General features: G+C 44.0%; 4 protein-coding genes across 23 annotated transcripts in view; 1 reads left to right on the top strand and 3 right to left on the bottom strand.

Moving 5' to 3' along the window:
• Positions 1 to 8920: 8920 nt before the first annotated feature.
• SLC26A3 (solute carrier family 26 member 3) lies at positions 8921 to 45456 on the bottom strand. The gene is made up of 20 exons (XM_058190488.1): positions 45326 to 45456; positions 44076 to 44215; positions 43328 to 43438; positions 40255 to 40412; positions 38586 to 38750; positions 35639 to 35791; positions 27178 to 27260; positions 25228 to 25375; positions 24267 to 24380; positions 24097 to 24174; positions 23272 to 23367; positions 20817 to 20923; positions 18441 to 18510; positions 18006 to 18098; positions 15607 to 15702; positions 14080 to 14313; positions 12374 to 12428; positions 10168 to 10316; positions 9084 to 9149; positions 8921 to 8926 (listed from the first exon to the last, which is right to left on the bottom strand). The coding sequence occupies exons 1-20, from the start codon at positions 45454 to 45456 to the stop codon at positions 8921 to 8923; spliced, it is 2253 nt and encodes a 750-aa protein (XP_058046471.1).
• A 30073-nt stretch (positions 45457 to 75529) lies between these two features.
• DLD (dihydrolipoamide dehydrogenase) lies at positions 75530 to 106410 on the top strand. Of its 4 annotated transcripts, none has more exons than XM_058191744.1 (14): positions 75533 to 75649; positions 81652 to 81727; positions 83586 to 83665; positions 86024 to 86092; positions 87250 to 87319; positions 88639 to 88739; positions 91042 to 91185; positions 92105 to 92206; positions 93506 to 93696; positions 96416 to 96586; positions 99606 to 99795; positions 102985 to 103122; positions 103792 to 103881; positions 105991 to 106410. In XM_058191744.1, exons 1-14 carry the CDS (start codon positions 75611 to 75613, stop codon positions 106054 to 106056), a joined length of 1527 nt encoding a protein of 508 aa, XP_058047727.1. In that variant the 5' UTR covers positions 75533 to 75610; the 3' UTR covers positions 106057 to 106410. The 4 variants fall into 4 exon arrangements, with proteins under 4 accessions (XP_058047728.1, XP_058047727.1, XP_058047726.1 ...); XM_058191742.1 differs by lacking the exon at positions 75533 to 75649 and adding an exon at positions 80677 to 81170; XM_058191745.1 differs by lacking the exon at positions 91042 to 91185 and having other exon boundaries at positions 75530 to 75649.
• Positions 106411 to 113410: 7000 nt separating this feature from the next.
• On the bottom strand, positions 113411 to 207895 carry LAMB1 (laminin subunit beta 1). 2 transcript variants are annotated; one of them, XM_058191739.1, is made up of 33 exons: positions 207589 to 207895; positions 201602 to 201774; positions 195174 to 195309; positions 194140 to 194213; positions 192342 to 192530; positions 191061 to 191124; positions 185277 to 185479; positions 183824 to 183944; positions 181416 to 181604; positions 179980 to 180159; positions 178273 to 178385; positions 176858 to 176937; positions 172000 to 172135; positions 170228 to 170386; positions 168704 to 168831; positions 167702 to 167822; positions 166152 to 166356; positions 165064 to 165207; positions 163155 to 163386; positions 160292 to 160455; positions 158318 to 158542; positions 156985 to 157202; positions 156007 to 156103; positions 143581 to 143950; positions 141494 to 141678; positions 138507 to 138748; positions 129821 to 130024; positions 128201 to 128345; positions 124283 to 124490; positions 121575 to 121716; positions 118988 to 119164; positions 114829 to 114988; positions 113411 to 113707 (listed from the first exon to the last, which is right to left on the bottom strand). In XM_058191739.1, exons 1-33 carry the CDS (start codon positions 207626 to 207628, stop codon positions 113574 to 113576), a joined length of 5358 nt encoding a protein of 1785 aa, XP_058047722.1. In that variant the 5' UTR covers positions 207629 to 207895; the 3' UTR covers positions 113411 to 113573. The 2 variants fall into 2 exon arrangements, with proteins under 2 accessions (XP_058047722.1, XP_058047724.1); XM_058191741.1 differs by lacking the exon at positions 128201 to 128345 and adding an exon at positions 126646 to 126790.
• A 24040-nt stretch (positions 207896 to 231935) lies between these two features.
• LAMB4 (laminin subunit beta 4) overlaps positions 231936 to 288358 on the bottom strand; it is a 68858-nt gene continuing 12435 nt past the window's right edge. For 3 of the 16 annotated variants that reach the window (XM_058190222.1, XM_058190223.1, XM_058190224.1), the window contains exons 5-36: positions 287303 to 287435; positions 284311 to 284384; positions 283581 to 283769; positions 282336 to 282399; positions 280830 to 281044; positions 278609 to 278729; positions 277040 to 277228; positions 276704 to 276883; positions 274993 to 275102; positions 273622 to 273701; positions 272254 to 272404; positions 271449 to 271580; positions 269669 to 269854; positions 268379 to 268500; positions 267796 to 267916; positions 266212 to 266389; positions 261950 to 262093; positions 259329 to 259560; positions 257947 to 258104; positions 256600 to 256824; positions 255395 to 255615; positions 253690 to 253777; positions 250381 to 250756; positions 246543 to 246703; positions 244319 to 244524; positions 243493 to 243696; positions 240329 to 240473; positions 238241 to 238448; positions 237034 to 237172; positions 235755 to 235952; positions 234933 to 235086; positions 231936 to 233292 (exon numbers count right to left, since the gene is read on the bottom strand). In XM_058190222.1, coding sequence (XP_058046205.1) covers positions 233153 to 233292; positions 234933 to 235086; positions 235755 to 235952; positions 237034 to 237172; positions 238241 to 238448; positions 240329 to 240473; positions 243493 to 243696; positions 244319 to 244524; positions 246543 to 246703; positions 250381 to 250756; positions 253690 to 253777; positions 255395 to 255615; positions 256600 to 256824; positions 257947 to 258104; positions 259329 to 259560; positions 261950 to 262093; positions 266212 to 266389; positions 267796 to 267916; positions 268379 to 268500; positions 269669 to 269854; positions 271449 to 271580; positions 272254 to 272404; positions 273622 to 273701; positions 274993 to 275102; positions 276704 to 276883; positions 277040 to 277228; positions 278609 to 278729; positions 280830 to 281044; positions 282336 to 282399; positions 283581 to 283769; positions 284311 to 284384; positions 287303 to 287435 — 5244 coding nt within the window. In that variant the 3' untranslated portion in view covers positions 231936 to 233152. Of the gene's footprint in view, positions 233293 to 234932; positions 235087 to 235754; positions 235953 to 237032; positions 237173 to 238240; positions 238449 to 240010; positions 240106 to 240328; positions 240474 to 243030; positions 243173 to 243492; positions 243697 to 244318; positions 244525 to 246542; positions 246704 to 250380; positions 250757 to 253689; positions 253778 to 255394; positions 255616 to 256599; positions 256825 to 257946; positions 258105 to 258281; positions 258421 to 259328; positions 259561 to 261949; positions 262094 to 266211; positions 266390 to 267795; positions 267917 to 268378; positions 268501 to 269668; positions 269855 to 271448; positions 271581 to 272253; positions 272405 to 273621; positions 273702 to 274992; positions 275103 to 276703; positions 276884 to 277039; positions 277229 to 278600; positions 278730 to 280829; positions 281045 to 281660; positions 281680 to 282335; positions 282400 to 283580; positions 283770 to 284310; positions 284385 to 287302; positions 287436 to 288358 lie in introns of those variants that run through there. The other 13 variants (XM_058190226.1, XM_058190225.1, XM_058190228.1 and 10 more) reach the window with 13 other exon arrangements.

Genomic DNA, 288358 nt, shown 5'->3' with positions numbered 1-288358 from the left:
TAGAACAGGGGTCTCCAACCTTGGCAACTTTTAAGACTTGTGGACTTCAACTCCCAGAATTCTGGGAGTTGAAGTCCACAAGTCTTAAAGTTGCCAAGGTTGGAGACCCCTGGACTAGAAGACCTCCGAGGTCTTGTTTATTTCTGTTATTTTCTATTCCTTCAAACCGGAAAAAAAATTTGAGATTTTTCTAAGGAGAAAGCTTTGATCGTTTCTGACAATAATAGCAACGTGTAGTTAAAGCAGTCTTGCATTGGCCCAACGCATGTTGAAAACCTCCGTATTTATATTTCATAAAGCATCGAAGCAACATGTTCTATACAAACACCTCGGTTATTTTAGGTTTTACAGTTTATTAGACCAGTGCAAGTCAAGTAGGAGTGCTAAAGCAGACAGAAAAACCTGGAGTTAGTATCTATAGATTAACAGCTGCGAGTCAAACCAGCCGTGAATTACAGCACATTTATAATCTAATTTGATTAATGGGGTCACAAAAATTCATGTATCAAAGCGCTGTTGATGTTATCTAGATGGGTAAACGAAACATCTGCAAGAAAACCAACCTCCGAGAGCACGAAGGACCTCCTCTCCATACTCCCTTCTAGCATTGATGATGTTACCTAGTTGGGTAACGAAACAGCTGCAAGAAAACCACCAAGGACCCCACAGTTATTTTCTCGACACTCCCTTCTAGCATTGATGATGTTCGCTAGTTGGGTCATGAAGCGTCTGCAAGAAAACCACCAAGCTCAGAGAGCACCAAAGACTCTACTACTCAAACCCTGAACTACAAATCATCTTTATTGGTAAAGTGTAGAATTGCTATCTTGGGAAACTTGTGATTTTTTTTTTTTTTAATTTGCATTTATATCCCGCCCTTCTCCGAAGACTCAGGGCGGCTTACACTATGTCAAGCAATAGTCTTCATCCATTTGTATATTATATACAAAGTCAACTTTTATTGCCCCCCAACAATCTGGGTCCTCATTTTACCTACCTTATAAAGGATGGAAGGCTGAGTCAACCTTGGGCCTGGTGGGGCTTGAACCTGCAGTAGTTGCAAGCAGCTGCTGTTAATAACAGACTGCCTTACCAGTCTGATCCACAGAGGCCCTTATAATGATGTATAAGATTGCCCTGTAAATATATGAGGAGTTAGTAGGATCGCTTGTTCCAACTCACATGTGTATCTGTTTTAAGTACTAGTTGCTGGGAGACATTTAGGAATAAGGAACACACTGTTCAAGCGCACACACATATAACGCAGCATATTCTTTTAAAAACATGAAATACACTTATGCAAATTGCATTAAACATCAAGTGTATCAAAGACAGGTATCGGTTGTGGCTGGATTTGATTCATTTCTGGATAGCCAACCAGTTTGCTACAATGTGAGAAGTGTGGCAAATTCAACCATGTCAATTTTTAGATTTCCAAGCATAATTCGGATTTTAAAACTACAGGAATGAGGTAAACACTAGGAATCTCAATTCAAACTCCATTGGACAGCGACTTCTCTTTTTATCCATCACCGGCTACTCCTAACATTAAAATCCTGTTGAGTTTTTCTCTTTGGGTCTAAGAACCATCGCTGTGGCTAAATTATGCCAAGCAATAATCTATAAAAAACCTTTTTTAATCAATCGCCAACCAGGCCTAACATTAAAAACGCCGATTGTAGTTGTAAGTTGAGGACTACAGATAAAGCCTTTTCTTTATTCTTTAAAAAGAACACTTTCATGGAAGGAATATTTACACAATAAAATAGAAAGTATTGGGGAAAAAATGCAGCCTGTAAATAATTTACAACATAGAAATGTACAATCTTCAACCTATAAATGGAATTATTTACATATACCGTATACAAATCTGTATAGCGTATGAACATACAATAAAATTGATATTTAATTTTTTGGTACTGCATACATCAGTTCTCTTTGAGATCAGGATTTTCATATAATATGCTATATACATGTTTTTATACATGTACAGTTGGGTTAAGTGCTTCCTTTTTTTTAAAAAAAATCTATTTTTATTTTATTCAAAAAAAGGTAAAATACAAAACACCAATATTTTTTTCTTTGGGAAGAAACGAAGAAAAACAAACCGAACGAGAGTTTTTAAAAACGTTAAATAGCAAAAATGATTGTCTAGGGTGCTGAAGCATCCGTGGAAGGGATAAAATATGCCGGAAGTCAGGCATGGCGTGTAGTTGAAGTCCCGCCTTCTTTTGTACATACGTGTATATCTATGTGACTCGTGTGCCTGCAGGAGAGAGAAACCTTCACCTCTGACATCACTCAATGTGGAGTCTCATTGGAGAACCAACATGTCTCTCCTTTTCTTAACCTTTTAACTTTCCGGTGTGGATCTTCACCAATCGTCTCTTTTTAAAATTTCGTTTCTATTGATTCCTGTGGAAACGAAACAAACAAACGTTTGTGTTTTATTTAGGAAGTAAAGTAACAGCAAGCCACTTTCATACCACTGCCTCCCAAAGAGATTGTAGCTGAGCGGGTCATCAGAAGCTGTCACCAAAAGTGGAATTGGATCCAGAAAAAACAACAACATACAGTCCTTGACTTACAACAGTTCATTTAGTGACTGTTCGAAGTTACGAGGACTCAGGAAAAAGTGACTTAGGATTCCTTTTCACACTTAATGACCGTTGCAGCACCCCCATAGTCATGTGATCAGAATAGAATAGAATAGAATAGAATAGAACAGAATAGAATAGAATAGAATAGAATAGAATTTTATTGGCCAAGTGTGATTGGACACACAAGGAATTTGTCTTGGTGCATATGCTCTCAGTGTACATAAAAGAAAAGATACGTTCATCAAGGTACAACATTTACAACACAATTGATGATAATATATCAATATAAATCATAAGGATTGCCAGCAACAAGTTATAGTCATACAGTCATAAGTGGAAAGAGATTGGTGATGGGAACTATGAAACGATTAATTAAATTAATTAAATTAAATTAATTACTGCAGATTCAGTAAATAGTCTGACAGTGTTGAGGGAATTATTTGTTTAGCAGAGTGATGGCCTTCGGGAAAAAACTGTTCTTGTGTCTAGTTGTTCTGGTGTGCAGTGCTCTATAGCGTCGTTTTGAGGGTAGGAGTTGAAACAGTTTATGTCCAGGATGCGAGGGATCTGCAAATATTTTCACGGCCCTCTTCTTGATTCGTGCAGTATACAGGTCCTCAATGGAAGGCAAGTTGGTAGCAATTATTTTTTCCAAAGAGGAAGCCTACAGAATAAATTCTGTAGAATAGATAGAATAAATAGAATAAATAGAATAGAATAGAATTCTTTATTGGCCAAGTGTAATTGGACACACAAGGAATTTATCTTTGGTGCAGATGCTCTCATTGTACATAAAAGAAAAGATACATTCGTCAAGAATCATAAGGTACAACACTTAATGATAGTCATTGGGAACAAATAAGCAATCAAATCATATTGGGAAACAGTCAGTATAAATCTTAAGGATACCAGCAACAAGGTTACAGTAATGCAGACTTAAGTGGAAGGAGATGAGTGATGGGAACGATGAGAAGATTAATAGTAGTGCAGATTTAGTAAATAGTTTGATAGTGTTGAGGGAATTATTTGTTTAGCAGAGTGATGGCGTTTGGGGAAAAACTGTCTTTGTGTCTAGTTGTTCTGGTGTGCAGTGCTCTATAGCGTCGTTTTGAGGGTAGGAGTTGAAACAGTTTATGTCCAGGATGCGAGGGATCTGCAAATATTTTCACGGCCCTCTTCTTGATTCGTGCAGTATACAGGTCCTCAATGGAAGGCAGGTTGGTAGCCATTGTTTTTTCTGCAGTTCTAACGATCCTCTGAAGTCTGCGTCTGTCTTGTTGGGTTGCAGAACCAAACCAGACAGTTATAGAGGTGCAGATGACAGACTCAGTAATTCCTCTGTAGAACTGGATCAGCAGCTCCTTGGGCAGTTTGAGTTTTCTGAGTTGGCGCAGAAAGAACATTCTTTGTTGAGCTTTTTTGATGACGTTTTTGATGTTAGCTGTCCATTTTAGGTCTTGCGATATGGTAGAATCTAGAAATGTGAAGGTCTCTACTGCTGATACTGTGCTGTCTAGTATTGTGAGAGGTGGAAGTATGGAAGGGTTTCAGATGCTTGGCAACTGATTCGCATTTATGACGATTGCAGAGTCCCGGGGTCGTGTGATCCCCCTCTTGCAACCATCTGACAGGCAAAGCCAAAGGGGTAGCCCGATTCACTTAACAGCCGTGTTACTAACTTAACAACTGCAGTGATTCACTTAACAACTGCGGCAAGGGAGGTCATGAAATGGAGCATATAACTCACTTAACAGCTGTCTTGCTTAGCAACAACTCAGTTGTGGACATAAGTGGTGGATTGCCTGTATTTAACAATGAGGAATAGGGCATTTGCACCAGGATGTTCCAAATGGAAAGTCTTAACTGGGATGACAATGAAGATGCTTATAAGGAAGAAATGAAGACTCTGGTGGACTGGAGCAATAAAAGTAATCCGGTTCTAAATGTTAATAAAACAAAGGAGATCATCATAGATTTTCGAAAGAGCCTGCATGGTCATACTCCACTCAGTATCAAGGATGCAGCCGTGGAGGTGGTCAACAGTATTAAGTATCTGGGGATGCAGATAACTTAACAATCTGAACTGGTCTCTCCACACATCATCCTTAGTGAAGCGTGCAAACCAGCACCTGCATTTCCTGTGTCAGATGAGAAAACCATATCTTTCTCCTTCTGTCCTGGCCACTTTTTACTAAAACGATGACGGAGAGCGTTTTAACAAACTGCACCCCTGTTTGGGTTGGTGGCTGCGGTGCCTCAGATAGAAAGCCCTTACAGAGAGTGGTGAGGACAGCAGAGAAGATTATAGGAAGCTCGCTTCCCGTTATTCAAGATACCGCTGACAAGTGCTATGCACTAGAGACCCCACACACACACTTTACGGTCTGTTTCTGTTGCTCCCCTCTGGGAGGAGGTTTTGAAGTATTTCTAGCAGGACTACGAGATTCTGTATCAGCTTTGTTCCCCATGGCATCCGTTTGGTAAACTCGCAAGATTCGTTTTTCTTACCATGTACATGTATAGATCCTAACTAGACTGTGTTGTTTTTCTGTGTCATATAATTTATGTGGGTATATACCTATTTATTTATTTATTTATTTATTTATTTATTTATTTATTTATTTATTTATTTATTTATTTATTTATACATGTTTATTATGTAGTATATATTGGAGGTGGTGAGCCGGTGTTGTAGTATATATTGGAGGTGGTGAGCGGAGCTGGCAACGGAATCGGACAGCGATGAGGCTGAGGTGAGGCCAGGGCCATCGGGAAGTGAGGTGCGGACTCCAGAGCCTCCAGAGGCTGATAGTAGTGAGGCTAAGGAACAGGAGGAGCCTGTTCCTAATGCACGCATGAGAAGAGCTGCTAGAAGCCAAGAGCAGCTCAAGCAAAGAGGACGACTCAGGAGTAGGGCCAAGAGATGATTGGCCCCTCCCATAAGACTTAAAACAGACCAGCAACGGTGTTTGGGCTTTGCCGGAAAACAACGTTGGTAGATTATCATCTATTGTCCACAACCCCCAACCTACTAACACCCAAAACTAGGTATGCACGCCCCTTACCTCTTCAACACCAATCATATCAGATCTCAAATGCAAATTGATAAATGCAAGAAGCATAGTCAACAAATTACCTGAATTTATCCTCTTATTAAACAGTGGCACATTTGATATCATTTTTGTTTGCGAAACATGGCTGAATTCATCCCTTCCTGACTCCATTATCTCAAACAAAGAATATCAAGTCTATCGATCAGATCGGGAAAACCGAAGAGGTGGTGGAGTGGCTATCTTTTACAAAAAGACACTGAATCTAAAAATATCCAAGTAGCACATAAACTCCTTCCTGAAACCATCGTATGCGACCTATCCCTTGACACTACTCTTCGATTCTTACTATGCTACAGAGCCCCCGACTATGACATTACCCACGCAAATATGCTAACCTCAATGCTAACATGGACTACCTCTTGCCCATACCCTCTTATCTTCCTTGGTGACTTAAATCTACCTCTCATTAACTGGACAACCAATGAATGTTCAACTGACCCAATCCATACTACACTATACAACGCTGTTACAAACCTAGGTCTTGAACAACTTGTAACTAACAATACAAGACTCAACAACTGCCTTGACCTCATCTTCTGCAACAATCCAAACTCAATTTACGGTATACAAATTAAAGAACCTTTTTCAAACAGTGACCACTGCATGATTGATTTTCGTCTCAATATACGTCCATACTTAATTCGTCATAACACCAGAACTCCCAACTACAACTTCAAGAAAGCCAATTACGACCTTATAAACAACGATCTTTCACTTCTGAACTGGCAAAATCTGTTTGCAACCTGCATAACCGCTGATGACCTCTATAGAATCTTCCTACTTGAAATCAATAGAGTCATTAAATTATATGTACCACGAATGACTACCATGTCCAAGAAAACAAACTACCCATATCAATAAAAAGCTTCAATCAAAAAAATCCCTCTGAAAAAGAAACAAAAAAGGCTATGTTACAAACTTCAGAAACCGTTACAGAAACATATGCAACCAAATTAAAACTGAATGCACAAATTACCACACCAAGCAAGAAGAAAACCTTCTACGCACAAATTCCAATCGTGCCTTTTATAATTTTGTCAACAGTAAACTTAAAGATTCAAGATCCATCCCACCACTAAAAGATTCTAACAACAAAGAATGCAATGACGAAACAGTCAAAGCAAACCTCTTCAACATTTTCTTTGGCTCAGTTTTTGTTAACTCCGATAACACATATCCAACATTCCACAAACGAACCAGCAATGACTATGATGATTTAACTCATATAGATTTCACAGAAGACAACGTTGGTAAAGCTCTTCACAACTTAAAACCATCGCTTTCTATTGGACCTGATGGTCTATGTGCATATTTCTTAAAAAAACTTTCCATTAATATAGCTGAACCCCTAAGTATTATCTTTGATAAAGCTTTCACTACCAGTTCTCTTCCCAAACTTTGGTCACTAGCCACAGTCATCCCGTCTTCAAAAGGAGACCCCAGCTTAGTCGAAAACTACAGACCGATCTCCCTTTGCTCGTCACCTGCAAAGTCATGGAATCTATCATCAATCAATCCATTACCTCACACTTAGAAACTAACAACCTACTCTCCAACAAACAATTTGGTTTCAGGAAAAAGTTATCATGTAACTTACAACTTCTCCACTGCAAAAACATATGGACTTCAAATCTAGATCAAGGCAAATCAATAGATGCAATCTACATAGACTTCTGCAAAGCTTTTGACTCAGTAGTACGATAAACTTCTCCTTAAACTAACATCCTATGGCATCTCAGGACCCCTCCACAAATGGATATCTGCTTTTCTGTCTAACAGACAACAAGTGGTCAAAATTGGCAATGCTTTATCAAATCCTGTTCCTGTCAAGAGTGGCGTTCCTCAAGGCAGCGTCCTTGGACCAACACTCTTTATTCTATACATTAATGATCTTTGTGACCATATCTCAAGTAATTGTGTTCTCTTTGCTGACGATGTCAAACTATTTAACACCACAGACAACACTTCTATCATTCAAAACGACCTTGACCATCTAACTGCTTGGTCTAAAATTGGCAGCTCAAATTTCAACCAGCAAATGCTCAGTCTTACATATAGGAAAAAGAACTCTAAAACTAAGTACATACTAGATGGACATTACCTTACAGACGACCCCATCCCGTTAAAGACCTTGGAGTTTTCATGTCAAATGATCTAAGTGCCAAAGCCCACTGCAACTACATAGCAAAAAAGCTCTAAGAGTTGTAAACCTAATTTTGCGTAGCTTCTTTTCCAAAACACAACACTACTAACCAGAGCATATAAAACATTTGCTAGACCAATTCTAGAATACAGCTCACCTGTTTGGAACCCTCACCACATCTCTGACATCAATACAATTGAACGTGTCCAGAAATATTTTACAAGAAGAGTTCTCCATTCCTCTGAAAACAACAAAATACCTTATCCCACCAGACTTGAAATCCTAGGCTTAGAAAACTTGGAACTCCGTCGCCTTCGACAAGACCTAAGTTTAACTCACAGAATCATCTATTGTAATGTCCTTCCTGTCAAAGACTACTTCAGCTTTAATTGCAATAATACAAGGGCAACCAATAGATTTAAACTTAATGTAAACCGCTTTAATCTAGATTGCAGAAAATACGACTTCTGCAACAGAATCATCAGTGCTTGGAATACTTTACCTGACTCTGTGGTCTCTTCCCATAATCCTAACAGCTTTAACCAAAAACTTTCTACTATTGACCTCACCCCATTCCTAAGAGGACCATAAGGGGCGTGCATAAGCGCACAAACGTGCCTACCGTTCCTGTCCTATTGTTTTTCTTTTCTTCTTCCTATATATGTTTATATGTGTATATACTATATAATCTTTTTGTATGATGTTGTGACAAAATAAATAAATAAAAATAGATTCGTCTTCTGCTTCGTCTACGTCTTGCATTTATTTTTGTATCTGTGACTTATGAACATTTGCCAAAGAAAGGCCTTTGGCAGTTTGCCTAATTGGACCAAGGTTGCGATAGAACTGAGGAATTTGTGTTGGGAGAAATTTGCTTTAATTTAGTTGAACTACCCTGGGAATGAAGTAATTCTCAGCTGTTCAAATAAAGTTTGTTTTTTCACTGACTGAGTTTCCTACTACCTACTTGGGCCTGGGTCACAACAGATGTATGCAACAAAATTTTATTTTAATGTTTATTTAATTAGTGTAACATTCAAAGTGACAACGAAGTTATTCTAAGTCTAAGTCTGAGGAAAGTATTTGTAATTAGAAGCACTTCCGGTCTGCTTTCCTCCCCATCAAAATTCAAACCCCTCTCAGGCTTTCGGGGAGAGCTACATTCAAGAGTCTCTCATAGGGTCATTAATTTATTGATGATATTCAAGATGGAGAAGAGAGCCTTACCATTGGGTCCCGACTCCGCAATCCTCCACTCGTGTTAATTATATAGTGATTGTTGTTTTGATTATCCTGTAATGGAATAAATGTTCAGCTGTTAACGATGGGTTCACTCGTTTTAATTTTTTTTAAAAAATCCCTTGTTGATTTATAGCTAGTTCATCCTAAGGCGATCTTAGTTGGACTACCTATGTTTACCGACTACATTACATGAAGTCCTTGGTCCCTAAATTATGGTCGAAAATGTTTTAGATCGTTTAGAGCAGGGGTCTCCAACCTTGGTCACTTTAAGACTTGTGGACTTCAACTCCCAAAGTTCCTCAGCCAGCAAAGCTGGCTGAGGAATTCTGGGAGTTGAAGTCCACAAGTCTTAAAGTGACCAAGGTTGGAGACCCCTGGTTTAGAGCGGCCCCCATGGTCACCTGATTAAAATTCGGAGGTTTGGCAACTGATTCATATTTATGACCATTGCTGTGTCCCAAGGTCGTGTGATTACGGCCTTCTGACAAGCAAAGTCAATGGGGAAGCCAGATTTGCTTAACAACCAGGTTACTAATTGTCAACGTCAGTGATTCACTTAACGGTGGCATGAAAGGCTGTAAAATGGGGCAAAGGTAAATGTCTTTATGGTAATCTATGTCTTGCTCAGTTGTGGTCATAAGTCCAGGAGTACCTGTAAAATTTTGGAAGTCTAAGGGGACAACAGAAACCCCAATATAGCAATAGCACTTGGACGTATATACCGCTTCACAGTGCTTTACGGCCGTCTCTAAGCGGTTTACAGAGTCAGCCTCTTGCCCCCAACAATCTGGGTCCTCATTTGACCCACTTCGAAAGGAAGGAAGGCTGAGTCAACCTTGAGCCTGGTGAGATTCGAACTGCCAAATGGCAGTCAGCAGAAGTCGCCTGCAGTACTGCCTTCTAACCACTGCGCCACCCTGGCTCAGTAAGTTCTTATCATCACGATACTTCTTGGTTGCAAAGGTCCAGTCATCCTTAAATGACGTTTTTGCTCTCATTTTCCCACTACGCATGATTTTAAATTCTGCTTTTGAAATATATACCGTATGAATCAATGTACAGGCCTCACCGTAATGGCTTTGAGTTTTGATGAGTGGATGATCGCATCCTTCTTCATCAAAATATATAAAATGGCGTCGTGAATGGTCAGAAAAAATATGGACGGCTTAATTTCCTCATCGAAAAATCCACATCTCTGTAGCTTCTCCAGGAGACCATCTTTTTTTGAGGGGGGAGGGGTTGTAGATTGTCGGGGGGGGGGAAGGGAAGAGGAAAGAAAGGTGGAAGAGGAAGAGAGAGAGATACCGAATTACAAGCCTGGAAAATGATTCAGCTAATTCTTAAATGCTCCAGGTGCTCCTTGACCATCGGTGAAATCCAATTTTTTTTACTACCAGTTCTGTGGGCGTGGCTTGGTGGGCGTGGCTTGGTGGGTGTGGCAGGGGAAGGATACTGCAAAATCTTCCTTCCCTCCCCACTCCTGAGGGAAAGATATTACAAAATCTCCATTCCCACCCCACTCTTGGGGCAAGGAAACTTCAAAATCTCCATTCCCACCCCACTCTGGGGCCAGCCAGAAGGTGGTATTTGCCAGTTCTCTGAACTACTCAAAATTTCCGCTACCGGTTCTCCAGAACCTGTCAGAACCTGATGGATTTCACCCCTATCCTTCGCATACAGCCATTCATTTAACGGCCACTGGAATTTACAAACGGCACTGAAAAAAGCGACTTATGACCAGAGATGGTATTCAGCCGGTTCATAGCGGTTCAGGCATGTTTTCAAGGCCAGGTGCATGCGCGGAAGCCGCGCAAGCAAAGTGCATGCACGGAAGGCTAGGCGCATGCACAAAATGAGCGTGTGCGAAGTGAGCGCGCATTTGCTCACGGGGCGAACCGGTTGTAAGAATATTGGAAACCCACTGCTGCTTATGACTGTTTTTCACACTTATGGCCAGTCCAGCATCTCCACGGTCATGCGTTCAAAATTCAGATGCTTGGCAACTGACTCAGGGGTGAAATCTAAAAATTTTCCCTACGGTTCTGTGGGCGTGGTTTAATTGGTGGGCGTGGCTTGGTGGTCAGGTGACTGAATGGGCATGGCCAATAATAATAAATAATAAAAATAATAAAGTATACAGAACTTGGGAGTGCACTGGTCTACTTTCTTTAAAAATAGAGGCACCGGTCTACTAATTGCCGTTTTTTTTGGGAGCGCACCGGTCTACCTTCTTTAAAAATAGAGGCACCGGTCTACTAATTGCCTTTTCTTTGGGAGCGCACAGGTCTACCTTCTTTAAAAATAGAGGCACCAGTCTACTAATTGCCTTTTCTTTGGGAGCGCACCGGTCTACCTTCTTTAAATATAGAGGCACCGGTCTACTAGCTGCCTACAGCGCTGATCAGCTGTAGTGCGGCCCTTTGAAGCGCCCGCGGCAGTCATTTAAGGCCGTTTGCAGCTATATCACCACCGAGAGCTTCAGGGACAGAGAAGTGGAACAGCGAGGTGTGGGCGTTGGGGGGGAGGGCAGGGATTTTTGCTACCGGTTCTCCGAACTACCTGCCCCCATCATTACCGGATCGCGTGATCCGGTCCGAACTGGGAGCATTTCACCCCTTGAAGTGACTCATATTAATGACAGTTGCAGTGTCCCCGGGTCACGTGATCCCCTTTTGCGACCGTCTGATAAGGGGGAAGGTGGATTCATTTAACAACTGTGTTACAACTAGGGCAAGAAAGGTCATAAAATGGCCTAAAACTCACTTAACAACCGATCTATTTAGGAAGGGACATTTTGTACTCAAATTTGAGTATCTGTATCATATAATTTGTTCCACATATTTACTTTTGGATTCAGTATCTCATTTGCAGGAATGCCTTAATTTACTATTTTTTAAAGCAGCTTTTTAAACACACACACACACACACACACACACACACACACACACACACACACACACACAGAGAGAGAGAGTATATTGTTTTACATAGGCATCTGTATCATCTCCTATTAACCATAATCCCATAATCCCTTGTGAGGTAGAGTCTGGGCAATTGAATGGAGCTGAGTGTTTACTGGCCGGATGCTCTTCCCGTCCCCAGTGCGGAGTTATATTCGGCAGATATATTCTCAACGTGAGAGAAAAATCTGCCTCTACCTAGGATCGAACTCACAGCCTCCCGATCGTGAGGCGAGAGCTCCACCTCTAGGCCACCGTACCATTCGTGTGGGCATCTGTATGGAGGTCGCAAAGTCAAATAAGAAAGAGCCTTACCATATGCGCCCACAATATAGACTTCAACGTCAACCCGGATGAATTCTCTCAAGGTCTGTAAAAAAGAGGAATGGGTGATATTTAACTCTAGGCAGACAAAGGCGTGTACAATAATTTAGAATTCGATAATAACCTGGCATCATCACTATATAAATATAACAACAACAACAACAACAACAACAACTCAGAATACAATAACTTCAAGAAGTAACCTTCCAAGGCCAAAAAGGATGGATTTGGAGTTTCATAGTAGGACAAATTCTGCATGCTGAAATGCCACTGTATATGGCAGGAGTCAGCAATCCGCAGCTCTGGACCTACATGTGGCTCTTTCACCCCTCTGCTATGGCTCCATCGCTCAAAATACATGTCACAACAGCCAATGTTGTAAGTTTTGTTTCTTTATGATCTCTATGAACTGGAATGAGTTTTTTACGTGTGAGGCGATGGATTCTGCATAGGGCTGTAGTTGTTTGGCGAGAAATTTGGCTAGGTTTTGTAGAGGTGAGCCTCTGGAGCTGACTATGGGTCTGAGTGGGGTTCCTTCTTTGTGTATCTTTGGGAGACCATAGAGCTTAAGGCATCTGGATGATTTCTCTTTGGGAATGATTCTTTGTTGGATTTCTTCGCTGATGGGGGAGGCTTTTATTTTGGATCTAGTGGTTTTTTCTAGGTAGGTGGTGGGGTCTGTGTTTAGGGGCTTGTATACAGGGTCTTGGAGTAGGTTGGTTAATTTGGTTTGGTAGTCAGATGTGTTCATAACCACCGTGGCGTTGCCCTTGTCTGCTGGTAGGATTATTATGCTGGTGTCTTTTTTCAGGTTAAGTAGTGCTGTCTGTTCCTCTTTGGGTAAGTTGCTTATTGACAAACGAGTCCCTAACACGAGGAATGACACCAGACCCACACTCACGAGGTCCACACAAGATGTCATCACCACTCATCCACCCAGAAAGCAGATCCAAACCCACACTGATCATGAAGCACGACCAAGGACCAGGAGCCAGACCGCAGCTGCAACATTAGCCATTTCAAACCCCTCCAATCCATACATACAGCAGACAGACACCCACTATGAAGATGTAGCACGACCACAAACACGAAGCCAAACAACAGCAATGCAGCTCACCAGCTCAAATCTCCCTGCAACTCAGACTAATCTGAGCACAACCAAGCCCCCACCCAAACAGGACACACCCCCAGCCAATCAGAGCACAAAAAAACCCCATTCAATCAGAGCACAGCCAAGCTCCCACCCAATCAGTTCAAACCCCCACTAGCAGTTAAAAAGGAAGAAACAGCTGCAATCCCACATTGCTCCCAGAAGCACGAAGCTGAAGCCTGAAGATGACGAATGAGACTTCGTCGAAACGTCGCCAAGACACTTCCAATTTTACGCGGGAGAAAACCCAAATAACCAAAGACCTACATACACACACACACACACACACACACACACACAAACCCTGTAATCCCTTGCATTGGGGTGGAGTCAGGGCAACTGAATGGAACTGAGCGTTTACTGGCCGGATGCCCTTCCTGATGCCTATGGGGAGGTCACAGCAGATATTTTCTCTTTGCACCCAGCGAAAGAAATATCATCCGCTAGCTGGAATCAAACTCACAGCCTCCTGAAAGTGAGATGAGAGCTCCACCATTAGGCCACCATGCCACAAAGTCTATATATGTTATGTAGAAAATAATTTTACCTCTCCGATGATCCTCATGGCTGAAACATCAAGAAACGATACTGCTGAGAAATCAAGAATGACGCTATGGACGTCAATTCTTGGAACGTTGATGCTGGGAGGCAGGCTTGCATTCCAGTCAATCTGAATTGGAAAATCCTTGGTATCGATGGGTTGATTCAGTTCTTCAATCCTGTTGTTGTCCAGCTCTTCCTCTGAATCGGTCACACTAGTGACGGTACAGAGAAAACCTTTCTGAATGAAAAAGAAAGAAAGAAAGAAAGAAGGAAAATGTTCAGAATGCTTCTTAACCCCGAAAAGAGAAACTGGAATATTTCACCTGCCAGTTCTGAAATTTAAGGTAAGTTGCTTCCTTGTACATAAAGAGAATGCATGTTGTCCCTCGCTCCCCCCTCCTCTCCTCAGCCGGGCCCCTCCCATCTCCTGCTATCTGAGCCAGAGACTGATAGTGAAGAAGAATGGCCTGGCATGCCTCCAGCCCCCAGCCCTGGCACCATGCCTGGACAGACTGAGCAAACAAACCTCCCTACAGCGTGTGAGCACGAAGCCAGCCACGAGCTAGAATTGCCGGCAGCTGAGGATGAAAAGACACAGTGGACAGATCCCCGCTTCCGGAGAATGGAGAGGCGACGTCAGCAAAAGGAAGGGAGGGGCAGGCCTGGATAAGTGCTGAGTCATGGAGCCACACCCCATAGCCTATATAAAGGATCTGCTTTTTGGCATTCCTTGAGTCAGGCAAAGTCTCATCTGGTTGCTGAAGTCACACCTTGGATTCCTACCTGCCCTGAGAACTCTGACAGGAATTTGGCAAAGCTGCAGAGGCTTCGTGGCCACGCTTGATACAGACTTCCCCGACCCGGCCGTCAGAGGAGGAGTGGGACACGACAATGCATGTAATGCACTCTACACGGGGCTCAGTGGTGGGTTTCAATTTTTTTTACTACCGGTTCTGTGGGTGTGGCATGGCTTGGTAGGCGTGGCAGGGGAAGATTACTGCAAAATCCCCATTTCCTCCCAATCAGCTGGGACTCAGGAGGCAAAGAATAAATGGGGGCGGGGGCCAGTCAGAATTTTTACTACCGGTTCTCCGAACTACCCAAAATTTCCGCTACCAGTTCGTCAGAATTGGTCAGAACCTGCTGAAACCCACTTTCTGATGGGGCTGCCCTTGAAGAGCATTCAGATACTCTAGTTGGTACAAAATGCGGCGGCCCGCATGGTTTTGTGCAGACCTCGGTGTGGCACATCAGAGATGGCTCATGTGATGTCGCCGGGAGAGGGGGTGAGGGGTTATTTTACTATATTATTTTATTAATTTATTCTATGATTCCCTCTTTTATTGTTTTATTGTTTTTTTATATGAGGTTTTTATAGTCTTGTAAGCCACCTTGAATCGCTACGTGCAAACAGGCGGCAATATAAATTAAATTAAATTAAATTTGAAATAAAATAATAAAATAAAATAATGAGAGATGAGAGATTGGTCATAATTTTTCCGCTGCCATTTAAATAATTGAGGATTCTTACTGGCGTTTCTTGAAGCTTCCCTTTCTTTAACATCTTCTTCATTTTCCTGAGAGCTTTGTTGCGTTTTTGTAACACTCTCAACGGTTTAAAACCAACCTGAAATATGGAATTATTGTTTTTAGCGGATATTTGATTATTATTTTTTAAAATCATCTTAGAAGTTTCTTTTCAAGAAACACGCCCTTGATTTAAAATAGATTCCAGTTACCGTATATATTCGAATATAAGCCGATCCGAGTATAAGCCGAGGTCCCCAATTTTACCCCAAAAACTGGGGTAAACTGGGGACTCGAGTATAAGCCGAGGGTGGGAAATGAGGCACCTACCGGTTGGGGAAACCCTCCCTCCCTCAGCTGAGAAGGCTGGCGGCTCCCCCGCCCCGCCCTCTCACTGCACCGGCAGGGCTTCCCCGCGCCGTCCGGTAAAATGTGAAAAAAAGAAAAAAAAAAAAACTCGAGTATAAGCCGTATATACTCGAGTATAAGCCGAGGGGCTTAAAAAAAAAAAACAACTCGAGTATAAGCCGTATAGACCCGAGTATAAGCCGAGGGGACGTTTTTCAGCACAAAAAACGTGCTGAAAAACTCGGCTTATACTCGAGTATATACGGTATATGTTTAATTGAGCTGGTAGTCCTTGACGTATTGACCACAATGGAGCCCAAACGTTCTGTTGCTAAGTGAGGCAGTTTTAAAATGAGTTTTGCCCCATTTTACAACCTTTCTTGCCACGGTTGTTAAGTGAATCACTGCCCTTGTTAAGTCAATAACACGGTTGTTAAGTGAACCTGGCTTCCCAGTTGACTTTGCTTGTCAGAAGGTCGCAAAAGGGGATCACGTGACCCCGGGACACTACAACCGTCATAAATACGAGTCAGTTGCCAAGCGCCTGAATTTTGATCATGTGACTTTAGGGATGCTGCAACGGTTGTAAGTGTGAAAAAGGTCACAAGACACTTTTTTCGGTCCCGTTGTAACTCTGAATGGTCACTAAATGAACTGCTGTAAGGCAAGGACTACCTCTGTGACAAGCTTAGATCTCCGTGACCCTTTGAATTTCTAACTCATAGCAAACATTCACACATGAGCATTTGAAATAGTTTTTAAGGAAAAACAAAGTAGATTTTTTGGGGACCTTGTACAAATGTTTATGAGGTTTTATATATATATATATATATGTAGGTCTTTGGTTATTCGGGTTTTCTCCCGCGTAAAATTGGAAGTGTCTTGGCGACGTTTCGATGAAGTCTCATTCGTCATCTTCAGGCTTCAGCTTCGTGCTTCTGGGAGCAATGTGGGATTGCAGCTGTTTCTTCCTTTTTAACTGCTAGTGGGGGTTTGAACTGATTGGGTGGGAGCTTGGCTGTGCTCTGATTGGATGGGGGCTTTTTTGTGCTTTGATTGGCTGGGGGTGTGTCTTGTGTTGGTGGGGGCTTGGTTGTGCTCAGATTAGTCTGAGTTGCAGGGGGATTTGAGCTGGTGAGCTGCATTGCTGTTGTTTGGCTTCGTGTTTGTGGTCGTGCTACATCTTCATAGTGGGTGTCTGTCTGACCCACACTCACGAGTTCCACACAGGATGTCACCACCACACATCCACCCAGAAAGCAGACACAAACCCACACTGATCAGGAAGCATGACCAAGGACCAGAAGCCACACTGCAGCTGCAACATTAGCCATTTCAAACCCCTCCAATCCATACATACAGCAGACAGACACCCACTATGAAGATGTAGCACGACCACAAACACGAAGCCAAACAACAGCAATGCAGCTCACCAGCTCAAATCCCCCTGCAACACAGACTAAACTGAGCACAAACAAGCCCCCACCAACACAGGACACACCCCCAGCCAATCAGAGCACAAAACCCCCCCATCCAATCAGAGCACAGCCAAGCTCCCACCCAATCAGTTCAAACCCCCACTAGCAGTTAAAAGGAAGAAACAGCTGCGATCACACATTGCTCCCAGAAGCACGAAGCTGAAGCCTGAAGATGACGAATGAGACTTCGTCGAAACGTCGCCAAGACACTTCTAATTTTACACGGGAGAAAACCCGAACAACCAAAGACCTATATACAAACACCCGTGAAAACCTCAGAAAACAAATATATATATATATATATATATATATATATATATATATATATATATATATATATATATATATATATATATATATAGAATAGAATAGAATAGAATAGAATAGAATTTTTATTGGCCAAGTGTGATTGGACACACAAGGAATTTGTCTTGGTGCATATGCTCTCAGTGTACATAAAAGAAAAGATAGGTTCATCAAGGTACAACATTTACAACACATATATATATATGGTTTAAAAATTAAAAGTTTTGTGGGAAGTCATTTCTGTTAAGATGATAGCTTACAAAATGCTTACCGCAGCCGTCAATTTTTCCTTGAAGAAATCAACATTGGCAAAGAAGATTGGAGATGGGCACCTGAAAATTTTTACTCCTTCTGGCTCATATATCTAGACAGCAAAATATCCCCTGTTAATTTTGTGGCACTCCGCTGCAAAAATCGTGCATGTTAAATTGCTCCATTTTTTAAACACTGTTTTATGATCCCGTAATCCCTTGCAGGGTGAAGTCGGGGCAACTGAATGGAGCTGAACGTTTACTGGCCGGATGCCCTTCCTGTCACCAATACGGAGTTATATTCAGCAGACATATTCTCACTGTGGCCAGAGAGTGAAATATCAGCCTCTACCTAGAATCGAGCTCACAGCCTCCTGATTGTGAGGCGAGAGCTCCACCTCTAGGCCACCGTGCCACTCATGTTAAATTACTCCAACACAATGTCGAATTCTTACATCTGAGTAGTCTTTTCTGTTTCTGTAGATGTCGTTCCTTCCAATGTTAGCCAAAAGGGTGCATTTTGGACTGAAAAGAGAAAAAGCAAATGAAATGATTAATGCAGAATAAAGGGGACCTGTTCTGTCCTCCTTCACCTCCGTCCAAGCTCTGGCTTAATTAGCCGGCACTATCAGCTCTGGCAGCAGAATAGCCACCGTCTGCCAAGAGCCTCCGTTATCTTCCACGATGCTGGTGAGTCACCCAGGAACAAACTTCAGCTCTTAGTCAATCAGTGGATTTGCCTGTTACAAAGAAACACAGCAGCTCTCGCTGCCTTTTATATCCTGTGGGGTGTGGCTCCATGACTCAGCACTTCCTAGGCCTGCCCCACCCCTGCTTCTGTTGTTCCCTCCTCTCCTGCCTACGAAACCTAGGGTCCAACCAAGCCTGATTGCCGTCAGCTGGGTCTGAAGGCGTGGCCTGGGGGGGGGAAGAGTCAGGGGACGGAGGGCTCGTTATCTCTTCCACCTGGCCTGCTTCTGGCTCCTGGAACTGAGCCAAGGAAGCCGGTGCTCCCAAGGTAAGTCCTGACGGCCCTTCCCCCTCACTTTCAAAGTCACTTTCTGGCAGCAGGCCCGGCTCCAAGTCACTTTCTGGCAGGAGGGCCGGCTCGGGGACCGCAGACACAACAGGACCAAATGTTATTCCAACGATGTGAACCTTTGCTTATATCTCTATTATCCCTTAAACAGAGGTTGGGATTCAGCCGATTCGGAACGGTTCTGGTGAACCGGTAGTTCCAGTGAGCAGTTGGCACCCTCCTTGCCCTTTTCTGTCGTATATTTCACTGTTTTTTAGCTCAGCTGATTCAAACGGCACAGCGGATTGCTGTGCGTCAGCTGTTTTACTCACTGGCACTGACGTAGAAGTTAAGTTTTTAAGCTTAAAACGGCCGGGTTTTGAACATAAAGTGTGCACTCACCGAACCGGTTGTTAAACCACTTGCATCCCATAACTGCCCTTAAACTACAATCTTATTCAGAATTTGGGAATATTCTTTGCTGGATTCAAAAGTGCTGCCTTCCAGCAAATATAGAGAGAGTCGTTAAATCTTGGTAATCGGTCAATTACGAAATTGACATTCTGTAGGCAATCTCTAGCAGTCTCCCTTGTATGTAATGGACTTCTTTTGCTGAAAAAAAAAACATCAGTTTTTGACAAAAAAAAAGAGGTAATAAATCATGGTTATGCAACCACAGAATATTGCAAACGGCCATAAATGTGAGCCAGTTTGCTAAGCAGCCCAAATGTGATCAGGAATTGTTTGTAAAAAATTTAAATTCTCAGAGGCTGCCAAAAAAGAGGAGGGAGTCAAGCTAGTCTCGAAAGCACCTGAAAGCAGGACAAGAAGCAATGGATGGAAACTAATCAAGAAGAGAAGCAACCTCGAACTAAGGAGAAATTTCCTGACAGTTAGAACAATTAATAAGTGGAACAACTTGCCTGCAGAAGTTGTAAATGCTCCAACACTGGAAGTTTTTAAGAAGAGATTAGATAACCATTTGTCTGAAGTGGTCTAGGGTTTTTAGCCTAAGCAGGGGGTTGGACTAGAAGACCTCCAAGGTCCCTTCCAACTCTGTTATTCTATTCTATTCTATTCTATTCTATTCTATTCTATTCTATTCTATTCTATTCCATTCCATTTTTTAAAATTTGAATTTATATCCTGCCCTTCTTCGAAGACTCAGGGCGGCTTACACTGTGTCAAGCAATAGTCTTCATCCATTTGTATATTATATACAAAGTCAACTTATTGCCCCCAACAATCTGGGTCCTCATTTTACCTACCTTATAAAGGATGGAAGGCTGAGTCAACCTTGGGCCTGATCGGACTAGAACCTGCAGTAATTGCAAGCAGCTGTGTTAATAACAGACAGACTTAGTCTGCTGAGCCACCAGAGGCCCTATTCTATTCTATTCTATTCTATTCTATTCTATTCTATTCTATTCTATTCTATTCTATTCCATTCCATTCTATTCTATTCTATTGTAAACTCAAGTACTTTTTTGGGGGAATCTGTCATGGTTGCTAAGCAACCGTTGATTAAACGAGGATTACCTGTACCAAGTGCATAGGATGGCAGGCTTGGTACCCTGTGTAGCACCACAAGGGATACTACCTCGGAGATACTACAGTGTCATTCCAAGAAGAAATAAATGGCACGTATATTGCCCTGCATATTGTCTGCAGTGTATTTGCAACCAAAAAAAACCCACAAAAAAGTGGACCATAATGTGATTGATCAATGATTTTACTCCATTCGAAATGACTTTAATATCTTTAATCCGCTTCAGGAAGTTGAGCCGACGAAATGAAATAAATATTTACTTACAACTGAACCCGGAATACAACCGTTAGAAGCTCAAATCCAAGGCCGGCAGCTAAGCCAAGATCCAATCCCAGTAGAAGGGCAGTGAGGAAAGTCACAATCCAGACAATCTAACAAAAAATAAAATAAACATTAAAGGCGATACCATTGATGGATTTGATTAGAAGCAAAAAGGAGAGAATTGATCAGCAAGGTGTTTCTGACCCTCCCCAAAACGAGGTAGTGGAAGCTATGCTAAAGCCAGGAAGAATGAATGAATCATGTACAGATTTTTTTAAATACAGTAGTGGCCAAAATTGTGGAAACCTTTTGGGAAAAGTGTATTTTTGAGGTTTGATGGCGAATAACACCACTTTTTTGGGGGGGAGTTTCAAGAGAATCCTATTCCACTGCTGGAATGGCCTGGAAATAGCCCAGACCTTCACCCAATTGAAAATCTATGGAGCCAACTAAAGAAACTTGTTAGTCAGAAGTGACCCGCAATAAGACCCAATTAATAGAAGGAATCCTTCAATCTTGGTTTCACATGATAACAGCTGCAGAACTCAAAGACTTGGTTCACTCCATGGGAAGAGTTGTAAGGCCGTAATTCATGCTAAAGGTTATCCAACAAAGTATTAACTGACAGGGTGATAATTTTTGTATATCTCATTTTTTTCTATGGTGATCATTTTTGTATCTCTCATTTTTTCTACATGTTTCACTTTTCTTCTTTATACTGAAACTGCTATTTTAATAGCAAATCCTTCCTAAAAGTTATTGCATTACATTCTTGATTAAATTATCTTTCAATTGATTATCTTTCAATTGAGGCCATCACTCTGCTAAACAAATAATTCCATCAACACTGTCAGACTATTTACTGAATCTGCACTACTATTAATCGTTTCATAGTTCCCATCACCAATCTCTTTCCACTTATGACTGTATGACTGTAACTTTGTTGCTGGCAATCCTTCTGATTTATATTGATATATTGACCATCAATTGTGTTGTAAATGTTGTACCTTGATGAACGTATCTTTTCTTTTATGTACACTGAGAGCGTCTGCACCAAGACGAATTCCTTGTGTGTCCAATCACACTTGGCCAATAAAATTCTATTCTATTCTATATATAATTAGCCTGCAATACTGCATTCTAACCATTGCACCAACTGGAACAAGAATGAGAATGGGAATAAGAGAGGAAGGAATGAAGGAAGGAACGAAGGGAGGAAGGGAGGGATAGCAATAGCACTTAGACTTATATACCTCTTCACAGTGCTTTACAGCCCTCTCTATGCAATTTACAGAGTCAGCCTCTTGCCTCCAACAATCTGCGTAGGCTGCATTGGTTACCTGTGGTCTTCCGGGTGCGATTCAAGGTCCTGGTTATCACCTTTAAAGCGCTCCATGGCATTGGACCGGGATACTTACAGGACCGCCTCCTGACGCCAACAGCCTCCCACTGTCCGGTGCGCTCTCACAGGGAGGGCCTCCTTAGGGTGCCGTCGGCCAGACAATGTCGGTTGGCGGCTTCCAGGGGAAGAGCGTTGTCTGTGGGGGCTCCGGCCCTGTGGAATGAATTACCCGTGGGGCTACGCCTTCTCCCTGATCTTCAGACCTTTAAATGTGAGCTCAAAACTTTCTTTTATCATCAAGCAGGGCTGGCCTAACATTTTTATTGAGAGTTTTTAGTGGGGCTTTTAGTATTGTTCGAATTTTATATCCCTATTTTAATTATTTAAAGCGTTGAATCAGTTTTTTAACCAATTTTCTATTTTAATTTTTTCGATATCTATGTTTTATTTGTGATGTAACACCGCCCTGAGTCCTCGGAGAAGGGCGGTATAAAAATTTGAATAATAAATAAATAAATAATAAATAAATCTGGATCCTCATTTTACCGACCTCGTAAGGATGGAAGGCTGAGTGAATCTTGAGCTCCATCTGGATCGAACTCCTGGCAGCGGGCAGAATTAGCCTGTAATACTGCATTCTAACCACTGCACCACCAGGAAGAAGGATGAGAATGGGAATAAGAGAGGAAGGGAGGGAGGGAGGGAGGGAGGGAGGAATAGCAATACCACTTAGACTCATATACCGCTTCACAGTGCTTTACGGCCCTCTCTAAGCAATTTACAGAGTCAGCCTATTGCCCCCAACAATCTGGATCTTCATTTTACCAACCACAGATGAATGGAAGGCTGAGTAAACTTTGAGCCGGGCAGGATCGAACTCCTAGCAATGGGCAGAATTAGCCTGCAATACTGCATTCGAACCACCGTACCCACCCCGTTTCCTTTTATAAACTTTTCATGAAGGTGAGAGCTGAGTGGGGGGAACCACCAATTTCACCAAAGCAGAACAAAATGGCGGACAGCTTCGTTTGCGTTTGGTTTCCCTTTCAGACATGCTCAATGACATTGTTTTTTGTTTGAATCGCTATTTGCACAGCTGGGTGAGGAGTCACTTACACAATCACACTTGTCCTTTTCCCACAAAACTCCAATCTCTTTGAACTGCATCAACATGCCTTTCAAATTTCCCAGGACCAAAGCTGCAAGGACCGACTGTCGAAGAAAGAATAACGTACACGTTTAAAGACAGAAAACCACAATACGTAAAGAGACGTAAAGAGAGACAAGAGGGAGATTCTAATATCTCAGAATACAGGCAGTCCTTGATTTTCAGCTATTCATTTAGTGACTATTCAGAGTTACAATGGCACTGAAAAAACGTGACTAACTTAACACCTGCAGTGTGAGAAAGGTCATAAAATGGAGCAAAACTCATTTAACACCTGTCTCACATAGCAACAGAAATTCTGGGCTCAGTTGTGGGCTCAATTGTTGAGGACTACCTGCTACAGAAAAGGATTCGACCTCTAGAAACCCAACCCAACCCAACTCAACCCAACCCAACCTTACTCAACTCAACCCAACCCAACTCAACCCAACCCAACCCAATGCAACCCAACCAGTTTCCTACCAGTTCACTCCAGATCTTGCAAACCAGTAGTAGTGGGGGTGAGAGGCTCCACCCACCCGCCCAGATATCATCACAGTTGTTCTGCACATGCACAAAAGCACCGTGGGCAAGCACACGCGTGCTCCTATTGCGAACCAGTAGCGAAGGTAAGTGGAATTCACCCCTGAGCTCAAACCAACTCAGTCCAAACCAACACAACGCAACACAACATAACCCCACGCAACCCAGCCCAATGCAACCCAACCCAATGTAACCCTACCCAATGCAACGCAACTCAACCCAACCCAACCACTAAACCACAAAGTCGGTACCTTTTGCAGTGGTTCCAAGAGATATCCAATGGCTAAGATAGCAATCATGACAATGACAGCTGAGAGGAGTCCAGCGACCTGCAGGACAAAAAAAAAAACTTGGTTAACACACTTCCTCAAAAACAACTTTGGTTAATTGATTTACCGCAAAACCTTAAATCACCAAATACCTGCGTCTTCCCTCCAGTGCTTTCCTGCACTCCAGACCTAGAGAGCGAAGTGCTTGCCGCAAATCCTTTGAACACCCCTCCAAAGATGTTGCTGATCCCAAAGGCAACCAATTCCTTTAAAACACACGCATACGCACACAGTTAGCGACCGTTCGAAGTCACAACGGCACTGAACAAAGTGACTTACGACCGCTTTCCCACACCTGCCCTCTTGTTGGCCCTCTTGTATCCCCATCTTATTCAAACCAGATGTTTTTGGTTGTATTCGTCTTTCGGAGCGGGTGTCCTTGAAATGTTGTCTCTGGCTGGCTCAAGCTACTTAGAGAGTTCCCCCTTCCTCACTCCCAAGGGTTTCTTTCTCCTCCCCTTGAGCCTACGGCAGGCTGACCTGGAGCAAGGCAGTGGTGAAATCCACATATTTTTACTAGGGGTTCTGTGGGCATGGCTTGGTGGGCGTGGTGTCGCTTGGTGGGTTAGGAGGGGAAGGATACTGCAATATCCCCATTCCCACCCCACTCCTGGGGGAAGAATACTGCACAATCTCCATTCCCACCCCACTCCAGGGGAAGGATACTGCACAATCTCCATTCCCACCCCACTCCAGGGGAAGGATACTGCACAATCTCCATTTGCACCCCACTCCTGGTGGAAGGATACTGCAAAATCTCCATTCTAACTCCCGGGGAAGGATACTGCCCAATCTCCATTCCCAGCCCACTCCTGGAGGAATGATACTGCACAATCTCCATTCACACCCTACTCCTGGCGGAAGGATACTGCAAAATCCTCATTCCCACCCCACTCTGAGGCCAGCCAGAGATGGTATTTGCCGGTTCTCCAAACTGCTCAAGATTTCCGCTACCGGTTCTCCCGAACCTGTCAGAACCTGCTGGATTTCACCCCCAGAGCAAGGCAAGAAGCGGGAACGAAGTGGCAGATCTGGTACTTGCTACATGCTTACCTGGTTGGCATCGATGGGGTAATCATGCTTAATGGAATAAACCTTCGCGACTGAAAAGGCAACAGCGAAGCCGACAATGGCGATAGAGATACTGTCTCCCAGGCAACGTTCAAAGTACTTGAGATCGGGAGCCACTGGAGCTTGAAATCTAGAATGAAGGCACAGGAGGCATTTAAAATGGAGACTGTGTGCCGTTTTGCTAACACTGGTTGACTCAATACAGATGGCCAAGTTAGAGAGAGAAACGTTTGGACCCTGTTAGTTGATACTTTGTCCCTGCATTTATGGATCCAGGAAGCTCTGCAGGACATGGTTTAAAAAAAAAATCAAGTTTTTAACTCAATGGTGCAATCCAAGTACTGCTTGTTTCGATTAAGATGGCAAAAGCCATAACACTTAGACTTATATAACGCTTTACAATGCTTCACAGCCCTCTCTAAGTGTTTTACAGAGTCAGCCTCTTGCCCCCAACAATTTGGCTCCTCATTTTACCAACCTCGGAAGGATGGAAGGCTGAGTCGACCTTGAGCCTAGTGAGATTCGAACTGCCAAATTGCGGGCAGTCAGCAGCCAGCATAAGTAGCCTGCAGTACTGCACTCTAACCACTGCGCTACCATGGCTAGATAAGATTATCTTTATTGTAATTTTTTTTCTGTGGGCACACATTAAAAATGAAATTCTGTGGCCTGCTCTCAAAAGTGTACACATACATAACACACATATAGACATGCTATATACATAAATATGTACATACCTACCCCCTAACATATAAATGCATACAAATATTAATCACTGTCCATCTTGAATAAGTAGCAGAAAGAGGAAGCTTGAGAATTCACAAGGTTGATGCTACATGGAACAAAAGTATGGCTGAATCTGGATACTTTGCTTCGGATACCACGAAGCCCCCTCCCAGAAGGTAACAAGGAAAACAGATCGTGAGCAGGACGCATAGCGTCCTGGACAATCCTGGGGACCCTGGTCAAGCATCACTTATATGCCATGTCCCAGATAGAAGGGAGTGAATTACCAATAATCTTTTCTGCTGTCCTCACCACTCTCTGCACCACCTTCCTGTCTGAAGCAATAATGCTTCGAAAGAGAAAAGCAAATTGATTTGTATGTATTTGCTGCCATCTAATGGTCATAGTAATGCAATATAACAGAATGCTCTTGATTGTCCCTCAGTTTATAGAAAGTGGTAAGGACAGTGGAAGGGAGATGTACTTTTCTCATGCGACACAGAAAATGCAGGTGCTGCTGTGCCCGCTTCACCAGTGTCTCACCATTGAGTGATCAAGCCAGATTGTACCATCGGGGTGGGGAGGGGAGAGAATCCCTCTGCAAAAGTCCTTTGAAAGAGTGATTCAAGGGTGTGGGGGTCCTTGGTCCTTGCAGACGTTTCATTACCCAACTAGATAACATCATCAGTACAAACCGCTCTCCCTTCTAGCACTGATGATGTTGTCTAGTTGGGTAATGGATTATCTGTTTAATAACTGGTTCTGTGAATGTGCGCACGAAGCACGTGCCTAAGTGTTCAAAATACAGCAATTTGAAGCTCAGCGGCTTACCTTCTAAGGCAGCCTCGGTAAGTTGAACTGCAGAGGCATTGAAATCAGCTGTACTGTGCGAATCATCTGAGCCAGAAAGAAGGAAATATAGGACAGGATGGGGCGGGGTCAGGGGGTCAGGGCCAGCTGATCGTCGTAACTAATGGTTCACCTGAACTGGTCCAAACTGGCAGCGGGCCACCAATGGTTGTAAATTAAGGACTACCTTGTATGCTTAAGCTTACAGCCCATGTAGTGGGTTCCATTTACAAAGCATTTAAATTGGGCTGTGGAAGCCCTTCCAAATTATAACGGTGGCTAAATTTGAGTAGGAAGGGAAAAACAACCTCAAAGCTATCTGCTTCCATTAATATATACAGTATAGTGTCTACTTACCCGATATCTAATGTTCCAACAGTATCTACCTCGAATATTTCTTTGAAATTAAAGCCGTAAGATAGTCCAGCTGCTATGACTGTCTGGAAAGAAGTACAACAAAAGAATTTTTAAAAAGCTTTACAAGTTTTCAAGGGGTTATTTGAATATTTAAAGGTAAAGGTTCCCCTCACACATATGTGCTAGTCGTTCCCAACTCTAGGGGGCGGTGCTCATCTCCGTTTCAAAGCCGAAGAGCCAGCGCTGTCCGAAGACGTCTCCATGGTCATGTGGCCGGCATGACTCAGCGCCAAAAGTGCACGGAACGCTGTTACCTTCCCACCAAAGGTGGTCCCTATTTTTCTACTTGTATTTTTTACGTGCTTTCGAAACTGCTAGGTTGACAGAAGCTGGGACAAGTAACGGGAGCTCACCCCGTTACACAGCAGCACTAGGGATTCGAACTGCTGAACTGCCGACCTTTCGATTGACAAGCTCAGCGTCCTGGCCACTGAGCCACCGCATCCCTATTTGAATATTTACCATCACCTTATTGTTTAGAGTCCAAGTTCTTAAAGAAAGACTTGATTACCTATTTAATTTTAGCCTGTCCTTTCACCATGAATGATGGAGCAAAAGCATTAAGGTTTTCATTGTCTTTACGCCTGGAAAACCTCTGAAACCTGAACTCAGATTTGTGTGTTCGAATTGATGGAGATGTTTTTAATGGTGAGGGCTGACTGGGTCATTTCCTTTTCATGTTCCATGGGAAATTGAGAGTTCTCCCAACCGAGGAACAAACTAATTTTTCACTATTGAGGAAAATACAACTTGGGTTGATTAAGGTCAGGGTTATAGCATTTACTGGGCATGGTAGCCTAGCGGTTAAGGTGCTGGACTTGTCAACCAGAAGGATGGCAGTTTGAGACCCCAGCGCTGCATGATGGGGTGAGCTCCTGTTCCTTGCTCCAGTTCCTGATCACCTAGCAGTTTGAAAGCATGCAAATGGGAGTAGATAAATAGGTACCACTTCAGTGGGAAGGTAACAATATTCATCGTGCCTTAGCGTAGTCATGTTGGCCACATCTTCAGACAATCCTCGGCCAAGAAACGAGGATAAGAATCACCCCCTAGAGTTCGACACACTGAACAGGGAAGAAACCTTTACCAATTTATCTTTATAGTATCTATTATACAAGGATCTGATTGACCACTAGATGGCAGCAAATACATGCCGCTCCCTAATAGATCTTGTAGCAAGGACGCGGTGCTGAGCTTGTCAATCGAAAGGTCAGCAGTTTGAATCCCTAGTGCTGCGTAATGGGGTGAGCTCCCGTGACTTGTCCCAGCTTCTGCCAACCTAGCAGTTCGAAAGCACGTAAAAAATGCGAGTAGAAAAATAGGGACCACCTTTGGTGGGAAGGGAACAGCGTTCCGTGAGCCTTTGGCGTTGAGTCATGCCGGCCACATGACCACGGAGACGTCTTCGGACAGTGCTGGCTCTTCGGCTTTGAAACAGAGATGAGTACCGACCCCTAGAGTTGGGAATGACTTTTCTGCAGCCTCCTGGGACCAAAAACAGGCTGTGGGAAGTGCGCCACTCCCTCCTGCGCTCCCCCGCGCATGCATCCATTACCCCTGCCCATGCATGCGTGTCTCCTGCATGTGCCCTGCCCCTTGTGCATGCATGGCAGAGACCCAAAAATCAGCTGGCCGGCGGGAGGCGCGCGGTGTAGCTGAGCTGGGCGACGGCTCGCGTGCCTGCCGAGAAGGCTCCTTGTGCCCGCTGTGGCACGCATGTATACATTCGCCATCACAGTCCTAAATCAAAGAAAAGACCCAGCAGCTCAAGAAGAAAAAGCAGGAGCCATCGACAACATACAGTGTAAGGACTGTAAGATCTGCTACGGGGGACCAACAGGCAGAAGATTAGCAGAGCGTAGCCAGGTTCACCAACTAGCAAGCAGGAGACATGATAAAAAACTCCTTAATTTTTATCTCAACACGTGGACAAGCCTAACCATAGTTTTAACTGGGAAACTCGAACATAGACGTAAGCCAAGTCCAAAAATGCTAGGCAATTCCTGGAAGTCTAACATTCAGACAAATCAGTCATCAACAGGCACGTAAAGATAAACAACATCTACACACCATTCAGAAGAGCCAATCAAAAGCCAAAAAGGAAACCAAAAGACCAAAAATTTGTGAGCAATCAATGAGCGGAGGTAGAATAGAATAGAATTTATTGGCCAAGTGTGATTGGACACACAAGGAATTTGTTTTGGTGCATATGCGCTCAGTGTACATAAAAGAAAAAGAAAAAAGAAAAGAAAAAAAATACATCAAAGATACAACATCTACAACACAAATGATGGTCAAAGGGTACAATTTAACCCTTTATGATAGCTAAAAAAGTTACAGTCACACAGTCATAAGTGGAAAGAGGTTGGTGATGAAAATGATGAGAAGATTAATAGTAGTGCGGATTTAGTAAATAGTTTGACAGTGTTGAGGGAATTATTTGTTTAGTAGAGTGATGTCTGTTATGTATTTATGTTTGTGCCTTTAAATATTTGAGCGGGAAACCAGCACGTTGCTGATTGGACGAAGCCTCCAGTAGAACTGTATAAAAGGAGAGGTTTTTCTCCCAGCCAGTTGCTGGGTTCACCCTATATTAAAGAGCTGTTGTCACTACCCTGGTCTCCAGCCTCGTTACTTCCCGAACTTAACATTGGCGACGAAGGTGGGATATCGAGGCTAAGGAGAACCAGAACCGAGCTGAAGCACGATAGACCCGAACCCAGCAAACTCAGGGCAGAAGCGCGGAGATGGCCAGTTACACTCCGCCCGCACCGTTTGACCCGGCTAAAGAGAAATGGGGAACGTATATGACCCGTTTCGAAAGCTTTCTAGAAGCCAACGAACTGCAAGGAGTTCCAGATAACCGGAAAAGGGCTTATTTCTTAAGCCACTGTGGTCCGGAGGTCATCGATATCGCGGAAGCCCTGGCAGAGCCAACGCCGTTGCAGTCGGTGTCGTGGCCAACTCTACAGACTTTACTAAAAAACCACTTCGCACCAACGCCGTCCAAATACGTGCGGCGGTTTGAATTCGGAGAGCGAAGGCAGATGGAGGCGAAACCATCGGTGACTACATGGCCGCCCTAAGAAGCGTCCAAGGACTGCGGATACGCGACCTAGACGAGTGCTCCTCGAGCAACTCATCCGAGGGGTCAAAGACATCCGTTTGCGGCGGCTGCTAGCAAGAGCAACCTCGCTGGCCAACGCTCTGGACGAAGCCAGAGCACATGAAATGTCCACCCAAGCGGCGGAGACACTGCAAAAGCCTGTCCCACAAAGGCGGCGAAGGCAACTCCGGTGCACCAGGAGGAGGTTCAGACCGAATCCGACGGTGAAGATGAGGAAGGGTCTGCCGAACCGAGAAACGCGACAAAGGGGACCGAGATGAATCACGGAAGCTGCGGAGGTCAACACCAGCGCCAACGCTGCAAGTTTAAGGCGCGACATGTCGGGCGTGTGGGAAGAAAGGGCACCTAGCTCAAGTTTGTCGAGCGCCCAACCTTCCTTGAAAATTCAAATCGGCCAATCAGGCGGAATCGGCAAGGCGACCGCGATTGGCTCAAACAAAAAGCGCAGTTCAACCAAACAACTGTGGTCATAGGCGCGCCTCGACCAAAGTGGAGAAGAAGATCTTCACCAAGCCAAAAATAGAGGGAGTACGGTGCGGCTTGAAGTAGACACGGGATCAGCGATCACCATCATGTCCTGGGACACTTTGGCGAAGTCACTGCCGTCCGTCGCGAGCGCCACCTGCAAGCACAACGCCACGAGTCCACGACTACCAGGGAATCGCATCCCTGTTCGAGGACCACCTCCGTCCGAGTCGACGGTCCACACAAGAAGACCCTGCCCATCACGATCGTCGAAGGAACTCTGCCCAGTCTGTTGGGACTAGACTGGTTTCGTGCCCTGGGCATGGGAGTGACTGGCATCTACAGAAGTGACTGTAACCTGAAAGACATTCTCTTTAACGAGTTCGAAGATGTCTTCAAGGACTGCCTGGGCAAGTACAAGGGGACCCCTATTTCCTTCAACTTAGACCCCCAGGTAGCCCCCATTAGGCTTAAGGCGAGGAGAGGTCCTTTTGCCCTAAAACCAAAATCGATAAGGAGCTGGACAAGCTCATAAATCAGGGATTTTGGTGCCAGTCGATCACGCAAAGTGGGAGACGCCAATCGTCACCCAATAAAGTCGGACGGGGCAATTAGAATTTGCGCTGACTACAAGGCGACGCTTAACAAAGCCTTACAGAAAAGCGCTTACCCGGTTCCCGTGGTGCAACACTTATTGCACTCTTTGGGGCAAGGGCAAGTCTTTGCAAAGTTAGACTTGGCCCAAGCCTACCAACAACTGCCCGTAGACGCCCGCACAGCGAAGCCCAAACAATTGTAACGCACAGGGGGCCTTCAAGTGCACCGATTGCAATTTGGGGTTAGTGTGGCACCAGGGCTGTTCCAAAACCTAATGGAACGACTACTGCAGGGGCTCCCAGGGTAGTTCCCTACTGATGATGTCCTAATTTCAGGGAAAACATGGAGGAATTGGGGAGCGGTTAAGAAAGGTTTTGAGCATTTTCCGGACAGCGGATTAAAAGTCAAGGCAAACAAATGCCAGATAGGGGTCGAATCCGTCGATTTCTTGGGCTACCGGATAGACAAGAAAGGAATTCACCCCACTGAGAGCAAGGTTAAGGCAATTAGGAAGGCTCCAGCGCCCAAAAACAAAGCAGAGCTGCAGGCATTCCTGGGATTGGTAAATTTTTACGCGGTCTTTTTAAAGAACAAAGCAACCGTTCTTGGAACCGCTGCATAGACTCTTAGGAAAAATACTGTTTGGTCTTGGGGAAAGACGGAAAATAGGGCTTTCGAAGCAGTAAAGAACCTGCTCTCAAGTGATAGCCTGCTCATACAATATCACAACTCATTACCCCTAGTGTTGGTTTGCGATGCCTCCCCTTATGGGGTGGGGGCTGTACTCAGCCATAGACTCCCAAACGGCACAGAAGCCCCTATAGCTTTTTACTCTAGAACGATGTCCTCCCCAGAGAGAAACTACAGCCAATTAGATAAAGAAGCACTAGCCATTGTGTCAGGGGTTAAAAAATTCCACGAATATGTCTTTGGGCGGAATTTTGAAATCGTGACTGACCACAGACCGTTACTAGGAATACTGGCTGGCGACCGCCCAACGCCTGTGGCACTTTCGCCACGACTGACCCGATGGACTATATTCCTAGCCGCTTATTCGTACAAGCTGCAGCATCGACCAGGAAAAGAAGTGGGGCATGCAGGACGCGTTAAGCCGATGCCCACTACCAGGGGCGATCAAGACCCCACTCCGGGACGCCCATCCTACTTATTGACTCTTTGGACTCTGGCCCAGTCACATCTAAGGAAGTGGCTCGGCATCATACCGACATTGTGTTAAGGACTGTACTCGGTTGGGTACAGAGGGTGGCCCGCTGCGCCGGGCTAACGTTCAAAGAATTTGTTAAAAACGAGATGAGCTCTCGGCTCAAGGGGTGCCTGTTATGGGGTGATCGTGTAATAATTCCTGATAAATTAAGGGAAAGGTATTGGACCTCCTCCACGAGGGTCACCCAGGATCGTAAGGATGAAGGGTTAGCTAGAAGCTATGTGTGGTGGCCACTCATGGACGCAGAGATTGCTGAGAGGGTAGGGAAATGCCAGGCTTGCCAAGAGTCCAGACCTCTACCCCAATGGCCCAGTCAGAGAATGGGAAAAGCCCCAAGGGCCCTGGTCAAGAATCCACATTGATTTTGCTGGCCCCTTCCACGGCCAAACGTTCCTAGTGGTTGTTGATGCATTCTCTAAATGGTTGGAGATCATACTCATGAAATCCACTACGGCCGAAGCAGTAATCGCAGCCCTGCGCCACCTATTTGCAACTCACGGGTTGCCGGACACTCTGGTGTCCGACAATGGGCCTCAATTCACGGCAGCCCAGTTTGAAGAATACCTGGCAGAGGAGGGCATCCGACATGCCCTCTCTGCGCCTTTCCACCCTGCGTCGATTGGCCTTGCAGAGCGTTCCGTCCGGAGCGCTAAGGAGGCATTGTCCAGGCTCAAGCCAGGGGACTGGCAAACAAAGATAGACTTTTTCCTAGCCGTCCAGCACAGAACCCCAAGCACGGCCACCGGGAAAAGCCCAGCCGAATTACTAATGGGACGGAAACTCCGATGCCCACTTGACTGTTTGAATCCCCATTACACACCAGAGGGTTACAAGGGGGAACTAGAAAAGACAAGGGAAATGAGCATAGGCGACCGGGTGTGGGCCCGAAACTATGGGGACGGCCCTAGTTGGTTCGCAGGACAAATAATAAAGATAACCGGCCCAAAATCGTACGTGGTAGAGCTACCAGACAACCGAGTGTGGAGGCGCCACATAGATCAGATAAGGAAACGAATAACTGATCAAACAGAACCAAATGAAACAGATCATGACCAATACCAATTTGAATTCACAGCTGACAATGACCCGGGGGAGGCGCAAGACTTAGCTGAGGTCCCAGAGTTCCAGCGACGCCATCAGGTTCCCGAGGGAAACAGCAGGGACAGTTTCAAAAATAATCCAAGGCCGGATGGCCAAGAAAAAGAGTCGGCCAATAATCCGGAGCCCGTTGGCTCAGAGAAAGAGCTGGGAGGAGAAAACAGCCCCTCCGACCAGCTCAAAACACCACCCAGAACTGAACCGCGCAGGTCAGAAAGAACTAGGAGACGCCCAGGTTATTTGCGTGACTACGTCGAAAAATAACATGTAAATAAATATGTAAATAGAGGCAAAGTGTTTTCTGGGAGGGGAGGAGTGTTATGTATTTATGTTTGTGCCTTTAAATATTTGAGCGGGAAACCAGCACGTTGCTGATTGGACGAAGCCTCCAGTAGAACTGTATAAAAGGAGAGGTTTTTCTCCCAGCCAGTTGCTGGGTTCACCCTATATTAAAGAGCTGTTGTCACTACCCTGGTCTCCAGCCTCGTTACTTCCCGAACTTAACAATGTCCTTCGGGAAAAAACTGTTCTTGTGTTTGGTTGTTCTGGTGTGCAGTGCTCTGTAGTGTCGTTTTGATGGTAGGAGTTGAAATATTTTATGTCCAGGATGTGAGTGATCTGTAAATATTTTCATGGCTCTCTTCTTGATTCGTGCAGTATACAGGTCCTCAATGGAAGGCGGGTTGGTAGCAATTATATTTTATAACACCAAGACTAATTGATATATTGATCATCAATTGTGTTGTAAATGTTGTACCTTGATGAACGTATCTTTTCTTTTATGTACACTGAGAGCATATGCACCAAGACAAATTCCTTGTGTGTCCAATCACACTTGGCCAATAAAAAATTCTATTCTATTCTATTCTAATACTAAGCCAACAAACAAGAAGTAAACGGTACTCCAGTCAAGAAGCTACCAGCTCAGACAAACAAGCTAACAGTAAACAATGGCCTAATTAAGGGACCACCAAGAATACTCCCATCAACACTGACAGGGCAAACCACTTGAGTACAAAACAGAAAGCAAACCCAACTCATTTCATTTTAATGTATGCGGATTAGTGTCCATTCAAAGTGACAATAACTTCTCTAACCCCTTTCACTGATGATGTTACCTAGTTGGGTAATGAAACGTCTTTATGAAAACAACCAAGTTCTGAGAGCGCCAAGGAGCCCAACTTTTATTTATACTCTTATAGCTTGGTTCTAGATGTGGAAAGTGACAAAATTCTGGTTTTTTTTTTCTCCTTCCACAGGCAGTCACTTCACAGAAATCAAGATGGCGGACATGTAGAAACATGTCATTCTTTTTCTTGTGTGCTTCATATTAAGCAAAAACCTTCAGCCATGTGATTGTGGCCGCCATCTTGATTATTTTTTTTAACTTGGTCCCAGCTGAAGATGCTGCTATTTGAACAAACGTTAGATGTGAACAGAACCCAAAATATCTAATTTTTTAAAATTTACAATAGTCTACTTTTAATTCTAAAATAGGGGGACCCGGTGGCTCAGGGGCTAAGACTGCTGAGCTGTCGATCGAAAGGTCGGCAGTTCGGCGGTTTGAATCCCTAGTGCTGCCGCGTAACGGGGTGAGCTCCCGTGACTTGTCCCAGCTTCTGCCAACCTAGCAGTTCGAAAGCACGTAAAAATGCAAGTAGAAAAAAGAGGGACCACCTTTGGTGGGAAGGGAACAGCGTTCCGTGCGCCTTTGGTGTTGAGTCATGCCGGCCACATGACCATGGAGACATCTTCGGATAGCGCTGGCTTTTCGGCTTTGAAATGGAGATGAGCACCACCCCCTAGAGCCGGCAATGACTAGCACGTATGTGCGAGGGGAACCTTTACCTTTACCTTTTAGTTCGCAAAAGAAACGAAGGCATTCTTACCACAATGACTTCAATAGGAATCGGTACCGGGAGTTTGGCTTTGTAACGGTCGTTGAGTTCCTTGACCACACTCACAACAACTAAGATAATGAGCGCGGTGACTAAATCCGCGATGTTGGCATCGGTGATTTGCTCAAATATACTTTTCAGGGTCTGTTAAAAAGGAAGAAAGGGCTGGGTATTAAGACGGCGTAGTTGCAAATGAGAAAACAGCATCACAAATTGTGTTCTGAAGTGTCGGCCAAAGAGGTTGTAGAAAAAATGCTTTTAAAAGGCTCCTCTGACGATCCCAGATGAGTTGCCGGATCGTCAGAGGCTTTTCTTTTCTTTTAAAGGCAAAAAAAAAAATGCTTTTAAAAGCCTCTGACGATCCGGCAACTCAGCTGGGATCGCTAGAGCCTTTTAAAAGCATTTTTTTCTACAACCGCTTCGGCGGAAGAAGTTGTAGAAAAAATGCTTTTAAAAGTTAAAAAAAAAAAGTTGGCCACGCCCACCCTGTCACATTACCCACCCACCCCCACGAAGCCACGCCCACAGAACTGGTAATAACAAATTTCATCACTGATTTATCCATATAGTAATCACGATCAGGGAGGCAGTTTGGTGTAGTGATTAAGGCATCAGGCTGGGAACTGGGAGATTGTGAGTTCTAGTCCCGCTTTAGGTATGAAGCCAACTGGGTGACCTTCGGCCAGTCACTCTCTGTCAACCCTAGGAAGGTGGCAATGGCAAGCCATTTCCGAAAAACCTTGTTAAAAAAATTGCAAGGACCTTTCCAGGCAGTTTCTGAGAATTGGACACAATTAACCAGACCAAAAAAAAAATTAAAATAATGACCTTAATGGTTTGAGTATAATAATGGAAAACAAGGTATATATTTCTGATTCCTCTGTGAAATATTCAAGGCAATCTTGAGCCAAACATTAATGAGTTTAAGGATCATATCGACTTTTACAATCACATATTAATAGAGGCCATAGATTTCAATTTGTCAAAAAAAAAAAAAGGCTCGGATCAATACAATAGTTTTTACATTGGAAAAAGCACTTGAATAGCCAAGAGCTTTTGTCGTGGTTGTGGGGAGTCCTCGGCTTATGACCACAACTGAGCCCCAAATGCCCATTGCTAAACAGCCTGGTTGTTAAGTGAGTATAGCCCCGTTTTACAACCTTCCTTGCCACGGTTGTTAAGTGAAATCCATGCCGTTGTTCAGTTAGGAACATGGTAGCAACAAAATCCCTTATGCCACCAGACTCCAAATTTTGGGCTTAGACAACTTAGAACTTCGCCGTCTTCGGTCTGACCCAAGCCTAGTACATAAAATTATCTACTACAATATCCTACCTGTCAATGACTACAACCAAAACAATACATGAGCAAATAATAGACACAAACTCATGGTAAACCGCTCCAAACTCGATTGCAGAAAACATGACTTCAGCAACAGAGTGGTCAATACCCTGAATACATTACCAGACTCTGTGGTCTCTTCCCCAACTTTTTTTATTTATTTTTTATTCATACTTTTATACCGCCCTATCTCCCTAGGGACTCAGGGCGGTGTACAGCCATATAAAAACACATAAATATACAAAGTAAAACATTAATCTAAAAAACTTATTATATAGGCCAAATATTTAAAATAGAAATATAAATAATAAAACCCAATTTAAAACCAAATCTAAAATTTAGACATTTAAAATTTAAAAAATCTAGTCCAGTCCTGCGCAGATAAATAGATGTGTCTTAAGCTCGCGGCGGAAGGTCCGAAGGTCCGGAAGTTGACGAAGTCCTGGGGGAAGCTCGTTCCAGAGGGTGGGACCCCCCACAGAAAAGGCCCTTCCCCTGGGCGTCGCCAGTCGGCACTGCCTGGCCGACGGCACCCTGAGGAGTCCCTCCCTGTGAGATCACACGGGCCAGTGGGAGGCATTCGGTGGCAGCAGACGGTCCCGTAAGTAACCCGGCCCTATGCCATGGAGCGCTTTGAAGATCATTACCAAAACCTTGAAGCGCACCCGGAAAACCACAGGCAGCCAGTGCAGTCTGTGCAGGAGAGGTGTTACATGGGAGCCACGAGGGGCTCCCTCTATCACCTGCGCAGCTGCATTCTGAACTACCTGGAGTCTCCGGGTGCTCCTCAAGGGGAGCCCCATGTAGAAAGCATTGCAGTAGTCCAGACGAGATGTCACGAGAGCATGAGTGACTGTGCATAGGGCATCCTGGTCTAGAAAGGGGCGCAACTGGTGAACCAGGCGAACCTGGTAAAAAGCTCTCCTGGAGACGGCCGTCAAATGATCTTCAAAAGACAGCCGTCCATCCAGGAGGACGCCCAAGTTGCGTACCCTCTCCATTGGGGCCAATGACTTGCCCCCAACAGTCAGCCGAGGCTGCAGCTGACTGTACCGGGATGCCGGCATCCACAGCCACTCTGTCTTGGAGGGATTGAGCTTGAGCCTGTTTCTCCCCATCCAGACCCGTACGGCTTCCCAAAACTTTAACCTTAGACTGTCTACTGCAGACCTCACCCCATTCCTAAGAGGTCTGTAAGGGGCGTGCATAAGAGCACCAGCGTGCCTACCGTCCCTGCCCTAATATTTTCTTTTATTCGTATCCTTTACATGTGTTTTATAATATTAAAAATGGTTGTTAAGTGAATCGGGCTTCCCCATTGATTTTGCTTATCAGAAGGTCACAAAAGGGGATCACGTGACCCCGGGACACTGCAACCGTCATAAGTACCTGCCGGTTGCCAAGTGTCCAAAGAGGGATGCTGCAATTGTTGTAAAAAAAACCAGTCATAAATTGATTTTTAAGTGCCGTTGTAACTTCACTAACAAACGGTTGTAAGCTGACAACGGCCTGTACTTGAAAAACAACGACAACAAGGCGTAATAACAAATCGGAGACGTTTCCTGAGAAATAAGGGTTCGGGGTTTGCAACACTCACCCAAATGAGTCCCAGTGGTGTATTAAACGGCTCCACCGGTAGTTGAAAAATGAACTTCAGCTGAGACACAAAAACGTGTATTGCAGCAGCTGTAGTAAATCCACTGATTAATGGCTGAGATAAATAGATGACGATGAAGCCGAAGCGTAAAGCACCCAGGACTAACTGGAACAGAAGAATACGGACATTAGGGAAGGAAAAAAGAAACGAGGATCTTGATGGTTATTCAGGAAAAACTGAAAACAACCTATTCGGTGGAAGAGGTTGTAAAAAAATGCTTTTAAAAGTAAAAAAAGAGACTCTGATGATCGTGCGGCTCAGCTGGGATCGTCAGAGCCTTTTTTTTACCTTTTAAAAGCATTTTTTTTACAACCTATTCAGCGGAAGAGGAAGAGGAAAAAAATGCTTTTAAAAGTAAAAAAAAGGCTGACGATCGCGCGGCTCAGCTGGGCATGGGCGGTGTGGGGGGAGTGGGCAGGGATTTTTGCTACCGGTTCTCCGAACCACCCGCCACCACTGCTATTGGATTGGCCGATCCAGTCCGAACTGGGAGCATTTCACCCCTGGTCCAGACATGGTCCTATCCTTCTCCTCTTTAGCTCAGAGGCGTGTCTTTTAGGTAGCATCATGAAATCTTCCTGTTTTGTCCTCAGCAGAAGTAGTAACTACAATGCAGAGAAAAGGTTGCAGAACCCTTAGTTCAGTTGTGGGATTCAAATAATTTAACAACCGGTTCTCTGCCCGAATGACCGTCTGGGTGGGCGTGGTCAGGCGGGCATGGCCAGGGGCGGGACAGCAGTCAGCATCCTGCAGCATTCTGCCAGTCAAAATGGGTCACCGGGGGGAGGGGGGGCCATAACGCCTCTGTTGTGGCTCCAGCCCCTGAACCTGGCCCCATGCCCGAAAGTGACTCCGAGAGTGAGGGGGAAGGCCCGGTAAGGCTTATCTCAGAAGCACCGATTCCTTTGGCCCGGCTCCAGGAGCCAGAACCAGGACAGTCAGAGGTCGTAATGAGGCGAAAACCCCCGATTCCTCCCTTCCCCAGGCTACGTGTTCAGACGCAGCTGATAATAATAATAATCAAGTCTGGATCGACCCGCGCTTCAGAAGATTAGAGAGGCGGCGTCATCAAAGGGAAGGGTGGGGCAGGAGCCCCACCCCACAGGATATATAAGGAGCTTTGGAACTGCTCTCAGTTCCACGGGAAGCAAATTAGCTGAACTGTGTGGAAGTGAGCTGAAGTCTTAATCTGTTTGAACTTTTTGGCAGGCAGCTGCGTTTTCTCGGCCAGGACTGATAGGAGCCGTGTATCCACTGGCTGTAGGCCAGCTCGTTACTCCAGGACAGAGACAGAACAGCCTCCTTGCCGAAGAGATTGTAAAAAAAATGCTTTTAAAAGTAAAAAAAAAAGATCGCACGCCACAGTTTATCCTCCCCCTCCTCCGTGCGGGCTCTTCTACTTACCCCATGCCTCCTTTTGGTGTGCACTGTGTGCACACGCACCTCACATTTGGTGCATTGTGCGCGCAGCCCGCATGCACAGACAGCGGACTGATAGTAAACCGGTTCAGATTTCACCACTGGTTCGGACAATTGGTTACCGCTTTGGGATAGTTTTAAATGCAAAAAAAAAAAAAAAAGAGGATACATTCATACAGAAAACGCTTACCTGAAAAATGCCTGCCAAAACAGTGACGGATACGGCCACCATGACCCTCTCCTGGTTTAGCGATGAATTGTTCGTTGCTTCGCTGGTGTTCCCAGGTTCATCCGGGACCATGCTGATAACTGCTCCTCCCACCATCAGACTCAGGATGGGGAAAGGTCCTGCGCGACATGATTGACTTTACACGATCTGGCTATCACACAGTTCCCATGATTTCTACACCACCCGACCACACCACATTTCGGACATTAATACAATTAATACAATTGAGCGTGTCCAGAAATATTTTACAAGAAGAGTTCTCCACTCCTCTGATTACAACAAAATACCTTATGCCACCAGACTTGAAATCCTGGGTTTAGAAAATTTAGAACTCTGCTGCCTTCGGCATGACCTGAGTTTAACTCATATAATCATCTGCCACAACGTTCTTCCTGTCGAAGACTACTTCAGCTTCAATTGCAACAATACACGAGCAAACAATAGATTTAAGCTTAATGTTAACCGCTCCAATCTTGATTGTGGAGGTTAGGTTTAAGTTTAGGTTTATTAGATTTCTATACCGCCCTTCTCCCGAAGGACTCAGGGCGGTTCACAGCCAGCATAAAAACAGAATTCACAATAGTCATAAATAAATTAAAAATAATATAAAAATCTAATTAAATTTTGGCTAACAATTAAGGATCTTTAAAATCAAATAATAAAACCCCAATTAAAAACAACACATTACACATTAGGCCAGCCTTGCGCAATGAAACAATAGGGTCTTGAGCTCGCGTCAGAAGGTCCGGAGATCGGGGAGTGATCGTAGAAAATATGACTTCAGTAACAGAGTTGTTAATGCCTGGAATGCATTACCTGACTCTGTGATCTCTTCCCAAAATCCCCAAAGCTTTAACCAAAGACTATCTACTGTTGACCTCATCCCATTCCTAAGAGGTCTGTAAGAGGCGTGCATAAGAGCACCAACGTGCCTACCGTCCCTGTCCTAATGTTCCCAATTCGTATGGTTATTTCATGCTTATACTCATATATATTGTTGTGTTTGACAGAATAAATAAATAAATAATAAATTTCTATCACTAATGAAGCGATTGCAATCCTGAACAGGATGATGGATTATGGAGAGTCATTCGTTGACTCTCGTAGATGTTCTCCTTCGTCAAGTCCCCCATGGGGCATTCATGCCCACTATATCTAACCATCTTGGTCTGGTTCTCTTCTTTTGACAAGAATGGACCAGCAGAGTTGGAAAGGACTTGGAGGTCTTCTAGTCCAACCCCCTGCCCAGGCAGGAAACCCTACACCACTTCAGACAAATGGTTATCCAAGAGCATTCACAACTTCTGGAGGCAAGTTGCTCCACCGATGAATTGTTCTCACTGTCTGGAAATTTCTCCTTAATTTTGGGTTGCTTCTCTCCTTGATTAGTTTCCACCCATTGCTTCTTGTCCTGCCCTCAGGTGCTTCGGAGAATAGCTTGTCTCCTTTATTGGAACAGTGCTGTCATGTCTCCCCTAGTCCTCCTTTTCATCAAACTAGACATACCCAATTCCAGCAACTGTTCTTTATATGTTTGAGCCTCCAGTCCCCTAATCCTCTTTGTTGCTCTTCTCTGCATTCTTTCTAGAGTCTCCACATTTCTCATCTGCCCTTCCATCTTCCAGACTATTGGTTCGCTTAACCACAGTCATTAAGCCATCATGGTTAAGCAAACCAATGGTTTGCTATGATGCCGTTTTGCCAAAACCCAAAAGAAAGTGCCAGGTTTCAGCAAAAACCATCATAAAACATGGTCACATGACCACGGGACATTGCAAACGCCCATAAATGTGACTGAGCATCCTACATTTGGGCCCTTGACCATGGAGGTAGCTCAACAGTTGGAACTTCAAATCCAGGTCATCAGTCCCACCCTCCTTTTTTGAATCAATTAAAACTTTGAATGGTTACTAAGCAAACCGTTCATAAGTGGCAGACTATCTGTAAGCCAGGGGTGAAATGCTACTGGATCGGACTGGATCGCGCGATCCAGTAGCGATCGTGGCCAATAGTCCGGCGATCCAGTAGCGATGGCGGAGCAAAGCTCTGCCTGCCTGCCTTGGTGTCATGACTTCCTGGTTTTAACCAGGAAGTAATGTGTTTTTTACCTTCTGCACGTGCGCAGAATGTTTTGCGCATGTGCAGAAGGTTTTGCGCATGCGCAGAAGGTCTGTGTGTGCATGTGACGCAAGGCGTGTGCACCTCCGAGCCTGTAAGGAAGGTAAGTAGATTTCACCCCTGCTGTAAGCCGTATCTACCTCCTCTCAGATGCGCCAATCGCTCAAGCACAACTTGCTCTACAATTCAAAGGTTAAAATAGGCTTTGTATAACCTGCATGGAATCATTCCCTGAATGAAAGCAAATAGGACATTTCATCGAGACATGATATTGCTCTGTGCAAGCACATCAGAGGTGAGTTTCACTTACCTTTGGTACCACTTCACTTGCATGCGCCTCACTTCTGTGCATGCGCAGATTGTATTTGATGATGTCCGGACGGATGGACGGAGCCTCCCGCCGCCGCAACTACCGATTCACTTGAACCGGTGCGAACCGGTAGCAGCCCGCCACTGAAGCACATCTATATTTGATCGAATTTTAGGTCCTTTTCGTGCTTGATAATCCCTCATAAAAATCACCCTATGCCACATATTTATGATGCCTGCCTTATTTATTTATTTATTTATTTATTTATTTATTTATTTATTTAAATTTGTATACCGCCCTTCTCCCGAAGGACTCAGGGCGGTTCACAGCCAGGTAAAAATACATAATAAACTATAAATACAATTAAAATACTATTAAAAGACTTATTAAATTGGCCAGAATTAAAATTTAGAATTTACGTGATTTACTTGTACGTGATTATGACAAAAAGTTCGTGCTGACCCCTGAGCCCATATTTTATGGTTCTCCTCGGCTGCACTTGATCATAAACTGTGTCATTTGAGCATCAGTTCGGCGGAGCATGTTCTATTGTGAGGCTAATTTAAAACTTCGGCCCAAGTTCAACCGGAATTTAGTTCAACTTACCGACCGATATATGTCTGGAAGTGCCAAAGAAGAAATATACAACCACGGGAAAAAAGGCTGCGTAGAGTCCATAACTCGGAGGGACGTTTGCCAACAAAGCAAATGCTAAGCCTTCAGGAAAAGATGAAAAAATTAATAATAATACGAGTGAAAAAGTACAGATAAGCCTCGACTTACAACCATTTGCTTAGTGACCGTTGAAAGTTACGATGACACTGGGAAAAAGTGACATGGCCGTTTTTCACATGACTGTTACAGCAATCCCGAGCATCACGTGATCAAAATGTAGAAGCTTGGCAACTGGCATGTACTTATGACAGTTGCAGTGTCCTGGGGAGGTCACGTCATCCCCCTTTGAGACCTTCTGGCGAGCAAAGTCAATGGGAAAGCCAGATTCACTTAACAACCATGATACTAACCCAGGGGTCTGCAAACTTGGCTCTTTTAAGACTTCTGGACTTCAACTCCCAGAGTTCCTCAGCCAGCTTTGCAAGTCTTAAAAGAGCCAAGTTTGCAGACCCCTGTACTAACCTAACCTCACCTAACTGCAAGAATTCACTTAACAACAGTGGCGAGAAAGGTCGCAGAATGGGGCAGAACTCACTTAAAAACTCACTTCCTCTTGCTTAGGCAAGATAAATTTTGAGGTCATTCGCGGCCGTAAGTTGAGGTGGTGAGGACAGTATCTCATGCAGAAACACACCCACACCCACACACACATTTATTAACCAGAACTTAAAACAGCTACCTTGTAAGATGGCGACCAATCCTGTGCTAATCCCCGAAACGATGTCGCTAAGAAGCCAATTCTTGATCTGATATGCAGGTAACCAGGAAGCCACCGGGAACAAGTGAAGAGCAGCATTTTTGACTCTTTGTGGAGTACACCTGAAAAGACAACGAAGCATCAATGCAACAGTTCGAATACGAACATTTTTCACGGAAAAAGTGTTATATCAAAGAGAACATCCTAGAATCCTTCAGATATTCTACTACTGATATGGGCTATGCTAGCTGAGACAACCGCAACTGTATTTAGGGGACTGATTAGATTAGAAGACTGGGGGCTAAACCGTACGATGAACAGTTGCAGGAAGTAGGTATGTCTAGTCTAAGAGAAGAGAAAAGAAGGACTAGGGGGTGACATGATAGCAACTTTCCAATATTTGAGGGGCTGTCACAGAGAAGAGGGAGTCAAGCTATTCTCCAAAGCACCTGAAGGCAGGACAAGAAGCAACGGGTGGAAACTAATCAAGGAGAGAAGCAACTTAGACCTAAGGAGAAATTTCCTGACAGTTAGAACAATTAGCCGGTGGAACAGCTTGCCTCCAGAAATTGTGAATACTCCAACATTGGAAGTTTTTAAGAAAATGTTGGATAACCATTTGTCTGAAGTGGTGTAAGGTTTCCTGCCTAAGCAGGGAGTTGGACTAGAAGACCTCCAAGGTCCCTTCCAACTCTGTTATTCTATTCTATTCTATTCTATTCTATTCTATTCTATTCTACTCTACTCTACTCTACTCTACTCTACTCTACTCTATTCTATTCTATTCTATTCTATTCTACCCAACCCTACCCTACCCTACCCTACCTTACCATATCCTATCCTATCCTATCCTATCCTATCCTATCCTATCCTATCCTATCCTACTCTATTCTATTCTTAAGCCACAATATTGTATTAACCACCCACCCAGTTCGATTCATGTTCTGTTCTAAACACGAAGGTTGCTTCGTTGGACTACGACGTGCCGTATGAATCCAGACATTGTCGCCTGTAGGTTATTTCTGTGTCTTCTGTGCCAATCCAGCCAATTCTATTTTGGTGAAGCAAACCCAAGCTGAAACCATGGCTTATGTCCATGGGCGAATCGGTTCAAAGAAAATCTTCACCCAACTTAACCACCGCACAATTGCACCGACCCGATTTGAAAAACCCGAACAACGATCAACCCGCAATTGTTTTATCGCCCGACGTTAGAAAAGCGAGCCTCTTACCTAAAGCATAATCTGAGATGATCCGCCAAGGTTTTATGGTGCCTGTGGACCTTCTGGTGTTCTTCGTCAAAGGATAGATCGGAATAAACTGGTCGGGCAACCACGTACTGGTTACTCCCAGGATCCACCATTTCTCTGGCAAACGAGTCCTTCTGGTAGCTGTTTTTCATCTTTTAAACCACTCGAAGCCTTGAGAATAAATAACAGGGTGTGCTTTAAAACATAACTTAGTATCCTGAAGAGCACAGTTGAGTGAAGCCCTAATTAAGTATTACCACCTTTGAAGATCAAAGGGACGCGGTGGCTCAGGGGCTAGGACGTTGAGCTTGTCAATCGAAAGATCAGCAGCTCAGCGGTTCGAATCCCTAGTGCTGTTGTGTAACGGGGTGAGCTCCCATTACTTGTCCCAGCTTCTGCCAACCAGTTCGAAAGCACGTAAGAAATTCAAGTAGAAAAAATAGGGACCACCTTTGGTGAGAAGGGAACAGCGTTCCGTGCGCCTTTGGGGTTGAGTCATGCTGGCCACATGACCATGGAGACGTCTTCGGACAGTGCTGGCTCTTTGGCTTTGAAACGGAGATGAGCACCGCCCCCTACAGTCGGGAACGCCTAGCACGTATGTGCGAGGGGAATCTTTACCTTTACTTCTGAAGATCAAACGGAATAGGAATATAATATTGAAACTAGAGGGTTTTATTCTCCTGGGATGACCTTCCTCCTCCTCCTCCTCCTCCTCCATTTTCACACTTTTTGGCAAGGAAAAAACAAAACTCTCGACTCCTCTATCACCACAACCACAATTTTGACAGAAGAGTTAAAATATTAAGGCAGCTATCTGGCTTTCTCCAGGTCAATGGTTTCAAAGATTAGAACCATCAAGGTCCTTTTTGTGTACCTCCCGGTTATAATGGTGAGAAAAGGGAAAGGTTTGCTTCTTTCAAAAAGAAAAAAGAAAAAAAAAATATCAGGCAGGTCCACTTAATTTGAGCCCGTTCTTTCATCCTGAAGGATTGGAGCAGAGCCAAAGGTATAAATGGGTTTCATTGTTCTTTACACTTGAGAAAGCGGTGGAACCCGAGACCAGGTTTGCGGGTTTGGGATTTATATGGACATTTATAGTAACTATTACCAGAGATTCATTTCCTGTTAGTGTTCCCTGTGAACTGAGCATCTCAAAGCAAGAGAAAGCAGCTCATTTCTTCTCCTCTTTCATCTTCACCTTCTGCTTCTGCTTCTGCTTCTGCTTCTGCTTCTCCTCCTCCTCTTCCTCCTCCTCCTCCTCCTCTTCTTTCTTTCAACTCTCTCTCTTTCCTTCTTCTTCTTCCCCTCCTCCTCCTTCTTCTTTATTCCATCGTCATCTTTATCTTTCTATTTCTCCTCCTCCTCTTCCTCCTCCTCCTCCTTCTTCTTCTTCTATCTTCATCTATCTATCTATCTATCTATCTATCTATCTATCTATCTATCTATCTATCTATCTATCTTCTATCTATCTATCTCTATCTTCTTCTCCTCCTCCTCCTTCTCCTCCTCCTCCTCTTCTTCTTTCATCTCTCTCTCTTCTTCTTCCTTCCTCCTCCTCCTCTTCTTTATTCCATCTTCATCTTTATCTATCTATTTCTTCCTCCTCCTCCTTTTTCTTTTTATCTTCATCTATCTATCTATCTATCTATCTATCTATCTATCTATCTATCTATCTATCTATCTATCTATCTATCTCTATCATCTATCTTTCTTCTCCTTCTCCTCCTCCTCCTTCTCCTCCTCCTCCTCTTCTTTCTTTCATCTCTCTCTCTCTTTCTTCTTCCCTTCCTCCTCCTCCTCCTCTTCTTTATTCCATTTTCATCTTTATCTATCTATTTCTTCTTCCTCCTCCTCCTCCTCCTTTTTCTTCTTCTATCTTCATCTATCTATCTATCTATCTATCTATCTATCTATCTATCTATCTATCTATCTATCTATCTATCTATCTATCTATCTATCTATCTCTATCATCTATCTTTCTTCTCCTTCTCCTTCTCCTTCTCCTTCTCCTTCTCCTCCTCCTCCTCCTCTTCTTCTTCTCTCTCTTCTTCTTCCTTCCTCCTCCTCCTCCTTCTTTATTCCATTTTCATCTTTATCTTTCTATTTCCTCCTCCTCCTCCTCCTTTTTCTTCTTCTATCTTCATCTATCTATCTATCTATCTATCTATCTATCTATCTATCTATCTATCTATCTATCTCTATCATCTATCTTTCTTCTTCTTCTCCTCCTCCTCCTCCTCCTCCTCCTCCTCCTCCTCCTCCTCCTCTTCTTTCTTTCATCTCTCTCTCTCTTTCTTCTTCCCTCCTCCTCCTCCTCCTCTTCTTTATCCCATCTTCATCTTTATCTATCTATTTCTTCCTCCTCCTCCTTTTCTTTTATCTTCATCTATCTATCTCATCATCTATCTATCTATCTATCTATCTATCTCTAGCTATCATCTATCTTTCTTCTCCTTCTCCTCCTCCTCCTTCTCTCCTTCTCCTCTTCTTTCTTTCATCTCTCTCTCTCTCTTCTTTATTCCATCTTCATCTTTATCTATCTATTTCCTCCTCCTCCTCCTCCTCCTCCTCCTCCTCCTCCTCTTCCTCCTCCTCCTCCTCTTCTTCTTCTTCCCTCTTTCCTCCTCCTCCTCCTCCTCCTCCTCCTCTTCCTCCTCCTCCTCCTCTTCTTCTTCTTCCCTCTTTCCTCCTCCTCCTCCTCCTCCTCCTCTTGCCATATCCATCATTGGACGTTGGCAATCATGTTTTGCTATGTTGGACAAATAGTTCTTTTTATTCAAGTAAGGTTATTGTATCTACACTGCTGAAGCCTTAAAATTAGCAGCAAAGAAAAGACTTTTAGCAATGCAATTTGGGATGAACACCCTTCAAATGGTGTGGGAATATAAATGGATTTCCAGAAAAATGGAAGACTACAGGGATCATTTCAGCACTCAGGTGACCCTGAGGACACAGCTAAACCTCCAAGTGGCCTCAACAACTCTTTAAAAAGATGCAAATGACCAGCTATCTGCAAGGAATATAAACCCTTCCTTTCCCCAATATCCGGCCAGAGCTGAAGAAGCTTCTTGGACGAGGAGCAAAACGTCTTCAAAGAAAAACAAGAAAGTCCAGTTGCCCCCTGAAAAAAGCACCTTTGAGACAACCATGACCTGGATGATTAAAAATCTCCGCAGACTTTCAGCAAAGAAATACATTTACTCTGCTGCTAATCTACACCCATCCAGATTTTTTCCCATCCAAATACAGGTAGTTTTTGAATTATGACCACAAGTGAGCTTAAAAATCAATGCTGCTTAAAAGAAACAAGTGAGTTTTGCCCCAGTTTACGGCCTTTCTTGCCACCGTCGTTAAGTGAATCACTGCAGTTGTTAAGTCAATAATACAGTTGTTAAGTGAATCTGGCTTTCCCATTGACTTTGTTTGTCAGAAGGTCGCAAAAGGGGATCACGTGACACCCCCCCCCCCACAGGGCACACCATAAACGGGTGCCTGCTGCCAAGTGCCTGAATTTTGATCACATGACCATGGGAATCCTGCCACGGTCATGTGAAAAACATGTCATCAGTTACATTTTTCAGTGCTGTTGTAACTTTGAATGGTCACTAAATGAACTGTTGTAAGCCAAGGACCAGGGGTGAAACGCTCCCGGTTCGGACCGGATCGCTCGATCCGGTAGCGATGGCGGCGGGTGGTTCAAAGAACCTGTAGCAAAAATCCCTGCCCTCCCCTATGCCCAGCTGAGCCATGCGCTCATCAAAGGTTTTTTTTTTTTTTACTTTTAAAAGCATTTTTTCTTCGGCTGAAAAAATGCTTTTAAACGTTTTTTTAAAAAAAGCCTCTGATAATCGTGGGGCTCAGCTGGGATCGTCAGAGCCTTTTAAAAGCATTTTTTTACAACCTCTTCGGCTGAAGAGGTCGTAGAAAAAGTGCCTTTAAAAGGCTCTGGCGATCCCAGCTGAGTTGCCTGATTGTCAGAGGCTTTTTTTTTCTTTTAAAGGCAAAAAAAAAATGCTTTTAAAAGAAAAGATTGGCTTTGAAGACCTGCAAGATTCCTTCCAGTCCTATGATTCTACGTTTCTCAAGGAACCAACGCAGATGGACCACGTGTCTTCAGTAATGGTTCCAGATCAGCTTCAGTCTAACACAGGCTCGAAAGACCAGTGGACAACGTCTATGAGAAGCTCCAAATCCAATATTTCCACAAAGCAGAAATCCTTGTAGATTGTGCCTTTTAGATTTATTCAGAATATCCATTTCGCTTGACTTCTGGTTCTTTGAAAGGTTTAGCTGCCGTGTGGAACGTATCTACAGCAATCAACAACATTGGTCCCATGATGTTCCATCAGACTTACAAAAAGATATATTTTGGTAAATGTGAAGAAAATAATGCATAAGTTTGTGGTTGTGCAGAAAAAAAAAAGGAGCTGGGAAAAGATTGTGTAGACCTTCTTGAGTTCCTGATAAAAAGAGAATTCTAAATATAGATACTAATAATAGTATTGTTGCAGGTGTAGTTCCTATATATCTCTCATTAGAATAGAATAGAATAGAATAGAATAGAATAGAATAGAATAGAATAGAATAGAATAGAATTTTTTATTGGCCAAGTGTGATTGGACACACAAGGAATTTGTCTTGGTGCATATGCTCCCAGTGTACATAAAAGAAAAGATACGTTCATCAAGAATCATAAGGTAAAACACTTAATGATAGTCATAGGGGACAAATAAGCAATCAGGAAACATTATATTATAGTTTTTATAGAATAGAATAGAATAGAATAGAATAGAATAGAATAGAATAGAATAGAATAGAATAATGGCGTGGGAAGGGACCTTGGAGGTCTTCTAGTCCCACCCCCTGCTTAGGCAGGAAACCCTATAGCATTTCAGACAATCTCTTCATTAAAACTTCCAGTGCTGGAGTATTTACAACTCCTGGAGGCAAGTTGTTCCACTCATTAATTGTTCTGACTATCAGGAATAGTTCTCCTTAGTTCTAAGTTGCTTCTTTCCTTGATTAATTTCCACCCATTGCTTCTTATCCTGCCCTCAGGTGCTTTGGAGAATAGCTTGACTCCCTCTTCTTTGGGGCAGCCCCTGAGATATTGAAAGACTGCTATCATGTCTCTCCTAGTCCTTCTTTTCATTAAACTAGATATACCCAGTTCCTGCAACTGTTCATCGTATGTTTTAGCCTCCTGTCCCCTAATTCTCTTTCTGGCTCTTCTCTGCACTCTTTCTAGAGTCTCAACATCTTTTTTACATCATGGCAACCAAAACTGGATGCAGTATTCCAAGTGTGGCCTTACCAAGGCCTTATAAAGTGATATTAACACTTCACGTAATCTTGATTCTATCCCTCTGTTTATGCAGACGGGAAGTTGAACAACTAGCATTGTGGTGTGACCGGAACAATCTGGAACTGAACACACTCAAAACCATAGAAATGGTGGTAGACTTTAGGGGAAACCCTTCCATACTTAAAACTCTTACAATATTAGACAACTCAGTATCAACATTCAAATAGGTTCCACCATATCGCAAGATCTAAAATGGACAGCTAACATCAAAAATGTCATCAAAAAAGCACAACAAAGAATGTTCTTTCTGCACCAACTCAGAAAGTTCGAACTGCCCAAGGAGCTGCTGATCCAGTTCTACAGAGAAATGATTGAGTCTGTCATCTGCACCTCCATAACTGTCTGGTTTGGTTCTGCAACCCAACAAGAAAGACACAGACTTCAGAGGATAATTAGAACTGCAGAAAAAACAATGGCTACCAACCTGCCTTCCATTGAGGACCTGTATACTGCACGAATCAAGAAGAGGGCCGTGAAAATATTTACAGGTCCCTCACATCCTGGACATAAACTGTTTCAACTCCTATCCTCAAAACAACGCTATAGAGCACTGCACACCAGAACAACTAGACACAAGGACAGTTTTTTCCCGAAGGCCATCACTCTGCTAAACAAATAATTCCCTCAACACTGTCAAACTATTTACTAAATCTGCATTACTCTTAATCTTCTCATCGTTTCCATCACCCATCTCCTCCCACTTATGACTGCATGACTGTAACTTTGTTGCTTGTATCCTTACGATTTATGCTGATATTGATTGTTTCCTGATTGCTTATTCATACCCTAAGACTATTGTTAAGTGTTGTACCTTATGATTCTTGATGAGCGTTTCTTTTCTTTTATGTACACTGAGAGCATATGCACCAAGACAAATTCCTTGTGTGTCCAATCACACTTCGCCAATAAAAAAATCACTTGTATTCTATTCTATTCTATTCTATTCTATTCTATTCTATTCTATTCTATTCTATTCTATTCTATGACTATCATTAAGTGTTGTACCTTATGATTCTTGATGAAGGTATCTTTTCTTTTATATACACTGAGAGCATATGCACCAAGACAAATTCCTTGTGTGTCCAATCACACTTCGCCAATAAAAAAATCACTTCTATTCTATTCTGTTCTATTCTATTCTATTCTATTCTATTCTATTCTATTCTATTCTATTCAGTTTATGCATAGGTTCCTTATAGTTATACAATTCTTTGTAAACAGACATTTTTCTTACCCTGCAAGAGTCCTCAGTGAGTCCTGTGGAGCCGAAGAGGCATCCAGTTAGAGATTTTGTCCCCAGCGGAGAAAGACAGAAGCATTTCAAGATATAACTCTGTCCATTTAAATACTTGCCTTTATATAGCTGCGGAAAACACAATATGTACGGCTTTAATCGTTAACTTCCATTAACTTTTACAGGGCATGAAGATTTCACGGTGGCCTTGACCATTGAGCCTCTGATCAATAAGGATGATAAGGATGGTTCCCTGAAGTTCCCTTCAGGATTGCTTAACACTCACTGGGCAAATCGCAAGATTGGTTTGCGCAGGTTCATCTCCAGACCTTGTGATGAAGATGAGCAGGAAGGCAGAGAGGGATACGTTGGGGTCCACGCCAACCTAGAGAAGATCAAGGGAGGAAAAGGACGAGGCTTACTTGGCCAAGGTAAAGAGGTTTCTCTTGCTAAAGAGAGAGAGGGAAGGACTCCTGGGATTCCATGGACATGTTTTCTTGGAAATAATGTGTTAAGTGTGGACACCATCAAAGATGACACCAGCCAGAGCATAGATCAACTCAGAGAAGAAGTGGAAGTTGTGGAGAGACCTGGTCCGTAGAACCGCCAAAACATGGATGGACACAACTGAATGGATGTCATCATCATCATTGTCGTCTTCTTCTTCTTCTTCTTCTTCTTCTTCATCTATCTATCTATCTATCTATCTATCTATCTATCTATCTATCTATCTATCTATCTATCTATCTATCTATCTATCTATCTATCTATCCAGTGGTGGGATTCAGCCAGTTCGCACCACTTCGGGAGAACCGGTTGTTAACTTTGTGAGCAGTTTGGCAAACTGGTTGTTGGAAGAAATCATTAGGGCAGAGAACCGGTTGTTAAATTACTTGAATCCCACCACTGTATCTATCTATCTATCTATCTATCTATCTATCTATCTATCTATCTATCTATCTATCTATCTATCTATCTATCTATCTTCTTCTTCTCCTCCTCCTCCTCCTTCTTCCCCCCTTTTCTTTCTTCCATCTTCTTCCTTCCTTCCTTCCTTCCTTCCTTCCTTCCTTCCCTCCCTCCTCCTCCCTCCCTCCTCCTCCTCCTCCTCCTCCTCCTCCTCCTCCTCCTCCTCCTCCTCCTCCTCCTCCTTCCATCTTTCTTTCTTCCTTCCTTCCTTCCTTCCTGTCCTCCTCCTCCTCCTCCTTGTACTGCCTTTTTTCCAAAACGAAGCCCAACATCACAGTATTACCTGGTGGTCTCCCATCCAGCTTCCAACCGGGCTGAATCCTGCTCAAGATTTTGTAAGATTAGGCAACTTTACTTGGAACTGTAAGAGTCTCCCGGTGCGCGAGGTCAGAGTTCATACCTTGTGCCGCACAGTGCTTTAAGCATCACATAAACTACCAGTAGCCAATCACTCACACAAAGCTAATAATTGCAGTCTGAAAAGCACAACGGCTGAGTTCACAGAATATGACAGTTTAAAATGAAACCATCCATGTTACCGGTCCTGATGGGTGAACGTTCTTGTAGCACAGTATATGCAAAAATGCGCTATTACAGGGGTCTGCAAACTTGGCTCTTTTAAGACTTGTGGTCTTCAACTCCCAGAGTTGAAGTCCATGAGTCTTAAAAGAGCCAAGTTTGCAGACCCCTGCACTATTAGTAATGTCTAATTCATTTAGTCACCCCAGTTAGTTTAGAATTAATTTATTAACCTATTACAATTATTTCAAGACAGCATACATGGCAGCCGGGTGTCTTTGTTTCTCCCCCCCCCCCAAACTGTGGCTCAGACTGGTAAGACAGTCTGTTATTAACACAGCTGCTTGCAATTACTGCAGGCCCCACCAGGCCCAAGGTGCTGCTTGCAAGTCCCACCAGGCCCAAGGTTGACTCAGCCTTCCATCCTTTATAAGGTAGGTAAAATGAGGACCCAGATTGTTGGGGGCAATAAAAGTTGACTTTGTATATAATATACAAATGGATGAAGACTATTGCTTGACATAGTGTAAGCCGCCCTGAGTCTCCGGAGAAGGGCGGGATAAAAATGCAAATAAAAAAAAAAATATCCTGTCACAGTAACCCAACATCAAAATTTAGGATAAAAAAAACCCAGCAAAGGAATTCATTTGTTTCACTAAGCCCAATTTTGCAATAGAGGCAGTTCTCGACTTACAACAGTTCGTTTAGTGACCGTTCGAAGTTACAATGGCACTGAAAAGAAGTGACTGACCACCATTTTTCACACTTACGACCGTTGCAGCCTTCCCATGGTCACGTGTTTTACATTCGTATGCTTGACAATTTGGCTCGTATTTATAACGGTTGCAGTCTCCCGGAAATGTGTGATCTCCTTTGACGGACTTTTGACAAGCAAAGTCGATGGGGAAGTCAAGATTCACTTAACAACCATGTTACTAATTTAAGAGCTCAGTGATTCACTTAACAAATGCAGCGAGAAAATAGCAATAGCAATAGCGCTTAGATTTATTTACTGCTTTACAGTGCTTTACAACCCTCTCTAAGCAGTTTACAGAGTCAGCCAACAATCTGGCTCCTCATTTTACCGACCTCGGAAAAGACGGAAGGCTGAGTCAACCTTGAGCCTGGTGAGATTCGAACCCCCAAATTGCAGGCAGCCGGCAGAAGTAGCCTGCAGTACTGCACTCTAACCACTGCGTCACCGTGGCTCGGTTGCAACATGGGGCAAAACTCGCGTAACAAATTTCTCACTTTGCGACATAAAATTTGGGCTCAATTGTGGTCGTAAGTTGAGGACTACCTGTCCCAAAGGTGCTGTTTCCAGAGGCAACTGGACTTTCTGGTTTTTTTTTTCTTTGAAGACGTTTCGCTTCTCATCCGAGAAGCCTCTTCAGCTCTGACTATAGTTAGTTGGTTGGTTGCTCATTTGGAGTTATATTTAAAACTTAATTCTTTCCAGTCTAAATCTGGCAAATAGAATTCCATTTTGCTGAAAGTAGAGTTGTCTCAAGAATAGAAAATAAACGGCATTTGTCCGCTGTTCCTATCCTTTTGTCACTGTTTCACCCACAGCGTAGTCATGAAGAAAGTGACGGTGAAACATTTCATTGGGTGATTTTCTATCTAAAGGAGTCCTTGATGCTCTCTGAGCTTGCTTGTTTTCTTGCAGATATTTCATTACCAAAACTAAGCATCCCCAACAGATTATTTATCTCTTATGTCATACTAATGGCCTTGGGGTGAACGTCTTCAAAGATCCCGTCGCCGATCCCAACAAACGGTCCAAGAAAGGAAGGTTGTCCTTACACAGAACGCCGAACGGAGACTTCGTCACGCTAGAAGAAGGCAAAGGGGATCTCGAAGAATATGGACAGGTAATTTAAATGCTTCAGTCTCCTGGGTGGGCTCAAGGGAATAGGGATAAATTACCTTGCGATGGGGGTTTTAGAGTAGAAAACTCATGACTTAGGACCTGGCTATTTACGGGACCGCCTACTGCCACAAACAGCCTCCCACCGACCTGTGCGCTCCCACAGGGAGGGCCTCCTTGGGGTGCCGTCGGTGAAACAATGTCGACTGGCGACTCCCAGGGGGAGGGCCTTCTCTGTGGGGGCTCCTGCCCTCTGGAATGAGCTGCCTCCGGGGCTTCGCCAACTCCCCGACCTTCGGACTTTCCGCCGTGAGCTGAAGACTCTTTTATTCCATCGAGCTGGGCTAGCCTGAATAAGTAATTTTAAATGGGGTTTTAATTCTTATATTATTTAGTTTTTAATATTCTAGCCACTATTTATATAAATTTTAGTCTGTTCTTAATTTGTATTTATTTTACTTTTTAACTGGCTGTGAACCACCCTGAGTCCTTCGGGAGAAGGGCGGTATACAAATGCAATTATAAATAAATAAAATAAATAAATAAATTTCAAAGATTAAAAAAACTGAGTAACCAAGGGGGGGAAAACCCAGCAATTCTGTGACTAAAACTGCTATGAGTAAGTGGTTCCTTAAAAACAGACATTTAGAAATACCTAGAAATACCTAGATTGAGTAGCCAAGAAGCAGAGGCAGACAAAGTTAAAGATTCAAGAGGAATTTGAGAGGCAGGTGAAAAAAAAAAGCACAGCAATTAAAGTATTAAAGCGGGCAAGAGATGATGGATAGATGATTTCTCCTTTTTGTGGTTGTTCTGATGTGCCTTTCCTCTTCTCTCTCTCTCTCTTTTCTTTTTTTTAGGTAGGTGACATGACTAGAAGTTAGGATAGAAAAAAAATGTTTTTTTAATAAAAGGCAATATGATTAAAAGTTAGAATAAGTGACAGAAGCAAGAGAAGGGGGAATATTAGTGTATACACTTTTATATAACAAAATAAAAGTAATAATAAGAGAAAACACGGAATAATTGAATAATGACAGATTGCAACTTAATATAAATGTGCATTATTATTAGAAATATAGAAGTTGACTGAATGTAACAACCATGAATAACTCTATTAGTTTTATTTGTATAAACACCCAGCTGCCACACTGTCAATGCATTGATGTTTGTAAAGGATAAAAAAAATAAAAAACTTGTAAAAAAGAAAGAAAGAAGAAATTTATTACCACCGACCCTTGTTGACTACAATCCGTTTCACACAGATGAATCCTAAGCCTGACATCAAACAGAATACAGTGAGTCCTCGACTTACGATCACAATGGAGCCCCAAATTTTTGTTGCTCAGTGAAAACATTGGCTACGTGAATTTTGCCCCGTTTTGCGACTTTTTTCCTGCCACAGTTCTTAAGTGAACTGCTGCCGTTGTGAAGTTAGTTATCGAATGAATCTGGCTTCCCTCATTGACTTCCTTTGTCCGAAGGTCACAAAAGGGGATCAGGTGACCCCGGGACACTGCAACCGTCGTAAATGCGAGACGGTTGCCAAGCACCTGACTTTTGATCCCGTGACCATGGGGAGGCTGCAACGGTCGTCGGTGTGTGAAACGGTCCTGAATAATTTGTTTTAGTGCTGTTGTAACTTTGAACGATCACTAAATGAACTGTGATAAGTACAGTACTTACTGTTGTAAGTAATAGAGTTGGAATGGGATACTTGGAGGTCTTCTAGTACAGGGGTCTCCAACCTTGGCAACTTTAAGACTTGAGGACTTCAATTCCTAGAGTTCCTCAGTCAGCAAAGCCAAGGTTGGAGACCCCTGTTCTAGTACATCCCCTGAACCAGAGGTGGGTTTCAGCAGGTTCTGACCAGCTCTGCAGAACCAGTAGCGGAAATTTTGAATAGTTCGGAGAACTGATAAATACCACCTCTGGCCCCACCCTCATCTATTCTCTGCCTCCCGAATCCCAGCTGATTGGGAGGAAATGGGGATTTTGCAGTATCCTTCCCCTGGAGTGGGAGGGAATGGAGATTTTACAGTATCCATCCCCTGCCACGCCCACTAAGCCACGCCCACCAAGCCACACCCACAGAACCGGTAGTAAAAAAATTTGAAACCCATCACTGCCCTGAACTTCAAAGCAGGAAACCCTATACCATTCCGGGTAAATGGTTCTTCAATCTCCTCTTAAAAGCCTCCAGAGTTCGAGCACCCACAACTTCTGGAGGCAAGTTGTTCCATTGGCTAATTGTTCTCATTTTGCCTTAATTCCAGTTTGCTTCTCTCTTTGTTTAGTTTCCACCCATTGCTTCTTGTCCTGCCTTCGGGTGCTTTGGAGAATAGTTTGGACTCCCTCTTCATTGTGGCAGCCCCTGAGATATTGGAACACTGCAATCATGTCACCCTTAGACCTTCTTTTCACTAGACTAGACAATCCCAATTCATGCAACTGTTCTTCATATGTTTTAGCTTCCAGCCCCCTAACCATCTTTGTTGCTCTTTTCTGCACTCTTTGTGGTTGCCCTTTTGAGTTGCAAGCTTGTGTTAGAGATCTAAGAAGATATCATAAAGAAGAGGGAGTTGATCTATTCTCCAAAGCACCTGAGGGTAGAACAAAGAAGTAATGGGTGGAAACTGATCAAGGAGAGAAGCAACCTAGAACTAAGGAGAAATTTCCTAACAGTTAGAACAATTAATCAGTGGAACAATTTCCTCTAGAAGTTGTGAATATTCCAAGTTTTTAAGATGTTGGATAACCATTTGTGGTGTAGGGCTTCCTGCCTAAGAAGGGGGTTGGACTAGAAGATCTCCAAGATCTCTTCCAACTCTTCTCTTCTCTTCTCTTCTCTTCTCTTCTCTTCTCTTCTCTTCTCTTCTCTTCTCTTCTCTTCTCTTCTCTTCCCTTCCCTTCCCTTCCCTTCCCTTCCCTTCCCTTCTCTTCTCTTCTCTAGAGATAATATCTCTATCTGACTTGCTCAAGCAAGAAAAAACATCACAATGCAGTCTGACCAGCTTGTCCTAACATCCTTCTGCTGTAACAAAGACCTCTTCCCTCAACTGAATTAATTATTAAGTCCAGTTGCCTCTTGAAAAAGCACCTTTGGGACAACCATGACATGGATGACTGAAAATCTCCATAGATACCTTCTAAGCGAGTTTGAAATGTAATGTAATGTAATGTAATAGAATAGAATTTTGTTGTGATTGGACACACAAGAAATTTGTCTTGGTGCATATGCTCTCAGTGTACATAAAAGAAAAGATACATTCATCAAGAAACATAAGGTACGACACATAATGGTAGTTATAGAGTACAAATAAGCCAAAGTTTCGCGGGCTGCACACTGAAGACTCCCAGGGAGGGAAGGGAAGGGCTGGAGCTACTAAACAGGTGGCCAAGATAAGTGCCTGAAGGACCCCATCCCATCAGCGAGCGGGATTAATTGCTTCAGCGGGCCATATCTGGCTCAAGGGCGGTAGTTTGAGGATCCCTGATTTAGTGCAATATAAAAAATGCAAAAATGCAAAGATTCTTCTGCAGACCACCAAAATATTCTCGTGGACCACCAGTGGTCCATCGACCACCAGTTGGTGATTGCTGCTCTAAGGGTCTCATGCCTTGAGCAGGGGGTTGGACTAGAAGATCCTTGTGGTCATTTCCAGATATGTGATCCTGATGGTGGTAATGATGTTATCCATTCATTTGTCGTCCAGGGGTTGGATTCAGCCGGTTCACATTGGTTCGGGCGAACCGGTAGTTGAGACCTGTGGGTGGGTTTGACCACCTGCCCGGGCACAATCCCATCTTATATCGCTGTGTTTTTTGATGCCACACACAGGCGCGGACGGCGTGTGCGAATTGCCATGTTTTTTGATGCCGCATGGATGTGTGGATTGTGCACGCAAGCGAATTGCTGTGTTTTTGAGCACTTGAGCGCTCACTTTTTGATTCTGGGCAAACCGGTTGTTAATTTATGGGGTGCCCACCTCTGTTTGTGTCCGTGGTAATTCTCTGGGCCAGGTCTCTCCACATCTTCCAATCTCGCGTTGCTTCTTTGATTTGTTTTATGCTCTGGCTAGTGTCAACTTTGATGGTATATAGCAGTGGTAGTCAACCTGGTCCCTACCTCCCACTAGTGGGTGTTCCAGCTTTCACGGTGGGCAGTAGGGGTTTTGTCCGATACTGAAGCACTTTCCTTTTTTTTCATTTAATTGACTTTTTTAAAAAAATTCATAGCATTATTTAAAAACATTTTCATTAGGTTTTCATAAAATTCCCCGTGACATTTTAAATTTCTGAAAATTTCTATTTGTATCGCCCGCGCATAAGTTTAGATCACGTTACGTAAGTGAAACTAAGTGGCGCTATAGTGCGACCGCAAACAAAAGAGCCTCATCCCAGAATAGCTCACGCATCTCCCCCCCACACCACTCAGCTGTAACAGACAAGCAGAACTAATAGCCAGCGCCCCCTCCAAACCCAATCCATGATGCGTGAGAGGCATGCGCAGACAATGATACACGGTGCGTTACTGTGCAACCAGTGGGTGGTTAGAAAATTTTACTATTAACAGAGATACAAAAGTGGGCGGTAGGTATAAAAAGGTTGACTACCCCTGGTGTATGTTCTACCTACTAGGCGATAAGTCTACATTGTCTGCAGAGTTAATAAAAAACATCCCAAAGTGAATCTCAGTTTTTCCTGAGCTTTGTTTGTGTGAATTTCCTCCTAATGCTCTCTTTGTGCCAGATCATCCTTTAACTCTTTTTTTTTATTTACATTGCCATTAACAGCAGTGGAATGAGTGTGTTATAAACTCGGCGGTAACAATATTAATTCTGCCAACTTGTGAAATTATTATACAGGAAACCTGGTTGCCCTTCAACCCGGCCTTCCAGATCCTTTTAGTTAAGGTGAGCAATATGCCCTCCTGATCAGTGATCAGATTTTATTGGAGTCAGAGTGACAGACAGCTGATAAGTAGATTGGCTTTCCTTGTAAGAAACCCAGGTACAGCTTGTTTCTCCCTTTCGATTTGACAGGTCGTGTATGCCTGGCTACTTATCAGCTGTCTATCACTCTGACTCCAATAAAATCTGATCAAGGGACATAATTTTGTGCCAAGAGAAGAGACAAAATGCAGAAGTACATGGGCAAGATCCTTGTAGGTTTTTCTGGACAACAAACAGCGTGCTGGGTTGGTAGAATTTCAATTTTAGATCTTTTGGAGTGGAACAGAGCGGAACCAAATGGAATATTTATTTATTTATTTATTTATTTATTTATTTTGTCACAACATCATACAAAAAGATTATATAGTATATAAACATATATATGAGTAAATGTTAGGAGGTATAAGCATATATATATATATAGGAAGAAGAAAAGGAAAACAATAGGACAGGAACGGTAGGCACGTTTGTGCTCTTATGCACGCCCCTTATGGTCCTCTTAGGAATGGGGTGAGGTCAATAGTAGAAAGTTTTTGGTTAAAGCTTTTAGGATTATGGGAAGAGACCACAGAATCAGGTAAAGTATTCCAAGCACTGATGATTCTGTTACAGAAGTCATATTTTCTGCAATCTAGATTAAAGCGGTTAACATTAAGTTTAAATCTATTGGTTGCCCTTGTATTATTGCAATTAAAGCTGAAGTAGTCTTTGACAGGAAGGACATTACAATAGATGATTCTGTGAGTTAAACTTAGGTCTTGTCGAAGGCAACGGAGTTCCAAGTTTTCTAAGCCTAGGATTTCAAGTCTGGTGGGATAAGGTATTTTGTTGTTTTCAGAGGAGTGGAGAACTCTTCTTGTAAAATATTTCTGGACACGTTCAATTGTATTGATGTCAGAGATGTGGTGAGGGTTCCAAACAGGTGAGCTGTATTCTAGAATTGGTCTAGCAAATGTTTTATATGCTCTGGTTAGTAGTGTGGTGTTTTTGGAAAAGAAGCTACGCAAGATTAGGTTTACAACTCTTAGAGCCTTTTTTTGCTATGTAGTTGCAGTGGGCTTTGGCACTTAGATCATTTGACATGAAAACTCCAAGGTCTTTAACGGGATGGGGGTCGTCTGTAAGGTAATGTCCATCTAGTATGTAATGTCCATCTAGTATAGAATAGAAAAGATGGGTTGGGATGGGATGGAATAGAGAATAGAATAGAATAGAATAGAAAAGAAAAGAATAGAAAAGAATAAAGAAAATATGGAATGGAATGGAATGGAATGGAATGGAGTGGAGTGGAGTGGAGTGGAGTGGAGTAGAGTAGAGTAGAGTAGAGTAGAGTAGAGTAGAGTAGAGTAGAGTAAAGGAGAGTAGAGTAGAGGAGAGTAGAGTAGAGTAGAGTAGAGTAGAATAGAATAGAATAGAATAGAATAGAATAGAATAGAATAGACCAAGACGGATCAGACACACAAGGAATTTGTCTCCGGTGCATAGGCTCTCAGTGCACATATACTGTTAACAGCAACTCATAGAATAACGGAGTTGGAAAAGCCCTTGGAGGTCTTCTAGTCCAACCCCCTGATCAGGCAGGAAACCCTATGCCATTTCAGACAAATGGCCATTCAATCTCTTCTTAAAAACTTCCAGTGTTGGAGCATTCACAACTTCTGGAGGCAAGTTGTTCCACTGATTAATTGTTCTCACTGTCAGGAAATTCCTCCTTAGTTCTCAGTTGCTTCTCCCCTTGATTAGATTCCACCCGTGGCTTCTTGTCCTGTCCTATATTGCTAGTCCATGTATGTAGGATATGCTCTACGGCGCTAAATAAATGAACTGGAAATCTTCCCCAATTCCAGATCATCCTGAACGGCTAAGAAGTTTGGTGGGACTTTGATTGACTTTGAAAGCTGACGGCCGAGAAAGTCGATGGGACATTTTCAAGTGGGTTTCTCTTGTCCCATTTTTTGAAAACCTATAAAGCTGTCGCTTTTCCCTCCTCCTTTTTTTTTTTTCACAAGGAGTGCCACTTGCCGAGAACAGAGCTGGCGGTTAATAATTGCTCCGTGCCTGCCTTCGGAGAGGACACCTATTCAAATCCTGTCCCCAGAGTGACCTGTAGAGTTGGCTGAACTTCTTAGAAAAAGGAAAAAACGGGTGGCATGCAGAAACTCCAAACAGTTTTTCCACTGGACGCAAAGGTGGGACAAATAAGTCCCTTCTTCCACTCTGCCTCCATGAGAGAGTGGAAACTTCTAGTACAAGTGGCCTTAGTTCAGGTAGTCCTTGACTTATGACCGCAGTTGAGCCCAAAATTTCTGTTGCTAAGCGAGACAGTTCTTTTGCCCCATTTTTCAGTGGTGGGATTCAGCCGGTTCAGGCCGATTCGGGTGAACCGATCGTTAAATTGCTGGCTGGCCTCAACTCCTCAACTTCTGACACGCGTGCCGTAGGTTTACCACAAGAGTGAAATATAAAATTTGTTACTACCGGTTCTGTGGGCGTGGCTTGGTGGTGGTGGGTAATGTGAGTGGGTGGGCATGGCCAACTTTTTTTTTTTTTTTACTTTTAAAAGCATTTTTTCTACAACCTCTTCGGCCGAAGAGGTTGTACAAAGAACGCTTTCTAAAGGCTCCTCTGGCAATCCCAGCTGAATTGCCTGATCATCAGAGGCTTTTAAAAGCATTTTTTAGCAACCTCTTTGGCTGAAGAGTTTGGTTGTTAAAAAATGCTATTAAAAGCCTCTGATGATCTCAGCTGAGCCACACGATCATCAGAGGCTTTTTTTTACTTTTAAAAAGCATTTTTTTCAGCCGAAGAAAAAATGCTTTTAAAAGTTAAAAAAAAACCCCGCTGATGATCGCGCGGCTCAGCTGGGGATGGGGGGGCAGGGATTTTTGCTACCGGTTCTCTGAACCACCCGCCGCCATCGCTACCAGATCAGATGATCCGGTCCGAACCGGGAGCATTTCACCCCTGGTTCACCATCACTGTTACAGATGTTACCTCAAGTTTTTTTTAGCACTTTTAGTGGCAATCCTGAAGGGGCTGTAGACAAAAACCACAAAACCACACCCCATCTCCTTCGTTTATCCATTATTAATCGCCCGGTTCCTTGAAATCCAGCCAATGACAAGGCATTATCAGAGACTGCATAGCATCGAGCAGGGAATTTTGGCCTGATCTTTTTATTACCTAGAGACGAAAGCTAATGAACTCTGAATATTGACTAATTTTGATACGGCGAGTAATATTTTCTTGAGATAACCCACACAGGCATTTGTATGGCTGGTTGGTTGTATGCCTGCTGCTATCACCTCCCTTATTAGAAGTCTTTAAAACCTACTTTCTGTAAATTAATAACACAGTTATCACAGTGTGATTGTTACGAGCTATCCAGTTGTCTCTCTGTAAGATTGTGAGAAAGTCAACTTTTCAAAACCCCAGAGGGGTATCAGAATAGACTAGACTAGACTAGACTAGACTAGACTAGACTAGACTAGACTAGACTAGACTAGAATAGAATAGAATAGAATAGAATAGAATAGAATTTTTGATTGGCCAAGTGTGATTGGCCACACAAGGAATTTGTCTTTGGTGCATATGCTCTCAATGTATATAAAAAGACAATATACATTCATCAAGAATCATAAGGTACAACACTTAATGGTAGTCATAGGGTACAAATCCAAATTTTTTTACTACCGTTTTTTTGGGTGTGGCTTGGTGGGCATGGTGTGGCTTGGTAGGCGTGGCAGGGGAAGGATACTGCAAAATCTCCATTCCCTCCCCACTCTAATGCAGTCTGTTATTAACACAGCTGCTTGCAATTACTGCAAGTTCAAGCCCCACCAGGCCCAAGGTTGACTCAGCCTTCCATCCTTTATAAGGGAGGTAAAATGAGGACCCAGATTGTTGGGGGGAATAAAAGTTGACTTTGTATATAATATACAAATGGATGAGACTATTGCTTAACACAATGTAAGCCGCCCTGAGTCTTCGGAGAAGGGTGGGATATAAATTCAAATAAATAAATAAATAAATAAATAAACTCTGGGGCCAGCCAGAGGTGGTATTTGCCAGTTCTCTGAACTACTCAAACTTTCTGCTACCGGTTCTCCAAACTGCTCAAAATTTCCGCTACCGGTTCTCCAGAGCCTGTCAGAACCTGCTGGTACAAATAAGCAATCAGGAAACAATATCAATATAAATCGTAAGGATACAAGCAACAAAGTTACAGTCATACAGTCATAAGTGGAAGGAGATGGGTGGTGGGAACAATGAGAAGATTAATGGTAGTGCAGATTTAGTAAATTATTTGACAGTGTTGAGGGCATTATTTGTTTAGCAGAGTGATGGCCTTCGGGAAAAAACTGTTCTTGTGTCTAGTTGTTCTGGTGTGCAATGCTCTATAGCGTCGTTTTGAGGGTAGGAGTTGAAACAGTTTATGTCCAGGATGTGAGGGGTCTGTAAATATTTTCACAATCCTCTTCTTGATTCGTGCAGTATACAGGTCCTCAATGGAATGCAGGTTGGTAGCCATTGTTTTTTCTGCAGTTCTAATTATCCTCTGAAGTCTGTGTCGGTCTTGTTGGGTTGCAGAACCAAACCAGACAGTTATGGAGGTGCAGATGACAGACTCAATCATTTCTCTGTAGAACTGGATCAGCAGCTCCTTGGGCAGGAGATTTCCTCTTTAGCTATTACAGCTAAAGTCTTCGTCTGGTTGTAACCTCATTGGTTACAGGGCAGGGATGCCCATATGGAAGTAAAAGGCAGGAAAGACTAAGTGCAAAAGACCAGGTGCACATCTAAAGATCCAATTAAACTGCTTCATTGCTAAAGAGTGTTTATATACCTTGCAGACAAAATTGCAGACAATTTTTCCTGGAACAATTGCAGACCACAGGAACCAGGAGCACCAACTCAGGTGACCCTGAGGACACAGATAAAGGTCCAAGTGGCCTCAATGACCCTCTAAAAGGATGCAAATGACCAGCTGTGTTAAGTGTGGGTCAATTCAAGAAGCAGGACTCTTGGGTGATATAACAGCTCTTTATCTGAAAGACTGGTAATAAGCAGAAGTGAATGAGCTCAGCCACTGAAATCTCTTGAATTTTTCCCGCCCGTAGCGTGAACCAATCAATTTAACCCACCAGTTCTCCCGCCTGACAGGTGGACCAGAGGGAAAACTTTGCCCGCGGTTTCTCTCCTCATTACCATATTCAACAAGCTGTCTGCAAGGAATAGAAATCCTTCCATCCTCCCACCATCCTGTTAGAGTTGAAGAAGCTTCTGGGATGAAAAACGAAATGTTGTCGGTTTTGGAAGGAAATTGTTTTTGTTTTGTTTTTTTGCTTCTTAACGGTGACATATTTTAGCTGGGGAAGTTGGGAGGGGGTTGTTGTTGGAGCGGTAGAAAGTTAGTCCTAACAACATTCCGTATTCAAGGACTTTTGCCTGCATCTGATGGAGACTGCCTGAAGATTGTATCCAATTGAGTGTGAAGAGTTGATTGGACAGTGGGATGAACTTGTGGGTGTGTTGGCAGGGCTGTGAACTGTCAACTGGGAGTGGAAAACCGGGAAGATTTCAGTTTCGGGTTTTCCCAGCTGTGCCAACATGACATCTCTAATAAATTGGAACTTTGAGGAACCTCGAGCATCAGAGCTTTATTTCGTTGGGGGTGTTCCTTGGAACCCTGACAGACATCTTCAAAAGAAGAAAAAAACGAGAAAGTCCAGTTGCCTCCTGAAAAAAGCACCTTTGGGACAACCATAGACCTGGATGACTAAGAATCTCTACAGACTTTTAGCTGTACAATTTGGGATGAACACCCTTGGAATGGTGTGGGAGTAGGAACGGATTTCCAGAGGAAAAAATTATTACAGATTACAGAAACCATTTGCACCGCTCAGGTGACCCTGAGGACACAGATTAACCTCCAAGTGGCCTCAACGACCCTCTAAAAAGGATGCAAATGGTGTCTGCAAGGAGTATAAATCCTTCTATTCCCCCACCATTTAATCAGAGCTGAAGAAGCTTCTTGTATGAGAAGCGAAATGTCTTCAAAAGGTTAAAAAAAAACACACCAGAACATTCAGTTGCCTCCTGAAAAAGCACCTTTGGGGGCCATTTGAATTTAGTATTAATCATTGTTACGATTATTGTGTGTGCAGCCATGCAAACTTATGCACAGGAGTGTATTAGGAGCAAATGAGAAGGTAACAAAACTATGAATGGTCCCCAGCAGGGGTGGGATTCAATTTTTTCTACTACCGGTTCTTTGGGCGTGGTTTGGTGGGCGTGGCTTGGTGAGGTGGCACCTTGCTGTGAGTGACATCAAATTGGCCACACCCACTAGTCACATGACCCCCTCCCCACCAAGCCACGCCCATCAAGCCACACCCACAGAACCGGCAGAAATTGCAGCTCCTGCGGCCTGTCCCTTTATGGCCCTCCCCCTCCCCCCCACGTCGAAGTACTTTAAAGGGACAGCACAGTCTGGCTGCCTTTTGAGCAGCTCCGCTGCGATGCCATCCCTCCGGCGCAGCAGGCCGTTCTCCTGGCCAGGTCTGGCAATGGGGTGCGGCCGCGCATGCGCGCATACACCGGCACGCAATAGGGTGAGCAGGCAGGTGGGGGTGAGCAATGACTGGATGAGCAGGGAAGGCGCCAGCCAGAGGTGGTATTTGCCGGTTCGGCGAAACAGTTAAAATTTCCGCTACCGGTTTGCTTGAACCGGTCCGAACCGGCTAAATACCATCTCTGGTCCTCCAGCTGTGGAAAAGGAAATTGATCCTAGATTGTAACTGGAACAAGGGCTGCCCACATCTTAGCCACAAAAGCTTGACAGATCTCATTGTGCAGATGAAGCAAGGTAGCCTTTGCCTAAATTTGTACATTGTATTTTTTTAAAAAAACTTGCCTTTATTCGGACATCAGTCCCACCCCCTTTCTTTCTTTAAGGAGCCAATATGGCCAGGTAAATAATTAACCGGGAAGATTCTTTTACTGGAACGTAATAATATTAACAACGTATCTTGAGCAACCTTCATGTGGACTGTTCTTGAGGCATGGTAGAAAGGATAAGGGTTATTGCCTTGAGTCTACAGGTGTGGCCAAGCTTGCCGGTATACATATTATGATGAAACTACACCTAGGGTACAAGAATAGCTTTTGAAAGAACCCAATCTCTGCTCAGTCCAGGGGAGAATGAGAAGCTGTTAGCTTCTCTGGGAATTGAAGAGAGTCATCTATGATACCCACAAGCCAATTTAATATAATTTAACAAATTAGCAGAGTTGGGAGGGACCTGGGAGGTCTTCTAGTCCAACCCCCTGCTCAGGCAGGAGACTCTCTGTCATTTCAGATAAATGGCTTTCCAGTCTCCTCTTAAAAAACTCCTATGATGGAGCACCTAGAAGTGTACCTTTAAAGTGACAATAAAGTTTCATTCTGTTCTGTTCTGTTCTGTTCTGTTCCGTTCCGTTCCGTTCTATTCCTTTCCTTTCCATTTCTATTCTTATAATTTTTTTTCTTTTCCTATTCGATTCTATTCCATTCCTATTTCCATTTCCATTTCCATTTCTATTCTTATTCTTTTTTTTCTATTTTTTTCTATTCTGTTCTGTTCTGCTCTGCTCTGCTCTACTCTACTCTACTCTATTCCTTTCATTTCCATTTCCATTTCTATTCTACTTATTTTTTTCTTTCCTTTCCTTTTTTTCCTTTCCTTTCCTTTTCTTTTCTTTTCCAGTTCTACTCTACTCTACTGTATTCCTTTCATTTCCCTTTCCCTTTCCCTTTCCCTTTCCCTTTCCTTTCCTTTCCTTTCCTTTCCTTTCCTCTCCTCTCCTTTCCTTTCCTTTCCTTTCCTTTCCTTTCCTTTCCTTTCCTTTCCTTTCCTTTCCTTTCCTTTCCTTTCCTTTCCTCTCCTCTCCTCTCCTTTCCTTTCCTTTCCTTATTCTATTCTATTCTATTCTATTCTATTCTATTCTATTCTATTCTATTCTATTCTATTCTATTCTATTCTACTCTACTCTACTCTACTCTACTCATGATACTCTCGGGGTTAACCAGAGAGGCAGTTTCTGTAAGGAGGGAAATAAAGATGAGGCTAGAAACAACACCAGAATGTTTCCTTCCTGCCTTCCTTACAGGATTAGCCCTGTAAAGTAGGATAAAAGACAAAATAAGTTTTCTTCCAACAACCGGTTCTCCGAACTGCTTAGAAAGTTAACAACCGGTTCTCCCGATTCGGTGCAAACCGGCTGAACCCCACCACTGGGTGGTACGCAGCGCCCTCTCTGGTGGCACGGGAGTCATTGCTCCAATTCAGTTCCGCTGCACTTGCGTACGTACCTCCTGCCAGCCAGCTGGTGTTTGGGTCCCTGTCGCGCATGTGCAAGGATGGGGAGCATGCGGGGCCCTGCACATGCATGTGCTGGGCGGGGCACATGCAGGGGCACACATGCATTCACAGAGGCAGGGAGCATGCGGGGGGCCACACACACATGTGCAGGGGGGGCGCATGCGCAGGGCCTGCACATGCGTTGCATTTTGGGGGTTCAGGCACATGCGCATTAACGTGTACACGTGTGCCCTTTGGGCACTTGATCCAGAAAAGGTTAGCCATCACTAACGGTGCTCAAAGCATTGTTAGAGACCCCGCACATCCACCTCACAGTCTGTTTCTACTGCTCCCCTCTGGGAGGAGGTTTCAAAGTATCCGTCTCGTAAATTCCCAGGAATGTTTTTCCGCACAGAAGTGGGCTTTACATAATTTAACAACCGGTTCGCCCAGAATCCAAAATGTGAGTGCGCATGCACGCACACTCACTTCACTCATACGTGCGTGCCTTGCGCATATGCACGCTGCATCAAAACCACGGCGATTGTATAAGACGGGATAGCGCGAGGGTGGGTGGGTGGGCCCAGCTGCTGGCTGTAACTACCGGTTTGCCCGAACCGGTCCAAACCAACTCAATCCCACCCCTGGGTATTCCAAGTGTGATCTTACTGAGGCATTATAAAGCATAGTATCACTTATCACCACTTATGCAATGGATGGCTGTGAAAGTTGGACCATAAGGAAGGCTGAACGCCAAAGAATGGAGGCCTTTGAATTGTGGTGCTGGAGAAGACTCCTGCGAGTCCCTTGGATGGCAAGGCGATACAACCGTTCAGTCCTAGAGAAGATCAACCCTGACTGCTCTTTAGAAGGTGAGATCCTGAAGATGAAACTCAAATACTTTGGCCACCTAATGAGAAGAAAGGACTCACTGGAGAAGAGCCTAATGCTGGGAACGATGGAAGACAAAAGAAGAATGGGATGACAGAGAACAAGGTGGCTGGATGGAGTCACTGAAGCAGTCGGCGTGAGCTTAAATGGATTCCAGAGGATGGTAGAGGACAGGAAGGCCTGGAGGAATGTTGTCCATGGGGTCGCGATGGGTCAGACCTGACTTCGCAACCAGCAACAACAACAAATCACTTATCATGATCTTGATTCTATCCCTCTGTTAATACAGCCTAGAATTTTTGGGGTTCATGTTTAAGGGATCGTCCACTAGGACTCCAAGATCCCTCTTGCAGTTAGTGCCGTTGAGCCAAGTTTCACCCAGTTTGTATTTGTACTTTTAGTTTTTCTCGCCTAAGTGTAAAAACCTTACTTTTTTCCTACATCGAATTTCATTTTGTTAGGTCACCAAATTATATTTCCCGTGTGGGCAGAAAAGACTGTTTTGGAGAGCTAAGTTGACAGATGGAGGATGAAGTGAAAATCTTGTTTGGTCTTCTGTGCTTATTGATCTGGCGGGTGGAGAAATAATGATTAACACTAATTGTCTGCTAAAATTTGTGGATGGATTACCGCCAGGCCCAGTCTCAGAGCCGGCTGCCACCTCTTCGGCTTAATTGTTTCAGGCAGGAACGGAATGTAGATGTCAGCAAGAAGAAATCAGTCTGAAATCTAGCGAGAAGCTAAGCGAAAAGACAAAGCTAATTTAGTTGTCGTGTCAGTGAGAGTCAAACAAGATGAAACACCCGATCTACACTAGCTTAGTTGCATTTACTTATACGGTTACTAAAAATAGCTGCTGAAAATATCATAGGGCAAAGAGCTTTCAAGGGCTTCTCCCCTGATGATTTTATGATTAAATCAAAATAGCCCTTTATTAAAACGCAGCTATATAACCATCTTTCCCACAGACTTACTTGAGAATGTATGTGTTTTTTTGTAGGGAAGGTTTGTTTAAAGCGCAAACCCCCTTTCATTTAGGTTTAAAATTAGATTTTTCAATTGCTCTTAAATAATCTGCAAAATTTCCATTCCCTCCCCGCTCCTGGGGGGAAGGATATTGCAAAATCTCCATTCCCACCCCACTCTGGGGCCAGCCAGAGGTGGTATTTGCCGGTTCTCCAAACTGCTCAAAATTTCTGCTACCGGTTCTCCAGAACCTGTCAGAACCTGCTGGATTTCACCCCTGCCCGGGATCAACTAGTTTAACAGATTAACAGAGTTGGAAGAGACCTTGTAGGTCATCTAGTCTAAACCCCCTCCTCCTGCCCAAGCAGGAGACCCTACACCATCTCTGACAAATGGCAGTCCAGTCTCCTCTTGAAAGTCTCAAGTGATGAAGCTCCCACAACTTTTGAAGGCAACTTCTGTTCCACTGGTTGATTGTTCTGTCAGAAAATTTCTCCTTATTTCCAGGTTAAATCTCTCCTTGTTCAGTTTCCATCCATTATTCCTTGTCTGGCCTACAGGTGCTTTGGAGAATAGCTTGACCTCCTTCCTCTCTGGGGCAACCCATCAAATATTGGAAAATGCTATCCTGTCTCCCCTGGTCCTTCTCTTCACTAGACTAGCCATGCCCAGTTCTTGCATATGTTCTACAACCGCATATGTTTTAGTCTCCAGTCCCCTACTAATCATCCTGGTTGCTCTTCTCTGCACTTTTTCTAGAGTCTCAACATCTTTTTTATAGTGTGATGACTAAAACTGGATGCAGGATTCTAGGTGTGGCCTTAGTAGGGCTTTATAGCAGGGGTGAAATGTAAAATTTGTTACTACCGGTTCTGTAGACATGGCTTGGTGGTGGTAGGTAATGTGACTGGGTGGGCATGGGCAACTTTTTTTTTTAACTTTTAAAAGCATTTTTTCTACAACCTCTTCAGCCAAAGAGGATGTAAAAAAAATGCTTTTAAAAGCATCTGATGATCAGGCAACTCAGCTGGGATCGCCAGAGGAAAAAATGCTTTTAAAGGGTTCTGACGATCCCAGCTGAGCAGCGCGATAATCAAAGGCTTTTTTAAAATTATTTTTAAAAGCATTTTTTTGGCCGAAGAAAAAATGCTTTTAAAAGTATATAAAAAAACCCAACTCTGATGATTGCGTGGCTCAGCTGGGGCGGGGAGGGGGTCAGAGATTTTTGCTACCAGTTCTCTGAGCCATCCGTCACCATCGCTACCGGATCGGGTGCATTTCACCCCTGCTTTATAGTGTGGTATTAGTACCTCACTTGATCTTGATTGTATCCCTCTGTTAATGCAATTAAGGATTGCAATGGCTGTTTTGGCTGCCGCTGCACACTGCTAGCTCATATTTAACTGGTTGTCCACTAAGACTCCAAGATCCTTCTCACAGTCACTGCTATTAAGCCTGGTTTCAAATAGTTGAAAATGTTGTAGTTCAGGTTTCAGCCATCATAACGAGATCGTAAAAATGGAAATGAACTCTACGATTCGGACTCCGCCCAACTGCATGAAAGCAGCTTAAGTTGAAATTGTACATTCATTTTACAATACATTAAATGTAACTTGGGGAAGTTTTCCTTCCTCTGTAAAAAAAAATTGTGGATTGCAGATAGTCCTCGAATTACAACCATAATTGAGCCCAAAATTTCTGTTGCTAAATGAGACATTTCTTAAGTGAATTTTGCCCCCATTTTATGACCTTCTTTGCCATGGTTGTTAAGCAAATCACTGCCTTGGTTAAATTAATGAATAGAATAGAATAGAATAGAATAGAATAGAATAGAATAGAATAGAATAGAATAGAATAGAATAGAATAGAATAGAATAGAATAAGAATTAGAATTAATAGGTTAGGATAGAAACAGAAATAGAAAGGATAGGATAGGATAGGATAGGATAGGATAGGATAGGATAGGATAGGATAGGATAGGATAGGATAGGATAGGATAGAATAGAATACGAATTAGAAATACTAGGATAGGATAGAAATAATAGGATATGATAGGATTAAATAGAATAAAAAAAAGAATAGAATAGAGTAGAGTAGAGTAGAGTAGAACAGAAGGGAACAGAACAGAACAGAACAGAACAGAATAGAATAGAATTCTTTATTGGCCAAGTGTGATTGGACACACAAGGAATTTGTCTTTGGTGTATATGCTCTCAATGTACATAAAAATTAAAAAAAATACATTCATCAAGAATGTAGTGATAGTTATAGGTTACTAAATAAGCAATCAAATCATACTAAGGTACTATATAAAACAATATAAATCATAAAGATACAAGCAACAAGGTTATAGTCATAAATGGGAGGAGATAGGTAATAGGAAGGAAGAGAAGAAGAATAGTAATACAGTCTTAGTAAATTATTTGACAGTGTTGTGGGGAGTAGTTTTTAAGCAGAGTGTTATTTACAGATCCCTCACATATTTACAGATCCCTCACATCCAGGACATCAACTGTTTCAACTCCTACCCTCAAAACGATGCTATAGAGCACTTCATACCAGAACAACTAGACACAAGGACAGTTTTTCCCCGAAGGCCATCACTCTGCTAAACAAATAATTCCTTCAACACTGTCAAACTATTTACTAAATCTACACTACTATTAATCTTCTTACCGTTTCCATCACCCATCTCTTTCCACTTATGACTGTATGACTGTAACTTTTGGTTGCTATCATTAAGGGTTAAATTGTACCCTATGACCATCATTTGTGTTGTAAATGTTGTACCTTGATGAAGGTATTTTTTCTTTCTTTTACGTACACTGGGAGCATATGCACCAAAGACAAATTCCTTGTGTGTCCAATCACACTTGGCCAATAAAAAATTCAATTCAATTCAATTCAATTCAATTCAATTCAATTCTATTCTATTCTATTCTATTCTATTCTATTCTATTCTATTTTACCTGTTCTTAAAATAGGAGAAAGTGAGTAAGAGGATGATTGAAAACAAGCAAGCAGTGCCATCTTGTGGAAGACACCATTAAGTGTAACATGGAGTTTAGGTGTTAAAATATAGATCGGGCTTTATTATACAAAATAATTAATGGGTAGAAGTTTGACATTAGGATTCAAAACGAGGACAAAATCATAAGAGCATTTGAATCAGATTTCCAAGTATTCTGGAACAAGTGAATTTGCACTATCAAGCAAGAGGCTGCTGAATTCATGTACATCAAAAGATTTCAGATTATCTCAGGTCTTTAATAAACACAATGGATTTTGTTATAATTGTTAATTGATAATGTATTTGTAATCTGTAATTTTGCAGCTCCATTAACTATTCTCCCTCCCTTCTTTTCATCCTCATCTCAGTTTAAATCTTCCAGCAGTTCAGCTACTCCACGCATCTGAGGAAGTTATCTATAATTCAGAAATATATCTTTTAATAAAATGTTAATTCTCTGAAAAGATCCTTCCTTCCCATTCTTTCCTCCTTCCCTTCCTTCCTTTCCCTTCCTTCCTTCCACTTTCTCCTTGTCTTCCTTCCTTCTTTCCTTCCTCCCCCTCATCCTCCTTCCTTCCTTTCTTCCTTCCTCTCCCTCCCTTCCTTTTTCCCCCTTCCTCCTTCCCTCTCCCTGTCTCTTCCTCCATCTCTCCCTTCCTTTCTTCCTCCTTGTCCTCGCTTTCTTTCACCTGTTCCTCCTCCTCCTGCTTCTCAGGAAATTTTCCATTTTTTTAACCTACCGCCATCAGATTTTTTTTCACGAATGAAGGTGAATATACATGTCCCCGGATAATGTTGTAGGATCCAATCTGGGTCAGCCATCAGGACCAGAAGTTTTGTCTTCCGAGCTTTTGGACTTGTGCTGGAGCCCATCCTGTGCATGAGTCCGGCTCTGGCTCCAACACAAGTCCGAAAGTTTGATGACCGACCCAGATTGGATCCTACAAGATTTCTTTTCATCTCTTGGTGGTTTTTTACTGCAAAAGCAGAACTCCTGTAACAGTTGAACCAAATTTAATCTGTGACAGTCCATAATCATAAGGAAGGAAGGAGGATGAGGGGGAGGAAGGAAAGAAGGAAGGAAGACAAGGAGAAAGTGGAAGGAAGGAAGGGAAAGGAAGGAAGGGAAGGAGGAAAGAATGGGAAGGAAGGAAGATGGGGAGGAAGGAAACAAGAAAGGAAGACAAGGAGAAGGTGGAAGGAAGAGGAAGGAAGGAAAGGAAGGAACGAAGAGGAAGGAAGGAAAGGAAGGAAGGAAAGGAAGGAAGGAAGGAACATGGGGAGGGAAAGAAGGAAGGAAGGCAAGGAGAAATGGAAGGAAGGGAAGGAAGTAAAGGAGAAAAAATGGGAAGGAAAGAAGGAAGGAAGGCAAGGAGAAGGGGGAAGGAAGGGAAGAGGAAGGAAGGAGGAAAAATGGGAAGGAAAGAAGGAAGGAAGGCAAGGAGAAGGGGAAGGAAGGAAGAGGAAGGAAAGGAGGAAAAAATGGGAAGGAAGGAAGGAAGAGGGGGAGGGAGGAAGGAAGGCAAAGAGAAGGAGGAAGGAAGGAACGAAGAGGAAGGAAAGGAAGGAAGGAAGAAAGATGGGGAGGGAAAGAAGGAAGAAAGGCAAGGAGAAATGGAAGGAAGGGAAGGAAGTAAAGGAGGAAAAAATGGGAAAGAAAGAAGATGGGGAGGAAGGAAAGAAGGAAGGAAGGCAAAGAGAAGGTGGAAGGAAGGAAGGGAAGGAGGAAAGAATGGGAAGGAAGGAAAGAAGGAAGGAAAGAAAGGAGGAAAAATGGGAAGGAAGGAAAGAAGGAAGGAACAAGGTGGAAAGGAGGGTGGGAGGAAGAAAGGAAGGAAGGAGAAAAAGGGGAAGGAAGGAAGGGAAAGGAGCAAGGGAAGAAAAGAAAGATAAAAAGAAAGAAGGAGGGAATGGAAGGGAGGGGGGAGGAGAAAGGAGTGAAAGGAAGGGAGGGGGGACGTCGGAGGAGAAAAGAGAAGCCCCACCCTCCCTCACTTCCTTCTTCCGGTCAAAGACCGGCTCCGCCCCCCTCTCGCCCCGCCCCCCTCCCTCTGCCGCGCCTGCGCGAGTCCTCCGGGGCGTCCTTGGAGCCGCCGCTGCCGGGTGGGAGGGGGGAGTGTCGGGGGAGCGCCGCCGCCGCCGCCATGCAGAGCTGGAGCCGCGTCTGCTGCGCCCTCGCCCAGGTAGCGCCAGCGGGGGAGCGGAAGGACCCGCGGCCTGCGCTCCAATCCCGCCCCGCCCCGCCCACGTCCCCTCGGGAGCCCCGGACACGCGTGGGGGGGGGTCGGGGGGGGGGTCTCTGCAAAGTCCCTGCTGAAGCCGATGGGCTGCCTTGGAGCCCTGCAGGGCGGCCTCCTCCAGACGAGGGGTGTGTGTGTTTGGCGTGGGTTGTTCGGAATTGGGGGTTCAGACGAGCATTGCCAAAGGACACGTGTGCAAATAATAAGAAAGGCAGGCTGGGTTGCTTCTTGCAGAGTGGTGGTGGGGGTGACACGGGTTTGCAAGGCGGGTCTTGGCCCCTTTGAGCCTGGAGGACTTCAACTCCCAGAATTCCCCAGCCAGCCAGCATGGCGGAGGAATAACACAGCTGGGAGGGACCTTGGAGGGCATCTAGTCTGACCCTCTGCTCAAGAAGGGGACCCTAGACCAAGGGGTCTCCAACTTTGGCATCTTTAAGCTTGGAGGACTTCCAACTCCCAGAATTCCCCAGCCAGCCAGAATGGCAGAGGAATAACACAACTGGGAGGGACCTTGGAGGTCATCTAGTCCGACCCTCTGCTCAAGAAAGGGACCCTAGACCAAGGGGTCTCCAACTTTGGCATCTTTAAGCCTGGAGGACTTCAACTCCCAGAATTCCCTAACCAGCCAGCATGGCAGAGGAATAACACAGCTGGGAGGGACCTTGGAGGTCATCTAGTCTGACCCTCTGCTCAAGAAGGGGACCCTAGACAAAGGGGTCTCCAACTTTGGCATCTTTAAGCCTGCAGGACTTCAACTCCCAGAATTCCCTAACCAGCCAGCATGGCAGAGGAATAACACAGCTTGGCGGGATCTTGGAGGTCTTCTAGTCTGACCCTCTGCTCAAGCAGGAGGCCTTATACCATTAATGACAAATGGTTGCCCAATATTTCTTAAAACCCTCCAGGGATGGAGCGTCCATATGTTTTAAAGGCCAGTTGTTCCACTGATTAATCAATCAGAATAGAGCTGGAAGGGACCTTGGAGGTCTTCTAATCCAACCCCCTTATTCATGCAGGAGACCCAGCCTATACCATTTCAGATGGGAGGTTGTCCAGTCTCTTCTTATAAAAGCCTCCATTCATGGAGCATCCACAACTTCTGGAGGCAGGCAGTTCCACTGGTTAATTGTCCTCACTGTTAGGAAGTTTCTCCTTAATTCCAGGTTGCTTCTCTCCTTGATCAGTTTGCCATCCGTTGCTTCTTGTCCTGACTTCTGCTGCTTTGGAAAATAGGTTGACTCCTTCTTCTTTGGGGCAGCCCCTGAGATATTGGAACCCTGCTATCATGTCACCCTTCTCTTCATTAAACTCGGGGATCTGGGGAGTTGAAGTCCACAGGTCGTCAAGTTGCCAAGGTTGGAGATCCCTACTCTAAGGAGTTAGCAAGAAGAGGCACCTGGGTGCCTTTTGCATATTTTAGGTAGGCAGGAATCCCCAGCAATCCTTGTCATTGTTGGTCCAGCTGGCTGAATTTTACTGCAATTGCTAAACATCTGAACAAGGCTTTATTTCCTAGATTATAAAATAGGAAGAGTATTTGGGTATGTCTTGTCTAATGAAGAGAAGGACTGGGGGTTAACATCATAGTACTCTTCCAATATCTCAGGGGCTGCCCCAAAGAAGAGGGAGTCAAGCTATTCTCCAAAGCACCAGATGGCAGGACAAGGGCCTCTGGTGGCTCAGCAGACTAAGTCTGTCTGTTATTAACACAGCTGCTTGCAATTACTGCAGGTTCAAGTCCCACCAGGCCCAAGGTTGACTCAGCCTTCCATCCTTTATAAGATAGGTAAAATGAGGACCCAGATTGTTGGGGGCAATAAAAGTTGACTTTGTATATAATATACAAATGGATGAAGACTATTGCTTAACATAGTGTAAGCCGCCCTGAGTCTTCGGAGAAGGGCGGGATATAAATGCAAATAATAAAATAAAAAAGAAGCAATGGGCGGAAATTAATCAAGGAGAGAAATAACCTAGAATTAAGGAGAAATTTCCTGACAGTTAGAACAATTCATCAGTGGAACAACTTGCCTGCAGAAGTTCTGGATGCTTCATCACTGGAGCCTTTTAAGAAGTGGCTGGACAATCATTTATCTGAAATGTTATAGGGTCTCCTACTTGAGCAGGGTATTAGATTAGAAGACCCTCAAGTTCCCTTCCAACTCTTATTATTCCATTATTTTATAAAGTATTTGAATTGGTAGCTGACCTGGGTCATTTTGTTGGTGTATAGGTCAGGGGTCTTCCTTGGTGGCTGAGGATGATGAAAGTTTTGGTCTACCATCTCACGGGTTTTGTAAACGACTTTGTTCTTTCACAAAAAGATTTGTGTGGTTGTAGCAAATTCTAGCAGGACTCTTCTTGTGCGTGGAGCAATACAACAGTTAAAAGCAAAATCCCTCAAACTTTTATGGGTATCCCATGGAGAGAGGGGGAGGGAGAAAGGAGGAGGAGAGAGAAAGGGAGAGAGAAAAGGAGGGAGAGGGAGAGAAAGAAAGAAAAAGGGGGAGAGAGCGAGAGAGTGTATCCCTTCCTTCCTTCCTTCCTTCCTTCCTTCCTTCCTTCCTTCCTTCCTTCCTTCCTTCCTATCTCTTTCTTTCCTTCCTTCCTTCCTTCCTTCCTTCCTTCCTTCCTTCCTTCCTTCCTATCTCTTTCTTTCTTTCCTTCCTTCCTTTCCTCCTTCCTTCCTTCCTTCCTATTTCTTTCTTTCCTTCCTTCCCTTCCTTCCTTCCTTCCTTCCTTCCTTCCTATCTCTTTCTTTCTTTCCTTCCTTCCCTCCTTCCTTCCTTCCTTCCTTCCTTCCTTCCTTCCTTCCTTCCTTCCTTCCTTCCTTCCTTCCTATCTCTTTCCTTCCTTCCTTCCTTCCTTCCTTCCTTCCTTCCTCCTTCCTTCCTCTTTCCTTCCTTCCTTCCTTCCTTCCTTCCTTCTTTCTTTCTTTCTTTCTTTCTTTCTTTCTTTCTTTCTTTCTTTCTTTCTTTCTTTCTTTCCTTCCTTCCTTCCTTCCTTCCTTTCCTTCCTTCCTTCCTTCCTTCTTTCTTTCTTTCTTTCTTTCTTTCTTTCTTTCTTTCTTTCTTTCTTTCTTTCTTTCTTTCTTTCTTTCTTTCTTTCTTTCCTTTAGCAGTCCTTTATTCTGTATATAAATCAAAATCAGCCAAGTGTCACTTTTATACAGTTTTATAAGGGGCACCAAAACTCAAAAGTACCAAAAGCTAGGCCTCATACGCCAATCGCGATATATTTTGGGGGGAAACTTCACAGTGTTAGGGACGTTCTAAGATCATATGTCATATGTAAAGAAATACTGAAGGAACTGGCAATCAAGTTGAACATTTAATGTAATTTATGCAATGAACGATGTGGCTTATGGGGCTTGACTTTTGATCTACCCTGCATTTCTTTGATCATCAGTTGCTTCCTTGTTGAGAATTGGAATAATTGGAATTTTTTGGCTTTCCCGGAGAAAAACTATGAGATTTGGATTGTTTTAAAAATTTTTTTTTAAATGTAGGCTATCCGGTTGTGATAAAACTAAGCTGGACTTCTGTAGGAATTTTATTTGCCTCTCTGAGGTTTGAGATAGTAGGAAATAATTAGCCACAGTAGCCTTTTTGATAATATTTTTCTGCTGTATAAACAGATTTGAATGTGGCCTTGAGATTAATTGCAAGGACCAAGCGTCAAGGTTTGTAAGGAACTATTGGTTTATAAGATTATTGGCACATAATAGACTTTGCTATTTGCAATCGGTAGTCGGGAGCAGGCTTAAGAATGGCTAATCCCTTCAGCTTTTATTTTCAAACTTTTGTCTTAGCGGAGTGTAATAAACAGAAATACTACTTAGGATACAGAAAACAAGAGTAAGGATCGAGTTTTTGCCCAATGCGTTGTACGAATATGTCATTCTTTCTGAGGGAATTTAGATGCCAAGGAAGACAAAACATTGAAGATTTTTTTTCCCTTTTTAAGAATTGCAAAGAATAAAGGTAGATGTAGAATTCTTTTATTGGCCAAGCGTGATTGGACACACATGGAATTTGTCTTCGGTGCATACGCTCTCAGTGTACATAAAGAAAAAATAAAATATATTCATCAAGAATCATAAGATGCAACACTTAGTGATAGTCGTAGGATACTAATAAGCAATCAAATCATACTAGGAAACAATAAAAACAATATCAGTTGTAAAGATACAAGCAACACAGATATGGCCATAAGTGGGAAGAGTTAGGTACTAGTAAGGATGAAAAGAATAGTAATATAGTCTTAGTAGTTAATTTGACAGTGTTGTGGGAATTAGTTGTTTAGCAGAGTGATGGCTAAGTGACTCGGGGAAAACAGTCCTTTTTGTTGGTCTTAAACTAAACTAAATTGAAAGATAAAGATTAAAAAAAAATTGTAGAGTAAAATGAGTGACGTGTCATTCTGTTAGGCCTTTTTGCAATCAATATATAGCATCTTTATAAAGAATTTGAGGGGCGTGGCCATGACCGTGGTGGGGTAAGGACCTTTCCTTCACTTCACAGGGCTTATTAATGAAGATTTATGAGGATTAATGCTGTTTGGAATGCACCGTTATGGATGAAAGTTAATAAATCATGAAGTGAAAGTGTTAATAGCCCAGCAGACTGAATTTAAAACTGGTAGGTCATCTGAAACTGCTTGAATTAAGGAGTTTTTACAACGTGGGGGTGACCGAGCCGACTGGCAGACACGATGAGTTTGGAATAAATTGTTGTTTTTTGCTTTCCCTATTATAACTATCGTGTTCTGTGTTAAAAAAATTTTTTTTTTATTGCTGAGGCTAAGGAGTGAATATTAAAGACTGAATTTGTTAATGAGAAGAATTTAACTGAAGAGAAACCGATCTTTTGTGTTGGACTGACTGGCAGCAATAAGATTTCACTGGGCGGATAACTTTTATTTTTTTTTCTTTTGAGAGGAAATTAATAGCTTGTTTATATTACAGAAAACAAAAAAAGGACTTTGTTTTGAAGTCTAAGCTGGTGTTTTTTTTTTTCTTTCTCTTTTGCTGATGTGGAGAAAAAATGGCGCTGATTAATGTTTAAAAGCTGTGAGGTAACTGTGTTTCTTTGTGGAGTGAATATGAGTCACAAGCTACTGAGAGATAACGAGTGCAAATAAGCCGCTTCGCTTCAATTAAAAGATTGCCGTCCCTTGATCTTCATCAGGACCCTCTGTAAAATTGGTTTGGAATCCTAGTTTGGAAATTTTTTTAGGTTTTTTCAAAATGACTCAACAACTTTCAGAAACGCAGCAACTTGCTGCAGCTTTAAATAAAATTGGGGAAAAAATAGCAGGACTATCAGAGCGTGTGGATAATATGACATTGGAACTGACATCTGAAATGAAAAAGATGAAAACAGAGATGAATGAAAATTTTGCAAAGCAAAGAGAGGAAATGACAATTATTAAAGATGAAATGGAGCAGATCCATGTACATGAGGTAAAAGTGGGTCGGCAAATTGGTGAAATATTTTATAAAAATGAGCAGCAAGATAAGAGAATTTGTCTCTTGGAAGAAGAGATGAGGAAATATAATTTGGTTATCCGAGGGATTTCAGAACAAAAGGAGGACAAATTGAAACCGGGTTTTAAAATGGATTAATGATCTTGATACGCAACTTACGTTTACAATAGCAGATAAAGAATTTGAACTTATGTATAGATATGTATAATTGTGTAGAAATAAGGTATACATTATTATTATACTATGTGTAAATAACCTATAAGGTTTAAGAAATACGTTTTATTCGTTTACTATGTATTAGTTTAAAGTGTTGGAAGATGCTTAGAACTAGTGATGTCATATCTATGTCCAATGTTTTTAATTTGGAATTATTAATAAAAAACTTTTTAAATTAAAAAAAATATAAACTTATTCTTTCCTCTTTTTTTTTTCCCCCTTCTTCTTTTCCTCAAATTAGAGGGGCCATTTTAGCCGGATCCAGCATGGCTTACAAAGCATTTCAGCAGGGCCTGTGAGAACTTACGCCGATCAAGGTAAATATTACATAGCTTTGAAATACATGGGAAAATGGAATTTCTTGCTTCGTAGACTCCACAGTTCCTTCCACGATGGGGTTTTAACTGCATTACTGTTTTATTTAATTATTGAATGCTCATCCGGCTCTTGAACCAGACATTGTACCTGGGATTTATGCATTTATATTACCGTGTTTCCCCAAAAATAAAACCCTGTCTTATATTTATTTTGAACCCTGAAATAAGCGCTTGGCCTTATTTTCGGGGAGGTCTTATTCTTTTGGGGCGCGTGGAGCAAGACGGGGCTTCTCTTGCCCTCTTGCCTGATTTCCAGCTCTGTCTCCCTAACCCTAAACCGGTGGAAATGGCAGGGACTGGCTGAGCATGCGTTTAAATATTTTTTTTGGGGAGGGCTTATTTTCGGGGGAGGGCTTATTATCTGGGGAGGGCTTATTTTCGGGGAAACACGGTACGTTTTCTGATGATTACGTAGCAAAAGACTTTAGTAAAGCCACTAGACCAGGGGTCTCCAACCTTGGTCCCTTTAAGACTTGTGGACTTCAACTCCCAGAGTCCCTCAGCCTGCAAAGCTGGCTGAGGAACTCTGGGAGTTGAAGTCCACAAGTCTTAAAGGGACCAAGGTTGGAGACCCCTGCACTAGACCAGGGGTGTCAAACTCAAGGCCTGAGGCCCAGATGCGGTCTGTGGGGTGCTTAGATCTGGGTCGCCCTGGAAACAACGAAGAACCGGCCCACGGTATCTCCGCCAACAAAAACGGAGCTCGGGAGGGCCATGTGCGGCCCACCGGGGGGCTCCGTTTTCAGCTTCAACGGCTTCTTGCAGCCCTCTGCCAGCAAAAACTGACTTGGGGAGGCCAAAAATGGAGCATCGACGAGTGACGTGTGAACTGGCCATGCCTCCCCCCGGCCCCTCCCCTCCCTCGATGTCCAACACAACCCTGATGCAGCCCTCAATGAATTCGAGTTTGACACCCCTGCACTCGGCCTTTGGAACTGGCCGCCTCAATTTGTTACAGAGAAGGTCTGATCCAAGGATTGCTTATAATGGGGGTCTCCAACCTTGGCAACTTTTAAGACTTGTGGACTTCAACTCCCAGAATTCCTCAGCCAGAATTCTGGGAATTGAAGATCACAAGTCTTAAAGACCTTCTCTGGTTTATAATACAGGTAGTCCTCGACTTACAACCATTCATTTAGTGACCAAAGTTACAACGGCAACCGAAAAATGAGACTGACGGCTGTTTTCACACTTCGGACCGTTGCAGCATTCCCCAGGGTCACGTGACCAACTTTTGGGCACTCGGCAGCTGACTCGTATTTATGACGGGCTCATGGGATCACATTTTGCGACATTCTGGCAAAGCAAAGTTAGAGTCACTTAACAGCCGTGTTATTAAACTAACCACCACCACAATTTCGTTTAACAACTGTGACAAAATTCGTGAAAACGGGGCAATACTCACTTAACTGTCTCACTTAGCAACATAAATTTTAGGCTCAATCGTGGTCATAAGTTGAGGAATACCTGTACAGTGGAACACAGCTGTGGCTGTTTGCTTGTTTCCCGTAGACCGTGTGAAAACAACGGACAATATATTCTGTAGCAATGGAGATGTCTTTGTTTAGTAACAGAGTTGGAAGGGACCTTAGAGGACATCTACTCCAACCCCCTGCTCAATGCAGGAGGCCTATACTAGGGATTTGAACCGCCGAACTGCCGACCTTTCTGATCGACAAGCTCAGCGTCTTAGCCGCTGAGCTAATCTTTCTCGGCAATTCTTTAAATATTTAATTTTTTTAAAAAAAAAATTCTCTGTGATTGTTTTTCTAAAATTAAGTTTGGATCTTTTTGTCAGTTGATGTGGACGTGACCGTCATCGGCTCTGGTCCAGGAGGCTATGTTGCTGCCATCAAAGCCGCCCAACTTGGCTTTAAGGTGAGCAAGCGTGGTAAGATCCCCAGGTAACGTCTCAATAGTTGGGAAAAGTTTGCCAGAGTTCTTACCAACAAGCGAAAGAGTGGAAGATGAGTTATCTTGTGTGCAGTAGGAGGTGGTTAAACACAGGCCTTCAGTGATACCCAGATTATCAGAAATTTGAAATAGAAACTCTGAGAATTAAATAATGTTCATTCACCCTCAGTTGTCATGCGTGGAAGCCATCTTTTGCCTTGGGCCTTCAGGCCTGCCACATTTACTGCTGTGGGAAACTGGGAGGAAGAATTGTATGGAGCAGGGGTGATACGTAGTCACAATAACATTCCTTTCTCATAGAGTCAAGGACATCTTGCCCTGCACCTGGAGGGGTGTGACTGGAAGGCATCTCCAGTTGGGACTGTGCTTTGATTGGACCATGTGATGGACATGTGGGTTCTGGGCAGGGACTTGGACTTTCTTTTGGGTAGGGGAAACCTGGAAACTTTCAGATTCAGGTTTTCCCAGATGTGCCAATGTGACATCTCTAATAAAATGGGACTTTGAGGAAACTCAAGCCGCGGAGTTTGATTTCCTTGTGTTGTGACCCAGGCCTAAGTAGGTAGTAGAAAACTCAGTCATTGTAAAAACAAACAAATTTTATTCGAACAGCTGAGAATTACTTCATTCTCAGCGTAGTTCAACTAAATTAAAGCAAATTCCTCCCAACACAAATTCCTCAGTCCTATCACCAACCTTGGTCCAATTAGGCAAACTGCCAAAGGCCTTTCTTGGCAAAAGTTCAGAAGACACCGATACAAAATAAATGCAACAAGACGAAGCTATCAACGTTGTTTTCCGGCAAAGAGCCCAAACACCATTGCTGGTCTTTTAAGCCTTATGGGAGGGGCCAATCATCTCTTGGCCCTACTCCCAAGTCGTCCTCTTTGCTTTAGCTGCTCTTGCCTTCTGGGAGCTCTTCTCATGCGTGCATTAGGAACAGGCTCCTCCTGTTGCTCTGCCTCACTACTATCAGGCTCTGGAGGCCGCACCTCACTCCCCGATGGCCCTGGCTCCACCTCTGCCTCCAGCACAGAGCCCTCATCTGGGCCTTCCCCAGCCTCCAGGACTGGCCTACCCTCTTCCTCGGCTTCATTGCTGTCCGACTCTGCAGGCTGCTGGCGGACCACAACATGTTGGGGGTGTTACTTGGAGTCCTGACATTAGTTGGATTTGACTTCTAGTTCAGAATTAAATATAATTGTGGTTTCCTAGGGTTGCCATTGTTTTTGAGAACTAGGACAGGGAATTTGAAGGCTGTAAACTAGAATGGGAAATTGGAAAAAGCATGCCAGAAGAAAATGCAGGAAAAGCCCATTCTCCCCTCTATCCAATTTATTAGCCGCCCATCTTACCACAGGGTTGGTTTCTGGACAAATTGTAACAGGATTGTCCTCAGAAGATAGAATAGAAATAGAAATAATAGATAATAGAATAGAATAGAATAGAACAGAAAAAAATAGAATAGAATAGAAAACAAAATAAAAAATAAAATAAAATATGGAATGGAGTGGAGAGTGGAGTGGAGAGAGGAGTAGAGTAGAGTAGAGTAGAATAGAATAGAATAGAATAGAATAGAATAGAATAGAATAGAATAGAATAGAATAGAATAGAATAGAATAGAATAGAATAGAATTCTTTACTGGCCAAGTGTGATATTGTCTTTGGTGTATATGCTCTCAGTGTACATAGGGAGAATAAAATACATTCATCAAGAATAAAAAAAATACAAGACTTAGCGATAGTCAAGGTTATTAATAAGCTATCAAATTGTACTAGGAAACAAGTAAAAACAATATAAATTGAAAGATACAAGCAACATGGTTATAGTAATAAGTGGGAAGAGATTGATACTAGTAAGGAAAAGAAGAACAATAGTAATACTGTCTTAGTAAATTATTAAATTTAGATGAATCCAGATGCTGGGTTTTTGTATGAAAATTCTGTTCAAATTATTATGTTTGAAAGCAGTCTTGTTCAGAATTATGAGATAGGAGCAGAACAGATTAATTTCTTTTTATAACCACCCTTTGGTCCTTAATCTAGTTTTAATTCCCTGTGGTTACTTTGCAAAACCTGCACAACTTAAACTTTTTAAGTCTTCCGAAGGGGTCCTTGATACGCTCTGAATCTGATTTGTTTTTTTCTTGCAGACAATTCATTACCAAACTTGGTAACCTCATCACTGCTAGAAGGGAAATGTTTTTCTATATTCGAAAATGCATTGAAGTATATTCCGACACCTTCTAAAAACCCAGGAGTGCATTTTCTGCAGCAGAACTAAACCGTTATTAAAAAATAACTCTTGCTTTTAAATCCTAGACTGCCTGCGTGGAGAAAAATGAAACCCTCGGTGGGACATGTTTGAATGTTGGATGCATCCCGTCTAAGGTAGGTTCGGGATTTGTCTTTCCCATCATATGGGAAACAAATATTAAATCTTAAAATATTAATATCATAATATAAATATTACAATGTTGCTCCTTGAGAATGACGGTTAAAATGCTACTTTTAGAAGCTGTGAAGTGAGCAGAGGTAGCCCTCCACTTACGACCACAATTGAGCCCAAAATCTATGCTGCTAAACGCGAAACGTCCTTAAGTGTGTTTGTCCTATTTTACGACTCTCCTTGCCACGTTTGGTTGTTAAGTGAATCCGGCTTCCCTGGACTTGACTTTGCTGGTCAGAAGGGAATCGGTCACATGACCTTTGGACACTGCAACTGTCATAAATATGAACCAAGCCTCTGAATTTTGATCATGTGACCAGGGGGATGCTGCAGTGGTCATTAAGCGTGAAAAAAATGGCCGTAAATCTCTCTTTTTCAGTGCCGCTGTAACTTCGAGCAGTCACTAAACGAACCATTGTAAGTTCAGGGCTACCTGTAGTTTATGTCGTGTCCCACTCCTCCGCTGACGGCCGGGTCAGGGAAATCCGAATCAGGCGTGCCTCTGCAGCTCTGCCAAAGTCCTAGCAAAGTCCTCAGGGCAGGCAGGAGACCAGAAAGTGACTTCAGCAAGATATGTTTAGACTTTGCCTGACTCAGAAAATGCCAGAAAGCAGGTCCTTTATATAGGCCATGGGGTGTGGCTCCATGACTCAGCACTTATCCAGGCCTGCCCCTCCCTTCCTTCTGTTGCCTCCACCTATCAAGTCTTCTGACACGAGGGTCACTCCAGTCTGCAGTTGTTGGTAATTGACCTCCCTCAGGCTCACATGCTGTGGAGGAGGGGGAGGGGTCTAGTTGCTCCGTTTGCCTGGGCATGGAGCCAGGGCTGGGGGCTGGGGGCGCTTCTTCTTCCTCGGCCTGTCTGGGCATGGAGCCAGGGCTGGGGCCGGGAGGCATACTAGGACATTCCTCCGTGTTCGGAAGCAGATAAGAAGGCCCCGGCTGTGGTGAGATCGGACGAGACACAACAGTTTATGAGCTGCGCTGTGGTTGTGTTAGCCTGACTGGATAGGGATCGTTATTTTAAATGCATTTTTCAAATGTGGCATTTTCGGAGTAGATGGTGTGTTTAATCGAAAACTGCTTTTTTATATTACAGGCCTTGTTAAACAATTCACACCTGTACCATTTGGCCCATGGCAAAGACTTTGCTAGCAGGGGGATTGAAAGTGAGTGCGCCAGACAACTCTGTGACTCCCGTTCTGCTAAATTGATTCCGTTTGTTTGTTTGTTTGTATCCCGCCTTTATTATTTTTACCAATAACCCAAGGCGACAAATGCACACAATGCGCTTGGCCTTGTGAGAAGGAAGAGGTGATTTCCCTCCCTCCCCTCCCTCCTTGTCTTTTCTGCCTTGTCTCTCCTTCCCTTCCCTTCCCTTCCCTTCCTTCCTTTCTGACTTTCCTTCCTTCCCTCCCTCCCTCCTTCCTTGTCTTTTCTGCCTTGTCTCTCCTTACTTCTTTCCTTCCTTCCTTCCTTCCTTCCTGGCTTTCCTTCCTTCCCTCCCTCCTTCCTTGTCTTTTCTGCCTTGTCTCGCTTTCCTTCTTTCTTTCCTTCCTTCCTTCCTTTTCTCCCTCCCTCCTGTCTTCCTTCCTTCCTTCCTTCCTTCCTTCCTTCCTTCCTTCCTTCCTTCCTTCCTTCCTTCCTTCCTTCCTCCTTCCTTTCTTCGTGGCTTTCCTTCCTTCTCTCCTCCTCCTCCCTCCCTCCTTTCTTCCTTGTCTTCCTTCCTTCCTTCCTTCCTTCTTTTTTTGTCCTCCTTCCCTCCCTCCCTCCCTTTTCTTCCTGGCTTTCCTTCCTTCCCTCCCTCCCTGCCTTGTCTTTTCTGCCTTGTCTCTCTTTCCTTCCTTCCTTCTTTCCTTCCTTCCTTCCTTAGAAGAAAAGTTTAAGGACTTTTCCTTCCTCGCTCCCTTCCTTCCTTCCTTCCTTCCTTAGAAGAAAAGTTTAAGGACTTTTCCTTCCTTGCTCCCTTCCTTCCTTCCTTCCTTCCATCCATCCATCCATCCATCCATCCATCCATCCATCCATCCATCCATCCTTCCTTAGAAGAAAAGTTTAAGGACTTTTCCTTCCTTGCTCCCTTCCTTCCTTCCTTCCTTCCATCCATCCATCCATCCATCCATCCATCCATCCATCCATCCATCCATCATTCCTTCCTTAGAAGAAAAGTTTAAGGACTTTTCCTTCCTCGCTCCCTTCCTTCCTTCCTTCCATCCTTCCTTAGAAGAAAAGTTTAAGGACTTTTCCTTCCTCGCTCCCTTCCTTCCTTCCTTCCTTCCTTCCTTCCTTCCTTCCTTCCTTCCTTCCTTCCTTCCTTCCTTCCTTCCTTCCTTCCTTCCTTCCTTCCTTCCTTCCTTCCTGTCTTTTCTTCCTTGTCCCTTCCTTCCCCAGTTTGGATTGCAATGTTTAATTGTTCGGTGAACTCCCTTTAAGAATGGGGGATGCCCAAGAGTAACCAACTCCTTCCCATTCACAATTTGTGTTTCAACAGTTTCAGGTCTCCGGTTGAATTTAGAGAAAATGATGGAACAGAAGAGCGGAGCAGTGAAGGCTTTAACAGGAGGAATCGCTCACTTGTTTAAACAAAATAAGGTACGCTTTTGACAAAAACAGACTGGCTTTCATTGGCGTTATCCCTAGCTCTGTTACGGAGAACCTATGGCACGTGTCCCAGAGGCGCCACGCAGAGCCCTCTCTGCTGGCATGCGCGCCATCGCCCCAGATCAGATCTCTGTGGTGTTTCTGGTCTCCTGCTGGCCAGCTATTCTTCAGGTCTCTGCTGCGTATGTGCGCATGTCCGCGCATGCACCCATTTGCGCATATCCACGCATGCACACGTTAGTGCATGTCCGCGCATGCACCCATTTGCGCATATCCACGCATGCACACGTTAGTGCATGTCCGCGCATGCACCCATTTGCGCATATCCACGCATGCACACGTTAGTGCATGTCCGCGCATGCACCCATTTGCGCATATCCATGCATGTACACGTTAGTGCATGTTTGTGCATGCACCCATTTGCGCATATCCACGCATGCACACGTTAGTGCATGTCCGCACACGTAAGTGCATGTCTGTGCATGCAGCCATTTGCGCATATCCATGCATGTACACGTTAGTGCATGTTTGTGCATGCACCCATTTGCGCATATCTACGCACGCACACGTTAGTGCATGTCCGCACACGTTAGTGCATGTCTGTGCATGCAGCCATTTGCACATATCCACACATGCACGTTAGTGCATGTTCGCAACTTTCAGTTTGGACATATGCGCACACGCAGCTTGGGCACTTGGTGTCTAAAAGACTTGCCACCACTGCCCTAGCTAGTCAGTATTTTACACCTCTTTAGTCTGCTGGGGAAGGGGTAAATAATAAAGGAAAAAAGGGAGTTACCTAGAAACTTTTTATTAACAGAACAGCTTAGAAAGCCAGATTCACTTAATAGGCGCCTGACTAACTTGATCACTGCAGTGATTCCCTTAACAACCGTGGGGCAAAACTCGCTTAACAGCAGGAATTTGGGGCTCAGTTGTGGTCATAAATTAAAGACTACCTGTAGCCTTATTTGTCTTCTGATTTTCAGGAAACAACATGTAAGACGTGATTGGCTCAGGTAGCCAGTTTAGTTAATCTTTGACTTCTTAACATAGCTGGATAGTTATTCTTTTCTTAAAGGTTTAAACTTTTCTTGAGACTCCCAAGTGCCATTCTGCCATAATGTATTTCAATTTTTTTAAAATTATTATTATTATCATGATCTCTTTTACTCATTAAACATGAAACTCAATCAAGTGATCATTTAAAAATGCATCACAAATACCATTGACTGGTGCTAATGGTTGATACGGGTTGCTACCAGCATCCTAGGTATCAACCAAGTATCTTCTTAAGATCTACTACTACTACTACTACTACTACTACTACTACTACTACTACTATTATTATTATTATTATTATTATTTTATTCATTAAACATGAAACTCAGTCAACTGAACATTTAAAAATGCATTACAAATAGCATTGACTGATGCTAATGGTCGATCCGGGTTGCTGCCAGCGTCCTAGGTATCAACCAAGTACCTTCTTAAGATGTACAATGTTCCGAGTAGCTCAGTTTTTTGCACTTCCGCTGATGTTATTGCAGGAAGCTGTAATTTGTTGATGTATCTTAAAAAATTCTTGGGCATGGTACCAAGTGCCCCGATGACAATGGGTATCAATTGTTGTTGTTCTTATTGTTGTTATTATTATATTACTTTATAAAATATGAATGATTAAATATTAAACTATCAAATATGAACTATTATAATTCATATAGATATGAATTATTCTTATCTCTTTTATTCATTAAACATGAAACTCAGTCAACTAACCATTTAATGAATAAAAGAAATAATAATCCAATTATTATTATTACTACTACTTGTACTACTACTAGAATAGAATAGAATAGAATAGAATAGAATTTTATTGGCCAAGTATGATTGGACACACAAAGAATTTGTCTTTGGTGCATATAGAATAGAATAGAATAGAATAGAATAGAATAGAATAGAATAGAATAGAATAGAATAGAATAGAATAGAATAGAATTTTATTGGCCAAGTATGATTGGACACATAAGGAATTTGTCTACTACTACTACTACTGGTTGCGCAGTCAGCCAGATGTTCAAAGTGAATTTGGCCTTTTTATCCACCTATTGAGTCCTTCCCTGCGTAAGCAGATGTTGTTTAATAATATTAGCAGTTTTGTCGCAGGACCTAAACTATTTCAAGCAAAGGTGCATTTTGCAATTGGCCATTATTATTTAAATGATAAGGTGTTGACAATAGATAATGGTTTTTGCATTTTTTAAAAAAGGAATTTTTCCCCCCCTCCTTTAAGGTAACACATGTGCCTGGCTTTGGAAAAATAACTGGCAAAAACCAGGTCACCGCAACCAAAGATGATGGCAGCACTCAGGTTATCAATACGAAGAACATCCTAATAGCTACAGGTTCCGAAGTAACACCTTTCCAAGGAATTACGGTATGGCTTGACTTCGAAATTTAGCCAACGTAATATTCTCCCGGAATATTATTGATGAGAAAATATGTTCTTAAATGACCGTGTTTCCCTGAAAATAAGACCTCGCCGGAAAATAAGCCCTAGCATGATTTTTCAGGATGCTTGTAATATAAGCCCTACCCACAAAAATACGCCCCAGTTAAGATCGTCAGCTGAACGGACGTATTTAGTACCATATTTTCCCAAAAAGATCTAATCAGAAAATAAGCCCTAATGTGTCTTTTGGAACAAAAATTAATATGAGACCCGATCTTATTTTCAGAGAAATATTGTATTACTCAATGGTGGGATTCACATAATTTAACAACCAGTTTTCTTCCCTAATGACCAGCTGGGTAGGTGTGGCTCGGTGGTCATGTGACCGTGTGGGCGTGGCCAACTCAACGTCGCTCACGTTGATGGGCGCTTCCCCTTAGCTGTTACAATGTAATAAGGCATAGCCAGAGAGGCAGTTTCTGTAAGGAGGGCAATAAAGATTAGGCTAGAAACAACACCAGAATGTTTCCTTCCTGCCTTCCTTACAGGATTAGCCCTGTAAAGTGGGAAAAAAAACAAAATAAGATTTCTTCCAACAACCGGTTCTCCGAACTGCTTAGAAAGTTAACAACCGGTTCTCCCGAATAGGTGCGAACCGTCTGAATCCCACCACTGATATTACTGTGTGGAAGAATTGTCCAATCTTGGCAACTTTAAGCCCTGTGGACTTCCAACTCCCAGAATTCCCCATGGCTGGCTGAGGAATTCTGGGAATTGAAATCCACAGGGTTTAAAGTTGCCAAGGTTGGATGCCCCTGTAAATTTAGATTTAAATTTCTTGGAGAAAGCTGTGTCCATGTAAAGAAGATTTTTTTCTCTCTCTCTCTCTGTTCAATTTATTTAGATCGATGAAGAGACCGTCGTCTCGTCCACTGGCGCGCTGTCTTTGAAACAAGTCCCTGAAAAAATGGTGGTTATCGGTGCAGGAGTGATTGGTGTAGAACTGGTGAGAAACAGGCTTGAAAAAAAAATGTGTTTTTCAGTGTCTTTAATGAAATGCAATGGTTAGATAGTTGAATGGGACCTGTCCACTATTACAGGATAACGCTGATTTTAAAATTGCAGCATGGCTTACCCAGTGGACTTTGGGAATAAATTCCAAGTTATTATCTACAAAGATCTCTATGACACAATAGCAAAATATATCACGGCCTTGTCAAAATTGAATTTGCCCCAAATTAAGTCATGAACAACTCAAGAAGATCTCTTTCATGTTGGAAAATGCCCAGCCAGGCAGGGAGGAAGAATCAAGCAGGGAATTAGCCTCGAATCATTGCAGTAATGCTACCGTAATATAGGTTGTGTTTGGGGTGAAGTTAAATGGTAAAGAGTGCATAGTGTTTGAATTCGTGCTTCTAAAGGCCTATGGAGCTTATTTTATTTCTATCTCGCTTTTATTATTTTTATAAACAACACAAAAAGGGGAAACCTATCCAACACATTTTCCTCCTATTTTCCCCACAACAACCATCCTGTGAGATGGTTGGGCTGAGAGAGAGTGACAGGCCCCAAATCACCCAGCCGTCTTATGCCTAAAGCGGGACTAGAACTCACCATCTACTGGTGATTGGCCCGAAGTCAGCCAACTGGCTTTCATTCGTAACGTGGGACTAGAACTCAGCCGTCTCCTGGTGATTGGCCTAGAGTCAACCAGCCCTCTTTCATGCCTAAGGTGGGACTAGAACTCTCTATCTCCTGGTGACTGGCTCAGAGTCGGCCAACCGGCTTTCATGCCTAAGGTAGGACTAGAACTCACCGTCTCCTGGTGATTGGCCCAAAGTCACCTAGCCGTCTTTCATACCTAAGGTGGGACTAGAACTCACCGTCTCCTGGTGATTGGCCCAAAGTCACCTAGCCGTCTTTCATACCTAAGGCAGGACTAGAACTCAGCATCTCCCAGTTTCCAGTCAAGAACCTTAATCACTAGACCAAGCTGGTGCTATGCTTCATGCTTTGTCAATGCACTTTGCATGCATGTTTTGCTTTGCATGCTCTACAAGAGGTCTTCTTGGTCGCCAGCCGACTTGTCTGGCATAAAAGCTTGGGAATTATTTTTTATCATTAGGTGGTGGGGGAAAAAAAGAAAAGAAAATTGATGAATTAGTCCCCTTCCATCCTGTGGATTGTGCCACTCGACATAAAAAGGGTGTAGATTTCAAGTTGGAAGAATGCCTTATTTCACGATGGATGTTAGCTTGCTTGGCGTGAAGTTTGTCCGCTGTTTTGAAAAACCTGTTGATCCCAGGGTTCAGTTTGGCAGCGTCTGGGTGCAGATGTGACAGCGGTGGAATTCTTGGGCCACGTTGGTGGATTGGGCATCGATATGGAGATATCCAAGAACTTCCAACGCATTCTCCAGAAGCAAGGACTTAAATTTAAACTCAACACGAAAGTAACCGGCGCCACCAAGAAACCGGATGGAAAGATTGATGTTGCGTAAGTACGCCGCGTAACGGGGTGAGCTCCCGTGACTTGTCCCAGCTTCTGCCAACCTAGCAGTTCAAAAGCACATAAAAAATGCAAGTAAAAAAATAGGGACCACCTTTGGTGGGAAGGGAACAGCGTTCCGTGCGTCTTTGGCGTTGAGTCATGCCGGACACATGACCACGGAAACATCTTTGGGCAGCGCTGGCTCTTTGGCCTTGAAACGGAGATGAGCACCGCCCCCTAGAGTCGGGAACGACTAGCACATAAGTGCGAGGGGAACCTTTAGCTTTACCTTTAAGTATTCAGTAGGTAAATAACTGAATTTTAAGGCCTTTTCTCCCGTAAAATCTTCATCCCTCTAGTATTAAGATGGAAAAACATGGTATATTTTCAGAGAGTTGGGAAATTTAAATTTGATATACCAGGTAGTCCTCGACGTACGGCCGCAATGGAGCCCAAAATTTCTCTTGCTAAGTGGAACCTTGGTTAAGTGAATGTGCCCGATTTTATGACCTTTCTTGCCGCAGTTGTGAAGTGAAAAAACTGTAGTTGTTAAAGTAATAATTTGATTTATAGTATGTCTGTTGAAACACACAGGCTGCTCAGCTTCTTTGGTGAGCCTTTGATCTGTTGCTCTTGTACAGTATACGGTGTCTGATAAAGATCGACCGAAAATAAAATTTCTATTCTGATTTTGACAGCTTGCAGCTCCCTGCCTCCAGATTTTCGGACAGCCCTTCTTTCTTGTCACTTCCTAAAGTCTTTCCCACTCGACTTTTTAACCAAGATTGAAGGTTTCTGGTGACAATCAAGGAATTTTTTTAATTAATTCCTAGGGTGTTTTTTTTCTTTCTACTCTTGACTTTTGACTCTCTTGGACGTCCCCGGTCTCTTTGCCTTATGTTCCTACCGGTTCGCCGCACGCACACTTGCTTCGTGGGTGCACATGCCCGATTCGCGCATGCTCCTGCCTTCCACACATGCGCCCGGCCTCAAAAACGTGCCTAAATAGGATGGCATGGAACCGACAGGCCCACCTGCAATTTCTGCTACCGGTTCGGGTGAACCACTTCTGGGCTGATTGTAAAATCAACGGAAGGAATGAGAATCATCAAGATTCAATTTTATTAGCTGATTACACAATATTTGCTCCCCCCGCCTCATTACATATGCTCTCACCCTTGTCCTATTACAGATAGTCCTCGACTTACAACCATTCATTTAGTGACCGAAGTTACAACGGCACTGAAAAAAGGGACTTACAACCGTTTTTCACACTTACAACTGTTGTAGCTTCTCCGTGATCTCTCACATGATCAAAATTTGGATGCTTAGGCAGCTGGTCCATACTTATGATGGTGGCGGTGTCCCGGGGTCATGTGATCACCTTTTGAAGCCTTCTGACAAGCAAAGTCAATGGAGGAGCCAGATTCACTTACCAACCGTTAACACAAATAACAATTGCAGTGATTCACAGAATGGAATGGAATGGAATGGAACGGAATCAGAAATCAAGACTAGAATAAAACACAAAAGAACAGAAAAGTACAGAACAGAAAACAGAAAAGAACAAAAAAGAATAGAATGGAATCAATAGGAATAGGAATAGAATAGAACAGAGAACAGAAGAATATGGAATGGAATGGAATGGAATGGAATGGAATGGAACGGAACAATCAGGAATAGAACAGAGGAGAAGAGAAGAAAAGAGAAGAAAGAAGAAAGGAAAAGAACGGAATCAGGAATAGGCATAAAATAGAACACAGAACTGAACAGTACAACATGGAATGGAACGGAACGGAATAAAACAGAATCCGGAATCAGGAATGAAATAGAACAGAAAAGAAAAGAAAAGAGTAGAAAGGAATGAGGAATAGGAATAGAATAGAATAGAACAGAAAACAGAACAAAACATGGAATGGAATAGGAATAGAACAGAATAGGACATAGAATAGGGAACGGAACAGAACAAAACAAAACAACATGGAATGGAATGGAACAGAATCAGGAATAGAATAGAACAAAAGGACAGAACAGAACAGAAACTAAAAAAGAATAGAATGGAATCAGGAATAGGGATAGGGATAGGCATAGAATAGAACACAGAACAGAGCAGAACAGAACAGAACAACATGGAATGGAACGGAATGGAATAAAACAGAATCCAGAATCCAGAATCGAACAGAACAGAAAAGAATAGAACGGAATCAGGAATAGGAATAAAATAGAACAGAGAACAGAACAGAATATGGAATGGAATAGGAATAGGAATAGAACAGAACAGAACATAGACTAGAGAACGGAACAGAACAGAACAGAACAACATGGAATAGAACGGAACAGAATCAGGAATAGAATAGAAACGAATGGAACAGAACAGAATGGAAAAGAACAGAACGGAATCAGGAATAGGAATAGAATAGAACACAGAACAGAATAGAACATAGAATAGAGAACGGAACAGAACAGAACAACATGGAATGGAATGGCAGAGTTGGAAGGGACCTTGGAGGTCTTCTAGTCCGACCCCCCTGCTTAGGCAGGAAACCCTATACAATTTCAGACAAATGGTTGTCCAATCTCTTCGTAAAACCTTTTACAACTGCGCCCAGAAAAGTGGGGCAAAACTGACTTAACAAACATCTCGCTTAGCAAAAAAAAAATTTGGGCTCGATTGTGGTCATAAGTCAAGGCCTACCTGTACTGAATGGTTACCTTTTTTCCTTAGGATTGAAGCCGCAGCCGGTGGCAAAGCAGAAGTGATCACTTGTGATGTCCTTCTGGTCTGTATTGGTCGGCGTCCTTTCACCAACAATCTTGGTCTGGAACAGGTGGGAATTGAACTAGATAACCGTGGAAGAATCCCAATCAACAACAGGTTCCAAACCAAAGTTCCGAAGTAAGTTGCAGTGGTTAGAATTGTGGTTTATATCGGAAACTCCTGAGCAAGATGAAGAACGGGCCTCTGGTGGCTCTACAGACTGCTAAGACAGTCTGTTATTAACAGCAGCTGCTTGCAATTACTGCAGGTTCAAGTCCCACCAGGCCCAAGGTTGACTCAGCCTTCCATCCTTTATAAGGTAGGTAAAATGAGGACCCAGATTGTTGGGGGCAATAAGTTGACTTTGTATATAATATACAAATGGATGAAGACTATTGCTTGACATAGTGTAAGCTGCCCTGAGTCTTCGGAGAAGGGCGGGATATAAATGCAAATTTTTTTAAAAAAGAACAATTGCTGTGCTAAGCGTGATTTAACTCACTATTTTACCGAACTTAGTTCTAGTTCAGTCTGATAAGCGTTGTTCAAATCAGGAACCATAACACTATTGTTTTTATTTCCCATCCTTTGGATTAAAAAAACAATTGGGGTCTAAATTCTAAATGAGAAGACAAAGAGTTCAAATTTAAGTCACCTTTATCTGAAAGCGCTGGCTATTTTTTTTTTCTTTTGCTAATTCATTCTACAAAGACCATTTGAGGGCAAAAGGTAACCCTGCTCCTTACATACATAGTAATATTTATTTTATTTATTTGGATTCTGCCTTTACTGTTTTTACAAATAACTCAAAGCAGTGAATATATCCAGCGCACCTTCCTTCTCCTATTTTCCCTACAACAACAACCTTGAGAGGTGGGTTGGGCTGAGAGTTGAGAGACTGGCCCAAAGTCATCCAGCTTGCTTTCATGCCTAATAAGGCAGGACTAGAACTCACCGTCTCCTTGTGATTGGCCCAAAATCTCTCAGCCGACTTTCGTGACTAAGGCGGGACTAGATCTCAAAATCTCGTTGCTATTGGCCCAAAGTCACCCAGCCAGCTTTTGTGACTAAGGCGGGATTAGATGTTAAAGTCTCTTTGTGATTGGCCCAAAGTCACCCAGTCCCTGTCGTCCCACGTGGCTACGGTGGGACTAGAACTCACCATCTCCCATGGTGGGCTGCTGCCGGTTCAGTCAAACCGGTAGTTCCGATCAGCGATTGGCCTCACCCACCCACCCTGGTGCTATCACGTCCTATATAATCGCTGGTTTTTCGATGCCGCAGCTCACATTTTCGGTTCCGGGCGAACCAGTTGTTACAACCGGCAGCAGGCCCCCACTGACCATCTCCTGCTTTCTAGCATGGGGCCTTAACCCCTAGACCTGCAGTGGGAAACCTATGGCACATGTGCCACAGGTGGCATACGGACCCATATCTGTGGGCATGCGAGCGTGGCCCTAGCTTGGTTCCAGCGCACATGCTGTGCCGGCCGACTAATTTTTGGGTCTTCTGAGCCCACCGGAAATGGGGAAACGGGCTGTTTCCGGCCTCTGGAGGGTCTTCGAGGGGGGGGAAGGCTGTTTTTGCTGTCGCCAGACTCCAAGAAAGCCTTTGGAGCCTGGGGAGAGTGAAAAACGGGCCTTCTGGTTCCACTGGAAGTCAGGAAACGGGCCATTTCCAGCCTCTGGTGGGGGTGGGAAAGGCCATTTTTGCCCTCCCCAGGCTCCAAGAAAGCCTCCGGAGCCTGGGGAGGATGAAAAATGGGCCTACTGGGCCCACTTTTTGCCATCACATGTCAAAAGTGGGGGGGAGCATGAATGCATTGTGTTATGTCCCCCTCTCCACTTCACAGAGCAAACGCAAAGACGCGTGTCTCCCAGTCTTTTTATTTGCTACAGACCTGATTTTCTTCAATGGAGGAAATACTTGGCAGTGACCGTGCAAAGGCCTGCCAAGTTCTGAGTCCATTATCTCGTGTCCAAGTTCCGTTACCAAAACTCACTGACAGAGTCCTTTAACCCTCCAACAACCGAGCTGCAGTGCACCCTTGGTAGCTTTTTTGTCCGTCACAAGGGCCACATGGCAGCTCCACCCCACTTTTATACCCTGTGGGGTGTGGCTCAGTGACTCAGCAATCTCTGAGCCTGCCACACCTTTTCCTCTGCTGCGCACGCTTATCTTTTAGTCACTGCCTCGGATCAATCCAGGATTGATCGTCAGCAGCTGGAACTTGGGGCATTGCCAGGGAGGAGGAGGGTGCGGGAGAGGGAGGCCTTGTCAGCTCCTCCTCCTGGCCTGCAGCTGGAACTTGGGGCAGTGCCAGCGAGGAAGGTCCTGGCGAGGGAGGCCTTGCTGGCTCCTCTCCCTCACTTTCTGTTGTGTCTCGCTCGCTCGCTCTCCCTGCCGCAGCCGGGCCCCTCTTATCTCCTGCCAGACACTGATAGTTCGGAAGAATGTCCTGGCATGCCTCCGGCCCCCAGCCCTGGCACCATGCCCGGACAGGCTGAGCAAGACGAAGGGCCTGACGTGCCTTCAGCCCCCAGTCCTGGCACCATGCCCAGGCAAATGGAGTAACTAAACCCCTCCCCCACAGCATGTGAGCCTGAAGAATGTGAAGCCAGTCATGAGCTAAGATTACCAACAGCTGGAGGCTGGAGAGATCCTCGCTTCCGGAGAATGGAGAGGCGACGTCAGCAAAAGGAAGGGAGGGGCAGGCCTGGATAAGTGCTGAGTCATGGAGCCACACCCCATGGCCTATATAAAGGATCTGCTTTCTGGCATTCTCTGAGTCAGGCAAAGTCTAACTTGGATTGCTGAAGTCACATCCTGGTCTCCTGCCTGCCTTGAGAACTCTGATAGGAATTTGGCAGAGCTGCAGAGGCACGCCTGATACGGACTTCCCCGACCCGGCCGTCAGCGGAGGAGTGGGACACGACACTCTCCGAGTCACTCTCCTCCATGAGGCCATGTTCGGGGGCCGGAGTCACAACACATTGCGGTGTGGGGGGGCATTGAATTATGAGTGTAGCCACGTGCGCATGTTATCCCACCCCCACTTTTGGCACGTGACGGCAAAAAGGTTAGCCATCACTGCCCTAGACCAAACTATCTTTCTCTATTTTTTTTTTATATATATATTTTAATTTTAACTTGACAGCATTTATGCAATTGGGGACGTCGTGGCTGGCCCCATGCTTGCTCACAAAGCCGAAGACGAAGGGATTCTGTGCGTCGAGGGAATGGCCGGGGGCGCGGTTCACATCGACTACAACTGTGTGCCGTCCGTCATTTACACACACCCGGAAGTCGCCTGGGTTGGCAAGTCGGAAGAGCAGCTGAAAGAAGAGGTGTGCCTCGTCAATTTTTCATTCTGCCAATGGTGGCGGTTGGGCAGGGTGTTCATTTAGCAACCGAAGAACAAATGGCGCTGTTAGGAGATTTTCCAAGAAAAGACTGGACGACCATTGGCCTGGGATGGTATAATGGGCAGGAGGTTGGACTAGAAGACCTCTAAGGTCCCTTCTAGCCCTATGATTCTACGAAATTCAAGCTCGAGAGAAAACTTGGCGTGCATTCTGAACTGTCCCCTATTACACCAGCAGAGGGGACCCCTGGGCTTTGTCTTCTAAATTAAAAAGTTTTGGACGGGCGGTAAAGTTAGCCATGCTTTTATTTTACAGAAATTTGGTGGCATAAGGCAGGGATGTCCAAACTTGGCCCCTTGGAAGAGCGGTGGACTTCAACTCCCAGAATTCCCCAGCCAGCAACTTGCTCCTATTTATAACTCATGCTGGCTGGGGAATTCTGGGAGTTGAAGTCCACCGCTCTTCCAAGGGGCCAAGTTTGGACACCCCTGGCATAAGGTAATTGTTCCGATCGTGGCTCTGATTTGAATTGGCTCCAAACTTTTTAAAAGAGGGGTCCCCAATCCCTGGTCCACGGCCCGCTCCTGGGCTGTGGCCTATTTGGAACTGGGCCGCGCGAGTGGGAGGCTGGAGCTCATGCATGTGCCCACAGCTCAACTTGCTCGAGTGACAAGCCGGAGGGCAATTGTGCGCATGCGTGGTGGGCAGTCACGCATATATGTGCTGGCCCACCACTCACACAAGGGCTCCATGTGTGTGAGCATGCTCACGCGGCCCAGTTCCCCTCTCCCTGTCCCCACCCCCCAAAGCTGGCTCACCAAGCCAAAAGTTTGGGGAGCCCTAATTTAAAGGATTATCTCTATGTGCAAGTATGTATCTTAAGTATTTTTAAGGCAGTGGTGACCGCCACTGAAGATTGCGCTGCCAAAACTGTGCATCAAATCAGGAGTTTCAGCTGTTTGCTTTTTTAACATTAAACCCTAAAGTACAATATAGTGCCTCAGCCACCACTAATAACGTAGTGTTGTGGCCTATTGGCTGCCGGCCCCTCCAGCCGAGGAGGAGGAGGAGGAGGTGGTGTGGGAGTCAGGACTAGCATCAGGGCAACCTGAGAGCTTCGAGGGGGAAGAAGGAATGGAGCTGTCAGAGAGAGAAAGAGAGAGGCGGAGCCTGGGCCATCCGTCAGCCCTCAGATGGAAAGTCAACAGCCCCCAGGTCTGGAGGTGGCTGACGGGGAAGAGGAGGAACAGCTGGGTTCAGTGCCTGACGTGTGGATGCGCAGAAGGCAGAGGAGAGGAGAGCAGTGGAAATCTATGGGCCAGTCCTCGGGACGGAAGAGCCACCGCTGTTAGCGAAGCCCCACCCTAGCTCTGGGGATAAAAGGCAGGCGGCGGAGATGAATAGGTGTGGCAGACAACTATTCATCTCCCCTGCCTGACAGACTTGTTAGCCTGCTTTAAAAAAGAAACTATTTGCCAGGGCTGCTGGCGCTCCTAATACCGGAATCATTGATTTAACTTCAGAGGGTTTGTTGTGTCGGGGAGCTGGGTCAGAACACGTAGTTTTCTAGAGTCCCAAAATGTAAGAAAGGATCATATATTCTAGCGGCCTCTGTTGATGTCATCTCTGTATTCCCTGCAACCCACAATAGGGGTGTGTGTATGTGTGTGTGTGTGAGAGAGAGAAATGCTATGGCCAGCCACAAAAAAATTGGTCACCTTCCTTTCAAAGCCCTCTGAAGATACCAATGAAATGAAGTAAAATGCAAATGAAATGAAAAAACGAAACCGAAACCCTTTGTATACGGGAAATTAGTATGACTCTTCTAACATGTAGGATTTTTTTTTTGCTGTTGTTATTCCAGGTAGTTCTTGACTTGGCGACCACCAACTGAGCCCAAAATTTCTGTTGCTAAAGCAAGACAGTTTAGTGAGCTTTGTCACATTTGGTTCACCGCTGTTAAGGGAATCACTGCAATGAAGTTAGTTAACGACCGTTGTTAAATGAACCTGCCTTCCCCCTTGACTTTGCTTGTCAGAAGGTCGCAAAAGGGGATCACATAACCCCAGCACGCTGCAACCGTCATAAATATGAGTCGGTTGCCAAGCGTCCGAATTTTGATCACGCGACCACAGGGATGCTGCCACAAGTTGTGTGAAAAACAGTCATAGATCACTTTTCTCAGTGCCGTTGTAGCTTCGAACGGTCACTAAATGAACTTTTGTAAGTCTAGGACTACGTTGTGACCCAGACCCAAGTAGGTAGTAATAAACTTAGTCCGTGGAAAAACAAACTTTATTCGAACAGCTGGGAATGAAGTAATTCGTTCAACTCAAAGTAAAACAAATGCCTCCCAACACAAATTCCTCAGTTATCTCACAAACCTTAGTCCGATTAGGCAAACTGCCAAAGGACTCAGGGCGGTGTACAGCCAAAAGATAAAAAACACAAAAATATACAATTAAAACAACAATTTAAAATCGAGCATATTAGAAAAAATGGCCAACATTTAAAAATTTAAAATTTAAAATTATGAACCCTAAAATACTAAAACCCCAATTAAAAATTTAAAAATATTAAAAATATTAAGCCAGTCCCGCTTGAATAAATAAGTGCGTTTTCAGCTCATGGCGAAAGGTCCGAAGATCAGGCACTTGACGTAGTCCAGGAGGAAGTTCGTTCCAGAGCGTAGGAGCTCCCACAGAGAAGGCCCTGCCCCTGGGGGCCGCCAGCCGACATTGTTTGGCGGACGGCACCCTGAGAAGGCCCTCTCTGTGAGAGCGCACGGTCGGTGAGAGGTATTCGGTAGCAGCAGGCGGTCCCGTAAGTACCCGGGCCCTAAGCCATGGAGCGCTTTGAAGGTGGTGACCAAAATCTTAAAGCGTACCCGAAAGACCACAGGAAGCCAGTGCAAACTGCGCAGGATTGGTGTTACATGGGAGCAACGAGTTGCTCCCACTATTATCCGCGCAGCTGCATTCTGGACTAGCTGCAGCCTCCGGATGCACTTCAAGGGCAGCCCCATGTAGAGAGCATTGCAATAATCCAAACGGGAAGTGACAAGAGCGTGAGTGACCATGCATAAGGCATCCTGGTCAAGGAAGGGGCGCAACTGGCAAACCAAGCGTACTTGGTAAAAATTTGGAATTTATAATGTTGGCTTGTTTTCAGGGAACAGAATACAAGATCGGTAAATTCCCCTTTGCGGCTAACAGCAGAGCCAAGACCAATGCTGACACAGACGGGCTGGTGAAGATCTTAAGTCACAAAACAACAGACCGGATGCTGGGAGCACATATTCTAGGCGCCGTGAGTATGCCGAAGGATCCGCCCATATTGTAATGTTGCGCAGCTTTGAGTAACTTTACTTCTATCAGTAAAGTTATAGAATAGAAATCAGGCACTGACATATAAGCAGCGGCTGATGTCTTGTAGAAAGGTAATTGCCTGCATTTAAGGCCACTGTTATAAAGTTCTTTCCAGCATATAAGCAGTTGTGTAGTTGTTGTGCGTGTGATTTTTGTCAGGCTGCTATTTTTAAAAGCCATGTAAATACACACAACTGTTGTGAGGTTTTTTTTTTAGAGTTACACTGGGGCGGGAGCACGATGGCTCATCGGTTAAAGTTACTGAGCTTGTCGGCGGGAAGTTGACAATTGAGGTTCGAGACCCGAGCACCACGCGATGGGGTGAGCTCCCGTTCTTGCTTCAGCTCCTGCCCACCCAGCAATTTGAAAGCATGCAGATGCAAGTAGATAAATAGATACCACTTCGGTGGGAAGGTAACGGCATTCCATGCGCCTTTGGCATATAGCCATACTGCCCACATGACCACAGAAATGTCTTCAGAAAACACTTAGCTGTCTCGCTCAAGAAACGGAGATGAGTATTGCCTTGTGTTCGAATAGAGTCGGACATGACTGTACAGGAAAATCTGGGGGCTATTCTCATCCATCACTGTGATGATTCTTTCTCTAGGGTGCCGGTGAAATGGTTAACGAAGCCGCTCTGGCAATGGAATATGGTGCATCATGTGAGGACGTAGCCAGAGTTTGCCACGCCCATCCAGTAAGTTCCCACGACTTGGTCAGCCATGTTGGCATTATGGGGATTTGTTTATTTGATCCTGCCTTTATTATTTCTACAAATAACTCAAGGCGGTCAACGTGTCCAGTACGTCTCCCTCCTCGTGTTTGCCCCACAACAACAGCTCTTTGGGGAGGGTTGGTCTGGGAGAGAGAGAGAATGACTGGCCCAAAGTCATCCAGTTGGCTTTCATGCCTAAAGTGGGACTAGAACTCACTATCTTCTGGTGATTGGCCCAAATTCATCCAGTTGGCTTTCATGCCTAAGGCGGGACTAGAACTCACCGTCTCCTGGTGATTCCCCAAAATCAACTAGTTGGCTTTCATGCCTAAGGCGGGACTAGAACTCACCGTCTCCTGGTGATTGCCCAAAGTCACCCAGTTGGCTTTCATTCCTAAGGCGGGACTAGAACTCACCGTCTCCTGGTGATTCCCCAAAATCAACCAGTTGGCTTTCATGCCTAAGGCGGGACTAGAACTCACTGTCTCCTGGTGATTGGCTCAAAGTCAGCCAGTTGGCTTTCATGCCTAAGGCGGGACTAGAACTCACTGTCTCCTGGTGATTGGCTCAAAGTCAGCCAGTTGGCTTCCATGCCTAAGGCAGGACTAGAACTCACCGTCTCCTGGTGATTGGCTCAAAGTCAACCAGTTGGCTTTCATGCCTAAGGTGGGACTAGAACTCACTGTCTCCTGGTGATTCCCCAAAGTCAACCAGTTGGCTTCCATGCCTAAGGCAGGACTAGAACTCACTGTCTCCTGGTGATTGGCTCAAAGTCAGCCAGTTGGCTTTCATTCCTAAGGCGGGACTAGAACTCACTGTCTCCTGGTGATTCCCCAAAGTCAACCAGTTGGCTTTCATGCCTAAGGTGGGACTAGAACTCACCGTCTCCTGGTGATTGGCTCAAAGTCAGCCAGTTGGCTTCCATGCCTAAGGCAGGACTAGAACTCACCGTCTCCTGGTGATTGCCCAAAGTCACCCAGTTGGCTTTCATTCCTAAGGCGGGACTAGAACTCACTGTCTCCTGGTGATTCCCCAAAGTCAACCAGTTGGCTTTCATGCCTAAGGCGGGACTAGAACTCACTGTCTCCTGGTGATTGGCTCAAAGTCAGCCAGTTGGCTTTCATTCCTAAGGCGGGACTAGAACTCACTGTCTCCTGGTGATTGGCTCAAAGTCAGCCAGTTGGCTTTCATTCCTAAGGCGGGACTAGAACTCACCGTCTCCTGGTGATTGCCCAAAGTCACCCAGTTGGCTTTCATTCCTAAGGCGGGACTAGAACTCACTGTCTCCTGGTGATTCCCCAAAGTCATCCAGTTGGCTTTCATGCCTAAGGCGGGACTAGAACTCACCATCTCCTGGTGATTCCCCAAAGTCAACCAGTTGGCTTTCATGCCTAAGGCGGGACTAGAACTCACTGTCTCCTGGTGATTGGCTCAAAGTCAGCCAGTTGGCTTTCATTCCTAAGGCGGGACTAGAACTCACCGTCTCCTGGTGATTCCCCAAAGTCAACCAGTTGGCTTTCATGCCTAAGGCGGGACTAGAACTCACTGTCTCCTGGTGATTGGCTCAAAGTCAGCCAGTTGGCTTTCATGCCTAAAGCGGGACTAGAACTCACCGTCTCCTGGTGATTCCCCAAAGTCATCCAATTGGCTTCCATGCCTAAGGCGGGACTAGAACTCACCATCTCCTGGTGATTGGCCCAAAGTCATCCAGTTGGCTTTCACGCCTAAGATGGGTCTAGAACTCACCGTCTCCCGTTTTCTAGCCTTAACCACTAGCATTCAGACTTATACACTGCTTCACAATGCCTTACAGCGGTTTATAGAGTCAGCCTATGGCCCCTATCAATCTGGGGTCCTCATTTGACCAGCCTCGGAAGGAAGAAAGGCTGAGTCAACCTTTGAGCCGGTCAGGATCGAACTGCTGGCGGTCAGGAGAATTAGCCTGCAGGACCGCATTCTAACCACTGCTCTTAAGACCACACGTGGCTCTCTGGGAAAGTTTTTCATAATTGATGAAGGTTCGACATCATTGCCTCCTTTTCCTTTCTTACCTTCTCCTCCATTCATATCTCCACTTTTTTTTTCCTGCAGACCGTATCTGAAGCTTTCAGAGAAGCTAACCTAGCGGCTTCCTTCGGCAAAGCGATCAACTTTTAAAGCAAAGGAACATCTGTAGTGGTGTGAAAAGCACATTTCCCCCCCACCTGTGAAACCCGACCGAAGGCTTGATGGAAAACCGAGTCTTTGCAATATTCCCAGGCCTTAATTAAGTGAACTTTTGTTCCAAAAAACAAAACAAAAAAAAGCTAAAATATTTAAACAAATAGGGGTTTGGATTTTATTAACCAACAGCTGTATATTATATTACGTGATCAATACTATATTTGCATTATTGATGGTTCATTTCTTAAGTTTCACAGAAGAAAAACAGCAGCGGTATCAAGCTAATGATTGGGGCGATCTTAAAGGTCCCGTTATGCATTTTGTTCAAATATAGTGTCTAATATTATACTATGTTGTTGTTTTGTCATTGTTGAGGAAATGGTACATCCTAATGATTTAAAATAAGCCATTGTCACCTTCGCACAGTGCAGTTACAATTGAAGTGAGAGCAAGCAATAGATCTAAATCAGATTTATATATATACACGTTCAAGAATATTTGAAACGTGATTCATTTTATCCTTGATCACAATGTAAAGGGACTTTTGAAATAGCAGTGGACCTGTGCTACATCAGTAATCACTTGCAAGCATTTTTTTAATAACAAGAGGACTCCTTTGTTTTAGTGACATTTTGCAAAAGAGAAAAGAAAGGTTCACAAAATCAATTCACAGCTGTGCTTGATAATTATTATTATTTTGTGAAGCTTCTTGGTTTCCGAATTTTAAAACTGTATCTTGAGAGTTAAAAAATACAGAGGGAAAAACTTAAATTACGTTGGCTTGATAATACAAAACGGTTTTGTGTTTTATTCTTCTCTGGGCAATTTGGTCTCTGGTCTCTTTTTTGTTTTTATCTTCCTAAAGATAAAGTGCTATATACACTAGTGGCCAAAATTGTGGAAACCTTTTGGGAAAAGTGTATTTTTGAGGTTTGATTATTTATTTATTTATTTATTTATTTATTTTGTTCGATTTTTATACCGCCCTTCTCCCGAAGGACTCAGGGCAGTGTACAGCCAAATAAAAATCCACAATATACACTTTAAAACAAGACTAAAACAAAACATATTACAAGATGGCCAAAATTTAAAACAGTTTAAAACCCTAAAATATAAATAGCCCCAGTTAAAATTTAGTAAAACTTCTAAGCCAGTCCCGCTTGAATAAATAGGTGCGTTTTCAGCTCACGGCGAAAAGTCCGAAGATCAGGCACTTGACGTAAACCAGGGGGAAGTTCGTTCCAAAGCGTAGGAGCTCCAACAGAGAAGGCCCTACCCCTGGGGGCCGCCAGCCGACATTGTCTGGCGGACGGCACCCTGAGAAGGCCCTCTCTGTGTGAGCGTACGGGTCGGTGGGAGGCATAGGGTAACAGCAGGCGGTCCCGTAAGTACCTGGACCCTAAGCCATGGAGCGCTTTAAAGGTGGTAACCGGAATCTTAAAGCGCACCCGAAAGACCACAGGAAGCCAGTGCAAACTGCGCAGGATTGGTGTTACATGGGAGCAATGAGTTGCTCCCACTATTACCCGCGCAGCTGCATTCTGGACTAGCTGCAGCCTCCGGGTGCACTTCAAGGACAGCCCAATGTAGAGAGCATTGCAATAATCCAAACGGGAAGTGACAAGAGCATGAGCGACCGTGCATAAGGCATCCCGGTCAAGGAAGGGACGCAACTGGCGAACCAAGCGTACTTGGTGAAAAGCCCTCTTGGAGACGGCCGCCAAATGATTGTCAAACGACAGCCGCCCATCCAAGAGGACACCCAAGTTGCGCACCCTTTCCATTGGGGCCAATAACTCGCCCCCCACAGTCAGCTGCGGCTGCAGCTGACTGTACCGGGATGCCGGCATCCACAGCCACTCTGTCTTGGAGGGATTGAGCTTGAGTCTGTTTCTCCCCATCCAGACCCGTACAGCTTCCAGACACCGGGATAGCACTTCGACAGCTTCGTTGGGGTGGTCCGGGGTGGAGAAGTACAGCTGCGTATCGTCAGCGTACAGATGGTAACTCACCCCGAAACCACTAATGACCTTACCCAGCGGCTTCATGTAGATGTTGAACAGGAGGGGCGAGAGAATCGATCCCTGAGGCACCCCACAAGTAAGGCGCCTTGCGGTCGACCTCTGCCCCCCTGTCAACACCGTCTGCGACCGGTCGGAGAGATAGAAGGAGAACCACCGATATACGGTGCCTCCCACTCCCAAGCTCTCCAACCGGTGCAGCAAGATACCATGGTCAATGTATCGAAAGCTGCTGAGAGATCTAATAGGACCAGGGCAGAGGAACAACCCCTATCCCTGGCCCTCCAGAGGTCATCTACCAACGCGACCAAAGCTGTCTCCGTACTATGTCCAGACCGGAAGCCGGACTGGAACGGGTCTAAATAGACAGCTTCATCCAGGTACTGGGGAAGCTGCCATGCAACCACACTCTCTACAACCTTCGCCACAAAGCGAAGGTTGGAGACTGGACGGTAATTTCCCAAAATAGCTGGGTCCAGGGAAGGCTTCTTGAGGAGGGGTCTCACCACCGCCTCTTTCAAGGCAGCGGGGAAAACCCCTTCCAACAATGAAGCATTTATAATTCCCTGGAGCCAGCCTTGCGTCATTTCCTGAGTCGCCAGCACCAGCCAGGAAGGACACGGGTCCAGTAAACGTGGTTGCATGTAACCTCCCCAGCAACCTGTCCACGTCCTCGAGAGCCACAGACTCAAACTCATCCCAAACAACCTCAACAAGACGTGCCTCCGTCATCCCACTTGGATCATCGCAATTTTGGTCTAAACTATCCCGAAGCTGAATGATTTTATCGTATAGATAACCGTTAAACTCCTCAGCACGTCCCTGTAAGGGGTCATCCCGCCCCTCCTGGTGAAGGAGGGAGCGGGTCACCCGAAACAGGGCGGCCGGGCGGTTATCTGCCGATGCAATGAGGGTGGAAACGTAAGAACGTTTCGCCTCCCTCATTGCCACTAAGTAGGTCTTAGTAAAAGATCTCACTAGTATCCGATCAGCTTCGGCTGATGGCTAATAACACCACTTTTTTTAATAGTATCATAAAATTATATATCAGTGGAAAGATAATTTAATCCAAGAACGTAATGCAACAAAGTTGGTTCAATTATGTGTATTCTATGAAAAGTTATAGCTAAATAACCAGAAAAAGGAAACCCAATTTGCTTTCGTTGATATCGGGTAGCTCATCTGATTGTAGGCAATTGTAGGTGTTTAGAGAGCCAATCAGGTGTCATCTTGTTTTGGCAATGAGCCAATCAGATCACAGTAGGATTCCGTTATCGATGTTATGTATTGAAGCGGAAAGAGGACATTTGTCAGTGCGTTGTGCGTTGCTATCACGTTGGTTGGGGTGGTTGTTTTTTTTTGGTGTTCTTTCATTTAGTGAGCTTGTAAAACGTAATAAAATTAAAGTAATGGTGCGAAGAGTTGACCGATCGCCCAGAAAGCGATGTAAAATAGTATTATTAAGTGAACAAGGCTACAGTTTTATAAAGAAATTAGAAGAAAAATGAGTGGAAACTTAACCAAACATGGCATTTCTAAGTTTTTGAAGAGGTATACGGAGACTCAGTCACTAAAAAAAAACACCACAGAATGGGTTTTTCCGCCTCGAACTCTTAGCGCTGCCTGTTTCTCCACCACGTTTTTGCCTCTGCGTTATTCCGCCTTGGTACTTTGGGCCACGGCCCTTCCGTCCCAGTCCCTTCGCTTCAGCCCATTCTCACAGTACAGTTCAGGTCGGGCTTTTGGGCACACAGGACAGTTCGAAGCCAGCCAATCAGTGCGGGGGCTTTGGGAGTAGAGCGGGGGCTGCAGTTCAGAGGGAGGCATTTCTTTCTTTCTTTCTTTCTTTCTTTCTTTCTTTCTTTCTTTCTTTCTTTCTTTCTTTCTTTCTTTCTTTCTTTCTTCCTTCCTTCCTTCCTTCCTTCCTTCCTTCCTTCCTTCCTTCCTTCCTTCCTTCCTTTTTCCTCTTTCTTTCTTTCTTCCTTCCTTCCTTCCTTCCTTCCTTCCTTCCTTCCTTCCTTCCTTCCTTCCTTCCTTCCTTCCTTTCTTTCTCTTTTTCTTTCTCTCCCCTCCCTTCTCTTCCTGTTTAGTGTCAGGGAGGCAGGATCAGGTATGGGGGGAGCTTTCCATCCCTCCCCTTCCGTCTCCTAAAAAGCACCTGAAGCTGTTTAGCCTTGTCCTAGTAATCTCCTTCCCTTTTCTGGAAATTTTCCTCTACAGCCCTCCCCCTCCCCCATCTTTTGTGGCTGGATCCCTCCCCCGCGTTGTTCTCTGCCGCCTCGAAAGGCTCCAAACTGACAGAGCCTCCTTCTGAACTGCAGCCCCCCCCCCCCGCTCTACTCCCAAACCCCTGAGCTCCGGCACTGATTGGCTGGCTTCGAACTGTCCTGTGCGCCTAAAAGCCCGACCCGAACTGTACTGCAATGAATGAGCTGAGGTGAAGGGACTGGGACGGAAGGACCGTGGCCCAAAGTGCTGAGGCGTAATAATGCGGAGGCGAAACCCTGGTGGAGAAACAGGCAGTGCCAAGAGTCGAAAAGTCCTAGGCCCAAAAACCACACTGGTAAAAGGCAGGAAAAAGGTGCGCAACAGCGAGTGATGATAGAAGAATTCAGAGACTCTGCCTACGTGAAAGAAGAAAATCATCCGGGTCTACACAAGATGAAATCTTTTGTTGCTCATAACTGCCCCTGCCTCGTTTTCAACGTAGGTTTAACCTTGGAACAGAACGGCACAAGAATTAGATATTTTTGTTGGATTCTTGTACAAACAAGGAACTGTTCAAAACTCTTGGCTTCATGTTGGCCATAGGAAAAAAAAGAAATCCTTAGTATTCAGTATTCGAAAAATAATAAAGATAAAATGTGCACAATATATCTTTTTGGGATGTAAAGTATAAGCATTCTTTAGAGAACTGGAGATTAAAACATTTTTAATCTTAAAATTAAAATTAATTAATTTAAAATTAAAATTTTAAATTAAATTTAAATTAAAAAATTAATTTAAAATTAAAGATTTTAAGATTTGGGAATGTCTAGTTTGATGAAAAGGAGGACTCGGGGAAGACATGATAGCAGTATTTCAGTACTTGAAGGACTGCCACGAAGAGGAGCGGGTCAACTTATTTTCCAAAGCACCAGAAGGCAAAACAAGAAACAATGGATGGAAACTAATCAAGGAGAGAAGCAACCTGGAATTAAGGAGAAACTTGCTAACAGTGAGGACAATTCACCAGTGGAACAGCTTGCCTCCAGAAAATGTGGGCGCTCCATCACTGGAAGTTTATAAGAAGAGATTGGATAACCATTTATCTAAAAGTATAATCATTATTCTTAAATATATTGGTTTAGAACACAGAATAATGAAGAGTTGGCAGGGACCTTGGAGGTCGTCTAGTCCAACCCCTATTTATCTGAAATAGTACGGGGCAGTGATGGCGAATTTTTTCAGCACCAAGTGCCCAAACGCATGTGTATTTATGTGTGCCAGAGCAATCCAAAGACCAGCTGGTTGGCACGTACATGCCTGTTTTGGGGGCTGTTTTGGGGGCTGTTTTCAGGCCATTTTTCGGGCCTATTTCAGGCCATTTTCAGGCTGGTTTTCAGGCCATTTTCAGGCTGTTTTGGGGCCTATTTCAGGCCATTTTCAGGCTGTTTTTCGGGCCTATTTCAGGCCATTTTCAGACTGTTTTTCAGGCCATTTTCAGGCTGTTTTTGGGCCTATTTCAGGCCATTTTCAGGCTGTTTTTGGGCCTATTTCAGGCTGTTTTTCAGGCCATTTTCAGGCTGTTTCCCGGGCCTATCTTAGGCCATTTTCAGGCTGTTTTTTGGTCCATGAAACGGCCTGAAAATGGCCAAAAACGGGCTGAAAACAGCCCCAAAATGGCCTATTTTTAGCCTATTTTCCGGCAGCCGCAAAGACCAACTGGCTAGAGCGCATGCCCACAGAGAGAGCTCTTTGTGTCACACGTGCCATAGGGTAAAGGGTCTCATCTTGAGGAGGGGGTTGGACTAGAAGACCTCCAAGGTCCCTTCCAACTCATTCTTCTATGTTCTAAACCAATATATTTAAGAATAGTGACTACTTTTTTTAAAGAATCAAGGGTTAAAATCAATAATGGTTGGATACCCCTGATCTAAAATTTTAGACTGGTATTTGTTCATAAACCTCCTAAATTTACCTCGACACGTTCCCCTTGCGGTATTCTCTCCCAAAACTTGCTCCTTGTTCACTTTCCTCCTCACTCACATTCATTACAAATCCTGTTCCTAGTGCTGGCTGGGATCAAAGTCCCTCTTGCTAATTTAATCGGTTGTAGCTTTAAAATCTTTCCTCGGCAGCTTGTACGGTTAGCAAACTCCCAGACTTAAACCCAATTTGTCAAGAACTCTTGAAGCACCATCAATTTTTACCTCCACAAAGTTAAAAAACACCTCTGTTGTGACTCGTCCTCCCTGGACCGTCTCCAACCTGGCCTTTTATCAGACTCCGAGTCTGATAATGAAGATGAACGGGCTGTCATGACTCCAGCCCCCGGCCCTGGCCCCATGCCTGGAGAGGATTCCAGGAGTGAAAGGACAAGCCCGATAAACCTCACTCATACAGCGTGTGTTCCTTTGGCTCAGCTTTCAGAGCAGGAAGCCAGCCAGGTGCTGGAATTACTCGGCCCTACTCCCTCTGACCCCTCCATTCCCAGACGCTGATAGCAGATCCATCTGAAGACAATTCAATGTGGGTGGACCCTTGCTTCCGGAGATCTGAGAGGCGATGCCAGCAGAAGGAGGGGTGGGGCAGGCCTGGATAAATGCTGAGTCATGGAGCCACACCCCACAGCCTATATAAATGACCTGCTTTTGGCATTCCAACCTTGAGTCAAGCAAAGTCTTAGCTAGTTTGCTGATATCGGACTGTATCGCTGAAATCACAACTTGGACTTCTGCCTGCCCTGATAAACCTTGAAGGAAATTGGCAAGCTGCAGACGCTTCGTTGCCAAGTTTGTTACGGACTTCCTTGACTCGTTCGTTGGAGTGGGGATGGGACACGACAACCTCCTTGTTAAAATGTGCGTTTCCCATTTCTCCTGATCGGACAGTCTCAACTTCCTTCTTTTTTCAAACGGTTTTTGGCATGAGACAGTTTGATTTATGCGCTGGATTATTGTTTTATCGACAGATTGGGCATCCTCGAGTCAAAATCAAGTGGTGAAAACCCTCGTGTTTGATGCTCGGATTTTTATTAGCAGAATCAAAAGGGTTAATTTGTCTTTTGGATAATAAAAGTAACATTGGGATGAGGCTAACTAGGGTTAAAGGAGGCATATACTTGGTTACAAAGTAGTGTTTTTTATTTTACAAAAGGAGAAGAAAAAAACTGGTATCTGGTCAGATTACGACAGGTTCATCCATCCGTTGAAGCCCTATCTTCAAAGGAAATATATTTTGTTTGGGTTTTTTTTCCCCTCCCCCTTCTTTCGTTTCTTTTCCCGATTTCTAGCAGGTGCTATAAATCGCAACTTTTTGACTAATGGCTTGCAAGAGGCCTCTGACGGTTTCCTCCAGCTCCATTACTTGTTTAGCTTTGTCTTCCAGGATTTTTTGGTTTTTTTCGTACCTGTCTTCCAGTTCTGCAAGAGGAAGAGAACAGGGAACATTTTAGCAGCGACACACGTGGGATAGTTTGAGAAATTCACCCAGATAGCAATAGCAATAGCACGTAGACTTATCTACTGCTTCATAGTGCTTTACAGCCCCCTCTCTAAGCGGTTTACAGAGTCGGCATATTGCCCCCAACACCCTGGGTCCTCGTTCTACCGACCTCCGAAGGATGGAAGGCTGAATCAAGCTTGAGCCGGTCAGGATCGAACTCCTGGCAGTGGACAGAGTCAGCCTGCAATACTGCACTCTAACCACTGCGCCACCACAGCTTAGATAGCAATAGCGTTTAGACTTATATACCATTTCATAGTGCTTTATAGCCCTTTCTAAGTGGTTTACAGAGTTGGCATATTGTCCCCGACAATCTGGGTCCACATTTTACTGACCTCGGAAGGATGGAAGTCTTGAGTCAACCTAGAACCGGTCAGGATCGAACTCTTGGTAGAATTAGCCTGCAATACTGCATTCTTAGCACTGCGCCACCATGGCTTAGATAACAATAGCACTTAGACTTATATACTGCTAGAGAGTCAGCATCTTGCCCCTAACAATCTGGGTCCTCATTTTACTGACCTCGGAAGGATGGAAGGCTGAGTCAACCTTGAGCCAATCAGGATCAAACTGCTGGCAGTGGATAGAGTCAGCCTGCAATATTGCCTTCTAACCACTACGCCACCACGGCTTAGCAATAGCACATAGACTTATAATATTGCTTCATACTGCTTCACAGCACCGTCTGGGCGATTTCCGGAGTCAGCATATTGTCCCCAACAATTTGAAAACTCGAGTCGAACTTGAGCCCCATCAGCAATCGAACTCCAGACTGTGGGCAGAGTCAGCCTGCAATACTTGCGTTCTAACCACAGTGCCACCAAAGCATGCAAATCAAATCTTTCTCCCAGTGCTTTGGCTTCATTAGAGAGGCGGGGGGAGGGGGAAACCCAGTTCTTTTTGATCATGGATGTTTTGCATCGCTAAAAACGCCAGAGGGCAGAAAAAGAGGACTCTCCTATAATTGAAAACAGTCTTTTTTTAAAAAACACACACAAACAAACGAGAAAATGGCAACACCTTCCCTCCCAAGGCATACCTTTGAGAAGCTGAAGTTTGCTGTTCGCTTGCTCTAACAAAATCTTTGCTTCGTTTTGCAGCTCTTCCGCTTTCTTTCTGGCGTTCGCGGACTCGCCAGTTTTCTTGGCAATTAAGTTTTCTACCGTTTTGTATTTCTCACTCACGCTGTCGTCTAGTATCTGTAAGGAGAGAGAGAAAAAAGAGAGAAGAGGGAGAGACAAAGAAAGAAAAAAAGAAACGGAGGGAGGGAGAGAAAGAAAGAAAAAGTTAGGGAGAGAGAAAACGAAAGGAAAGGGGGAAAAAAGGGAGAGAGAAAGTAAGAAAAGAAAAAAAAAGAAAGAAAAAGGAAAGAAAGAAAGAAAGAAGAAAGAAAAAAAGAAAGAAAGAAACGGAAAAAGAAAGAAAATGAGGGAGAAACAAAAGGAAAGAAGGAAAGAAAGAAAGAAGAAAGGAAAAAAGGGAATGAGAAAGAAAGAAAAGAAAGAAAAAGGGAGGCAGAGAAAAAAAAGGAAAAGGAAAGAAAAAAAACAGAAAAGAGGAAGAAAGAAGAAAGAAACGGAGAGAGAAAGAGAAAGAGAAAAAGTGAGGCAGAGAGGAAAGAAAGAGAGGAAAGAAAAGGAGAGAGAGAAAAGGGAAAGACAAAAAGAAAGAAAAAAAGGAAAGAAAAAAAGAAAAAGTAAAGAGAGAAAGAAAGAAAGAAGAAAGAAAAAGGGAGAGACAAAGAAAAAGACAGAAAGAAAAAGAGGAAAGAAAAGAAAAAGAGAGAAAGTTGGAAAGTGATTATATTCCCCCAAACGACAGAAATTTTGGCCTTTGGATTAACGTTCTCGCATTTAATACAGGTATTAAAGACTTGCGCCAGCTCGTTTGAGGACTAACTATTCACAATTACAACCGAGTTAAAAAACTACTTATGACCTGTCCCCAAAGTTGCTACTACCACCTTCTCCCTGTGGCATCATGATTGCTTTTCTGATGCTTTCGGCGACCGAGTTGCCTTTACAACCGGTTGCAGCATTCCATGTTCACACGACCACAATTCGTGATTTTTTCTGCAGGTCTCCAGGAAAAAAAACAACAAAAACAACCACCACTGCCCATTGGGAAGAATGGATTCGCTTAATGGCCACCTGCTTTACGACTTCATGACCCTCCTAAAAACAGTTGTCCAATTTGAGCCCGGTTGTACGGTGCCTCGTGATTGAGAAGCACAACTTAAATAACCACTGAAATTCCAAGCTCCATTGTGACCCTAAGTCGAGGACTATCTATTAGAGCTGTAATGTAGTTTGTGTCTCCCGAAGGCAGAACCCTTAAACACCCAAAACGGGGTTTAGAAAGAGATTCTTTTTTTTAAAAAAAAAAATCAATACAATTTTATCTTCTTACTTCCATTATTCTACCCAGATATGGGATAAGTCTTCGCCAACTTCCTGACCTTCGAACCTTCCACCGCGAGCTTAAGACACATCTATTTATCTGCGCAGGACTGGACTAGAATTTTAAATTTTTAAATGTTTAAATTTTAAATTTGGTTTTAAATGGGTTTTATTATTTATATCTCTATTTTAAATATTCGGCCTATGTAATAAGTTTTTTAAATTAATGTTTTACCCTGTATATATATATGTTTTTTTATATGGCTGTAAACCGCCCTGAGTCCCTAGGGAGATAGGGCGGTATAAAAGTACGAATAATAAATAAAAATAAGGCAAGGAATATGCAGAGAACAGAAGAGAAAAAATATTAATTGTGGTTGAATATTATCAATTCACACTGGAATATGTAAACTGGATGTTTATATTTAAGTTAAAGGTTCCCCTCGCACATACGTGTTAGTCGTTCCTGACTCTAGGGGGCAGTGCTCATCTTCGTTTCAAAACCGAAGAGTCAACGCTGTCCGAAGACGTCTCCGTGGTCATGTGGCCGGCATGACTCAACGCCAAAGGCGCACGGAACGCTGTTACCTTCCCACCAAAGGTGGTCCCTATTTTTTCTACTTGCATTTTTTACATACTTTCGAACTGCTAGGTTGGCAGAAGCTGGGACAAGTAACGGGAGCTCACCCCATTATGCGGCACTAGGGATTCGAACCGCCGAATTGCCGACCTTTCTGATCCACAAACTCAGCGTCTTAGCCACCGAGCCACCATGTCCCACTTTGTTTCTATTTAGAACTGAAATATTGCGTCGAAGTCCTTGAGCCCCAGGGTTTGGGTAGTAATATTTCCTTCAAAGAGGAACCCTTTGACATTTCTGCTTTGAAGCGACAATAGGCTAGTACGGTTCGCTTTACAAATAGGCGGACCGAATCCCTTGCGAAAATAACATTTAATTACTACTTTTCAAAGCTTAAGGAAAAAAAGCAGCTCGTGATATGAAAAAGTTTAAAAGTACTTTTTGATGTGTTTTTCCCCAAACCTAATGCCTTCTAATTCCGCGTAGATGGAAACTCCCATCACAACTAACAGAGTTTAAAGCCTGTCTAGAGGATTGCAGAAAACTGTTCTGTTCTGTTCTGTTCTAATCCTAATCCTTGTTCTATTCCATTCCATTCCATTCCATTTTTTCTGTTCCGTTCTGTTCTGTTATAAATTCTATTCTGTTCTGTTCTATTCCGTTCTGTTCTGTTCCATTCCATATTTTCTATTCTATTCTGTTCTAAATTCTATTCTGTTCTATTCTGTTCCGTTCCATTCCATTCCATATTTTCTATTCTATTCTATTCTATTCTATTCTATTCTATTCTATTCTATTCTATTCTATTCTATTCCATTCCATTCCATTTTTTCTGTTCCGTTCTGTTCTGTTATAAATTCTATTCTATTCTGTTCTATTCCGTTCTGTTCTGTTCCATTCCATATTTTCTATTCTATTCTATTCTGTTCTGTTCTAAATTCTGTTCTATTCTGTTCTATTCTGTTCTATTCTGTTCTGTTCCGTTCCGTTCCGTTCCATTCCATTCCATTCCATATTTTCTATTCTATTCTATTCTATTCTATTCTATTCTATTCTATTCTATTCTATTCTATTCTACAGGTAGTCCTTGACTTACAACCACAACTGAGCCCAAAATTTCTGTTGTTAAAGTGACACATTTGTTAAGTGAGTTTTGCCCCATTTTATGACCTTCCTTGCCTCAATTATTAAGTGAAGCACTGCAGTTGGTAAGTTTGTAACCTGGCGGCTAAGTGAATCTGGCTTCCCCATTGACTTTGCTTGTCGGGGGGGGTGTCACAAAATGGGGATCCCATGATCTTGGGACACAGCAACGGTCGTAAGTATGAACCACTTGCTAAGCTTCTGAATTTGGAAAAAAAATGACATGCGGACCCATTTTGCCTGGCACGCGCGGTGCCGCCCGTTCATTTTCCAAGTTCTGGTGCGCATGCGTACGCGATGATCAGCTGGCCTTTGTGCCTGCGGTAGTGCCGGAAACATAGCATTTTGTTCCGTTTTCCAGCATGAGCATACGCGCCAGCCAGCTTATCGGCACATGCACATGCACATGAGCACCAGAACCTGGAAGACTTTTTGTCCGGCGCGCATGCATGCGCTGAAAACCGGAAGAAATAATTTGAAATGAAATCGGGGCTGCTCAGCTGCCATTTCAGAAGGGAATGGAAAGGGAGAGGAGAGAGTGAAGGAAGAAAGTAGATAGGAAAGAGAGAGGTAGAAAAGGGGGAAAAGAGAGGAAGAAGAAAGGGGAAAGAGAGAGGGTTAGAAAGGGTGGAAGAGAGGAGTAGGAAAGGAGGAGAGGATGTAGAAAAGCGAAGGAGAGGAAGGATGAAGAAAGTAGAAGAAAGTAGAGAAGGAAGGAGGAAAGGTTTGTTAAGGAAGGAAGTGGTAGCTGGGCAGGTCCGAATAAGTAACAAATGAAAGTTAATGACTAATGTTGAATAAGAGACTGTATATTGAATAGGTTGTTGGAAAATGGAAATAAAACTTTTTTACTAAAAAAAAAAAAAAAATCAAAAAACCCCCCGGAAGTTCGTTTTCCAGCACGCGCATGCCCCCTTTGCAGCTCCTCTTCCTGGTTGTGGCCCAGTGTTGTGCGAAGTGCTCCCTTTTTGGTACTCAGTGCTGCACGCGCACTGCCTTTTTGGCACCTGGAGCCAAAAAGGTTCGCCGTCACTGCCCCAGGATGTCGGAAACCCCCGTGGGATTTCAGTACTTACTTTTTGAACGTCAGCGGTTGTTTGATTAACCACCGCGATATTTTCTTCCGCGGCTTTGATATCTTCTGCGTTGGTAGCAGCTTTCCGTCTCAGCGTTTCCACGTTCTTCTCTAGTTCTGCAATGCGCAGGGTCGCGTTCCCCAAACGGTCTTCCACGGAGCCGGTCTCCGATGCAATCTAGCGCCGAAGGGATGAAGGGAGAGAGGATAAAAAAAAATACATGAATTCCTTCTCAAAATGTTGTGTTTTCAAGATTATTGCAGTCAGTTTTCCAGAATACAACTTCTGCCTATATTTCGATACACCCTTTTCTCCTTTGGCTTATATGTGCCACTGACAGAGGTGGGTTTCAGCAGGTTCTGACCAGTTCTGGAGAACCGGTAGCAGAAATTTTGAGTCATTCAGAGAACCGGTAAATACCATCTCTGACTGGCCCCATCCCCATCTATTCTCTGCCTCCCGAGTCCCAGCTGATCGGGAGGAAATGGGGATTTTACAGTATCCTTCCCCTGCCAAGCCCGCCAAGCCAAGCCACGCCCATCAAGCCACGCCACACCCACCAAGCTATGCTACACCCACCAAGCCACACCCACAGAACCGGTAGTCAAAAAATTTGAAACCCACCACTGACCACCGAGACAGCAAATAAATATACCAGGGGCTAAAGGCTCACACACTATAATTTAGAAGTTGAGGAGCTGAAGGTCCCCCCCAAAGATCAAGAGAATAGCACGGGAAGTTTGATTCTGGTTCAACTTCACAGTTCTGGGGTTGATCTATTCCAGATTTTTGACTAGATTTGCTCCAATACCTCAGGGGCTGCTTCCAAGAAGAGAGGAGTCAGCCTATTCTCCGAAGCACTTGAAGGCCGAACAAGAAACAATGGATGGAAACTAACCAAGGAAAGAAGCAATCTAGAATTAAGGAGAAATTTCCTAACAGTGAGGACGATTAACCAGTGGAACAGCTTGCCTCCAGAAGTTGTGGGGGCTCCAACAATGGAGGCTTTTAAGAAGAAATTGGACAGCTATTTGTCTGGAATGGTATAGGGTCTCCTGCCTGAGCAGGGGGTTGGACTAGAAGACCTCCAAGGTCCCTTCCAACTCTGTTAACTATTCTGTTATTCCTCCTTCCTACCATCCAAAGTCAGAATCATCAACCACCTCTTTTGTGAATTTTTTCCCCCTTCCAGTTTCCACCCTTTAATCTGAACTGGGATTTTCCTCGATGAAACGTATGTTGAGATTAGCTCATCAAAACGGTTCAGCGCACACCACAAACCATTTTGCAAAGAGGAAACTTTAACCTCCAATATTTGAAATCCACGGTGACATCTATCTGTCTGTCTGTCTGTCTGTCTGTCTGTCTGTCTGTCTGTCTGTCTGTCTGTCTGTCTGTCTGTCTATCTATCTATCTATCTATCTATCTATCTATCTATCTATCTATCTATCTATCTATCTATCTATCTATCTGTCTGTCTGTCTGTCTGTCTGTCTGTCTGTCTGTCTGTCTGTCTATCTATCTATCTATCTATCTATCTATCTATCTATCTATCTATCTATCTATCTATCTATCTATCTATCTGCAGGTAGAACAGGTTGGGAATTCTCCTTATAGCAAACATATATATATATGTTTGCTATAAGGAGAATTCCCAACCTGTTCTACCCGCAGAAATCGCCTGTTTTATTTATGCCTGGTAGCACATGAAGAGTAGAGTTCATGCACAAGATGGGAGCGAGCAAAAGGAACTCAGGGGTGGGCTTCAAAAATTTTAGCAAGGGGTTCTCTGACCGGTTGCTGGGCGGGTACGGCCATGGTGGGCATGGCCTAGTTGCAGGGGTGAAATCCAGCAGGTTCTGACAGGTTCTGGAGAACAGGTAGCGGAAATTTTGAGCAGTTCAGAGAACCGGTAGCGGAAATTTTGAGTAGTTCAGAGAACTGGCAAATACCACCTTTGGCTGGCCCCAGAGTGGGGTGGGAATGGAGATTTTGCAATATCCTTTCCCCAGGAGTGAGGAGGGAATGGAGATTTTTGCAGTATCCTTCCCCTGTCACGCCCACGAAGCCACGCCTACAGAACCAGAAGTAAAAAAAAATGGATTTCACCACTGCCTAGTTGGCCTCCTGCACCATGGCGGGGGGAGGGGCGTTTTTGCCCTCCCCAGGCTCTGGAGGCTTTCCTCAAACCACCGGGAGGGCGAAAACAACCTCCTAAAGCTCCGGACGTCCTCTGGAGGCCGAAAAACATCAGGTAGGCCCGTTTTTCATCCTCCCGAGCCTCTGCATGCGCCCTGCATTTATGCAGGTAAATGCACAGTTTATGCAGGGGTGGGCTGCTGGGGGTTTGCGGGGGTTCGGGAGAACCTCTAGCTCAGATTCTGTGAAGTTCAGAGAACCACCAAATCCCACTCCTGGCTGGTGGTTCTCTGAACTTCACAGAATCTGAGCTAGAGGTTCTCCCGAACCCCCGCAAACCCCCAGCAGCCCACCCCTGCATAAACTGCATTTCTCGCACTGGCAACTCGGCAATACCAATGAACCTTAGCGCCCCATTTCCAAATAATTTAGAAAAATCTCAACTTACAGAGGCAAGCAAGCCTTGCGTTCCTTCGATATCTTTCTCGGCTAGTTTGATGGCGTCTTCAGCTGTGGTTTGGGCTCTCCCAGCTTCTTCGAGAGCCTGTCTGACCATATCCGCTGTGACTTTCACATCCGTGGCGCTTTTACTGACCAAGGGACATCGACAACGTTAAGATTCTTTTAAAAACAAGGATTGGTTCCTATTTCAGAGGATATGTCTCTCTCTTCCAATCCGCGCTTTGTTTTTATTTTCTAGCAATACTTCATGATCAGCTTAGATCAAGGGTAGTCAACCTTTTTATACCTACCGCCCACTTTTGTATCTCTGTTAGTAGTAAAATTTTCTAACTGCCCACCGGTTCCACAGTAACGTGCCATGTATCATCGTCTGCGCATGCCTCATGCGCATCGTGGATTGGGTTTGGGGGGGGACGCCGGCCACCAACTCTGCTTGTCTGTTACAGCTGGGTGGTGTGGGGGGAGATGCGCGAGCTATTCTGGGACGAGGCTCTTTTGTTTGCGGTCGCACTATAGCGCCATTTAGTTTCACTTACGTAACGTGATCTAAACTTATGCGCGGGCGATACAAATAGTATATTTTCAGAAATTTAAAATGTCACGGGGAATTTTATGAAAACCTAATGAAAATGTTTTTAAATAATGCTATGAATTTTTTTAAAAAAGACAAATTAAAAAAAAAGGAAAGTGCTTCAGTATCGAACAAAACCTCTACCGCCCACCATGAAAGCTGGAACGCCCGCTAGTGGGCGGTAGGGACCAGGTTGACTACCACTGGCTTAGATGCTGCAAATCGGTGAGGACGTAGCTACAGATTAAAACATCCCGATCCACAGTCTTAATTAAGTCTTTCAAGGGTTTCCCTACTACCCTTTAATAGCAGCAGCAAGGACAAAAATATAAACACACAGGCAGTCTGTAGAGATTCTCAGTCCTCCGAGTCATGGTTGTCCCAAAGGTGCTTTTTTCAGGAGGCAACCGGACTTCCTTGTTTTATTCTTCTGAAGATGTTTCCCTTCTCATCCCAGATGCTTCTTCAGCTCTGACTGGATGGTGGGAGAATGGAAAGATTGATATTCCTTGCAGACAGCTGGTCATTTGCATCCTTTTAGAGAGCACCCCAGTTCTCCTGGTTGCTGCAGTCTGCCTGCAAGGAATATCAATCCTTCCATTCCCCCACCATCCAGTCAGAGCTGAAGAAGCTTCTGGGATGAGAAGCGAAACGTCTTCAAAAGAAAAAGAACCAGAAAGTCCAGTTGCCTCCTGAAAAAAAGCACCTTTGGGACAAACATACAGATAGTCCAGTTTGTTTAGTGTCTGTTCAAAGTTTCAACGGCGCTGGGGAAAAAAAGTGATTTATGACTCACATTTACGACGGTTACGGTATTCCAGCGTCACGTGACAAACCTTTTGCCGCCTCGTGACAAGCACGTTCAATGGGGAAGCCAGATTCACTTAACAACGGTGTTAGTAACTTCGCAATGGCAGTGAGTCACTCAACAACCGTGGTAGGAGAAGTCATAAAATGGGGCAAAACTCACTTAGCAAATGCCTCGCTTAGCGACACAACTCTTGGCCTCAATCGCGGTCGTAAGTCAAGGACAGCTTGTACTACAAATAGTTGGGTATCTTTAAGGATTTCAGTCAGACTTACTGGGCAAATAGATGATGCTTTCTTCTTAATTGTTTCCTGATTGCTTATTTGTACCCTATGATTATCATTAAGTGTTAAACTTGTACCCTATGACCTTCACTAAGTGTTGTGAGTGTTGTACCTTGATGAAGGTATCTTTTATGTACACTGAGAGCATATGCACCAATACAAATTCCTTGTGTGTCCAATCACACTTGGCCAATAAAAAATTCTATTCTATTCTATTCTATTCTATTCTATTCTATTCTATTCTATTCTATTCTATTCTATTCTATTCTATTCTATTTATTTTTATTTATTTATTTATTTTGTCACAACATCATATAAAAAGATTTTATAGTATATAAACATATATATGAGTAAATATTGGGAGGTATAAGCATCTATATATATATAGGAAGAAGAAAAGAAAAACAATAAGACAGGAACAGTAGGCACGTTTGTGCGCTTATGCACGCCCCTTATGGTCCTCTTAGGAATGGGGTGAGGTCAATAGTGGAAAGTTTTTGGTTAAAGCTTTTAGGATTATGGGAAGAGACCACAGAGTCAGGTAAAGTATTCCAAGCACTGATGATTCTGTTACAGAAGTCATATTTTCTGCAATCTAGATTAAAGCGGTTGACATTAAGTTTAAATCTGTTGGTTGCTCTTGTATTATTGCAGTTAAAGCTGAAGTAGTCTTTAACAGGAAGGACATTACAATAGATGATTCTGTGAGTTAAATTTAGGTCTTGTCGAAGGCAATGGAGTTCCAAGTTTTCTAAGCCTAGGATTTCAAGTCTGGTGGGATAGGGTATTTTGTTCTATTCTATTCTATTCTATTCTATTCTATTCTATTCTATTCTATTCTATTCTATTCTATTCTATTCTATTCTATTCTATTCTATTAAGAGAAGCTCTGAAAATTGATCCACCAGGGAGATCTACCTCTTCCAAGTTTAATTCCATCCATGAAAGAACAATTTTAGATTTCTGCCAAAAAAAAAAAAAAAGAGTCTGCTACAGAAAAAAAAATAAGGCATTTTTTTCTCCCCCCTCACCTGGCTTTCTTAGCTTCATCTAACAAGGTTTTTGCCCTTGCGATATCTCCGGCACTTTGCTGAAGGACAGTCTCCACATCTGACAGGCTTTCGACACGGTCACGTATGTTATCTGCCAGGGTTTGTAGCTGCTCGGGTGTGCTGGGCATTTCCAGGTTGAGGACTTCGTTAGCAACGGCTTCGATGCTGTCCAGATCGGCCCCGTCTTCTGTTAGGACAATGAATAGAAACCACTGAGTGACACGATGGAAGATTGGAGCCTAGCCCTTAACTCTTCGTACTGAAATGTCAAATTGCTGAAGGAACCTCCTGCGCTAGAAACAGAAACTTAACAGCGCTAATTTAGGTAATAGAAATAGAATAACCGAGTTGGAAGGGACCTTGGAGGTCTTCTAGTCCAACCCCCTGCCTAGGCAGGAAACTCTACACCACTTCAGACAAATGGTTATCCAACCTCTTCTTAAAAACTTCCAGTGTTGGAGCATTCACAACTTCTGGAGGCAAGTTGTTCCACTGGTTAATTGTTCTGACTGTCAGGAAATTTCTCCTTAGTTCTAAGTTGCTTCTTTCCTTGATTGTTGCTTCTTCTCCTGCCCTCAGGTGCTTTGGAGAATAGCTTGACTCCCTCTTCTTTGTGGCAACCCCTGAGATATTGGAAGACTGCTATCCTGTCTCCCTTAGTCCTTCTTTTCATTAAACTGGACATAATCAATTCCAGCAACCGTTCTTCATATGTTTTAGCCTCCAGTCCCCTAATCATCTTTGCTGCTCTTCTCTGCACTCTTTCTAAAAGAGTCGACATTCGTTAAGTGAGTTTTACTCTATTTTAAAACTCCTCTTTCTAGAGTTTGTTGATGTTGAGACTCTGGAAAGAGTGCAGAGAAGAGCAACCAAGATGATTGTAAAATAGGTCAAAGCTCACTTGACAAATGTTTCACTTAGTGCTTCATTCAAAGAATGAAGAAGGGAATGGAGGCTTGACGGTTAGCAATAATCCTTTATTAACAACAAACTAACAGCGAGTAAAAATAGGGCAATATTCCCGAACAAACCAACTTCACTCACAGCTGCTACTTATATAGCAGCTATCACCTGTTGGCCAATGATGGCCACCCATTTATAAGCCAATAGGCAACAATTCTCTAGCCTCATACGCTGCACTTAGCAACCTAAATTTTGGGCTCAATGGTGATCGTAACTCGAGAACGACCTAAAAAGAGGAAAGTGTTCTGACATAGGCTTCCCAAGTGCATGACGCCGACTCCTCGTCCTGATAAAACCCCTTTTATTTAGGTTAAAAGGAATTCCTCTCCAGCAACATGCCAGCAAACAATCTTTCAGGAGTTTTCACAACTACAGACCTTGGAGAGTGGCCAAGCCGATATCTTCTTCCAAAGGCCACGCTATAGCAGCAATTACTTGGCAAGAAGTCAGGAACAGATCTTCACTCTAATGAATTGAACTAATTGTCTCCTGCAAACTCCCCTCCCCTTTCGCTCCTCATTATTCCCTATGAGAGGGGGCATTCACCGGCCACCTGTGGCTTTACTCCTGAGTCGACCCTTGTTCCTTAGCTGTTCCCTTCTCCTGGCAGCTCTGCGCATGCAAACATTGGGAACAGGCTCCAGCTGTTCTTCTACCCCACTGATATCTGACTCCGAAGGCATCTGATAACTCATCAGAGCCTTCCCCAGACTCCAGGACTGGCCCACGTTCCTCCCCAACTGTTGTGCCTCGTCCGCTTTCCCCGCAGCCGGGGCCTTCTTATCTGCTTCCGAACGCTGAGGAATGTCCTAGCATGCCTCCCGGCCCCAGCCCTGGCTCCATGCCCAGACAGGCTGAGGAAGAAGAAGCGCCTCCAGCCCCCAGCCCTGGCTCCATGCCCAGGCAAACGGAGCAACTAGACCCCTCCCCCTCCCCCACAGCATGTGAGCCTGAGGAAGGTCAATTACCAACAGCTGCAGACTGGAGTGACCCTCGCTTCAGGAGAATTGATAAGCGGCGTCAACAGAAGGAAGGGAGGGCAGGCCTGGATAAGTGCTGAGTCATGGAGCCACACCCCATGGCCTAAATAAAGGATCTGCTTTCTGGCATTCTCTGAGTCAGGCAAAGTCTACCTTATCTTGCTGAAGTCACTTTCTGGTCTGCCTGCCTTGAGAACTTTGCTAGGACTTTGGCAGAGCTGCAGAGGCACGCCTGATTCAGATTTCCCTGACCCGGCCGTCAGCGGAGGAGTGGGACACGACACCAACCTCCTCACTGTCTGCCACCAACTCCGTGGGCCGGTGGCGGGCCACAACAGAAAGCCCCTCTGCAGAAAGATGCATACCAGCCTCCTTAACCCACCTTAAGATAATACTTACTCATTAAAAAATCTCTGATCTGGTGAATCAGATTTCTGAGGTCCTTGTTGCTCCGGTCTACCTGCTCCTTGGTAGCGTTGGTCTTCAGCAAAACGTCTTGCGCATTCTGCTTGGCCTCGTCGGCTCTTTGTTTGGCTTCCGAAACCTAAGTGAGGTAAGCAGTTCCTGTGTTTACAACAGCTAACAAATTCTGTCTCTGGTTGAAAATAAATACCGACAGAGACCTTAACGGATTCTGAAGCTCCGAGAGTGATTTTTTAAGAATTCTTTGACAATTCTCAACCAAACAATGTTGAGACTCTAGAAAGAGCGCAGAGAAGAGCCACAAAGATGATTTTAGGGGATGCTTGGAAGCTAAAATGTACGATGAACGGTTGGGCGTGGCTAGTCTAGTGAAGAGAAGGACCAGGGGAGACATGATAGCAGAGTTCCAATATTTGAAGGGCTGCCCCAGAGAGAAGGAAGGGGGTCAAGCTATTTTCCAAAGCACCCGAAGGCCAGACAAGGAATAATGGATGGAAACTGATCAAGGAGAGATTCAACCTAGAAATAAGGAGGAATTTTCTGACAATGAGAGCAATCAACCGATGGAACAGAAGTTGACTTTGGAAGTTGTGGGAGCTTCATCCCTGGAGGGTTTCAAGAAGAGACTGGACTGCCATCTGTCAGAAATGGTGTAGGGCCGTGATGGCAAACCAAAGGCAGAGCCTTCTTTGTGGGCATGCCAGCTGTCACCCCAGCCCAGCTCCACCGCGCATGTGCGCGTGCCTCCCTCCAACCAGCTGGTCTTCAGGTCTCCGCTGCGCATGCACGGGGGGGGGCAGGGTGCATGCATGGGAGGCACCTGCATTGCATTTTGGGAGTGCGTGCCCCCCACACTCAGTTTTGGGCCTGGAAGGCCTCATGCATCAACTGTTGTGTCTCGTCCGATCTCACCACAGCCGGGGCCTTCTTATCTGCTTCCGAACACGGAGGAATATCCTAGTATGCCTCCCGGCCCCAGCCCTGGCTCCATGCCCAGACAGGCTGAGGAAGAAGAAGCGCCTCCAGCCCCCAGCCCTGGCTCCATGCCCAGGCAAACGGAGCAACTAGACCCCTACCCCTCCCCCACAGCATGTGAGCCTGAGGAAGGTCAATTACCAACAGCTGCAGACTGGAGTGACCCTCGCTTCAGGAGAATTGATAAGCGGCGTCAACAGAAGGAAGGGAGGGGCAGGCCTGGATAAGTGCTGAGTCATGGAGCCACACCCCATGGCCTAAATAAAGGATCTGCTTTCTGGCATTTTCTGAGTCAGGCAAAGTCTACCTTATCTTGCTGAAGTCACTTTCTGGTCTCCTGCCTGCCTTGAGAACTTTGCTAGGACTTTGGCAGACCTGCAGAGGCACGCCTGATTCGGATTTCCCTGACCCGGCCGTCAGCGGAGGAGTGGGACACGACACCAACCTCCTCACTGTCTGCCACCAACTCTGTGGGCCGGTGGCGGGCCACAACAGAAAGCCCCTCTGCAGAAAGATGCATACCAGCCTCCTTAACCCACCTTAAGATAATACTTACTCATTAAAAAATCTCTGATCTGGTGAATCAGATTTCTGAGGTCCTTGTTGCTCCGGTCTACCTGCTCCTTGGTGGCGTTGGTCTTCAGCAAAACGTCTTGCGCATTCTGCTTGGCCTCGTCGGCTCTTTGTTTGGCTTCCGAAACCTAAGTGAGGTAAGCAGTTCCTGTGTTTACAACAGCTAACAAATTCCGTCTCTGGTTGAAAATAAATACCGACAGAGACCTTAACGGATTCTGAAGCTCCGAGAGTGATTTTTTAAGAATTCTCTGACAATTCTCAACCAAACGATGTTGAGACTCTAGAAAGAGCGCAGAGAAGAGCCACAAAGATGATTTTAGGGGATGCTTGGAAGCTAAAATGTACGATGAACAGTTGGGCATGGCTAGTCTAGTGAAGAGAAGGACCAGGGGAGACATGATAGCAGAGTTCCAATATTTGAGGGGCTGCCACAGAGAGGAGGAAGAGGGTCAAGCTATTCTCCAAAGCACCCAAAGGCCAGACAAGGAATAATGGATAGAAACTGATCAAGGAGAGATTCAACCTAGAAATAAGGAGGAATTTTCTGACAGTGAGAACAATCAACCGATGGAACAGAAGTTGACTTCGGAAGTTGTGGGAGGTTCATCACTGGAGGGTTTCAAGAAGAGACTGCACTGCCATCTGTCAGAAATGGTGTAGGGCCGTGATGGCAAACCAAAGGCAGAGCCTTCTTTGTGGGCATGCCAGCTGTCACCCCAGCCCAGCTCCACCGCGCATGTGTGCGTGCCTCCCTCCAACCAGCTGGTCTTCAGGTCTCCGCTGCGCATGCAGGGTGCATGCATGGGGGGCACCTGCATTGCATTTTGGGAGTGTGTGCCCCCCACACTCAGTTTTGGGCCTGGAAGGCCTCATGCATCAACTGTTGTGTCTCGTCCGATCTCACCGCAGCCGGGGCCTTCTTATCTGCTTCCGAACACGGAGGAATGTCCTAGTATGCCTCCCGGCCCCAGCCCTGGCTCCATGCCCAGACAGGCCGAGGAAGAAGAAGGGCCTCCAGCCCCCAGCCCTGGCTCCATGCCCAGGCAAACGGAGCAACTTGACCCCTCCCTCCCCACAGCATGTGAGCCTGAGGAGGTCAATTGCCAACAGCTGCAGACTGGAGTGACCTCGCGTCAGAAGACTTGATAGACGGAGGCAACAGAAGGAAGGAGGGCAGGCCTGGATAAGTGCTGAGTCATGGAGCCACACCCCATGGCCTATATAAAGGATCTGCTTTCTGGCATTCTCTGAGTCAGGCAAAGTCTAAACATATCTTGCTGAAGTCACTTTCTGGTCTCCTGCCTGCCCTGAGTTCTTTGCTAGGACTTTGGCAGAGCTGCAGAGGCACACCTGATTCGGATTTCCCTGACCCGGCCGTCAGCGGAGGAGTGGGACACGACATCAACCTGGAAGCCAAAAATGGGCACGAAGGGTGCAGGGCACATGCACAGGGGACGCTCGCATTGCATTTTGAGCACTCGGCACCAGAAAGGTTCACCAATCACTGGTGTAGGGGTCTCCTGCTTGGACAGAGGGTTGGATTAGATGACCTACAAAGTGCCTTCCAACTCTGTTATTCTCTTATACCTTAAATAATTACCATTTTGGAGAGCTGTTCCACCTCCGCCAGAGCGCTCAAGATGTCTCGGTCAAAATCGATGGCTTTCTGCCAGGCGGTGTGGGCCACCGTCACCAGACCTTTGCACCCGGGGCCTCCGCATTTCTTCGCTCCATCTTCAGTTTGGCAGCTCAATCCACCACAGGGGGAATCGGCACAGGAAGACCCCGGAGCAGTCCCGCACATCTGTAGTGGAAAGGGAGTAAAAAAAATCAACGGTTATCACTTTCCAAACATTTTATTATTATTATTATTATTATTCAAATTTTTATACCGCCCTATCTCCTGAAGGACTCAGGGCGGTTTACAGCCTTATAAAAACATAAAAAACATAAGAATAAATACAAGTTAGAACAACATTTAAAAAAATTGATTACATTAGGCCAAATTTAAAATATCGATTAAAATAGTACAAAACCCCATTTAAAACTAATTTTTAAAAACTAAACCCTAGGCCAGCCCCGCACAAATAAATAGATGTGTCTTAAGCTCGCGGCAAAAGGTTCGAAGGTCAGGAAGTTGGCGCAGTCCTGGGGGGAGCTCGTTCCAGAGGGTGGGAGCCCCCACAGAGAAAGCCCTTCCCCTGGGTGTCGCCAGTCGGCACTGCCTGGTGGACGGCACCCTAAGGAGTCCCTCTCTGTGGGAGCGTACGGGTCGGTGGGAGGCAGTTGGTGGCAGCAGGCGGTCCCGTAGATAACCCGGCCCTATGCCATGGAGCGCTTTAAAGATGGTAACCAAAACCTTGAAGCGCACCCGGAAGGCCATAGGTAGCCAGTGCAGTCTGCGCAGGAGAAGTGTCACATGGGAACCATGAGGGGCTCCCTCTACTACCCACGCAGTTGCATTCTGAACCAACTTCCAATCATGGAAGAGCCAACTCCTTCAAGGGCTACAATGCTCAACTTATAACAGTTCATTTTGTGAAGACACAGCCCTGAAAATAAGTGATTGATGACCATTTTTTTCCCCACACTTAACGGGCCGTTGCAGCACCTCCCTGGTCACGTGGTCAAAAATTCCGATGCTTTGCAATTCATTGTTTACATTTACATTTACATTTACAATCAACTTTATGACGGCTGCAGTGTCCCACAGAGCAAATTTTATACTGCCCTATCTCCTGAAGGACTCAGGCGGTTTACAGCCTTATAAAAACATAAAAAACATAAGAATAAATACAAGTTAGAACAACATTTTAAAAAATTTATTACATTAGGCCAAATTTAAAATATCGATTAAAATAGTACAAAACCCCATTTAAAACTAATTTTTAAAAACTAAACCCTAGGCCAGCCCCGCACAAATAAATAGATGTGTCTTAAGCTCGCGGCAAAAGGTTCGAAGGTCAGGAAGTTGGCGCAGTCCTGGGGGGAGCTCGTTCCAGAGGGTGGGAGCCCCCACAGAGAAAGCCCTTCCCCTGGGTGTCGCCAGTCGGCACTGCCTGGCGGACGGCACCCTAAGGAGTCCCTCTCTGTGGGAGCGTACGGGTCGGTGGGAGGCAGTCGGTGGCAGCAGGCGATAACCCGGCCCTATGCCATGGAGCGCTTTAAAGATGGTAACCAAAACCTTGAAGCGCACCCGGAAGGCCACAGGTAGCCAGTGCAGTCTGCGCAGGAGAGGTGTCACATGGGAACCACGAGGGGCTCCCTCTATTACCCGCGCAGCTGCATTCTGAACCAACTTCCAAACATGGAAGAGCCAACTCCTTCAAGGGCTACAATGCTCAACTTATAACAGTTCATTTTGTGAAGACACAGCCCTGAAAATAAGTGATTGATGACCATTTTTTTTTCCACACTTAACGGGCCGTTGCAGCACCTCCCTGGTCACGTGGTCAAAAATTCCGATGCTTTGCAATTCATTGTTTACATTTACATTTACATTTACAATCAACTTTATGACGGCTGCAGTGTCCCACAGAGCAAATTTTGCGACCTTCGGACGAGCAAAGTCAAAGGGGAATTCGCTCAGCAATCGGGTAACAGGCTTTACAAGCCGCAACAATTCATTCAACAACCGCAGCAGGAAAGATCGTAAAAATGGAACGAACTGTCTCCCTTAGCGTCAGAACCGTCTCGCTTAGCAAGCGTCTCCCTTAGCAACAGAAACTTTGGGCTCAATTTTGAGGATCTCCCTGTTGAGGATCTCCCTGTTGCTGGAGCAACTTTTGAAACTTTTTCAGCTTTCAAATCTTCCCTGCCTGTCCCCTTTCTCCAACTGTAAAGCAAAGGAAATTGAGAAATTCTTTATCTCCCCCCCAAAAACACAGAATCATCCTTTTAACGACCCCATAATTCCTTGCGGGGTGGAGTCTGGGAAACTCAATGGAGCTGAGTATTTACTGGCCAGATGCCGTTCCTGTCACCAATGCAGAGTTTTCTTCAGCAGATATATTCTTATGGTGCCCAGAGAAAGAGAAATATCTGCCTCTAACCTAGGATCGAACTCACAACCTCCTGATTGGGAGGCGAGAGCGCCACCTCTAGGCCATCGGACCACTCCACCCAGAATGTCCATCCTTTATCATCTTTGCAGCTCTAGAGTTGATTAGTGAAACAAAGTACTATATTTTTCGGAGTATAAGAAGCACTGGAGTATAAGACGCGCCGTAGTTTTTTGGGAAGAAAATGAGAAAAAATCTGATTGGCAAGTGGATCGGCATCCCGGAATACCCTCAATCAGCTGTTCCCAGAGGTGAATTTTAGCAACAGGTTCCTTGGTTGTGAGCTCTGTGCCTTGCTTTTTTTCCTGCCTCTTAAAGCCTCCGAAACAGCTTCAAGAAAAAAGCCTCGGAAGCTCTGTTTGGGGCTTCTTTTCTGAAGCTCTGTTTGGAGGCTTCTTTTCTGAAGTTCTGTTTGGGGGCTTCTTTTCTGAAGTTCTGTTTGGGGGCTTTTTTTTCTGAAGCTCTGTTTGGCGGCTTTTTTTCTGAAGCTCTGTTTGGCAGCTTTTTTTTCTGAAGCTCTGTTTGGAGGCTTTTTTTCTGAAGCTTCATTTCTGATGCTTTTTTCAGCCTCTGAAACCTCCCTTTGAGAAGCTGGGCAGAGCTACATTTGGAGTATAAGACGCACCCAGATTCTCACCCTCTTTTCTGGGGGGGAAAGGTGCGTCTTATACTCCGAAAAATATGGGTAATTGTGGTAGGTCAGCCAGCTGTACGTCTTTCACACAACTCTTTTGGACCAGCTCACAATCCATCAAGACAGCCAGAAAGTAGAAACTCAACACAGCTTTGGAGAAATAGGTTTAAATAAATATTTTGGCCTTCCCAGGATCTGGAAGACGTGACTGTGCAACGTAGACCCCCTGTTCCTTGTTTGTGAACTTTGGAAAGATGTAAAACTATAGAAGCTCTTGAAACAAAAAACAGATACCAGTGAGTCATTTGTCGACCTTCAGTGGAATTAATACTTTTTTCTCCCCAAAGCTGTTTGCTTTAGAAAAAAAAACAAAATTGAACATACTTTTTTCCCTCCCTGAAGCAAATAATAATAATAATAATAATTGGCAGCAAAAGCAAATGAACAAAACCAGATTCAGACCACAGTTAAATTCTTCTACCTTCTGTCAACCCTTCTGGTTGTTGGTTTTTTTTAACTTCAAAAGGACAGAAATGCATTTCTGCATTTATTTATTTATTTGTTTGTTTGTTTTATTTCAATCAACGTAAATGCTTAGTGAACATTGCATTGTCTGAGTTATTTAACTTATATAGCCCAATATTAATAACAATACTAATAGTAATAATAGTAGTAATGATAGTATACTGTTTCCTTATATATAATCATGATCTTTCATTATTTACTTGTACCTAGTACTAATCTTTTATCTTCTAATTTCTACTTCTGTTATCTAGCCACTGATAAAACACATCCCACGTGAAGAAATATTCTGATTCTTCCTTGTCCTTTATTTTTAGTGTCAATCTATCCATCTCTGCACAATCTAATATCTTTTTAATGATCTTCTCTTCTGTAGAAGTCTCCTTCTTCTTCCAGTATTGTGCAAATACAATTCTGATCTTCGATGGAGCCTAGCCGTCTAGGTACCGTAGTTGCTGATGTAAAACCACCACCGTCCTTGACTTATGACCACAATTGAGCCCAACATTTCTGTCATTAAGTGAGGCAATTGTTCGGTGAGTTTCGTTCCTTTTCATCACCTTTCTTGCCGCAGTGGCCTCAACTTTGGCCTTAAATCGAACAACTAGCTGTATTTTTACTCCCAGGGCATTTCACATTATATCCAAAACAGGAGAAAATAGAGAGAAAACCGTCGTTCCATTTTGATTCCTGACTTTCCACAAAATTAAGTGAGTGAGTAAGTGTGTTTCTGGGCAGAGGTAACTACAGAAATACACAATTGAAATGAGACAAAATATTGTCTTAAGTAGGGATGTACAAATCACATCATGCTTCTCTGTTCTTTTAGTAGGAAGTTACTTAGCCTCAATATCCCTTCTTTTTTTAAATACAAAGAATTCCACTCTCTCTCCAAATTAGAGGATTCAGTCAGATGGTTTTTAGAGAGGATTACCACCTTCTCCTTCAATTAAAGCAAGATGGAGCTTTAAGGGGAGAATCTTCAGCAAGTATTTAAGAGGCAAAAATCTACAGTAGGTTTTAATCTTTCCAGGCACCTACGATGTATTTTTTTTTCTTGCCGGCCCTCTTCGTTTCCGTTTTTGGTGTCGTTTTACAGTAGTGGCCAAAATTGTGGGAACCTTTTGGGAAAAGTGTATTTTCTAAAACTAGCTAATAACACCACTTTTTTGGGGGCCACGAAATTATATATCAGTAGAAAGATAATTTAATCAAGAATGTAATGCAATAACTTTTGTGAAGGATTTGCTATTAGAATAGCAGTAACAGTATAAGGAAGAAAAGTGAAACACGTACCCCGTTTCCCTAAAAATAAGACATCCCCTGATAATAAGCCCAATCGGGCTTTTGAGCGCATGCGCTAAAAGAAGCCTCTCCCCAAAAATAAGCCCTCCCTGAAAATATTTAAACGCAGAGCTAGAATTCAGATAAGATGGCAAGAGGAGCCGCGTCTTGCTCCACGCGCCCCAAAATTATAAGACCTCCCCAAAAATAAGGCCAAGCACTTATTTCAGGGTTCAAAAAAATATAAGACAGGGTCTTATTTTCCGGAAAATATGGTAGAAAAAACGAGATATACAAAAATGATCTCCATAGAAAAAAACGATGTGTATAAAAATTATCCCCATGTCAGTTAATAGTTGGGTGACCTTTAGCAAGAATGACTGCCTTACAACGTCTTCCCATGGAGTGAACCAAGTCTTTGAATTCTGCAGCTGTTATCATGTGGAACCAAGATTGAATGATGGCTTCTATTAACTGGGTTTTATTGCTGGGTCACTTCTGACTAACAAGTTTCTTTAGTCGGCTGCATAGATTTTCAATTGGGTGAAGGTCTGGGCTATTCCCAGGATATTCCAGCAGTGGAATAGAAATATATTGAAACTTCCAAAAAAAAAAAAAAGTGGTGTTATTAAACCTCAAAAATACACTTTCCCCAAAAGGTTTCCATAATTTTGGCTGCTACTGTAATAATACACATTTTTCAAAACCGTGTTTACCTCTTGACACGACGTTTGAATCATTACTCATTTTTTTATTACTCTGCGGCTCAGTTTCTGCTTCTTTATATTTTTGCTTTGTTTTAAACTTGGGTGGTTGGAAGCTCGATCTAAGTTCTCTCTTCTGGAAATGTTCAGTGATAAAGACTAAAAAAAATACAGATATAAATAAATAACCCTGGGTGGGCCCTTCTACTATTTTTTTTTCTATTTTCTGCCACGAGGTGGGTGGTAACTAGGGATATGGTCTTCCCTGCTGAAATGCTGCATCTCTGGAATGTATTTTGGCACCAGGAGGAGATAAACTTTGTCTGATCAGGTTTCTCGGGATAATCCTAGGATTTGCCAGTTCAGTTCCCGGCTTTGTTTTTCAATACAAACTGTTTTATCTGTCTTAAGATAATTCTTATTTCTTCATTTCTTTATTTTATTAGATTTTTATGCCGCCCTTCTCCCGAAGGACTCAGGGCGGTGTACAGCCAGAAAATAAAACCCACAATATACACAAATTAAAACAGAAATTAAGATGAGCATATTACAAAAATGGCCGACATTTAAAATTTTAAAACCCTAAAAAATTAATAAATAACCCCAATTAAAATTTACTAAAACTTTTAAGCCAGTCCCGCTTGAATAAATAAATGCGTTTTCAGCTCACGGCGAAAAGTCCGAAGATCAGGCACTTGGCGTAGACCAGGGGGAAGTTCGTTCCAAAGCGTAGGAGCTCCAACAGAGAAGGCCCTACCCCTGGGGGCCGCCAGCTGACATTGTTTGGTGGACGGCACCCTGAGAAGACCCTCTCTGTGTGAGCGTACGGGTCGGTGGGAGGCATGAGGTAACAGCAGGCGGTCCCGTAAGTACCTGGGCCCTAAGCCATGGAGCGCTTTAAAGGTGGTAACTTTGCTGCTAAAATTTGGAGAGATCCCAAAAACTCTCAGACCAGTACAGGTAGCCTTCGACTTACGACCACAATTGAGCCCACGATTTCTGTTGGGAAGCGAGACACGACTTAAAGGAGTTTTGCCCTGTTTTTTTGTGACCTCTCTTGACACAGTGGTTAAAGTTTGTGAAATTGTCAGAGTTGTGAAATTCGTAACGCAGTTGTTAAAGGCGAATCCGGCTTCCCCTTTGGCTTTGTTTGTCAGAAGGTCGCAAAATTTGATCATACGACGGCGGGACACAGCCACCATCATAAATAGGAGTCATTTGCCAAGCGCCTGTACTTTGATCATGGCCGTAAGTGTGAAAAACAACGTCCAAAGGTCTTGAAAAAGCACCTTCGAGACATCCATGATCTGAGAATCTCCATCGACATTGAGCAACCTATTAGTGCCATGATGGTGAACCTATGGCACGTGTGCCACAAGTGGCATGCATAACCATATTGGTGGGCACGCGAGCTCAGCTCCGGCGCGCACATATGCACCGCCCAGCTGATTTTTGGGCCTTCTGGCCCCACTGGAAGTAAGGAAACAGGCTGTTTCCTGCCTCTGGAGGGCCTCGGGGGTGGGGGAGGTCGTTTTTGCCCTCCCCAGGCTCCTAGAAAAGCTCTGGAGCCTGTGGAGAGCAAAAAACAGACTTTCCAATCCCACTGGAATGGGCCATTTCCGGCCTGCAGATATCTCCGGGGGCGGGGAAGGCTGTTTTTGCTCTCCCCAGGCTCCTAGAAATCCCACTGTGCCATCGCATGCCAAAGGTCGGGGAGGAGCACAGAGGGGTACGTGCGCATGTGAGGGGGTCACGTGCGCATGCGTGGGGCTGAGGCGCAGAGAATTATGGATGTGGGCACGCCTGCACACGACCCCCTCCCACGCTCCCTCCGCTTTTGGCACGCGACAGCAGTAAGGTTAGCCATCACTGTATTAGTGTAATTGGTGGGAAAACAAAACAGCCATTTCTCAAAACGCCTGGCACAACATAGGAGAACAAACCCATCAGGACTAGATTCAACAGTCCACCTGTAGTTGAAAGACAAAGGCCGCTCTTTTGAAGAGAGCAAAGGCCACATTTTGGACAGAGAGGGCCACTGGTTTGAAAGAGGAGTTGAAGAGGCCATCTACGTCAAATTGAACAGCCCTCTCTCAAAGGAGCGGGAGGGATACAACATCATCTCTCTCCAGTCTACAACACAATCCTTTCAGCAGATCCAAGAAGGCTCCACATTTGTTTTGCACCACTCAGGTGACCCTGAGGACACAGACAAACCTCCAGGTAGCCTCAACAACTCTTAAAAAAGATTGAAATTGTACAGCTAACGGTCTGTAGAGATTCTTAAGTCATCCAGGTCACGGTTGTCCCAAAGGTGCTTTTTCAGGAGGCAAGCTGGACTTTCCGGTTTTTCTTTGAAGACATTTCGCTTCTCATCCTAAGAAGCTTCTTCGGCTCTGACTGGATGGTGGGGGAAATGGAAGGATTTATATTCCTTGCAGACAGCTGAAAAAAATTGCAGACTACAGGACCAGGAGAACTGGGCGCACTCTAAAAAGAACGCAAATGACCAGCTGTCCGCAAGGAGTATAAATCCTTCCCTTCCCCACCATCCAGTCAGAGCTGAAGAAGCTTCTGGGATGAGAAGCGAAACATCTTCAAAGGAAAAACCAGAAAGCCCAGTTGCCTCTTTTTTTTTTAATTTGCATTTATATCCCGCCCTTCTCCGAAGACTCAGGGCGGCTTACACTATGTCAAGCAATAGTCTTCATCCATTTGTATATTATATACAAAGTCAACTTTATTGCCCCCAACAATCTGGGTCCTCATTTTACCTACCTTATAAAAGGATGGAAGGCTGAGTCAACCTTGGGCCTGGTGGGACTTAAACCTGCAGTAATTGCAAGCAGCTGCTGTTAATAACAGACTGTCTTACCAGTCTGAGCCACCAGAGGCCCCTGGTGGGCTCTCTTGAAAAAGCACCAACCGTGACCCGGACGACTAAGAACCTCCAAAGACGTGTCATCTATAGACAACATTTTTTTCTTCCTTCCTAACACTGATTCCCTGTTCATTTTCACCCCCTTCCCAAACTCTTCGCCCTCGTCCAAGCTCAGCTACGGCCTTCGCGGGGGTGCCTACCTTCTCTGACACTTCAGCCAAATCCAGACTCTGCAGTTTGCCCCCCAGTTCATCCAAGAGACGGGATTGCTCTTCCTGTGTAGCCTGGAAGCTGGCCGCCGTCTCGTTGATCAAACTCTCCACCTCGAGGCGCATTTCGGCGGATTGTTCAATGAGGCTCCCAGGAAGCAAAACCGAAGCGTTGGCTCTTTTTTCCGCCTCCAGGGACATCTGGAAATATTTGGTGATACTGTCCAAGGCGCCTGAAACCAATCAGAAGGGAAACCGGTTGAGCGTCCGTGTCCAGACTGGCCTTAACGGCGTTAATACAGGTAATCCTCGACTTACATCCCCAAGGGAGCCCCAAATTTCTGCCGCTAAGCGAGACAGTTATGAAAGGGAGTTTTGCCCATTTTACGACCTTTCTTGCCTGCGCTGTGAAGTGAATCGCTGCAGTTTGAAGCAAGCAACATGGTTATTAAGGGATTCGATGGCTTTCCCCATCGACTTGTCGGAAGGTCGCAAAACGGGATCACGTGACCCTGGGACACGGCAACCATCATAAATACAGCTAGTCCTCAACCTATGACCACAACTGAGCCCAAAATTTATGTCGCTAAGTGAGACATTCATTAAGTGACTTTTGTCCCATTTCTTGACCATTTCTTGCCATCATTGTAAAGTGAGACACGGCAGTTGTTAAATTAGCCACACGGTTGTAAAGTGAATTTGACTTTCCCGTGGACTATGGTTGTCAGAAGGTCGCAAAAGGGGTGACCTGGGGGACATTGCCACTGTCATGAATATGAACCGGTTGTCAAGCATCCCAATTTTGATCACGTGACCATGGGGATAACACAATGGTCACAAGTGTGAAAAACGGTCATAAGTCTCTTCTTTCAGTACCGTTGTAACTTTCAACAGGTCACTAAATGAATGGTTATAAGTTGAGGGTTACTTATCTTTTGGAACAGCTATTTATAAAATTAAATTCATGATGCAGCCATAATTAGTTCTGCAACCCAACAAGAAAGGCACAGACTTCAGAGGATAATTAGAACTGCAGAAAAAACAATGGCTACCAACCTGCCTTCCATTGAGAACCTGTATACAACAGAGAAGGGGCAGGGCCTTCTCTGTTGGAGCTCCTACGCTCTGGAACGAACTTCCCCCTGGTTTACGTCAAGTGCCTGATCTTCGGACTTTCCGCCGTGAGCTGAAAACGCACCTATTTATTCAAGCGGGACTGGCCTAAAAGTTTTATTAAATTTTAATTGGGGTAATTTATGTTTTAAGGTTTGTTAAATTGCTTTTAAATTCCGGCCACCTTGTAATATGTTTTGTTTTAATCTTGTTTTAATGTGTATATTGTGGATTTTTTTATATGGCTGTACACCGTCCTGAGTCCTTCGGGAGAAGGGCGGTATAAAAATCGAATAAAATAAATAAAATAAATAAATATACTGCACGAGTCAAAAAGAGGGCTGTGAAAATATTTACAGACCTCTCACATCCTAGACATAAACTGCTCCAACTCCTACCCTCAAAATGATGCTATACAGCACTGCACACCAGAACAACTAGACACAAGGAGAGATGCCATCACTCTGCTAAACAAATAATTCCCTCAACACTGTCAAACTATTTACTAAATCTGTACTACTATTAATCTTCTCATCGTTCCTATCACCCATCTCCTTCCACTTACGACTGCATGACTGTAACTTTGTTGATTGTATCCTTACGATTGATATTGATATTGTTTCCTGATTGCTTATTTGTACCCTATGACTATCATTAAGTGTTGTACCTTATCAGTCTTGATGAACGTATCTTTTCTTTTAAGTACACTGAGAGCAGATACACCAAGACAAATTCCTTGTGTGTCCAATCACACTTGGCCAATAAAGAATTCTATTCTATTCTATTCTATTCTATTCTATTCTATTCTATTCTATTCTATTCTATTCTATTCTATTCTGTTCTGTTCTGTTCTGTTCTAATCTGTTCTATTCTATTCTATTCTATTCTATTCTATTCTATTCTATTCTATTCTATTCTATTCTATTCTATTCAGCAAGGCCAATGGCCTTCTTCTTCTTGTGCCATATCCATCATTGGACGTTGGCGATCATGTTGCCGATCCTATTTTTATCAACAGCCGCACGAAAAAGTGCTGCTGAGTTTTTGATTTTGAAACCATAATGTCCTTCTTCTGCCTGGACCTCGTTTGCCTTCCATCTTTCCTTAGAGGATTAAGTGAATGATGCAGTTTTTTCCAGCATCGTATCTCCAAAATATTCTAACTTTCGTTTTTTTTATGGTTTTGATGACTTCCCTTGGCTTTCCCAGGCGGCTTATCCCCTCCTCGTTTCTGATTTTGTCAACCCAACTTATACATAACAGCCGCCTGTAAATCCACATTTCAAATGCTTCGTAGTTTTTTCAAGTGGCTTCCTTTCAGAGACCAACTCTCCACTCCATAGAGCAGGATAGAAAAGCTTAGCATCTGACAAGCCTAATTTTCAATCTTAGGCTTATGTTGTGATTGGAGAAGACGAAAAGGCCAGAGGCCAATGAAGCCCAATTAAGCTTGTTCCACTGAAATCCACGTGATTTTCATTATTTAGAATATTTTCACTGCTTTTCAAGCCGCCTCCTTCCTAAAGCCTTTTAATTTGAGTTCGATTCTGTTCGATGTTCGCGAAATCTATCTGCTTGAGGTGGTATTCAGCCGGTTCAAACCGGTTCGGGCGAACTGGTAGCGGAAATCGAGGGTGGGCCTGCCCACCTGCCTTGGCTCTATGCTGTCCTATTTAGGCAAGTTTTTGAGGCCAAAAGGTGTGCATGTGCGGAAGGCCGTGGCGTGTGCACTCACATTTTCGGTGCTGGGCGAACCGGTAGGTAAATTATGTGAATCCAACCTCTGGTTCCCTCCCACAGTTTCCTTTCTTGTGAAAAGCCAGACTTTTCCCCCACCAAAATTCCTTGAGGCCTAAAGAACAAACCTCGAATATCCGAGATTTTTATGAACTCCAGCTGCTCAGCGAGTTCTTTCACAGCGTTGTGTAAGCTCTTGGCATCGGCCTCCAAAGCCGTCAGCCCGGCCTCCGCGATACTGCTTTCGTTTGCCGCGGTAGAGATTTTTTCCTCCACTTCAATGATCTTTTGGGCGACATCTGCTTTCAGCTTCCTGCGAACCCAAGAAAACTTCCATTATTGCAAAAGCTGATGGGAGTTAGCAGAGATGCCTGCGTGGACTGCTTTGATCCAAGGGGGAAAAAAAAGTACCCCACAATTACAGTTGTCGTCCTTGACATACAACAGTTCATTCCAGGACCATTTAGAAGTTACAACGGCGCAAAAGGTCACAAAAGGGGAACACCATGACCGTCATAAATATGAGTCATTTGCCAAACTTCTAAATTTTGATCACGTGACCATGGGGATGCTGCAACGGTCGTAAGCATGGGGAAAGGGTCATAAGTCACTTTTTTTCAGTCCCCTTGTAACTTCGAACGGTCACTAAACGGACTGTTGTAAGTCAAGGACCATCCCTCTTTTGTTACAGCGTTCTTTCCTCATAGGCAGTGGTGGGATTCAGCCAGTTTGCACCACTTCGGGAGAACCGGTTGTTAACTTTCTGAGCAGTTTAGTGAACTGGTTGTTGGAAGAAATCATTAAGGCAGAGAACCGGTTGTTAAATTAATTGAATCCCACCACTGCTCATAGGTAAAGGTAAAGGTTCCCCTCGCACATACATGCTAGTCGTTCCCAACTCTAGAGGGCGGTGCTCATCTCCGTTTCAAAGCCGAAGAGCCAGTGCTGTCCGAAGACGTCTCCGTGGTCATGTGGCCGGCATGACTCAACGCCAAAGGCGCACGGAACGCTGTTACCTTCCCACCAAAGGTGGTCCCTGTTTTTCTACTTGCATTTTTAAGTGCTTTCGAACTGCTAGGTTGGCAGAAGCTGGGACAAGTAACGGGAGCTCCCCCTGTTACACGGTGCTAGGGATTCGAACCGCTTAACTGCCGACCTTTCCTCATAGATGGGGTTTATTTCAGGGTTGTTTTTTTGTTAACACAAAGTGGGGGGGGGGAACGCTTGGGAAAACAGCACACTTCTATGAGATTTAACCATCTGCATTCCAAACAGCTGCCGTAATGTGCTTGAATATTGCCAATTACGTATGTTATATTGGCTCGTGGGACTGTCCCTAATTTGTTTCACGCCCCGTATAATAAACCGTCTGTGTTAAGAATATTTTTTTGCATAGGCTGCAAGACAAGCGTATTCTGTGAAGGGAAATGTTGCACAATAGAGTCTTTTTTAAAGTCTCCAGAAAGTCTGAAAAAGACGCGATCGCAGAAATATTAGAGAAAAGGCTGGGAAGCAGGTTTACTCCAAGTGGAGTTGGGCAGATTGGATACCAAGTTTCTTAGCTCCACTCCCCAAGCTCTGCCTGCCCTTCTCCTGCATAGACAGATTCAGCAATCTTGCCATTTTGCTCTCCCAGTTAAAAAGAGGAACAAGAACAAACAAGAAGAACAAGTATGGAACAGAACAGAATAAAAAAATAGAATAGAATAGAATAGAATAGAATAGAATAGAATAGAATAGAATAGAATAGAATAGAATAGAATAGAATTATATAACAGAATCATAAATAGGGATAGGAATGAGAAGAGAAGAGTAGAGTAGAATAGAATAGAATAGAACAGGATAGAAACAGAACAGAAAGAGATCAGAAACAGAACAGAACAGAATAGAAACAGAACAGAATAGAAAATAGGAATATAACAGAATAGAAACAGAACAGAATAGAAACAGAACAGAATAGAAACAGAACAGAACAGAAACAGAACAGAACAGAATCGAATCGAAACAGAACAGAATAGGAACAGAATGGAAGAGAACAGAACAGAACAGAACAGAGTAGGAACAGAACAGAACAGAACACTTCCACTCTTTTCTCCCTCCTTTCTCCCCAAGTTCTCCTTAAAACCATTCAACAACCACAACGCGCTCCTTTCTCCGTCGGACGAACTAACAGCAGGCAATGTGTTTCTTGATGGCATAGTAGGCCCTTACTCACTCTGCTTCTTCGAAGAGGTCACCGATGTTCTTAAGGGGCTCCGTCGCCGGATTTTGAGCAATGATGCTTTTGATCTCGTTCAGCTTCTCCTCCACCGAGTTGAGGGTCTCTTGGTAGGGGCCGCTCACCCCCGTGATCTTCAGGACTTTGGCTCGTTCCAGGAACCTGTGGGTCTTATTTGTCAACTCGGTGACGATGACATCCCAGAGAGCAAAGCACTGATGGCAAGGAGCGCAGTCTGGAAAAGTTCCCGAGTAGCCTCGGGTGCATTTATTGCAACGGGGACCTTCGATGCCTTCCTTGCAGATGCATTGGCCAGTCGACCGGTTACACTGCAGAGTCTGGATGCCTCGCGAATCACACTCACAAGCTGAACGAGAGAGACATAAAGAAATAAGTTTTAGCCCTGCAAACCTGGAGTGTGGAAACCACCATTATCAACCCAAAATGAATATAAGAAGTATATTCTTATATTCTGGTGGCTCAATGGACTAAGACAGTCTGTTATTAACACAGCTGCTTGCAATTACTGCAAGTTCAAGTCCCACCAGGCCCAAGGTTGACTCAGCCTTCCATCCTTTATAAGGTAGGTAAAATGAGGACCCAGATTGTTGGGGGCAATAAAGTTGACTTTGTATATAATATACAAATGGATGAAGACTATTGCTTAACACAGTGTAAGCCGCCCTGAGTCTTCGGAGAAGGGCGGGATATTTTAATTCAAATTAAAAAAAAAAAAGGGCCGCAATGCTGAGAAGAGTATTTTCTCTCCCCAATATTTTCTATGTGGAAAATCAGAACTTCTTATAATGTTAATAGCAATAGCAATAGCATTTAGACTTATATACCGCTTCACAGTGCGTTACAGCTATTTACAGGCCCCAACAATCTGGGTCCTCATTTTAGCAACCTCGGAAGGATGGAAGGCTGAGTCAACCTTGAGCCAGTCAGGATCGAATTCCTGGCAGTCAGCAAAATTTGCCTGCAATACCGCACTCTAAACACTGTACCACCATACCAATAGCACTTAGATTTATATACCGCTTCACAGTGCCTTTACAGCACCTCTCTGAGCGGTTTACAGAGTCAGCCTATTGCCCCCAACAATCTGGGTCCTCATTTTACTGACCTGGGAAAGACGGAAGGCCAAGTCAACTTTGAGCTGCTCAGGATCAAACTGATGGCAGTCGGCAGAGTTAGCCCGCAATACGGCATTCTAACCACTGCGCCACCAGGGCTTAAATTGGTTTCATTCAGATTTCTCTTTCCTTACACAATTTTTAATCTAAGTCTCAGTTGTGAATGCAGTTTATGGTCCACTCAGAATTTTCCACCCATAGAAATGGTTCTAGATCGGGGGTCTCCAACCTTGGTCCCTTTAAGACCTGTGGACTTCAACTTCCAGAGTCCCTCAGCCAGCAAAGCTGGCTGAGGAACTCTGGGAGTTGAAAGTCGCTTCTGCTCAAAAGGACTTATTAAATTGATTGATTTTCTAAGCAGGCAGAATTTCACAAGCGTTCGATCTTTGATGTAGAATCAACACGGCAAGTACCGACTCCCTTTTTGAAACCTGAAACCTTTCTTTGTCTCTGATTAATTGACTTTTAAAATGGCGTCTGAAAGTGAAAGTAAAAATTTTTAGTACAACAAAGTAGCGTTATTTGTGGATTGTTACAAACGGAGGTCTCTTATACTGAATGGAGTAAAAGAAGTTGTTAAGTTTAAATTCCTGATCTTTTTGAAGACAGAATGGCAGCTAAACCTTTAAAGCCTTCTGGAAGAAGGGGATCTGAACCAAGTCTTGAGGATATATTGAAAGAACAATTAAAACTTTCTGAAGATAGGCAAAAAGAGATGATGGAGAATTTTAATGCAAAAATAAGAGAAGATATTCTCATGGCAGTTCAAGGACTGAGTAAAAAAATTGAGGGATTGGAAGAGGAAATGCAACAGATCTCTCAGTCAAATAAGCATTTAGAAGATAAAATGCAAGGTGTTCAGAAAAAAGTGGATCAAAATGAAGATCAGGTTGTGATATTACAATATAAACTTATGGAAGGAGCTCTTAGAATTCGTGGTATGCAAGAACAGCGAGGAGAAGACTTAAGAAAAATTATATCAGAAGCATTGGCTGAATTTATTGAAGTGGAACCCCAAGAGGTAGCTTACCAAATTGATAAAATATATAGAGTTAATTCCTGGATCGCAAGACAGAGAAAGCTTCCTCGGGACATTGTGGTTTATTTTGTGAAAAGGACTATGAGAAATCAGATTTTGCAAGTTTCATATCAGACAACTTTAAAAAATTGGAGAACAAGAAGAAGACACAAAAGATGTACTCAGATGAAGTACCGAACGATTGATTATGTATTCTATGTTTATTTGTTTATAAAATTAAAAATCACCATTTATTTAAACGGATTCACACATTCTTTAGCCCGGGTTTGTAAAAGGCCATTTAATGGAGCAAATTACTTCAAACAAAACCGGTTCTCTTGTGCAAAATTTGATCAATTGGGGAGAGAGAGAAGATCGATAAATCTGTTAATAGTAAACTAAGAAATGTGAGAGAAACGTTACAATAAATGATACGATGACATTCTGAAATGATTAACACTGGAGAACAAGAAGAAGACATAAAAATGTACTCAGATGAAGCACTGAATGATTGATTATGTATTGTATGTTTGTTTATAAAATTAAAAATCACCATTTATTTAAACGGATTCACACATTCTTTAGCCCGGGTTTGTAAAAGGCCATTTAATGGAGCAAATTACTTCAAACAAAACCGGTTCTCTTGTGCAAAATTTGATCAATTGGGGAGAGAGAGAAGATCGATAAATCTGTTAATAGTAAACTAAGAAATGTGGGAGAAACATTACAATAAATGAAAAGATGACATTCTGAAATGATTAACATTGGAGAACAAGAAGAAGACATAAAAAATGTACTCAGATGAAGCACTGAATGATTGATTATGTATTGTATGTTTGTTTATAAAATTAAAAAAAAATTAAAAAAGAAAAGAAATGCAGGGCCTTATTGAATGCTCTCCGATAAAATTTATCGTATGGGAGGTTCATAACTCCTTCTTCAAGGGGTCCTTCTTCTGAAATTTTACTTTCAAGTTTCCGGTTTGCAAGCCCTGGATTGTGATCCGAATGGTCAAAATTCTCATAAGAAACGTGACATGACCCAAGAGAAAGGGGAATTTAAAAAAAATCACCATTTATTTAAACGGATTCACACATTCTTTAGCCCGGGTTTGTAAAAGGCCATTTAATGGAGCAAATTACTTCAAACAAAACCGGTTCTCTTGTGCAAAATTTGATCAATTGGGGGAGAGAGAGAAGATCGATAAATCTGTTAATAGTAAACTAAGAAATGTGAGAGAAACGTTACAATAAATGAAAAGATGACATTCTGAAATGATTAACACTGGAGAACAAGAAGAAGACATAAAAATGTACTCAGATGAAGTACCGAACGATTGATTATGTATTGTATGTTTGTTTATAAAATTAAAAATCACCATTTATTTAAACGGATTCACACATTCTTTAGCCCGGGTTTGTAAAAGGCCATTTAATGGAGCAAATTACTTCAAACAAAACCGGTTCTCTTGTGCAAAATTTGATCAATTGGGGGAGAGAGAGAAGATCGATAAATCTGTTAATAGTAAACTAAGAAATGTGAGAGAAACGTTACAATAAATGATACGATGACATTCTGAAATGATTAACACTGGAGAACAAGAAGAAGACACAAAAGATGTACTCAGATGAAGTACCGAACGATTGATTATGTATTCTATGTTTATTTGTTTATAAAATTTAAAAATCACCATTTATTTATTGTAAAAGGCCATTTAATGGAGCAAATTACTTCAAACAAAACCGGTTCTCTTGTGCAAAATTTGATCAATTGGGGGAGAGAGAGAAGAATGCAAAACAGAGAGGAGGAAGGAGAAAAAAAAAGGCAGTTGTGCAATTTTAACAAAGTGGCTTTTTTGTTCTCAGAAATAAAAGTGCTTTATTTTCTTCAAAGCCCCTCCAGCATCCCCCACTGTGAATGGTTGTCTATGGAATGCATCTCCCTCTGGCAATTCATTTTGCTTTGAACATTAGGTGGGGGGGGGATCGACATTGGGGGGGGAGGGTTGAGGAGGTCCCACTTAACCCTTAATGGGTTAGTTTTGGACTCACCGATCCATCAAATTCCCAAGCTGGGTCTACCAAACATTGGAGCCATCAGCTGAAGTTCTCTTGAAGATCTCCCAAGTCCATTAGGTTATTCCTCCTTTGGGCTGTTTTATTCATCCGTTTATTTGCATCTCGCTCTTATTATTTTTATAAGAAACTCAAGGGGGCAAGAGGTAGCCAACATACCTCCTTTCTCCTATTTTCCCCACAACAACAACCCTGTGAGGTGGGTTGGGTTGAGAGAAAGAGAGTGACTGGTCCAAGGTCACCCAGTAAGCTTTCATGGCTAAGGTGGGACTAGAACTCTCGGTCTCCTGGTGATTGGCCCAAAGTCATCCAGCTGTCTTTCATGGCTAAGGTGGGACTAGAACTTTCTGTCTCCTCGTGATTGGCCCAAAGTCACCCAGTCAGCTTTCATGACTAAGGCGGGACTAGAACTTTCGGTCGCTTGGTGATTGGACCAAAGTCATCCAGCTGTCTTTCATGGCTAAGGTGGAACTAGAACTTTCGGTCTCCTGGTGATTGGCCCAAAGTCACCCAACTGGCTTTCATGGCTAAGGCGGGACTACAACTCTCGGTCTCCTGGTGATTGGCCCAAAGTCACCCAGTCAGCTTTCATGGTTAAAGTGGGACTAGAACTCACAATCTCCTGGTGATTGACTCAAAATTACCCAACCAGCTTTCATGACTAAGGTGAGTAAAACATATCACTCATCTCCTGAAGACTGACCTAAAGTCACGCTACCATCCTTCAGGGCTAAGCTGAGACTAGAATTCACCACCTCCCGGTTTCTAGCTTGGACCTTAACCACTGGACCAAATTGCTTTTTAAAAAAACATATTTTATATTTAGCATATCAAGTTACTGGTTGTGGGAATGCCCCCAATCCAGGGGTGAAATGCACCTAGTTCGGACCGGTTCGGCCAATCCGGTAGCAATGGCGATGGGTGGTTTGGAGAACCGGTAGCCAAAATCCCTGCCCCACCCTGCCCATGCCCACCCAATTGCCCGGTTGTCCACTTGCCCACTTGCCGCTTCTTTTAAAAAATAATTTTAAAAGGTAAAAAAAGAGGCTCTGTGACGATCACAGCTGAGCCGCGCGATTGTCAGAGCCTTTTTTTAACCTTTTAAAAGCATTTTTAACAACCTATTCGGCCGAATAGCTTGTAAAAAAATGCTTTTAAAATGTAAAAAAAGAGACTCTGATGATCACAGCTGAGCTGCTTGATCGTCAGAGCCTTTTTTTAATTTTTAAAAGCATTTTTTTACAACCTATTTGGCCGAACAGGTTGTAAAAAAATGCTTTTAAAATGTAAAAAAAGAGACTCTGACAATCACAGCTGAGCTGCTTGATCGTCAGAGCCTTTTTTTTTTAGTTTTAAAAGCATTTTTTTTCAACCTATTTGGCCGAATAGGTTGTAAAAAAATGCTTTTAAAACGTAAAAAAAGAGACTCTGACGATCACAGCTGAGCTGCTTGATCATCAGAGCCTTCTTTTTTAGTTTTAAAAGCATTTTTTTACAACCTATTTGGCGGAATAGTGTAAAAACAATGCTTTTAAAAGAAAAAAAAAAGAATGCGCACCACAGCTGATCATCCCTCCGCACACTGTTCTATTTACCCCGTGCCTCTTTTTGGCGTGCACTGCACACGCACACCTTGAATTTGGTGCGTGGTGTGCACTGCGCATGCCGGCCCACAAAACGCCTGCCCAGCCAGCGAACCGGTAGTAAACCAGTTCAGATTTCACCGCTGCCCCAATCCAACCAAGGGTGACATTTGAGGTCCCTTCCAACTCTTGTTATTCTGTATTCTGATAAATTACTCTGTGGACTTCTCGATCCAAAAACCCAGATCTGTTTTAGGCCCACCAATGGCAGCCATTTGAAGGACAGACAACCACCTTGTAGCTTTTTGATGACATGGTCCAGGTCTGTATTCTTCACATTCCAAACATACTTAACCCTCCATCGATATTAGAACAGAACTAAACACACAGGGAGAATGTAAACTTAGCTTAGCGTGAATGAATAAACATCCCTGTGGATCAGAAATCAACGCTCGGATACTTCATCGTTATATCATCCTAGTTATAAAACAAGGATTTGACAAGTCTGGGCATAATAAGATTTAAGGAGGGTTCAGGAAAAAAAACCTGGAACATGTTCAAAGAAGAGAGCAGAGGGCAAAGAATTCAAAACTGCATCCTACAAAGGATGAACAAACTGGAACATCTAACCTTGAGAAGACCAAAAAGGGGATATAACATTCCTCAAATACCTAAGAGGACATCTGGCAGAACAAGGCCGATGCTCTGTAAATTACCATTCCAGAATGCAGGGCAGGGAATAAAAGGTTTAAGTTACAGGAAGGCAGATTCTGAAGGTAAGGACAAACTCGATTTGAGTTTGTTGACTTTGAAACTAATTATCCAGAGATACGGTAGTTCTCCTTATTTGAAAAGGTTCAAGTAAGAGGCTGGACAGCCATATATGCAGGGATTCCAGCAAAATAGATGTCTGCACAGAACGGGTATCTCATTAGAAGGCCTAATAATTTGTTCCTTCCAACTCTATAATTCTGTATTTAAAATCCACATAGAAATTGATAGATGATAGATAGATAGATAGATAGATAGATAGATAGATAGATAGATAGATAGATAGATAGATATGAATGGAGATATAAGATAGATAAATAGATAGAAGAAGATTGACAGAGACAGATATAGACATAGATAGATGATAGATAGATATAGACAATAGACAATAGATAGATACAGATGATAGATAAATGATAGATGATAGATAGATATAGACAGATAGATAGATATAGATGTTAGATAAATAGATATAGACAGATAGATATAGATGATAGATTGGTAAGAGATATAAGATATAGATAGATATAGATAGATGATAGATAGATGATAGACAGATAGATATAGATGATAGATAGGTATAGATAGATAGATATAGACAGATAGATAGATACAGATGATAGATAAATGATAGATCGATCTTCTCATGTTACTCATCTTCTATCTTTCCTACTACCATCTTCTTTTGGTAGCTTATGATTTACCGTTGTTTGTGTCTTAAGATTTATGATTGTCTCTTATGATTTCTGAATCTATGACTTACCACTTTGTTGTTTGTATGTACACTGAGAGTTTCCCAGTCTTTCCTATCTTCTTATCTTTCCTACTACCTTCTCCTCTTGGTATCTTATAATTTATCGCTTGTTGTTTGTGTCTAATGATTTATGGTCTACATGACATCACTTTGTATGTACACCGAGAGCTTCTGCACCGGAGACAAATATCCCTTGTGTGTCCAATCGCACTTGGTCAATAAAGAATTCTATTCCACTCTATCCATAGATCATAAAATAAATCTCTCTCTCTCTCTCTCTCTCTCTCTCTCTCTCTCTCTCTCTCTCTCCCTCCCTCCTTCCACCCCTCTCTTTCCATACATATACACAAACACACACACATACACATTATACATTAAGAGTGAGTGGAAAGAAAAGAGCTATGTGTAATTGGTATAGATGCTGGAAGCCAAATAGCACAAACTGAATGAATGAATGAACGAATGAATGAATGATAAATAAATGATCTCTTATGTGGTCATAAAGACAAAAGTTGGCATCTACCCTACTATCTCACCCAGGTTTGAAAGAAAGATAATGGCACTTCCTTCCACAAACAGAAGATAACACGACTAGGCATAAATGCCCAAACAAACAAAAGACTTAAGCAAAGGAGCTTCTCACAGGAGGGGAAATCTATTCTGTTATCTCACCTCCCATGACTCAGGAGATCACGTTTATTTAAGAACAGGCCAATTTATATAAACTCTAAAATAGTCAAGTACAGGTAGGTACGGTGCGGTCTCAATTTTCACTCCCATTTTTAAATTTTAAGTTGACTTTGTATATAATATACAAATGGATGAAGACTATTGCTTAACATAGTGTAAGCCGCCCTGAGTCTTCGGAGAAGGGCGGGATATAAATGCAAATTAAAAAAAACCAAACACATTTATTTATTTAAAAAAGAAAGCTTGAAATGGGACTGGCTTGCCTTCTAGAGGCCATTCATTTCCTTAGTTAAAACACACACACACACACGTTCCACTGAAATACTGACATTTTGCATCAATTAAAAGAAATTCCACTGAAAATGCTGAGCTTTTGTGGCAGAATACAGAATAACAGAGTTTCGAAGGGACCTTGGAGGTCTTCTAGTCCAACCCCCTGCTCAAGCAGGAGAACTTATTCCATTTCAGACAAATGGTTGTCCAATCTCTTCTTAAAAACCTCCAATGATGAAGCACCCACAACCTTAGAAGGTAAGCCTGTTCCACTGGTTAATTGTCCTCACTCTCAAGAAATTTCTCCTTAATTCTAGGTTGCTTCTCTCGATTTAATTTCCACCCATTGCTTCTTATCTTGCCTTCTGAGCTATTGGAAAATAAATTGACTCCCTCTTCTTTGTGGTAGCCCTTTAGATATTGGAACACTCCTTTCATGTCACTCAGGATTGGAAATCCAGCAGGTTCTGGAGAACCGGTAGCAGAAATTTTGAGTAGTTCGGAGAACCGGTAGCGGAAATTTTGAGTAGTTCGGAGAACCGGTAGCGGAAATTTTGAATAGTTCGGAGAACCGGTAGTGGAAATTTTGAGTAGTTCGGAGAACCGGTAGCGGAAATTTTGAGTAGTTCGGAGAACCGGTAGCGGAAATTTTGAGTAGTTCGGAGAACTGGCAAATACCACCTCTGGCTGGCCCCAGAGTAGGGTGGGAATAGGGATTTTGCAGTATCATTCCCACAGGAGTGGGGTGGGAATGGGGATTTTGCAATATCGTTCCCCCAGGAGTGGGGTGGGAATGGGGATTTTGCAATATCATTCCCCCAGGAGTGTGGTGGGAATGGGGATTTTGCAGTATTCTTCCCCTGGAGTGGGGTGGAAATGCAGATTTTGCAGTATCCTTCCCCTGCCACGCCCACCAAGCCACGCCCACAGAACCGTTAGTAAAAAAAAATTGAATTTCACCACCGCACGGCACCCCTATATTTTTATCATTCTATTTTTTATAATATAAATCAGGGGTGAAATGCTACCAGTTCGGACCGGATCGGGCGATCCGATAGTGATGGTGGCGGATGGTTCGGAGAACCGGTAGCAAAAATCCCTGCCCCCCCCACCAATGCCCACCCAATTGCCCGCTTGCCTGCTTCTTTTAAAAAATGCTTTTAAAAGGTAAAAAAAGAGACTCTCACAGCTGAGCTGCCTGATTGTCAGAGCCTTTTTTTAAAAAAAACTTTTAAAAGCATTTTTTTTAACAACCTATTCGGCCGAAGAGGTTGTAAAAAAAAAGGCTTTTAAAAGGTAAAAATAAAAGGCGCTGACGATCACAGCTGAGCCGTGTGATCGTCAGAGCTTTTTTTTATTTATTTACTTTTAAAAGCATTTTTTCGGCCGAATAGGTTGTAAAAAAAAATGCTTTTAAAAGGGAAAAAAAAAGATCGCGCACCACAGCTGATCACACAGACACACACACCCTGCGCTGTTCTACTTACCCCATGCCTCCTTTTGGCATGAACTGCACACACACACGCACCTCGCATTTGGTACGTGGCGCCCACAGAGCGCATGCACAGCCAGCGAACCGGTAGTAAACCGGTTCAGATTTCACCACTGATATTAATATATTATAAAAATATAAGAAGACAGTCTTGCAAGTCTGAATGTGCTTTTCCTTCATCCAGGGGGAGAGCCTTCTCTGTGGCAGCACCGACCCTACGAAACGAGTTACCTCCAGGGCTACGCCAACTTCCCGACCTCCGAACCTTCAAGCGGGAACTGAAGACTCTATTATTCAATCGGGCGGGACTAGCCTAAGTGTTTTAATTTAATTTTAACTTAATTTTAATGTATTAATCTATTTATAATTTTAAATTTTAAGGGTTTTATATCGGACTATGACCGTTTTAGTTCTTTTGGCCTGTTAAATATTTCGTTTTAAATGCATTTTAAATCTGGGATTTATATTATGTATTTATGTGTTTTAAATAAGGCTGTACACCGCCCTGAGTCCTTCGGGAGAAGGGCGGTATAGAAATTTAATTAATAATAAATAAATAAATCTCTGAGGGAACTAGAAAGAACCTTATTCGGAGGCATGTTCTCAAATTACAATTCTATTCCAGGCTCAGGTTTCCTTTATCTGATGGTTGTACTGAGGGGGTAGCTTTCTTTTTCTCCTGTCCCTCAAGGTTATTCCCTCCAGCTCACCACATTGTGATCCCACATCCCACCCCCTCGGTTCAAATATAACGAAAATGTCATAGCTTTTAAACCAAAAGCGGAAACCTCCCAAATAAGAGGAAGAATTTAGCAGCCCGTCTAAACCAGGAGTCTCCAAACATACAACCTTAAGACTTGTGGGCTTCAACTCCAGAATTCCCCAGTCAGCATGGCTGGATGGGGAATTCTGGGAGTTATAATCCACAAGTCTTAAAGTTGGCAAGTTTGGAAAGCTTAAGTTTAAACCACTGTTAACTTCATGTGTGAAAATAGCCACAGCTTTAAAAAATGAGAAAGAAAAGACATTCCTGTCACGGAAAACGTTAAGAATCGGTCAAAGCATGACAATACATTTTGGCGTCAGAGGTGTGCATTTAAAAACAGAATTTCAGCGTTATCCGAGGCCCTGAATAGCTGTATGATACCCAAAGCCAAGAACGTAAAAGGCCAATACTGCGGATAATACTTGGAAAATATTAACCAAATTAAATTAAATTAATTAAATCAACCAATTTCGCAAGAAGGTTTGACTGGATTACAGCTGCAAGTCACGAAAACATTATTATTTTTTATTGTTTAATTAAAACTGTAACACAAGTGAACTCTTGCAGAAGAGGAAGGAAACAGAATGTGTTAAAAGTGTAGAAATAATTGAAAATGCCCAAATAGTACAGACTATAAAATTCAATTAAATCTAAGTATGGTAAAACTACTTATTAAAGAAGCATATAAGGAAGTTGTGAATGCTCCAACGCTGGAAATTTTTAAGAAAATGTTGGATAACCATCTGACTGAGATGGTGTAGGGTTTCCTGCCTGGGCAGGGGGTTGGACTAGAAGGCCTTCAAGGTCCCTTCCAACTCTGTTGTTATATTATTATATTATATTAACTGATTTAACTGATCCTTCCTTCCTTCCTTCCTTCCTTCCTTCCTTCCTTCCTTCCTTCCTTCCTTCCTTCCTTCCTTCCTTCCTTCCTTCCTTCCTTCCTCTCTTTGTCTTCCTTCCTTCCTCTCTCTTTTCTCCCTTCTCTTCCCTTCCTTCCTTCCTTTCTCTCTTTCTGTCTTCCTTCCTTCCTTCCTCTGCTTTCTTTCCTTCTTACTTTTTATTGCATATATGACTGAATTTTACAATCTGTAGTCTTTTCGGCATTTTCACTTATTTCTATAGTTTTAACGCATTCTGCTTCCTTCTTTTGCAGAAGTTTACATTTGTTACAGTTTTAATTAAGCAATTAAAAAGCATGCAAATCTAAATCAAGACTGCACTTTCCATACAACCCTGCAAAATCTCATTTTAATTTTTATATGTAACGATGTTATTCACAAACTACTATTTAAATCCAACGATGTTAAATTTAACTCCACTAAAATAGAACACCAGATAAGCCTGCCCGGAGATCTTTTTAAAGTTCTTTGCAGAAAATGTAATTGCAACATAAGAGATAAAGCTTTGTTAACAAGTCCTGGATAAATAACCTATATTGCAACATTAAGAGACTAAGGATAGTACGCTTATCTTTCCCAGTCTTGCATCTAATTTCTTGCATCCAAATAAAATGCAACCAATGTGAATGGTACTTTGCTCGTTCCGCAAACATCGTCACAAAACAAACCATCTTCAACTATCTCGGATTGTCCCAGAATATCAGAACCCTACCAACATTGGTTATAGGTTGTCCTCGCCTCATTTAATGACCGGTTGAAGTTTTGCCACCTTAACAACCATGTTACTAACTTAACCGCTTCAGCGATTCACTTAACAGCTGCGGCAAGACAGGGCAAAACTCACTGAACAATTTGTCTCCCTTAGCAACAGAAAGGTTGGCTCAATTGTGGTCGTAAATCGAGGACTCCCTGCATTGGAATATTTGAATATACATCCCTCCCCCCTGACAAGGAAGGACTTACCTTGGCAGCCTATGGTAGGGTCACCCCAGAAATATTCCTGACATTCTGTACAGGTCCGTCCCCCGAATCCTGGCATACATTGGCACTGCCCGGTGAACTATTAATTTAAAAGGGGAGTGGGAGACAAATAATTTTAGACCACCTGACAGGTCAGTACAAAAGCCAGGCTGGTCCTGATATGGATCCATAACTAGGAACGTCATCGTTTTTTAAAAATATGATCAATTCATCCAGCCTGTCTTAATTCCTCTTGATTGCGTTCTTTCTAAATCATGGCGGATGCTATGAGAGAAGGACATAGAAAAACCAACTAGCTTTCACGCCTAAGGTGGGACTAGAACACACCGTCTCCTGGGGATTGGCCTAAAGACACCTAACAGGTTTTCAAGCCTAAGGCAGAACTAGAACTCACTGTCTCCTGGTGATTGGCCCAAAGTCACCTAGCTAGCTTTCTTACCTAAGGCAGGACTAGAACTCACTATCTCCTGGTGTTTCACCCAGCCAGCTTTCATGCCTAAGGCAGGACTAGAACTCACTGTCTCCTGCAGATTGGCCCAAAGTCACCTAGCTGGCTTTCTTACCTAAGGCAGGACTAGAACTCACTATCTCCTGGTGATTGGCCCAAAGTCACCTAGCTGGCTTTCTTACGTAAGGCAGGACTAGAACTCACTATTTCCTGGTGTTTCACTCAGCCAGCTTTCATGCTTAAGGCAGGACCAGAACTCACTGTCTCCTGGTGATTGGCCCAAAGTTACTCAGCTGACTTTCTTGCCTAAGGCAGGACTAGAATTCTCAGTCTCCTGGTTTCTAGCCCAATCCCTTACCCACATTTCCCCAAAATGGCGTCTCTTCTGGAAGGAAGTATTCCTCCATTATTTCCTGGAGCGTGGAGTTTAGCTCTTAAGATATCTGAAAATCCCGAAAAGAACCAGAGCTAGTATCCCTCTGCCATCCTTCGCTCCGATAAATCTTCCTCACCTCGTTGCAAGACGGGCCAAAGGAATGCTCCGGACTACAGGTGCAGGTTTCGCATCCGGTCCCGCTGCTCAGTTTCCATGTGTTCGGGGCGCAATGATCGCAATTCTGCCCAACCACATTGGGGAGACATTGGCACTGGCCCGTTTCTTTCTCGCAGTCACAGTCTTCGGAGCCGTTGCAACGGTGACCCACCGTTCCGAGGTAATTGCAGACACATTCTGGAAGGAAGGAGTAGGAAAAGCTAATGTACTATGTCTTACGGCAGGCGTGTCAAACTTGATTTCATTGAGGGTTGTGTTTGACCTTGGGGGGCGTGGGGGCGTGGCCAGGGTGGGCATGGCCAGTGCGACAGCACTCAGGTCAGGTGCGCCGGTGGTGGTCTGAGTGCTCTGATAGCAAAAATGGAGCTCGGGAGGCTGCAATGGCCTTGTCGTGTCCCACTCCCACTCCGACGAACGAGTCAAGGAAGTCCATAACAAACTTGGCAACGAAGCCTCTGCAGCTTGCCAAGTTCCTTCGAGGTTTATCAGGGCAGGCAGGAGTCCAAGTTGTGACTTCAGCGATAGGGTCCGATATCAGCAAACTAGATAAGACTTTGCTTGACTCAAGGTTGGAATGCCAAAAGCAGGTCCTTTATATAGGCTGTGGGGTGTGGCTCCATGACTCAGCATTTATCCAGGCCTGCCCCACCCTTCCTTCTGCTGGCGTCGCCTCTCAGATCTCCAGAAGCGAGGGTCCTCCCACTGTTAATTGTCTTCAGCTGGATCTGCTGTCAGCGTCTGGGAAAGGGAGGGGTCAGAGGGAGTAGGCCCGGGTAATTCTACCACCTGGCTGGCCTCCTGCTCTGAAGGCTGAGCCAAAGGAACACACGCTGTATGAGTGAGGTTTATTGAGCTTCTCCTTTCACTCCTGGAATCCTCTCCGGGCATGGGGCCAGGGCCGGGGGCTGGAGTCATGACAGGCCATTCATCTTCATTATCAGACTCTGAGTCTGATAAAAGGCCCAGTTGGAGACGGGAGGGGCCCGGCTGAGGAGAGGTGGGAGGACGAGTCACAACAGGCCTCCTGCAACCATCCGCCAGCAAAAATGGAGCTCGGGAGCTCCATTTTCACTGGCAGAGGGTTGCAGGAGGCGGTCACAGCCACCTGAGCTCCGTTTTTGCTGGTAGAGGCACCATGGGCCGATCCTTCGCTGTTTCCAAAGTGGCCCCGCGGGCTAGATGTAAGCACCTTGCGGGCCGAATCCGGCCCAAAGGCCTTGAGTTTGACACCCCTGATCTAAGGCCCAAGGGTACCCACAGAAATCAAAGGCAGAGGTCCCGTGTCCACTCACTCCTACAATCCTGTTGAAGAGCCCATCCGTAGTAGCCAGGTTTACATTCTTGGCAGTGTTCGCCTTGGGTGTGGAACAGACACCTGAGACACAACCCGGTCTTTTTGTCACAAGCTTCCGGATCAGAGGAGTCGATGTTGTTGTTACACTGGCAGGGATAGCATCTCCCGCCAACCTCTTCAGGGTTTCCGAAAAAGCCCGAGGCACATTCGTCGCATCTGCTTCCTGTTCAACCAGCAATCAAAGTAAAAGGGAAATCTTCAGCAAATTATCATTTGTTTGTATCCCGCCTTTTATGATTTCTACCCAAGGGGACAAACATATACAATATACTTTCTTCCTCCTATGTGCCACGCAACAACAACAATCCTGTGAGGTGGGTTGGGCTGAGAGAGAGTGACTGGCCCAAAGGCACCCAGCTGGCTTTCATTGCTAAGGCAGGACTAGAACTCCCAGTCTCCAGGTGATTGGACCAAAGTCACCCAACCAGCTTTCATGGCTAAGGCGGGACTAGAACTCCCAGTCTCCTAGTGATTGGACCAAAGACACCCAACTGGCCTTTATGGCTAAGGCAGGACTAGAACTCCCAGTCTGAAGGTGATTGGCCCAAAGCCACCCAATTTGCTTTTATGCTTAAGGCGGGACTAGAACTCCCAGTCTCCAGGTGATTGGACCAAAGTCTTTCATGGCTAAGGCGGGACTAGAACTCCCAGTCTCCTAGTGATTGGCCCAAAGTCACCCAGCTGGCTTTCATGGCTAAGGCGGGATTAGAACTCCCAGTCTTCTGGTGATTAGACCAAAGTCACCCAACCAGCTTTCATGGCTAAGGCGGGACTAGAACTCCCAGTCTCCTAGTGATTGGACCAAAGACACCCAACTGGCCTTTATGGCTAAGGCAGGATTAGAACTCCCAGTCTGAAGGTGATTGGACCAAAGTCTCCCAACCAGCTTTCATGGCTAAGGCGGGACTAGAACTCCCAGTCTCCTGGTGATTGGACTAAAAACACCCAACTGGCCTTTATGGCTAAGGCAGGACTAGAACTCCCAGTCTTCTGGTGATTGGCCCAAAGTCACCCAGCTGGCTTTCATGGCTAAGGCGGGATTAGAACTCCCAGTCTTCTGGTGATTGGACCAAAGTCACCCAACCAGCTTTCTTGGCTAAGGTGGGACTAGAACTCCCAGTCTCACGGTTTCTAACCTGGTGCCTTAACCACTAAATCAAACTGGCTTGAATTCCGCCAGAAACCAAAGTGTGAGAGAAATAATGTGTGCATGTTAAGGAACAGGACCTATCATTAACTCTTTGTAACGCATCAACATTCCTCCACTTACGACCATTTGTTTAGTGACTGTTCCAAATTACAACGCCCCTGAAAAAAATTGACTAACAACTGTTTTTCACATTTAACTTTGCAGCTTCCCTACGCTCATGTGATCAAAACTCGGCTGCTTAGCGACTGACTCATATTTATGACGATTGCAGTGTCTCGGGGTCATGTGATCCCCTTTTTCGACCTTCTCACAAGCAAAGTCAAGGGGGAAGCCAGATCCACTTAACAACCGTGTGACTAACTTAATAACTGCAGTGATTCGCTTAACAACCATGGGAAGAAAGGTTGTAAAACGGGGCAAAACTCACTTAACAACTCTCTTGCGGAAGTTTGGAGCTCAATTGCGGTCATAAGTCGAGGACTACCTGTAGTTACAGTATGTCACAAAACCATTTACTTTTATATGAGTGGTGCAGTGGCCTAGCGGTGGAGCTCTCGCCTCACAATCAGGAGGCTGTGAGTTCGATCCTAGGTAGAGGCAGATATTTCTCTACTCTGGGCACAACGAGAATATATCTGCTGCGAACTCTGCATTGGCGACAGGAAGGGCATCCGGCCAGTAAACACTCGGCTCCATTCAGTTGCTCCGACTCCACCCCTCAAGAGATTACGGGGTCGTTAAACGACCCAAAAAAAAAATTACCTTTATATCCTCTCTCACAAACGCACACCACCTGTAACGTAATCCGGTCTTGATAACATCCGTTGGCAAACTGGCGCCCACTTTCCGGTCCATCTGGGCAAGGACAAGGACGGCAGTGATCGCCTGATCCCAAGACTGGATCTCCATAAAAACCAGAGAGGCACCTAAATTGTACAGTACAAGGTTTCCCACAAGACATATGATACAGGACATTGATTGACTGAATATATGCTTATTAACTAATGAAATGTTTTCCTCTGTGTAATTCTCAACTTACAACAATTCATTTAGGGACCGTTCAAAGTTACAAAGGCACTGAACAAAAGTGACTTACGACCCTTTTTCCACCATTGCAGCATCACGTGATTTGCATTCGGATGCTTGACAACTGGTTCATACTTACGACGGTTGCAGTGTCCCGGGGTCACGTGATCCCCTTTGGCGATGAGCAAAATCAAGGGGGGGGGGGAAAGCTGGATTCACTTAACAACTGGGTTACTAACTTATCAACTGCAGGGATTCACTTAACAAACCGTGGCAAGAAAGGGGCAAAACTCACTGAACAAATGCCTCACTTAACAACAGAAATTTGGGACTCAACTGCGGTCGTTAAGCCGAGGACTACCTGTACGATATAAAGGAACAGCCTAAAGCTGTTTTCATTAGACCTTTAAAATATCAGCCTTTTGTTTATTTGTTTATTCAATAGCAATAGCACTTAGACTTATATACCGCTTCACAGTGTTTTACAGCTTTCTCTAAGCCAACGATCACCAACGAGAAAATTTTGGTGGTCCGCAGAAAAATTATTTGCATTTTTTATATTGCACTAAATTAGGGTCCTCAAACTACGGTCTCTCAGACAGTGTTCTGTCTCCGTCCTCACTCTGGAGTAACGAGCTGGCCTACAGCCAGTGGGTTCCTGGCTCCTATCAGTCCTGGCCGGGAAAACGCAGCTGCCTGCCAAAAAGTTCAAACAGATTAAGACTTCAGCTCACTTCGACACGGTTCAGCTAATTTGCTTCCCGTGGAACTGAGAGCAGTCCCAAAGCTCCTTATATATCCTGTGGGGTGGGTATCCAGCCCTACCCTTCCCTTTGATGATGCCGCCTCTCTAATCTTCTGAAGCGTGGGTCGATCCAGGCTTGATTAGTATGATTATCAGCTGCATCTGAAGGCGTAGCCTGAGGAAGGGAGGAATCAGGGGCTGTCACCCTCATTACGTCCTCTGACTGGCCTGGTTCTGGCTCCTGGAGCCGGGCCAAAGGAATCGGTGCTTCTGAGGTAAGCCTTACCGGCCCTTCCCCCTCACTTTCGGAGTCACTTTCGGGCATGGGGCCAGGTTTGGGGGCTGGAGCCACAACAGACAGATACGTGCAATGAATGTTTGTGTTACTGCAGAGAGTCTCCCCCTTCGGGGTCTTTTTGTGTGGGTTGGAGGGGGGCAGAAATTCCAACTTGGGGTCTGCTTTAGCCTCCTGGTGAGGGGCTTTGGGCAAAGGCTGGAGGGAAGCACTGCTGGTGGCAAAGAGCCGAACGGCCTTGTTCCAATGGGATTGCATCATTACCTGGAACTGGCTGACTATCTCAGCCCGCTGAGCCTCCAGGCACTGGTACCTGGCCTTGCACTCCCGCAGGTCTTCCCTCTGCTTGGAAAGCCTATGCTCCTAGTCCTCAGTGAGGTGCTTCTGCTGAGCCTCCTTCTCGGTCAGATCCAATTTGAACTGAGCAGCTGTTTTGCCAACTCTTTCTCATGGTGGCTGCTTAGCTCCAACAACTGCTTTCTTCTTGGGGCCCTAAGGAGCTTGGGCAGGGAGGCAAGGAGTGGCTGGGAGGGGAGGGGTGAGTAGAGGCTGGCGAGGCACCCCTCGATGTGAGTGACATCGAGTTGGCCACGCCCACCCAGTCACATGACCACCTAGCCACGCCTACCCAGCTGGTCATTAGGCAGATCATATTAGTGGTCTGTGGGATTTAAAATTATGAATTTAGTGGTCCCTGAGGTTCGAAAGGTTGGGGACTCCTGCTCTAAGCGGTTTATAGAGTCAGCCTCTTGCCCCCAACAATCTCAGTCCTCATTTGACCGACCTCAGAAGGACGGAAAGCTGAGTCAACCTTGAGCCTGGTGAGATTCGAACTGCCAAATTGCAGGCAGCCGGCAGTCAGCAGAAGTAGCCTGCAGTACCGCACTCTAACCACTGCGCCACCGAGGCTCATTCAAATTTTTACCCCACCTACAATCTCACCAATCTTGGGGGTGACAGTGTCCCAGTAAAATTTAGGAACTGGAAGTGTTCCTGAAGGATGCTTTTAAAAAAACAAACAAGAAATCCCTCTGTTTTTAATCCCTTCTTAAATAAGCTACCAAGCTGGGCTTAGTGGGTAAGATGCTGAGCTTGTCGATAGAAAGGTTGGCAGTTCAGCGGTTCGAATCCCTAGCGCTGCATAATGGGGTGAGCTCCCGTGACTTGTCCCGGCTTCTGCCAACCTATCAGTTCGAAAGCACGTAAAAAATGCAAGTGGAAAAATAGGGACCACCTTTGGTGGGAAGGCAACAGCGTTCCATGTGCCTTTGGCGTTAAGTCATGCCGGCCACATGACCACGGAGACGTTTTTGGACAGCGCTGGCTCTTCGGCTTTGAAATGGAGATGAGCACCGCCCCCTAGAGTCAGGAACGACTAGCCTGTATGTGTGAGGGGAACCTTTACCTTTACCTTTAAATAAGCTACCAGGGGAATTCAGGGAGTTGAAGTCCACAAGTCTTAAACGGTTGCCAAGGCTGGAAAACCCCTGACGTTAAAACTTGCATGCACGCCGCTTTCCAAAATCCAAATTTTCTGTGTAGCCAAACGAAGACAATACCTCTCACAGTTGGCGCCCGAGGTGTAATCACGACAATTCAAGCACTGCCCGCTGTAGGGATCGCACTCATCCGCGTGACCGTTGCATTGGCAGGGTTGACAGCTCGGGAACCCCCAAAATCCTGGCAGACAAGTGTCACACTGACGGCCGTAAATTCCATGGAAACACTGACACTGCCCGGTTTCCGGATGGCAGAAGGCATTTACAGAAGCTTGGGCGTGACACTCGCAGGCTTAAAAAAAAACAACAACGAAAAACAAAATCCATACAGATATGTGGATGAAGTGGAAAGTCGACACCACCCATAATCAATGCACTGGTGGATTTTTAAATCTCCAGCTAGTTAATGACCAGCGTTAGAAAAATTAGTTTCGTCAATAGAAGAGAATATTTGCAGCTCAAGGTTGAATAATGGGGTCCTTGGGGCTCAGAAATTAGTGGTTTACTTGTTGCTATTTTTATTTATTTATTTATTTATTTATTATTTATATTTTTATACCGCCCTTCTCCAAAGACTCAGGGCGGTGTACAGCCAGAATAAAACAGTAACACAACAGTTAAAAACAATATATCAATAAAAATCTAATTCGATTTGGCTAAAAGTTAAAAATAAGAAGATAAAAATTATCATGATGTAAAAAAGATGTTGAGACTCTAGAAAGAGTGCAGAGAAGAGCAACAAAGATGATTAGGGGACTGGAGGCTAAAACATATGAAGAACGGTTGCAAGAACTGGGTATGCCTAGTTTAATGAAAAGAAGGACTAGGGGAGACATGATAGAAAGTCTTCCAATATCTCAGAGGTGCCACAAAGAAGAGGGAGTCAAACTATTCTCCAAAGCACCTGAGGGTAGAACAAGAAGCAGTGGGTGGAAACTCATCAAGGAGAGAAGCAACTTAGAACTAAGGAGAAATTTCCTGACAGTTAGAACAATTAATAAGTGGAACGACTTGCCTGCAGAAGTTGTGAATGCTCCAACACTGGAAATTTTTAAGAAAATGTTGGATAACCACCTGTCTGAGATGATGTAGGGTTTCCTGCCTGGGCAGGGGGTTGGACTAGAAGGCATCCAAGGTCCCTTCCAACTCTGTTGTTATTATTATAAAAGACCCTATAAAACCCTTATAAAACCCCATTAAAATTCCCATTAGGCCAGCCCTGCTCGATGAAATAAGAAAGTCTTGAGCTCGCGCTTAAAGGTCCGGAGGTCAGGCAGTATGCGTAGCCCCACAGGTAGTTCATTCCACAGGGCAGGTGCCCCCACTGAGAATGCTCTTCCCCTGGGAGCCGCCAGCCGCCATTGTTTGGCTGACGGTTTTGTTATCCAACTAGGTAACGTGATCAGTGCTACAAGGAGGGGGGTTTGTGGAGAGGAGGAGGAGGAGGAGGGAGGAGGAGGAGGAGGAGGAGGGGAATTGTAGAGTCATTGGTGCTCTCTGAACTTGGTGGTTTCCTGTAAACATTTCATTACCCAACTAGGCAACTTGATCAGTGCTACAAGGGAGAGAGGTTTTTGGCAAGGAAGAGGAAGAGGAGAAGGAGAAGGAGGAAGGGGAGAAGGTGGAGGAAGACAATTGTAGGGTCCTTGATGCTTTCTGAGCTTGGTGGTTTTCTTGTAGACATTTCATTACCCAACTAGGTAACATGATCAATGCTACAAGGGAGGGAGGCTTGCATGTGGAGTAAAAGGAGCAGCGGGGGGGGGGAGGAAGAGGAGGAGGAAGAGGAGGAGGAGAAGGAAGAAGAGGAGGAGGACTGTGAGGTCCTTGGTGCTCTCTGAGCTTGGTGGTTTTCTTGCAGGTTTTCTTGCAGACACAGAAGGAAAAGATATTTTTTTTTAAAAAAAATGTCTTATGAAGTACCATTTTAGAGCAGTAACAGGGTCTTCGGGTGGAAGAGAGAACTTACGTTTGCATCCAGTGGGTCCAAAGCCGAAAGTGCCAGGGGAACATTTATCGCATCTTCGGCCAACAACATTTGGGCGACATTGACAATGGCCTCCATTGGGATCACATACTGAACTCAGTGACCCTTGTGGGTCACACTGGCAAGCTAAGAGAGAGAGAGAGAGAGAGAGAGGGAAAGAGAGATATTTGGAACAAGTCATTCGTTCATTCTTTCCTTCCCCCATCCATTCCGTTTTGTATAGTGACTTTCCAATATCAAGTAAAATTAAAACAATTACATCACGCATTGACATTAAAACGCACAAAAGCCAAGGAAATGGCAAATAACTTGCTAAAATGACTAATATATGTCAGTATCAGGGATGCAAAAAGATTCATTAGGCGGTTTTAGCTCCAGACTTTCATTTTTTTTTTAAAAAAAAGGCAAATATTAATGATTAGAGATATCGCCATGTTTGTTTCTCAAACTTGGCCATTTTGAAACGCGAGGACTTCAGCTCCCAGAATTCCCTCCAGCCGTTATGGAGGAACTAATTCTACCCTTCCTTAAAGTCGTTGTGATTGATTTAAAAAATGATTTAGAGGAGATAATTTTGGCTGAAGCAACCATAAGTACTTCTACTATGTGTTCAGTTTTGTCTGATTGCCAGTTCAAATGAATTCTTTTGATTGTTTGAGTTCATCTCTCCTTTTCCAGATTTTTCAGATCTTGCTCAAAGGTTTGTGCAGGGGTGAAATGCTCCCGGTTCAGACTGGATCGCCTGATGGCGGTGGGTGGTTCCGAGAACCGGTAGCAAAAATCCCTGCCCCCCTGCCCATGCCCGCCCACTTGCCCGCTTGCGGCTTCTTTCCGGCTTGCTCGCTTTTCCCGCCTGAATAGTAGGAATAGGTTGTAAAAAAATGCTTTTAAAAGGTAATAAAAAGGCTCTGAACGGTGCGATTGTAAGAGCCTTTTTTTTTTTTACTTTTAAAAACATTTTTTTTACAACCTATTCAGCTGCATGGGGGAATTCTGGGAGTTGAAGTCCACCAGGTTTCAAAATGGCCAAGTTTGGAGACACCCCCCCTCCCTGTTCTCAACCTATTTACCCAATGCGGTTTCATGCAGCAGGGCTGAGATGCTAAAAATTATGTTCCTGCAAACGTCAGTCATGGGAGTTTTGACGACGCTCCGGCTGTTCTCCAGGCAGCGATATCTCTGGAAGGTTTCCCAGGCGCTGTTGGTTGTCACATCATCACCTCTGCCTCCAACCGTGAAGAGGTCCAGGGACTTGCAATATGGCATGAGAACCAGCTGTGAAATGACGTTAACCAAGACGTGTTACTACAGTATAGTTTAAAAGATGGACAACCCAAAGGTTGTTATCATCCAAAGATACAGTCCAGAGAATTTGCAAGAAACTGTTGTGTCTGCGCCCCCCACGAGCCGGGCTCCCTGCTAGAAAGTGACTCGGAAAGTGAGGGGGAAGGGTCATCAGGACTTACCTCTGGAGCACCGGCTTCCCTGGCTCAGCTCCAGGAGCCTGAAGCAGGCCAGGTGGAGGAGATAACGAGTCCTCCGTCCCCTGACTCTTCCCCCCCCAGGCCACGCCTCCAGACCCGGCTGATGGCAATCAGGCCTGGCTGGACCCTAGGTTTCGTAGGCAGGAGAGGCGGGAACAACAGAAGCAGGGGTGGGGCAGCCTAGGAAGTGCTGAGTCATGGAGCCACACCCCACAGGATATAAAAGCAGCAAGGGCTGCTATACCACTTCGTGGCAAGCAAATCAACTGCTTAACTAGAGCTGAAGTACTGCTTGTTCCTGGTTGACTCATCGGCATCAAGAGAGATAACAGAGACACTTGGCAGACGCTCGCTAGTTTGCTGCCAGAGCTGATAGTTGCCGGCTAATTAAGTCATCACTCGGACTCAGGCGAGGGGGACAGAACACAAACGCTCCCTTGGCGATTGAGCTACATGCCCGTTTCTTCCACCTCATCTCAGATGGCCCAAATGCCATTCCCAAGTTCTCCCTGATACGGGTAACTTTCCGAGAATTTCAGGAAGGATTCCATAAATAAATAAATAAATAAATAAATAAATAAATAAATAAATGAATGAATGAATGAATGAATGAATGAATGAATGAATGAATGAATGGGGGGCTCGTTGTTCCATCTGCAGCTCTGTAATTAAAAGGCGAGGCAGCATGTTCTGTGGAGTCCTTGGTGCTCTCTTGAGTTTTCTTGTGGCTGTTTCGTAACCCAACTAGGAAACACCATCAGTGCTAGAAGGGTGTGAGGTTTATGCTCGTTTGAGCACCCCGCTGCCTTGTAGCACTGATGATGTTACCTAGTTGGGTAATGAAACATCTGCAAGAAAACCATGAAGCTCAAAGAGCACCAAGGACCCCACAGTCCTCCTCCTCCTCGTCCTCCTCCTCCTCTCCAGCTCTCCACACATCCGACTCCCTTCTAGCACTGATAATGTTACCTAGTTGGGTAACAAAATGTCTGCAAGGAAACCCTGAAGCCCAGAGAGCACCAAGGGCCCCACAGTCATCCTCCTCCTCCTCCTCCTCCTCCTCCTCCTCCTCCTCCTCCTCCTCCTCCTCCTCCGGCTGTGCTACAACTAAAGGGATGATGTTAGCGTCCACTTACTGAATCAATGAGGGTGTATGGATTTTCCACCTCTGAGTTCGAGGAGTACTGCGGCAGCTCCAACCGAACTGTGTAATTCAGACCCTTTTCAAAGCATATGGGACGTGGAAGGACTGCGTACCTGTGTTAGAAATAGGACATCCATGAAGAAAAAAACAAGGTGGCAGATTTCACATTGGTCATACAAGCACTGGGTTTTCTTGAGACTGTTGGTTAGAGGACACTGAGTTTTTTTCTGTTTCTTGTTCCTTCGTTTTATATAGTTCTTAACTTACAACCATTTATTTAGTGACTGTTCGTGGTGACGCAATGGTTAGAATGCAGTATTGCAAGCTGACTCTGCCCCACTGCCAGCAGTTCGATCCTGACTGGCTCAAGGTTGACTCAGCCTCCCATCCTTCTGAGGTCGGTAAAATGAGGACCCAGATTGTCGGGGGCCATAGGCTGACTCTGTAAACTGCTTAGAGAGGGCTGTAAAAGCCCTATGGGGCAATATATAAGTCTAAGTGCAACTGCTACCGTGTTTTCCCGAAAATAAGACATTGTCTTATATGTTTTTGAACCCTGAAATAAGCGCTTGGCCTTCTTGCCATGCGCTCAAAAGCCCGACTGTGCTTATTATCAGGGGTGTCTTATTTGGGGGGAAACAGGATATTGCTAAGTTACAACGGCGCTGAAAAAAAGAGACTTACAACTGGTCTTCACCCAACCATCCCAGGACCAAATTTCGTATTTATAAAGATTGCATAATCCTCTAATCACCCTTTGCAAGCTTCCCAGCTGCCTTCCGACCAGCGAAGTCAATGGAGAGAGAAGCAGGATTCACTGAACAACTTCTTGGTTCATTTAACAACTGCTGTGACTCACTCTACCACCGTGGCAAAAAAAAAAAAAAAAAAGGTGGCTCAATTTTGAGCAACCGCCTTGTTTAACAACATACATTCTGGTCTCCGTTGTGGTTTTAAGTCGAGGGCTACCTGCGTTTCTCCTTTTGTGACTCACCTGGAACCGGGAGATAAGGATACCTCTTGATTGTCATCGTCAGGAACGGTATTGCCGCATCTACTACTAGGAGGAATTTGGCCCGGGCGATATACACTGATGGTAGCTTTCTCCCAGTGATCTGGTAACTAGGAAAAATAATCCACGTTAATTTTAAAACTCCAAATAAACCCTGTGGATCAGAAGTGGAATTCAGCCGGTTCAGACCAGTTCGGACGAACTGGTAGTGGCAATTTACCCTCCCGGGCACAATCCCGTTCTATATTGGTTTTTTTTTCCATAAAAAAGTTTTATTTTTACAATCATATCAAACAGCTTACTGTACATTGGATGAGCTGCCCGTTCTATATTGTTGTGTTTTTGACGCCGGACACATGCGTGGACGGGGCACCTGAGCAAATTTACGTGTTTTGTGATGCTGCATGCGCGCACTCACATTTCCGGTGCTGGGCGAACCGGTTGCTAAAGTATGTGAAGCCCACTTTGGCTGTGGACCTCCACCAGTGTTGTATAATGGAGGGATTAGGACTAGATGAACAATACAGAGTTTCTATGCAGCCTTGTTTTGGAGCTAGAGCAATTGAAGGCAGGGGGGACGACTGTGAGAATCGTCACACCCTTCATCAAATTGCCATTGGTACAAAAGCCACATATAGCCAAGTGGTGAAGGCACCAGACCAGAAAGCTTGTTTTGAGACCTTGAGCCAATCACCAGGAGATGGTGAGTTCTAGTCCCGCCTTAGCCGTGAAAGCCAGCTGGGTGACATTGAACCAATCACCAGGAGACAGTGAGTTCTAGTCCTGCCTTAGGCTTGAAAGCCAGCTGGGTGACATTGAACCAATCACCAGGAGACAGAGAGTTCCAGTCCTGCCTTAGGCTTGAAAGCCAGCTGGGTGACCTTGAACTAATCACCAGGAGACAGTGAGTTCTAGTCCCGCCTTAGGCTTGAAAGCCAATTGGGTGACATTGAACCAATCACCAGGAGACAGTGCGTTCTAGTCCTGCCTTAGCCGTGAAAGCCAGCTGGGTGACATTGAACCAATCACCAGGAGACAGTGAGTTCTAGTCCTGTCTTAGCCATGAAAGCCAACTGGGTGACTTTGGACCAGTTACCAGGAGAGTGTGAGTTCTAGTCCTGCCTTAGGCATGAAAGCCAGCTGGGGGACCATGAACCAATCAACAGGAGACAGTGAGTTCTAGTCCCGCCTTATCCATGAAAGCCAGCTGGGACATGTTGGGCTCTGTCTGTCATTCTGTCTGTCACCCAAAAAACCTCCCAAGGTTGTTGTCCTAGGGAAAATAGGAGGATGGTGATGTTGAATATGTTCCCCACCTTGAGTTATTCATAAAAATAACAAAGGTAGGATAATAAACAAACAAACAAAAAGGAAATTGGTTCTTAAAAAAATAAACATTCAGGCCACCAAGTGGATAAATGTTTAACTCAGCAGGTTTTAAACATTTTCTAAAACATCAATATTCCTCATTCAGGGACAGCTAGATTCCATAAGTAGCCATTTTACCTGTGGCTCATATCGAATCAAAACATCATATTCCATAGAAAATGGAATATTATCAATGTAGAATTCCAAATACGCTCCTTCGGGGACTCTCACGAATCCTATTCCAGTCCAGGAAGGGACACGATCTTGAGAATAGAGGCGTTCCACTAAACTCACACCCTACAAAAGAGATGCAAATTATTAGTAGAGAGACTTGAATACACCCAAGAGAGGGAAGGCCTTACACATTCCTTCAATGGAAGAATGGATGGGGAAGCTAATGGAATGGGCTGAGATTGTGAAGCTGAATTGAAGAAGAGATTCAAGAAGAAATTTCGTCTAATTTCCCGTCTACTTGGAAACCATTGTTGGACTTTGTGCTAGAAACTGAGGGGAAAAAAGGAACATTTAATTTTGGGATTTGACCGTTAGGACTGTTGTGGTTATAGAGAAGGCAGGATTAAAATGAAATGAAATGAAATGAAACAAAATAAAAATGAAATAAAATAAAACAAAACAAAAAATAAAATATAATAAAATGAAATAAAAATAAATAATAAAACAAGATAAAAATATAATATAAAATGAAATGAAATATACAATAAAATGATAAAATAAAATAAATATTGTGTATTACTGTTGATTTTTGAATAAGTGGTTCATGTATTTTATATCAGTATCTATACCAAAGAAAGTTGGAAATTATTCTTTTTTCCTCTTTTTCATTCTTTCTGCATTCCTGAGTTTGCTTTTTCTTTAAACTGTCTTCCCAAACCGTCTTTCTTTTGCTTTTTAAAATATTGTATCTTTTGCTGAGACTTTATAATTTTTTAAAAAAAAAGAACAGAAGCAAATTATATTCAGCTATTTTATGATAATGCACATATGTTTCGTGGAAAATATGATGTGTCTTAAGCTCGTGGAAAAAAGATGGAAAATATGATGTGTCTTAAGCTCGTGTCTTAAGCTGCGAGCTTAAGACACATCTATTTATTTGCGCAGGGCTAGCCTAGGGTTTTTAGTTTTAAATTTAGTTTTAATGGGGTTTTATACTATTTTAGTGATATTTTAATTTCGGCCTAATTAATAAGTTTTTTAATTGTTGTTTTTACTTGTATTATTCTTATGTTTTTATTTGGCTGTAAAATTTATTTGGCTCCCTGAGTCCTTCGGGAGATAGGGCGGTATAAAAATTCGAATAAATAAATAAATAAATAAAATAAAATATAGATTTAAAAAAAAATACTTCGAGGAGAATATTCCAGCAGTTTTCTCCAGATGTGTTGGGACTTTTAATCCCACGTGTCACTTTCATCCTCTTACTGATAGATGCTTGCAAAAGATGACTACGAACAGATTCAGTTCACATGCATGTACTGTTTGTTTTTATTAGTTGACAAATGGTCTTTGTATGTTTTCCTAGACTTAGGAAATCTCTAACTATTTATTGAGAGTTGAGAGTTCAATCCCAGGTAGCAGCAGATGTTTCTCTCCTAGGGCAGAGAGAGAAAATGTCTGCTGTGAACACCGTATAGGTGTCAGGAAGGGCATCCGGCCAGTCAATTCTCAGCTCCACCCAGTTGCCCCAACTCTACCCTGAATCAGGGACTACGGGTTGTACAAAAGGGAGAGAAAAAATCACATTCTAATCAGAAATAAAGAAATAAGAGAAATCAAATATCCCCAATTGATGAAGACTAAATGTACACATAAATGTCAAAAGATTTGAGGAGCAGACTAAAAAGAGCAAAGATTCTGATGTGTTTTGATTGCTAGATAAAGTTGGTACTCACTGGGCCAAATTTGGCATCCTCTGCTTCATAGACATAATGATCTAAAGATATGAAAAAATATCCAGGTTCCACTTCCTGGCACTGACGGCCAATCAGATGCGGCCTGCAGTGGCATTGGCCGGATTCACTTGAGCAGCTGAAAAACAAAATGAATTTCTATTGGACGTCTTCAGGACATTTTATATGCCTCTTTTCATTGCACACCGATGATAGACAGATAGATAGAGAGAGAGAGGGGGGGGAGAGAGAGAGAGAGAGAGAGATCGATAGATAGATAGAGACAAAGATAGATAGATAGATAGATAGATAGATAGATAGATAGATAGATAGATAGATAGATACAGATAGATACATAGATGACAGATAGATAGATAGATAGATAGATAGATAGATAGATAGATAGATAGATAGATAGATAGATAGATAGATAGATAGATACAGATAGATACATAGATGACAGACAGACAGACAGACAGACAGACAGACAGACAGACAGACAGATAGATTCAAGATATCTAAGCGTAGACAACCATAATTACCTATTACCCAATCATTGATATTTCTGCATAATTAAATAAAAGTTTATAATAGATTTCACTATTAGATGAAATCTATCAATCAATCAAAACCTTCAGGACGTTTTTATGCGTCTTTCCATTGTACACAAAAAAGGAAGGAAGGAAGGAAGGAAGGAAGGAAGGAAGGAAGGAAGGAAGGAAGGAAGGAAGGAAGGAAGTTCAAGATACCTAAGAGTAGACAACTACAAGTGCCTATAACTCAAACAAGAGATATTTCTGCATAATTAAAGAAGAGTTTGCAACAAGTTTCACCGATCTATCAATCAACCAAAATGAGTTTCTATCAAACATCTTCAGGACATTTTGTATGCCTCTTTCAATTGTACATATAAAAAAAAAAGAAATTCAAGATATCTAAGTGTAGACAACCACAAGTGTCTGCAACTCAAAAATAGTTGTTTCCGCCTAATTAAAGAAAAATGTAGAACATGTTTCACTGATCTGTCAATCAACGCAGCCACCCATCCATCATGAATTGTGGATTTAATTATTGTTTCATAGACAGACACCCTAACATAGATACTTAGGTTGAGATCAAATAAGCTACTGGTAAACAATCTAATTCAAAACCCTGTAGTAGTAGTAGTAGTAGTAGTAGTAGTAGTAGTAGTAGTAATAGTAAAAATAATAAAGAACTGGAAAAAATGAAATATCACGACCTGGCCATCGAAACTACATGGCTATGGATGAAACATGTAACAGTGATACCCATTGTCATCGGGGCACTTGGTACCATGTCCAAGAATTTTACAAAACACATCAAGAAATTGCAGCTTTCTGCAATAACACCAGTGGAACTGCAAAAAACTGTGCTACTTGCAACATCGTACATCTTAAGAAGGTACTTGGTTGATACCTAGGACTCTGGCAGCAACCCCTATCAACCTTTAGCAAGGGAATTGCTGTGGTATTAGTCAATGGTATTTGTGATGCATTTTAAAATATTCAGTTGACTGAGTTTCATGTTTAATGAATAAAAGAGATAATAATAATAATTGTACATCTTAAGAAGGTACTTGGTTGATACCTAGGACATTGGCAGCAACCCGTATCAACGATCAGCACCAGTCAATGATATTTGTGAAGCATTATTGAATGTTCAGTTGACCGAGTTTCATGTTTAATGAATAAAAGAGATAATAATAATAATAATAATAATAATAATAATAATAATAATAATAATAATAATAATAATAATATGGGATCTGCTCGCATAATTCGCCGATACATCACGCGGTCCTAAACGCTTGGGAAGTGTTCGACTAGTGATCTGTGATACGAAATCCAGCATAGTTATCTTGTTTGCTGTGTATACTGTAGTAGTAGTAGTAGTAGTAGTAATAGTAGTAGTAGTACATCTTAAGAAGGTACTTGGTTGATACCTAGGACACTGGCAGCAACCCGTATCAACCATCAGCACCAGTCAATGGTATTTGTGACGCATTTCGGAATGTTCAGTTGACTGAGTTTCGTGTTTAATGAATAATGTATAAAATAATATCCAAGGAAGCAGGGAGAAACAGTCTCCTATCTGGTGGAATTATTATAATCCCAGATAGATTTGGTCAAACTTCAGATGCTTCCTTTACTTGGCAGCACAACTCCATCTTTCGTTATGGTTCCCTGGTTGTTTTCCTTTCCTTCAAAACCACAACTTAAGATGTTCGGGGCAGCTGTGCGCTCAGATGCTTTGGGATGGCCCTACGGTTTATCTGGGGAGGAATTTTTGCCGAGGACATTCATCCCCTCAGACAATGGTTGCCTCACCAGAAACTACGGCTGTAAAAATAGACTGCTGAAGGTTTTAATCTGAAACGTCCGGATGAATGAGGTCATTTTCTTGGGAGAGGAAATGGGAACGCTGGTTAGGTCAAGTTCTTTCAACAAACGACACCCATTTGCAGATGGCTTTGCAATCAAGACAGCAGGATGTCCAAAGGTTAGGCAGCTTCGTGGCCCCGCTGAGTAATTTTAATAGGACTATTGAGAATAGCTACTGGCTGTGTGAGAAACAACTTAGTAAAAATGATCAGCATAAAAAATAAGAGTTTGGGTCAAGTGGGCCCCATCTTAATTTCCTCAGAGAGCTGGGATAGTAGAGTCTAAAAAGCAGCAATGAGTTTTAGCCAAAGCAATTGGATTGTGGAATAGTTATCTTGACTGCCCAGAATTGCTAGGAATTGGGCAGTAAATAAATTTCATAGAGTAGAGTAGAGAGGAGTAGAGTAGAGTAGAGTAGAGTAGAGTAGAATAGAATAGAGTAGAGTAGAGTAGAATAGAATAGAATAGAATAGAATAGAATATAGAGTAGGGTAGGGTGGACTAGACTAGATTAGACTAGAGTAGACTAGAGTAGACTAGACTAGACTAGACTAGACTAGACTAGACTAGACTAGACTAGACTAGACTAGACCAGACCAGACCAGACCAGACCAGACTAGACTAGAATAGAATGTAGGGTAGGGTAGGGTAGGGTAGGGTATGATAGGATAGGACAGGACAGGACAGGACAGGACAGGACAGGATGTAGAGTAGAGTAGAGTAGAGTGGAAGAGAAGAGAAGAGAAGAGAAGAGAAGAGAAGAGAAGAGAAGAGAAGAGAAGAGAAGAGAATAACAGAGTTGGAAGGGACCTTGGAGATCTTCTAGTCCAACCCCCTGCTCAGGCAGGAAACCCTATACCATTTCAGACAAATGGTTGTCTCTTCTTAAAAACGTCCGTTGTTGGAGCATCTTGCAATTGACTGAGGGTGACTTTGTCAATGTTGATGGGGATCAGATGATCCCATTTTGCGACTTTCTGACAAGCAAAGTCAATGGGCAAACCAGATCCATTTAACAACCGTGTTGCCAATTTAATCACTGCAGTAATTCACTTAACAACCGTATTAAAAAAAAATCGGGATAAAATTCACTTAACAAGCGTCTCACTCAGCAACAGAAAGGTTTGGTTCAATTGCAGTCAGAAGCCGAGAACTCCCTGTAATTTTACTAAGTACAAACAAGGAGATGAGCCTATTAAGAAAAGAACTAGAACAGGAAACACTTAAAATAGTATTTTAAAAGGGAAGACTGATTTCCCCCAGTTGGCAATTCTTTGAAGCAAAAATCCAGTGAGATAACTTTCTAGTCTACTCAAGCAAAAAGCTAACAGTGATCTGGCAAAGGAGACGGAAATTCAAATTCAAATGTATTTAGGAAGGAAGAGTGACTGGATCAAGAGGAAAGGCCAGGAAAGTCAAGGTTGGATGGAGTTGAGATTCTCAAAAATGGAAAGGTGAAAAGTTTAGAGCAGAACGGAATAACAGACTTAGAGGGGGCCTCGGGGGTCTTCTAGTCTGACCCCCCCCCCGCTCAGGAAGAAAATCCTATACGCATTTCAGACAAATGGTTGTCCAATCTCTTCTTAAAAACTTCCAGTGTTGGAGCATTCACAACTTCTGGAGGCAAGCCGTTTCACTGATTAATTGTTCTAAATTAATAACACATTTAAATAATAAAAGGCAAGGAACGAATCAAAAAAAGAACATAATAAAGCAGAGATAAATTAACAAGTTTGGAGAAATACAGGAATGTACTGATTTACTTAAGATTTCCACACACTGCCACCCCCCTGTCTTTATAGGTTTGCAACATTTAGCACCCCGGGAATAGAATATTCTAGAAAATTCTAGAACAGTGATGGTGGACATTTGACATCACCACGGACTGGCCTGCATGCCGGAAGTGGCACACGAAACCATCCCGCGAAGTATGGGCGACCCCGCTGGCCTTCACGTGCAGGGGAGCGCTGATACCCGGAAGAACGGCAGTCTGTCGCGCATGCGCGAGCTGGCACCCGAACACCCGGATGCCAGTATGGATGTGCGCCCAACAAACAGCTGGCCATCTGTTGACGTCGCGCACCCGAACACCCGGATGCCAGTATGGATGTGCGCCCAACAAACAGCTGGCCATCTGTTGACGTCGCGCGCACCCGACGAACAGCATGCGCACAAAGTCAACCCGGACGTTGGGGTGCTGGCCTGCGCATGCGTGACAGAACACCGCTCTTCTGGGTTCTGCCTCTCCCACGCGGGTGACAGCCAGCTGACCGGCGCGCGTGTGATCACAGCAACGCAGAATAGGAGCCAGTGAGGTTGCGCATTCTACGTGGGATGGTTTCGCATGCCACTTCCGGTTCACCAACACTGCTCTAGAAGATGTTTTGCTCCTGAAACATAGCAATATGAAAAATGCATTTAGAAAGTTTGTAGGTATGACAGTAGGAAATTGGACTTACTTATTGTTGAGTGAGCCTCCTTGATCACAATCACAGGGGCGACACCCATCCATATCGTTGCTCAACCCCCAGTTTTCAGGCTGCAAATAAAGATTTCAGACATTACAGGTAGAAGAACCTCCAATGAAGGAGAATATTTGTAGCTCAGGGTTGACATGAGGGCTCCTTGGTGGTCTCTGAGCTTGCTTGTTTTCTTGCAAACGTTTCATTACCATACTAGGTAACATCATCAGTGCTGGACAGTAGATAGTAGAGACAGATTGATGATATTGTACGTGGATAGGTAGGTAGAAGAAAGATAGATAGATAGATAGATAGATAGATAGATAGATAGATAGATAGATAATAGACAGATGATAGATAGATAAATAGATAAATAGATAGATAGATAGATAGATAGATAGATAATAGATAGATAGATAGATAGATAGATAGATAGATAGATAGATAATAGACAGATGATAGATAGATAGATAGATAGATAGACAGATAGATGATAGATAGATAGATAGATAGATAGATAGATAGATAGATAGATAGATGGATGATTGACAGACGATGATAGATAGATAGATAGATAGATAGATGATAGACAGATGATAGATAGATAGATAGATAGATGATAGACAGACGATGATAGATAGATAGATGATTGACAGACGATGATAGATAGATAGATAGATGATTGACAGACGATGATAGATAGATAGATAGATAGATTGATTGATTGATTGATAGATGATATACAGAAAGATGATGATAGATGGATGATTGACAGACAATGATAGATAGATAGATAGATAAATAGATAGATAGATAGATAGATGATAGACAGATGATAAATAGATAGATAGATAGACACAGACAGACAGATGATAGATAGATAGATAGATAGATAGATAGATAGATAGATAGATAGATGATAGATAGATAGATAGATAGACAGACAATGATAGATAGATAGATAGATAGATAGATAGATAGATAGATAAAGATAGATTGATTGATAGATGATAGACAGACAGAAAGATGATGATAGATGGATGATTGACAATGATAGATAGATAGATAGATAGGTAGATAGATAGATAGATAGATAGATAGATAGATGATAGATGATAGATAGATAGATAAATAGATAGATGATATATAGATAGATAGATAGATAGATGATAGATAGATGACAGATAGATGACAGATAGATAGATAGATAGATAGATAGATAGATAGATAGATAGATAGATAGATAGATAGATAACTTCCTTTTTTTTTTTTTGGTGCCCCGTTGTAACTTCAGTCACTCAATGTATCGTTGTAAGCCGAGAACTACCTGTACTTGAAAGAAAGTCAACCTAAAAGGTTTCCGTCTTTAACTTCTTTCCATCCATAAATTATTTATAAACGGGAGAACGTACCAGACAGCGGTCGCAATGCTTTCCTGTCACCAGACGTTTACAGTAACAGTTTCCTGTCTCGGAGTCGCAAGGGTTCCCTCCCGGATGCGTGCCCAACGGATTGCAAGCGCAAGCTACATTAGGAAGAGCAAGTAAATAAATCGGCATGAGTGTGTTTTGATTAATATTGTGGGTCACAAGACTTGCAATAAATATTTATCTCAACATCATCACTCATTTCCCCCCCACCTCTGGAGGATTAATGACAAATGGCTTTCCTCTTTTTCCCTCTGCGGTTTTCAGTTTCTCGCTTTGGCGTATTTAAAAATTAATTTATGATATTAAATAGAAAACTGCAAGAGCAAATAATAGGAAAAAATAGGGAAAAGTGGAGAAAAGAAGGGGAGAAAAAAGGACAAAAAAAGGGATCGACTTCCAACTTCCTTTGGTGCCGTAAAATAAGACAGTAGCAATAGCAATAGCACTTGGACTTATATACCGCTTCACGGTGCTTTTACAGCCCTCTCTAAGCTGTTTACAGAGTCAGTACATTGCCCCCAACAATTTGGGTCCTCATTTTACTGACCTTGGAAGGACAGAAGGCTGAGTCAACCTTGAGCTGGTCAGGATCGAACTCCTGGCAGTGGGCAGTCAGCCTGCAATACTGCATTCTAACCACTGCGCCACCAGGGCTTAGATAACAATAGCCCTTAGACGTATATATCATTTCATAGTGCTTTACAGCTCTTTCTAAGCAGTTTACAGAGTCAGCCTATTTCCTCCAACAATCTGGGTCCTCATTTTACCAACCTCGGAAGGATGGAAGGCTGAGTCAACCTTGAGCTGGTGGGAATCGAACTGACAAACTGCTGGCATCAAACCTGAACTTTTTACTTTTACATACTAGTATAAACTATAACCACGAATCAATCTAATTGGTAAAACCCAAAATCAACGTTTCATTTTTTTTCTTCCTCAAGCATAAAGTCCAGAAATGGTTTCCAAGTAGAAACAAACGTACTTGTGTTTTTTTCTTTGATCAAAGAAAGCAGTGGCTGATTTGTGCTTGTGTGTATTTAACTGCAGGCCAAAGTTGCAATGAACAGGTATGACCAAAATTACAACCAGTAAGTAGTGTGCCATCAGAGCACTCTGTACAAGCTGACATAAAAGCATCAAAACAGAAGTACATCCAATGCTCACCCAAACTATATTGGTTCGATAATATGCAATTTGCAGCTCAACAATACACTGGAAATTTCATCACATCTAAATATAGGCACTCAGATAGGCGTCAGGAAGGGCATCCAGCCAGCAAATTCTCAGCTCCATCCAGTCGCCCGAACTCTATCCCAAATTAAGGGAGTTACACAGGAATATTTTCGTAGTGTTTCCACAAGGAATAGAATTAGAGATAACTACTGCTTCAGAAACAAATTGAACCATTTCACTCTGAAATGTCACACGTGCAAGGGTTTCCGCGCAATTGGGATGGGCGATGTAGAAATTTGATAAAGAAATAAAAATAAATTAAATAGGCCCAGCTGCACAGTCAGAAAAAAAACACACTCTCTCTTAAGCATCTCTCAAATGATACCAAGTTTCAAACGAATTGATCTTAATATCGGTGGTAACAAAATGTGAAACCCATCGCTGATCGGCTCCTCATCTACCAAATTTCATTTTTCAAACGTTTGCTCTACCTCAACGCAGCAAGGTTACACTTACACTGACAGCCGAGAGGATTGTCTACGCTTAATCCGTAAAACCCTTCTTTGCAGGTGTCACAACGTTCCCCTTCCACGAAGAATTTGCAGCGACACTGTCCTGCGATGAGGCCGACCGAGTAGTCAGTGTAGCGATCACAGATTCCGCCGTTCTCCGAGCCAACCGGGTCACAGTTGCACGCTAAACCAAGAAACACATTTTGTAATGCACCCACAGGTAATCCTCAATTTATGGCCACAACTGAGTCCAGAATTAAGGAATGGATATTAGCAGAGAAAAAGGGCAGGAAATGGGTATTGCAATTGGTTTTTATAACTTAGTTCTGTGATGACAAACCTACTGCACGCTGTTGTGGTCCACCAGCAACCTGCGGAGCTGGCAACGGAGTCGGACAGCGATGAGGCTGAGGTGGGGCCAGGGCCATCGGGGAGTGAGGTGCAGACTCCAGAGTCTCCAGAGCCTGATAGTAGTGAGGCAGAGGAACAGGAGGAGCCTGTTCCTAATGCACGCATGAGAAGAGCTGCCAGAAGGCAAGAGCAGCTCAAGCAAAGAGGATAACTCGGGAATAGGGCCAAGAGATGATTGGCCCCTCCCATAAGGCTTAAAACAGACCAGCAACAGCATTTGGGCTTTGCCGGAAAACAATGGTGGTAGCTTCGTCTTCGTCTACCTATCTTGCATTTATTTCTGTGACTTCTGAACATTTGCCAAGAAAGTCCTTTGGCAGTTTGCCTAATTGGACCGAGGTTCACGATAGGACTAAGGAATTTGTGTTGGGAGGAATTTGCTTTAATTTAGTTGAACGACGCTGGGAATGAAGTAATTCTCAGCGGTTTGAATAAAGTTTGTTTGTTTTTTCACTGAATGAGTTTCCTACTACCTACTTGGGCCCACTGTACCACCATGGCAGAGATACCAATAGCACTTAGACTTATATACCGCTTCACGGTGCTTTACAGACCTCTCTAAGTGGTTTACAGAATCAGCCTCTTGCCCTCAAGAATCTGGATCCTCATTTGACCGACCTCGGAAGGATGGAAAGCTGAGTCAGCCTTGAGTCTGGTGAGATTCGAACTGCCAAATTGCAGTCAGCTGGCAGTCAGCAGAAATAACCTGCAGTACTGCACTCTAACCACTGAACCATCGAGGTTCACTTAACATGGTTGTTAAAGTGAATCTGGTTTCCCCGTTGACTTTGCCTGTCAGAAATTCGTAAAAGGGCATCCCGTGACTTGAGGATATTGCAACCGTCATATATGTAAGTCAGTTGTCCAGCATCTGAATTTTGATCACCTGACAGTGGGCAACGGTCGTAAGTGTGAAAAACGATCCTAAGTCATTTTTAGCACCATCGTAACTTCGAACGGTCACTAAACGAATCGCCTATCAGTCAGGAGTACCTGTATTACCTGAGAGAGAAAAAACGACGGGCTTACGTTCGCAAATATAGGGGTCGCGGATATCCCTCTCCGGATGTTGAAAGTAGAAGGGCTTGCACTGCTCACAATTGTGTCCCGCCGTGTTGTGTTGGCAATCGTCACACACCCCACCGCTGGTGTTTCCCGTGGCGACGTAAACAGCCATGTCAAAATGGCACTGCCCAGAATGCTCGTTGCAATTGCACTCTTAAGAGAACAAGGAAACAAAATGTAAGCGAGTCGCGAGATGGGCAGCATTTGATAAGTAAATTAAACAAACAAGTAAAAAGTGATAGCCTAGCAGGACAGTTGATTGATGGTCTCCTTAGCTCACGAATGGAGGCGAATATACGTGTCCCGGGATAATGTTGCAGGATCCATTCTAGATCGGCCAACGGGACCAGAGAGTTTGTCTTCCGAGTTTTCGGACTCATCCTCAGGGAACTTCGTTGTGTGCTTTGGGTTGTTCTGTGTGTGGTATTTTTAAGGTGCCTGTTGTGTGTAGCTTTTTAAATGTTGATTGGGGTGTGTTGATGTCTAGCTGCTAAGGAGTTGGCTGTTGTTTCCTTGTGCTGCCAAGTCCTTGCCTCCTAAGTACTTTGTAAGCTGATGGTAAATCAGCACTCCTGTTGACTGACGATCAGACCATTTCACTACGCTGGCTGTTTTTGTACCTGCTCGTCCAACAATCTTAGTAACGGCAAAATTGAATGTACGTGGTGGTTTGCTGCAATGTGAAGCTACCGATGGGTCCCTAATTTCTTTATGGATAATATAAACTTGTTTTTAAAAGCACCTTGTAAGGGTGCTCCAGGGCAGGGGAAAAGGTAGGATCCTGTTCTCAAATATTACGGGAAAAATCCAGCCTTCTAGTAATTTAGCTCAAAAATATAGCTCAAAACGACGCTATAGAGCACTGCACACCAGAACAACTAGACACAAGGACAGTTTCTTCCCAAACGCCATCACTCTGCTAAACAAATAATGTCCTCCACACTGTCAAACTATTTACTAAGTCTGCATTACTATTAATCTTCTCATCGTTCCCATCACCCATCTCCTTCCACTTATGACTGTATGACTGTAAGTTTGTTGCTTGTATCCTTGCGATTTATATTGATATTGATTGTTTCCTGATTACTTAGTTGTAGCCTATGACTATCATTAAGTGTTGTATCATTAAGTGTTAAATTTGTACCCTATGATTATCATTAAGTGTTGTAAGTGTTGTACCTTGATGAACATATCTTTTCTTTTATGTACACTGAGAGCATATGCACCAAGATAAATTCCTTGTGTGTCTAATCACACTTGGCCTATAAAAATTCTATTCTATTCTATTCTATTCTATTCTATTCTATTCTCTTCTCTAATTCTTCCTAAGGTTTGACAATTCTATTTTGTATTTTCTGCTCTTCAGAAACGGAGCGCTTGTGATAGAATATTTTTAGCTGAATTCATTTGCATTCCTTGGACCAAACTCAAGGGCCGTGGACTGGATCCGGCCCGTGGAGTGCTTAGATCTGGCCTGTGGGACTGCCCTAGAAACAGCAAAGGAACGGTCCATAGTGCCTCTGCCAGCAAAGATGGAGCTTAGGAGCAGGGCTATCTTATCAGCATTACGGGCCCCGGGCAAAGTAGTGTACTGGGTCCCCTACGACAACTACTCCCAGGAATAAAAATACAAATGGTCAAATCAAATTAAACATATATTTATTTTATTGGCACTTCCAACAAAATCGGTGTTGAAAAACACAATAATACACAGTAAGCCATACAATTGCTGTATTTATATGATGCAAGGGGCATTGAAGGATTAACAAATTTTAAATTTTAAATTTTTAATACTGGCCATTTTTTCTAATTTGCTCGGTTTTAAATTGTTGTTTTAATTGTATATTTTTTATATTTCTTATCTTTTGGCTGTACACCGCCCTGAGTCCCTCGGGAGAAGGGCGGTATAAAAATTTAATAAATGAATAATAATAAATGAAATGAAATGAACATACACAGATTTGAATGGGGCCCCTATGCTCGTGGGGCCCACGGGCAAGCGCCCATCAGGCCCATGCGTTAAAACAGCCCTGCTTAAGAGGGCTGCATGCAGCCTTCCCAAGCTGTTTTCACTGGCAGAGGGTTGCAGGAGGCCATCGCAGCCGAAAACGGAGCTTGGGAACCAGTTTTCGCTGGCAGAGCACTCGAAGTACCACAGGTGCTCCCGACATGAATGACAATGAGCTGGCCACGCCCACCCTGGCTATGCCCACCCCGGGCCCCACAAGGTCAAATACAAACCCTGATGCGACCCTCAATGAAATCGAGTTTGACACCCCTGCCTTGAACAATTCATCAAAGGACAGATTCTAAGCCAAGATCAAACTTCAATGCTGTAGACTTTACAAGCGGTGATTAAGATAGTTACTTACTTTTGCAGGCGTTGCTGTTCCGGCCTTCCGCGGGACGCCATGGCAAATCGTGGTAAAAATCCAAGCACTGCTCGCAGTTTAAACCTTTGGTGTTGTGCCGACACATGCAATGGCCGTGGACCTGTCAGAAAACGAGACAACCAAGCTCAGAGAGCACCAAGGACGTCTCCGAATTCATTTTAGATGAAAGTTGCTTTCTGTCATCAATCAAGGCCAGTGGCAGAATTACAACGAAATAACATCACGTAGACCAGTGGTTCTCAACCTTTATAGTGCTGCGACCCCTTTAATACAATTCCCCACGATGTGGTGACCCCAACCAAAAAATTATTTTCGTTTTGAATTTATAGTGCCTGAAGCCGTATTGGCTAGCGATCTTAACTGCTTGTGATTGCCTTGAGGACGGAGGCATTAAAGCGGAGACTCCTCCCCTATTAAGTTTATCGCGCCTGAAGCCAGATTAGGCTAGCGATTGGGAGTGATTGCAGCTGGCTTGAGAGGGAAACGGGCCTCTTTTCGGACTTCTGGTACTTCCAGTAGGCCCGTTTTTCACCGTCTCCTGACTTTGGAGGCTTTCCTTGAGTCTCTGGGAGGGCAAAAACAGCCTCCCCCAGGCTCCAGAGGCTGGAAACGGGCCCATTTCCGGACTTCTGGAACTTTTAGTAGGCCCGTTTTTCGCCCTCCCAGAGCCTCTGCGTGGGCCCTGTACTTACCTGGTATCCAAAACGGGCTGCGTGGAGACTCCTGGGAGGGACGGGGTGGGGTAGGCAGGGTCAGCCAGTCCTTAAAATTAACATCCGGTTCGCCTGAACCGGTCTGAACCGGTTGAATCCCACCCCTGCCTATACCATTTCAGCCAAATAGCTATCCAGTCTCTTCTTTCAAATGTCCAGTAACCCACAACTTCTGGAGGCAAGAGGTTTACACTGGTTCAGTGGTTCTCAACCTTTATAGTGCTGCGACCCCTTTAATACAATTCCCCACGATGTGACGACCCCTTTAATACAATTCCCCACGATGTGGCGACCCCAACCATAAAATTATTTTCGTTTTGAATTTATCGCGCCTGAAGCCGTCTTGGCTAGCGATCTGAACTGCTTGCGATTGCCTTGAGGACGGAGGCATTAAAGCGGAGACTCCTCCCCTATTAAGTTTATCGCGCCTGAAGCCAGATTAGGCTAGCGATTGGGAGTGATTGCAGCTGGCTTGAGAGGGAGACATCAGAGCAAAGATTTCTCTCTTTTTTTAATTCATCGTGCCTGAAGCCGAATTCGGCTAGCGATTTGAAGAGCCTGCAGCTGGCTTGTGGAGTCAACCATTGGAGCGCGATTCTTCGACTCGCAAGTATACTTCCCATATTTCCGATGGTCTTAGGCGACCCCTGGCAAATCGTCATTCGACCCCCAACGGGGTCGCGACCCACAGGTTGAGAACCGCTGACGTAGACATTTACCATTCCTTCCACCTCTTCATCGTAGCCATGCACCGGGGCGCATTCGCTGGCATGTCCGTAACAGAAGCAGTTCCCGCGCACCACCATGTCATAGATGGCGTAATAATACTTTTCTTTGATCTCCATTCTTGAATCCAGGAGGTTGTCTCCCAGGGTGTGCAGCTTGGCAAAGTTGATTCTTAAATTTGTAATCTTTAACATATCTAAAAAAAAAAAAGGGGGGGGGGGAAAGAAAAATCATGTACATTAATCTTTCTAAGAAGAAAACAGGTAGTAAAAGTCAAGGTTCCCCTTGCACGTATGTGCTAGTCGATCCCGACTCTAGGGGGCGGTGCTCAAGTCAGTTTCAAAGCCGAAGAGCCAGCGCTGTCCGAAGACGCCTCCGTGGTCATGTGGCCGGCGTGACTCAATGCCAAAGGCACACAGGTAGTAACACTACATTATATTAGTCCTCGACGTACGACCACAATTGAGTCCTGAATTTATGTTGTTAAGTGAGAAATTTGTTAAGCAAGTTCTGCCCACTTTATTACTTTCCTTGCCATATTTTATGAATTTTCTTGCTGTAAGAACCTTGGTGGCGCAGTGGTTAGAATGCAGTACTGCAGGCTACTTCTGTTGACTGCCAGCTGCCAGCAGTTCGATTCTCATCGACTTGAGGCTGACTTAGCCTTCCAACCGTCTGAAGTCAGTAAAATGAGGACCCCAAAAAGATTTTTAAAAAATGACCCAGATTGTTGGGGGAAATATGCTGACTCTGTAAACCACTTAGAGTGGCTTGTCTAAGTGCTAGTGCTACTCCTTCCTCCCTCCCTCCCTCTCTCATTCTCCTTCCTGGTGGTGCAGTGATTAGAATGTGGTATTGCAGGCTGACTCTGCCCACCGCCAGGAGTTTGATCCTGACTGGCTCAAGATTGACTCAGCCTTCCAGCCTTCCGAGGTCGGTAAAATGAAGACCCAGATTGTTGGGGACAATAAGCTGGCTCTGTAAACCACTTAGAGAGAGCTGTAAAGCACTGTGAAATGGTATATAAATCTAAGGGTTATTGTTATCTAAGCCCTGGTGGAGCAGTTGTTAGAATGCAGCATTGCAGACTAATTCTGCCAACTACCAGCAGTTTGATTCTGACCGGCTCAAAGTTGAGTTAACCTTCCATTCTTCTGAGGTGGGTAAAATGGGTACCCAAATTGTTGGGGGCAATCTACTGACACTGTAAACAGCGGTATATAAGTCCAAGTGCTATTGCTATTGATACTGATAAAAGAGAATATTTATAGATAAAATATTGGCAGTTATGCTAATACCAGTTAAGCTCTTTAAGAAAACTGAAGTTGGTATTTGTTCATAAGGTCGTAAGCTTATGTGATCTCACAAGATCTATTGCTACTAATGGCTTAGTAAACCTAGCGAGTAGCTACCCGTGATCATAAATACCCCCTGCTCTTTCTCAGGGAAAAAGTACAGGTACTCCTTGACTTACAACAGTTCATTTAGTTACGACAGCCGTTCAAAGTTACGACAGCCGTGAAAAAAGCAACATGACCCTTTTTCACACTTAACGACCATTGCAGCGTTTCCACGGTCATGTGATCAAAATTCAAAACACTCGGGAACTGACTCGGATTTATGAGGGTTGCAGTGTGTCGGGGTCATGTGATCCCCTTTTGTGACCTTCTGACAAGCAAAGTCCACGGGGGCAGCTGGATTCTCTTAACCACCATGCGATTAACTTAACAGCTGCAGTGATTCACTTAAGAACCGTGGCAAGAAAAGTCATAAAAGGAGGCAGGACTCCCTGTTAGGTTTCACTGAGCAACAGAAATTTTGGGACTCCGTGTTGGCCATAAGTTGAAGACCGCCAGGGTATCATTCATGAAGCATTATAATTTGACTCAAAGGGCACCAGCTACTATGAATCTATGAGAACAAGTACGAAGCCACTTCAGAATACAAGAGACAACTATTCTTAGCTTCATTATGTTCTCCCGAGCACTCAGCCAGAATGAATTCCTCTGTCACGGCAGAGGAACGGCAAAAGATTGCCGTTCCCTTTCTGACGTTGCATTAGCTCAGGACATTTTGCGGAAGGAGAGTATAAAAATTCCCCTCTCTTCCTTTTCTTAAAATTAATCCTACCATTCAAATCACTGCAAGGAGATCCAATCAGATCCCTCACATCCAGGACATAAACTGTTTCAACTCCTACCCTCAAAACGACGCTATAGAGCACTGCACAACAGAACAACTAGACACAAGAACAGTTTTCCCCCGAAGGCCATCACTCTGCTAAACAAATAATTCTCTCAACACTGTCAAACCATTTACTAAATCTGCACTACTATTAATCTTCTCATCGTTCCTATCACCCATCTCCTTCCACTTATGACTGTAACTTTGTTGCTTGTATCCTTATGATTGTGATATTGATTGTTTCCTGAGTGCTTAATTGTAGCCTATGACTGTCATTAAGTGTTGTAAGTGTTGTACTTTGATGAAGGTATCTTTTCTTTTATGTACACTGAGAGCATATGCACCAAGACAAATTCCTTGTGTGTCCAATCACACTTGGCCAATAAAAAATTCTATTCTATTCTATTCTATTCTATTCTATTCTATTCTATTCTATTCTATTCTATTCTATTCTATTCTATTCTATTCTATTCTAAAGGAAATCAACTCTGACTGTCCTTTGGAAGGATGGATAACCAAAGTTGAAGCTCAAAGACTTTGGCCAACAAATGAGAAGGGGGGAATGGCTTGGAGAAGACCCTGATGTTGGGAAAGATGGAAGCAGTGGTGGCAGGGGTGAAATCTAAAAATTTTCCCTACCGGTTCTATGGGGTTGGCTTAATTGGTGGGCCTGGCTTGATGCTCAGGTGACTGAATGAGCATAATAATAAAAATAATAAAGTATACAAAACTTGGGAGCGCATTGGTCTACCTTCTTTAAAAATAGAGGCACCGGTCTACCAATGGCCTTTTTTTGGGAGGCACCGGTCTACCTTCTTTAAAAATAGAGGCACCGGTCTACCAATGGCCTTTTTTTGGGAGGCACCAGTCTACCTTCTTTAAAAATAGAGGCACCGGTCTACTAGCCGCCTACAGTGCTGATCAGCTGTAGGGCGGCCCTTTGAAGCGCCACGGCAGTCATTTAACGCCGTTTGCAGCTATATCACCACCGAGAGCTTCAGGGACAGAGAAGAGGAACAGCAAGGCGTCAGCGGTGGGGGGGGGGAGGGATTTTTCCCACCAGTTCTCCAAACTAACTGCTCCCATTGCTACCGGATTGGGCGATCCGGTCCGAACCACCCCTGAGTGGTGGTATTCAGCCGGTTCTATCTGGTTCGGGAGAACTGGTAACAGTGGCGGCGGCGGCAGGAAGCTCTGCCCACCCACCTGTACATCCTCATGTCCTGTTTTTGATGCTCTGCACATGTGCAGAAGGTCCTGCACATGTGCGGAGGTGGCCCGTGCACTCACATTTGCAAAGGTAAGTGAATACCACCCCTGGATGGAAGGCCAAAGGAGAAAGGGAATGGCAGAGGATGATGGGTAGATAGGGTCATTGACGTGACGAACATGAATTTGGGCAAACTCCAGGTGACAGCAGAGGACAAGAGGGTCTGGCGAGTCGAACACAACTTAGTGACCGAACAACAGCTATAATTCAAATTGAATGATTTCCAGCTAAGCTTTCACATTGTATCGCGTACCAGGCCATTTTGATTCCTTTATTGAGTTAAAAAAAAAGAGTGGTTTGTTGGCCTTGTGGTGAAGACATTCAGCTCCTAATCAGAAGGTGGAGAGTTCAATCCTAAATCGCAGCAGATGTTTCTCTCTTTTAGGGTGCAAAGAAAAAAATATCTACTGTGAACCCCGTGTAGGCGTCAGGAAGGGCATCTGGCCAGTAAACGCTCAGCTCCATCCAGTCGCCCCGACTCTACCCCCAATTAAGGGATTACAGGGTCATAAATAGGGATATTGAGCTAAACTTTCGTACATTGAAAATAATACCGGATATTGGTTTCATTTTTAAAAATCAGTTAAGTCGGCTCTTATATTAAGAGTGCGTACAAATGCAGTTTGCTCTGTTGTTTTTCAACATCAGCAAAGTACTAATCCGAACGCACAAATCAAGTAGCTTACATCTTAAGTACCGGATCATACTTGTAATTGTTTTACGATTTTAAAAGCTTTTATTTTATTTACAGTTCGTTTTTCTTTCGTCCTAGACTTCAAACAGCCAGAAACACACACCTAACTGTGACTCAGTGCATTTGACTGTATTGAAACTTTGCTTCATCAAAGTTTTCCCGTAATACAGCTGGAACTATTCCTTGGGGTCTTCCCCTCATTTCACTAATCCTAGGGATCTGAGATGGGTGGGGGGAGGGGGAATGAAATAATCTCCAAACACTTACACGAATAAATAAGTTGAAAGAAGCAAGATAATTCACCCTAAGCGCTTTTTAAACATCACTAACCGTCACTAGCACTAAAGGCTGCGATGAAACAGGCCCAGAGTTTTGCAGACTTGCTGTTACCAAGACTTTGAAAACTTAATTAGGCCCCCATTAATCTTTCTGGATGATGGGCACCCCCCCCCCAAAAAAAAAGATTTTAGCTCCCTTTCACCAAATTGATAAGCACCCTTGTTTCTCTTCTTCTTTGATCTCTGCAGGTTGGTGTTAATGAAAAATTCTTTGGCAAGGAGATACCACGGTAGGGTTGACATGAAGTTCAGCTAAGGCCTACTGAGCTCTGGATACCATGGATGAACAGCATGTATTGTTCGCACTCACAGATGTCTTAAGATGTTTGGTTGTTGTTGTTGTTTTTAATGACAGCCATATGTTCTTCTCTTCAGAAAGCAAATTGCGCAATTGTGCAGAGAGCTAAACTGGAGAGAATGTTGCTAGCCGTCACTAAACCAGGGGTGAAACCCAGCAGGTTCTGACAGGTTCTGAAGAACCGGTAGTGGACATTTTGAGTAGTTCGGAGAACTGGCAAATATATAGTGACCAGATGTCCCGCTTTTGGCGGGACAGTCCCGCTTTTGAATAATTTGTCCCGCGGCCCGCGGCAATTCCAAAAAGTCCCAATTTTTTTTTGTTTCACTCCCATTCTGAAAATGGGAGGTGGCAACGCAAGAGGAGGAGGCGGAGAAGGGGGAGTGGCGGAGAAGGGGGCGCGAGAGGGAGGAGAGACGCCGCTTGACTTCACCCGAGAGGAAGAGAAGAGCCGAGAGGAGAGCTGAGGACAGCCGAGCCTGCCTGGAAGAGCCAAGAGGAGAGCCGAGCCTGCATGGAAGAGCGGAGAAGCAGCAGCCGCTCCTCCTCCTTCAGGCAGGTGGCAAGACTCAGCGCGCATGCGCAGCCCCCCCCATCAATGGTGTCCCGCTTTGCCATCGCTGAAATCTGGTCACTTTAGGCAAATACCATCTCTGGCTGGCCCCAGGAGTGGGGAGGGAATGGAGATTTTGCAATATCTTTTCCCCAGGAGTGGCGTAGGAATGGGGATTTTGCAGTATCCTTCTCCTGGCGTAGGGAGGGAATGGAGATTTTGCAATATCCTTCTACCAGGAGTGGGGTGGGAATGGGGATTTTGCAGTATCCTTCCCCGGCCATGCCCACCAAGCCACGCCCACAGAACCGATAGTAAAAAAAAGAAAAAAAAAAGAATTTCCCCACTGCTCTAAACATTGAGTAAACCTAAACCTACCGGGCAAAGTTAGAATGAGTTGAACGTAAAACCAAGAAGAGGATAAAGGATGGTGAACTTACTTTGAATCCTAGGACTGTAGGGATCTTCTATTCGAAAAGCCGGATCCAAAACTCGGTAAATGACCTGAAAGTGACACAGGAACACATCAATGAGAGAAAGATTTCTATTTTGCCAATACAAGGTAGTCCCCGACTTATAACAGTTCGTTTAGTGACCGTTCAAAGTTCAAAATGTGACTGAGGACAGTTGATTCAGACTCTTGGCTGCCAGTTTTTATTTATGATGGTTGTGGTGTCCCCAAGTCGTGTGATCCCCTTTTGTGACCTTCTGGCCAGCTAAGTGAACAAGGAAGCCAGATTCACTTACCGTACTTTTTTGGAGTATAAGACACACTTCCCCCCACAAAAGAGGGTGGGAAAGTTGGTGTGTCTCATATACCGAATACAGCCATTTTTGGCCTCCCGAAACCCTGCCCCGCGCGTCCTGTTCTCACCAAAAACAGGCCCGTTTTTTGCAAAAACGGGATGCCAGAGAGCTTGGGAGGCCTGTGGAGTGCTCCTGGGGGCTGGGGAGGGCAAAAACATGATGCATGGGGTGGGGGTTGAGATGTGAAAACTAGGCCTGTTTTTTGCAAAAAAGGGGGGCATTTGTGTCCTCCCCAGTCCCCAGGAATACTGTGCCCCCCCATTTTTGTGAAAAATGCGCCCATTTTTGCGTGACACCTAGAGGGTTTGGGAGGCCTGCAGAGTGCTCCTGGGGACTGGGGAGGGCACAAACTTTTTTCCCTTGTTTACCTCTTCGAAATCTTGGTGCGTCTTATACTCCGGTGCATCTTATAGTCCGAAAAATAAAGTAACAACCGGGTGACTAACTTCCCCACCGCAGTGATTCACTTGGAGGGAAAGGTCATACGATCCCCCAACCTTTCTGGCTGTGCGGATGGGATGGGGAGAAGAGAGGAAACGATTGTGTGCGAGCAACAGGCACACATGCTTATGCACACAGCTCCATTTGCACGAGCGGAGGGCACTCGCGTGCAAAATTCCAGTTGTGTGAGCGGCGGGTTAGGGCTACGGTGCCGCGCGGACGGATAGATCTTCACACACGCGTGAATGCCTGCTGTTTGTGCAAGAGCTTCACATGCAAGTGTGCAAGTCTTCCACTCTCACAGACCGGTTCCAAACCAGCCGCAGCCCAGAGGTTGGGGACGCCTGTTGTAAAACGGGGCAAAACCCGCTTAACAAATGTCTCACTTAACAACAGAAGTCTTTGCTTCCATTATGGTCCTAAGTCGAGGACGATCTGTAAGGTTCTTCGATTATCGTATGTAGAGGACTAACCTCTCCCTCCGTGGAAGGTTCAATGTCAGAATAGCGGGAGTCGCAAATAATGTCGTCCACTTTCTTCATCGGTCCGGCGGACACGCCGGGGAACGAATTCTCACAGTCGTAGGCAAAGTATCGGTAGACCTGCCAAGTTTTGCCAAAGTCTGAGGATCTTTCAATCAACATAGCAGAAGGCCGGAAGGTCTAAAAAAAAAAAAGCAACAAAAAGAATTTAGATCAATTGGAGCTACAAAATTGTTTCCCTTTCTGTTGATATTGGAAAGTTAAATTTCCTTTTTTTTCCCCCACTCTCTTTTCTGATTCTTTTTTTTTAAGTACACGTCCTCACACATATTTTTATTTTATATCATTCTTTATTTTTATCCCAAGGGAGAGAGACTGGTCCAAAGTCATACAGCTGGCTTTCATGATTATGGCGGCGCTAGAATTTACCAACTCCTGGTGATTCGAGCAAAGTAACCCATCCAACTTTCATGCCTAAGGTGGGACTAGAATTCATATATTCCTAGTGATTGGCCCAAATTTGCGCATCTGGCTTTCATGCCTAAGGTGGGACTAGAACTCACAGACACCTGGTGATTCAACCAAAGTCATCCAGTTGGTTTTCATACCTGAGGTGGGACTAGAACTCACAGACTCCTAGTGATTGGCTCAAAGTCGTCCACTCAGTTTTCATGCCTAAAGTAGGACTAGAACTCACAGACTCCTGGTGATTAGCCCAAAGTCACCCAGCCGGCTTTCATGCCTAAGGTGGGACTAGAGGTCACAGACACCTGGTGAGTCGACCAAAGTCATCCAGCTGGCTTTCATGCCTAAGGTGGGACTAGAACTCACAGACTCCTAGTGATTGGCCCAAAGTCGTCCACTCAGTTTTCATACCTAGGGCGGGACTAGAACTCACAGACACATGGTGATTGGCCCAAAGTCACCCAGCCAGCTTTCATGCCTAAGGTGGGACTAGAACTCACAGAGTCCTAGTGATTGGCCCAAAATCACCCAGCCACCTAAAGTGAGATTAGAACACATCCTATCGTGAACTGTTAAAAAAAAAAAACTTATATTCCTTAATGTTCCTATAAGCTGTGCTTCAGCAATTGCAATTTTATGTATTTTCTGAGTGAAAAACTCAAGGGGGTGAAATGTTTGCAAATTTATTTATTTTTTTAAAAAGAATTTTACGGCACATCTGTCCCGCCAGGACATCTGTTGAGAAGCAAAACAACAACATTTTGTATACAGATGTTTTCTTCGCCGCCTCCCCAAAATTATTTCCCGCTGCCAAAAGGACGGACTTTTAAGGCTCCGTTTATCTTCTCGTCTTCGATAAACTGCATTGTGGAAGTTTGGCAAACACGTTGACACCAGTATTCGGAATTAATTCTGGGCAAATGTGGTGCCCAAGTAATTCTCACCTCTGCCGCAACAACAACAACAAAAAAATCAGGGATCCGAGAACTACCTCCCCCAAAATTCTTCCTCCAGCTGCAGGGAAATAGATACGAAGAAGAAACACTAAATCCGCCTCTACTTTATGAGTGTTTGGGGATTCATTCAAAGGAGTTCTTATCTAAAGAGGCAGAACACGCCAATTAAATTGCACTGGAATTTGTTGTTTGCCTTCCCCCTTGCATTCCGGAATTCATCTTTTTTTTTTAAAAAAAATCCTTTAACGCCACTTATCTTATAGTCGAAAAGGCTTCGTTAAGCCTCTAACGGGCATTTAGGGCCCGGATCGTGGGTCTCTTTGCAATTGGAGGGAAAATGTTACGGATTTTTTAATTTATTTTTTTACCTTGAAGGTCATAATGAGATGAGTGAAATGGAATTCCGCCTCTAGATCCAATTGGATAGTCACATTTTCTACTCCTACAGGACCGAAAAGTGGGGGGGGGGATAAAAGAGGAAGGTTCATGGTAAACAAGAACATTTGTTAAAAGTTGAATTCCATCCCTTGAATTCCCCGGAGGCAAGGCTTCAAACCAAATCCTCTCTTCTTTCTTTCTTTCTTTCTTTCTTTCTCTCTCTCTCTTTCTTTCTTTCTTTCTTTCTTTCTTTCCTTGCTTCCTTCCTTCCTTTCTCTCTCTCTCTCTTTCCCTTCCTTGCTTCCTTCCTTCCTTCCCCCTCCCTCCCTGTCCCTTTCCTTTCTCCTTCCTTCCTTCCTTCATTTTATTTCTCCTCCTTCCCTCCTTCTCCTCCCTCCCTTCCTTTCATTTCTTCTCTTTCCCTTCCTTTCCCTCTCTTTTCCTCCCTCCCTCCTTCCTTCCTTTCCTTCTCTCTTTCTTTCCTTCCTTCCTTCCTTTCCCTCCCTCCCTCCCTTTCATTTCTTCTCCTTCCCTTCCTTTCCCTCTCTTATCCTCCCTCCTTCCTTCCTTTCCTTCTCTTTCTTTCTTTCCTTCCTTCCTTCCCTTCCTTCCTTTCATTTCTCCTCCCTCCTTCCCTTCTTCCTTCCTTCCCTTCCCTTCCCTTCTCTCTCTCTCTTTCTTTTCTTTCTTTCTTTCTTTCTTTTTTTCCTTCTTTCTCTTCTTAATCCTCCCTCCATCTTTCCCACCTCATGAACAAAAATCAAACAGATGAAAATCATTACTAGGATTTGATATAAAAAACACCCAACACAGATTATTTGCCGGCTGGAGGAAAATATTCGTAATTTTAATGATGAGGTCCGATTCGTGGGTCGATCACAGGATGCTTTCAAAAGTGAAAATTCTTGCCATTCTTATGCAATTTCATAACGCATTTCTATACCAGTTACAACTCCGTGCATACAGCCTTCCCAAGACTATTTCAAGATCTTCAAATCCCATCCTGGGGTTTGTGCCGCCTTACCGTTTTCGGACTGCCACCACAGCTTCAGGCGGTTCGGAGCGAAAGCCGTCACCACGTTTTCAATGCGGTGGCTGTCAGGATTCAGGGTCTCGTGGAACGGATCTCGCGAATTGCACGTGAAACATTTCTTGTCCTCCTGAAATAAGCGAGGCAAAATCAATTTCGCAACAGCGATTATTTCTAAAGAGTGGTATTCAAACTCCCACTTTTAGAATAGAATAGAATTTTATTGGCCAAGTGTGATTGGACACACAAGGAATTTGTCTTGGTGCATATGCTCTCAGTGTACATAAAAGAAAAGATACGTTCATCAAGGTACAACATTTACAACACAATTGATGATCAATATATCAATATTGACCGCAACCATTCAAGTCCAGGCTAATGCCCGATCCGGGTTATGTGTGGCTAGCTTGCCATCATTCATGTTGGGGGCACCTGTGATGGCCAAGTGCTAAGGCAGGAGTTCCCTCAGACCCTCTCACTATTCCTTCCTTCCTTCCTTCCTTCCTTCCTTCCTTCCTTCCTTCCTTCCTTCCTTCCTTCCTTCCTTCCTTTCTTCTTCTTTTTCCTTCCCTCTTCATTCTCCTTCCTTCCCCTCTTTCCTTCATTTTCCTTCCTTCCTTCCTTCCTTCCTTCCTTCCTTCCCATCTTCCCATCTATTTCTTTGTCTTTCCTCTTTCTCATTCTCCTTTCCTGTCCCTTCTTACATGCTCAGATGCAAAAAGGGAAACATTTCTCCTTTTGTTTTGCTTTTAGTTTGTTTTGCTAGCCCACTGCCAACAAAAATGGGAGGGGGGGGGGAAACAGCAGAGAAGCAGAGAAACAGGAGGAGCCTGTTCCTAGTGCACGCATGTGAAGACCTGCCAGAAGGCAAGAGCAGCTAAAGCAAAAAGGACGGTTCGGGAGTAAGGCCAGGTGATGATTGGCCCCTCTCATAAAGCTTAAAAGAGCAGCAACGGCTCTTGGGATCTTTGTAGGAAAGCAACACTGCTACAATTGTTCCTAGTCGGTATCTCTTGTTTCTGAACTTTGTGAGGCTTTGCCAAGAAAAGCCTTTGGCAGGGTGCCAAAGAAGACAAAGGTTTGTGATAAGGCCGAATGACTTTTTTTGAAGGACTTTGTTTTGGAATTAATTTACACCAAGCTGAGAATGAAGTAATTCCCAGCTGTTCTAATAAAATATGTTCGTTTAGGACTGATTGTGTCCGGTAATAACTACTTGGGCCTAGGTCTACAGCACAATCTTTTCAGCAGTTCCAAGAAGGCTCCACACCCATTTGCACTCCTCAGGAGACCCTGAGGACACAGACAAACCTCCAAGTGGCCTCAGCGACTCTCTAAAATGATGCAAATGACCGGCTGACTGCGAGGAATATAATTCCCTCCGTTCCCCACCATCCAGTCAGAGCTTGAAGAAGCTTCTTGAATGAGAAGCAAAACATCTTCAAAGAAGAAACAAGGAAGTCCAGTCGCCTCTTGAAAAAAGCACCTTTGGGGAAAACGCTAGAGAGAGCTACACATCCTCTCTTCTCATTCTGCAAAACAGCTCAGTCCCAACGAGAAGCCAACATTATTATCTTTACTGGCACAAAGGCTTTGATGCTTTTTTCTCCGACGGCTTTCCAAGAAGCGAAGACTTCCATTTTTGGAAATTGGACTTCTTTCATGTCATGTTGTCAGACGGGCTGATATTTTTTCTCACCCTCCGACCACCTAAAAGCTTTTTGAGCCTGCTGACTTTCTCCCGAAAAGTTTATTAATCTCTCTCGCTTTTTTTTTTTTTTAAGATAAACAGTTCTACCTTTGAAGTAACACAAAGGATGACAGGAGACTTTCTCCCTTGAAAAATTGGAAGTGCAGGGTGTTATGTAAAGTCCCACTCAAACTTGTGCCAGAATTATTACAAGGATAAACACTGGGTTACCTCTAAGATGAAGCAGAGAGGTTCATAACGCAGACCAATTTGGACAAAACAAGGAGAGAGGGAACCTAGAACTAAGGAGAAATTTCCTGACAGTGAGGACAATTAACCAGTGCAGCAGTTCTCAACCTGTGGGTCGGGACCCCGTTGGGGGTCGAATGACGATTTGCCAGGGGTCGCCTAAGACCACCGGAAATATGGGAAGTATACTTGCGAGTCGAAGAATCGCGCTCCAATGGTTGACTCCACAAGCCAGCTGCAGGCTCTTCAAATCGCTAGCCGAATTCGGCTTCAGGCGCGATCAATTAAACAAGAGAGAAATCTTTGCTCTGATGTCTCCCTCTCAAGCCAGCTGCAATCACTCCCAATCGCTAGCCTAATCTGGCTTCAGGCGCGATCAACTTAATAGGGGAGGAGTCTCCGCTTTAATGCCTCCCTCCTCAAGGCAATCGCAAGCAGTTCAGATCGCTAGCCAATACGGCTTCAGGCGGGATAAATTCAAAACGAAAATAATTTTATGGTTGGAGTAGCCACATCGTGGGGAATTGTATTAAAGGGGTCGCAGCACTATAAAGGTTGAGAACCACTGAACCAGTGTAACCTCTTGCCTCCAGAAGTTGTGGGTGCTTCATCACTGGACATTTGAAAGAAGAGACTGGATAGCTATTTGGCTGAAATGGTATAGGCAGCGGTGGGATTCAGCCAGTTCAGACCGGTTCGGGCGAACCGGATGTTAATTTTAAGGACTGACTGACCCTGCCCACCCCACCCCGCCCCTCCCAGGAGTCTCCACGCAGCCCATTTTGGATACCAGGTAAGTGCAGGGCTCACGCAGAGGCTCTGGGAGGGCAAAAAACGGGCCTACTGGAAGTTCCAGAAGTCCGGAAATGGGCCCGTTTCCAGCCTCTGGAGCCTGGGGGAGGCTGTTTTTGCCCTTCCAGAGACACAAGGAAAGCCTCCAAAGTCGGGAGATGGTGAAAAACGGGCCTACCGGAAATACCAGAAGTCCGAAAACGGGCCCGTTTCCGGCCTCTGGAGGGCCTCCGGAGCCTGGGGGAGACCGTTTTTGCCCTCCCAGAGGCTCGAGGAAAGACTCTGGACTCTGGGGAGGGCAAAAACTCACCACCCCCTCCCCATGGTGCAGGAGGCCAAGTAGGTTACGCCCACCATGGCCATGCCCACCCAGCAACCAGGCAGAGAACCGGTTGCTACAATTTCTGAATCCCACCCCTGGGTATAGGGTCTCCTGCTTGAGCAAGAGGTTAGGCTAGAAGACTTGTCGAGGTGCAGACCCCACTCCGAATCGGATTTGAATCGGTTGCTTCTCAACCTGCCTCGACGAAGCGCCAATTCAGGCGAAAATGCTATACGGTTCCACATTTCATTGTCTGAATTGTCCCACGGGTGCATTTTTTTCAAGAGGCAACTAAACTTTCCCTGTATTTCCTTGAAGACGTTTCGCTTCTCATCCAAGAAGCTTCTTCAGTTCTGACTGCATGCAAATGCCCCCAAGCAGCTCCCCACCATTCAGTTAGAACCAAAGAAGCTTCTTGGATGAGAAGCAAAAACGTCTTCAAGGAAAAACCAAGAAAGTCCAGTTGCCTCTTGAGTCAGCACCTTTGGGAGTGGAAGCCACACGGCACGGAGCCGCACATACAGGTAGTCCTCGACTTATGACCATAACATTTCTCTTCCTCAGTGAGACATTCGTTACTTGAGTTTTGCCCCGTTTTACGACCTTTCGCATTTGTGAAGTGAATCACTGCAAGTTGTTAAGAGAGTAACACGGTTGTTATGTGAGTTGTTGAGTTTGTGACATGGCTGTTAACTGAATTGGGTTTTCCCATTGCCTTTGCTTGTCAGAAGGTTGCAAAAACCTCTTGTGGCTCAACAGGCTAATGCAGTCTGTTATTAACACAGCTGCCTGCAATTACTGCAGGTTCGAGTCCCACCAGGCCCAAGGTTGACTCAGACTTCCATCCTTTATAAGGTAGGTAAAATGAGGACCCAGATTGTTGTGGGCAATACAAGTTGACTTTGCATATAATATACAAATGGATGAGACTATTGCCTTACACAATGTAAGCCGCCCTGAGTCTTCGAAGAAGGGCGGGATATAAATTCAAATAAATAAATAAAAAAAAGGGATCACACAACCCTAGGACCAGAGGTGGGTTTCAGCAGGTTCTGACCAGTTCTGGAGAACCGGTAGTGGAAATTTTGAGTAGTTCAGAGAACGGGTAGTAAAAATTATGACTGGCCCCGCCCCCATCTATTCTCTGCCTCCCAAGTCCCAGCTGATCGGGAGGAAATGGGGATTTTGCAGTATCCTTTCCCCTGGAGTGGGTAGGGAGTGGAGATTTTACAGTATCCTTCCCCTGGAGTGGGATGGGAATGGGGATTTTGCAGTAACCTTCCCCTGGATTGGGGAGAGAATGGAGATTTTGCAGTATCCTTCCCCCAGGAGTGGGGAAGGAATGGCAATTTTGCAGTAACCTTCCCCTGGAGTGGGTAGGGAGTGGAGATTTTACAGTATCCTTCCCCTGGAGTAGGGTGGGAATGGGGATTTTACAGTATCCTTCCCCTGGAGTGGGATGGGAATGGAGATTTTACAGTATCCTTCCCCCAGGAGTGGGGAGGAAATGGCAATTTTGCAGTAACCTTCCCCTGGAGTGGGTAGGGAGTAGAGATTTTACAGTATCCTTCTCCTGGAGTAGGGTGGGAATGGGGATTTTACAGTATCCTTCCCCTGGAGTGGGGAGGGAATGGCGATTTTGCAGTATCCTTCCCCTGCCACGCCCACCAAGCCACGTTCACAGAACCGGTAGTAAAAAAATTTGAATTCCACCACTAGTTATGGAGAAAAATACTAAACAAAACTGGATTTGGGCAAGAAAGTGGACATACACTGACCAGCATACAAATTCATTAGAACATGACCATAAGATGCAAATGAGGCTTCTCCAAACTCATAAGGGCCAATCCCATAATGGTCCACCATCACTTATGGCACAGATTATTGATTTATTTAGCGTATGGCAAATACACGGACTTTACGGCAGCTCAGACAATAAACTTCACAGATGGAAAAAGAAGCTACAAACGATCCTTGTAATTTTTTACTTTCTAGAAAACATCGGAAGGTGACTTTTCCTTCATTTTAACATTTACCCTCTTAACTCAATGCTGTTTAGAGGCAGAAATCAAGAGGTCTTGCTTGTATCCCAGCCAGGACTTTAAAGAAAAGGAAAGGAAAAAAACCCCCAATCCTTGGAGATTTTATATTCATCGCATTCAGGAAGTTTAAAAGAAAAAAAAAAAGAAACCACAACAAATAAAGATAGGAAACAGCGGGACACAGGCAACTGCGCAGAGATTTATCTGCATCTGAAGGATGAAGTCTGTTTCCACTCAGCTTTTAGACATCAGCAGATGTTTCTGGTTATCTAGAGAGGAGGTGGTGTTGCTTAGTCAGCTGAAAGGAACAAAGAAAAGGAGGAAAAAGCAAAAATACAAGCAGACCTCGGCTTAGGACCGCAACAGAGTTTGCCCATCGACTTTGCTCCTCAGACGGTCGCAAAAGGGGGATCGCATGACCCCCGGCACGCTGCAAACCGTCATAAATACGAGTCAGTGGCCAAAGTGTCTGAATTTTTGGATCGTGTGACCACGGTGAGGCGGCAACAGTCGTAAGTGTGAAAAATGGTCGTAAGTCATTTTGTGCAGCGCCAGTGTAACTTCAAACCAGTGGTGGGTTTAATTTTTTTCCCCACTATCGGTTCTGTGGGCGTGGCTTGGTGGGCGTGGCATGGCATGGCATGGCTTGGTGGGCGTGGCAGGGGAAGGTTACTGCAAAATCCCCATTTCTTCCCAATCAGCTGGGACTCAGGAGGCAGAGAATAGATAGGGCCAGTCAGAAGTGGCATTTACCGGTTCTCTGAACTACTAAAAATTTCCACTACCGGTTCTCCAGAACCAGTCAGAACCTGCTGAAAGCCACCACTGCTTCAAACGGTCACTAAACGGTCACTAAACGGTCAACTCCTACCCTCAAAACGACGCTATAGAGTACTGCACACCAGAACAACTAGACACAAGAACAGTTTTTTCCCGAAGGCCATCACTCTGCTAAACAAATAATTCCATCAACACTGTCAAACTATTTACTGAATCTGCACTACTATTAATCTTCTCACAGTTCCCATCACCCATCTCTTTCCACTTATGACTGTATGACTATAACTTGTTGCTGGCAATCCTTAGGATTTATATTGATATATTGACCATCAATTGTGTTGTAAATGTTGTACCTTGATGAACGTATCTTTTCTTTTATGTACACTGAGAGCATATGCACCAAGACAAATTCCTTGTGTGTCCAATCACACTTGGCCAATAAAAAATTCTATTCTATTCTATTCTAAACAAATTGTTGTAAGTCGAGAGCTACCTGCCTTTCCCAGAAAACGTTCTTCTCCAGCAGCCTCGATCGGTTTTGGCTTACCTGGAGGTGGCTGACAATGCAGAATGGGTCAGGTTTGCGAAGGCCACAGGTGGAGGTGACCGTCAGCTTGTCGGCTCGGCCAATCAGCAAGTCGCCGGTAGCCGGATAGCAACTTCCTTCCGCACAGCCGTAGCTAAATTCCGGCCCTTGACCCGCTACGAAGGCCCAGAGACCTGAAACGAAGAATGTTAAAAGAAGAAAGCCTTTATTTCGTTAGGGGGAATTAAATGCCGCTCAATATACCCCCAAATAATGGTTTGAAAAAACTAAAGACAGCCGAGTAACATTCTATTCAGGGATACATTTTCCATATTGTTTAGATCAGGAGTTTCCAACCTTGGCAACTTTAAGCCTGGCGGACTTCAACTCCCAGAATTGCTGGCTGGGGAATTCTGTGAGTTGAAGTCCCCCAGGCTTAAAGTTGCCAAGGTTGGAGACCCCTGGTTTAGATGGTGTTCTAAGAGAAAATCAAATTATTCTAAATTCTAGAGTCCATGGAACTATCTGTTTGGTCTAGTAATTAAGGCACCAGGGTCATTGGAGGCAATGAGTTCTAGTTCTAGCCATATCCATGAAAGCCAGCTGGGTGAGTTTGGACTGGTCATAAGGAGACTGTGAGTTCTAGTCCTACCATAGACATGAAAGCTGGCTGGGTGAGTTTGAGCCAATCACCAGGAGACAGTGAGTTCTAGTCCCGCCTCAGTCATATAAGCCAGCTGGGTGACTTTGAGCCAATCACCAGGAGACAGTGAGTTCTAGTCCTATCTTAGGCATGAAAGCTGGCTGGGTGAGTTTGAGCCAATCACTAGGTGACCATGAATTCTAGTCCCACCTTAGGCATGAAAGTTGGTTGGGTGTGTTTGAGCCAATCACCAGAAGTCTGTGAGTTTTAGTCCTACCGCATGAAAGCTGGCTGGGTGACTTTGGGCCAATCACCAGGAGACGGTGAGTTCTAGTCCTACCTTAGCCATGAAAATCAAGAGGACGACTTTTATCAGTCGTTCTCCCTCAGCCCAAGCCACCTCACAGGGTTGTTATTGTGTGGGAAACAGGAGGAGGAAGGTACGTTGGATAAGTTGGTCACCTTGAGTTATTTGTAAAAAAATAATAAAGGCAGGATACAAAAAATAAAATAAATAATAAAGTAAATAATAAAGTAAAACAAAACTAAAGGTAAAGGTAAGGTAAACTAAAGTAAGTGAACTGAAATAAAATAAAATATAATAAGTAAAGTAAAGTAAAATGGCTTGGGAGAGAAAGACGCCTTCCTAAGAGGCAGCCACCCCAACAATTTCAGGGTCCACCGTCCCCACGATGATCTCCACGCGGATCTCCAAGCGCCCCCACCCCACCACCCGCGAGAGGAAAGCCGCCCACCCACCCAGCCACCCCAGCGCAGGCAGGCGATCCAGACGCCAGACCAGCCTTGCTTCCCATCCCAACCCAACGAGAGAGGCGGACGAGGCAGCCCGTTGGAAACGGCGCGCCTTCATCCAGCGTGGAGAGAGAGAGCAAAGCGCAGGGATCCGTCCCTCCCCAAGCGCTCCCGCGCTTCCCTGCCTCTGGATGCCGCGCAGCCCCTTTGCCTGCCCCGCGTGGGAAGAAGCCGCGCAAGGAGGGAAAAAACAAACAAGCCAGGAGTTTTTTTGGATGGGTGGGTGGGTTCAATGCGCTTTGTTTAAAAGCGGGCGGGGGTCTTTTGAATTCATTGGCAAGAGAATGAGAGGCAAGAGAAACGGAGCGCTTTGGAGACCCTCGCTCCGAATCGGATTCGAATCGGTTGCTTCTAAACCAGCCTCTGTGAAGGCTTGGGGGCGCCGATTCAGGCGACAATGCTCTATGAATCCTTAGAGTAACAGTAACAGCAGTTGGAAGGGGACCTTGGAGGTCATCTAATCCAACCCCTTGCTCACGCAAGAGACCTGTACTAGGGATTCGAACCGCCGAACTGCCGACGTTTCGGATCCACAAAGAAAGTCCAACATTTTATTGTCTGAAAGGTCCCAAAAGTGGTTTTTTGTTTTTTTTAAATTTCCAACAGGCAATTGGACTTTTCTTTTTCTTCTTGTTGTTTTGAAGACGTTTCGCTTCTCATCCCAAGAAGCTTCTTCAGCTCCGACTGGTCATCTTTGGAGCTGAAGAAGCATCTTGGATGAGAAGCAAAATGCCTTCAAAGAAAAAAACAAACCAACAACCCAGAAAGTCTCTTGAAAAAAAAAAAACACCTTTGGGAAAACCATGACCTGGATCAAAGCTGGCTGAGGAATTCTGGGAGTTGAAGTCCACAAGTCTTAAAAGTTGCCAAGGTTGGAGACCCCTGACCTGGATGACTTGAGAATCTCCATACCATCTGGAATGTTATAGCAGGGTCTCCTGCTTGAGCAGGGGGTTGGTCTAGAAGACCTCCGAGGTCCCTCCCAGCTCTATTCCGATCTTCACCACCCAGATCTAGAAATCCCCCATTAACCCAACCAAATTGGGGCACCTGTGATTTGGTAGAGTTCGGATCTAACTTTGAAGCCCCCCCCACCTCAAAATTCAGAAGCCAGCCCTTTCTGATGAAAAGAACACACACACACCCTTGCATCACTTGTAAAGTACTATTTCTTGCCTTTCTTAACTATTTCTTTACTATGTCTTCACAGCGACAGCAACAACTTAAGCGTGTACAAAATCCGAGGGTATCCCGTGTGGGAAAGCACCTAGGATTTACAACTTCCGTTGTCAAACTGCCCAAGGAGCTGCTGATCCAGTTCTACATAGGAATGATTGAATCTGTCATCTGCACCTCCATAACTGTCTAGTTTGGCTCTGCAACCCAACGAGACAGACGCAGACTTCAAAGGATCATTAGAACTGCAGAAAAAATAATGGCTACCAAGCTGCCTTCCATTGGGGACCTGTATACTGCACGAATCAAGAAGAGGGCTGTGAAAATATTTACAGATTCCTCACATCCTGGACTTAAACTGTTTCAACTCCTACCCTCAAAACGACGCTATAGAGCACTGCACACCAGAACAACTAGACACAAGGACAGTTTCTCCCAAACGCCATCACTCTGCTAAACAAATAATTCCCTCAAAACTGTCAAACTATTGACTAAATCTGCACCGCTATTAATCTTCTCATCGTTCCCATCACCCGTCTCCTTCCACTTATGACTGTATGACTGTAACTTTGTTGCTTGTATCCTTACGATTTATACTGATGTTGATTGTTTCCTGATTGCTTATTTGTACCCTATGACTATCATTAAGTGTTGTATCTTATGATTCTTGATGAATGTATTTTTTCTTTTTATGCACACTGAGAGCATATGCACCAAGACAAATTCCTTGTGTGTCCAATCACACTTGGCCAATAAAAAATTATATTCTATTTTATTCTTTGTGACCCGATCCTACAGTTAACTCCAAAGTTGTTGTCGTTAGTTGTGAAGTCCATGTCCAACCCATTGTGACCCCATGGACAACGTTCCTCCAGGCCTTCCTGTCCTCTATCATCCATTTAAGTTCACACCGAATGCTTCAGTGACTCCATCCAGCCACTTCATTCTCTCATTCCCTTTTTCTTGGTGTAGGGTTTCCTGCCTAAGCAGGGGGTTGGACTAAAAGACCTCCAAGGTCCCTTCCAAAGCTGTTATTTTAACCTTTTGCCCTCAATCGTTCCCTGCATTAGGCTCTTCTCTAGTGCGTACTTCCTTCTCATTAGGTGGCCAAAGTATTTGAGTTTCAACTCCTAAGTAAATTTGCTATATTTATAAACGGAGTATTCCACGCCTTCGTCGGCGCTGCAACTTCAGAGCTAAAGCCTTAATAGCTTGCACAATTTTAATAAATCTTTTAAAAATCATTTTAAAAACACCTGAGAGCCACTGATCCGAACTTGCTTCCAAAAGCCCAGGTCAGACCTGGCCTGCAAAACTCCACACAACCAGTAGGCGGGGTGGCGCACCATAGAACCGCTTGCTGCCATCTAGCGCCCATCCAGAGGTTTGCAGGCTGGATCTTTAGCCTTTTTAGACTAGCTTTATTGTCACTTTGAATGTACACTAATCGGCATACATTAAGAATGAAATTTCTTTCATGCATGCAGTTCTCAACCTCTAATATGCACTACATAAACATGACTCGGTGGCTCAGGGGCTAAGACACTGAGCTTGTCGATCAGAAAGGTCGGCCGTTCGAATCCCTAGTACAGGTCTCCTGCATGGGCAGGGGCTTGGACTAGATGACCTCCAAGGTCCCTTCCAACTCTATTAGTGTTGCTAACTGACTAACTGAATAAATAAATACGTAAATAAGTAAGTCAGTAAGTAAATAAGCAAGTAAGTAAATAAATAAATAAATAAGTAAGTAAGTAAACAAAAAATAAACAAGTAAATAAGTTAGTAAATAAATAAACAAGTAAATAAGTTAGTAAATAAATAAATAAGTAAATAAGTAAGTAAATAAAAAAATAAATAAGTAAACAAACAAACAAACAGATAAATAAATATGCCTATACCCACATATATTATATGGCACAAGTGAAACAACACAGTTTAGTTTAGAGACGTGTGCCTGTGTCTGAGACCCTCCAAGAGATCCCAAGAATTCTGACCGTCGGGATCGGGTGCCGGATCCCTTCGGATCTTTTCCCTGCCTCCGATGACCTTCACTGACACAGGCTGGCTCTGATTCAGAGCGAGGCGATGCGTTGCGAAACCTTGGCCGTTTCACAACTATCCTCTCGGAAGCCAATTTAGATTAAGCCGGATAGATTATTTTTTTTTTGGGCGGGGGGGTGGGGGAGATCTCCCACCTAGAACCGGATTGGCTTTGCTTTTGTGGGATCCGGCGTCTGATCAGAAGCTGAAAGGATCCGATCCTGCGATGCCACTCAAACCCTAACAAACTCTGCACCGAATCGAAGGAAAGGCTTGGAATCCACAAGCCAGGAATGGATCCTCTGCGATCCCAAAGGCATTTACGATTTCAAGAAAGCCGCCGCCCTACCCATCCCCGCGACCCCCGAAGCTGGGAAGAGGCGAAGGGACGTGAAAGGGTCTGCGCCCCAAAGAGCGTGCAAATCTCCATACAAGGGCCGAAAGCTTTGCAAAAAAATATCCGGGGCAGCATCGTTGGCTCCAAGCCCCATGGACCCCCCTTCCCCTTCCCTTCCCCAAATCCCCGCTCCCTCCTGCCCGCCCACCCACCCCTCCTAAAAACCCCTCCTTTCCCCCAACTCCCCAAAAGTTTTGAGCGACCGAAAGAGAGACAGGGCGGGGGAGGGGGGGAAAAAGAGAGGGAGAGAGAGAAAAGAGAGAGAGAGAGAGAAAGAGATGGGGGAGAGAGTAAAGAAAGAGAGGGAGGAGGAGAGAGAAAAAAAGAGAGAGAGAAAGAAAGAGGGACGGAGGGAGAGGGAGGAGAGAGAGAGAGAGAGGGTGTAGGGAAAGAGAAAGGGAGAGGGGGAGAGAGAGAAAAAGAGGAGGAGAGAAAAAGGGAAAAGAGGGGAGGAGAGAGAAAAAGGGAAAAGAGGGGAGGAGAGAGAAAGGATGGGGAGAGAGAAAGAGGGAGGGAGGAAAGAGAAAGAGAGAGAGAGAGAGAAGAGAGAGAAAGAGAAAAAGGGTGAGGGAGAGAAAGAGAGGAGGGAGGAAAGAGAAAAGAGAGAGAAAGAGAGAGAAAGAGAGAGAAAGAGAAAAAGGGTGAGGGAGAGAAAGAGAGGGAGGGAGGGAGAGAGAGAAAGAGAGGGAGAGAGAGGAGAAAGAGAGAAAGAGAAAGAGGGAGAGAAAGACAGGGAGGGGGAGAGAGACAAGAGAGAGAGAGAGGAAAGAGAAAGAGAAGATTCCATGAGTCCCAAAAATTTTTTTTTGAAGCCAAAGGAAAAATATATATATATACATATTTGTTTTTCAACCGAGAATCGCCCACCACCGCTGGCCCCTCAAATAAAACAATAAGGCAAAGAAATTACTTCCAAAACTAAAAACGTGCTTCATTTACCTAGGAAACAGCCAAGACGAGACACCTGGAAAACTCCCATCTCGTGGCTTCGGCGGGACAGGCAGGCGGAGAAGCACCCAAAAAAGAAAAGAAAAGAAAAAGAAAAAGAAAGAAAAAAACCCCCACTCCCCAACTCCAAATCCGAAGCTTCGCTTTGCAGCCCTGGCTTTTTATTCAGGCAGAGGCGAGGGGATGGGGTGGTCGTTGCATGCCTTCCCCCCCCTCCTCCTTACAAACGACCCGCAGCGAAGTTTTGAGCGACCCGCGAGCTCCGACTTGGCTCCTCTTCTCGCGGCCGCCGCTGGAGAGAGAGAGAGAGAAAGGAGGCGGGGGAGTGGATGGGTGGGTGGGTGGGTTTGTGGAGTGGGGGGGGAGAGGTTCTACCTACCACGCAAGCGCTAAGGCTGGGCGGGTGGGGGAAGTGGAGCAGCGAGGCCCCTGCCATCCGGAGAGAATATAGACTAGAATATAGAATTACAGCGTTGGAAGGGACCTTGGAGGTCTTCTAGTCCAACCCTCCCCCCATTGCTCAAGCAAAGAGAGGGAGAGATGCGCCCTTGGTGGGGGGGGGGAGAGCTGTGAGTGGAGGGGGGGACTCCGGTCCTTTATCACGCGTGGTGGTGGGTGGGGTTGTGAGGACATGGATATTTCCCTTTCCTCCCCCCCCCCCAAATCTTTTAAAGCAAAGATTGAAGAGTAACAAGATTAAGAGTAACAGTAACAGCGTTGGGAGGGACTTTGGAGGTCATCTAGCCCAACCCTCCCTGCTCAAGCAAAGAGAGTGGGAGACGTGTCCTTGGAGGTGGGGGGGGGGGCTGTGAGTGGAGGAGGGGACTCCGGTCCTTTATCTCGCGTGGAGGGGGGGTTGTGGGGACATGGATATTTCCCTTCCCCATCCCCTCCTCAAGGGCAACATCCATCGCTGGAAGCTTTTAAAGCAAAGATTGAAGAGCCTGCAAGATTATAAGAGTAACAGTAACAGCGTTGGGAGGGACCCTGGAGGCCGTCTAGTCTAACCCCCTGCTCACACAGGAGACCTGCACTAGAGATTCGAACCTCCGAACTGCCGACCTTTTGGAATCGACAAGCTCAAGTGTCTTAACCACTGAGCCACCTAGTCAGCCCGTTTGTCCAGGGATGGCTTTGGTTGGACTAGAAGACCTCTAAGGACCCTTCCAGCCCTAGGATTCGGTGTTCTATTTGGGGATTAAGCCTGGGGCCCGGAAGAAGGCTTCCTTCCAAGGCTTAAAGCAATGAGTGTAAGATGACACTGGGGTGGGCTGGGCTGGGAAGGAGGGGTAAAACCAAATTTTTGGGAATGTTGGAGCAGAGCCGGATGTGATTGCAGGCTTTGGAGTGGGAAATAATTCTTCCCAGGTGGTATTTTAATGGTTACACATTTGCACACTCCTGTTTTATACCTGGGCATACAGGTGAGGGGGGGGGAACCAGCCGTTCTTTTGGGGCAGCCAATCTGGATTGCAAAATAATGCATCCGTTATTGATCGCCACGATGTAAAAAAGATGCGGAGACTCTAGAAAGAGTGCAGAGAAGAGCAACAAAGATGATTAAGGGACTGGAGGCTAAAACAAAGGAAGAACGGTTGCAGGAACTGGGCATGTCTAGTCTGATGAAAAGAAGGACTAGGGGAGACATGATAGGAGTCTTCCAATATCTCAGGGGCTGCCTCAAAGAAGAGGGAGTCAAGCTATTCTCCAGAGCACCTGAAGGCAGGACAAGAAGCAATGGGTGGAAACTAATCAAGGAGAGAAGCAACTTAGAACTAAGGAGAAATTTCATGACAGTCAGAACAATTAATCAATGGAACAAGTTACCTCCAGAAGTTGTGAATGCTCCAACACTGGAAGTTTTTAAGAAGATGTTGGATAACCATTTGTCTGAAATTATATGAGGTTTTCTACTTGAGCAGGAGGTTGAAGTAGAAGACCTTCAAGGTCCCGTCCAACTCTGTCATTCAATTCAATTCAATTCATAAATAAAAACAATTCAAGATTAAAATCTACATGTTTCCCTGTCATCTTTTCTTTTCTTTTTAAATTTTTATTTAGATCATATTAAAAAAAGAAATTGGACATGATGCGGCTATCCTGGCGTTATCTCCGCCATACACATTAAAGTATAACACAAGTATCTTATATATTCACCATCCCTTGCTAATTATATATACAAATTTGACCCCCTATATACCCTTATATTTACATAAATTACCTCTATATTGCCCTATCGTCTTTTCTAACCACCTGTGTATCTTTGCCCATTTTTTTTTTTTTTTTTGCTTTGGCACAAATCCACCACAAATGATAAAATGTGCTCGTTACATTCTCCTTTATTTTGATTTTTCCCTTGCAAAAAAAGTTAAAGACCTTGGAGTTTTCATATCAAATGACCTAAGTGCCAAAGCCCACTGCAACTACATAGCAAAAAAGGCTCTAAGAGTTGTAAACCTAATTTTACGCAGCTTCTTTTCCAAAAATTCTACACTACTAACCAGAGCATACAAAACGATAGGGCCGTGGTAGTTCAGGCTGGTAAGAAGCCTGTTATTAGAACACAGCAGCCTGCAATTACTGCAGGTTCAAGCCCGGCCCAAGGTTGACTCAGCCTTCCATCCTTTATAAGGTAGGTAAGATGAGGACCCAGATTGTTGGGGGGGCAATAAGTTGACTTTGTAAAATATACAAATAGAATGAGACTATTGCCTTATACACTGTAAGCCGCCCTGAGTCTTCGGAGAAGGGCGGGATATAAATGTAAATAAATAAAATAAATAAATAAAACATTTGCTAGACCTGTTCTTGAATACAGCTCACCTGTCTGGGACTCATACCACATCTCTGACGTTAATACAATTGAACGCGTCCAGAAATATTTTACAAGAAGAGTTCTCCGCTCCTCTGAAAACAACAAATATACCTTATTCCACCAGACTTGAAATCCTGGGTTTAGAAAACTTCGAACTCCGCCGACTCCGACAAGACCTGTGTTTAACACACAGAATCATCTATTGCAATGTCCTTCCTATAAAAAACTACTTCAGCTTCAATCGCAATAATACAAGAGCAAACAATAGATTCAAACTTAATGTTAACCGCTTCAGTCTTGATTGCCGAAAATATGACTTCTGTAACAGAGTTGTTAACGCTTGGAACTCATTACCTGACTCTGTGGTCTCTTCTCAAAATCCCAAAAAGTTCAACCAAAAACTGTCTACTATTGACCTCACCCCATTCCTAAGAGGACTATAAGGGCGTGCATAAGAGCACAAAAGTGCCTACCATTCCTGTCCTATTGTTCCCTTTCATTATCTCAAATTAATATAGTTGTTGCATGCTTTTGCTTATATATATGTTTATATGATGTGTTGTTGTTTTATGTCAATGTTTGCGTATACTGTTGGGACAAAATAAAATAAAAATAAAATACCCCTGGATAGGACCTCCCCTTATCTTCAGCATCTTTTCTGCAAAGAGATGCGGTAAGTCAGCAGTTCAGTAAGAGCTTAAAGCAGGCATGGTTGAGAAACCGTATTGTAAGACGACTCCTTCAAACATACTCAGCTAGTTGGGTTACACTGACTCCCAGGAGTTGTTAGTTGTTAAATAGACTGGGGGATGGGGGATCCGTCATTGTCCTGGCCACAACATTTGTGAGAGGTGAGTCATGAGAGAAAACTCCAGAGGCTCTTAAACCACTCGGTGATAAGCAAAACACAGCAAAAACTAATCAATTGCGTTCTTACCGATTTCATAGAAATTAACATGGCCCTCTCTGAGCCTGAAATATATATTTTTTAAAAAATATATTTTTATTGTTTACATATATTGTGTGATTGTCCTGGCATTGAACTTGCCACAAAAACCAAAATGAAAACACATAACATATATAACATATATGCTATTCAAACGCGGTGGCTCAGGGGCTAGGACGTTGAGCTTGTCGATCGAAAGGTCGGCAGCTCAGCAGTTTGAATCCCTGGTGCTGCTGTGTAACGGGGTGAGCTCCCGTTACTTGTTCCAGCTTCTGCCAACCTAGCAGTTTTGAAAGCACGTAAAAATGCAAGTAGAAAAAATAGGGGCCACCTTTGGTGGGAAGGGAACAGTGTTCCGTGCATCTTTGGCGTTGAGTCATGCCGGCCACATGACCACGGAGATGTCCTTGGACAGCGCTGGCTCTTCGGCTTTGAAACGAAGATGAGCACCGCCCCCTAGAGTCGGCAACGACTAGCATGTATGTGCCAGGGGAATCTTTACCTTTTCACCTTAGTGTTGTACAGTTATTTTTGACCATCAGTCTAATACAACGACGCTTCCAAGTCCACCTAACCTAATTTTTTCATATTCCGATTTCCACCTCGTGCTTCTAACCATTGATAGAATCTGTTCCATGTATCATAATATTCCGTCTCTCCTTTGTCTTTTATTTTTGTCGTTGGTCTATCCATTTCTGCACAGACTAGTATCTTCCTTATTATCTCCTCCTCTGAAGGGGTATTTTCACTCTTCCACACCATTCTTGCTGTGTTCAAGATGTGTAATATTAGGTATATTGTCCGTTTATCATAGCCATCTGGTATAACGCCTAATAGAAATAATTCTGGCTTGAACTCTATACGTTGTCTATCCATTTTTTCTAACCACATATGAATTTGTATCCAAAATTTTTACGTGTCCACCACATATGGTAGTATGTGCCTGGTACTTGTTTAGCCTGAAGTATCTCGAAAGGGTCAGTAAAGGCCAGCTTAAAGATGGCCCAAAAATGGGGTTTTCTTTGACTAAAGCATCCACAACATTTGCACCCCACAGTTCTTCAGCATTCAGTGGTGTTCGCCACATGACGGGTTTCCTGGGGTTAATTTTAAAGTATAGGTAGGTAGGTGTGCCCAACATTTCTGTTGCTAAGCAAGTCATTTGTTATGTGGGTTTTGTCCTGTTTTATGGCCTTCACTCAGGCTTCCATCCTTCCGAGGTCAGTAGGACCCAGATGGTTGGGGGCAATTTGCTGTCACTATAAACCACCCAGAGAGCATGGTTTGCATTATGGACTGGTAAATAAATCTAAGTGCTATTGCTATTCCTTCCTTCCTTCCTTCCTTCCTTCCTTCCTTCCTTCCTTCCTTCCTTCCTTCCCTTTCTCCCTCTTATTTCCTTTCTCATTCTTCTTCCTGGTGGTTAGAATGCAGTATTGTAGGCTGACTCTACCCACTGCCAGGAGTTCGATCCTGACCGGCTGAAGGTTGACACCCTTCCGTCCTTCCAAGGTGGGTAAAATGAGGACCCAGATTGTTAGGGCCAATTTGCTGACACTGTAACCCACCCAAAGGCTGAGGTAAAGTACTATGGAGTGGTAGATAAATCTTAAGTTAATAGCTATTACTATTCCTTCCTTCCTTCCTTCCTTCCTTCCTTCCTTCCTTCCTTCCTTCCTTCCTTCCTTCCTTCCTTCCATCCATCCATCCATCTCTCCCTCCCTCTCTCCTTCCCTTATTTCCTTTCTCATTCTCCTTCCTCATGATGCAGTGGTTAGAATACAGTGTTGCAGGCTAATTCTGCCCACTGCCAGCAGTTCGATCCTGATCAGCTCAAGGTTGACTCAGCCTTCCATCCTTCCAAGGTAAAATGAGGAGCAAGATTGTTGAGGGCTATAGGTTGGCTCTGTAAACCGCTTAGAGCAGGGGTCTCCAACCTTGGTAGCTTTAAGCCTGGCGGACTTCAGCTCCCAGAATCCCCCAGCCAGCAAAGTTGTGCGCTCCCACAGGGAGGGCCTCCTCAGGGTGCCGTCGGCCAAACAATGTCGGCTGGCGACTCCCAGGGGGAGGGCCTTCTCTGTGAAGGCTACTGCCCTCTGGAATGAGCTGCCTCCGGGGCTTCGTCAACTCCCCGACCTCTGGACCTTTCGCCGCGAGCTGAAGACTCTTCTGTTCCATCGCGCAGGGCTAGCTTAAATGCAGTCTTTTAAACGGGGTTTTATTCTTATTTTAGTTTTTAGGCCATAAATTGAATCAGTTTTTTATATTGTTCTTAACTTGTATTATATGTATTTTTTACCGGCTGTGAACCGCCCTGAGTCCTCGGGAGAAGGGCGGTATACAAATCGAATTAATAAATAATAAATAATAAATAAAATAGAATAAATAAATAAGTTACCAAGGGTGGAGACCCCTGGCTTAGAGAGCGCTGTAAACGCACTGTGAAATGGTATATATGTCCAAGTGCTATTGCTATGAGTGTGGCTGCCATATTGACATTTTTGATGCCCATAGACACCTGAACTGTTGTAAGCCGAGGCTTACCTGTCCCCAATCTTCAGCACCTAGATCGTAAGGGTAACAATTCACAAAGAAAATTCCAACATCTGCAAGGAGGTGATTAATAGCAAATGGGAAACCGATTCATTTTCCAGTCCTTGATCTTACTCTCTTTCCATCCCTGTTCTGCAGGTAGAAAGCCGTATTCGTACTCGTGCAGGTACAAAATAGTGTTTCATATTCATTTTTATAAAAGGCAAAAAAAAACCAGATTAATAACCATTACAGGAAACTCTACATTGTCTGAAATTGGAGGTACCAATAGAAAGGAATATTTGTGGCTCTGGATTGAACCCCGAGGAGTCATCCCCGTCAATATTTGAGGGGCTTCCACAGGGGTGAAAATCTACTTACCTTCCCAACCGGTTTGGAAGTACATGCGCCTGCACATGCACTGGCTTTGCTCGCACGCACGTGTCATGTGCGTACTTGGACCCTTTGCGCATGCACAAACTCTTCTGCGCATGTGCAGAGGGTAAAAAACAGGTTACTTCCTGGTTAAAACCAGGAAGTAATAACAACCGGGCGGGAGGGTGGAGCGGGCAGAGCCTCGCACCACCACCACTACTGGTTCTCCGAACCACCGGTCGCCATCACTACCGGTTCGTCCGAACCGGTCCAAACCGGGAGCATTTCACCCCTGAGCTGCCCCAAAGAAGAGGGAGTCAAGCTATTCTCCAAAACACCTGAGGGCAGGACTAGAAGCAACGGATGGAAACCAATCAAGGAGAGAAGCAACTTAGAACTAAGGAGAAATTTCCTGACAGTGGGAACAATTAACCAGTGGAATGACTTGCCTCCAGAAGTTGTGGGTGCTCCACCACTGGATGTTTTCAAGAAGAGACCCTGCTTAAGCAGAGGGTTGGACTAGAAGACCTCCAAGGTCCCTTCCAACTCTGTTATTCTGTGTTTGTGGTTATGGGCTGCAGAAAGGGGAGATATGTATGGTCTTTGGATGGAGAAGAGACCCTTTGAACATTATCCCAGAAAGTTTCTCACTTGATCTCTGTCTCTGGACTTTGGGGGAAGGGAGAAATGGTGGAGGAAAGTCAATTTATTACCTCAGGGTGAAACAGTGTCTGGTTTCTCCATCAATCAGTTGGGGAATGTACGCCTGGGTTAGGTGGGGGACGGCAGGAAGGGTCTGACTCTGTCCGGCTGCTACTTCTTAACTTTTCTGAGAGTTTCTCTAGCTTTTCTGACCTAATGATTAAACCCTCTGGGCTCCCGAAACAGGCCCAGCGGTTTAATCATTAGGCAGCCGAGGTTAAAAATATTTGCAAAGGAGAACCGCCACACCGGTAAATAAATGTTGGTGAGTTACAGCCCCGAAATGCAAGATGAAAGCGGTTGCCTGCCTCCCGCTGGGATTATTGATGCTTTCTGGGGAATTAGCTGGGAGAGAAAGATTTGTAATTAGAGAGAAAGAGAGAGAGAGAGAGAGAGAAAGAAAAGTTGTGGATCCTTTGAGGGAAAGAAGACTAATGCCAGGTGTTTAGAAAATCTTTAACGGGGAAGTTTCAAAAGCTTTGGGGCACCTGGAAGGTCAGGAGAACAGTTTTCTGGAAAACAATGCGGTCTTTTTAAAAACATCACAGGTGGGAACACAAACAAACACACATACACTAGTTTCCCCCCGATTTGGAACTGGTGGTCCTAGCCAGAAAAGGACTCAATAACCAGAGGTGGGCTGCTGTCGGGTTGGACCGGTTCAGGCGAACCGGTAGTTCCAACCAGCAGCTGATCCCACCCACCCTGGCACTATCCCATCCTATATAAGTGTATTTTATTTATTTATTTTGTCGACTACATATTAGATAATATATATAAGTATAAGCATGAACTGAATACATAAAATGAATACAATTAAAGGGAACATTAGGACAGGGATGGTAGGCATGCTGGTGCGCTTATGCACGCCCCTTACAGACCACTTAGGAATGGGGTGAGGCAGGGGTGAAACCCAGCAGGTTCTGACAGGTTCTGGAGAACCAGTAGCGGAAATTTTGAGCAGTTCGGAAAACCAGTAGCGGAAATTTTGAGTAGTTTGGAGAACTGGCAAATACCACATCAGGCTGGCCCCAGAGTGGGGTGGGAATGGAGATTTTGCAATATCCTTTCCCCAGGAATGGGGAGGGAATAGGGATTTTGCAGTATCCTTCCCCTGCCACACCCACCATGCCCATCAAATCATGCCCACAGAACCGGTAGTAAAAAAAGTTGGATTTCACTACTGGGGTGAGGTCAACAGTAGACAGTCTTAGGTTAAAGTTTTGGGGGTTTGGGGAGGAGACCACGAAGTCTGGTAGTGCATTCCAGGCATTAACAACCCTTTTGCTGAAGTCATATTTTCTGCCATGGAGTTTGGAGTGGTTCACTTTAAGTTTGAATCTATTATGTGCTCATATTGTGACTCCAGCCCCCGAACCTGGCCCCATGCCCAAAAATGACTCAGAAAGTGAGGGGGAAGGGCCGGTAAGGCTTACCTCGGGAGCACCGATTCCTTTGGCTTGGCTCCAGGAGCCAGAACCAGACCAGTCGGAAGACGTAATGAGGCCGTCATCCCCTGATTCCTCCCTTCCCCAGGCTACGCCTTCAGACCCAGCTGATAATAATAATCAAACTTGGCTTGACCCACGCTTCAGAAGATCAGAGAGGTGGCGTCATCAAAAGTAAGGGTGGGGCAGGAGCCTCACCCCACAGGATATATAAGGAGCTTTGGGAGCTTTGCTCACACTCCACGGGAAGCAAAGTTTAGCTGATCCGTTTCAAAAAGAGCTGAAAGTCTTGCTACATGAGTCATTTGTTTGAACTTTGGCAGGCAGCTGCGATTTCTCTGCCAGGACTGATAAGAGCCGTGAATCCACTGGCTGAAGGTCAGCTCGTGAGTCTGAAGTGGGGAAGGAGACAGCTCATGTATTGTTGTGATTGAAACTGAAGTAGTCATTGACAGGTAGGACATGGTAGCGGATGATTTTATGAGCTATGCTCAGGTCATACCGAAGGCAGCGTAGTTCTAAATTTTCTAAACCCAGTATTTCAAGTCTGTGGCATAAGGTATTTTGTTGTGAGCGGAGGACTCTTCCTGTGAAATATTTCTGGACGTGCTGAATTGTATTAATGTCTGAAAGGCAGTGTGGATTCTAGACAGATGAGCTGTATTCGAGAATTGGTCCAGCTGGTTTTTTGGTCTTGCTGGTTTTTTGATGCTGCGCGCATGCACGGAAGCGCGCACTCATATTTTCGGTTCTGGGCGAACTGGTTGTCAATAACCCTTACAGGACTTAAGGCTCATCATGGCTTGACTGGAAACCAATGGCGATGTACACAGCGTGTAAATCTAGTCTCCATCCTGGCTTATGAGAAGGAGATAGTTTTGTTTGGCTCTTTGAAAAAGAAGTTTCTCAAACTGAAGGAGAGGAGACTTTCTCTCTCCCAGCGGGCCTTTTGGTGCAGGAGCTGAAACTGTAGTTGTGGGTTATAGAGTGAGGATAACATAAAGCACTGTTTCTGTCCCGGTCAGTTTCATCAGCTAAAGATGATCCTTAACTCACTCACTCCTTAAATCGTTCTAATATAGGGAGTCCTCGACTTACGAACGCGGTGGAGCCCAACGTTTCTGCTGCTAAGTGAGATATTTGTTAAGTGGGTTTTGCCCCATTTCGCGACCTTTCTTGCCACGGTTGTCAAGCGAATCACTGCAGCGGTTGACTTAGTGACATGGCTGTTAACTGAATCGGGTTTCCCCATTGACTTTGCTCGTCAGAAGGTCGCAAAAGGGGATCATGTGGCCCCTGGGACACTGCAAGCGTCATAAATATGAGTCAGTTGCCCGAGCATCTGAATTTTGATCACGTGACCACGGGGATGCTGTAACAGTCATAAGTGTGAAAAATGGTCATAAGTCACTTTTTTCAGTGCTGTTGTAACTGTGAATGGTCGTTAAATGAACCATTGTCAGCCGAGGACTACCTGTACCCAATCTTCAGCACCTTGAGTCTATGCTCTTTTATTCTTCCCTGTTACCTGTTACGGTTAAAACAGTTCAGCAGTAAAGTACATGGTGACTGTGCTCTTCGTGTGCTCTCTGTGGTATTTCTAACAAATACCATTGCAGGAAACTCTATACCATTGTCTGAAACGGTATAAAATTTCCTGCTTCAGCAGGAGGTTGGACTAGAAGACCTCTAAGGTCCCTTGCAACTCTGTTGTTCTGCTCTGTTCTGTATTACTTTAAGCTCATTTTTATAAAAGGCCTTCAAGATTTTCATTAAGGCATATTTTCTGTCAATGTTTCTCAACCATGGCAACTTAATTTAACAACATGTATGGACGTTAACTCCCAGAATTTTCCGACCAGCTGGGAATTGAATCCATACATCTTAAAATTGTCAAACTTGAGAAACATTTCTCCACATTATCCTCTTAAACACCTGGACATTTTCAATTCCAGTTTGTTTAAAAAAAAAAAACATTAGTGATCTGTGTACAGCTGCTTCCAAGTGAAACATGCAATTCCTCTTCTCCGGCATGGAATTTTCCAGTTAACCTTTTGTGGCACAGAATTTTCCAAACAAAGCAATCTGTGTTTTCCCACCTTCTTTTTTCTGTTCAAAAAAAGAAAGAAAAAAGAAAAGAAGAGGAAGAAATTAAATAATAGTGTATCCCTTGGACAGAATAGCAATTCTAGAAAAAAATATATATTTTTGCATGTATAAAAGATTTACTTTGGAAAAATATATATTTTATTAGTCCAGTATAATAAGCCATCGCAAATAACGCAGCAGTGGCTGTACGATTCAGAAAACATATACATATTACAACGATTAAAGAAAACTAAACATAGGGGGGGAAAACGCCATTAAGAACTTAAAACTGCAGGATTGCTCTACCTTTCCTTAAAATCCTAAAATAGAAATGAAATAGAAATTTCGTAGGTGGCCATTCACACTTATTCAAAGCTAAGCAAATTAGAATTCAGTTTTATACATTCTCTACAGAGGTGGGTTTCAGCAGGTTCTGACCAGTTCTGGAGAACCGGTAACGGAAATTTTGAGTAGTTTGGAGAACCGGTAGTAAAATTTCTGACTGGCCCCGCCCCCATTTATTCTCTGCCTCCAGAGTCCCAGCTGATCTTAAGAAAATGGGGATTTTGCAGTAAATTTCCCCTGGAGTGGGGTGGGAATGGAGATTTTACAGTATCCTTCCCCTGGAGTGGGGTGGGAATGGAGATTTTACAGTATCCTTCTTCTGGAGTGGGGTGGGAATGGAGATTTTACAGTATCCTTCCGCTGCCACGCCCAACAAGCCACGCCCAACAAGCCACGCCACGCCCAACAAGCCACACCCACAGAACCAGTAGTAAAAAAATTTGAAACCCACCACTGATTCTGTACTACATACTGCAAAAACACACATACATACAGTTTTCTGGAAATGGAACTTAGTAAGCTCACTAATTTGTAAGCCCATTGCAGCTATAACTCTGCAATGTTATACTTACATATAGAGTCCTTGTTTAGAGACCAAAATTGGAACCAGCAACGGTCGCTGAGTGAAACAGCGACCGTGCTGATGGTTTTAAATTTTCTTCTTTTTTTCCACAGATCTGCAAAGGTTATAAACCGGAGGATTGTTACTTTTTCCTCACCATCGTAACGGCAAACCGTCAGTAAACAGGACCGTCGCTCAACGAGGACGACCTGTGCAGAGTGCGGGAAATACCTGGAGGGCGATGTGTTTCGCAATATATTCCGTATTCTTGTCATTTATTCCAGTTTCTTTCCGTATGCAGTGCAGCAAAGTTGAAAGATCGCGTGCTCCGGCCCCCCAGCCCCCACCCGTTCCTCAGGTGGCCATGATCCTCAGAGCTTGGACCTTCGGCTGATGTTGTGTAATGCCCGGTCCGTGGTTAACAAGGCCCCCCTGATCTGCGATCTTATTCAGGCGGGGTCCGCGGACCTTATGGGCATTACGGAGACCTGGTTGGGCCCAGAGGGGGGGGGGTTCCCCTCGTTGAGATGTGTCCTCCAGGTTTCCGAGCATTTCATCAGCCGAGGGCCCAAGGTAGGGGTGGGGGGGTGGCGGTTGTCATTAAGGAAGATCTAGAGCCGAGGGAGGCCACTGTTCCTCAGATTGCCGGCTGTGAATCCCTCTATGTGCGGTGGGGCCATAGGAGCCAGTTGGGCTTGTTGGTCGCGTACCTGGCTCCTTGCTGCGTGACCACAGCCCTGCCAGAGCTGTTGGAGGTGCTTGCCGCTGTGGCGGTTGAGACCCCCAGACTTATAGTTATGGGGGACTTCAACCTGCCGTCAGTTGGCTTGTCATCAACGGCAGCTCGGGAGTTTGAGGCTTCCATGACGGCCTTAGACCTGACTCGAGTAAATGATGGCCCCTCGCACATGGGGGGAGGCACGCTGGACTTGATTTATATCTCTGGTCAGTGGTTAAATGATCTGGTACTAGATGATTTAGTAACAGAACCAATGTCATGGTCCGATCATTTTCTCCTTCGCCTTGACTTCCGAACCGCCATTCACCATCGCAGGGAGACGGAACCTATACGTTGGTTCCGTCCCAGGCGCCTGATGGACCCTGAGAGGTTCCTGACGGAGCTTGGGCCTTTCCCTGAGGATCTGGCCCACGGCACGACTGAGGAACTCGTCGCGGCCTGGGAACAGGCCGCGGCGGGGGCCTTGGACCGTGTCGTGCCTTTGCGGCCTCTGACCCGGCGTAGGTCTCGTTTGGCCCCTTGGTTCTCCGAGGGGCTGAGGGAGATGAAACGCCGGCGAAGACGCCTAGAGAGCACTTGGAGGTCCAGTCGCTCCGAAGCTGATCGGACACTAGTTAGGTCCTATACTAGGACCTACCTAGTGGCAATGGGGGAGGCGAGGCGTATCTACGCCTCCACCCTCATTGCGTCGGCAGATAACCGCCCGGCCGCCCTGTTTCGGGTGACCCGCTCCCTCCTTCATCAGGAGGTGCGGGATGACCCTTTGCAGGGACGTGCCGAGGAGTTTAGTGGTTATCTATACGATAAAATCGCTCAGCTCCGGGACGATTTGGACCGAATTTGGGATGATCCAAGCGGGGGAGAGGAGGCACGTCTTGTTGAGTCTGTTTGGGATCAGTTTGATCCTGTGGCTCCCGAGGACGTGGACAGGTTATTGGGGAGGCTCCATGCCACGACATGTTTACTGGACCCGTGCCCTTCCTGGCTGGTACTGGCTACTCAGGAAGTGACACGAGGCTGGCTCCAGAGGATTATCAATGCTTCTTTGTCGGAGGGAGTTTTCCCCGCCGCCTTGAAAGAGGCGGTGGTGAGACCCCTCCTTAAGAAGCCTTCTCTGGACCCAGCTATTTTAAGTAACTATCGTCCGATCTCCAATCTTCGCTTTGTTGCGAAGGTTGTAGAGAGTGCTGTGGCTCGACAGCTACCCCAGTACCTGGATGAAGATGTCTATCTGGACCCGTTCCAGTCCGGTTTCCGACCCGGATACAGCACAGAGACGGCTTTGGTCGCATTGGTGGATGATCTCTGGAGGGCCAGGGACAGGGGTTATTCCTCTGCTCTGGTCCTGTTAGACCTCTCAGCGGCTTTTGATACCATCGACCATGGTATCCTGCTGCGCCGGTTGGAGGGATTGGGAGTGGGAGGCACCGTATATCGGTGGTTCTCCTCCTATCTCTCCGACCGGTCGCAGACGGTGTTGACGGGGGGGCAGAGGTCGACCGCGAGGGGCCTCACCTGTGGGGTCCCGCAGGGGTCGATCCTCTCGCCCCTGCTGTTCAACATCTATATGAAGCCGCTGGGTGAGATCATCAGTGGCTTTGGGGTGAGATACCAGCAGTACGCTGACGACACCCAGCTGTACTTTTCCACCCCGGGCCACTGAAGCTGTTGAAGTGCTGTCCCGGTGTTTGGAGGCCGTACGGGTCTGGATGGGGAGAAACAGGCTCAAGCTTAATCCCTCCAAGACGGAGTGGCTGTGGATGCCGGCATCCCGATTCAGCCAGCTGCAACCGCGGCTGGCTGTTGGGGCAGTTATTGGCCCCAAAGGATAGGGTGCGCAACTTGGGTGTCCTCCTGGATGACCGCTGTCGCTTGAAGATCATTTGACGGCCGTCTCCAGGAGGGCCTTCCACCAGGTTCGCCTGGTTCGCAGTTGCGCCTTCCTTGATCGGGATGCCTTATGCACGGTCACTCATGCGCTCGTTACCTCTCGCTTGGATTATTGTAATGCTCTCTACATGGGGCTCCCTTGAAGTGCGTCCGGAGGCTTCAGTTAGTCCAGAACGCAGCTGGTGATAGAGGAGCTGCACGCAGCTCCCATGTAACACCTCTCCTGCGCAGGCTGCACTGGCTACCTGTGGCCTCTCGGGTGCACTTTAAGGTGTTAGTCACGACCTTTAAGGCGCTCCATGGCTTAGGACCTGGGTACTTACGGGACCGCCTACTGCTACCACATGCCTCCCACCGACCCGTACGCTCTCACAGAGAGGGACTCCTCAGGGTGCCATCCGCCAAACAATGTCGGCTGGTGGCCCCCAGGGGACGGGCCTTCTCTGTGGGGGGCCCCACACTCTGGAACGAACTCCCCCCGGGCTTACGCCAGATATCTGACCTTCGGACATTCCGTCGCGAACTGAAAACATATCTTTTTATTCGCGCGGGGCTGGCTTGAATGAAATTTTAAACTTAAATTTTTAGCAATTTTAATGGGGTTATTGGTTTTATGGTAAATTTCTTAAATTTTTCAGGCTCATTTAATAAGTTTTTAACTGATTTTAATTTTGTATATTGTATATTGTTCTTTGTTGGTTTTATTCTGCCTGTACACCGCCCTGAGTCCTTCGGGAGAAGGGCGGTATAAAAATCAAATAAATAAATAAATAAATAAATGTAAGCCTATCTGCTTATCTTCTCATTTCCGTTACTCCTTTAAGAAAGCTATGCGTAATTTCCCTGAGGTGTAAAATCACTCCGTGTGTAAACTTAACATTCTCTCCAAATAGTGGGAACTGGCACCATAATTTCAAAACCAAAAAGTCTATATCTTAACCCCACTCTTAATTTAATGCTCTGTAGATCGAACTTCACCTTAAACTGGTTAATCAAATATATTTTAAATCTATTAAAATCCTGACGAAGACTGCAATCTTGATCTGCATTGCTGGCCTTGCAATTTTTATGTGAAATTCCTTCAGAACAGAAATATGTAAGGGTGTCATTCCTGCCTTCATCATTCTTTTTTTTTATTGGGAAAAACTGTAGTACGGTTTGTCCTTGACTTACAACAGTTCATTTTGTGACCTGTTCGATGTTCAAAGTTACATCGAAAAAAGCGACTTATGATCATTTTTCACATTTACGACCGTTGAAGCATCTCCTTGATCGCATCATCAAAATTAAGAAGCTTGGCAATTGACTCATATTTATGACGGTTCCATGGTCCCTTTTTATGACCTTCTGACCAGCGAAGTCGATGGGGAAAGCCTGATTCACTTAACAACCGTGTTTCTAACTTAACAACTGCAGTGATTCACTTAACGGCAGCGGCAAGACAGGTCGCACAGTGGGCCAAAAGTCACTCAACAACTCTCTCACTTAGCAACAGAAATTTTGGACTCCGTTGTGGTCGTAAGTCGAGGATTACCTGAGGTAAAACTTAGATCCTCAAACTTTGCGTTCTTGTAAGAGTGTTGGTGCCGATGTGCTTGTATGGATCATGCATTGTTTTCACTAGGGGATACTTTAGCATTTTTTAAATCTATTTTAACGTTTGCATTTATAAAATCCTGCTATAAATCTTCTATTAAACAATGATAAAACTCCTGGCTGAGAATGTTTTGTCTTCACTGGATAAAAATCTCGGCTGCCTGGCTATTTAGAAATGCTCTTTTAGACAATTTTTCCAGCGTTACAACTTGTAGAAGGAAGGAAACCCTTAAAACAATTTTTTCCCCTCATTCTGGCGATGGGGATAATCTAAGAATAAAATCTGTTCTCAAGGTTTACTGCCAATGGGGAAGTCGTTACTGACAAAGTCTGAAACGACAACCCTGATGTTGTGTTATCAGCCAAGTCACAACAAGGGTCGGGGCAGAAGACATATTTCCCATCTGAAAGGAAATTCCAACTTCTCAGTGTTGTAAATTATTGTGAGTTGAGGCGTAAACAAACAGGACTCGTGTAATTTTATTAAAACTCTGGAATTTGATGTTTCGGATTCCAGGCAGGGCTAACAGCTTCATTTTTGTCTGTCACAACTGTAAAAGATGCCTATTTAATTTTCGTTTAATTTCATTTAGATTATTTTTTATCTCCCCTTGGTTATTTTAATAAATAAGCTACCCTTATATTATCCTTCGACTGATGGAGGACGCTCAACAAGAATTTATAGCAGCTAAGAGTTCTTTTTCCTCAGCATCAAAAGAGAAGATTTGAAGGTGATACAGACTATTTTTCAGGAACTGGGGAGTGACAATTTTATTATTGGGGAATAATTCTTAGGTTTCTGGTAGCTTTTTAAAATAATCAGATGGTGTTTGGTTTTTACTGGAAGATGACTGTTGATCAGGATGGGCTATGATCAGAATTGAGCTTCACATACTGTAACAACCAGTTCACCCAGCACCGGAAATGTGTGCGCGCACGCTATCTTCCCACATGTGCGGTATCACAAAACATGGCAATTGACTTACATGCACCATCCAGCAGGTTCTAACAGGTTCTGGAGAACCGGTAGCAGAAATTTTGAGTAGTTCGGAGAACCGGCAAATACCCACTTCTGGCTGGCCCTAGAGTGGGGTGGGAATGGAGATTTTGCAATATCCTTCCCCTGCCACGCCCACCAAGCCACACCCACAGAACCGGTAGGGGAAAAAATTTGAATTTCACCCCTGCGTGCAACGTCAAACAACACGGCAATTCGCTCCCCCACACTGTCCACACATGCGTGCAGTGTCAAAAACACAGCGATATAGGATGGAATTGCGCCCGGGCGGGTGGGCGGGGTGGGTCCACCTGCAAGTTGCTGCTACCGGTTTGCCTGAACCGACTGAATCCCACCACTGGCTACGTTGGGCTATCTGGACAAATAGATTAACAGTAACTGACTGAGGTATGTGTGTTTGTGTGGGTGTGTGTGTTTTGTGCTACGTTTGAATTGGTCTTTGAATAATAAATAATAAAAAATAATAAACTAAGCTATCCCTGAGCTGCTCATTGAATCAATGAAAAAAAGGTCTCTTCCCATCATTGTTTTGGACCTGCCATGATTTCCCAGCGAATAGAAACCTAACTTTCTGTAATTATTTACAATTTTTGCCCAGCCTTCTGTAACACGATTGAACAATTGCGCATATAATTTTAATAGCTGCTCAGTAGCCACCTCTTTGGTTTCAGCCCACTGATTTTCCCTCAATTCATACCAAGAGTCGCCAGTCCCACGTTGCAAAATATTTTACGTAATTCGTTTTTTAAAAAAACATGGAACAATGTAAAATACGAAGGAAGATGTAAATACAAAGGAAGCGTTTATATTATAAAGATCCTGCTGCCACCTAGTGTTTTAAATACTGCTGTAGGCACCATGGACCTTCTTACCTGCAAATTGAACATATTTTTTTTTATTTTGTCACAACAGTATACACAAACATAATATATAAGCAAAAGTATGCAACAACTATATTAATTTGATATAATGAAAGGGAACAATAGGACAGGAACGGTAGGCACTTTTGCACTCTTATGCACGCCCCTTACAGTCCTCTTAGGAATGGGGTGAGGTCAATAGTAGACAGTTTTTGGTTGAAGTTTTTGGGATTTTGGGAAGAGACCACAGAGTCAGGTAGTGCGTTCCAAGCGTTAACAACTCTGTTACAGAAGTCATATTTTCTGCAATCAAGATTGAAGCGATTAACATTAAGTTTGAATCTATTGTTTGCTCTTGTATTGTTGCGATTGAAGCTGAAGTAGTCTTTAACAGGAAGGACATTGTAATAGATGATTCTCTGTGTTAAACACAGGTCTTGTCGGAGTTGGCAGAGTTCTAAGTTATCTAATCCCAGGATTTCAAGTCTGGAGGTATAAGGTATTTTGTTGTTTTCAGAGGAGCGTAGAATATTGTAGAATACAGAATAACAGAGTTTGGAAGGGACCTTGGAGGTCATCTAGTCCAATCCCCAGCTTGAGCGGAAGACCCTATACCATTCCAGACAAATGGCTATCCAGTCTCTTCTTAAAAATTTCCAGTGTTGGAGCATCCACAACTTCTGCAGGCAAGTCGTTCCACTTATTGATTGTTCTAACTGTCAGGAAATTTCTCCTTAGTTCTAGGTTGCTTCTCCCCGTCGTTAGCTTTATTCAACTCCTGATAACTGAGGCCGCTGTTATTTATTCCCATCAGGCACTTTATGTCCCAAGGTGATGCAATTGATTTCACGGAGCCATGCAAGCAATATGATGTGCTGCATAAATGGCATTACTTTGAGTGGGCGTCAAGCTATTCTAAATGTCTATCGAAGTAAATCACCTTTGAATCTGGTTGGAAAAGAGGGTTTAGATCCAATCTAACTGATGCTAGATACCAAAATGGTATCTACTGGATACTTAGCTGACCCACATTCCTGTTCTGTTTGCTATTAAAATTGAGCAGGTATGAGTATCGGAGCTTGTGACCAGCTTTCATTATTTGTGGCTCTATCTATCTATCTATCTATCTATCTATCTATATCTATCTATCTATCTATCTATCTATCTATCTATCTATCTATGTACCTACCTTAGGCTTAGGGCCCGGGTATTTACGGGACCGCCTGCTGTTATCTCATGCCTCCCACCGACCTGTACGCTCACACAGAGAAGGTCTTCTCAGGGTGCCGTCCGCCAAACAATGTTGGCTGGCGGCCCCCAGGGGCAGGGCCTTCTCTGTTGGAGCTCCTACTCTTTGGAACGAACTTCCCCCTGGTTTACGCCAAGTGCCTGATCTTCGGACTTTTCGCCGTGAGCTGAAAACGCATTTATTTATTCAAGCGGGATTGGCTTAAAAGTTTTATTAAATTTTAATTGGGGTTATTTATGAATTTTAAGGGTTTTAAATTGTTTTAAGTATTTCGGCCATTTATGTAATATGCTTGGTTTTAAGTTTCTGTTTTAATGTTTATATTGTGGGTTTTTATTATCTAGCTGTACACCACCCTGAGTCCTTCGGGAGAAGGGCAGTATAAAAATCTAATAAAATAAATAAATAAAATAAATACCTACCTATCTACTTACCTACCTAACAGGGGTGGGTTCTACTTACCTTTACTACCAGTTTGCATCGGGTCCGTGTGTGCTCACAAGTGGAGCGAGATCACTTTTGATGATGTTCAGTTCAGTGGGCGGAGCTTTCTGCAAGTTTTACTACCGGTTCTATAGAATTGGTCCGAACCGGGGGCAACCCACCACTGCTACCTACCTACCTACCTAAACACCGACCCACCCATCTTCCTTCCTTCCTTCCTTCCTCCTTCCTTCCTTCCTTCCTTCTTTCCTGCCCGTCCATCCATCCTTCCATCCATCCATCCATCCATCCATCTCTCTCTCGCTCTGTCTCTCTCTGTCTGTCTGTCTATCTCTATCTATCTATCTATCTATCTATCTATCTATCTATCTATCTATCTATCTATCTCTGTCTATCTTCCTTCCTTCCTTCCTTCCTTTCTTCATTTCTATCATCCATCTAGCATCCATCATCTATCTACCTATGTAGCTATGCTTCTATCCATCTATCTATCTATCTATCTATCTATCTATCTATCTATCTATCTATCTATCTATCTATCTATCTCTCTATCTCTATAACTATCTATCTATCTATCTATCTATCTATCTATCTATCTATCTATCTATCTATCTATCTATCTATCTATCTATCTATCTATCTATCTATCTATCTATCTATCTCTATAACTATCTATCTATCTATCTATCTATCTATCTATCTATCTATCTATCTATCTATCTATCTATCTACCTACCTACCTACCTACCTACCTACCTACCTACCTACCTACCTAACTAACTAACTAACTAACTAACAAGGGTGGGTTCTACTTACCTTTACTACAGGTTTGCATTGGGTCCGTGCGCGCACACAAGTGGAGCGAGATCACTTTTGACGTTCAGGTCAGTGGGCGGAGCTTCCTGCCAGTTTTACTACCAGTTCTATAGAACCGGTCCGAACCGGGGGCAATCCACCACTGCTACCTACCTACCTCCTTCCTTCCTTCCTTCCTTCCTTCCTTCCTTCCTTCCTTCCTTCCTTCCTTCTTTCCTGCCCGTCCATCCATCCTTCCATCCATCCATCCATCCATCCATCTCTCTCTCGCTCTGTCTCTCTCTGTCTGTCTGTCTATCTCTATCTATCTATCTATCTATCTATCTATCTCTCTATCTATCTATCTATCTCTGTCTATCTTCCTTCCTTCCTTCCTTCCTTTCTTCATTTCTATCATCCATCTAGCATCCATCATCTATCTACCTATGTTGCTATGCTTCTATCCATCTATCTATCTATCTTTCTATCTATCTATCTATCTATCTATCTATCTATCTATCTCTCTATCTCTATAACTATCTATCTATCTATCTATCTATCTATCTATCTATCTATCTATCTATCTATCTATCTATCTATCTATCTATCTATCTCTATAACTATCTATCTATCTATCTATCTATCTATCTATCTATCTATCTATCTATCTACCTACCTACCTACCTACCTACCTACCTACCTACCTACCTACCTACCTAACTAACTAACTAACTAACTAACTAACAAGGGTGGGTTCTACTTACCTTTACTACAGGTTTGCATTGGGTCCGTGCGCGCACACAAGTGGAGCGAGATCACTTTTGACGTTCAGGTCAGTGGGCGGAGCTTCCTGCCAGTTTTACTACCAGTTCTATAGAACCGGTCCGAACCGGGGGCAATCCACCACTGCTACCTACCTACCTCCTTCCTTCCTTCCTTCCTTCCTTCCTTCCTTCCTTCCTTCCTTCCTTCCTTCCTTCCTTCCTTCCTTCCTTCCTGTCCATCCATCCATCCATCCATCTCTCTCTCACTCTGTATCTCTCTGTCTGTCTGTCTGTCTATATCTATCTATCTATCTATCTATCTATCTATCTATCTATCTATCTATCTATCTATCTATCTATCTATCTATCTATCTAAATATCTATCTATGCTCGGCTTACAAACCTTTAAAGCCAGTAAGACTTTAAAACAATAAAAGCTTGTAAAACATTAAAACAACGAATAATAATAATAATGTTAACAAGCATAAGCTTATAAAACATTTTTATTTTAAATTTATTAGCTAATCAACTCCAGTAGACTCTGCGCTGCGTATAAAACTGGGGGGGGGGGGGGAACCATTAAAAAAAAGCTAAAAACATTAAATCAGACAAGCAGCCCAGACTAAAATGATCCGATGAACAACACAATCAACACAACCACAACAATCGAATTTATATTAGCGCATGCAAGTGTGTGTACGCTCGCACACTGAGAATTTGTATCGTTGTAATATGTGGAATACGTAGTGTTGCTGTATCTTCCAAGCCAATTAAAAATTTAACTATGGTTTATGACCAAAACAAATTCTGTCTAGCTGCTTAAGATGTTTGACTATATTAAAGCAACAACCGCACCATTTTAATCTTATTTAGCTTTAAATTAATATGTGCAAAAAAGGATTAGCCTAGTTTTAGCAAGTCTGGAGGGAATGTTAAACAACGCTTTGTGTATACACACCTGGAATCTTAAAGAGAAGAAAACTTTTAAGTCTGTATATGCACAGGTTTGAGCTTAATTCAAAATGGTTTACAAGTGCTTTGCCTACTATTGAAGTATGTTTGAAGTAGCTCTTTTGAACCATGAAAGTAGCTACCTGATTTGACCCAACTGCTTTAAGAATCTTAAAATAAACTTCTGGAGAGGGGCATGTTGCGAGGTGTCTCTTTCTTAATCAATTTGCACCCTTTAATACTGTCCCTTATTATTTCCTACTTAGCTGAATAAAAACGTGGCTTGAAATATAGACTCATAAAATCGGCTTGAGCAAGACAGTTGGTAAGTGAATTTTGTCCCGTTTTACGACCTATCTTGCCATGCCACAGTGGTTAGGTGAAACCTCGCAGTTGTTCAGTGAGTAACACGGTTGCTAAGTGAATCTGGCTTCCTCACTGATTTAGGTTGTCAAGAAGGTCACGAAAAGGGATCACGTGACCCCGGGACACTGCAACCGTCATAAATATGAACTAGTTGCCAAGCATCCGAATTTTGATCACGTGCACATGGGGATGCCGCAATGCCTATCTGTCTGTCTGTCTATCCACCTATCATCTGTCTATCTGTCTATATGCAATGGTCGTAAGCAGAGGAGGTATTCAGCTGGTACAGGCCGGTTCAAACCGGTTTGAGCGAACAGGTAGCGAAAATCGCTGGTGGGCCCCGGCTCTATGTCGTCCTATTTAGGCACGTTTTTGAGGCTGGGCACATGCATGGAAGGCACGCACGTGAGCAAAGCGCACAAGTGGAAGGCCAGGTGCTTGCACAGAAGCAGGTACGCACGTGAATAAGGCGTGTGCACGAGCGTAGCAAACCAGTACTAACAAAATGTGAAACCCACTGCTGGTCGTAACTATGAAAAAAGTTCGTGTCACTTTTTTCACGTTGTTGTATTTATTTATTTATTTATTTATTTATTTTATTTTATTTGATTTTTATACCGCCCTTCTCCCGAAGGACTCAGGGCGGTGTACAGGCAGAAGTAAAAAAAACAATACAATGTACAATTTAAAATGTGAATTAAAAAACTTATTATAATTAGCCCGAAACTTTAAAATATATAAAAAACTAAAATCCCATTTAAGATTAATATTAAAAATTTTAAAAATTTAAAAAACCAATAGAATTCAATAAAATTCAAGCCAGCCCAGCGAATGAAAAGATGTGTCTTCAGTTCGCGGAAGGTCCGAAGGTCAGGTATTTGGCGTAAACCGGGGAAGCTCGTTCCAGAGTGTGGAGCCCCCACAGAAGGACCTTCCTGGGGCCGCCAGCCGGCATTGCTTGGCGGACGGCACCCTGAAGTCCCTCTCTGTGAGGCGTGCGGGTCGGTGGGAGGCATGAGGTAACAGCAGGCGGTCCCGTAAGTACCCAGGCCCTAAGCCATGGGCGCTTTAAAGGTCGTAACCAACACCTTAAAGTGCACTCGAAGGCCACAGGCAGCCAGTGCAGTCTGCGCAGGAGGCGGTGTTACGTGGGAGCTACGGTAGCTCCTCTATCACCAGCGCAGCTGCATTCTGGACTAACTGAAGCCTCCGAGTGCACCTCAAGGAGCCCCATGTAGAGAGCATTACAATAATCCAAGCGAGAGGTAGCAGGCGCGTGAGTGACTGTGCACAAGGCATCCCGATCAAGGAAGGCGCAACTGCGAACCAGGCGAACCTGGTGGAAGGCCCTCCTGGAGGCGGCCGTCAAATGATCCTCAAACGACAGCCGTTCATCCAGGAGGACACCTAAGTTGCGCACCCTATCCTTTGGGGCCAATAACTCGCCTCCAACAGTCAGCTGCGGCTGCAGCTGACTGAATCGGGATGCCGGCATCCACAGCCTCTCCGCCTTTGAGGGGTTAGGCTTGCGCCCATTTCTCCCCATCCAGACCCGTCGGCCTCCAAACACCGGGACAGCACTTCAACAACTTCATTGGGGTGGCCGGGGTGGAAAAGTACAGCTGGGTGTCATCAGTGTACTGCTGATATCTCACCCCGAAGCCACTGATGATCTCACCCAACGGCTTCATATAGATGTTGAACAGAAGGGGCGAGAGAATCGACCCCTGCGGCACCCCACAAGTGAGGCACCTCGCGGTCGACCTCTGCCCCCCTGTCAACACCGTCTGCGACCGGTCAGAGAGATAGGAGGAGAACCACCGATGAACGGTGCCTCCACTCCCAATCCCCAACCGGCGCAGCAAGATACCATGGTCGATGGTATCAAAAGCCGCTGAGAGGTCTAATAGGACCAGGGCAGAGGAATAACCCCTGTCCCTGGCCCTCCAGAGATCATCCACCAATGCGACCAAAGCTGTCTCCGTGCTGTATCCGGGTCGGAAGCCGGACTGGAACGGGTCTAGATAGACGGATTCATCCAGGTATTGGGGTAGCTGTCGCGCCACAGCACTCTCTACAACCTTCGCAACAAAGCGAAGGTTGGAGACTGGACGATAATTACCCAAAATAGCTGGGTCCAAAGAGGGCTTCTTGAGGAGGGGTCTCACCACCGCCTCTTTCAAGGCGGCAGGGAAGACCCCTTCCAACAAGGAAGCATTGATAATCCTCTGGAGCCAGCCTCGTGTCACCTCCTGAGTGGCCAGTACCAGCCAGGAAGGACACGGGTCCAGTAAACATGTAGTGGCGTGAAGCCTCCCCAACAACCTGTCCACGTCCTCGGGAGCCACAGGGTCAAACTCATCCCAAACAGACTCAACAAGACGTGCCTCCTCTCCCTCGCTTGGATCATCCCAATATTGAATGGCCACAAAATGAATGGTTGTAGGTTGAGGACTAACTCTATACTCTTAGAATGAGGCCTTGAATTTAAAGAGACATGCTTCGGAATAAATGGGAGTAAGATTTACCTCAGAACACCGTCTAGTAAGTACAGCTAGTCCTCTACATACAACAATTCATTTAGTGATCGTTCAAAGTTACAACAACACTGAAAAAAAAGTGACTAATGACCGTTTTTCCACACTTACGACGGTTGCAGCATCCCCATGGTCACATGATCAAAATCCAGCTGTTTGACAACTGACTCATATTTATGACAGTGGCAGTTTCCCGGGGTCACATGATCCCCTTTGGCGGCCTTCTGACAAGCAAAATCAACAGGGAAGCCAGATTCACTTAACAACCGTGTAACTAACTTAAGAGCTGCAGTGATTCACTTAACAACTGTGGCAGGAAAGATCGTGAAAATTCACTCAACAAATGTCTTGCTTACCAACAGCAACGTTGGGCTCCTTTGTGGTCGTATGTCGAGGACTACCTGTATACAGTATATACTGTACCAACTTTGCATTATAATAACTACGTAGCTTAGCTAATGCTCCTCATTATTACAAACCATTTAAAAGACAGGTATTCGGCGATTTCCCACAGAATGTCATCTTCTTGGAGTCTAACTTTTACAAATAGTGTATCTGTTGGAACCCTCAGCGATCTCATTTTTAATAGCTATAACTTGGTCCTCCAGTTGCTTCAGCTCATCAGCCTTTTGCTGTGTGATCTGGTTCAGATCTTGTATCTTCTTTTCCAGATCTAAAAATAACCAAAGCAATGCATGTAAACAGTGGTAAACTAATTATCAGAGTTGGAAGGGAACATGTAGGTCATCTAGTCCAACCCCCCACCCCAGCAGGAGACTCTACACCATTTCCGAAAAATGGCAGTCCAGTCTTTTCTTCAAAGCTTCCAGTGATGAAGCTCCCACAACTTCTGAAGGCAACTTCTGTTCCATCGGTTGATTGTTCTCACTGTCAGAAAATTCCTCCTTATTTCCAGGTTGAATCTCTCTTTGATCAGTTTCCATCCATTATTTCTTATTTGGCCTTCAGGTGCTTTGGAGAATAGCTTGACCCCCTTCCTCTCTGTGGCAGCCCCTCAAATATTGGAAGACTGCTATCATGTCTCCCCTGGTCCTTCTCTTCCCTAGACTAGCCATGCCCAGTTCCTGCAACCGTTCATTGTATGTTTTAGCCTCCAGTCCCTGAATTATCCTGGTTGCTCTTCTCTGCACTTTATTTCTAGAGTCTCAACATCTTTTTTATAGTGTGGTAACAAAAACTGGATGCAGTATTTTAGGTGTGGCCTTACTAGGGCTTTACAGAACTTGAACTTGATTGAATCCCTCTGTTAATGCAATTTAGGATTGCATTAGCTTTTTTGGCAGCCGCCGCACACTATTGGCTCATATTTATTTAACTGGTTGTCCACGAAGACTCTAAAATCCATCTCCCAGTTCCTGCTATTAAGCCTGGTTTCACCCAGTCTAGATGTGTACTTTTGGTTGCTCTTGCCTAAGTGTAAGATATTTATATGTATGTATTGTTAGGCATGTATATCTGAGCCAGCCAATTGCGTACAATTTCCCAATAATGTGTCTTGAGGCCAAGATACATTACCTGCTTAGCTGTGTTAAAATTACACAACCTTACATTTTGGAATTAAAAGAGATCTGTGATCAGTCCAGTTGCATGAATTTACAACGTCAGACTACATCTGGGTTCAAAAATCAAGGCCAGCAAGTAAAGTAAAGGTAAAGGTTCTCCTCACAAATATGTGCTAGGCGTTCCTGACTCTAGGGGGCGGTGCTCATCTCCCTTTCAAAGCCGAAGAGCCAGCGCTGTCCGAAGACGTCTCCGTGGTCATGTGGTCGGCATGACTCAATGCCAAAGGCGCACGGAACACTGTTACCTTCCCACCAAAGGTGGTCCCTATTTTTCTACTTGCATTTTTTACGTGCTTTCGAACGGCTAGGTTGGCAGAAGCTGGGACAAGTAACGGGAGTTCACATGGTTACACGGTGCTAGGGATTCGAACCGCTGAACTGCCGACCTTTGGATCGACAAGCTCAGGCTCTGGAGGCCCTCTTGAGGCCCGAAACAGGCCCGTTTCCGGCCTTCCTGAACTTCTGATAGGCCCGTTTTTCACCCTCCATGAGCCTCTGTGCGTGCCCTGTACTTACCTGCATCCAAAACGGGCCACATGGGGACTCCTGGCAGGGGTGGGATAGAGTTGGTGGGACCAGCCAGGAGTGGGATTTGGAGGTTCTCTGAATGGCACAGAATCTTAGCTAGAGGTTCTCCTGAACCCCTGCGAACCCCTGCGAACCCCTGCGAACCCTCAGCAGCCCACCCCTGTAAGTCTCTATCTATGTGCATACAAGGTGTGTAAATTACCTGTGATTCTTTTTGCTTTCTCTGCGGTCTCATTAGCCAGTTCTTCTGCCTCTTTTTTCAACCAGTTGAGTTTCTCCAAGGTTCCTAACGAAAGCCCGCTGGTCAGGAGTTTGTCCTGCAAGTTGCTGTATTCGTGTTCAAGATTAGCAAGTTCCTAAAAAAAACAAGGAATGCAGTATGTGTAAATGCATCCAAATTTTGATCATGTGACCATGTTGTGGCCCACCAGTGGCCAGTCCTGGAGTCTGGGGAAGGCTCTGATAAGGGCTCTGCGTCAGAGGCAGAGAGAGGGCCAGGGCCATCTGACAGTTGTCAACTGCCTTCGGAGTCAGACATCAGTGAGGCAGACGAACAGCTGGAGCCTGTTCCCAGTGTGTGCATGCACAGAGTTGCCTGATGAAGGGAACAGCTGAAGAACAAGGGTCAACTTGGGAGTAAGGCCACAGGTGGATGATGAATGGCCTCTCCCAGAGGGAATAAAAGAGGAGCGAAAGGGGAGGGGAGTTTGCAGAAGACAATTAGTTCATTCCTGCATTCTTGCCAAGTATTGCAGCATTTGAAAGATATCGGCCTGGCCAGTCTCCAAGCCTGATAAAGGTCGGTAATTGTGAGCTATCTTGAAAGACTGTGGGAGAGGAAAGACTTTGCTGGAGAGGAATTCACTGTAAATTAAATAAAAGGGGTTTATCGGGATGAGGACTCGGCTTCATGCTGCTGGGGAAGGGACCAAACAGGAATTCTACAGTTGTTGGAAGTGTGAAAAATGGTCACAACTCCCATTTTTCAGGGGGGATAAACAAGGGCATTTAAATGGCATTTTACCTTATTACTCGCTGTTGCTTGAGTTTGGGCTTCTTCTGCCTTTGATCTTGCATCTGTGACTTGGATTTGGTTCCTCTCCATTTTGGTCTTCAAGGAACTTATTTCATCTGCCAGCTTGGACTGTTTTCCTGGGAAAGCCTGCAACTCGATGTTAGCCTTCTTCATTTGTTTCTCAGCCTGCGCCCCCGAGAAACATAACTAGTAAAAAGGGTTGCCACTCATTATTAGAAGACAATGAATGAAAAAGACGAGAGAATATTTAAAAAATTACCATATTTTTTGGAGTATAAGACTCGCCATAGTATAAGACGCACGTTAGTTTTTGGGGAGGAAAATAGGGGGGGAAAATTCTGCCTACCAGGTATTCATCTGGCTAGCCTCCTTAGCCTGGTCAGTTTCAGCACATTAGTTCGCTCACTGGTTTTGAGGGAGGGGCTGGTTAGGGCTAAAAAACAGCTTCTAAAGCACAGCTGATTGTTGGAGGGAGCAGCAATTAGAAAAGCAGGCAAAGCACGGAAGATGCATTGGGGCTGAAAAACAGCTTCTAAAGCATAGCTGATGATCAGAGGGAGCAGCAATTAGAAAAGCAGGCAAAGCACGGAAGATGCATTGGGGCTGAAAAACAGCTTCAAAAGCACAGCTGATCGTCAGAGGGAGTTCCAGTGACTAAAGCAGGTGAAGCACGGAAGGGGTAAGAGAAGGCAGCAGCTGTTCCGGGTAGCCATTTTGGGCACCGTGCATTGCGTTTTCAGCCTCCAAACGAACTGTGTTTTCTGGTGGCGATCGGCAACTATGTGCTTTGGCGATCCCAGCAGCCTTGAAGGGTTCTCAAATGGAGCATTTGGAGGCTGAGAACACAACACACAGAGTCCAAAAACACAAGCCATTGTCAGTGGCAATCTCTGCAGCCAGGAAGAGGACGTGCGGAGGCCGAAGGGTGGGGGCCAGCAGCTGGGCAGGGTTACATTCAGAATATAAGATGCACCCAAATTTTCAGCCACTTCTAGGAGGGGAAAAAAGTGCATCTTATACTCTGAAACATATGGTAAATATCACATGTCCCATGGTGGGGAATGGTGGGGAATGGTGGGGAATGGAAGGATACAGTCAGAGCTGAAGAAGCTTCTTGGATGAAGAAGCGAAATGCCTTCAAAGAAAAACCAGAAAGTCCAGTTGAAAAAAAGCACCTTTGGTACAACTATGATCTGGATGACTGAGAATCTCCCTAGATAAATATCATAATGCTTTAATTTACAATCTTTGAGTGGATTGAAGATACCTCTGAAATATTTGTTATGGTGTCTTCTATTTTCTCATTGAAAGTTGCCAAGGCATCTTGGGTTCGTCTCTGAGTATTTTCTACTTCTTTCAGGTGGGTTATCATTTCATCAGGTGCGGCGAGAGCTTTTGTTTTATCCCTGAGGTTTTTTTTTAAAAAAAGACAGACCTTGAAAGACGCAAGAAATCTGCACGCTAGGACTATTGATTGGACTTAGAATACAATAATTGGAGAAATTAAGATAACCCAACGAACAAACCAAATGATTATGTATAGCAAGTAATTTAGGACAAGGATGGAACAGAGCATTAAAATTGCAAAAGACTTAATCATAATTAATCATAAAATCATAATCACAAACTGAATGATTGAAAAGTGATTAGAATAGAACAGAACAGAACAGAATAGAATTTTTATTGGCCAAGTGTGATTGGACACACAAGGAATTTGTCTGTATGACTATAACTTGTTGCTGGCAATCCTTATGATTTATATTGATATATTGACCATCAATTGTGTTGTAAATGTTGTACCTTGATGAACGTATCTTTTCTTTTATGTACACTGAGAGCATATGCACCAAGACAAATTCCTTGATTATAGTCCAATCACACTTGGCCAATAAAAATTCTATTCTATTCTATTCTATTCTTTGGTGCATATGCTCTCAGTGTACATAAAAAAAAAGATACCTTCATCAAGAATCATAAGATACAACACTTAACGATAGTCTTAGGGTACAAATAATTATAGGATAAGATTGGCCAAATCAGAAAATCCATTTCAGGGCTTAACATTGGATGATCACAAATACAAATAAGAAATTGTTGCGGTCCTTAGTGATCTCTGAACTTGGTGGTTTTCCTCAGACGTTTCATTACCCAACTAGGTAACATCATCAGCGCTTGAAGGGGATGGAGTTTGGGGAGTGGAGGAAGAGGATTGTGGGGTCCTTGGTGTTCTCTGAACTTGGGGGGTTTTTTGGTGTTTTTTTTTGGCAGACATTTCATGATCCAACTATGGAACTTCATCAGGGTTACAAGGGAGTGTGATTTGCTCTCATTCGCCACCCTTTTAGCACTGATGATGTTATGTAGCTGGGTAATGAAACGTCTAGCAGAAAACAACCAAGCTCAGAGAGCACCAAGGACCCCAGAGTTCAACCCTGAACTACAAATACTGTAGTCTAAGAAAACACAGTACTTACTCAGCTTCTTCAGCTTTCTTCAAAAGCTTCTCTGCCTCTTTCTTTCGTTTCTTTAAGTTTTTGGTATATTCTATGTGGTCCTCACAATGTGTCACGAGACTCTTGAGGTTGTTGAGCAGGTCTGGCAGCTCCTGAGGTCCCTCGTGCATCTTGATGGCCAGAACATAATTTGCAACTTTTTCTATATCCTCCGGTGGGGCACTTTCCTCTTAGAAAAGGGAAGAGAAAATTGTGTACGATCACCGCCTGCTGTCCTAGACGTATATACCGCTTCACGGTGCTTCACAGCCCTCTCTAAGCGGTTTACAGAGTCAGCATATGGCCCCCAACAATTTGGGTCCTCATTTTACCTGCCTCGGAAGGATAGAAAGTTGACTCAACTTTGAGCCGGTCAGAATCGAACTGCTGGCAGTCGGCAGAATTAGCTTGCAATACTGCATTCTAACTACTGCGCCACCATGGCTTAGATAACAATAGCCCTTAGACTTGTATACCATTTCACAGCGCTTTACAGCTCTCTCTAAGGGGTTTACAGACACAGCCCCCAACAATCTGGGTCCTCATTTGACAGACCTCGGAAGGACGGAAGACTGAGTCAACCTTGAGCCGGTCAGGATCAAACTCCAGGCTGTGGGCAGAGTCTGCCTGCAATATAGCATTCTAACCACTGTGCCACCACAGCTTAAATAACAATAGCACTAGCACTTAGACTTACACACTACTTACACCCCTCTCTTAACAGTTTACAGTGTCAGCCTCTTGCCCCCAACTATCTGGGTCCTCATTTTACCGACCTCGGAAGGACGGAAGGCTGAGTCAACCTTGAGCCAGTCAAGCTCAAACTCTTAGCAGTGGGCAGAGTTTGCCTGCAATACTGCATGCTAACCATTAATAATAATAAGTGTTTTATTATCTAATTATCTAACAGACGCAGCGGCTCAGGGGCTAGGATGCTGAGCTTGTCGATCGAAAGGTCGGCAGCTCGGCGGTTCGAATCCCTAGTGCTGACGTGTAACAGGGTGAGCTCCCGTTACTCGTCCCAGCTTCTGCCAACCTAGCAGTTTTGAAAGCACATAAAAATACAAGTAGAAAAAATAGGGACCACCTTTGGAGGGAAGGTAACAGTGTTCCGTGCGCCTTTGGCGTTGAGTCATGCTGGCCACATGACCACAGAGATGTCTTTGGACAGCGCTGGCTCTTCATCTTTGAAACAGAGATGAGCCCCGCCCCCTAGAGTCGGCAACGACTAGCACGTATGTGCGAGGGGAACCTTTACCTTTACCTTTATTATTTAATTGTTCTTTTTTGTGCATTGTTTTAGATCGATATTTCTCAACCTCAGACCTTAAGATGTGTGGAACTCAATTGCCAGAATTCCTCTGTCAGCATTATGGATTAAAATTGGGCACCTAATTATTTATTAGTATTCTTGTTTGTGTTTATACACATTAGTGTATTATTTATTAGTATTGTTTGTGTATATACACAGACACCACCCCACACACACACTTTTGTAGTGTTATAACATACCTCAATTACTCTGAATAGTCAGTTCTCGATATGAAGAACAATCAGTGGTGGGATTCACCGGTTGTAACAACTGGTTCGCTTCACATACCCTACAGAGGCCATAAATGGGCCCATTTCTGGACTTCTGGTGCTTCCGGTAGGCTCGTTTTTCGCCCTCCCCAGTCTCCGAAGGCTTTCCTGGAGTCGTCCATAGATCCGTTTTTCGCCCTATCAGAGCCTCCGCACGTGCCCAGCACTTACCTGGCATCCAAAACGGGCCACGTGGAGACTCCTGGGAGAGGCGGGGCGGTACAGGTGATGTCAGCCAGTCCTTGGAACAACCAGTTCGCCGAACCAGATTAAAATTAACATCCGGTTCACCCAAACTGGTCCGAACCGGCTGAATCTCACCCCTGAGAACAACTGTTTAAATATGAACTAAATCAGCTTATTTTTAATCGAAAGTGGGTCACAATTGATATAAATGATGTCATTTTTGTTATGTTAACGTGCCTGCTATACTGAATTTATTTTGCGTGACATATACTGAAAACGGGAGAGGAAGAATAGCCCATTTACCTAGCAAAATATTCCTTAGTCTCTTGATCAGCTCTTTCATGCTTTCTCTTTCGTTTTCGATTTGATATTTATTTTTCTCCAGTTTTCCATGAATCGCCAATGTTTTCTCCTTAGCGTCTTCAGTCATTTTCCTTATAATTTCGATCTGTGAGGGAAACATTTCGGGAACAATCTGATTTTTTTTCTTATTAACAGTTTTATTGGTGGAAAAAAAACAGCCCAAAGGCAATGATAGTATTTCCCCCGTAACTTCTAGATTCATTTTTCAGTTCTAACTCTAAACTGGATTAAAGGAAAAGTAGGTTTTAGGAGCCGGTTATTTTTAAGCGATTGACTGAACTCATCCAGAGGCCAGAGGTATAAAAAAAAATTGGGGGTGGGTGGGAGAGATGTCAAAAAGTTAAAATTGTCAGGTGAGAAAGATCAGCTCCACACACAAAGGTCTAATTTAACTGATTCATTGCTAAACAGCCTACACATCTTCTCAACTACCGCACCTTAGTTTTTGGAGAGGAGAATAAGAAAAAAGCTGATTGGCAAGTGGATCAGCCCCCCAGAATACCCCCAATCAGCTGTTCTCAGAGGTGAATTTTAGCAACAGGTTCCTTGGTTGTGAGCTCTGTGCCTTGCTTTTTTTTTTTGCTTTTTTTTTTCTGCCTCTGAAACTTCTGAAACTCTGTTTGAGAAAAAACTTTTTTTTCCTGCCTCTGAAAGCCTCCAAAACAGTTTCAGAAAAAAAGCCTCTGAAGCTCTGTTTGGAGGCTTTTTTTTTTCTGAAGTTCTGTTTGGCGGCTTCTTTTCTGAAGCTTCGTTTCTGATGCTTTTTTCAGCCTCTGAAACCTCCATTTGAGAAGCTGGGCAGGACTACATTCGGAGTATAAGACGCACCAAGATTTTCACCCTCTTTTTGGGGGGAAAAAGGTGCGTCTTATACTCCAAAAAATACGGTCAGTGTTAGCATCTGATCAGAGTCAATGGAATTCGAGGGAGTTCATTTGTGACTACGTAAGGATTCTAGGCTACTACCTCTTTTCACTCCACCCCTAGATTCTGCCAACTCCTTCTCCTACAAAATGGTGGATACGATTGAACAAGTGAATCCACCAATTTTGACTTCTTTAACCTGCCCTCTTCAGACAATTTTGCCTGGGGGAAAATAGTTTTTGATACCCACATGTTAGACGTATATAGAATCTGAATCATACTACTCCTAGTGTCTATTTTTTACAATTCTAAGCACAGCTAACCCACTGTGAATGGTTGGTTGTTAGCTTTTATTACTGGAGGAAAAATACGGAGCTGGAGAAAACCGCAAATGGAGCTAACCAGGGAAAGATGGATGGGAACAAACAAAACCAGCATAGTTCTCTTCCCACACGGTCCCTAAATTTCTTGATTTGTGGGTGTAGCATAGTTTCCATGTCGTTTCTGTAATTTAAAAAAAAATAGATTCTTTGTGCTGGACCTGGAATTATTTCAGTTCTGAGAACATTTAACACTGTTATATAAAGGATCTGCATTCTCCAGGGATAGAGCCGGAAGCTCCTGTAGACACTCATCCAGAAACAGCTGGTCTTCTGGTGCAGGCCAACTATACTGTGGGAGACTCATTCATAAACACCGTATGAATTGGATAACTTATTAACTAGGTCATTGTTCTTTGAGCACAATAGTGCAGGAGCCACTAAATTAAAGGTAAAGGTTCCCCTCGCACATATATGCTAGTCATTCCCGACTCTAGGGGGTGGTGCTCATCTCCGTTTCAAAGCCGAAGAGGCAGCGCTGTCCAAAGACGTCTCCGTGGTCATGTGGCTGGCATGACTCAACACCAAAGATGCACGGAACGCTGTTACCTTCCCACCAAAGGTGGTCCCTATTTTTCTACTTGCATTTTTTACATGCTTTTGAACTGCTAGGTTGGCAGAAGCTGGGACTAGTAATGGGAGCTCACCCTGTTACATGGCACTAGGGATTCGAACCGCTGAGCTGCCGACCTTTCGATCGACAAGCTCAGTGTTTTAGCCACTGAGCCACTGCATCCCTTCACCACTAAATTACTAAACATATAATTCCCTCAACACTGTCAAACTAGTTAATAAGTCTGCATTACTATTAATCTTCTCATCGTTCCTATATCCTTAAGATTTATATTGACTGTTTCCCTATGACTATCATTAAGTGTTGTACCTTATGATTCTTGATGAATGTATCTATTCAAGAGACAAATTCTTCATGTGTCCAATCACACTTGGCCAATAAAGAATTCTATTCTATTCTATCTTAAAGATCAAATCCATTTTTGATCATTGACTTGCTAGGTACTACCACATATCTGTCTCTCAGCCTTAGTGTCAACGCCCTTACAACAGGGCACAACCAAGGAAGCAAGAAGTACATCACTCTCCAAAAGAAGTTTTTAATACAAAAATTAGCAGTATGGTACAAAAATTTGGAAATATTATAGGAGCCTGTAGACATCTGAGAGCATTAAGGTAGACCATATTTGGACGTTCTAGATGTCTTCACAGGATTTCTGTATTTTAGCTGGACTGAGTTGCCATTTATTAGATAATCTACTAACACATTCTTCAATTTGTTTATGCTTTATGTCTGGAGTACCTCTAGTTTTGTTGCGGGTGTTGGAGCACCCATAACAAAACAAACAAATTAAAAGCAAACAACAAACAAAGAAAAGCCAGCACCTCTGGTTTTGATATGAGTGCTCCAACACTGGAGATTTTTAAGAAGAGATTGGACAGCCATTTGTCTAAATTCGTATAGGGTTTCCTGCTTCAGCAGTGGGTTGGATGAGAAGACCTCAAGGTCCCTTCCAATTCTGTTATTCTATGTTCCAAAGTAAGAGGAAGCAGGAAACGTAAGTGTTTGTGTAAGAAATTCTGTTTACATAAAGCATAGCAAATAAAGAGCACAGTCACCATGTGCTTTACTGCTCAATTATTTTACTGTAACAGGAAACTCTACTTAGGACAAAAGAGTATATTCTGTTATTGTGGTTTCTTCCTCAGCCTTCTAACAATCTTTCACAATTATCTCCCCATCTATTAACTGGGATTAATGCGATCTTTCTCTTGCGCACTTCGAAGACCATGAAACATTTTGGAGCTCAGAAGCTTGCATCACACATGACTTTTAACATACAGTACCTTATTCTGAGAGCCTTGCGTCTGATTGGTTAGGTTACTTAACAGCAGGCCCATGTGATCAGCTTTTCTAAAGGTGTTTGAAGAAAGTGGGTATGCCCCATCACAGTTTGGACCACCACAATGTTTATTGCCCTGACTGTCATGACATAAAGCTCCGCCACACTCTGCTACGGCACACGAGATGTTTCCTGGCATCCCACATACCTGCATGAAAACACAAGTCAGGCATTCATACTGAAGTGATCAGTGAAAACAACACTCGGTGTGTTTTCATTCTTCAACCCAAATCTACATTTAATTACAACCATTTGTCTGAAATGGTATAGGATTTCTTGCCTGAGCAGGGGGTTGGACTACAAGACCTCCAAGGTCCCTTTCAAGTCTGTTATTCTGTTCTGTTCTGTTTTGTTCTGTTCTCCCTCCCCTCCCCTCCCCTCCCCTACTCTACTCTACTCTACTCTACTCTACTCTACTCTACTCTATTCTATCTCTCCTCTCCTACCCTACCTTACCCTTCTCTATTCAAACTCTACTCTGCTCTACTCTACTCTACTCTACTCTACTCTACTCTACTCTACTCTACTCTACTCTACTCTACTCCATTCTACTCTATTCTACTCCATTCTACTCTACTCCATTCTATCTCTCCTCTCCTCTCCTACCCTATCCTTCTCTATTCAAACTCTACTCTATCTCTCCTCTCCTCTCCTACCCTACCCTTCTCTATTCAAACTCTACTCTACTCTACTCCATTCTACTCTACTCTACTCCATTCTATCTCTCCTCTCCTCCCCACAAATAAATAAATAAAATTAATCATCCTTACTTTTTCATTGATATTTTCAATTTCTGAAATTGTGAACGTCTTCAGATGGTTCAGCGTAACATTTTCCTGGGTGTCCAGATCATTAAGCAGGGCAAATGCGTTGCTCCTTATTTTTCCTCCATGAACTAGGAGGGATCTCGTTTCGTTGATTCTCTTCTCAGCAGCCAACACGATTTGATGATAATTTTTTATTTTGCTGAAAAAATCTGAATCAAATGACCGTATCGTTTCAACCCAGTACTTCACACAACATGGATAAATCGAACAATTGCAAAGCTAGGTAATACGATAATCGTAAGGCGTTCGTTATCATTTGCAGTTTTTTATTATTCACATTTTTATTTTTGGTGCCGTAAGGACACTCCGCAGCCAACGGTAAAAATTAAGAATTTGGAAGGGAAGATAGTATAACAACAAAAATAACAGTACAGGTGTTGTGCCTCGCCCGCCCTCCTCTCCTCAGCCGGGCCCCTCCCATCTCCTGCTATCTGAGTCAGAGACTGATAGTGAAGAAGAATGACCTGGCATGCCTCCAGCCCCCAGCCCTGGCACCATGCCCGGACAGACTGAGCAAACAAACCTCCCTACAGTGTGTGAGCACGAAGCCAGCCACGAGCTAGAATTGCCGGCAGCTGAGCAGGAGGACGAAAAAACACAGTGGATAGATCCCCGCTTCCGGAGAATGGAGAGGCGACGTCAGCAAAAGGAAGGGAGGGGCAGGCCTGAATAAGTGCTGAGTCATGGAGCCACACCCCATGGCCTATATAAAGGATCTGCTTTTTGGCATTCCTTGAGTCAGGCAAAGTCTCATCTGGTTGCTGAAGTCACACCTTGGATTCCTGCCTGCCCTGAGAACTCTGACAGGAATTTGGCAAAGCTGCAGAGGCTTCGTGGCCACGCTTGATAGAGACTTCCCAGACTCGGCCATCAGAGGAGGAGTGGGACACGACAACAGGTACTCCTTGACTTATGACCACAAGTGAGCCCAAAATTCTCACTGCTAAGCAAGACGGTTCTTAAGTCAGTTTTGCCCCATTTTACAACCTTTCTTGCCACGGTTGTTAAGTGAATCAATGCCATTGTTAAGTTAGTGGCAGGATTGTTAAATGATTGTTAAATGATTGTTTGGCTTCCCCATTGTCAGAAAATTGCAAAAGGTGATCACGTGACCCCGGGACACAGCAACTGTCCTAAATATGTGTCAGTTGTCAAGTGTCTGAAGTTTGATCACATGACCATAGAGATGCGGCAGCCATTGTAAGTGTGAAAAATGGTCATAAGAAGAGCCATGGTGGCATAGTGGTTAGAAGGCAGTATTGCAGGCAAATTCTGCCGACTGCCAGCAGTTTGATCCTGATTGGCTCAAGGTTGACTCAGCCTTCCATCCTTCCGAGGTCAGTAAAATGAGGACCCAGATTGTTGGGGGCAAGAGACTGACTCTGTAAACTGCTTAGAGAGAGATGTAAAGAGTACGAAGCGGTATATAAGTCTAAATGCTATTGCTATTCCTCCCTCCTTCCCTCTCTCCCTCCCTCCCTTCCCGTTCTCCTTCCTTGTGGCACAATGGTTAGAATGCGGTATTACAGGCTGACTCTGCCCATAGCCAGCAGTTCGATCCTGACTGGTTCAAGGTTGACTCAGCCTTCCATCCTTTAGCGGTTAATAAAATGAGGACCCAGATTGTTGGGGTCAACAGGCTGACTCTATAATCTGCTTAGAGAGGGCTGTAAAGCATTGTGAAGCGGTATATAAATCTAAGTGCTACTGCTATTCCTCCTTCCCTCCCTCCCTCCCTCTCTCCCTTCTCTCTTATTCTCTTTCTCATTCTCCTTCCTGGTGGCGCAGTAGTTAGAATGCAGTATTGCAGGCTGACTTTGCTCACTGCCAGCAGTTCGATCCTGACCGGCTCAAGGTTGATTCAGCCTTCTGTCCTTCCGAGGTCAGTAAAACGAGGACCCAAATTGTTGGCGGCAATGTACCAACTCTGTAAACCGCTTAGAGAGGGCTGTAATGAAGCGGTATATAAGGGCTATTGCTATAAGTCACTTTTTCAACTGCCATTGTAACTTTGAATGGTCACGAGTGGTCATAAGTCCAGGACACCCTGTACAAAACTTCGACAGGGTCCTATGAACGAGTTCTGTTTTTGAGTTATTAGGGAAGATGGTTCGACAAATTTTCGATCGGTTAAATACTTTATATTCTTAATTCCTGGCCTGCTTACCCTGGAATTGTGAGTAATGCATCCTGCGATGCAACTCTGTTCTCTTCTGCAGAGTTTCAGCAATACTGTCAACGTCCTTCTGCAAGTTTTCAATTATGCTGCGGAAATCCGGAATCTGATCCAGTGGGCCAGGTTGCAGAAACATGCGCGAAACTGTTTGGCTGAAAAAGAACAAGGGGTCAGCTATTACACTAGATTGAATGTTAAATTAACACTTGATCGCACATTAGTACTTCTCCATCGGTCTGTTTTTGAGAAGTGGCCCTTGAGTGTACACATGCAGTAGTGGCCAAAATTGTGGAAACTTTTTGGGAAAAGTCTATTTTTGAAGTTTGATGGCTAATAACACCACTTTTTTTGGGGGGGGGGAGTTTCAACAGAATCCTATTCCACTGCTGGAATAGCCTGGGAATAGCCCAGAACTTAAACCTATTGAAAATCTATTTTTTATTTATTTTATTTGTCAAACACAACAGTATATATAAGTATAAGCATGAAATAATGATACGAATTGGATACAGTCAAAGGGAACATTAGGACAGGAACGGTAGGCATGCTGGTGCTCTTACGCACGCCCCTTACAGACCACTTAGGAATGGGGTGAGGTCATCAGTAGATAGTCTTTGGTTAAAGCTTTGGGGATTTGGGGAAGAGACCACTGAGTCTGGTAGTGCATTCCAGGCATTAACAACTCTGTTACTGAAGTCATATTTTCTAGAATCAAGATTGGAGCGGTTCACATTAAGTTTAAATCTATCGTGTGCTCGTGTATTGTTGTGATTGAAGCTGAAGTAGTCTCCGACAGGAAGTACATTGTAGCAGATGGTTTTATGAGTTGCTCAGGTCATGCCGAAGGTGACTATGGAGCCAACTAAAGAAACTTGTTAGTCAGAAGCGACCTAGCAATAAAACTCAGTTAATAGAAACAATCCTTCAATCTTGCTTTCACGTTAGAACAGCTGCAGAACTAAAAGACTTGGTTCACTCCACGGGAAGATGTTGTAAGGCCTTAATTCGTGCTAAAGGTTACCCAACTAAGTATTAACTGACATGGGGATCATGTTTGTATATCTCATTTTTTCTACGTGTTTCACTTTTCTTCTTTATGCTGTAGCTGCTATTCTAATAGCAAATCCTTCATAAAAGTTATTGCATGACGTTCTTGATGAAATTATCTTTCCATTGATATGTAATGTTATGGTACTACTGCAAAAAAAAAAAAGTGGTGTTATTAGCTAGTTTTAGAAAATACACTTTTCCCAAAAGGTTTCCACAATTTTGGCCACTACTGTATAGGCTTGGGGATCTTCTGAACAACGTTTAATTAAAAATATAGCTAGTCCTCGATTTAGGACCACAATTGAGCCCAAAGGTTCTGTCGTTAAGTGAGACATTTGTTACGTGAGTTTTGCCCCATTTTACGTCCTTTCTTGCCATGTTTGTTAAGTGAATCGCCGCAGTCATTCAGTTAGTAACATGGTTGTTAAGTGAATCTGGGTTCCCCCTTGACTTCGCTTGTCTGAAGGTCGCAAAAGGCAATCGCGTGACCCTCCCGGGACACAGCAACGGTCATAAGTATGAACCCATTGCCGAGCTGCTGAATTTTGATCATAACGATCACGAGGAGGCTGTAAGGCCGTAACTGTGAAAAATGGTCGTAAGTAACTTTTTTCAGCGCTGTTGTACCTTTGAACGGTCACTAAACGAACTGTCGTAAGTCAAGGACTACCTGTATTTGGTCAGGCAAAATCAATGTTTTTTTACTCTTACGATCATTGAAGTGTTCCCGTGATCACGTGATCAAAATCTAACCACTACCTCATATTTATGACGGTTGCAATATCCCGGGCTCATGTTATCCTCTTCTGTGACTTTTTTGACAAGCAAAGTCAATGGGGGAGCCCGATTCACTGAACAACCGTGTTACTAACTTAACAACTCCAGTGTGTCACTTAACAATGGTGGCAAGAAAGGCCATAAAATGGGGCAAAAACTCATTTAACAAACGTCTCTCATAGCCACAGAAATTTGGGATTCAATTGTGGTCATAAATTGAGGACTACCTGTGATTTTTAGAAAGTAGGAAACACAGCTTACAGCTTACAGCTTACTGTTACAGCTTACTGTTACAGCTTGCTTACAGCTTACAGCTTACTGTTGTGGCCCGCTGGAAACAGAGTCATACAGTGAAGAGGTTGGGGAGGAAGGTGGGCCAGTCCTGGGGGCTGGGGAAAGCTCTGACGAGGGCTCTGTGTTGGAGGTAGAGAGGGAGCTAGATAGCAGCGAGGCAGAGGAACAGCTGGAGCCCGTTCCCAGTGTGCACATGCACAGAGCTGCCAGAAGACAAGAACAACTCAGAAAGCAGGGGCGACTCAGGAGTAAAGCCACACCTTGGAGGTGATTGGCCCCTCCCGTAGGAAATAAAAGAGGAGCAAACAAACTTTTGCAGGAAACAATTCGTTCGTTCCGTGACTCTGAGAGACTCTGTGCCAAGTTTTGCCTTGTACTGCGGTTGGAAACAAGTTACTTGGCAGCTTGCCAAACGAGATAAGGTCTGTGTTGAGAACTATTCCTTTGAAAAACTGTTTGGACAAGCCTTGCTGACTGTTTAATGAACATAATTCACAGTCGTGTAAATAAAAGAGGTTTTGCCAGGACCAATTCCTGCCTCCTGCTTGTAATAATAATAATAATAATAATAATAATAATAATAATAATAATAATAATAATAATAATAATAATAATAATAATAATAATAATAATAATAATAATAATAATAATAATAATAATACATAGTAAAAAAAGCTCTAAGAGTTGTAAACCCAATTTTGCATAGCTTCTTTTCCAAAAACACCACACTACTAACCAGAGCATATAAAACATTTGCTAGACCAATTCTAGAATACAGCTCGCCTGTTTGGAACCCTCACCACATCTCTGACAACAATACAATTGAACGTGTCCAGAAATATTTTACAAGAAGAGTTCTCCATTCCTCTGAAAACAACAAAATACCTTATCCCACCAGACTCGAATTCCTAGGCTTAGAAAACTTGGAACTCCGTCGCCTTCGACAAGACCTAAGTTTAACTCATAGAATCATCTATTGTAACGTCCTTCCTGTTAAAGACTACTTCAGCTTTAATTGCAATAATACTAGAACAACTGATAGATTTAAACTTAATGTCAACCGCTTTAATCTAGATTGCAGAAAATATGACTTCTGTAACAGAATCATCAGTGCTTGGAATACTTTACCTGACTCTATTGTCTCTTCCCACAATCCTAAAAATTTTATCCAAAAACTTTCTACTATTGACCTCACCCCATTCCTAAGAGGACCATAAGGGGCGTGCATAAGCGCACAAACATGCCTACCGTTCCTGTCCTATTGTTTTTCTTTTCTTCTTCCTATATATATGCTTATACCTCCTTATATTTACTCATATAAGTTTATATACTATATAATCTTTTGTATGATTCCTACATATATTGTTGTGACAAAATAAATAAATAAATATAATAATAATAATAATAATAATAATAATAATAATAATAATAATAATAATAATAATAATAATAAGAAGAAGAAGAAGAAGAAGAAGAAGAAGAAGAAGAAGAAGAAGAAGAAGAAGAATATTTTAATTTGTATACCACCCTTCTCCCGAAGGACTCAGGGCGGTTTACAGCCAAAATAAAATACAGCAACATCACATACAATACTAAAAACAAACGTTAAAAAACTTATTCAATTTGGCCCCATTTTAAAATACAATCAACCCTATAAAATTAATAAGAATTTAAACCCATAAAAGGGAGCCTAGGTCAGAATACTTACCTAATATTGTCGTGGACTCTTTTAATATCCAAGAGTGCCTCGGGTAACAGGAACCGGCTGTTCAAGATCTTTTCTAAGTCAGAAATTTTATTTTCATAGCCTTGAAAGTTGAAATCGCAGCCTGGCGCGGTTTTCCCCTTCTCCGCCAGCGTTACAGCAAATTTCAACCATTTTTGAATTCTCCGAGACAACGAATTCATGATATTGTCCCACTGATCAAAACAGACGTGACAGCGAGAGCAAGAGGGAAATTCTGGATTGTGATTGCGTGCACATTGATCGCAGTGTTTTCCGGTAACCCCAGTCCGGCAGTGACACACTCCAGTGTCTTTATCGCAAGCGGGAGTCACAGTGCCCTCCTTGTTACACTTACATTCTGACGAGGAGAGAAACGATCATGTTAAATTTGTGAAAGGGAAAAGATGAGGAAAAAAAAAAAAGTAAATACAGCAATATAGGTAAGTCCTCAACTTCCGACCACAATGGCTTAGGGCCCGGGTACTTACGGGACCGCCTGCTGTTTCCACATGCCTCCCACCGACCCGTACGCTCTCACAGAGAGGGTCTTCTCAGGGTGCCGTCCGCCAAGCAGTGTCGGCTGGCGGCCCCCAGGGGAAGGTCCTTCTCTGTGGGGGCTCCCACACTCTGGAACGAACTTCCTCCCCGGTTTACGCCAATTGCCTGACCTTCGGACCTTTCGCCGGGAACTGAAAACTTATTTATTTATCCAAGCGGGACTGGCCTGATTTTTAAATTTTACATTTTAAATTTTAAATTTTAAATTGTAATTTTATGGGGTATTTTATATGGTCAATTGGACGGTTTTAATTTCGGCCTTTTATTGAATAAGTTTTTTAATTGTTATTTTAGTGTGTATATTAATTGTTTTATATGAAGGCTGTACACCGCCCTGAGTCCTTCGGGAGAAGGGCGGTATAAAAGTTTAATTAAATAAATAAAATAAATAAAAAATAAAATTGAGCCCAAAATTAATGTTGCCAAGCGAGATTTTGCTAAGTGAGATTACTAAGTAATTTGTTAACTGAGTTTGGTCCCATTTTACGGCTTTTCTTGCCGCTGTCGTTAAGTTGAATCACTGCGATTTATTAAGTTAGTAACACGGTTGTTAAGTGAATCTGGCTTCCCCATAGATTTTGCTTGTCGGAAGGTCGCCGAATGGGATCACGTGACTCCGGGACGTTGCAACCGTTGTAAATGTGAGTCACTTATCAAGCACCCCAATGTAAATCATTTGACCATGGGGAGGCTGCAACAGTCGTAAGTGTGAAAAATGGTCCTAAGTCACTGTTTTCAGTGCCGTTCTAACTTTGAACGGTCACTGTTGTAAGTCAACCTGTAATTTAAGGTTGTTAGTTATTGTTGTGTCTCGTCCGATCTCACCACAGCCGGGGCCTTCTTATCTGCTTCCGAACACGGAGGAATGTTCTAGTATGCCTCCCGGCCCCAGCCCTGGCTCCATGCCCAGACAGGCTGAAGAGGAGGAAATATCTCCAGCCCCCAGCTCTGGCTCCATGCCCAGGCAAACGGAGCAACTAGACCCCTCCCCCCCTCCACAGCATGTGAGCCTGAGGGAGGTCTATTGCCAACAGCTGCCGATTGGAGTGACCCTCGCGTCAGAAGACTTGATAGGCGGAGGCAACAGAAGGAAGGGAGGGGCAGGCCTGGATAAGTGCTGAGTCATGGAGCCACACCCCATGGCCTATATAAAGGACCTGCTTTCTGGCATTCCCTGAGTCAGGCAAAGTCTAAACATATCTTGCTGAAGTCACTTTCTGATCTCCTGCCTGCCCTGAGGACTTTGCTAGGACTTTGGCAGAGCTGCAGAGGCACGCCTGATTCGGATTTCCCTGACCCGGCCGTCAGCGGAGGAGTGGGACACGACAGTTATATGAATAACTTGGGCCTCTCTTCTTTGGTATTTTCCAGCTGTGTTGGACTACAATGCCCATCTTTTCTAAGGTAAAGGTAAAGGTTCTCCTCGCACATACGTGCTAGTCGTTGCCGACGCTAGGGGGTGGTGCTCATCTCCGTTTCAAAGCCGAAGAGCCAGCGCTGTTCGAAGACGTCTCCGTGGTCATGTGGCCGGCATGACTCAACGCCAAAGGCACACGGAACGCTGTTACCTTCCCACCAAAGGTGGTCCCTATTTTTTCTACTTGCATTTTTTACGTGCTTTCGAAACTGCTAGGTTGGCAGAAGCTGGGGCAAGTCACGGGAGCTCACCCCGTTACACGGCAGCACTAGGGATTCGAACCGCCAAGCTGCCAACCTTTCGATCGACAAGCTCAATGTCCTAGCCCCTGAACCACCGCGTCCCTTCCATCTTTTCTAGGCATACATAATTATCTGACTATGGGGTGATGGGTGTTACAATCCCACATATCTAGAGGGCTTTAGCAACAGGCTGCTCTATGTTATCCCGTAATTACAGCTAGTCCTCAAGTTACGAACAAAATTGAGCCCTAAATTTCTGTTGCTAAGTGAGACGTTTGTTAAGTAAGTTTTGCCCCATTTTATGATCTCTCTTGCCGTAGTTATTAAATGAATCATTGCAGATGATTAAGTTGGTAACAGGGCTGTGAAGTGGATCTGGCTTCCCCTTTGACTTTCAGAAGACCACAAAAAAGGAATCACATGACCCTGGGACACTGGACCGTCGTAAATATGAATCAGTTGCCAAGTGGTGTGGCTCAGGCTGTAAGAAGCCTGTTATTAAAACACAGCTGCCTGCAATTACTGCAGGTTCTAGTCCCACCAGGTCCAAGGTTGACTCAGCCTTCCATCCTTTATAAGGTAGGTAAAATGAGGACCCAGATTGTTGGGGGGGCAATAAGTTGACTTTGTAAATATACAAATAGAATGAGACTATTGCCTTACACACTGTAAGCCACCCTGAGTCTTCGGAGAAGGGCGGGATATAAATGTAAAAAACAAAAACAAAAAAAACCAAGTGTCTGACTTTGGATCACGTGACCGTGTGAAACAAACAAAATGTTAAAAAGTTACGATATAAACTATCTTTACAATCCCCAAGGCACGCCACAACGTTTGAACACCCCTCACGTTTGGGGTGAATTAAAAGTCGAAACATTTTTGACACGCCCTAAATGGGGACGTTGCAATGGTCGTAAGTGTGAAAAACGGTCATAAGTCCCTTTTTTCCCAGAGCCCTTGTAACTTTGAACGGTCACTAACGGAACCCTTGTAAGTCGAGGACCAGCTGTAACGCCAAAGTTCTCGGACTCTTGTTAAGACCACGTCAGTCTAGCAAACGGCCGGTCCACTTACCGATACAATCGATGCCGTAATGACTTTCAGCACAGATGTCGCAACGTTTTCCAGCATAGCCTACTTTACACGGACACTGGCCTGTTAACTATAAAAAGAGTCTGTAGTTAAAACATGGCCAGGGGGAAGCAAGAGACGGTCATTTTGTTTCAGTCAGACCCTGAGGTCCCAAAGATAGAACCTCTTGACAAGTCCAGCTGTCTCTTGAAAAAAAAAACACCTTTGGGATAACCGTGACCTCAAGGCAGGGGTGGGCTGCTGGGGGTTCGCAGGGGTTCGGCAGAACCTCTAGCTAAAATTCTGTGCAGTTCGGAGAAGCCCCAAATCCCACTCCTGGCTGTCCCAGCCCAGCCCAGCTCAGCCCACCCCTCCCAGGAGACCCCACGTGGCCCATTTTGGATGCAGATAAGTGTAGGGCACGCACAGAGTCTCGGGGAGGGTGAAAAACGGGCCTACTGGAAGTTGAGGAAGGCCAGAAACGGGGCCGTTCCCAACCTCCAGAGAGCCTCTGGAGTCTGGGGAGGCTGTTTTCGCCCTCCCGGAGGCTCGAGGAAAGCCTCCGGAGCCCAGGGATGGCAAAAACACCCCCTCCCGCTGTGGTGCAGGAGGCCAGCATGGCCACGCCCACCCAGCAACCGGGCAGAGAACCCCTTGCTAAAATTGTTGAAGCCCACCCCTGCCTGGATGACTGAGAATCTCCATCGACATCCAGATCGCGCCAAGCACGGCTCATTTCAAGACAAGGAGCACAACTGTGAGTGCCAACTCTGTTGTAAGGTTGTTTGTTATTGTTATTCAATCGTGTCCAGCTCTTTGAACTCCCAAGGACCCCAACTCCCAGGGACCACAGCACACCAGGTTCCCTTGTCCTCCACTGTCTCCTGAGGTTTCCCGAAATTCACGTTCATTGTCTCAATGAACCTATCTAACCATCTTCTCTGCCATCCTATAATAATAATAGTAACAGAGTCGGAAGGGACCTTGGAGGCCTTCTAGTCCAACCCCCTGCCCAGGCAGGAAACCCTACACCATTTCAGACAAATGGTTATCCAACATTTTCTTAAAAATTTCCAGTGTTGGAGCATTTACAACTTCTGCAGGCAAGTTATTCCACTGATTAATTGTTCTAACTGTCAGGAAATTTGTGCTTAGTTCTAAGTTGCTTCTCTCCTTGATTAGTTTCTACCTATTGCTTCTTGTTCTACCCTCAGGTGCTTTGGAGACTAGTTTGACTCCCTCTTCTTTGTGGCAACCCCTGAGATATTGGAACACTGCTATCATGTCTCCCCTAATCCTTCTTTTCATTAAACTAGGCATTTCGAGTTCTTGCAACCGTTCTTCATATGTTTTAGCCTCCAGTCCCCTAATCATCTTTGTTGCTCTTCTCTGCACTCTTTCTGTACATCCTCTTCTTTGTGGCAACCCCTGAGATATTGGAACACTGCTATCATGTCTCCCCTAATCCTTCTTTTCATTAAACTAGGCATTTCGAGTTCTTGCAACCGTTCTTCATATGTTTTAGCCTCCAGTCCCCTAATCATCTTTGTTGCTCTTCTCTGCACTCTTTCTGTACATCCTCTTCTACTTTTCTGCACATCCTCTTCTACTTCTGCTTTAATTGAACTTTGCTTGAGTTTAATAAATGTTGGGCGTTCCACTATAGCCTTTAATTTTAAAAATTATGCACGAAGGTCAAGAATCTTGCCTGATCACAAAGGTTGTTCATGGAACGTTTGGGATGGCAACTACAGGGACAGCATCCTCTTCTCTTGGCCATGTTCCAGAAGCCAGGAGCACATCGGTCGCACTTCTCACCTATCACATGAGGTGAGCAAGGGCACTCGCCAGTGGTCTGGTCACACATGCAAAAGTCACTTCCAGGTGGGCATTTGGTTGGGTTCACACCCGAAAGGTTGCAGTCACATTCTGAAAAGATATCAGACATTGTGATAGAAGGAGGAGCCAAGAGTTAAGATCAGACCATCAATCAAGAATCCACTCCTCTGCTCGCAATAAAATTGTCATGTCCCACTCCTCCGCTGACGGCCGGGTCGGGGAAGTCCGTATCAGGCGTGCCTCTGCAGCTCTGCCAAAGTCCTAGCAAAGTTCTCAAGGCAGGCAGGAGACCAGGAAGTGACTTCAGCAATCCAAGGTAGACTTTGCCTGACTCAGAGAATGCCAGAAAGCAGATCCTTTATATAGGCCATGGGGTGTGGCTCCATGACTCAGGACTTATCCAGGCCTGCCCCTCCCTTCCTTTTGCTGACGCCGCCTATCAATTCTCCTGAAGCGAGGATCTCTCCAGGCTCCAGTTGTTGGCAATTCACATTCCTCAGGCTCACATGCTGTGGGGGAGGGGGAGGGGTCTAGTTGCTCCGTTTGCCTGGGCATGGAGCCAGGGCTGGGGCTGGAGGCACGTCAGGCCCTTCATCTTGCTCGGCCTGTCTGGGCATGGTGCCAGGGCTGGGGCCTGAAGGCATGCCAGGACATTCCTCAGCGTTCAGCAGGAGATAAGAGGGACCCGGCTGCGGGGAAAGCGAGCGAGACACAACAAAAATACCTATGCTACCAGACTCCAAATCTTACTAGTCTCCCTTTATTTCTTTATCGGCAAATATATATTTGGTATAAAATGGTTTGTCGTGAATGCGACTGCCTGAGGGCTCATGGATTGGAGCTGAAAGGCAAAAGGGAAGCAGTATGCTCCCTCCCACATTGAGGCAAACCTGGTGCTTCAACAGAAACACACACACACACATTTTTTCATGGAACTATTAGGGAGGATCTGTCTTCACCCTCTTTCTCCCACACAAACTATATTTTTGCTGTCTCTTGCTCCTCTGGAATGCAGCCCCTCCCTCCCTCCCTCCCTCCTGGGAATCCAGACTACGTTCCATCACACTTACTTACTTCTACAGTTCCTCAGAAGTGCTGATCCAAAGTAACCAGGTTTACAAAATTGGCAGTTTGGCCCATGAGTGTTGTGTAAGCATTTTAAACACTCTCCAGTGTCCTTGTTACAAGATTCTGGGTCTGTCACATCCGTGTTGTTATTGCAAAAACAAGGAAGACATTGACCTGCTGGTACGCTTGGGTTTCCATGGAACCCACTGGAGCACTCATCACAGCGGTCACCTACGAATGTGAAAGTCATACACAATTGCAATCAATTAAATGTACTGATACATAGGTTGGTTATTACAAGACTAATTTTTCCAAAACCAACCAACCTGTTAACTGGCCCGACCTGGCCGCAGCCTCCATGCCTGCCCGCTGCTCTCGCAGCACCTTGTGCAGCACAGTTAAATTTAATGCGCTTCACAATGGGGGAGATGGCATCCCCTCCTCCTCCTGGAACCCATTACAACGTGGAGCATCGGCCACAGCCAGATTGGGCGAGTGTCTCAGGGTCGAGAGCAGGTTGCGCAACTCCCCAAGCTACCAAGGGCATCCAGCACCAACAAAAGCCAAAGAAGCATCCGCAAGACCCAGAGAGAGCCGGAGAATCAGAATGAGAGAGTGGGGGGGAGGGAGAGAGAGAGAGAGCAGATAGACAGAGAGAAAGACAGATAGAGAGAGAGGAAAGAGAGAGGAGAGAGAGAAAGGGACAGAGAGGGAAAGAGATGTGTGGGACAGATACAGAGAGACAGAGACAGAGAGAGAGATGAGACAGAGAGAGAGATGAGAGAGAAAGAGAGAGACACACACACACAGAGACAGACAGAGAGTGCAGACAGAGAAAGACAGACAGACATAGAAAAAGACAGATAGAGAGAGAGGAGAGAGAGAGGAGAGAGAGAAAGGGACAGAGAGGGAAAGAGAGATGTGTGAGACAGATACAGAGAGAGAGAGACAGAGAAAGAGATGAGAGAGAAAGAGAGAGACATACACACACAGAGACAGACAGAGAGTGCAGACAGACAGAGAAAGACAGACATAGAAAAAGACAGACAGAGAGAGAGAGGAGAGAGAGAAAGGGAGAGAGAGGGAAAGAAAGACGTGTGTTTGTGTTTGTGAGAGACAGAGACAGAGAGACAGAGACAGAGAAAAATAAGACAGTGAGAGAGAGAGAGACAGACAGATAGACAGACAGACAGAACCTTTGGGACAACTGTGACCTGGATGACGCATAGCTTCTCCATAGCTTCTCCATAGACCATTTGTGGCATAGCTTCCTAGACTAGACATCAAATAGTACGATTTTTTTGGTGAATCTTTAGCCACAAAGAATGACCTAACGATGCGCAGGTTTCCTACCTGAATAGCCCACAAAGCATTTGCAGATTAGTCGCTTGGTCCGAGGGTCTTGGAAACAGGAATGTGCAAAATATCTCTTGCTGGTTGGGGCATCTGGGCACATGCATGGACGACAAGGTTCTCTTCCCAGGGGATTTCCATAATACCCATCCAAGCACCTGCACCAAACATAGTTAATGTTTTTTTAAAAAAAAAAAACACCATGACATCCCATAAAATAGCTAAAACAGCCTCTTAGAGTTTAAATCCATTTAAACAAGCACTACAAAACCAGGAACACATAAACATATGGTGATGGAATGCACACCTAGAGAAGGAGCTGAGTGGGAGGGCTGGCATACGCATGCGGTTCCACAGGAAAGATGCAGCTGAAGAAATTGTGCAGTAGGGTCCTTGATACTCTCTGAGCTTGGTGGTTTTCTTGCAGACGTCCCATTGACGTCCCAGCACTTTGTGTAGCACTGATGAAGTTACCTAGTTTGGTAATGAAACGTCTGTAAGAAAGTCACCAAGATCAGGGCACACCGAGGATTCCGTGCAGAGGTGGGTTTCATACAGGAGTGAAATCTACTTACCTTCCCTACCGGTTCGGAAGTGCGTGCGCCGCATAATTTCACATAATGTTACCATCGCGCATACGCACGCCGTCCTGTGCATGTGCTTTGCTCACGCGCGCGGCTTCCACGCATGTGTGTGGCTTAGAAAATGTGGCTAAATAGGATGGCATAGCACTGGCCACCTGCAGGTCACCACTACCGGTTCTCCCGAACCGGTCTGAACCGGCTGAATACTACCTCCTCCTGAATACTGAATACTGAATCCTCCTCCTCCACTCTGTCCTCCTCCTCTACCTTCCTCCTCCTCCTCCTCCTCCTCCTCCTCCTCCTCTCCATCTTCACAAACTCCACTCCCTTCCAGCACTGATGAAGTTACCTAGTTTGGTAATAAAACATCTGCAAGAAAATCACCAAGCTCAGAAAGCACCAAGGACTCCATAGTTATCCTCCTCCTCCACTTCGTCCTCCTCCTCCTCCACATCCTCCTCCTCCTACCCAACTCCACAAACGCCACTCCCTTCCAACACTGATGAAGTTACTTAGTTTGATAATGAAACATCTGCAAGAAAATCACCAAGCTCAGAACGTACCAAAGACCCCATAGTTGTCCTCCTCCTCCACTCCTCCTCCTTCCCCTCCTCCTCCTCCTCCTCTCCTACTTCCCATCTCCACATACTCCACTCCCTTCCAACACTGATGAAGTAACTTAGTTTGGTAATTTTGGTAATGAAACATCTGCAAGAAAATCACCAAGCTCAGAGCGCCCCAAGGACCCCTCACACGCGCATACATTTTGCACTCGCTTAAACATTCAACTACCTTTACCTTTCACAGTTAGAGCCGGTGGTGAACCTCGTGCAGTTCAAACACGCTCCAGTCTGCGGATCGCAAAGTTCCGAGAAGCCGTTGCAAGCACAAGGACGACAGTGAGGAAACCCAAAATATCCAACTAGGCATTGATTGCACTGCTGGCCGGCGACTTCCGGTCGACAAGAACACTGTCCGGTCACCTGGTCACACAGGGTCCCTGCTGATCCTTGAGGATGGCATTCACATGCTACATTGAAAGAAAAGACAATAGTTTTAGATAAGCTGTTATTTAATTAATGTGGACTCTTCTCTGAGCCTGGTTGTTTTCTTGCAGGCGTTTCGTTACCAAACTAGGTAACATCATCAGTGCTATAATTCATTTACTGAAATTCCTCAGCACCAACCTTTTGGACCTCAGGGACCACTAAAATTTATAATATTAAATCCCGCGGACTACTAATATGATCTGCCTAATGACCGGCTGGGTGGGTGTGGCTAGGTGGTCATGTGACTGAGTGGCCATGGCCAACTCGATGTCACTCACGTCGAGGGGTGTCTCGCCAGCCTCTAATCACCCCTCCCCTCCTAGCCACTCCTCACCTCCCCGCCCGGGTTCCTCAAGGCCCCAACAGGAAGCAGTTGTTGGAGCTAAGCAGCCACCATGAGAAAGAGTTAGCAAAACAACTCAGTTCAAATTGGATCTGGCCGAGAACGAGACTCAGCAGAAGCACCTCACTGAGGACTAGGAGCATAGGCTTTCCAAGCAGAGGGAAGACCTGCAAGAGTGCAAGGCCAGGTACCGGCGCCTGGAGGTTCAACGGGCTGAGATGCACAGCCAGTTCCAGGCCATGATGCAGTCCCACTGGAACAAGGCCCTTCGGCTCCTTGCCACCAGCAGGGCTTCCCTCCAGCCTTTGCCCAAAGCCCTGCACCAGGATGCCGAAGCAGACCCCAAGTCAGAATTTCTGTCCCGCTCTGACCCACACAAAAAGACCCTGAAGGGGGAGACTCTCTGCAGCAACACAAACATTCATTGCACGGATCTGCCCCAGGGGACCGCAGTTTGAGGACCCCTGATTTAGTGCAATATAAAAAATGCAAATAATTTTTCTGTGGACCACCAAAATTTTCTCACGGACCACCTGTGGTCCATGGACCACCAGTTGGTGACTGCTATCTTAGATATTGGAACACTGCTAGCATGTCTGTTGTGTCCCGCCAGCGGCCAGCAGATGCCAGTTATCAGCTGTCTTCAGAGGCAGACATTAGTAAGGCAAATGAACAGCTGGAGCCTGTTCCCAATGTGCGGATGCACAGAGTTGCCAGATGAAAGGAACAGCTAGAGAACAAGGGTCGACTTGGGAGTAAGGACACAGGTGGACGATGAATGGCCCCATCCAGAGGGAATAAAAGAGGAGCGAAAGGGGAGTGGAGTTTTCAGGAGACAATTAGTTTGCCTAATTGGTTTGTGACTCTCCGAGATTCTTTCCCAAGTTTTGAAGATATCAGCCTGGCAGCTCTCCAAGCCAGATAAGGTTTGTGACTGTAAATTCTCCCTTGAAAGACTTTGCTGGAGGTGAATGAGAAGAATTCACCATTTGTTTAATAAAAGGGGTTTTGTTGGTATAAGGAGTCTGCTTCATGCTTTTTCGGGGAAGCCAAGATCAGAACAATGTCACCCCTGTCCTTCTTTCATTAAACTAGACATACCTAGTTGCTGCAACCGTTCTTCATATGTTTTAGCCTCCAGTCCCCTAATCATCTTTGTTGCTCTTCTCTGCACTCTTTCTACAGTCTCAACATCATTTTTACATCGCGGCAACCAAAACTGAATGCCATATTGGCTTTTTTGGCAGCTGCCGCACATGGTTGGCTCAGATTTAAATGGTTGTCCACGAGGACTCCAAGATCCCTCTCACAGTTACTGCTATTGAGCCAGCTGCCACCTACACACTATACCTGTTGCATTTGGTTTTTCTTGCCTCAGTGTAGAACTTTACTTTTCTCGTCACTGAATTTCATTTTGTTTGATAGGTGATTACATCTCTGTTGTGCCTCGCCTGCCCTCCTCTCCTCAGCGGGCCCCTCCCATCTCCTGCTATCTGAGCCAGAGACTGATAGTGAAGAAGAATGGCCTGGCATGCCTCCAGCCCCCAGCCCTGGCACCATGCCCGGACAGAATGAGCAAACAAACCTCCCTCCTACAGCGCATGAGCAAGAAGCCAGCTACGAGCTAGAATTGCCGGCAGCTGAGCAGGAGGACAAAACGTGGACAGATCCCCGCTTCCGGAGAATGGAGAGGCGATGTCAGTAAAAGGAAGGGAGCGGCAGGCCTGGATAAGTGCTGAGTCATGGAGCCACACCCCATGGCCTATATAAAGGATCTGCTTTTTGGCATTCCTTGAGTCAAGCAAAGTCTCATCTGGTTTGCTGAAGTCACACCTTGGATTCCTGCCTGCCCTGAGAACTCTGACAGGAATTTGGCAAAGCTGCAGAGGCTTCGTGGCCACGCTGGATACAGACTTCCCAGACCTGGCTGTCAGAGGAGGAGTGGGATACGACACTCTCTGTGTAAGTGTATTCAGTAAAAAGAGGTCATAAGTGGCGGATTGTACTGGTCATAGACCGTTACTTACCAAGGCAACCTTGGGGCCCGAAGCTGTGACTTCCGGCTGCGCATTTATCGCAACAGCGTCCTACAACGTTGGGTTTGCATTGGCACTGGCCTCCAAGTTTTGTGCAGTGAGAATTTAGAGCACCTAGCGGATGGCACCTGCAGGCTGTCAGTAGAAATACATTTGATTGACGATGCCAAAGTAGAAAAAAAGGAAGAAGAATTAAATTCCAGAGGTAGCGGTAGTCCTCGACTTAGAACCATTCATTTAGTGACTGTTTCAAGTTACAATGGCACTGAAAAAAGTGACTTATGACCAGTTTTCATACTTTCATACTTACGACCAGGGGTGAAATCTACTTATCTTCCCTACTGTTTTGGAAGTCCATGCAAACCCTTCTACGCATGCGCAGAGGGTAAAAAACAGGTTACTTCCTGATTAAAACCAGGAAGTAACAATGACTGGGTGGGTGGGTGGAGCCTCTCGCTGCCGTCGCTACTGGTTCCCCGAACCACCTGCTGCCATCGCTACCGGTTCGACCGAATGGGGCCAAACCGGTAGCATTTCACCCCTGCTTGTATAATGTATTAGTAGAAATAGACTCAGAGACTGAATTGGTTAAGGATTGTATGATTAAATGGGCACAAAATTTTCAGCAACCAATAATATTGGAAACTTGGGAAAGAATTTGGGTGAGGAATGTTAAATTTACACAAGCGCAAAATATGAGAGAAAATTTTTATAAGATGTTTTATAGATGGCATTTAGACCCCAAAAAGTTGTCATGTATGTATCCTAATGTACAGGCTAAATGTTGGAGATGCGATTGTGAAGATGCCACTTATTACCATATATGGTGGACTTGTAAAAAAGTTAAAGCATTTTGGATTAAAGTATGGTGGATCATGCAGAATATTTTGAAAAAGAAGATTAAGTTTACTCCGCAGTTCTTTCTACTAGGAATAATTATGGATTGTACAGCTATAGAGACTAAATTGATTTTGAACTTAATAACAGCCGCAAGACTTTTGATTGCTCAATATTGGAAGAAAGAAGAATTACCTACAATTGAAGAATGGACACTCAAAGTATCAAATTTGGCAGAAATGGCAAAAATTTCTGCTTACTTGAAAGACTATACACAAGAAAAATATATTTTAGAATGGAAAATGTGGATTGATTATATTCAAAATAAGTATCAGATAAAAAAATATCGAATAGCATATGAGTAAATTTAGGAAATATTTTGTATTAGATTTATTTCTGAAGGAGAGGGGAATTGAGAGTGTGACTAAGTGTGGTGTGACTAAAGATTATAATTTAGGAATTATTTTGGATTATGATTGTTAGTTTTGATACCCTGCATTTTGTTCTGGGAAGTCGGGGTGGGGGGTGGGGGTAAGGGGAGGGAATTGGGGGTTTGGTAGAGATGGAGTGATGGTTAATGTACAGGGATTATTGAAGAAATATAATTAATGTAGGGTCGGGTCTGCATAGTTACCATTTTAGAACGGTGGGGAGGGAGAAAAGAGGAGAGAGTAGGAGGTAGGAAAGAGGAGAAGAAGAAGGAAGAGGGGTAGAAGAGGGAGAAGGAAGGTGTAGGGTGGAGGGAGGAGAGGATGTAGATAAGAGAAGGAGAGGAAGGTCTGGAAAGTAGAAGAAGGTAGAAGAGGGAAGAGTGTTAAAAAGTGGGGTGGTGACTGGGCAAGCCCGACTAATCGTATATAACTGTACATTGGATGAGCTGTTTGATATGATTGTAAAAATAAAACTTTTTTATGAAAAAAAAAAGTGACTTATGACCAGTTTTCATACTTTCATACTTACGACCAGGGGTGAAATCTACTTACCTTCCCTACCGTTTTGGAAGTGCATGTAAACCCTTCTACGCATGCGCAGAGGGTAAAAAACAGGTTACTTCCTGGTTAAAACCAGGAAGTAACAACGACTGGGTGGGTGGGTGGAGCCTCGCGCTGCCATCGCTACTGGTTCCCCGAACCACCCGCTGCCATCGCTACCGGTTTAACCGAATGGGGCCAAACCGGTAGCATTTCACCCCTGCTTACAACCATTGCAGCTTCCCCATGGTCACGCAATCACGGATATGCAATACAGTTAGTCCTCAATTTACAACAGTTCATGTTGTGACCCATTCAAAGTTACAACGGCACTGAAAAACGTGACTTAGGACCGTTTTTCACACTTACGACCCTTCGTAGCATCCCCAGGGTCACGTGATCAAAATTCAGACGCTTGGCAACCGGTTCATATTTATGACCGTTGCTGTGTCCCAAGGTCATGCGATCCCCTTTTGACAAGTAAAATAAATGGGGGAGACAGATTCACTTAACAACCAAGTTGCTAACTTATCAACTGCAGGGATTTGCTTAACAACGGTGGCAATAAAGGTCATAAAATGGGGCAAAACTCACTTAAGGAACATCTCTCTTTAACCACAGAGAGTTTGGGCTCAATCGTAAGTTGAGGAAACACATTGTTGTGGCCGGCCAGCTGCCTGCGGAGCTGGTAGGAGACTCGGACGATGAGGAGGTTGGGGAGGAACCTGGGCCAGTGCTGGAGTCTGGGGAAGGCTCTGATGGATGCTCTGCATCAGACACTGAGATAGATCCAGGGGCGCCTGACATTTCCCAGCCACTGGAGAGGCAGCTGCCTTTGGAGGCTGATACGAGTGAGGAGGAAGAACAGCTGGGACCTATTCCAGATGCACATATGCGCAGAGCTGTTAGGAGAGGTGAACAGTGGAAGACAAGGAGTCGACTCAGGAAGCAAAGCACACATGGATGCTGAATGGCCCCTCCCTGGCTGGGGAATAAATAGAAGGAAAGGAGAGTGGTGGTCGTAGGAGACAACTGTTCGTATTTCTGAAGATTTTACTCATTGTGTTTCATACCGCAAAGATTGCTTGCCGGAACTCAATTTGCAGCCTTTCGGCTGGGAGCTCACAGCCTTGCAATTATTGCAAGGAACTGATAAGGTCTGTTATTGGAGTTAACTTTTTGAAGAACTCTTGCCTGGACTTTTCGGTGTGCGAATGACACTAATTCACAAGAGGTAAATAAAGAGGGAGTATTCGTGACAAGAACTCTGTTTCTTGCTTTTGCTAAGGCTGGATCAGAACACACATTACACCTACCAACAAAAATGTAGTAACTTTAAATAAAGCATCCATAAACACAGGTAGTCCTTGACTTACGACCACAATTGAGCCCAAACTCTATGTTGCCAAGTGAGAAATTTGTTAAGTGAGGTTTTTGCCCCATTGTATGACTTTTTGACACTGCTGTTAAGTGAATCATGGTCGCTCTTAAGTTAGTAACCACATTGTTAAGTGAACCTAACTCTAACCCTAATCCCAGTGACTTTGCTTGTCAGCAAGTCACAAAAATTGATCACATGAACCTGGGACATTGCGATCGTCATAAATATGAAGCAGTTGCCAAGTGTTGTTGTGGTCCGTTGCGGAGCTGGCAGCGGAATCAGACAGCGATGAGGCTGAGGAAGAGCATGGGCCAGTCCTGGAGGCTGGGGAAGGCCCGGATGAGGGCTCTGTGTCAGAGGCAGAGGTGGGGCCAGGGCCATCAGGGAGTGATGTGCGGACTCCAGAGCCTCCAGAGGTGGACAGTAGTGAGGCAGAGGAACAGGAGGAGCCTGTTCCTAATGCACGCATGAGAAGAGCTGCCAGAAGGCAAGAGCAGCTCAAGCAAAAAGGACAACTCTGGAGTAGGGCCAAGAGGTGATTGGCCCCTCCCATAAGGCTTAAAAGACCAACAACGGCATTTGGGCTCTTTGCTGGAAAACAACATTGATAGCTTTGTCTTGTTTCATTTGTTTTGTATCGGTGTCTTCTGAACTTTTGCCAAGAAAGGCCTTTGGCAGTTTGTCTAATTGGACCAAGGTTGGTGAGAGGACTGAGGAATTTGTGTTGGGAGGAATTTGCTTTAATTTAGTTGAACTACGCTGGGAACGAAGTAATTTTCAGCTCTTTTAATAAAGTTTGTTTGTTTTTACACTGACTGAGTTTCCTACTACCTACTGGGTCACAACAAGTGTTTGAATTTTGATCCCATGGCCACAGGGATGTTGCAATGGCCGCAAGTGTGAAAAACGGTCATAAGTCCCTTTTTTTTAATGCCGTTGTAAACTTTGAACGTTCACTAAACGAACTGTTGTAAATCAAGGACTACCTGTACAGGTATATAAAATATGTGGATAATACAATAGAGGAGATAAAACATTTCAACAGGTGGAAGACAAGAACTTACGGATGGCACCATTGTGAATCCGGGCAGACAAACTTGCAATGAGTTTTGCACAGGTGTCCGGTAAGATGTGAGGTCCAATCTCTGAGGCACTTTCCACGCAACGATACCGCTGAAATGCCTCTAAATCGTTTTGATCGCAAAGGTTTTCCACAGAAGCGATGGCAGGAAGGAGTCCGATCTATATATTTTTTTTTAAAAAAAATAAAGTTTTATTCATTTTCTCCTATTACATTTATTTAGTGCTTAATAAACAACAATATAAATATATAAACAGTATAAATGGTTGGAGGAAAGAGATAAAAGGCAAGAAAAGATTAAATAATGGTTGAAATAGGAGTAGTAATACAAGAACAAATAGGAGGAAGCAAAAATTGCAGAAAGGAAATTGTGTACACGCTTATTTATATGTACCGTATTTTTCGAAGTATAAGATGCACCGGAGTATAAGACACACTCTTAGTTTTTGGGGAGGAAAATAAGAAAAAAGCTGATTGGCAGGTGGATCGGCCTCCCGGAATACCCCCAGTCAGCTGTTCCCAGAGGTGAATTTTAGCAACAGGTTCCTTAGTTGTGAGCTCTGTGCCTTGCTTTTTTTTTTGCTTTTTTTTCTGCCTCTGAAACTCTGTTTCAGGAAAAACCTTTTTTCTGCCTCTGAAAGCCTCCAAAACAGCTTCAGAAAAAAAGCCTCTGAAGCTCTGTTTGGGAGCTTTTTTTCTGAAGCTCCGTTTGGAGGCTTTTTTTCTGAAGCTCCATTTCTGATGCTTTTTTTAGCTTCTGAAACTTCCGTTTGAGAAGCTGGGTGGGGCTACATTCGGAGTATAAGACGCACCCAGATTTTCACCCTCTTTTTTGGGGGGAAAAGGTGTGTCTTACACTGTGAAAAATAAGGTATATATGTAAATAAATTAATTAATATTATATGTATAAAAGATACATTAGAATAAGGGAGAAAAAAATGTATCAGTAAGAAATTTGTCACCGACGCGAACCTGTTAAAAAGAAAAAAACGTTAAAATTCCTTTTTGTTTTTAAAAAAATGCTTAATAAAAATTTAAAAATAAATAAATAAATAAATGTACAACAATATAACTTTCTACTAACTTTGAAAATGGCAGATGAACAAGTTAAAGAAACAGTGATATCATGGTCAAATGGGCCGTGGGTGGCTCAGGCTGTAAGATAGCCTGTTATTAAACACAGCTGCTTGCAATTACTGCAGGCTCGAGTCCCACCAGGCCCAAGGTTGACTCAGCCTTCCATCCTTTATAAGGTAGGTAAAATGAGGACCCAGATTGTTGGGGGGGCAATAAGTTGACTTTGTATGTAAATATACAAATAGGATGAGACTATTGCCTTACACAATGTAAGCCGCCCTGAGTCTTCGGAGAAGGGCGGGATATAAATGTAAATAAATTTAAAAAAAACTTTGGACATAATATAGAGAAATTCCCCTGCCACGCTCACCAAGCCATGCCACGCCCACCAAGCCACACCCACAGAACCGGTAGTAAAAAAATTTGAAACCCACCACTGCCCCAAATCCAAACAGAAAACAAAAATTATGATCATGTAATTGCCACTTACTGAATCAACCAGCATGGAGGATTGAGACTTCGGTTCAGGATCCGAAGTCTTGGAAAAATAGACATCTACCAAATATTCTTTCTCTGGTTCTAAGCATATCGGAGTAGACAGCAACTGAATTCTGTTGAAAAGAATCAACACATCGTTTAGGGATTTAAAAATGCAGTTTTTCTGATTTTAGCATTAATTAAAACAGTCTAATTCTATTCTCTATATTCTACATTCCATTCTTCTCTTCTCCTCTTCCATAATCCATAATCCATATTCCATATTCTATATTCCATTGCATTACATTATATTACATTGCATTCTTCTCTTCTCTTCTCTTCTCTTCTCTTCTCTTCTCTTCTCTTCTCTTCTCTTCTCTTCTCTTCTCTATATTCTACATTCCATTCTTCTCTTCCCTTCTCCTCTTTCATGATCCATATTCCATATTCCATTGCATTCCATTGCATTATTCTATTCTCATGCCATTCTGTATGCTATGCTATTCTATTCTATTCTATTCTATTCTATTCTATTCTATTCTATTCTATTCTATTCTATTCTATTCATTTTAATTTTTGAAAACTGAATACCAGACCTCCTTGTGGATGGCAGATCAAGGAACTGTGGTTCTTCCAGAGCAACTCGGTTCTTGCAATGTTCGCTCCCTTCAGGACCAGAAGACTTAACAACAATGGTTGCTCTCCAGTCAGCTGAAGCCTGGATGTTTGGGTGAAAAACAACAACAGCCAAGATTCAAAAAACGTGTAAATGTTTCTAACTTTATGAGAGATGTTAACAAGAGCAGACTGGAGTATAAACATGACAGTCAGGGTAAATCCATACTTCCACCTCTCAGAATACTAGACAACACAATCTCAACAGTAGAAACCTTCAAATTTTTAGGTTTTACCATATCTCAAGACCTAAAATGAACAGCTAACATCAAAAACGTCATCAAAAAAGCTCAACAAAGAATGTTCTTTCTGCGCCAACTCAGAAAGCTCAAACTGCCCCAGGAGCTGCTGATTCAGTTCTACAGAGGAACGATTGAGTCTGTCATTTGCACCTCTATAACTGTCTGGTTCGGTTCTGCAACCCAACAAGACAGACACAGACTTGAGAGGATCATTAGAACTGCAGAAAAAACAATGGCTACCAACCTGCCTTCCACTGAGGACCTGTATACTACACAAGTGAAAAAGAGGGCTGTGAAAATATTTACATCCTGGACATAAACTGTTTCAACTCCTACCCTCAAAACGACGCTACAGAGCACTGCACACCAGAACAACTAGACACAAGAACAGTTTCTTCCCAAACGCCATCACTCTGCTAAACAAATAATTCCCTTGACACTGTCAAACTATTTACTAAATCTGCACTACTATTAATCTTCTCATCGTTCTCATCACCCATCTCCTTCCACTTATGACTGTATGACTGTACCTTTATTGATTGTATCCTTACGATTTATACTGATATTGTTTCCTGATTGCTTATTTGTACCCTATGACTATCATTAAGTGTTGTACCTTAGGATTCTTGATGAGCGTTTCTTTTCTTTTATGTACACTGAGAGCGTATACACCAAAGACAAATTCCTTGTGTGTCCAATCACACTTGGCCAATAAAGAATTCTATTCTATTCTATTCTATTCTATTCTATTCTATTCTATTCTATTCTATTCTATTCTATTCTATTCTAGTCTATTCTAGTCTAGTCTAGTCTAGTCTAGTCTAGTCTAGTCTAGTCTAGTCTAAATCTGACAGGTTTCATTTTAGTGTTTTAAAAACGTTTTATAAGTCCAAGTACTTTACTTAATTCCAGAGCCCTTGCTTTTGGTGTGGTAAAAATACTGAAATAATTAGGCATATAAATCATTACCTCTGGCTCATAACGGACGATGATATTAAAGTCCATCAGAAAGGGAATATTGTTGATCAAAAAACGTAAGCCAGCTTTGCTTTGCACACGGACGAAACCCAGTCCTGACCACATCACAGGTTTTCCAGGCACAATCTCTTTAATCACAATATTCAGAGCCGGGTTTCTGCTGAATGGAACCAGCTTCTGAAAGAGGGTTTTAAAATAGCAAATTTTTATTTTTTTTATTTTCATCAAGTATGTATTTTATGACAGATACAAGTGTAAACATAATTATAAACACATGTAAAGGGTACGAATAAAAGAAAACATTAGGACAGGGACGGAAGGCACGCTGGTGCGCTTATGCACGCCCTCTTAAGAATGGGGTGAGGTCTACAGCAGACAGTCTAAGGTAAAAGTTTTGGGGATTTGGGGAAGAAACCACAGAGTCAGGCAGTGCGTTCCAGGTGTTGACAACTCTATTATTGAAGTCGTATTTTCTGCAGTCTAGTTTGGATCAGTTTACCATGAGTTTGTATCTATTGTGTGCTCTTGCATTGTTTTGATTGAAACTGAAGTATTCATTGGCTGGTAGGACATTGTAGCAGATGATTTATTTTTTTTAATTGAAAAAGTTTTACAAAAAATTTTCCCCCTTTCCCCCCTCCCCCCTCCCTTCCCAAACCTCCCTCCCCCCCCAACTTCCCGGAACAAACACAAAGTATAGTAAAAATAAAGCAAACATATACTAAAAATTTTTCCTTCCTAACTAAATTATAATCCTTCAATTCTCATCAATTCCTAACTTCCCCCAAAACAATCAAAAATAATACATCCTAATCATTCAAAGGCAGTCTGATAACTCTTAGTCTGATATCTGAGATGGCAAAAATCTCAGCCTTTTTGAAAGACAATACGCAAGAAAGATATTTAAGTGAATGGAAAAAATGGATTGACTACATTCAACATGTAGCAGATGATTTTATGTACTATGCTTAAGTCAGACTAAAGACGGCGAAGTTCCAAGTTGTCTAAGCCCAAAATTTCAAGTCTGGTGGCATAAGATATTTCATTGCGAGCAGAGGAGTGGAGGACTCTTCTCGTGAAATATCTCTGGATTGTTCGATTGTATTAATGTCCGATATGCAGTGTGGGTCCCAGACAGATAGAGCTGTATTCAAGAATTGGTCTGGCAAAAGTTTTGTATGCCCTAGTTTGCCACTCAATATTACCAGAGAAGAAACTATGCAAGATTAGGTTAACAACTCTTAATGCTTTTTTTGGCAATGCTGTTACAGTGAGCTCTGGCACTTAGATCTTTGTTTATTCTTGATTCTAACTTTATTTATAACTTTATTTATAAATAAATAAATTTATAATTTATTTATTTATTTATATTTATTTTTTAACTTTATTCTAGTAGCCAAGTGCATCCAAATACGCTGGCAGAATAAGTACCACACTTTTTAATCTCTCGTCTACCACCTTCCAAAGATATCGCTTCTGAATAAAAAGTCTCATAAATAATGATAATACTGTGTTTCCCCGAAAATAAGACTGGGTCTTATATTATTTTTTTGCTCCAAAAGATGCATTAGGGCTTATTTTCTGGTAAGGTTTTATTTTGGGGAAAATATGGTACTAAATGCATCCATCTGGCTGACAATCTTAACTGGGGCTTATTTTTGGAGGCAGGGCTTATATTACGAGCATCCTGAAAAACCATGCTAGGGCTTATTTTCCGGTTGGGTCTTATTTTCGGGGAAACAGGATAATAAAATAAAAATATTAGATTTACTTGTCCAGCTGTCAGTTTTCTGTTGCCCCTTTTCTTCATCTTCTTCAAGACTATTTTTCCATTTTCAATTGTGAAGTCGTAGCCTTGTTGCTTATAATAGACATCACAGCGTGGCATGGAGGTTGGTTGAACCTTATAAATGTATTGAAATGATAAAACGGTATCACAATCTGAGAGTTAGAAATGCGTTCTGTGCAATCGTACTATGAATAATTAGGCAACCATGGAAAAGGCAGACTTTAAACCGTGTCTTGATTTCCCCTTCGAAATGAAACTTTCTGCCGTTTTGAACGACAGATTTAAATGGAAGGAAGTTAAACCTCCTCTTTCAGAAGTTATTATGCTAATGAAGGGAAGCGAAAGAGAGGGAAGATAAAGCTCTTTCTGTAAGCCAGATTGGGAAAAGCTACTCTAAATGTGGCAGCCACAAATATTTTATGTCTTTTGATGACCCTTTAATCAGGGTAGAGTCAGAGCGATTGGATGGAGCTGAGCATTTACTAGCCGGATGCCCTTCCTGATGCCTACACCGAGTTCACAGCAGATATTTTCTCTTTGCGCTCTAATAGAGAAACGTCTGTTGCTGCCTAGGATTGAACTCTCAACCTTCCAAGTGGGAGGCGAACGTCTTCACCCCTAGATTAGTCGCTCCTGGCAGTCACAGATAAATAAATAAAATGCACTAATTTCTTTTTCCCGTAACTTTAGTTTTCCATGTTGTCCTCTGCTTCCCGCTGGTCCAGAAAAGACTATCCTACACGTTAATCTGTACTATTTGTAACCTGGTGCAAATTCATTAAAATACCAAAGGAAGCGGTCCAAGGAGAGGCGTTGAATCTTCAGCTTCATATATATAATAATCCAAAGGTAAGAAAAAGTAGCCTAAAGCTGGTTCACTACATTGTCGGCCTACTATATTAGGTCGGCAGTCACACTGTCCGTCGGCAGGTGAGCACCTAGGAAGAAGCAACAGTGGAAAATAAAATGTGAAAAGAAGCTAAAGAAAACTAAGCGATGACTTCGAAATAGTTTTCTGGCCAATTACAGGTAGTCCTCGACGTACGACAAAAATTGAACCCCATATTTCTGTTGTTAAGTGAGACATTTGCTGAGTTTTGCCCCCCCTTTTTTACGATCTTTCTTGCCGCAGTTGTTAAGTGAATCATCACAGTGGATACGTTAGTAACGCGGTTGTTAAGTGAATCTGGCTTCCCCATTTATTTTAGTTTCTCAAAAGATCCGAAAAGGGGATCGGGTGGGCCATGTGGGCCTCCCCGGGCCCTGTTTTTGGCTGCAGCCCTCTGCCAGTGAAAACAGAACTCCGTTTTTGCTGGCAGAGGCACCGTGGGACAGTCCTTCGCTGTTTCGCTGCCCCATGGACCAGATCTAAACACTCCATGGGCCAGATCCAGCCCCCGGGCTTTGAGTTTGACACCCCTGATTCAGATGGTCTGATATTTCAATTTAATGCCTATGTCCATAGGTATCGTTCCCTTGTCCAATACACAAGAAATAAAAGAATTGCTATCTTTTAAAGATGCATCTTAGAATAGAATAGAATAACAGAGTTGGAAGGGACCTTGGAGGTCTTCTAGTCCAACCTCCTGCTCAGGCAGGAAACCCTACACCATTTCAGACCAATGGTTATCCAACATCTTCTTAAAAACTTCCATTGTTGGAGCATTCACAACTTCTGCAGGCAAGTCGTTCCACTTATTAATTGTTCTGACTATCAGGAAATTTCTCCTTAGTTCTGGGTTGCTTCTCTCCTTGATTAGTTTCCACCCATTGCTTCTTGTCCTGCCCTCAGGTGCTTTGGAGAATAGCTTGACTCCCACTTCTTTGGGGCAGCCTCTGAGATATTGGAAGACTGCTATCATGTCTCCCCTAGTCCTTCTTTTCATTAAACTAGACATATCCAGTTCCTGCAACCGTTCTTCATATGTTTTAGCCTCCAGTCCCCTAATCGTTTTTGTTGCTGTTCTCTGCCCTGTTTCTAGAGTATCAACATCTTTTTTACATCGTGGTGACCAAAACTGGATGCAGTATTCCAAGCGTGGCCTTATCAAGTCATTGTAAAGTGGAATCTTTAGATATCTCTTATTTTTTCCAGATGACTCTTAGGTTATTTTTTTTTTCTAAATATTGTGAAGGAGCTAAGATAGAAACTTACGAATTATCGTAGGCGCCACCAATGTCACAATCACATGGGGAGCATCCATATACGTGACTTCCAAGACCCCAGTATCCCTCCTACAATGGAAACAAAATGAAATGGAGTCATTACCCCAATGTGTGAATTCAATTAAAAATCCACAGGTGGTCCTCAACTTACGACCACAATTGAGTCCAACATGTCTGCTGCTAAGTGAGACGTTTGCTCAATGAGTTTTTCCCCCATTTTACCACATTTCTTGCCAGAATGGTTAAGTGAGCTCTGCCTCATTCTGTGACCTTTCTGTTGCGGTCCGTCAGCAGCCTATGGTGCTGGCAACGGAGTCGGACAGCGATGAGGCTGAGGTGAGGCCAGTGCCATCGGGAAGTGAGGTACGGACTCCAGAGCCTCCAGAGACTGATAGTAGTGAGGCAGAGGAACAGGAGGAGCCTGTTCCTAATGCACACATGAGGAGAGCTGCCAGAAGGCAAGAGCAGCTAAAGCAGAGAGGACAACTCAGGAGTAAGGCCAAGAGATGATTGGCCCCTCCCATAAGGCTTAAAACAGACCAGCAACGGTGTTTCAGTTTTGCCAGAAAACAATGTTGTAGCTGCGTCCTCTGCTTCATGTTTTGGTAACTTCTGGACATTTATCAGGAAGGGCCTTTGGCAGTTTGCCTAATTGGACTCAGGTTTGTGATAACTGAAGAATTTATGTTTGGGAGGCCTTTGTTTTCCTTTGAGTTAAACTACGCTGGGAATGAAATAATTCCCCGCTATTCGAATAAGATTTATTTTATCACGGACTGAGTTTGTTGCTACCTACTTGGGTCTGGGTCACAACACTTCCTTGCCGCAGGTGTTAAACAATTCATTGCCGTTGTTAAGTTAGTAACACGGTTGTTAAGTGAATCTGGCTTCCCCATTGAATTTGCTCGAGAAAAGGTCACAGAAGGGGATCACGGGACACTTCCTCCCCCGGAACACAGCGACCATCATAAATATGAGGCGGTTGCCAAGCGCCTGAATTTTGGTCACATGACACAAGGATGCTGCAACGGTCGTAAGTGTGAAAAACGGTCGTGAATCACTTTTTTCAGTGTTTTTTGTAACGTCGAACGGTCACTAACCAAACCAGGGGTCTCCAACCTTGGCGACTTTAAGACTTGTGGACTTCAACTCCCAGAATTCCTCAGCCAGCTTTGCTGGGAGTTGAAGTCCACAAGTCTAAAAGTCGCCAAAGTTGGAGACCCCTGAACCAAACTGTTTTAAGTTGAAGACTATCGACCCTGTTATTTGGATTAAAAGGCGGAGGAAACGAAGGGACAGAACACCACCATGGAAAGTCCTAAGCAAGAAACTCTACTTTGAAAAACATCGCGATACATACAAGACACTGTTCGCAATGCTGCCCGGTGACAAATTCCTGACACGCACACTTTCCAGATTCTGGGTTGCAGACAGAGAAAGGCAAACTTCCCACTGAGTGACACCTGCAAGCTGAAAAGACAGAATTCCAGATCACCATTTGGATGAGAAATAGACGGCAGCAGAAATGCCTGGACGGGTTAGTCAAAACTACAGTACATAGTCGTGGTGACGAACTTATGGCATGGGTACTGGAAGTGGCACGCATAGCCATCTCTCCGGAAGTGCCAGCTGTCACCCATTGCTCAGTGGCAAAATCCATTTTTTTTTACTACCGGTTCTGTGGGTAGTAAATGGGCTTGGTGGGTGTGGCTTGGTGGGCGTGGCAGGGGAAGGATACTGTAAAATCTCCATTCCCACCCCACTCCAGGGGAAGGATCTTGCAAAATCTCCATTCCCTCCCCATTCCTGGGGGAAGGATACTGCACAATCTCCATTCCCACCCCACTCCAGGGCAAGGATATTTCAAAATCCCTATTCCCTCCTCATTCCTGGGGGAAGGATATTGCAAAATCTCCATTCCCAACCCACTCTGGGGCCATCCCGAGGTGGTGCTTGCCGGTTTTCCAAACTACTCAAAATTTCCGCTACCGGTTCTCCGAACTGTTCAAAATTTCTGCTATCAGTTCTCCAGAACCTGTCACAACCCGCTGGATTTCACCCCTGCCATTGCTCTTCTGGTTTCTGGCACGTGCATGCACGCTGGCCAGCTGCTCTTTGTGCACGTATGCGTGCCAGAAACCGGAAGACCAGTTGACCGGCTTGCATGTGCATGCTGGAAACTGGAAGGCGAGATTCCTGGCGCGCGCATGCACGCCAGAAACCAAAAGACCAGGTGACCGGCATGTATGTGCACGCTGGAAACTGGAAGGCGAGATTCCTGGCGCGCGCATGCACGCCAGAAACCAAAAGACCAGGTGACCGGCATGCATGTGCACGCTGGAAACTGGAAGGTGAGATTCCTGGCGCGCGCATGCACGCCAGAAACCAAAAGACCAGGTGACCGGCATGCATGTGCACGCTGGAAACTGGAAGGCGAGATTCCTGGCGCGCGCATGCACGCCAGAAACCAAAAGACCAGGTGACCGGCATGTATGTGCACGCTGGAAACTGGAAGGCGAGATTCCTGGCGCGCGCATGCACGCCAGAAACCAAAAGACCAGGTGACCGGCATGCATGTGCATGCTGGAAACTGGAAAGTGAGATTCCTGGCGCGCGCATGCACGCCAGAAACCAAAAGACCAGGTGACCGGCATGCATGTGCACGCTGGAAACTGGAAGGCGAGATTCCTGGCGCGCGCATGCATGCCAGAAACCAAAAGACCAGGTGACCGGCATGCATGTGCACGCTGGAAACTAGAAGGTGAGATTCCTGGCGTGTGCATGCATGCTGGACACCAGAAACTGAACTGCTCTTCCAGTTTCTGGTGCTCACGTGCATGCACACTAAGGAGCTCCTCTTCCCGTTTCCCACGCTTCCGTTTCAGCACTGGATGCCAAAACTGAAATATTCGCCCATACTGCAATATAGACATACCAGTGAAATGATTGAATTTCAAGGCAGGCAACTGATATTTTGAAATACAACTCATGCTTGCGGGTTTTTTTTTTTTCTCACTCTGATTTAAGTCTGCAAGATCTGAACTGCAGGAAAAGGAAAGGAAAATTCATACTCTGACAGCCAAGCGGATCGCTTCCATTTATTCCATAGTAGTGCGGCTTGCACTTGTCACAACGGACTCCTTCGACGTTGGGTTTGCAACGACACTGGCCAGCAATGGTTCCAAGGACCGGATCTGAATGATCCTGGCACAGTCCATTTTGCAGGGTGCCTTCTGGATCGCAGTCACAAGCTAGAGGCAGGCAGACAAATACCGATATCTTAGCTCCAAGGGAGCAATGTAACATTTGGAAACCAAAAATTGATACGAGTCGAGTTAAACGTAATAAGTCCTACGAACCGTCTGAATCCAACCCTCTGGATTATCTCACAAGCGCTTCACACTTACGGATACACGCCTGAAGATCTGCCATGGCCTTCTGGGGATCCTGATAAAAAAAGGGCTTGCACCGTCCACAGTGTTGCCCCATTGTGTTGTGCTGACAGTCTTCACAAACTCCGCCACTGGTGCGGTTGTTAGCAAGGTACACGGCCATATCAAAGTGGCAGCTCTCGGAATGACCATTGCATTCACATTCTGAAAGAGAAAGCAAACATAATGGGGCCCTCGCACACCAATAAGAACCAGATGCATCTATTTTATTCTGTTCTGTTCTGTTCTGTTCTGTTCTGTTGTTCTGTTCTGTTCCATATTCCTATTCCTATTCTATTCTATTCTATTCTATTCTATTCTATTCTATTCTATTCTCTATATTCTACATTCTTCTCTTCTCTTCTCTTCTCTTCTCTTCTCTTCCATATTCCATATTCCATATTCCATATTCCATTCTCTATTCTCTATTCTCTATTCTATTCTATTCTATTCTATTCTATTCTATTCTATTCTATTCTATTCTATTCTATTCTATTCTATTCTATTCTATTCTATTCGCAGCTGTTGCTTTAATACGTTTACACCACCCAGAGTCACGATTGTGAGTTAGGCATCAATATAAATAATTAAAATAAAATACAGGTAGCTCTCAGTTAACAGTTGTTATTGGGACCAGGAACTCCATTGCTGCGAGATGGTGTCACAAACCGTTAATGAAGTTACTGCCCCAGTTCCGATTGCAGTTGTTAGGCATGATGTCATTCAATCACCATTTACAACTTCCTTCCGCCTTCTCTATGGATTTTGCTTGCTGTCGATAACATGACTGTGGGATGCTGCAACATCATAATTGCGAGCCAGTTGCTAAGCACCTGAATCACATGATGGTTGCAAGTTGGAGGAGTTAGAGTTAGGGTCCTCACTTAGCACCATCATCCCATCAAACAGTCACTTGATGAATGATTGTTAACTGAAAAAGGGCCTCTGGTGGCTCAACAGACTAAAGCAGTCTGTTATTAACACAGCTGCTTGCAATTACTGCAAGCTCGAGTCCCACCAGGCCCAAGGTTGACTCAGCCTTCCATCCTTTATAAGGTAGGTAAAATGAGGACCCTGATTGTTGGGGGCAATAAAAGCTAACTTTGTATATAATATACAAATGGATGAAGACTATTGCTTAACACAGTGTAAGCCGCCCTGAGTCTTCGAAGAAGGGCGGGTATAAATTTAAAAAAAAAAAAAACTACCTGTAGCATGAAATTTCAGTCTGCCTGTAGGAGATGACCAGGCTGAAGGGTCAAACATGTCATCAGTCATGAGTCCCTGCGCACCCACAAGAGATCTAAGTCCAGCCTGCCGTGAATTCCTTTCTATTCTTATCTCCCACTCATTTCCCTTGACTGTTAGTTGGCCAGATTCTTGTAGAGAGCTTAAGCTTGCAATAAAACTTTATGGTCATTTGAACTGCCTGGATTTCATGATTTTCCCGGCACTTGACACCGCCATGCCAATGGAGATTCGGCAGGGTGATGGACAATTATTATCCACAAATCTGGTTAAAAATTAAGCCAATCACTGGAATACTTCGGCAAGTGTTTTCCTGGGATCCTTCAGCTGGCCTCCAAGGGACGTCGTTGTAGAAATCTTTGCATCGTTCACAGGACAAACCGTCTGTGTTGTGTTCACAAAGGCAGTTTCCGTGGACCTGAAATGCATCAATGAATATTATGGAAGTGCATGTTGGCCCTTCCAGTGCTTTGCGTTCCTCTGATGTGGCCTGCTAGACATAAATTTCGAGAATGGGCCACAAGGGTGAAGAGCATATCCACAATAAAATGGGTTCATTCATGTGCATACGTCATTACCCATCATTAGGAAACTCTGCCGTGGTGGCGCGGCGGTTAGAATGCAGTATTGCAGGGTAATTCTGCTGACTGCCAACTGCCAGCAGTTCAGCATTTCGATCCTGACTGCCTCAAGTTTGACTCAGCCTTCCATCCTTCCGAAGTCGGTGAAATGAGGGCCCAGATTGTTGGGGGCAAAATGCTGATTCTAAACGCTTAGAGAGGGCTATAAAATTCTATGAAGATGTATATAAGTCTAAGTGCTATTGCGCTCTCTCTCTCCCTCCACCCTCTCTCCCTCCCTCCCTCTTTATCTCTCTATTATCTCTATCATCTCCCTATTTATGTCTCTCTGTACGTATCTGTCTGTCTGTCTGTCTGACTGACTGTCTATTTATCTATCTATGTCATCTATCTATCTATCTATCTATCTATCTATCTATCTATTTATCTATCTATCTATCTCTATCTCTATATCTATATCAATAACTATATCGATATTGATCAATCTATCTATCATCTATCTATCTATCTATCTACCTATCTACCTATCTATCTATCTATGTATCTATATATCATCCATCCATCCATCCATCCATCCATCCATCCATCCATCCATCCATCATATCTATCTGTCGGCCTGTCTGTCTGTCTGTCTGTCTGTCTGTCTGTCTGTCTGTCTGTCTATCTATCTATCTATCTATCTATCTATCTATCTATCTATCTATCTATCTATCCTGTTTTCCCCCAAATAAGACATCCCCTGATAATAAGCCCAATCGGGCTTTTGAGCGCACGGCAATAAGGCCAAGCGCTTATTTCAGGGTTCAAAAAAATATAAGACAGGGCCTTATTTTTGGGAAAACACGGTAATCTATATCTATATCTATATCTATAGCTATAGCTAGCTATCTACCTACCTACCTACCTACCTACCTACCTATCTATCTCAGCTTGACTTAGCCTTCTATCTTTCCAAAGTTGGTAAAATGAGGACCCAGATTGTTGGGGGCAAGATGCTGACTCTGTAAACTGCTTAGAGATTTTTATTTATTTATTAGATTTTTTTTAGAACCGTAAAGTGCTGTGAAGCGGTATATAAGTCTAAGTGCTACTGCTATTGCTGCCATCTTAAGAGGCAGCATCTCAGAGCACCCATCTTGCAGAATCTTTGGACCCAAGAATGACAGTTAAAATGTATTATGATAACCTTATATCTAGTTACCTAGTTACACTTAGGAATATTTGTCAGGTGGAAAGAATCAGGATCACACATTAAATTCCAGCTAAACTGATTTATTCCAGCTAAGCCTATACCTAAGAATCTAGTCGATTAGTGGTCAGCACTAAATTTGTGCTAGATAAGAGTGAACAGAATTTAAGAGTGGTTGGATTTGGAGCATTTGTGGCAATGTAACGATTCTAGGCTAAATCCTCTCTTGACTCCACCCCCTGTGATCTGTTTCTTCTCCTACAGTATTACTGCCATGTTTCCATTGTGCCCAAATGGAGTTGTCAGGGTTCCGACTGATGACCTAATTAAATCACAAGCCTAATTAAATCACAAGCCTGGAGCCAAACTTCAAAAGAAATCCAGTTATTTATTAGGCGCTTCATGTCGGCAGGTTCCAAGTGAAGCCAACTCTGACCCCACGTAATTTACGTTCTGGCTTTGACCCTGTTCTCCCCCTCCCCCCAAGGTGCGTCATCAATCACATTCTCCAACTGAAGCAATTTTGCAGGTTGTAGAAATCACTCTCTTCCGGCCACTCTGACTAACCTGGGAGACAGCCTTGACAGAGATATGGCTGGAATGTGCTTTTGTTTTGACTGACGTACTGCCTCGCTACAGCTCCAAAGTTTATTTTCCCATCCCACCTGCCTATAGTAACTTGAGAGCAGGTCAGGGATCCTCTGCGAGTTGACAGGAGTCTTCTGAAGAGAGAACTCTTTCGACTCACCATCCCAGGCTCGTGGAAGACGTCCCCTCGCAGATTTTCCCCAGGTCCACAGTGGCTGGCGTGGCCATGGCACATGCAGCTCCCATGAACTACCATTTCATAAAGCGCGTAGTAGTATTTTTCCAGAAGATTCCGTTTCTTTTCCCCAAGTAAAGTATCGCCCAACATGTGGAGCTTTGTAAAGTTGATTCTCAGATTTGTAAAAGCAACCAGCTCTGCAATGAAAAATTGCGGAAATGTGAAATCAGTTTAGCTCAAAATAATATTCTTCGGCCGAAAAAATGCTTTTAAAAGTAAAAAAAAAAAAGCCTCTGATGATCGCGTGGCTCAGCTGGGATCGTCAGAGCCTTTTAAAAGCATTTTTTCTACAACAGCTTCAGCCAAAGAGGTTGTAAAAAAATGCTTTTAAAAGGCTCAGACGATCTGTTGTGTCTTGCCCGCCCTCAGAGCAGCCGGGGCCTTCTTATCTGCTCCCGAACACGGAGGAATGTATGCCTCCCAGCCCCAGTCCTGGCTCCATGCCCAGACAAACTGCAGAAGAAGGAGCACCTCCCGGCCCCAGCCCTGACTCCATGCCCAGGCAAACGGAGCAGCTAGACCCCTCCCCCTCCTCCACAGCAGGTGAGCCTAAGGAGGGTTTATTACCAACAGCTGATTGGAGTGACCCTCGCATCAGAAGATTGGATAGGCGGAGGCAACAGAAGGAAGGGAGGGGCAGGCCTTAATGAGTGCTGAGTCATGGAGCCACACCCCATGGTCTATATAAAGGATCTGCTTTCTGGCAGTCTCTGAGTCAGGCAAAGTCGAACTTATCTTGCTGAAGTCACTTACTGGTCTCCTGCCTGCTCTGAGGACTTTGCTAGGACTTTGGGCAGAGCTGCAGAGGCAAGCCTGATTCGGATTTCCCTGACCCGGCCGTCAGCGGAGGAGTGGGACACGACACGATCCCAGCTAAGTTGCCTGATCGTCAGAGGCTTTTTTTTTCTTTTAAAGGCAAAAAAAAAAAATGCTACAACTTCGGCTGAAGAGGTTGTAGAAAAAATGCTTTTAAAAGTAAAAAAAAAAAAGTTGGCCATGCCCACCCAGTCACATTACCCCTCCCCTCACCAAGCCCACAGAACCGGTAGTAACAAATTTTACATGTCACCACTGATTTAACTCCAAGGTTAACTTCAGACCAACGATCAAGTAAACAATCCCCCAATCAAGAAACTGCCAAAGAACCAACAGTAAACAGCCCAACCAAAGAAACCCTAAGACAGCCCCCACCCACACAAACAGGCGAGTCACCGGAATGTAAACCGACAGCAAACAACACTCCTTACTACGGTAGCACTGATGATGTTACCGAGTTGGGTCATGAAACGTCCGCTAGAAAACAAGCAAGCTCAGAGAGCACCAAGTTCCCCTCACTTCATTCATGGTTGTGTTCTGCCACTGAGCTATCAAATAAATCAAAGCAAAGAAGAATTGGTAAAGGACTGCTCAAATCCCACCTATTCCTACCTTGGATGTGCGGATCGTAAGAATTTTCTATCTCAAAACTGGGATCCAGAACTTTGAAAATAACCTGTCAAAATCCAAAATAATATTGATAAGCGCACGAAAAGATTGATCTGAAATTCACTCCTTGCCCATGCAGGTCGTCCTCGACTTACAACCGCAATTGAGCCCAAAGTTTAGGTGAGACATTTGTTAAGTCAGTTTTGCGCCATTTTACAAGCTTTCTTGCAGGGGGTTGGGCTAGAAGACCTCCAAGGTGCCTTCCAGCTCTGTTATTCTATTGTTCTATTATGGTTGTTAAATGAACCACTGCAGCTGATAACTTAATAACCATCTGGCTTCCCCTTTGACTTTGTTTGTTAGAAGGTCGCAATAGGGGATCACCTGACCTTGGGATACAGTAACGGTCATAAATATGAGTCAGTTGCGAAGGGCTTGAATTTTGATCAGGGGACCATGGGGATGCTGCAATGGTCGTAATTGTGAAAAACGGTCATAAGTCCCTTCTTCCAGTGCCGTCGTAACTTTGAACGGTCACTAAGCAAACTGTTGTAAGTTGAGGACTACCTGTGCTTAACTACAGAATGAACCATAAAAACTGTCTGGCAGTTTTCTGACTTCAAGGAAATTTGAATAGATTTGTACATCATAGGATAGGATAGGATAGGATAGGATAGGATAGGATAGGATAGGATAGGATAGGATAGGATAGGATAGGATAGGATAGAATCAGAGGTGGGTTTCAGCAGGTTCTGACCAGTTCTGGAGAACCGGTAGCGGAAATTTTAAGTAATTCGGAGAACCGGCAGTAAAAATTCTGACTGGCCCCACTCCCATCTAGTCTCTGCTTCCCAAGTCGCAGCTGATCGGGAAGAAATGGGGATTTTGCAGTAACCTTCCCTTGGAGTGGGCAGGGAATGGAGATTTTACAGTATCCTTCCCCTGGAGTGGGGAGGGAATGGAGATTTTGCAGTATCCTTTCCCCCAGGAGTGGGGAAGGAATGGAGATTTTGCAGTATCCTTCCCCTGCCATGTCCACCAAGCCACACCCATCAAGCCCCACCCACAGAACCGGTAGTAAAAAAATTTGACCACTGGATAGGATAGGATAGGACAGGATAAGACAGGACAGGACAGGACAGGATAGGACAGGACAGGACAGGACAGAACAACAGAGTTGGAAGGAACCTTGGAGGTCCTGTAATTGCATGGAGAATCAAAACCATGAAAATTAAATTATATACATACTTCCCCTTTGGTTGACGGTTCAATATCTGAATATTTGGAGTCACAAATAAGCTCTCCAAACGTTTTGGGTGGCCTTGAAGGAACGCCAGGAAAAGCAGTTGCACAGTTGTGTGCAAAATATCGACAGACCTTCCAGGTTCGGCCGTAATCTGCAGAACGCTCCACCAACATGGCGGCAGGACGAAAGGTCTACAAGAGATATACACACACACACACACACCTTCAGATTGGGATCGTCAGAACCTTTTAAAAGCTTTTTTTTCCCTCTGGAGATCCCAGCTGAGTTGCCTGATCATCACAGGCTTTTAAAAGCATTTTTTTAAAAATGCTTTTTAAAAATTTTTTAAAATGCTTTTAAAAGTTTAAAAAAAAGTTGGCCACACCAACCCAGTCACATTAGCCCCACCACCACCAAGCCACGCCCACAGAACAAATTTTACATTTCACCCCGAGCTAAATTTCTAAAGAAATTTAGATTTCACCACTGGTAACCCCACCCACCCCTTTTTTTTTTTGCTAGTGAAATAGGAGAAGCATATATCCTTTTTTGCAAAAGGTAAATTGTCTTCCAAGTGATCGCAGGTCCTGGTCAACATCAGCTGAGTGATTCTGAGATGCAAACAATGTTGGTTCCAAACAAGATAAAAGCAGGCAGTACCTGAATGTTACCTACCTATTCTAAACAATTATACCAGGCGATGCAATAATTCAAATACTGTAGTTTTGGTACCTTGAAAATCAGAATAAGATGACTGAACTGAAACATGTTTTCCAAGTCCAGCTGAATACTGACATGGTCGACACCTGCAAATAAATAAGCCAGATGCAGATAACTGGAAAATGAACAAAAGCAGGAAATATTTATTGTCTCCCCTTTCTGATGAATTAATTGCATTTAGGGTCTATCTTATAGAAACCACTTCAAGGATATATATTTTATTTTCCAAATAAAATGGCCAGAGGATTGACCTCTGGTACCTCAATTTTCTGGGGACACCATTTAACTAACTCAATTTGATGGCTTATGTTTCTAACTCTCAAACAATTCTTATACTTATCTTGATTAATATTAGAACAATCACAATTGTAGGTACTTCTTTTTTCTTCCAGTATTGTCCTATTAGTAATCTTGCTGTTGTTATTAGATTTAAAAGAATGGATATTGAAAGTTGCCAACTTGGCTGAGATGGCGAAGATATCAGCCTTTTTGAAAGACAATACGCAAGAAAGATACTTAAAGGAATGGAAAAAATGGATTGACTATATTCAAAGTAGATATCAGACTAAGAGTTATCAGACTGTTTTTGAATGATTACGATGTATTATTTTTGATTGTTTTCGGGGGAAGTTAGGAATTGATGATTGTAGGGGTATAATTAAGTTGGGACGAAAATTTTTTAGCATATGTTTGTTTTATTTTTAACTATACCTTGTGCTCGTTTCAGGAAGTCGGGGGGGGGGGAGGGGGGTTGTGAAGGGGGGGGAGGGGAAGTGGGGGGAAAGGGGAAAAAAATTTTCTGTAAAACTTTTTGAATAAAAAAAAAATCAAATTATTTTGCAAGGAATATCCCTCCCCCCAATGCTCAAGTCTTACAAAGCACACATTCTTACCTAATCTGATTATATTAATTTATATAATGAATGGGTGTATTAGGGTCAGAGAAAGATAACTGAAATAAAAATAAAAGCAACTGAGGGTAGAAGAAGAATCAATGGGTGGAAACTGATCAAGGAGAGAAGCAATTTAGAACTAAGGAGAAATTTCCTGACAATTAGAACAATTCATCAGTGGAATTACGTGCCTCCGGAAGTTGTGAATGCTCCAACACTGGAAATTTTTAAGAAGATGTTGGATAACCATTTGTCCGAAGTGGTGTAAGATTTATTTATTTATTTATTTATTTATTTATTTTTGTCACAACAGTATACACAAACATCGTCATAAATAAAAACAACATATCATGAAAGAAAAATATGTATATATAAGTTAAAGTATGCAACAGCTATGTTAATTTGATATAATGAAGGGAACAATAGGACAGAAACGGTAGGCACTTTTGTGCTCTTATGCACGCCCCTTATAGTCCTCTTAGGAATGGGGTGAGGTCAATAGTAGACAGGTTTTGGTTGAAGATTTTGGGATTTTGAATAGATTTCCTCCCAGGGCAGGGGGTTGAAGACCTCCAAGGTCCCCTCTGTTATTATTATTAAAAAATCACAGACATTCAAATATATAATTTCTTGATTCTGGGTTTTTTGTGTGTGTGTGTCTTCCATTTCTCCAACACAATTGAATGAGCTAGTGCGATTTTAGCATCTTTAAATTTTAAAATATTTAAATCTTTAGTGTCCAGGTATTCTACACCTGAAGTACTGCATCCAGTTTTGGTCACCACATTATAAAAAAAGATATTGAGACTCTGGGAAGAGTGCAGAGAAGAGCAATAAAGATAATTCAGGGCCTAGACACAAAAACATATAAAGAAGGGTTGCTGGAATTGGATTTGTCTAGTTCAATGAAAAGAAGGCCTAGGGAGACACAACAGCAGTGTTCCAATATTGGAGCGGCTGCCACAAAGAAGAGGGAGTCAACTCAAGCTATTCTCCAAAGCACCTGAAGTCAGGACAAGAAGCAATGGATGGAAACTAATCAAGGAGAGAAGCAACCTAGAAATAAGGAGAAATTTCCTGACAGTGAGAACAATTAACCAGTGGAACAGCTTGCCACCAGAAGTTGTGGGTGCTCCATCACTGGAGGCTTTTAAGAAAAGACTGGACAGCCACTTCTCTGGAATGGTATAGACTCTCCTGTTTGAGCAGGGGGTTGGACTAGAAGACCTCAAAGGTCCCTTCCAACTCTATTATTCTGTTAAATAGAAGATATTCAATGAGGCTGCAAATAATTGAAATCTCCTATTGTTCCAAATGTTGCAGAAAATGGCTGGCACTCTGCTTGATGTTAGGCACCGAGCCATCAATTGATTTCGTTGGATAATTTTAGAACTTGACTTAGCTACCAACAAGCTGTTGTGGTCTGCCAGCAGCCTGCGGAGCTGGCAACGGAGTCAGACAGTGATGAGGCTGAGGAAGAACATGGGCCAGTTCTGGAGTCAGGGGAAGGCCCGGATGAGTGTCAGAGGCAGAGGTGGGGCCAGGGCCATTGGGGAGTGATGTGCAGACTCCGGAGCCTCCAGAAGCTGACAGTAGTGAGGCAGAGGAACAGGAGGAGCCTGTTCCTAATGCACGAATGAGAACAGCTGCCAGAAGGCAAAAGCAGCTAAAGTAAAGAGGATGACTCGGGAGTAGGGCCAAGAGATGATTGGCCCCTCCCATAAGGCTTAAAAGACCAGCAACGGCGTTTGGGCTCTTTGCTGGAAAGCAACGTTGATAGCCTTGCTCCTTGTCTTGCTGCATTTATTTCTTGTCGGCGTCTTCTGCTTTTGAACTTTTGCCAAGAAAAGCCTTTGGCAGTTTGTCTAATTAGACCAAGGTTGGTGATAAGGCTGAAGAATTGTGTTAGGAAGAATTTGCTTTGATTTAGTTTGGACGACGCTGAGAATGAGTTTAACTCTCAGCCGTTCTAATAAATCCTGTTTGTTTTTGAACTGATTGCATCTATTACTACCTACTTGGACCACAACATAACCATTCTGTCAATACCACCCCGAGACGAGGATTTGCCACTTTGCTCGGTAATTGTCCGATGGAAGTTGAACACTCACCATTTTCAGACTGCCACCACTTCTTCCGATCGCGTTCCAAATAGTTGACCACGTTTTCGATCAAGTGGCTGTTGGTTTGGAAAAGCGGGCGATAGGGGTGCCTGGAATCGCAGGTGAAACATTTCTTCTTATCCTAGAGAAAGGGGTAGACACAAACACAGATCTTCTCTTTGATCCTATTTGGGGGGGTCGGCAAAGATTGTTTTGTGTGTGTTTTTTTGGTGGTCCGATAGATTTCAGTTCCTCTCCCCCCTCTTTGCATCAGCCACCCAAGAAGGAAGATTAGCTGACAGAAAAATTATTTGTACACGCCCTGTGCTTTTCACACTTAACCTGCTTCATTGCTGTGAGAAGTGAGGCGGGAACAATTGCCTCATTCTTGGGATTTGAGGGAGATGAAATATTATTTCACCTCACGATTGTGAGCCTCCTGTGTGCCTGTTTCTGTCTGTTCTCTTTCCAGGAAAATCTCATCAAGGAGGGAGAAAGCAGAACTAACTCCAAAATTTAAGGCCGCGTGACTGAGGACCGCCAACCGGAGCTCCTAAGAGTGATGTGCCTTACAGATTAACAGTTGGGACCGTGGAGGTCATCTAGTCCAACCCCCTGCTCAAGCAAAATACTCTACCCCATTTCTGAAAGAGGGCAGTGCAGTCTCTTCTTGAAAGCTTCCAGGGATGAAGCTCCCACAACTTCCGAAGGCAACGAATCGGGAGCATTTCACCCCTGGTTTTTTACTAAGTCAGAATATTTTATTTATTTATTTATTTTATTTGTCACAACAGTGTATATAAGCATAAGCATGAAATAATTAAACGATATATAAGCATAAATATAAGCATAAGTATGTAATAACTATATGAAATTGGATACAATCAAAAGGAACATTAGGACAGGAACGGTAAGCACGCTGGTGCTCTTATGCACGCCCCTTACAGACCTCTTATGAATGGGGTGAGGTCAAAAGTAGATAGTTTTTGGTTAAAGCTTTGGGGATTTTGGGAAGAGACCACAGAGTCTGGTAGTGCATTCCAGGCATTAACAACTCTGTTTCTG

The sequence above is a fragment of the Ahaetulla prasina genome, chromosome 7 (genome assembly GCF_028640845.1).
Source record: "Ahaetulla prasina isolate Xishuangbanna chromosome 7, ASM2864084v1, whole genome shotgun sequence".
Classification (NCBI taxonomy): Eukaryota; Metazoa; Chordata; class Lepidosauria; order Squamata; family Colubridae; genus Ahaetulla; species Ahaetulla prasina.
Note: the sequence above shows the minus strand (reverse complement) of the source record. Positions and strands in the feature narration are given on the sequence as shown.

Excerpts from the sequence above, each read along its gene's own strand:
- SLC26A3 (XM_058190488.1), bottom strand. The coding sequence starts at position 45,456 with ATGGTGGATCCTGGGAGTAACCAGTACGTGGTTGCCCGACCAGTTTAT. Across the intron at positions 24,175-24,266 it reads GCACTGGAGGGAAGACGCAG|GTCGCTGGACTCCTCTCAGC; the intron begins GTATTTGGTGAT and ends TTTGTCCTGCAG. Across the intron at positions 12,429-14,079 it reads CCATGAGGATCATCGGAGAG|ACCTTGAGAGAATTCATCCG; the intron begins GTAAAATTATTT and ends TCTTTTTTACAG.
- DLD (XM_058191742.1), top strand. The coding sequence starts at position 80,955 with ATGACTCAACAACTTTCAGAAACGCAGCAACTTGCTGCAGCTTTAAAT. Across the intron at positions 81,171-81,651 it reads AGCAGATCCATGTACATGAG|AGGGGCCATTTTAGCCGGAT; the intron begins GTAAAAGTGGGT and ends TCCTCAAATTAG. Across the intron at positions 93,697-96,415 it reads GATGGAAAGATTGATGTTGC|GATTGAAGCCGCAGCCGGTG; the intron begins GTAAGTACGCCG and ends TTTTTTCCTTAG.
- LAMB1 (XM_058191739.1), bottom strand. The coding sequence starts at position 207,628 with ATGGGAGTTTTCCAGGTGTCTCGTCTTGGCTGTTTCCTAG. Across the intron at positions 163,387-165,063 it reads TGGACCCACTGGATGCAAAC|CCTGCGAGTGTCACGCCCAA; the intron begins GTAAGTTCTCTC and ends TTTTTTTTTAAG. Across the intron at positions 124,491-128,200 it reads GATCAGAGATTTTTTAATGA|AAGACGGGGCCGATCTGGAC; the intron begins GTAAGTATTATC and ends TTGTCCTAACAG.